Source organism: Equus quagga, chromosome 1 (genome assembly GCF_021613505.1).
Source record: "Equus quagga isolate Etosha38 chromosome 1, UCLA_HA_Equagga_1.0, whole genome shotgun sequence".
NCBI classification, from domain to species: Eukaryota; Metazoa; Chordata; class Mammalia; order Perissodactyla; family Equidae; genus Equus; species Equus quagga.
In genome coordinates, this window is record NC_060267.1 from 27,349,381 (window position 1) to 27,637,738 (window position 288,358).

The 288,358-nt window shown below is 36.3% G+C and overlaps 1 protein-coding gene across 1 annotated transcript; it reads right to left on the reverse strand.

Annotated features, from left to right (window-relative positions):
* Positions 1 to 9,320: 9,320 nt before the first annotated feature.
* Positions 9,321 to 218,841, reverse strand: CPNE8 (copine 8). Its single transcript, XM_046685801.1, has 20 exons — positions 218,013 to 218,841; positions 192,298 to 192,338; positions 190,841 to 190,887; positions 170,620 to 170,723; positions 162,455 to 162,494; positions 147,916 to 147,992; positions 117,519 to 117,582; positions 112,046 to 112,149; positions 107,399 to 107,503; positions 105,972 to 106,013; positions 80,766 to 80,841; positions 76,395 to 76,448; positions 75,309 to 75,370; positions 58,671 to 58,717; positions 52,620 to 52,801; positions 45,778 to 45,905; positions 33,190 to 33,292; positions 31,486 to 31,543; positions 26,555 to 26,628; positions 9,321 to 11,039 (listed from the first exon to the last, which is right to left on the reverse strand). The coding sequence occupies exons 1-20, from the start codon at positions 218,147 to 218,149 to the stop codon at positions 10,851 to 10,853; spliced, it is 1,734 nt and encodes a 577-aa protein (XP_046541757.1). The 5' UTR covers positions 218,150 to 218,841; the 3' UTR covers positions 9,321 to 10,850.
* Positions 218,842 to 288,358: the final 69,517 nt, after the last annotated feature.

The following is a 288,358-nucleotide window of genomic DNA, read 5'->3' on the forward strand; positions in this document are numbered from 1 at the left end:
GGATGCATATTTGTATCAAAAATCACATACAATATTAGTCATAAAGCTTTCTTCATTACGTTCCAAAGCTTAAAATAATCCGATGTCCATCGAAAAAGAAAAAAAAACAAATGATGATATATGAATACAATGGAACAACACAGAATTTTAAAAACTCCTATGCACAGATACTTGGAGAAATCTTACAAACAAGATATTGGATGAAAGAAATAATACAAATGAGCACAAATTGTATAATTCCACTTATATACATTTTGGAAAAAAAAAAGATAAAAATAACCTACAGTGATAAAAGTCAAGATTGTGGGGACGTTGAGGAAGAGTCTGTGATTTTGATGGGGCAAAAAAAGGAGTGCTGGTAATGTTATATTTTTGACCTGCATGGTGGTTACATAGATATGTTCATCTTGTGAAGCTGCATCAAGCAATGTGCTTATGATTTTTGCACTTTTTAAGTATATTGTACTTCAATTAAAAGTTGTATAGTATAAATAAGTATCATGGTATTTAATGTGTGAATAGGGACAAGTACGTAGAGCTCCCTAAGCAGAGCGTTGGAAGATGAGCAGGAGTGAGAAGGTAGAAGGACTGGCATGGAATGGGGTATATCTGAAGAACGGCAAGCACTTTAACACAGGTTGTGTTTCGTGTGGGAAGGAGAAGTGGCAGGATGTGAGGCTGGAAGCACAGGCCATACCAGCTCAATTTGGGCTTTCAAGGACCTATGTTTCATATGCTTCTGATGACTCAGCTCATTCTCTTAGCCCCAGTCCGATTTCAGCCATGGCTGGCTTAATGCAGGCTTCAACTCACCCTCTGCGGACAACGTCTGACCTCCAGCATGCACTGCATGTCTTTAACTTTCCACCCTGGAAAGGCTCCAATGCCATGGGTGCTGGAGAAGCCCATTCCTCAAGCCCAGGTGAGCAGCCCAGAAGTGCAGGCCACTCTAAGCGATAGGAGACGGGAGCTTACACAGAAATAGTTCTCCTCATCCGTTTCCAGGTAGATGATCCTGAGAAGCATTCTGTATGATCCTCAGAAGTTTGGGGGCAGGAGGGAGCCGTGTTGCCTTCAATGACTTTGACAATATACCCTTATAATGAGTTTCCCTCTTCCCGTCCCTCTTCCCGTCCCTCACTCCCACTCCGGGAGATTATCTGCCTAATAAACTACATGCTCCCCAGTCTTTGTCTCAGGTTCCCCTTTAGGGGAGGACACAAACTAAGAATTGTGGATTCTCTCCTGCAAGATGGGAGAATCCCAGTCAGGGGTGGCTGTGCAGAGCCATGCAGGACAATGAATAACAGTGCAGGCAGGGGACTCGTTGGGAGACTGTTGGGGTTATTGAGAGGCTGGATAAGTCACTCCCATCTCTGAAGCAATGAGAAACAGGACAAGGGAGGAAAGCAGATGGGAGACAAAGCGTTAGCTTTATCTCTGGCAAAGGTTACACTGGAGAATGTGACTCACATCTTTGGGCAAATGGGCTTTCTGTTAATGAAGCCCAGACAGGCAGATCGGCCCCCCACAGTGTCACAGCAGTAAGAGCTCTCCACTGCAAGCATCGCCTGCCCCTAGAGAGGCAGAGCAGAATACCTACACACAGCCCTGAGAAAAAGAGGCACTGATTCCTAGTAATCTAGGAAATGCAGCAAAGCTTTGATGGAAAGCTGCATTTGAGCCGAAGTTTGGAGGGTGAGCAGCGTTTTGACAGGTGTAGACAGAGGTTACATGTGAGATAGCGCTTTCTAAGTGATTAAATGCTAAACCAAAGTCATCGCTATCGTTTAGGAAATAGTTATAGGAAGTAGATTATCTAATGGAGGATACAGGTAAGATTTGCAGTATTTATTCATTCCTTCTTAGAAAGTTAAATGGAATTCACTCTTACCAAATGGTGGGTGGAATTCTGAGCTAAAATACCACTAGGTAGTAACTACAGTCCTCCACATTTCTTCCCCACAGCCAAATTCATATTCATTAAATCCTTCTCCCTTGTTGCTAAGCAGAGGATGCAGGAACACATTCATAATCATAAATATCAGCACAGGAGGATTTGCAAGTCAACCTGTCCTATTATGAATGCAGTTGCAAAGTCCTAACCTTCTGTGTTCTTGTCCACATTCTGTACAGGCTGGGAATACATTCCCCAGGATAGATAATCAGCACCTGGAAAGGCAGTAAATGCTTGTAAGGCACTGCCATTTCTTCTGCACCAATGCCCTTCTTTGCACCCCCACATTTACTGTTGGGTACACATAGATGCAGGTACATGCATGAGTGAAGGCAGGGAGTCACCCCTCCCCACACACACGCATGCACAATCCACTTGGAAATACACAAAACATGGATAAAATGCAAAGGGAAGGACACAGTATGCTTTTCCAGTTCCTAAAATATGAATTCCTGCTGCTTTCATTTTTAAGGTAGAATGTAGGACAACATGCTTATGTTACAGGCCCTTAATTAAGACCAGCCCTGATGTTGGTTCCCCCACATTGATCCCAGCATATACGGGGTTAAAAAGCATTCATCCCTTTTCCCTGCTTCTTTAGTTACAGTCATATAAATATTTGCTTCTTTAACCTCTGACTCCCTGAGCTTTACAACCAAATTGGAGTTAGAAATTGTTAACACCCAGATGACCTCAAGCTGGGCTCCCACTAAAGCTGCAGCTAATCACAGGACCTTGAAGTCCTCTTACAGAGAAACTGATGTCCAGAGAATATCAAGAAACCGAAGCTTCCCAGAGGAATCCATCATCCGCCACAGAGATAAAGAGCCAAGGACACTCATCTGTAATTCTCTTCTCTCGCCCCGCAAATAGCCCCACGAGGCCAAATGCAGACTGCCGGCCAAAGCTGCATGCCCCACTCCTTTACCTAAAACCCGGAGTAAAAGCTCCTACCCGTTTCTTAATGGGGAGCTAGCCATTCTTGAGGCACTAGCCCTGGCTTTGCTCCCTCTGCCTGGCAAAGTGAAGCTGTCTTTCCTTTTCACTCAAGATTCTGTTCTCGTCATTTGGATTGGCATTGGGTTCAGAGACCGAACTTTGGGTAACACTTAAAACAGACTTTAAAAATTTTGTTTTGCTTTCTTTTATTTAGCATGCTTGGTCACAAGAAATTTGAAAGCAGAAATAATATAAGGTGCTGACATCTTGTGCATATTTTCTTTTCAGACCATCCTGAGTCCGGACCTGTGACTATCAGATTGACAGAGCTTCATTAATCTCTTCTCTGCTGCTGCCTGCCTGCCTTTTGACCATTTTCCTGCTAATTAGCCCCACGAGCAGGTGGAGAGAGGGAGGCTGTGATGGCTGTTTGTTCCCTTTCACAGTGCTGGCTTAGGGGAGGGATAAATAAATGTGGGAAAGGTGAGGTTTGGTGCTGTTTTAAGGTTTACCGATCTCTCTCAGTCTGGATACCTGGAAATTCAGGCTTATCTTAAAATATTAAGTCATTAATGTAACATTCTTTTGATCCATCTTCTGATTCAATTCACTTGCAATAATTCAATTGATGACCTACTAAGAGCTAGGTCCTGTATTATGTGTTACAGTTGGAAGAGAGAACGAGAGTTGCCTGCTTTCTGTTATCATGGAGTTCATGAACAAACCTGAAATACAGACAACAAATGAGTGATTAAAAATGTGGTAAAAGATGGGAGGATAAAAGCAGGGACACAGGCGTGAGGTCACGTACAAATAAATTCAAAGAACTTCATCGAGCAACAGGACTGGGCTTTTCTCTTATCTTTGCCACATCCTCCAGGTTCTCAGGCAAAGAGAAGAACAGCGAGAATATGCGACTGACTTAGAGTCATGGCCAAGCTAATAACCTACCTTTTTAAATGAGAAGCTGAGATTTTTCACTTGCTGACCAATCTCTCAGGAGGCTCTTTGATAGCTCACTTCATCAAGCTCATTCAAGAACCTCCTCCCATCAGGCTCATACAGGGCCAAGCTTCAGGGTGTGCTCCAATTAAAATGACTTCTATCATCGAGAGAACCACAGAAGAATAGTGCTTTAAGGACTTTTATAAATATCACCTCATGATATGGATGATAAAAATTAGATTTGGAGAGCTGGCCCAGTGGCATAGTGGTAACTTCTTGTGCTGTGCTTTGGTGGCCCAGGTTCCGTGGGTTCAGATTGTGGGCACAGACCTACACACCACTCATCAAGCCATGCTATGGTGGTGTCCCACATATAAAGTAGAGGAAGACTGGCACAGATGTTAGCTCAGGGCCAATCTTTCTCACCAAAAAAAAAAAAAAAAAAAAAAATTAGATTTGGATATTTTTCAAAAATCAGACAGCTAAGATGGAAATTCAGGTCTTTTGACTCTAACATACAGCACGGTAATGAGTTACACTCCTTCTGGTGAATCTTCTAGCAATTTTATAACCAGCCTATAGAAGAGGCGAAGCACACATAAATCACTTCAGTTTATTTTTTTATTATTATTATTTTTTTTTGTTGAGGAAGATTAGCCCTGAGCTAACTGCTGCAGATCCTCCTCTTTTTGCTGAAGAAGGCTGGCCCTGAGCTAACATCTGTGCCCATCTTCCTCTACTTTGTATGTGGGACACCTACCACTGTGTGGCTTGCCAAGCGGTGCCATGTCTGCACCTGGGACCTGAACCATCGAAACCCGGGCCACCGAAGTGGAACATGTGCACTTAACCGCTGTGCCACTGGGCCGGCCCCAAAATCCTTTCAGTTTAGATTTCAACTCATTGATTTAAAACTACCATATATCCTCAGAAAATAAATGAATAACTAAAAGTACTTGTAATTCTTTATCTTGCCAGATTGCCATTTGATGACCTAACTCAGAATTTGCTAACTTATATCATAGATGTTTTTGTTAGGTCTGTTTGTATAGGGACTTGAAACTTTGTTCTTGATGAAACCTAAGGAGTTTTTAGTGATTGTCACTTTGTTTTCTCAGGGATCCCCCACTTTCTTTTAAAACTTCTGGTGCAGAATTATCTAAAGCATGGGCCAAATTTGCCTTTCTCTATACTATAGAATACGCCTTTTGCTATTGTTGAAAATGATGAAATAGTGAAATCATTTTATTGATTTTAAGGAGATTCAGAATAAAATATTTTTTAAAAGATTTGATAGATGCTTTATTGTTTCTTGTCAGAATTTTCTTGTGGAAATTGTAAGAGTTATCAAACTGGTTGTTCTCTGTCAAAATTACTGACCCAGTCTTATCACTTGTATTAATTAACTTATTTTGTAAGGCAAGGAAGATCTCTGAAAGGGGGCTATTTTTAAGGCAACCCTTAGCATATTCCTTCCTTCATCCTTCCTCCTAATTTGTAAGGTCAACGATATCCACCTATTTGACTAATAGCAAATCCTATCTGTAGGAAATCAGCTTGTCTAAATACATTAGGAATGCCCAGCAGGCCTGTTTCATGGAAATTAAATTAGTGAATAACTTTGTGATGGGAAAATCATGAGGTCATGGCCACTGTTGCTTTAAAACTAAATGAGCAAATCTTTAGATCAGTTGGCTTTCGCTCTTTCCACAGGAAGAGCTCGGTGGTCATCCTTCTCTTAGATTTCAACATCCAGAGCATCTCCAAGGCCCAGGAAGTAAGAGCAACGGCAGACGGGGTTGGGGGTGGCTTGATAGAGCATGAAGAAAGCAACAACCCTGCCTTCTGATGTTTGAAGGCGCTTCCTCTCAAACTGTTCAGAAGTCTGTGATATGAATTAGAACTCGCATGTCTTTAGGTAATAATTTTACTACAAACAATATGCTTGGAGACTCCTGCGTATTATGTTAGTAAATTTTGCTTAATTACAAATAAATATTTCCATACAGTAAAATGATTGTTGCTGGTCACATCAATTTAAAGAAAAATAATTTTTTTATGGGGAATTTACCCTACTCTCTATTGACAAATACTTCTATTTGGTGGCTCCTTACTTTAGTTGTGAAATTTGAACTCTGAGATGTGAATGTTGCTAGGATGATCATCTATGAAAAGAGTGATAAGCATAGCTCCAGCTTGTAGTTGTTGGTTCTCTTGTTCCCCTTTCATATCTTCAAAGGAAGTCCTTCCCAGCATTTGTCTGGTCACGATGTACCAAGTCTTCCCTCATCAAAATCATATCTTAAGAAAAGATCTGATGAGGAAAAGCCTTTTACAAAAAACGTCTTGGGGCTGGCCCAGTGGCGAAGTGGTTAAGTTCGAACACTCAGGGCTTCACGGGTTCAGATCCTGGGCATGGACCTAGTACCGCTCATCAAGCCATGCTGAGGTGGCATCCCAAATAGCAGAACCAGAAGGACCAACAAGTAGAATATACAACTATGTACCGGGGGGGCTTTGGGGAGAAGAAGAAAAAAAAAGAAGAAGAAGACTGGCAACAGATGTTAGCTCAGGTGCCAATCTTTGGGGAAAAAAAGTCTTGGTGCAAATAAGTACATCAGTATGTTTCTAAAATTGTGCTTATTAATTCTTAAAAGTTCCATGTCTTTCATCTCAGCACCTCCCTATATTTTTGTGGAATGAAAGGGTTTGCCTGTCGTTAGATGATTTTCAGGGATCAGCAGAGCAAATGGAGGAATATTTGGTGGGGAGATGGGGAGGGGCACAGCAAAGCTGAGGAGGAGGGGAAGTCATCTAGAATTGTGTTTCTTCTGAGGGAAATAACCATCAACTTTGAATCCCTTTGATTTTTATGCTTCCATGTCCTGTGGGTCATCTGGTGATACAGATTAAGGAATCCATTCTTTTGGTGAGTGGCAGAATGCTTGTAAATACAATGATAGAAAAGGCAAGAAAGTTTTCTTAGAAATTCTATAGCGCAATGTAAAAAGATGTGCATGATGGACGTAAACTTGAGATTCTCATGAGGACACTCACAGCTTATTCCTCCGGGCCTTGCTTTCCACAGTAGATTTGTCATGGAGTGGTATATGGAACATTATTCCAGCTTAACTGTAGTATAAATATACTAGGGTATCTAAGTAAAAAAAAATTAAAGGTTGAACCTATCATAAGCAAAGATTATTTGAGAAATAATCTCTGTAAGGCAGGGCTTTCCTGACTTTCTCAGTCAAGATATACATTTAAAAAAGGAATATTTGTAAAACATCCTAGAGTTAGCATAAGACGATGCTGGAGGCTGGGAACCCCCAATACCCCAAAGGGTACACCTGTAAGCCAACTGCAAGATGACTCTAAACTATCTGTGACATACTGATGGGAAATCTCCGTACACATGTACATGTTACAAATAGATTTCCACCCTTCCAGTCTTTACTAAATGATACCACAGGCACTCAAAGGAAACTGATTTGATCCTCAGCTCTGTTTCTTTATTAGGAAGTGTACCTAATTTGTGCTAATGACAGAAATTAGTCTTTGAGGTTTTATTAAGTGTACTACCATTTTGTGTCAGTTACAGATATAAGTAACACAAAGGTGGGGCTGGCCTGGTGGCGCAGCGGTTAAGTGCACATGTTCTGCTTCTCGGAGGCCTGGGGTTCGCCGGTTTGGATCCTGGGTGCGGACATGGCACCGCTTGGCAAAAAGCCATGCTGTGGTAGGCATCCCATATATAATACAGTAGAGGAAGATGGGCACAGATGTTAGCTCAGGGCCAGGCTTCCTCAGCAAAAAGAGGAGGGTTGGCAGCAGTTAGCTCAGGGCTGATCTTCCTCAAAAAAAAAAAAAAAAGTAACACAAAGGCATAACAGTTAAAATGCACACATGTTGAAAGGAAAAGGCACACTCTTCAGAAAAATCTTTGGCAGTTGGTGGTCCTTTGAGAAATAACCACATCAACCTCATCCTTTTGAGAGAAATCTCTTTACATCCTAAGCTGATGATAAGACACAGTATTAAAAAAAGTACACGAGTCCACCTAATTATCTTCATTAAGTCTGAAGAATAAAATAATGTTTACTCCAGCCCTACTCCCACACATAAAACACCATTCACAATTATATCCACCTCTTCTTTTCTCCCCCTATTACATGCTGGGAGAGGGAATTTTAAAAGCAGTGATTGAGTCATCCCATGCTCTTTAATGGCAGCAGGTAGAGACCCTGCTCACACATCACAGTAAACTGGGAAGCTTTTAAAATTTACCTATATCCAGTTGCCATTAAATCATACTCCCTGGTGTTGGGGAGACAAGATGACCTAGACAAAAAAAAATAGTTTATAAGTAATATGAGGTAACAAATCTGCTAAAATGCAATGCAAAGATGACTTCATAGAAAGTACTGATTATTGGTAGCTGACGTCTTAAAAGAACATGATCAAGAGGAGTTGGGGCTGGAGCTAGAAGATGCAAAGGGTATTCTAGGTGGAGGCCTAAGGAGAGAGCCTGATGGAAGGAAAGAGTATGAACTATGCCCGAGTTTCCAAAGGAACTCAGATTGGTTGGAGAAAAGTGATGAGACAAGTCTGGATAATTTTAATATGCATTTGGGAAGCGATGGAAATTGATGTTATATAACTGGGTGAGACCAGGTGATGGAGATACTTGAAGAGAAGGCTGAGGGTTCATCCTGGAGTTAAAATCATTTTCATCAGAGAGGGAGAAAATTGGATTACAGAGACGAGACAGCATAAGACAGATAAGACATCCTCCAGGGTTCTTGAGGGTGCCCAGTCATAGTCCGCTTTCTGCTGCAGCTTTGATGACTTGGAGCTATCACTCTTCTCTCAATACATACCTTTCTTGTTTCTCATTACTTTCATGTCTAAATACTCCAGATACCTAGTTTGTACGTGCAACTATTGACATGCATTTGCGTTTATGGAATATGTCTCTGAGACTTTGCATTGCATAGCCCCTAATGGCAACTCACAAAATCTAAGTATTTTTGCAATGGTAATGAGCTATATAGTCTTGGATAAATCATTCAACCCCTTCAGTCTTGGTTTCTTCATTTATGCAACGAAGAGAAAAGACTAGGTATGTTCTAATCTTACATAGAGAATTAACATCACATATGTTTCTGATGATTATTCTCAGCCATACAAAGGATAAGATTTGTAACTTAGCCATCTACCCCCACTGGGTTTGGACACACACTTATTAGATAAGAAAGTACACATCTCTCATTTTCTCTGATCAGTTCAAGGAAAAATAACTGATGTTTGAGAAGCAGGAAAGAATATTGATCTTATTTATTTTTGTTTTTTGGACTGATGAATGAAGGTAAATAAAAAATCTGTAGGTTAATAAACTATACTGACATAAATATTTAAGATCAATAAAGAAATCATCAGACTCCATGTCATTCATACATAAAATTTACAGAGCAAATAGTTATCCTTTTTAAAGATTTTAATACATACTTAAAAATGGACAATTTAATATTACATAATTATATAACATTGATACTGTTAGATATGTGGATGTATATATTTTTCTTTTCAGTAAAATAGTTTCATGCTTATAAAAGTCACCCTAAGTCAACTTGGGACAAAGAGAACAACATACAGTAGAAATAAATCAAGTAGTAAATAGGGTATAAGTAAGGAAAAATATTATAAAGCAGTTACATTGTTGACACAAAAGAAAAAAATAAATACACTTTTCTATTATTTGAAGGCAATTCACAATCATTTCCAGGAATTCTGTGAGAATTTAAGGCCATTTGTTCTAAAGAAATGCTTAAGTTTAGACACAATGTCACAAAACTGTAATTCTTGTAAAAACTGTACATGCAAAAACTCTTTACAATTAATTGTGGACAGGCAGATCAGGATAGAGGAGTAGATCATTTCACAAATGTGTTGTGCACTAAGTCACATGGTTGTGTATTTAACTGGGAATTTCACAAAAACTTCCAGCCTGTGCACCCTGCGTGGCAATGTGGAAAGGCGATTACAAGGAATCCAAATCAAGAGAGCCAGTATCCCTTTGAATTAAAATATCTAGACAAGGCAGAATGGAATAAAAAGTTGAAAACTTCTGCTACATAGTTCACAGTTAAATATTCTGGGTTTTAGTCTTTCTAAATAGCATTATAATATAAAGACGCTACTTTTTACACAAAGTATTTTCTGTGCATTTACAGTTCACGATGTTTGACTTTTTATTATTTCTACTTAGCATTACAAAACATAAACTGACTGCAGTCTAAATTTAGAACCCAAACACCATGAAAGATGCATGTTCTTACAGGATCCACATCTGCTCAGCTTAAACTCCCATACTTGGCAAACAGTGCAGAGAAACTGATTCCTAAGCAGATGGAGCTTTGTAAGACAATTCACTTACTGAGAAATATGAAAGCATCTTTCCTTTCCCTTGTTTGCAATGGTATTTGTCCAGACAGTCATTCAAAGAGATATTGCTCTTGTGATGATAGCTATTGCAATTTAGAAGACATAGGATTCAATATTCAAAACTCTTATTCTTAAGAACATTTATAAAAGTATTGAAATTTAAAAAGTAGTAACATGTAAACATTGATAAACAGACTGCCTTCCTATATACACAGCAGTCGAGGACAATATTTGAGTTAAAAACATAGTTTGTGCTTTTTCCCAACAATACATTGGAAATTAGCTGTTTCTGTCCAAAAAAAAAAAAGTTAAAGATTCAGAGAAGACATCCATATTTTGCTTCAAGCATTTAAACAACTTTTCTGTTGCCCATGCAACAACCATATTTACAGTTTTGGTTTAGGAGGAGAATTAATTTTGGATCCAAGAAAGCATATTAACCAGTACTGCTGAAACCCAACCGAGAAAAGTTTCTCATTCCCTGGTTCATGACAGAGCACCAGGAGCAAAGAAGACTCAGCAGTTATAAGAGATGTGTAGTTAACATTAGCATTTCGGAGCACAGTCATATTTGAGTCTGTAACACATGTGTAGGCGGGGTGTACGGCGGAGGTGCGGGTGATGGCTTGATTCCTCGGGCCCTCATGTAGGAGAGAAACTGCTCAGGGATCTCAGCGAGGACATCTTTAGCCAATCTAGCCATGCTCAGGATGTGGTTTCCGCTTCTGTCAATATAATCCCTGAACGGCACGAACTAAAACAGAGGTGAAAGAAAGTTATTTCACAGACTTTAGCATGCTATTTAATAGACATAAATATCAGCAGAGGTAAAGGTTTAATTGTAGCAGAATCAGAGGAGCCCAGGATAATGGTGAGATGGATAACAATTACGATGTATTTTAAAAATATTTGATTCATTACAAATAGGGATAACAGTGACCAAACCTTTCCAATATGCACTTTATCTAAAAGGTATGTAATCGTTTTCTGTGTTGTTTTCCTCCAAAAACTCCTATCTCCTGGTCCTGATAAGCCCATTGGGTTGCTACGTGTGTTCTGCAGTTTTGAGTTCTGTACCTAGCCTGACTCCCAATAGGATGGAGCACTGAACCTCTTCAGGGCTCAGTTTCTTGTCAAATGGAGTTAATAAATGACTAATTCAGCTTTCAACGTGGAAATATTACCCAATGCAGGGTAAAAAGAAAAAAATAGTGTGTGTTGTTAAAGAGCCCTAAACACATAAGTATTTTTAATTGTTACTAGAACATCAAGGACCAGCCCTGGTGGTCTAGTGGTTAAGATTTGCTGCTCTCACTGCTGAGGCCTGGGTTTGTTTCCAGTTAGCGAACCATCGTCATACTGTGGCTGCTGCATGTTGCTGTGATGCTGAAAGCTATGCCACCGGCATTTCAAATACTGGCCAAGGTCACCCATGGTGGACAGGTTTTGGTGAAGCTTCCAGACTAAGACAGACTAGAAAGAAGGACTTGGCCACCCACTTCCAAAAAAATTGGCCATGAAAACCCTATGACTAGCAGCAGACCATTGATTGATATAGTGCCAGAAGGTGAGAGGATGAAGCTAAAAGACTGGGCGGTGTACAGCTGTGCTGCACACAGGGTCACCAGGAGTCAGAATCGACTCAATGGCACTAACAGAACATCAGCTCACATGGACAATGAATAGAAAACCCACACAGTTCATATTACTAGGAACCTGAAATATTCATTGAGTACATTGAGTCTTGCCCCAAATGTTGGTTTTCCTTATGTTATGTGGAAAGGCAAAAGAAAGAAAGCACTCAGCGTGAGATTTTGGTATATTTTTTATTGAGGTATCATCATTCTTATTTTTATATCATATAAAAATGATTGCTATATCTCTATATAAGCAATTATGCGAGAGCCCTTATCAGCTCAACACCAAATACTCTGGCAATAGATTGCCTGATTTCATTCTCATTTATAATGGTTACTTAAGTTAATAACCATTGTGCTATTGGAGGGCATTAGTTCAATTTCCCCTTAGAGGCATGATGATTCTTGAAGCAACTTGGAAATGATGGGAACTGTTAATGTTGTGATAGTTTGGGAACACAGTAATTTTAGGTCTTAGAGAAAAGACACAGTGAAGACATTCTAAGATGTCGAACAATTTCTAAAGTATAATATTTAAACGTTTGAACTAAATCACTTTCTTTCCTCTGGAGAGTGAGCACATTTCCATCTCATACTGTAACACAACTGTAAACACAATTTATTTCGAAAAACTTACTTTTGATTTAAGCATTTATCAAGATGTGCTTTCAGAAAACAACTGTTATTAAGAAGTAGGCTTTAAAATGGCCAGGTTGGTAAGTTAACATTTTAAGAAATCAAATAGCAGGTGTAATGCCTTTCATGCAGTAAGAGCAGGCTCTTGTAAGGAAGAGCTGAAAATCACTCCTTTCTTTTTAAAATGAGACTCACTGTAGGCAGAAGCATACCTCTACGACTCTCATTTCACCCTATCTGTCTTGCTGACAGGAGGAAACTCAGCACAGCTTTTAGAAAAGTGTGATAGGAAGGTGACAAATCTTTCCCTTAGCCCTGGAGGTAGCTAAGTAAGGGTAAGAAAAAGCTAACAGAGCGAATATAATCTTCAGCTGAGGAGAGAACTAGGCGGACGTGAACTTTTGTGAAGTCATATTATCTAACTTTGCACACGTCTTGACATTTTTGACAAAAAACCAAAGAGGTGCCAAAAAAGTTAAGGTTTATTTTTCACTCTGAAACTCTAATTAGAAAAATGAGAAAATAGGAATCAACATAGTTAGGGATTAATGAGAAAAAGATATCTAATTGTAGCTGTAGTTTATTTCATGTGTATTTTAAAAGGCATAGTATTTTAAAAATAAACATTGAGTAATGTTGGTACAGTTAGTAAACGTGTAATTATCTTTTAAACTATTTTTTTAACAGAGTTCAGTTTTTCAAAAATCTGTGGCTAATACCTACATTTCAGGGAAATGACAGCACCTCTGGCAAACAGTTGACACTTCTCTAGGGAAAGGGGAGCTCCCACCTGCTTGTGTCTTTCCTTTGCTTAGCTTTGCTCTAATATGTTCATTTGATTCTTTATCTTTCTCCTACACCATGGACATTAAACTCATTTATCTTTTTTACCCCTATTTGTACAAACTCTGCAATTAGATTTCCCAGGTTCAGAGGCTGGTTCTGCTGCTTATTACCTGCACAATCTTGGACAAGTTACTTTCCACTCTTTGCCTCAGTTTCCTCTTCCATAAAATGAGTATAATGATAATAATACCTACTTCGTTAGGTTGTTGAATTAAATGTTAACGTATAAAGTGCTTAAAACAGTGTCCAACTCATAATATGTACTATATGTCATAGCTGTCATTCATCATTATTATGACTATTCATCCATTTATGCCTTTATACATTTATATATTCAATATAAATATGATCTATTTTTAATAGTTTTTTATTTACATTAATATTAAAAATTAAATATTCTTATCAATTTTATCTCTTTCAAATTTAGGTACAATACCAATGTCGTAATCTAACACAGTAATTCCTGGCCTTTCTGTTATTTTACAACACCCGTTGTTTCACCTTTCCAGCAAATGCTATAAGATGTCCTAATTTATTTTATTGAAGCAAATTAAAATTCATTTTAAAGAATGTTGTGATACTCTGGAATGTCAAAACTAAGATTCACAATCACTGTTCTCAACATACATGTAGTTCTACTCATCTTTAAAATATGTTTATAAATAATGGGTAAAAGAAATCTTAGTTTTCAGCCAAGCAGGCAAATATATATCACATTTAACTTAAGGTTGTTAAGTAGGGGCACAGATCCTGCTATGCCCCTTGAGTGTTAAGGGACCTTGCTCCCCCCCAGCCCTGGATTAAGAATCACTGTCATAGCAAGTTACTGCTATCAAGATGAGTACACCCCATCCCACATGTGTTTTGGGAGTAGACAAAAACATGTTGAGAACTTTCTACTCATTAACCTAAATTATCTAAACTTTTTCCAAAGGAACACTCATCTCTTCGGTTATGTCAACAGCTACTCTCCTCAGTGAGAGATGAAAACGGGAAGTGACTTCATCTCCTTTGCTGCTTATTAATGTAGAATCTTACAGTTTTCATGACAAAATATGCCCCGTTTCTTCTTGGACAACTGTTCAATATCCTTCTACAACCAGTTTTCCACTCAACTCCTCAGACCACTGTGTTTATTGTCTCTTTTAATTGCCCATTTCTGATCTTTGGTCTCTGATCTCTGAGGACCTCCTGTTCAGAGTAAGGCCCAGGCATTTGTGAGCACTTGTTGATCACTGACTCCTGCCACAATTTAACCTGGCCCCTTAAAATGTTCAGTTTAGAGGAATAAATCAATTTTCACTTTGCACTAATTTATCTCATTCCTATGAAGAATACCAATAAATGCACTCTGTTCATAGAAATGTGCTATATCTTTGATACTCTACATCTTTTTTTTTTTTTTTAGCATCTATTCAGTACAAGGAAAATGTTCCACATGGCTGCTCTGGCGGCTGGCCTTGCCTATTTGTGAAAACAAGTTTGAATCAGTTTGGGCAAATAGGCTTTTAGTTGCTGTTCTGCTCAATTTTACTTGATTGTTCCTACTGTGCGGAGCTCCATTAGCCATTTTCAAGTCTAAGCCTTCAAGGTTATTATTCTCCTTTTAATGGAAAATATGATTTAAATATAATTTTTAAGGAAATGATAGGTTGGCCAGCAGCTGCATGCAGCCAGGAGAAATGACATTGCACTATACACAATGGCCAATCCACAACACAAACAAACGTGGAGAAAACCTTCCGCATATATTGATTTATGAAAATAACTCATTTAACATTTAGAATAACAACCACAGGATCTCATCCTGCTTACTGCTTATACTATAGTCATATGAGATTGAATCTTGAGGCAACGAATATAATCACATATAAAGCTGACTACAGTGTCTCATGTCAAGGTACAGCTACTATGAAATAGTGACATAAAAATGCCTTCCCACCAGACTATGCCAATGTAGTAACTAATAATAATAACTGATACTGACATTAATCCATTTATTGAGCAACTGGTGGGTGGGAGGCCTTCTGCTAAAAGACAGTATAATATCTCATTTAATTTTTGTAAGCACTTTATCCATATTTTGAATTTATAGAAGAGGAAACCGAAACTTAGAGAGTTTAATTAACTTACCCAAGATTAGGCAGTTATAAATATCAGAGTCATTATTTAAACCCAAATTGATCTGACTCTGTCATATTAACCACTACAGTATTATGAAAAGGAAAACAGATCCTAATAATCTTCATTAGAATTTTACCGTTTGGGAGAATAGGTGTATTATAACAGAGACACCATGAGTTTTAGAATCAGAACTCTGTTAGAAATTTGGATCTACCAATTTATGACTTAAAGAATTTTTCCCAAGTTTTTTAACATCCCATCTTGGGACTCAGTTTCCTTATTTATAAGTTACTATCAGGCAAAAAGTGTCCAGTATTTTCAGGAAGTTAGAAAGTGATATGTGAATAAAGTGAAAGAAAGGAGAAATTAGTTTAGGTGTGTGGAGAGACGGCTTTGTGAAAGGCTGTAGAGTGGGAAATTTCAAAATGTAGGATCTTAATTGGCACAGATGAAGAGAAAGAGTATTCCAGGTAAAACAGGAGAAAATAAGAGCCAAAACAATACAAATGTGTGATATAAAGACCGTTAGTAGTCTTATTTGTCTAGACAGTGTGTGCGCATGCATGTGTGCGAATGTTTAGTTAAAGAGGAAAATTGGGGTCAGGTCATGAAGATTCTTAAATGTTATGCTTGGGTTTTAGATCAAAGTTATACAGAACATTTCTTAAGAATTTTAGAATCAGATATTTTAAGATTAAATCCTGACTCCACTTCTTACTAGCTATGTGACTATTGACAATAGGAATTAAACTTCTATCCTCTTTTGTAAAATGTGGTAATCAAAGTACCTGTCTTAACACTCAATTAAGGATAGAGGGAAGTAACGCTATAGCTCTTAGCCTGCCTAGTATATTAAGGACCTAATACATGATTAAACATCATTATTATATGAAGAAGTTGGATGCCACTTAAGATTTGACATAATAATGAAAACCCCATTTACTACCCTCAACTTTCTGCTGAAACTCAGCTACCTTAGGCTTTGTTATTATTTTGCAGGCTTAGGCTTTTGTTTGTCCATTTAAGAAACTAAGGTTTCACTTGCAGTGCATTAATGCGGTTAGCTTCAAGATGTAAGACATCAAAAGTAGCAAAAAAGTAAGAGAACCTAAAAAGACCCAATTTTCTGATAATAGCTTAGTCAGCAGTGTTTACAGCATTGATTACAATGGCTTTGATATTTTCTGACGATGGGGAGATTGACAATGTTATCTTTGGTGTGCCCTTGCAACCCCAATATTCTAAGTATTCAAGATTATTTCCACTCTTGAAAATAACTCATTTTGAGAACATTTTAGTGGATGGTAGAACCTGGAAAATGTGATGGTGGAATGTTTTTAAAACCTGACTTAAGGTAAGAGAGAGGATGCTAATTCTTCTTCAACACAATGTGATATACAATTATCTTGCTTACTGTTTTTAAAAGACCAACCACCATTTAGGAACTTTTCCATGAAATTTGAAAAGGGTGCGTCAAATCTCCTTAACTAAAAGGAGGCGTGTAACTCAAGATGTCATTTTCATTCAGGAGGCTACTAATTCTCTGGGGAAATTTTAATTTCCTATTTGGTATCTGTAATATCCAATCACTCTTTCAGTTCAACTTTATGTGTTAGAATCTCTTGAGTGTTCAGCTATAGCCCCAGGTACCTTCAAAATCATTGAGGATCCCACTGTCGCTTTATGGTGATAGACTGATCTCAAGGACTCTGACCTTCAAGGTGAAGAAACATACAATTATACTAATATATCTCTTATACTGCTAAATATTAAAGTATTTTCATGTGCTACTTCCTCTGAGACTCAAAACAGCATAGAAAGAGCAGAGATGAAAGAATTTAAAGTCTAGAGATAATGAAATAAAGGCTCAGAGAAATTTATTGACTTGTTCAAGATCAGAGGGACAACAATATAATTTCATAGATCTGGGTCCTATCTCAATAATCTGTCCAATGTAGTATATCCACTGAGAGGCTAAATACTTTCATGATCAAGGGCATTTTTATTTTATAAATGCTAATAGGTATGACTGTTGGTTGTCACTAACATATCAGTCCTTTTAAAGGAAACCTTAATGACGTGAGCAATCTTAACTATCTCTTAAAGGAGAAAGTAATACCAAGTTTCCCATAAGCATCATTTAGATGACTCTATGAGATATGGGGTGTCTCTGTTAATTTTGTAAAAATGCATTATAACAGCAACATAACACATTCTAAAGGACTTCACATTCATACTTCTCTCCAGTAATTTGATTTTTTGGAAACTGTGAGGCAGACATTATGGAGAGCTTTTAGATGAAGTGTAATTACTTGGACCTATAATTATGCTAATGAGGTTAAGTTGAATAATCATGTGTCTAATTATGAAAACAAAACACAGTGGGATTCTTAAACAGATGACCACATCAACATGTTCCCTTTCTCAGCTGCTTTTTTCTTTTTTTGCTTGAGGAAGATTGTCCCTGGGCTAGTATCTGTGCCAATCTTCTCCCACTTTATATGTGGGACACCACCACAGCATGGCTTGATGAGTGGTGTGTAGGTTCTGGGATCTGAACCCATGAACGTGGGGCCACTGAAGTGGTGTGTGTGAACTTAACCACTATGCCACCAGGCCAGCACCTCTCAGCTACTTTTAACCTAATCATTCATGTGTGTGTGCTTTTTACTTTACCAAAAACGTTAGGCTAAAAAACTTAAATAATATTTAATTTTTTTAAAAAAAACTGTCAGACAGATATTTCTATTTTAAAATTTAATTTTGGGATTGACATCAGCAACATGGTGGAGTGAGTTGTTCCCTTTGTTTCTCCCTCTTTTGAATTACAACTAAGTGTACATTTACTGACTAATGGAGGAAGCCCAACAGGATGCCTGAGAGACATACACAGCTATACACCTGAGGATGGATGAACTGACACCCTGGGAAGTGGCAGAGAGTGGTGAGCATGACCTGCTCTCCCCTTGTAGCCCTGTGAACACACATGAATGCTTTCCAGCCTGGCATGCAAGCACTCCGAAAGTGGGAACACACACTGGGCCAACTGTAGGAGGAGGTGGCAGCAACCTTTGCCTGCGCTCATGATTGCTTTCATTCTCCTGGTGAGGAGGGGGAGCCAATCATGCCCCTGTGCCACCAAGGAGCGGCCCTAGCCCAGGTCTCAGTGAGGAATCTCTGCCCACCAAGTTCAGCAGCCCCGTGGACCATAAACAGAGATTGCAGCAGATCTACACACTGGGGCAAGCACACTCCAGGCCCAAGTGAGCGCTCATAATGCTGCTGAGCCCTCAAAGTGGGAATGTGTCCTGGGCTGCTGTGGGAAGAGGCACAGCAGCCTTGAGCCCGCTTGGGTTCACCTTCCTGGTGGGGAGAGGGAGTTCATTGTGCCCCTGCAGTGTCAAGGAGTGGCCCTAGCCCAGGTCCCAGTGAGGAAGCCCAACCCCCCAAGCACAGTGGCCCCATGGACCTCAAGTAAAGGCTGCAGCAGACGTACATGCTGGGGGGAACACAGCCCAGGCCCCACACACTTGAGTGTTCAAGTGCTGCTGAGCCCTGAAAGAGGGAATGTGTACCAGTGGCTGTGGGAAGAGGCAGTGGCAGCTTTTAGCTTACTGGTGATCACCTTCCTGGTGGGGAGGGGGAGTTCATAATGCCCCTGAGGCGCCAGAGAGTGTTACTAACTCTGTCCAGAAAGGAATCCCCACCTGCCAAGCACAGTCCACACAAGCGCCTGAACACATCCCAGTCCGGGACAAGCACCCATAATACCCCTACAGCCTCCAGCAGACAGGGTGGCACCAGAAACTCTGCTCCTGTTTCCCCCTAGCGGTAACAGGTAGAATCTGCATCCTAAGAATGCCACAAATGCCCCAACAAAAGATTAGTTCATCAAGCACCATGAGAAACTGCAGCAACAATTCAGACCAGAAGGAAAAGGATAATTCTCCAGAAACCAACCCTGAAGACACAGAAATTTACAAGCGAATTGACAGAGAATTCAAAATAGCTTTCATAAGGAAACTCAACGACTTATAAGAAAACACAGAAAGACAATTCAAGGAGCTCAGCAATAAAATGAATCTGTCCACCAAAGACATTGAAACTATAAAAAAAAACATCAAGCAGAAGTTCTGGATATGAAAAACACAATTAATAAAATAAAAAAATAATCTAGAATCATTCAGAAATAGAACGGATCTTATGGAGGAAAGAAGTAGTCTTCTAGAGGATAAAAATGTAGAAATTCTACAGGAGGAGGAGGAGACAGAGATAAGATTTTTAAAAAATGAAGGAATTCTTCAAGAAACATCCAACTCAATTAGGAAAAGCAACATAAGGATGATAGGTACTTGAGAGGGAGAAGAGAGGGAAAAAGGAGAAGAGAGTTTGTTCAAAGAAATAATTGCTGAGAACATTCCCAACCTGGAGATGGTTCAGGATTTACAAATAAATGAAGCTATTAGAATGCCCAACTTCATCAATCCTAGAAGACCTTCTCCAAGGCATATAATAGTAAAAATAGCAGACGTTACTGATAAAGAAAAAATATTAGGAGCAGAAAGGCAGAAGAAAATAACCTACAAAGGGAACCATACCAGGCTTTCAGCAGATTTCTTGGCAGAAACCCTACAGGGTGGGAGAGAATGGAATGACATATTCAAAATACTGAAAGACAAAAACTTTCAGCCAAGAATACTCTATCCAGCGAAACTTTCCTTCAGATATGATGGAAAAATAAAAGCTTTCCCAGATAAACAAAAGCTGAGTGAGTTCATCACCACTAGACCTCCCCTACAAGGAATAATTAAAGATGCCCTCACACCAGCAACAAAAAGGCAAAAGTCTACAAAGCTCTGATTCAGAAGATAAATAGACAAACATGATCAGAAACCTGCAGCTCTCTACCAGAGTAGGGAGGCAAAGACCCAATTATAACTTAAAAAAGAAAGGGAAAGAAAGCATCAAAAGTAATGATAAACACTTCAACTTAGCCACAAACTCACAAAATTAAAAACAGAACAATTTGTAACAGCAATTACTCAGAAGGGGAGAGGAAAGGGAAGAAACGTGCTTAGGTTAACGGAGATAAGAGGCTATGAGAAAATGGACTATCTAATCTCCAATATCTTCCATACAATCCTCATGGTAACCACTAAACAAAAAATTAGAGCATGGGGCTTGCCTGGTGGTGCAGCAGTTAAGTGCACATGTTCCACTTCTCGGTGGCCTGGGGTTCGCCAGTTCAGATCCTGAGTGCGGACATGGCACCGCTTGGCAAAAGCCATGTTGTGGTAGGTGTTCCACACACAAGGTGGAGGAAGATGGGCATAGATGTTAGCTCAGGGCCAGTCTTCCTCAGCAAAAAGAGGAGGATTGGCAGTAGTTAGCTCAGGGCTAATCTTCCTCAAAAAGAAAAAATTAGACCAGAGCTACAATTCACAAAAAGAGGGAAAACTGAGAAATCCCCCTCAGAAAACCACCAAAATGAAATGGCAGTCAGAAATACAAAGGAAGAGAAACAATGGAAACATAGAACAACCAGAAAACAAGAGATAAAATGGCAGTATTAAGCCCTCATATATCAATAATCACTATAAATGTAAATGGATTGAATTTTCCAATCAAAAGACACAGAATAGCTGGATGGATTAAAAAATAAGACCCAACAATATGCTGCCTCCTGGAAACGCATCTCAGCTCCAAGGACAAACATAGGCTTAGACTGAAGGGATGGAAGACAATACTCCAAGCTAATGGCCAACAAAATAAAGCAGGTGTTGCCATACTTTTATCAGACAGAGCAGATTTCAAGTTAAAAAAGACAATGAGAGACAAAGAGGGGCAGTATATAATCATAAAAATGACATTTCACCAAGAGGACACAATATTTATTAATATATATGCACCTAACACAGGGGCACCAAAGTACATAAAGCAATTATTAACAGACCTAATGGGAAAAATTAACAGCAACACAAAAGGGGACCTCAACACCCCACTCACATCAATGGACACATCATCCAGACATAAAGTCAACAAGAAAATAGTTGATTTAAATGAAAGACTTGGCCAGATGGACTAAATAGATATATACAGAACATTCCATCTGAAAGCAGTAGAATATACATTCTTCTCAAGTACACATGGATCATTCTCAAAGAGATAGACCATCTGGTGGTAAACAAGGCAAGCCTCAATAAATTTAAGAAGATTGAAATCATCCCAACCATCTTTTATGACCACAATGCTATGAAGATAGAAATCAAGCACAAGAAAAAAATCCTGGAAAGTCAGAAATATGTGGAGACTAAACAACATGCTATTGAACAACAATTGGATCACTGAATAAATCAAAGGGTAAACTAAAAAATACCTGTAGACAAACAAAAATGAAAATACAACATACTAAATCTTACGGGATGCAGCAAAAGCAGTCATAAGAGGAAAATTCATAGCAATACAGGTCCACCTCAACAAGGAAGAAAAATCTGAAATAAGTAATCTTAAAATGCACTGAACACTGCTAGAAAAAGAAGAAGAAACAAAGCCCAAAGTCAGCAGAAGGAGGGAAATGATAAAAGTCAGAGCAGAAATAAATGAAATAAAGACGTAAAAGACAGTAAAAAGGATTAATGAAAATAAGAGCTGGTTCTTTGAAAGATAAACAAAATTGAAAAGCCCTTAGCCAGACTCACCAATAAAAAGAGAAGCCTCAAATAAAGTTATAAATGAAAGAGGAGAAATTACAACAGGTACTGCAGAAATACAAAGGATTATAAGAGAATACTACTTAAAACTGTATGCCCACAAATTCGATAACCTAGAAGAAATGGATTAATTCCTAGACTCATACAACCTTTCAAAACTGAATCAATAAGAAATAGAGAATCTGAACAGACCAATCACAAGTACAGAGATTGAAACAGTAATGAAAAACCTCCCATAAAACAAAAATCCAGGGCCAGATGGCTTCTCTGGAGAATTCTACCAAACATTCAAAGAAGATATAGTACCTATCCTTGTCAAACTATTACGAAAAATTGAAGAAGATGGAATGCTTCCTAACACATTCTATGAGGCCAACATTACCCTGACACTAAAACCAGACAAGGACAACACAAAGAAGGAAAACTATAGGCCAATATCACTGATGAACATAGATGGAAAAATCCTCAACAAAATATTGGCAAACTGAACACAGCAATACATTAAAAGGATCGTACACTACGATCAAGTGGGATTTATTCCAGGGATGCAGGGATGTTTCAACATCTGCAAATCAATGTGATATACTACATTAACAAAATGAGAAATCACACAATCATCTCAATAGATACAGAGAAAGCATTTGACAAGATCCAACATCCATTTATGATAAAAACTCTCATTAAAATAGGTATAGAAGGAAAATACCTCAACATAATTTGACAAACCCAAGCCAATATCATACTTAATGGTGAAAAACTGAAAGCCATCCCTCTGAGAACAGGAATGAGACAAGGGTGCCCACTCTTGCCACTCCTATTCAACATGGTACTGGATGTGTTGGCCAGAGCAATTAGGTGAGAAAAAGACAAAAAGAAATCCAAATTGGAAAGGAAGAAGTGAAACTTTTGCTATTTGCAGATGACATGATTCTATATACAGAAAACTCAAAGAATCCACCAGAAAACTATTAGAAATAATCAACAACTACAGTGAAGTTTCAGGGTACAAAATCAATCCAAAAAAATCAGTTGCATTCCTAGGCACTAACAATGAACTAGCAGAAAGAGAAATCAAGAATATAATCCCATTTACAATTGCAAGAAAAAGAATAAAATACCTGGGAATACACTTAACCAAAGAGGTGAAAGACATGTACACTGAAAACTATAAGACATTATTAAAAGAAATTGAAGAAGACATAAAGAAATGGGAAGATATTCCATGTTCATGGGTTGGAAGAACAAACACAGTTAAAATGTCCATACTACCCAAAGCAATCTACAGATTCAATGCAATCCCAATCAGAATCCCAAGGACAATATTCACAGAAATAGAACAAAGAATACAAAAATTTATATGGAACAACAAAAGACCTTGAATAGACAAAGCAACCCTGAAAAATAAAGAACAAAGCTGGAGGCATCACAATCCTTGACTTCAAAACATACTACAAAGCTATAGTAATCAGAACAGCATGGTACTAGCACCAAAACAGACAAACAGATCAATGGATGAGAACTGAAAGCCCTGAAAGAAAACCACACATCTATGGACAGTTAATCTTTGACAAAATAGCCAAGAATATACAATGGAGAAAGAAAGTCTCTTGAATAAATGGTGTTGGGAAAACCGAACAGCCACATGCAAAAGAATGAAAGTAGACTATTATTTTTGCACCATACAAAAAAATTAACTCAAAATAGATTAAAGATTTGAACATAAGAGCTGAAACCATAAAACTCCTAGAAGAAAATATAAGCAGTACACTCCTTGACATTGGTCTTAACCACATCTTTTCGAATACCATGTCTACTCAGACAAGGGAGACAAAAGATAAAGTTAACAAACGGGACTACATCAGACTAGAAAACTTTTGCAAAGCAAAGGAAACCATGAACAAAATGGAAAGACAACCCACCAACTAGAAGAAAATACTTGCAAATCATTCATCAGACAAGGGGTTGATCTCCAAAATATATAAAGAACTCATACAATTCAAGAAAAGAAAACCAAACAGCCAGATGAAAAAATGGGCAGAGGACATGAACAGACATTTTCCCAAGGAAGATATACAGATAGCTAACAGGCACATGAAATGATGCTCAACATCACTAATTATTAAGGAAATGCAAATCAAAACTACATGAGATATCACCTTACACCAGTCAGAACAGCTATAACTACCATGACATAAAAACAACAAATGTTAGAGAGGATGTGAAGAAAAGGGAAGGCTCATACACTGCTGGCAGGAATGCAAACTGGTGCAGCCACTATGGAAATCAGTATGGAGACTTCTCACAAAATTAAAACTAGAAATACCATACAATCCAGCTATCTCACTACTGGGTATTTATCCAAAGAACTTGAAATTAACAAAACAAAGAGACTTATGCACCCCTAAGTTCACTGCAGCGTTATTCACAATAGTGAAGATGTGGAAGCAACCCTAGTGCCCTACTACAAATGAATGGATAAAGAAGATGTGGTGTATATATACAATGGAATACTACTCAGCCATAAAAAAGACAAAATTGTCCCATTTGCAACAACATGGATGGACCTTGAGTGTATGATGTTAAGAGAAATAAGCCAGACAGAGAAAGACAAATACTGCATGATTTCACTCATATGTGGAAGATAACAAATACAGATTAGTGGTTAACAGAGGGGAAGGGGTTCGGGGGTGGGTGGAAAGGGACAAAGGGGCACATATTTATGGTGATGGATAAAAATTAGACTACTAGGGGTGAGCATGATGAAGTATATTCAGGAATTGATAAACAATAAGGTACACCCAAAATGACACAATGCTATAAACCATTATAATCCCAATAAAATTACTTTAAAAAAATTTAATTTTGCAGACTGATGAAGAACAATGCTTTTTTAAATCTTTATCAACATTAATCTTTGGTTTATCATATTTACAGATTATTTTATATTATTTTCTTCTTCAAATTATTTTAATCTTTTTTTATTGTATTTTACTGAGTTCTATTTCAGGAATGTATTTTATATACATTATCTCATTTAATCTTTACAACAATGCCAGAACACGGAAATTTAGAAGGTTGTCCAAATTATCACAATGGACAATCTAGGATTTGAGCCAAATTCTGTTGGATTCCAAATTAAATTCTCTTAATAACTGTATTACGTGTGAATGTATAGGTTATTATTTAGGAGATAATATTGAAGTTAATTATTTGCACCTCCAAAACTTTTATACCATATGCTTAAATGGTACTGAGAACTTGTTCCCTTTCCTATTTCAAAAGGTGTACTTCAAAGTCTTTCTTCGCTTTTGACATCCTAAAGGATAAGGTGACTGTGAAGTATGCAGAAATTTAGTTGAATTAATTCCTTGCTTTCAATTATTAATTTTAATTATATTGGTTATTGATTCTTTTCTTTCTATTTGCTCCTGGAATAGTAGGTTGTATTTAAGTATTTTTCTTCATTCTAATAAAATTGTGAATCATATATACAATAAATATTATTATACTTTATTATACATATTATATATGTTTTGTATACTGCTATATTGTTATGCATTATTTATATATGATTATATATAGCTTACATATTTTATATATAATTTATATATTTATATATAATTTTAAGATCTATTTCTCCACTTTTCTAACCATAATCTATAGGGGAAATAAGAAAATATCTACATTTTTGCCTTTTTTTCCTACTAAGTTTACTTACTCGATATGCATCAGCTGTCTTAGAATATATTTAGTTTTTGTTGAGGACTAAATAATGAACAGATAAGCATCATTAAAAAGTCCTTTATGGGGCTGGTCCCAAGTTTGGCCCGCTCCGCTTTGGCAGCTGGATTCAGTTCCCGCATGTGGACCTAAGCCACTAGGTAGCCATGCTGTGGCAGCGACCCACATACAAAACAGAGGGAGACTGTCAGCTTGGGGCAAATCTTCCTCAAGCAGGAAGAGGAAGATTGGCAACAGATGTTAACTCAGGGTGAGTTTTCCTCAACAACAACAACAACAAAAATTATGTTTTTAGCCTTTAATTTTACTAAAGATCTCAGTAATATTTTCTGGTAATAATAAAGTAAGAAAAGACACATCAACATTTCTGTTTTGTATGTAGTGAACTCAAAGTACAGGGGAAGTAATTGGGTCCTTATTCTAGGCCCTGTTACTTAACATGCATCTCATAGAGAATCAACCAAGTAAATCAAACAGAACCTGTGACTCTTGATTTCAATTTGTGTATTTACAAATCTGAGCTAACCAGGCTCTTCACAATGAACAAAATAAATAATTTCCATTAAATTTCTTACCTGCACAATGTCCCTTTCAGCATATTTTCCTCTGGAGGAAACTCTTACATCATCTCCATCCAATTCGATCATTGCTTGAAAATAAAATAGGATTGTTTATCCAGTGCACTTTAGCAATATAGACTAAATATAGACTAAATATAGACAATATAGCAATATAGACAATATAGACTAAAGCAATGTAGGCAATAAGGAAATCAAGATGTATGAAGTAGCAATATGTCCTCTGCAAAGGCAGAAAGCTTAGTGATCCCATCATCTCTTCAGTCATTTCTCCCACAAAACTTGACTGAGTGCAAATTTTATAAGTGAAGAAAGCAAACCAACACTTCATGTGACCCTCGGAAAGATGAGAGCCAACGCAGTAGAGAAGTCTTTAGGGACATCTCTCCATCCTTGGGGTTCTCAATTCTGGATTACATGCTTAACATGACCGATTGGGCAAATGATGCTAATACATTTGATTTTAATTTTTTCTTTCTAATTTAGGAAACTTGGCACTAATCATCACAGAATTTCCAGTAATAACTTGAACCTTATTCTCATCAAAACTACAAAGCTATATATCCATATTGCCCAATTTCCATTTTATAAATAGATTTAAAAACAAACAGGCATTGGCTCTGCCCTTATATTGATTGAATGAAGTATGATTTTTTTCTGAAGTAAAGTATGATTTCTTTGTTGGTTAAGAAATAATTTCAACCTTAGAGAGATCAGCTGGTATTTGAGAGTGCTGTGATATAATGGGACAGCTGGTGATACAGTAATGTTATGATGCAATTAAGAACATTTTCTAGAGTTTATTAAATTTACAGTGAGAATTCTCTAAATAATTAATTACATGAGGAATGCTAATCTGTGCTTAAAGTATAATTCTATTACTGATAATTCATTTTTTATACACATGACATTCACCAGACTCCAGAGAGCCACTTGCGATTATAATGTTTTCCTCTTCACCTGCCAAAAAATATTGCTCAATTGGAATACAATCCTCACCTTTCTGTTATTTTCTTCAGTGCTTGGATAATGTATGTGGGTTAAAAACATTGTTTTCAATTTTACTTTTCTACACATCTTCGTGAGTCAATGTCTCAGCTGAAGCATTGCTAGTACACATAATTGATAGCCACCACTCAATAATTTGCTTAGATATACATTATATGTCATAATTTAGCAAAATGTGCATATGACCAATAATTAAGTAATTAACTTAGTCAAAACAGAAGACCTACTTTTTATCCCCTACTTATTAGGAATGAAAATAAGAGAATTCATTATGCTCAAATATTTCCAAGAGTTAATTCCTCTTTTCAGTCTAGGTTTGTTTTCAAAATTTCCATATTACTTTGAGACATAAATATACATTGATAACGACATGCCAGAAATTTCAGAAACTTCTCCTTTATTATCGAATTTGCTAATAACTCATAATGATTACCTTACACTCACTCTAAAATGAAAAACAAGAATTAGATGATAATCTGGGTCTCATCTCCCACAATTCCCTATATTCTCTCTTGGTCTTTGTGAGTGTTTCATTCCAATTAAAGAAAACTGCCAGTCGATTAGACAATAATGTATCAGAATGAGATCCCATAAAATAACTGCCACTGTTGAGCATGTCTTTTGTGTTAAAAGGCTGCACATAGCAAGAACTGGAGGCTACCCTTTAGAGAGCAAGAAGAAGAGAAATGGTGCATAAGCGGTGGAAGGGTGACATTCACCCTTCAAGTTTTCAGATCATCTGGTCCACCAAGGAACCTGCGATTGTAAGCCACAGTTCCCCACTAGTACCTCTCCTTGGAACAAGGTGTATGAGAGACAGACCTGCACTTCTTCGTAGCCATGGGAGACACAATGAAGTTAGGACTCCTATTTTCCCCCTTCTCCTGACTCAGTTCAAAGCAGATAGCTAGATGCTACTTTAATTTGACTTTTGCCTTTTCAGGGTAAAGAAATCCTGCCTTGAAAAATCTTTCTCTTGATGAAGTTGCTTCATAGAGAAGTGAAAATATCATTAGGGGAAAATTGTACAGAAAGTTTTAAATTGTTCTTATTAAAATACAGAAATAAGAAATTTGAATACTCCTTAATCTCATAGTTTATTCCTATTTCCTCTACCTTCAAAGAATGAATAGCAAAATATTGCCTTTCCTCTCCATGCAAATAATGTCTTTCTGGTTAAAAACGTGTAGATGTTGGATTTAGGTGGTTAACTGATAAAATCTGCAAGTTTTCGGGCCACCTGGTGGCATAGTGGTTACGTTCGCGCACTCTGCTTTGGCGGCCCAGGGTTTATGGGTTTGGATCCCAGGCATGGACCTACACCTTGCTCATCAAGTCATGCTGTGGCAGCATCCCACATACAAAATAGAGTAAGACTGGCACAGATGTTAGCTCAGCAACAGTCTTCCTCAAGCAAAAAAGAGGAGGATTGGCAGCAGATAGCTCAGGACCAATCTTCCTCAACAACAAAAAATAAAATAAAAAATCAAGTTTTCTTTCAGTTTTTTCCTATGTCAGTTTACATGTGTGATATATAAACTTACTCTATGGTAGATTTGGAGGTGCAAGAGAAAGGCTCTTCTGATAGGATAGCAGCAATTTGAATGTAAATCAGAGATTTTCTATATTAACTATGAGTATTCTGTCCTTTTCTTCATAGCCACGGAGAGAAGAGATGTGTTTTGAGAAGAAAGAAAGAAAAAAACTTTAGAGAAGCATCTATTGTCTCCTAGTGGAATAGTCTACTTTCTAGTACGGAGCCTGGAAGATTTTCTCTCCTAACAAACTTCCATCACGGTGAAAGACACCAGGTGGTGCAGGAGCCTAATTCCTTGTTGACGTGTTTGCTGGAGGAAAGTTTCACTCTAATTCCCAGGAGGAAATTCTCCTGGGAAGGCAACTTCCCTCTTTGTCTATAATGTTTACTTATCTTTCTGCATGGAAAGAGGATGATTCATGGGATTATTAAAATCAGGAGAAAGCACTGACCTTGATTCTCTTTCTTTTGGAGCAGCCTATCCTCAGGTTGAAGGCAGTTCTTCCTACGGCATGCTTACTAGGCAAGGCTCTGCCCCTGAATGGAGGAGGCCTGGAGATGAGGGTGAGGTCATTTAGTCTCGGGGGGAAAAAGTGTGATAAGTCTGATTCTGTGAATAGGTTAACCAAAATTCTCCAATTCTGCATTGCTAGTAATAAAGTTTATACTCTGGTCTCTGTCTGAGTGATTCCTGCATTTTTTTTCCCAGCTAGTTCAGGAAGTCAGAGAAGGAAATGATGAATGATCATACCTCAAAACCCTAATAAATAATTCATTGGGAACAAAAAGACATGAAGAAAATAAATAGCCATGGCAGTTGAGTGAGGGTAATACCCAAATAGCTGGGCCTGCTGCTCTGAATAGAAATATATGACCAGAAATATACACCAGGAAGGGTCCACAGCTCTGTCTTCATGTGGTACGCGTAGCGGCTCATGAAGAACAAGCGACCGAGATTTCCCATCTCTGAGGTCATCACCTAACGGTGAACTTCCATAGGAGTTTGGGAGACCTGAGATGTACTCAGTGAGGGCTGCATCCTTGCAAGGCAAAAGCAAATTAGTAGCCAAAGAAGAAAGCCTGAGTTATGTTAACCTAGCAACTGGTGAAGTTTCTGAATTGCAGTCTATCACTGATTAATGCAGATGATCAAGAGCACGAAACGTTAATAAGAAAGATGTGTCAGCTTTCCTGACTCCAGAGAGGTGGCTCAAGTTCATGCCTGAAGTACAGTCCAAACAGAGGCCAATATTCAGAGACAGAGAAAATATTAGCAGAGGCAGCAGCAGTCAGAGCTAAAGGACTTTTGCTTTAGAAACTGGAAGATGATAATGATGCACAGGGTGACCAGCCAAGCACAGAATCAAAGGAAGGAATTTCCAAGGTCAGCAATATGACTGCCTATGGTGCTTCACCCGAGACGGACTGATCTACACCGTGCTCATGGAGGAGGCACTGGTGGTTAAATGAGAACCATCCCAGCGATGATCACACTATCATTAGCCACCTATGTGCCGAAACCAACCTGTAATGTACCAAAGGTTGTTCCACATATTCTAAAATAATTCTCATTTCCAAAGTCCCAAGCTAAATAAACTATCTTTGTCAGTGCAAAAACACCTGAACCAGGTGAATGTTATGTGGTCATGCAGTTGCTGTCTAGCATAGAGCTCTCTTAAAGGAATTCACCAGATGACTAGAAACATGTCCTTAAAGAAGTTTATCCAGATCTCTAGTTACACAAACACCTGTCACTTAATTGGCATTTGAACAAGGCCTGGCCCAAACAGAAAACTGAGTAGAAAGTCAATTTAGCATAATTATATAAAGTCTCATTAAATCTCAGATGGTCAGTTCCATTTTCATTTTACTTTGCTCTTTCACTTAACAGAACTTACACAGTTATAAAACTAACGTCTAGCAACTAGCCAGGGTCTGGAAATTCACTAAAGTAGTGTATTATGCTTGTGTTAACATTTCTATTCACAACCTAATGGTTTATTAATTTAGCACTCATCCTTAAAGGTTTCTAGTGAACCCAGTGTGTGTTTTGCCTTGGGAACAAAAACTCAATTTATCACTCTGTCTTAAGAAATACGATTTTGAGGTACAAACCATCTCTAATGAAACAGAAAGCTCCATGTTGAATTAATCTACACCAGAGAGATAATGTCCTACTTAGAGGGCAATCTTTTAATTTGCTCACCCTTAAAAGACCTCATTGTGAGATCTATATTTATGTCAGTGTGTACATGGGCATTCCATACAAATCCACATGCACACTCACATTCTTACATGCAAAAAAGAGTGATAGAAACCTAACAGTATGATGGATCAGATTTAATAAGCTGCCAAGGAATACTATTGAAATTTTGTTACTCACCATCAAATTCTGCTGGGCCAACACCTACTATAATTATTGACATTGGAAGTTTTGAAGCCTTCAAGGAAAACACACAATTAGTTCACAATTAAGAAACTGAGTTCTTAAGAAAAGAATTAAGAATTAAGAAGAAAATAATATCCTGAGTTTTATTTGATATTTTTTCACAGATGTTCATTAAAATAGTTTTGAACATATTTAAAATTAACACAGTAATATACTTGATTCCACTTTTATCCTTTCTGAACTCAGTACACAGACAAAGTCAGTAGGACATTCTTTGGGAATGAGCAGCCTCGGGTAAGATAAAACAGTAAAAAGTGTGGAGCATCTGCTCTCACTTGCTATTCTCAGCCAAAATCTTCCTAAGCTGACTTTGGGTATCTTTGGTCTCTTTTTTCATGTTCTCTCTCCTCTCAAAAATCTTTCAGTTTCTCAAGGGGAAAAAAGGTACAATATTTGTGAAACAGGAGCACCTTACTCTATCTCATTTATACCCAGGGTTAGGAAAAGCAATTTCCATTGTAAATGAGTGAATACCAATGATAATTACAGAAAGTTATTATTAATATGATTAGTTATGTATTAAATATCCATGAGATTGTGAGGAATACTGAATATTTGATGTTATAGCATATTTTTCCATCATATGTAACACTAAAATGATATCATCACTTTAAATAATTTAATGGTAAGAATGTGAGATCCAGCAACGTATAGATGGAACACTATAGCAACCACATCTTCAGCTATGAAGGTCATTGAATTATGAATAATTGTTCCTTAGTGCATCATGTCCTATTAGCTTAAACCTAAATTATTGAGTCCACATTTTAAAGTACACACTAATGTCACTGACCAGAATATAAAGAAAATCAAGATAAATTCAACCCAAGTGTGTCTAGTTAAAAAATAATAAATAAATAATTGTGTAAGTCTTTACCTCTCCTACTTTTTATGTTTGTTTTTTCTAAGTATATGTCTATAAAGCATTTGATGTTTTCCCCACATGTAATTATTTTTTCTCACAGCAAGCAGCTAATTATATTTCCTTTATGCTATTAATAATTATGAATTATGATAAACAATTCATTCATGCTACCCATTTTTATTAAGTGTCTACTTTGTGCCAAACCTGGACATAGAAAGGTAAGTAAAAACAGATAATTTTATAATTACCATCTAGTAAATATAGATTTTATAGATTATAGTCTAATAAAGAAGATAATCAATAATCATAAGAAATAAACACATAACTAGGAATTATAATGAGGAGAATGGTTTTTGAATCAAGCCCAGTTCCTATCCAGTTCTACAGAAATAGGAATGAGGCAGCACAGTTCTCTGGTAACTGAAATGTAAATATTAAGAAATATTCTGTACAAATCCTAAGATTGGGTACAGGTACGTCAAACTAACAGAGATAAATACACTCATGCACAAGAAGATAATGCTATTATCTTACTTTATTTATTTTTTTCTGGAAATAATTTTGTTACAACTCAATTATCCACATCCTTTAGCTTGGCCCTTATGGGTCAATGGTATAACGTGAGTTGTATGGATAAGGTTAAGAATGCAATCGGCTGCAAAGGAGTGGACAATTTGTTTCTCTGTTAAGTCAACTAAAGTAGACTGTGGTCTCAACCTCAGTAGCAACATGCTGTCACTTAGCCAGCCCAAGACTGAATGACCGCCACTCACGTTAACTATGGACTCCTTGGTTTGAGCCATATCCGAGATAACACCATCCGTCACAATCAGGAGCACAAAATACTGGGAGCCATCCTTTACGGAAGAGGCATATCTGAAAGGCAACAAAAAGGTAAGGAATACCACAGAAAATAAAACAGTTTCTGTCTATTTGATGGTTGCTAAATATAATTTGGAATAGTCAACAAACCTCTTAATCTCAAGAAAATATTTAAACACGTTAGGAGCTTATATTATGCAAACTTTCAAATATACGTTTTTCTGAAATAGTAACTAGAATAACAGAAACATTACTACATACCAGCACCCAGAAATGCCTGGCTGCTTAGAATTTCATTCACTAATAAAAGATGAGCTGGATGACAGTATGTTTAGCACAAAGAAATGGATATAGCTTTTCGAAATAGACACCTTGGCTAAGCAACAAATTATACGCATGATCTTCAGTACATTAATTAAACAAAGCTTTATTTTCTTACCTTTAAAATTGAGATAATAATATGCCTTTGTATTACTGAACGAATAAAGAAATTTCATGTATGATACTCAGTATAAAATACAATTCTACCAGTAGGAGCAATAATCAAAAATGCTTTTTGTTTTGGTACTAGATAGAGGTGAGGGTTGCACAACACTCAATGTGCTAAATGTCACTGAATTGTACACTTTAAAAAAGTTGACTTTTAGGTTATGTGGATTTCACCTGAATTTAGAAAAATGCAATGGAAGAGATGCTTTTTGCCACATCCATAATTCAAGTTCTTAATACATGTTAAATTGATGGAAGATGGGAAGAGTTAGAACAAAGACAAAAATTAGGTATGTAATACGAAGAATTCCAGCACCTGAAGTAGTTGATCAGAATTCTTACCAAATGATACTCAGTAATTTAGAAGGGAATTTAACAAATATGTCATATGTTATTATATCTCTTTTACCCATCACATTCTACACTCTGGGTATCTAGATTATATTCTCAAAGAGGATAACTTTTATGATTTTTAGTACATAATAATATGCAATTCATATCCAGTAATGAGGGAGCATTATGGTGCCCTCAGGAGATAGAGAGTTCAACAGGAAGACTTTGGTCTATCTACTTTGTAAAAATCTTCAAGCAAATCATAGAACATTTGGGTTCAAGAAAACTTCCATTGACTGGCCAATAAGATTCCTTCACAACCTGAAAGACCCTAAGGGATCAAGTTCGAACAGGTCGGGAACACACCAACAGCACATGTCAGGGCAAAACATATTTTTTGGAGAGCAGAGTTAACAACCATATGAACAAGAACCATAGACTACAGAAACTAACCACTGCTTGTGCTGCTAATAAAATGACTGGTAATTTCATAGATTGGTGAAGAGAATACAGTAAGTGGCATGTTCACACATTTAAAGATAACATTGAACTGATTCCACAACATATGGTCAAAAATATTTCCACCACAATATTGAACAATTAATCTTGGACATTAAGGAATTTTTATTAATTTGATGGCAGCACAATCAAGGAAAAGAATCCAATCCTATCCAAGAATATATAAGCATATTCTCTTTTACGCTTAATTTTTTTCTTAAGAAGTCTGATTATCTCCCTCATGAATTAATTTTTTAATTTTTAAACACTCATTTTTTTAAAAAGCATTTCTTACTCACTATACTTCAGAAATATAGGGTTTTATATTTCATGTGATTAACAGAAGGCTAAAAATAGTAGTGAGAAAGAGCTTCTATAAGTACAATAGTATAGCTTTTATGCTTTTCTTACCCAATGATTCTCTTAAAATGGTAAATTTCTACCAGATACAAAAACAATATAAAAAGCTGAGTATTATGCAATCTTGTAAACACCACCTCAAGTGGCTTAACTGTCTGATTTTCTTTCTTTCATTCTTTGTTTTGTATTTACTTTTATTTCTCTTTCAATACTTCTGGTTACCCATGGAGAAAGTCTCAGTTGTTGTTAGTATGTCTTTTTTTCTCCAGCTTTATTAAGGTACAATTGGTATACAAAAAACCGTACATAATTAACGTATACAATTTGGTGACTTCGGACATGTGTGTACATTTGTGTTACCATCAAAACAATCAAGGTAATAAACATATCCATCACCTCCAAAAGTTTGTGTCCTTTTGTGTGTGTGTGTGTGGTAAGAACACATAACATGAAATCTACCCTCTTAACAAATTTTTAAGTGCCCAACACCTTACTATAGGCACTATGTTGTAGGGCAGAGCTCATGAATTTACTATCTTTTATATCTGGATTTTTGTGTGTGTGAGGAAGAGTGGCCCTGAGCTAACATCTGTTGTCAGTCTTCCTCTTTCTGCTTAAGGAAGATTGTCACTGAGCTAACATCCATGCCAATCTTCCTCTATTTTGCATGTGGGAGGCTGTTACAGTATGGCTTGATGAGCGGTGTGTAGGTCTGCACCTGGGATCTGAACCCACGAACCCTGGGCTGCCAAAGCAGAGCACACAAACTCAACCACTATACCACCAGGCCAGCCCTAATACTTGCTATCTTTTGATTTTTTGATAACAGCCATCCTAACAGGTGTGAAGTGATAGCTCATTGTCACTTTGGTTTGCATTTCCCTGATCATTAACAATATCAAGAATCTTTACATATCCCTGTTGACTATTTGAATGTCTTCTTTGGAGAAATGTCTATCCAAGTCCTTTGCCCATTTTTAAATCAGGTATTTGCTTTTTGCTATTGAGTTGTAGGAGTTCTTTGCACATTTTTGGAATTAACAGTTTATCAGCTATACAGTTCACAAATATTTTCTCACATTCCTTAGGTTTCCTTTACATTTTGTTGATGGTTTCCTTTACTGTGCAGAAGCTTTGCAGTTTGATGTAATCCCACTTATCTATTTTTGCTTTTACTGCTTGTGGTTTTTGCATCATGCACAAGAAATCACTGTCAAGACTAATGTGAAGAAGTTTTTTCCCTATGTTTTCTTCTAGGAGTTTCACGGTTTCAGGTCTTTAATCTAATTTGAGTTAATTTTTATGAGTGGTGTAAGATAAGAGTCCAATTTCATTCTTTTGCATATGAATATCCAGTTTTCTTAAAACCATTTATTCAAGATATTAGCTTTTCCCCTTTGTGTATTCTTGGCACACTTGTCAAAGATCAGTTGATGGTATATGTCCAGGTTTATTTCTGGGCTCTCTCTTCTGTTCCATTGGTCTATATGCCTGTTTTTATGTTAGTACCTTGCAGTTTTGATTATTGTAACTTTGTAGTATAGTTTTAAATCAGGCAGTGTGATGCCTCCAGCTTTGTTATTTTCGCTCCAGATTGCTTTGGCTATTTGGGGTCTCTTGTGGTTCCATACAAATTTTCTATTTCTGCAAAAAATGCCATTGGGACTTTGATAGGGATTGCATTGAATTTGTAGAACAGTTAGGTAGTATGGACACTTTAACAACATTAATTCTCCCAATCCACGAGCACGGGATGTCTTTATTTGTGTCTGCTTCAATTTCTTTCATCAACATTTTATAGTTTTCGATGTAAAAGTCTTTCAATTCCTTGCTTAAGTTTATTCCCAAGTGTTTTATTCTTTTTGGTGCTACTGTACATGCGACTGTCTTCTTAAGTTCCTTTTTAGATAGTTTGTTGTTAGTGTATAGAAACAACTGATTTTTTGTATGTAAATTATGTATTTTGAAACTTTACTGAACTCATTTACTAGTTCTAACAGGTGTTTTGTATTTTTTGTCTTTAGAGTTTTCTACGTTTAAGATCAATGCCATCTACAAACAGAGACAATTTTACTTCTTCCTTTCCAATTTGTATGGCTTTTTCTTCTTGTATTTGCCTAATTGCTCTGGCTACATCTTCCAGTACTATGTTCAATAGAAGTGAAAGAGTGGGCATCCTTGCCTTGTTCTAGGTCTTAGAGGAAAAGCTTCCAGTGTCATACTATTGAGTATGATGTTAGCTGTGAGTTTTCCATAAATAGCCTTTGTTATGTTGAGGTAAGTTTATTCTGTACCTAATTTATTGAGAATTTTTTTTTTTATCATGAAAGGGTGTTGAATTTTGTCAAATGCTTTTTCTGTATCTCTTGAGACGATCATGTGGTTTTTATCCTTCATTCTCTTAATGTGGTATATCACATTTATTGATTTGCATATGTTGAACCATCCTTGCATCTCAGGGATAAAACCTTGTTCACAGTGCATGATTCTTTAACGTGCTATTGTATTCAGTTTGCTAATACTTAGTGAAGGATTTTTGCATCCATATTCATCAGGGATGTTGGTCTGCATTGCTCTTTTCTTGTGGTGTCTTTGTCTGGATTTGGTATCAAGGTGATGCTGGCCTCATAAAATGAGTCTGGAAGTGTTCCCTCTCTATTTTTTTTGAAAGACTTTAAGAAGGATTGGTATTAATTCTTCTTTAAATGTTTGTTTGAATTCACTTGTGTAGCCATCTTGTCCTGGACTCTTTTTTTGTTGGGAGTCTTTCAATTACTGATTTAATCTCCTTATTTGTTATTGGTCTGTGCAGGCTTTCTGTTTCTTCTTGATTCATTCTTGGGAGGTTGTATGTTTCTAGGAATTTATCCATTTCTTCTAAGTTGCCCAATTTGGTGGAGCGCAATTGTTTATAATAGTCCCTTATGATATTTTTTATTTCTGTGACATCAGTTGTAATATCTCCTCTTTCATTTCTGATTTTGAGTCTTTTCTCTTTTTTTCTTAATTTAGCTAATGATTTGTTGATTTTGTTTATCTTTTCAAAAACCCAACTCTTAGTTTCATCAAATTTTTTCTATTGTTTTTCTATTCTCTATTTAATTTATTTCTGCTCTATATTATTTCCTTCCTTCTGGTAACTTGTGCGTAGTTTGTTCTTCTTTTTCAAGTTCCTTGAGGTGTAAAGTTGGGTTATTTGAGATTTTTCTTCTTTTTAAAAATGTGGTGTTTATCACTATAAACTTCTCTGTTAGTACTGCTTTTGCTGTATCCCATAAGTTTTGGCGTGTCGTGTTTTCATTTTCATTTGTCTCAAGACATTTTCTAATTTCCCTTTTGATTTCTTTTTTGACCCAATGTTAATTTTCATTTGTCAGTTTTCCTGATTTCCTTTGGTTATTGATTTCTAGTTTTTTTCCATTGTGGCCAGAAAAGATACTTGGAATGACTTCAATCTTCTTAAATTTGTTAAGACATGTTTTATAACCTAGCATGAGATCTATCCTAGAGAATGTTCCAAGTGCACTTGAAAAGAATGCATATTGCACTGCTGTTCAGTGGAATGTTCTGTATACATCTGTTAGGTCCAGTTGGTCTATAGTGTGGCTCAAGTTTGGTATTTCCCTATTGATTTTCTATCTGGATGATCTATCCATTATTGAAAGTGGGGTATTGATGTCTTCTAATATTATTGTATTGCTGTCTATTTCTCCCTTCAGAAACATCAACTTTTGCTTTACGTATTTAAGTGCTTTGATGTTGGGTGCATTCATATTTATAATTATTGTATCTTCCTGTTGAACTGACCCTTTAAAAAGTTTTATTCTTGGGGGCTGGCCCCGTGGCCGAGTGGTTAAGTTCGCGCGCTCCGCTGCAGGCGGCCCAGTGTTTCATTGGTTCAAATCCTGGGCGCGGACATGGCACTGCTCATCAAACCACGCTGAGGCAGCGTCCCACATACCACAACTAGAGGAACCCACAACGAAGAATATACAACTACGTACCGGGGGCTTTGGGGAGAAAAAGGAAAAAATAAAATCTTTAAAAAAAAAAAAGTTTTATTCTTTTTAATAAAAGTTGTATATATTTAGGGGCCAGTCTAGTGGCGTAGTAGTTAAGTCTGTGCATTCTGCTTCGGTGGCCCAGGGTTCACAGGTTTGGATCCCAGGCATGGACCTAACATGACTTATCAAGCCATGTTGTGGCACCATCCCACATAAAATAAAGGAAGATTGGCAACAGATGTTAGCTCAGGGCCAATCTTCCTCACCAAAAAAAAAAAAAAATTGTATACAATTAAGGAGTACAACATGAAGATTTGACATACATAATGAAATGATTACTACAGTCAAACTAATCAATATTCATCTCCTCACATAGCATATATTTTTTTGTGTGATGAGAGCACCTGAAATTTACTGTTAGTAAATTTCCAGTATTCAATACAGTATTAACTATAGTCATCATTCAATAAATCTCTAGATTATTCACCCTACATAATGCAACTTTATACCCTTTGACCAACCTTTCCCCATTTCCCCTACCTCACTGCTCCTTATAACCATCATTCTACTCTCTGCTTCAATGTATTTAACTTTTAAAAATTCCACATATAATTGAGATTATGCAGGGTTTTTTCTTTCTGTGTCTAGCTCATTTCACCTAACGTAACATACTCCAGGTTCATCCATGTTGTTGCAAATAGTAGGATCTTCTTTTATAAGGCTGAATAATATAAATATCACATAAATTGACCCTTTTTATCATTATGTAATGACCTTCTTTGTCCCCTGTGACAGTTTTTGACTTAAAGTCTATTTTGTCTAAGTATAGCCACTTCTGCCTGCTCTCTTTTGGTTATCATTTGCATGAATAACTTTGTTTCACTTCTTCATCTTCAGCTTATGTATGTCCTTAAATCTAAGTTAAGCCTCTTCTAGACAACACATAGTTAGGTCTTGTTTTTTAATCCATTCAGCCACTCTATGTCTTGAGTGGTGAGTTTAATCCATTTACATTTTGGTTTTCTTTTGATTCATCAGGAAGTATACCTAAGAGAAGAGGAGAATATATTCATACTACCAAGAGAAGTAGGGATGGAACCTGAAGCAGATATAGTAAACTTGGAATTTCTCTAAAGTTTGTTGTTTGATCTTAAAAATTCATAGACATTTTTCATTTTACTTTATAATAAATATGTGCTTGTATTAAGGCTTTATATTTCTTAACTCTGAGGAAAATTAATGCTGTAGAAAGATACATGAGTTTATTGTATGGCTCTCACTATCGTTAGACACACTAATTTGAAAATAAATTACATTTGACATAAGAACTATTCAATCCATTTTAGTCTTGATCACCATCAGCACCATAAATTAATCTTTTTAAATTATTCATTGCTCCTATGGCATTTGCTCTACACATTGGCATATCATTGCACTTTGCACATAAATCAAAATTTCAAACAAAAGAATATTTGGTACAACTATTTCTTCTAATTTAGCGTATTTTAAAAGTGTGATATATTTATGATAAAATAATTAAAATGCTACAGAAATGTATGAAGGAGAAAGCAGAGGCTGATCACATTTCAACCCTTCTTCAAGGAGGTAACACTGATATATAACTTGCAGATTCAAATTATGTTTTAAAGGTACTGAAGAAGCTTACTTCTTAAAGGAACCTAATGATAAATGTTTTTGTAAATTGCATAATTAAAACACATTATTAAAAGCCCACCAACTGTCTTTTTTCCAATATGGGCAATCTATAATTTATATTTTAATATCACTATGACAAATCTGAGGGAGAAGTTAACTTTGTCAGAATTTTAGAATTCAAGCACATTTCTTTGGAGTCTTTGTCAAATAAGTTTCTGGGATTGTTTCTATAAAAGTTCATAAAAGGTTGGCTCAGATTTATGGAATATTCTTTCAGCTCATTATTAGTTCACAAGAATAGAGAGGGCGACAAGACGAGATAAGAAACTGACTAAGGAATGTTTTACTTAAGTAGTTTAATTTTGATATACACAATGAATGAAATCTTCTTAATAATAAATGAAGGGATCCATTTAAATATTTCAATACAAAGTAATTTTTATGTTACTAAATTGCTACTCAAACTACCTTTGTCAGTGTAATGAAGTGATCAACTGTATACACGATAGGTAGTTTTCTTGCACTTTCTTTTGTGTGTCTTTACCTCTGGAGCTGAGATAAAAAGTCTTAAGTATTCAAGGCATCATAACAAAGTGATTTGGAATCAGATTATTCTGTTTGGAATTTTAGCTCCACCACAAATGGCCACTCTACATATTTATTTCATCATCAGTAAAGTAGGAATAATAACACTACTGTTACCTCTAAGAGTTGTTGATGATTAAAAATAATCCATGTCATAGCACTGAGCATATTGCCTAAGATAAATCATAGGCTAAATAATGATTATGGTTTTGATTTTATTATTATTAATCATACAGATAGAAGAGACAAAATATAACACATCATTTAGATTAATTTTAAAAGTTAGTTATAGAAATTCTAAAATAAAGAAATGTTATCTCCTGAAAAATGAAAATTAATTTTAGCTCATTATCTGGATCCTGGAACTTTCTTAAGATCAGAAAAAAAAAACCGAAAAAAATACAAAAGTCTAGCCAATAGTTAGAAATTGACAGATCCCTCTTAAAAACTGAAATGTGACAGCCTCAAAACAAGTAACTGGTTAGGCACAGCAAAGAAATGATTAATAGTTAAGAAACAAGGAATATCGCTTAAGTGAAAAAAATAGTGAAATTTTCAAGATAGCCTGAAAAGATAATTGACATTTTCATTGGTGTACTACTTTTATTTTTGAAGTAATAAGCAGATAAAATATACCAACAAAATGTATTTCAAATAACTTGAAATTACTGAGGTAGAATTTTAGATGAAAAAAAATCTTTGAAAAAGTGATCTCAACAGGAATATAAAAATTATAATTGCCATATTCAAGAGTAAACCTAGATCAGTCAGGGGATGAGTAAACCTCTCTTTTAGTCAAACCACTTAATCATAAACACATGACTCACTTAACATTTTTTTCCAACTGTAATTAATCAATGAGATTTAAACAGAGTGTTGTAGAAATTACGTATATTATTAGTTTATATACGGAAGGATCTGAAAGTATTTCTCTGATTTTAAATTTGTTTTCTACTTACAGCATAATGGTAATACCCTTCTCTTTTGGTGCCTGTTGTAGTGGTTACTCTTATGTGCCAAGGTGGCTAGGCTATGATATCCAGTTATTTAGTCAAATGCTGATCAAGGTGGTGTTGTGACCACATTTTGTAGATATAGTTAACGTCTACAATTGGATAACTAAGTAAATGAGATTATCTTTGATAACGTGGGTGAGCTTCATCCAGTCAGTTGAGGGCCTTAACAAGAACTAGTTTCTCAGAGAAAAAAGAATTCTGACTCAAGACTAACAATATCAAATCCTGCCTGAGTTTCCAACCTGCCAGCTTGCCTTACAAATTTCTGACTTACCAGCCCCTACCATCACATGAGCCAATTCTTTAAAATAAATCTATCTATATATCTATATTTATATATCCTATTGGTTCTGTTTCTCTGGAAAACCCTGACTGACATAGTAGGTATCAATCACAATCACACTTTCCACAGGTCGTTAGGGTTGACTAGGCATTAGCATTAATATTATAACCTCGCTTATTAAAATGTATGGGGTACAGAAAATTCGATTGAAAAAACAGGTGTGGATTTCTTGGGACATGCAAAGTATTGTGCATTATATTCTTAGATATATATGCTTAAGTCAAAATTCCTGTCTTTAATGTAGAAAAGATCTAGATGTAACAATGGAGTAACAGCAAATTAGTAAGTGCTGTGATAGAAGTAGACATGGAATGACATCATAGACCAGAAGAAGTAGCAAGTCTCTACGACTGAAGTGCAGTACATTTGGGAGAATGTGGAGGGAAATGAGGTTGGATGAGTGGGTGGTAGTTGGATATTGGAAGTTCTTGAATACCAAACTAAAGTGTTTGGGCTTAAATTTGTGACAAGGCATCAACGGATGTTGAGCAGGATTTTCTACATCACTTGAAAGGCTGTTCCCCTACAGCTCTGTGAATCAAGGACTGGGAAAGCAGGAAATTAGAGGAAAGGGGTTGGAAAGGCTCAGAATAGCACATAAAACCTTCAAGTTTCATAAAGTTGACGCCTTGGGTCTTGGCTATTTCACAATATTGTTCTCTCATTAATATTTTCTCAAAAGTCAATAGTCTTACCACATAGATTTCAGTTCTAAAAATGAGCATGTGCTTAAAATTATTATTCTTAAAAAGAAAAACAATAAGTATTCTTCAAAATGTTTGTAGAAAACTATTATAAATAACTAAGCTTTTACCAATATAGAAAACACACTTTTTAAGGGGAAAAAATTCAAGCAAATAAAAAAATATGAATATGTATTTGCTTTTGACTTTGCAAAAAGTAAGTTTTAATGACAAATATCTTAACATTGACAGAATCCATTTATTAGATACCTGTTGAGTACTTACCTCCTATACATGGGCATGGTGAAGTACCGTTGAAATGCATTTAAGAGTCACAAAATGCACAAGGAGTTTATATAAATAGAGGTCATACGCACTGTAACTAAGGCACTTCTTTTAATTTAGAAACAAATAATAGCTTGTCTTTTAGTTGATAAATTTCTTGGATGATAATTTTGGGTCAGATACAAATTCCCTATCTTAATAAAAGCTTGGAAATAAAATTAAACATAACTCAAAGATAAAAGAAAGGAGAAAGGCATTTCTTATATAGACTCACAATAAGAGATATTCAAATTGTATTGGAAGGACAAGATGATCACCAAAAAAGCCATATCTTACTGTGTTTCTTATTTTTTCTCATTAAAAAAATAATAGTACAGAATTATTAGATCATGAATTATTTTCAAGTAGTCTGAAGGTGTTAGTTGGCAACTACCTCTATATTTGAGAATTTTAAAAAGCTGGACAAAACATAAAAAATGGTAATAGAAGAGTGTGGAGCATGTAGTTTTAAATGGTGTCTAGAAATGCACCTAGAAATTTTATCTAAAAACATAACTTTTACAGTAGAGATGTACCAAGACAAAAAATAGCAAATTAATTGGTATACATTGATAAGAACATTTATAATAATTAGCATGAGTTCACACAAAATAAGCCCTATCATTTTTCTCTTTTTATAAAAAACAGTGATCTGTATGTTAGTATGTGAGAGAGAGTGAGAGCCAACTATAATTTATCTTACACTAATATTATTTGACAGCCATCAAAAAACTAGGAAAATAGAATACAGGTAACACTACTAATATAGGCTAATGCAAAAGGCTAGGATGTGTTTTTCAAACTACAAGTAATGACCCATTACTGGATTCAGAAGTCAATTTGTGGGTCAAGACCTGCATTAGAAAAAGGAATTGAAAATAACAGAACACCTTAGAAATAAAGAGAAAATATGAGATAAGGATAAATATAATTTCATAAATAATCTTTTCCTAGTTATGTGTGCACAGAGTTGAGACGTAAAATTCATAGCTTAGTACAGATTGTGGATGAAATTATTTGAAAAACCTGAGCTAAAGGGTCACACTCAGAGAATGATCATCAATGTATCACTGTCAACCCGAGGTGGATTTCCACAGGAGACTTCCACTGGGGTCAGCTCCGGGTGCAGGGGTATTTTAGCATCTTGTCCATGTCCCAGATAATGAAAAGTAGAACACATTTAAGTTGTTGATGATGTCCAATAGGGAGACAGTAAAGTACCAGAACCTTCAAACAGAGAACTGAGGTTTCATACTGCCTGTGTACATTGATAAACTGATCCAAATGCCGTATTTCTTCACGTTCTGGCTACATATTCAGAAGAAGATGAGATACAAGAGCGATGGTTTTTTGATTATCTAAAATAAGGCAGGGTTTCATAGCATTTGCAACTAGGTCAAGCCAAGCTTTCAGAGATTTTTAAAGTGATGTCTAATTTATTTATGCTCCAATGAAAAAAATAAGTAAGCATATACAGATTTTTACACCTTAAAGTTTTTTCAGAACACGTATTTGGAGTCATAAGCAATTATATTCTGATCTCAATACTATGTACTATATACAGGTAGAGCTCTGGGAATTTATAAAATTAGCTATTACATTAATTTCAGAGAGGTTAAAATAATGTGCCCTATATATCACTGAAAGTCTTCAGTCATCTTCCTGGAATTCAGTCTTTTAATATCTCTGTGCTACTATGGAATGTAATATTAGACGTAAATGATTTACACAGCTGAGATCATGATCAATCTTGTTATTGCTCTCATAGGTGCCTTTTCAGAAAAAAATTCACATTTTCCATGGTTGAATAAATACAGGTCTTAACATAATCCAGTGTATGTTTCTTCACTTGAGAGGTTTTTTGGTGAGGAAGAATGGCCCTGAGCTAACATCTGTGCCAATCTTCCTCTGTTTTGTATGTGGATCGCCACCACAGCCTGGCTTGACCAGTGGAGTAGGTCACTGCCCGGGATTTGAACCTGTGAACACAGGCAACCAAAGCGGAACAAACTGAACTTAACCACTATGCCATTGGGCCGGCCCCTTTGCTTGAGATTTTGATGTAAAAGTTCTTAGCAAAGTATCATGATAGTTCAATGGAGAGTCTTTCTACTGTATATCTTTTTCCTCACTTTCTTGGAGGTGAATTAGAAGAAAACTTTCATCTGTGGAGTCACGCTAGCAATAATGTTATGATTTCACTGTGGCCTGGTACACTAGAATAAATATCTTGTTTACTTCCACTTACCTTGCTACATGATTAATTACAGGAGCAAAGTTGGTTGGCCCATACAGTTGCACGGATTTCAGACTCCTATAATAAGCCTCCATGACCCCCTCAATGCCATCACAGTAGGGGTTTTGAGGGTTCCCATTCTGTAGAAAGTTACAGGCAAAAAACAGCAAAAAATTTAATAGTGTCTAAAGATCAACTGAAAAAGAGAATAATACACATTGATATCCATACGGTTTTTGGAAGAACACTCATTTATATATTTATAATAGCAAAAAGTTAAATAAATAAATAAAGTGGTCAACAATAGATTGCAATATATTACATAGATTGTGACATGTTGATATAATGTGCAATCATTAAAAAAGGATACTCTTCCCAAAAAGGACAGGAGAAAATTCTAAATAATCTTGAGAAGCTGAATACCACAACACTTTATAATTAACACTGTTTTAATTTTACACAGGTCTGTGTACACATAGATATGAACATATGAAAATCCTGAAAAGAAGTAAACAAAATATTAACAGTGGTTACCTCTCGGTGGTTATATAATTGGTGACTTTTATTTCATTCTTCAAACTATTCTATATTTTCCATGTTTTCTGCAGTGATATGTATTAAAATCAGGAAAAAAAATAAATGCTATCAATTCAAACAATTTTACCTTATAGAAGCAAAAATGTAAAATATCTGCCACATGCACATTTTCACACCCCAGTTGATAACCCCAACTAGAGAAGTGGCAGAGGGAATGTAATTTGGTGTGAGAAATACCAAGGCAAGCTAAAAGGAAAAAAAATCAAAGGAACATGTCCACGTTGTTAAAGGGAAACGGAGCTTGCTACCAAGGGGATTCCTATCCTGGAGATGGCATCCTTAAGGGTAACTTTAAAGCTGAAGACCTAGGCTAGATTTTTGTACCTTGAATCCTTTGTTATTATTGGGTTTAATCCTTCTAGTTCAGATTCCACAAATAACACAAACGGGCAGTGTATTAGTTATCTATTGCTACGTAGCAAATTATCCCCAAAGTTAGCCGCTTAAAACATTTATTATCTCACCCATTTTTGGGGTGTCAGGAATCCAGGAGCAGCTTAGCCTGGTGGTTCTTGCTCAGGATCTCTCTAGAGCTTGTAGTCAAGATGCTAACCTAGGCTGCAGTCATCTGAAAGCTTGACCAAAGTTGGAGGATCTGCTTCCAAGTCTCACTTAAATGGCTGCTGCCAGGGGACCAACATGAACTCTGCATAGAGCAGCTTGAGTGTTCTCACAACATGGCAGCTAACTTGCACTGAAGGAGCAATCCAAGAGAGAGAGCAAGGAGGAGGCCCCAATGCCTTTTATGAACCAGTCTCATAAGTCGCATACCATTACTTCTACTTTAATCTATTTGCTAGAAATCAGTCACTAAGTACAGTCCACACTTCAGGGAAAGGGAATCAGGCTGCCCCTCTGGAAGAGGGGGGATATACAAAAATGTGTAGATATATTTTAAAACACTAAGGATTGTTAACATAATTAACAATCATTTTAGCATGTATGTTTTCACCTGAACAATCACAAGTGACTGGCAATTTATAATTAAGTTTGTCAAATTCTATACACAAAGCATTATATTAAAATATTTATTCACATTATGTAATTTTTAGAACAATCCTAAAAAAGTAGATAAAGTACTATCATTATCTCCACTTTACAGATGAAGAAACTGAGGCACTGAGAGCTTAGATATTGTGCCCAAAGTCACACACCACCAGTGAGAAAGCTACAATTCGAACCCACGGAGTCTAATTCCAAAGCCCCATGTCTTCACCACCCCCAGGCCACCACGTTATGAAATCCTAAGCATTTTGAAAGACCGGAATTTTAGAAAACTAAGCCAGAAGTTATCAACTACTTCAATGTTTTCATTTGTGAGAGAGGGATTTATACCCGCTTTTTCCTTTTAATTTTGTCTTTTCTTCAAACTTTTTATTAATTAACCCTCACATAAATTTTTTAAAACATAAAAATAATAAAAGAACTCTTTGTATTGCAAAATTGGTTACATAAATTGACTGAAATTAAAATGTAAAAGTTTAACATTTAACATAAAGCAGTTTATGGTTGGTTTTGATGTTAATCTGAACTGACCTATTTACCTTCTTTTAAATAAAATTTTACAATGTTCTTTTCCCTTGATAAAGTATGAAGCTAATTAAAATTAAAACTCATTATTGATTTTGGGCAAATAAAAATGTATTATATATCTGCCTTAAGGGAACAATTACAAACCAGGGTAGTTCTGAGCTAGTTTTTGATCATTTTAACATTTGGACTGGGAGTTTCCATCTCTATAAGACTGTATATCTCCTCTATTCCTCTAGAATTGAGATTACAACAAGGTCACCATTTTTCTCACCACGTCATTTATCTTAGTGGAAAGATATTCATTAGATATTCTATTCATCATTGTGGAATATTTAAAGCACTGATTTCTGCCTTAGTCCTAATTCCGTAATAAATTGTTCTAGGATTTCCTCATATGCCTTGGATGATAAGAATGCTTTATCACATAAAATTATACATTCTTTCAAATACATGTTTTGTATTACATCAGGATTCTTTTCAATCATTTACAACTATTAAAATGAGATTTTCCTCTTAATGACAAAGTTGTAACGAGTTATAAATAGATTTTTAAGTCTTTCTAAAAACTAATTTCTTAAAATAATTATGCAGGAAATTACTTTTTGCTTGTTAAAACAAATTAAAATAGGCTTATGTGTGGATCTAGTACACAAGTAAAACACAAGATGTTTTTGAAAATAAGTGCCTTCCATTTTCTTGTTTATTAATGAAGAGGGCAATGGATGCCCTATATTTTCCTCTTAATCAACAACCTTTCCCCTTTATCAAATACTGATTGTTAATTTCTAGAACACATAGAAGGTCTAAAGAACAGAATTTAAAATGAATGAGCAATGACCCCACCGCGCAGATGTAAGTGGGAAACGTCCAGCTCTCCTCATTTTTCTCTCCATCTGGCTCCCTGGGGGATTGTACCAGGGATTTAGATTCAGTTTTGGGAGAGAAGCCTATCGTCCCTGTCACTGCCTACAGCCTGTAACACTTTTCAGCAGAGCTAACACGCCGACAAAATGCTGAAGAGAAGCTGTGAGGAGCTGTTGCCTTAATCTTTGAAATGCATCTGTTACTGCCCAGAGATTGCTTACTGTGGGGAAAAGCTGAGAGACGTCTCCCTTTTATTCAATAAATAAACATCTATTGAGCTTCTGTTTTATGCATACAGTGCTAAAGACCCTTGGTTACCAAATTGCTAGCATCTAGTTGGAAGAAAAGGCATGCACGTGCATATTAAATTGTACAGATTTCTATAAATGCCAAAATAAGTGAAAAGTATGCAAGTGCTTTTAGATATTTAGTGGGAGAAACCACTTGGACAGATGCAGCATTTCTCTACTGATGGATGCAGAAGACCTTCTTTTAAGGGTCACTGGCCACATGCCCACTAGAAATACCTCCTCTAAAGCCCTCCACTATGTATGGTGTTTTCAGTGATAACACCACCAAAAGGAGCATCAAGAATCACAATGAGAGGAGAGCAGTGACTTACTCTTTTCACAACCAGAAGTGCTAAAGTGGTGATTCCAGGACCTTTTCCCTTTCCTTTTCCATTTTCTTTTCTGTTCCTACTCTATCTGTCCTTATACATCCTTCACATGAAAAGCTGGGGTTTTCCTGATACCGTTTTGATTGAGCAAAGCTCAATTTCAACATTTGCTCTAGCCCAAAACTCAACAACCAGGATTTAATTTTTTAAAAGGCCTCCCTTGCTATCTAAAAGATTGTTTGAACTTGGTGTGAAAAATAAATTAATAGTTGTGAATATATATCACAAATTCTCACCATAGAAATATGAGGGTTTGTTAACATTAGGTAGTACATTAATTGCCAGATTGACATGGGACTGAAGTTTGCATATTTGCCATTTTCGGCACCTATAGAAATGTGTATTACACTTATTTAGGAGGAGGTTAACACAGAACACTTGAGCAGAAATCAAATCAAATACTGTCTCATTGAAGACCTAGTTAACCCTTATCTGTCTTACTTAACCAAGAAAACAAAAGTGCTTTGAAAAAAATTAAAATAATATAATCTTTAGGTAATATTAAATTTGAGGCATTATCATCACTATCATCATCGTTTTCATCATCAACTTGGGAGACTACTTTTCATAAATTTAAAAGGGTAAGATCTCTATCCTAAAACTACTTGAGTTGAGTTCAAAGAATTGTTTAAGATGCAAATAATTAAAAAAAATTCTTCCTTACCAGTAGATATTTGCATAGGTTTGGTTAAAAGGAATGAATGTGGAAGTAAGGAAAGCAGAGAAGGCTAGGATTAGAGGGAGACAAAAAGGAAAAAAAAATCATACATGAGGGTAAGAAGAAACTTATGGAAGGAAAATTAATAAACCTCCTTTAGTTTAACATAATCATTCCTTTTCTTAGGCTTTAAAATAGCTCATGACCTTTTTCCTGAGGTATTTAAGACTGAGGATCACATGAGTGATTTTCATGGTCTTGTAAGTTTCTGAGAGATTTTAATTCTCTAAGACACAACAAAATCCCAACAGATATTTATTTTTATATGACATTGGGAGTGTGGCATGTGGGTTCTCTTATGGAAGAAAGAATTAAACCCTTCAGCAACCTTTCCTGAAACTGTATGGGTGATGAAATAGAAAAGCAAGTATAGGGGCCGGCCCCATGGCCGAGTGGTTAAGTTCTAGCGCTCCGCTGTGGTGGCCCAGGGTTTCACTGGTTCGGATCCTGGGCGTGGACATGGCACCGCTCGTCAGGCCACGTAGAGGCAGCATCGCACATGCCACAACTAGAAGGACCTGCAACTAAGATATACAACTATGTACCAGGGGATTGGGGGGAGATAAAGCAGGAAAAAAAAAACAAAGAAAGAAAAGCAAGTATAGAAATAAAAATGCAAAAATACTGCTCTTAAAATACATTTAAGGAAGATGAAATCTAATCACTTAAAAGCTTCTGGAAGTGCGTGTGTGTGTGTATATATATATATGTATACGCATATACATCATGGTGTTAATAAAGCACATTTTGGAGAGGGAGCATTGCAGGTACTTTTATAAAATGTGGTTTGGTGGTGGTTAGGAGAATGGATTTTAAAATAAGATTGATCTGGGTTCAAGTCCCATGGAACCCTGGCTGACCTCTGGGCCTCTGAGCTGAGGCATATAACTCCTGAGTGCACACTTCTTTCTGTAGTCACATGAGTGGCACTTGCCAGACTGGTGAATGTGATAGCCATGATATGTCTACCACGCAGGGATTTTATGAAGATTACAGAAGGAAACAAGTGTAAAGTACTGAGCTCGATACTCAGTAATTACTCAATAAACAGTTGATATTTTTGTCTATCTTGCTTGCAGAACTTAAAAAACAAATCCCTATAATGACCACACATTGCTTTCGTAATAATAAAAACAACAAACAAAGACCTAAAAAGTATTGGTGATAGGACAGTTTACCTTTTACAACATAGAGGGTAGGCTAGGGAGGCATTTCTATTAGGAAAAGCTAAATTTTTTCCAAAATGATAGCTAATCATTCCTATATGGATTTTCCCCTTATTTTTATCAGAAGGTATAAGCAAGACTAAGGCTGCCTGGGGCTACAAGCATTATCCGTGTGGAGTTTATTTTGAAGGTAGACTGCAGCACACTGCTTATCAGTAACCATACATTATGGAAGTAGACCTATGTAAATTAAACATTAACTAGAGAAATATTTATTTCATTCACATCCATTCCATTATATTGAATCATAATTAATTATAGCCATAAGTGTTGCTTCACATTTGAAAAAATTCATTCCAGCTGTAACTAGTCCTTTAAATTTGAAATATCGTTTTAGAAGATGGTAGGTTATGGACAGCCACACATTCTTTGATACGCCTCCCATTGAGAGGTGAAGGTTACTTCCCCTACCTTGAAACTGGACTGGCCTTAGTGACTCACTTGACGAAGAGAATGTGGCAGAAGCAGCATTCTGGGATTTGCCAGGCTATGGTATAAAGAACTCGGTAGCCTCTGTCCCCGCCTTTTAGAATACTCACTCTGGGGAAGCTGGCTGCCATGCCAGCAATCTGACTACCAGGAGACCACCATATTGTGAGGAAGCCCATGAAAACCACGTGGACAGGTTGTATGTAGAATGAGGGGGAGATGTCCAGGCAACCCAGCTATTTCAGCTATCTCAGCTCGGGCATCAGACCTGAGCAAAGAAGCCATATTAGAGGACATGCTAGTGTCCCAGAAGACAGGACATCGAGAAGAACTGAGGTATTCAACTGACAGCCAGAATGAAGCCCAGATAAATAATCCAGTCAAACAATTCCAGCCACCTGTAGCCAATCAAGCCATCCCAGGTGAGGCCCCAGACATTCGGAAGAAACGCAGCATCCCCCATTGTATTCTGCTCAAATTTCTAACCCACAAATCACGAACATAATTGAATGGTGTTGGTTTACGCCTGGAGGTTTTAGGGAGGTTTGTTAGGCAGTAATAGATAATGATAAGAGATCTCCTTTTTATAAATCAGAGGTACTTTAAGTAGATTTATTGCTAATCTATTTAGCTGTCTTTTTTTCCCATTAATATCACACTCCTAAATCAATCATTTACCAGTATTGAGCTGAGTCTACAGTCAAAAAACCTTGCTACATGACTGACTAAAGCATAAGCAGCCAACCAATATTCAAAGATCCGACATGTTATTTTTTCAAAATATCAAACCCTTGTGATATATTCTTACCAAAGCAAACTCATGAGATATCCTTCCATCTGGAGGCAGTTTTGCACCAAAACCTAAAGCTGGGAACATTTTATCACTGTCATAATCTTGAACGATTTCTCCCACCGCTTTCAGCGCCATACCATAGGCATTCAGTTGGTAAGGATTCATGTAGTGGAGAGAAGTGGGCTGGGCAGGATTGCCTGATGACAGAAAAAACATTCCACACATGAGAGATCATGCTAAGGATGTACTCTTTTTGACAACATTTTTCTTAATATCTACTTCAGAATGAAATATTTAAAATTATGCTTTTCTGCCTACATTCACAGTGTATCAAACAGTTTCTTTCTGGATGGATATTAACAGAGAAATATTTGTTACATTCTATCAGACTCACAGAAAGTTTCCCAAAGATAAACCAAAGCATATGCAGATATTTAAAGAAATTATTCCTCACTGTCAATGCCACAGGCTATTCTTGAGTTTCGGTTCCAGAAGAAGTACAAAAGACTTCGTTAATCTTATTTTATTGTCATCTTTATTTTTTCAAAAAATGTGACTTTAGCTTGAATCTATATGCCTATAATCAGAGGACCCAAACGATTTAATGGACTTCAATAAGTATGAGGCCTTCCTCAAACTGTATCACAAACATAAATTGGATATTTGAGAAATATCACAACTTACTGAAAAAAGAAGAGCACAGTGATTTTCAAATTCAAGCTGTTTAAATGTCTAGATCTGAAAAATTATTTAGTTTCTCACTAGACATTAAGCTAGGAAGCAGAGGTCTCAAAGTTGAGTCTTGCCATTTGCAGGACAACATCTATAAACTGCCTGCAATAAATCCTACCACAGTGTTTACTGGGAGCACCAATGAGATTATACGTGCGGAAATGACTAAAAATAATAAAGTACCATAGAAATGTAAGGTTTAACTGCTACAGTTATTATTGTCTGGGTCATCCACAAGGTTCTGAATTTTCAATATGCTTATACTATGTAGGATGCTGCATTAGAATAGAGATGAATTTGAGAGAAAGTAATATACGTGCTATCACTCAGACACATTGAGATTCACATTGAGTTGCCCTAATCACCAGCACAAAGGCAGCCTGAAAGTCCATTTATTTCTTAAGTGAAAATGGAAAGTTAATTGGGACAGCACATAATGCTCAATTCTACATTAAAACACTGCCTGGAGAAGGAAAGCCTCAGGGCATAGTTCTTTTCTGATTAGGAAAAACAATAATAATAAGCGCTTGAGATTGAAAGAGAAACAAAATAAAGGAGAGATCTCCCCTTGGTTTATAATACATATAATTAAACCCAGCACATTTTTGGTCTAAAAATAATTTATTGTGTAAATGCATTTATATTTCCAAAGGGTTACCAGCATCCAAGGGCTGGTTCCACATGACACAATTTCTAAAAAAGTGTCTTCTGACCAAGAAGGTCTTAACGTGCCCCTCAGCTTGACTAAACTGTAGAAAGTTTTCTCCTGACTATAGGCCCCTGACATCCCTTTTCTTCGAGCATTTACTTTAGAAAACTTGCAATTGTAAATCCTTTTGAGATGTATCTCAAATCTTCTACAACCCAGGAATGTCTAGGACCTGGGAGCCCTCCCTTTGAAATGTCATCATCAAGAATAATAGCACTCCTATCTCCCAGGCTCTGTGGGAGGGTAGGAACTGAACCTCATTAAATGCTAATTAGCGAACACAGATGGCGTGAACACACAGAACAATCTCCCCTCTACTGTCCCCCAGGACTTTTTCACTAATTGACCACAGCACTTCAAAACCCTCTCTCCTTTTGTTTTGGAGGAGTTGAGTGCAATATCTCTCTTGAATTGCTATAGCTTCGATCTCTATTGCAATGGTACTGAATACTGTCTTCCTCGCCTATTTAATTTCTCTGGTGCAATTTTTCTTTGACATTTCCTTCTAAAGCAGGGATTTTGCCACTTGGTCAAAAGTCCATTGGAGCCACAGATAAGCAAAACCATCACTTGACTAAGTGGTTATTTAACACAACTCTCAAATATAAGAAGAGTTGTTACCTAATGGATTACAATATGGCAACTAACTCTATTTCACTAAGAAAACCATAACTTAATGTTAAAGTAAAAATGCCACTAATACCCCAGCATGTCTAAACATCTTAGCCTATCATGCATAGCAGGGCCTCATCTTACCCATTCGAAGATGTCACCTAGCACTTTCCAGCATCTTCATCCAGACCAGTCTCTTCACTGTACCACTAATGGCATCTTCCTTCCCAACTCTACCTGTCAAGTTGCCACCCTGTCCCGAAATTCACTTTCTTCTCCTCCAGTTTATGTCTCACACACACTAGACAACCCTCCTTGTTTGTGCCAGCCCTTAGTGTCCTTCCTCTCCTACTATCAAGGCTCTTGAGTTCTGCATCACAAAATCTGGCAACTAAAAAACTGCCAAATTCATAGTCAATTCCTTGAATCTGGGACCATGTGTGTACCACCTCTGTCTCTGCAACAACACATATGAAGAATGACCTTGTAGTAGGTTGATAATGTTGCGGCCCAGTGAATAATAATTATTATTATAATAGTAGGAAATCTAGCACGTATTGAACACCTTACTTCATATCTCACTTAATCTGTTTTCAACAAGCTTATGACATGGGTACTTTTATTATACCCATTTTTCAGATTAAATAAGTTGCTCAAATCACACAGCAATAATTGGTAAACTAGAATATGATCCAGGCAGCCAGATTCTATAGTCCTTACTCATAACTATAATTCTTTACTTAAGGATTTTGTAATATTTTAAATCCTGAATATTATCAAACTATATCTGATTTTGTTTTAGAGGTACACTATGCCTTTGTAAAAAATCACATGAATAGATTCTTTTTTAAAAAGATTTATTGAGATATAATTCACATAACTTACAATTCACCCATTTAAAATGTACAGTTCAATGACTTTTGGTATATTCACAGATACGTATAACAATCACTACAGCCAACTTTAGAACATTTTCATCACCCCAAAAAGAAACCCCATACTTATTAACTATCACTCCCTTATCACTCCATCTGCCCCAGCCCTAAATGATGACTAATCTACTTTCCGTCTCTATTAATTTGCCTATTCTGGACATTTCACATGAATAGAATCACATAATATGTGGTCTTTAGTGACTAGCTTCTTTCACTTAGCATAACGATTTCAAGGTTCATCTATGTTATAGCATGTGTCAGCACTTCATAGTTTATTCTTGTTTATTGCTGAATAGCATTCCACCACTGTATGAATATACCATATTTTGTTCATCCATTTATCAGTTGATGGACGTTTGGGTTGCTTCTACAATTTAGCTATTGTGCTGCAATAAACATTTTGTGTATACGTTTTGGTATGGACTATGTTTTCGCCTCTCTTGCGTGTCTATCTAGGAGTGGACTTGCTGTTCATATGGTAACTCTATGTTTAACAACTTGAGGAGTTGCCAAAGTGTTTTCTAAAGTGGCTACACCATTTTACATTCTCACCAGCAGTGTATGAAGGTTATAATTTCTCCACATCGTCACGCACACTTGCTGTTATCGGACTTTTGGATTATAGCCATCCTAGTGGGTGTGAAATAGTATCTCATGATGATCTTGATCTGCATTTCCTGATGCCTAAGTATGCCAAGTACCTTTTCATGTGCTTATTGGTTATTTGTATTTCTTCTTTGAAAAAGCGTCTATTCCGTTTTTTACCTGGTTATTTGTTTTCTTATTGAGTTAACAGAGTTCTTTATACATTCTAGATATAAGTCCCCTATGAGATATATGATTTGCTAATATTTTTTCCCATTCTGAGGTTTGTCCTCTCACTTTGTTAATAGTGCCCTGTGAAGCATAAAAGGTTTAATTTTGATGGAGTTCAATTTATCTATTTCCTTCTTTTGTTGCTCATGTTTTTGGTGTCATATCTAAGAATTAATTGCCAAACCCAAGGTTATGAAGACGTATCCTTGTTTTCTTCAAACAGTTGTATTATTTTAGCCCTTACTTTTAGGTCTTTGATCTATTTCACGTTAACTTTGTATATGATGTGAGGTAAGGGTCCAACTTTATTCTTTTGCATATGGCTCTCTAGTTGTCCCAGCACCATTTGTTGAAAAGACTATTCTGTCCCCATTGAATTGTCTTGCCACCCTTCTCAAAATTAGTTAAGCCTAGACACATAGGTTTATTTCTGGAATCTCAATCCTACTTTATTGATCCAAATATCTGTCTTTAGGCCAGCATCACACGTCTTCTTTACTGCTGCTTTGTAATAAGTTTCAAAAATGGGAGGTGTGACTCTTCTTACTTTGTTCTTTTTTTTCAAGTCTGCTTTGGCTCTTCTGGGTCCTTTGAAATTCCATATGAATTTTTGGGTTAGTTATTCTTTTCTTAAAAAAAGGCCTTTCAGATTTTGATAGAGATTGCATTGAATTTGTCTATCACTTTGGGAAATACTGCCATCTTAACAATGTTGAATTTTCAATCCATGAACATGGCACATATTTCCACTTATTTAGATCTTCAGTTTCTTTCAATTTTTTCAAAATATAGTTTTTAGACTATGTCTTGCACTAGTTGGTTAACTTTATTCCTAAGTATTGCATTCCTTTTGATACTATTGTAAATGGAACTGTTTTCTTAGTTTCATTTTCAGATTGTTCATTGGAAGGGTATAGAAAAATAACTGATTTTTATATCTTGATCTTCTATCCTTCAGTCTTGCTAAACTCATTTACTAGTTCACCTAGATTTTTAGTGGATTCCTTATATTTTCCCATATATAAGATTATGTCATCTGCAAATGAAATAGTTTTACTCCTTCCTTTTCAATCTGGATATCTTTTCTTTTCTTTAATTGCTCTGGCCACGACTTCCTGTACAATGTTGAAGAGAAGTGGCAAGAGCAGACATTCTGGTCCTATTCGTCATCTTTGGGGGAAAACATCCAACTTTTCACCCTTAAGTATGATATTAGCATGGGTGTTTCATATTTTCCCTTCACAAGGTTAGTAAGTCAACTTCTATTCCTAGTTTATTAAGTGTTTTTATAATGAAAGTGTTTTGGACTTTGTTGAAGGCTTTTTCTGCATCAATTGAGATGATCATGTGGTTTTCACATTTTCTTCTATTGATATGGTGCATAATGTTACTTTATTTTTGAATACTCAGCCAACCATGCATTCCTGGCATAAATTCTACATGGTCAGGGCATATAATTCTCTTCATATGTTGCTGGATTCAGTTTGTTAATATTTTGTTGAGAGTTTTTATATGCAGTACATAAGAGATATTGACCTTTAATTTTTCTTTTCTTATGCTGTCTTTGTCTGGTTTAGGTATCAAGGTAATACTGACCTCATAGAATGAACTTGGAAGTGTTCTGTCCTCTTCTATATTTTAGATTGCTCCATTTGAAACAATGTTACTTCAAAATAAAATTAAAAGCCCAGTCTTTTCTTCCTTAAAACTTTTGATACACAAATTATGAATATCCACACATAGGGTACTGTATGACAGTCCCCCTGAATTAATTTAAATATAAATGTGTTAACATGAGTAATTCTTAAAAATAAATAATCAAGTAAAAATGAAGCAAGTTACATAAGATACATGTACTTGAATTTCACTTACATAGTTTAATATACACAAAAGTACTATAAAAATGAGGATTATAATTAGACACATTTCAGAATTACTGCTACGCATGGAGAAGGGGGGTAAAAGAAATGGAGTAGGGGTACACAATGAGCTTAACTAGATCTAAAATTTTCAAAGATATGTGAAGCAAAAATGAGAATATTTTAATACTTAATAAATTTGAAGGGGACTATTATGCACTTATGCTGTATTTCTTGTAGTCTTTCTTATACCTAAACTATTTCATAGTATTAAAGAGAAAACAAAAATTATCTGAATTTTACATGAAATTGTAGGAATAAAAGATCTAACCTCACGAAAATATATACTTATTTTTCACTTAATTGCTGATAATTTTTATTAGGGGATAGTCATAATACTCACCATTCGATGCTGTAAAATCAATAGCCACCGTGAAATTGATTTGCGTTCTAGAATATAAGTAAATAAGAATCATTAATAATTAAATAACCTCATAGAAAGGAGTTTGCTTTCCATGTGTTATATTTTTTTTTTTTTTTAATAGTGTTTTTTTTTTTTTTTTTTTTTTTTGAAAGATTTTATTTTTTCCTTTTTCTCCCCAAAGCCCCCCGGTACATAGTTGTGCATTCTTCGTTGTGGGTTCCTCTAGTTGTGGCATGTGGGACGCTGCCTCAGCGTGGTCTGACGAGCAGTGCCATGTCCGCGCCCAGGATTCGAACCGACGAAACACTGGGCCGCCTGCAGCGCAGCGCGCGAACTTAACCACTCGGCCACGGGGCCAGCCCCCCATGTGTTATATTTTTTAATATCACTAATTTTCTTAAATGTTATTAATAGCAACTATGGTACAGTTCACACTTGGTAGCATCAGATAGGCAGTTTTACAGGGTAAGAACTTGGCAAAATACCTTTACAATCACACGACTGTAAAATGAAAAATAAAGTGTCGGGAATAAAAATGCTTCCTATACGGGAGCACAATAACTAAGTGAGGGGCTCATAATGAAGAAGTCAAATTGCAAATAATTATTTGCCAGTCTCTAATGTCAGCATTTATTATTGATTTCAAAACTATTCTGTAGTCAATGTGAAATTATTATGCCCTTAAAAGTGTGACATAGCTAAAATCATCTCTAATAATATCATTCCTTAAACTATGTAATTCTTTCCAACACTCCTGAAAACACAGGATTTTCTTCTGTTTTCTTCAGAAAGGCATAATATTTTAGATACCCATCTATCCCTCAGTGCTCACAGCCTTCCTGTGTGTATGTGTGTGTTTATAGAGATAGATAAATATTTATATAGATGAAATTGGTTATATACATACACTTGAAATTTTCAGCATATGGTAGTTACTAAAAGTTGTTTTGTTGGGTTATTATTTTTTTCTGATAGAAACCAAAGAGGTGGTATTCAAATAAAAATTCACTCCTTTGCATAGACCTGTGCCTCTTTCTATATGTAATTCCACCTCTTTTTCACCAAAGAGGTCATAAAAACACAAATAAGTGACAATGATCTGATTACTGGGATAAACTGCAATCACATCTAGTTTAAAAGATAATTTTTAATTTAAATGGTAAATCATTTGAAAAAATGAGTACTTAGACTATCTTTAGTAACGAATTACTTTTGGCATACTGCACAATTGATTTCATAGTTCAGAGTCTGGAATTGTTGTTAAAATGGTGATGATGATGATGAAGATGATGATGATGGGCACTACAGCATAGAGTCCCTTGGAGTTCTCTTAGTATAAAGTATAGTACTATTTCCTTCTTTGTCTAAAAATTCAGCTTAAAAGACCCTTAGAACTATTTGGGTATTGAAACAAATTCATACATTTTTTTTTCCTAAGAAATGAACAACCTTTTGTGCTTTACATTTAACAAAAACTAATATAGATTCTCTTTATAGCTATACAGTAATTTTATTCCTCAGAGTAGAAATTAGGTTTATAGGTTAAGAATATAGGCTAATTTGGAGTATAACACCAACCAGTATGAGCCAAAATGAGTTAAAAACTTTTAGAAGAAGAATATAGTGAGACATTTGGGAGAACATTTTGAGATAATAGATTCCTTTGAGGAACTGAAAAGAACAGACACCATCAGCATATTGCTTTGTCATTCTGCTGCTAAGGAGAGAACAGTAATACAGGGTAGTGTGGCTGGTGTATTAGAAAGGGAATAGCTTTTGTGTCTGAAAGAACTAGGTTTAAATCCCAGCAACCCAGTTGCTGACATTAGCCAAGTTTCAAAACTCTCAGGGGGTAGGTGCCTGGAACACAATAATAAAGCAAGGGCTGATAGAAAAACTACATGAAATATTATATACATATAACACATTATATACATACACGTTACATTACATATAATGTGTTTTTACATAGCTTACATCAATTAACCACATAATTTTTAAAAGACGATACTCTTATTCTCCTTTTGCAGACAAAGAAATCTATGCTCACAAAATTGAATAAATTTCCACATGAGCAATAAATACCAGTATTAGAATTTGAATTCACATCTAACCTCAAGTCATATTCATAATCTCTATACTGCTCTATTTCTACAAGTAACTATTTGTAAACTGCCTGGCTGTATAAAGGATAGCGATTACTATGTTACAAACCTAAAAATGATACTACACAGAGATCCTTAATGATAAAGATGCCAGCACAAATTCTCATGCTTGAGCAAATTTGTCCTTCTATCAAGTATGTTATTAAATACATAATGACAAAGTTATGGGTATAAATGCCTTTCTACGTTATTTTATTCAAATGAAACCTCCCTAGGAATGAATAAATAACTTTGAGCTTCAGGAACATACGTTTTAGCACATCATAAAGGTCAGTTTGGGAGTTGAGTCTTTAGATGAATCTCCCTTAGGTTGTAGGGATAGACACCATGCCTTGATCAACTCTCTCTTATAACAATGTCTGCACAATACTTTCCACATATTGGAACATCACTGTATTTATTGAGCGAGTGAATGCATTCATTTATAATTGTTTCTAATACGCTCTCCAGGCTAGCCCAGGATATATAGCATAACCAACAACTTCTTAGAAGCATTAATTGGATAATTAGAATTAGTTCAATAATTAGAGACACAGAGGTCATTTCAAAGCTAAAATTGTGCCTAGCAAAGCTACAAAGCAAAGGTATGGTTACTAACCAAAGAACTATACTGCATACAAGAATGAAAAAAGAGAAAGAAGATATTTGTTATTAAACTACCTTACTGAAATCTCTAGTTAGCTAAACAAACTAAACTACAAAACCAAGTAGATTAGCTACAAAAAAGTGACGTGTAAAGAAAAGAAGAGAAAAGAAAGAGGGAAGGAAGTGAGGAAAAAGGAAAGGAGGGAAGGAAGGAGGGAAGGAAAGAAGGAAGGAAGGATGGAAGGAAGGAAAGAAGAAAAGGAAGGAGGGAAGGGGAGAGAGGGAGTGGTGGGAGGGGGGAAGGAAGGCAGCACCAAGAGTATCTTTGAAGCTTTGAAGCCTAGGACCCTCCAAGACTAAGTATGAAAGATTGGTGCAATTAGCACTAAATGATAACTAAGACCAATTGGTAATCATGGTGCAACAGAGAATCTCAAGTAAAACAGAATCCTTGATGCATATCTAGTGGTTGATTGATTTTGAGGTTTGATGAATTCTTTGCCTTATTCTGCGTGTCAGAAAGAATCTCACTCCTTTACTGTTTTGAATCAGCAGTATTCAAACCAGAAGGGAAATATGGTGGCTCATTATGGAAAACATTTCATGCTTGTGATGGTCCTTTAGCCTATTATCACACCATTTGGATTTTTCCATTTAAAAAACTGCAATTCAACAATCATTTATTGAGCATCTTCTGATTGCCAAGCACTATGTTAAGTGACAAACAGAAAATGGGAGCAGACTAAACACTATCCTTGAACTCTTAGAACTTACAATTCCAGCTTTCTACTATTAAAAACAACGACAAAACAGCACAGCAGTTTATCATTGAATTCATAATAGCACAGCCTATAACTCAATTGTGCATTTACTGTGGATACCAGCTGTTCATTCCCATGATTCCTAAGAGTTCTATTCATATTATAATGTATACTTACCCTACAGTGTCACATTCTATGAATTTTGAAAATATTAACTAGTAAAAGTTTTAAAGAAAGTTGTTAGCAATACTATAACCTTAGGCTATAAGACAGATTTATTGAAGACTTTGATAAGTGATTTATGTCCTAAAAGGAAATCAAATAAAACATCTTCATCAGTAACCCTGTTCCTGTTTTGTGTTTTTTATTTATTTACTTTGTGTTTAATATTGCTTGAAGTCTAATGTTACAGAAAAAAAAATCAATCGTGTCAAAGCAAAACATCTGAATTGACACAAGATGTCTTCTGACAGAATATTCATAAAACTATCACATATAAATCCTCAAAACATTTTGCTTAGCAAGCATTACTTTGGCTGTCATTTTATGTTTTAGAAGCAGACAAGAAAGAGCAGGATTTCAAGAAACTCAGAAAGGAGTTCTATATTCTAGAATAGAAAAAAAGGCATGCCTGCCAAATTTCATGAGTTAGTAGTGACATCACGTGAGACTTCCCAATGCATACATCCTAGTCCTGCTAAAATATATACTTGGAAAATGTCCCTGTTTTATTCTGCCACCTTTTTAAAATTTTTTCTTTTTTAAAGATTTTATTTTTTTCCTTTTTCTCCCCAAAGCCCCCCAGTACATAGTTGTATATTCTTCGTTGTGGGTCCTTCTAGTTGTGGCATGTGGGACGCTGCCTCAGCGTGGTTTGATGAGCAGTGCCATGTCCACACCCAGGATTGGAACCAACGAAACACTGGGCCGCCTGCAGCGGAGCGCGCGAACTTAACCACTCGGCCACGGGGCCAGCCCCAATTCTGCCACCTTTTTAAAAGATGTGAATGTCAGATAAATCAGATGCCAAGATGGAAGATTTAACTAGCACAGCAAAGATCCACAGAAAACAAGTATATATGTGCACGTCAAAGAGAACTACACACACACATACATACGCACACAGACACACACACAAAGAGTAATACCATCTTAGATAACTTTTCTATAGCTATCATTATGAATTAATTATTGAGAACTAATAACTGTGATGGGAGTTTGCAGAAGGATTGTTTTACTTTCTTTCCAATTTCAAATTCTGTTCAGTTGTACAAATTGAATATTAGCAACATGAAAGATGAACTTTTCTCCACCCTTCCTTTAAATTAATCTTGACAAATGCAGATTCAGATCCACTAGCTGTTGGAATGTAGAACCCAAAAATGTAGTTAAGATGCCCATCCAACTCTACTATCCCTCTCATTCTTGCCTTGCTGGCACCAAGGCTACGCTTCTGCCTTGATTTACTGACATGTACTCTAGGCCACACATGGGTTCTGGAACCTTCCCTGAACCTGTGGTTCACTTGCCTCAAGCACTATTATCAACCTAATCCTTCTTGACCTGAGCTCACCACTGGCTAAATCTTCAATCTTTTTCCACCTTATCTTTTCCTCCTTTCTTAAAAGTAGTTCAACTACCTGAATGACAACACAGATGGCTGTCTGATTCAAAATTTTGCTGCATCTTCAAAATTCCTGCTTTCCACATCCATAAACTACTCACAGGATGAACTGCCCTCAACAAGTGAGATCTGCTAGAATGAAGGCAGGCTTTGAGATGCACAAATACAAATTCAAATATAAGTACTTTCACCTACTTGCAATGTGATCTTGGAAAAGCTATTTAACCTCTCTATACCTCATTTGTAATAAGTTAAAGATGATAAGCTTTCCTTGGATTGTTGCTGTGAGGACTAGAAAAGCATCTGTCCTTAGTAGGCACTCAATAAATAATTGTCATGATTATTATCACCATTATTGATGCTAGTTTTTGGAGACCCAAGTTTAGCATACTTTTTTGAAAACTAGAGGAGTGCAGTGCTTATCAAATTTCTGGATCTCCCAGAGTTTCAGGTTATTTCTCAGAATCTGACCCTCCCATGTCATATTTCCTTTCCTTAACACCAGCTACTAAGGTCCCAACCTGCCCTACCCAAAACTGTACCATGAATAGAATATCTAACCTTGTTAGAAGGTGTTTTCTGGATACTTCCTCAAAAAAAGAAAAATCCCTCTAATGAAGTAATTGTAAGCTTTGGCCCCTGCCTTATTTTCCTCTCTATCCTTGCCAACATTCTAGATTTCTAGGGGATCCATGAAATGTCAAAAGTAAGAAGAATAAGAAACTGAAGGTAAGTGATGTGATTCTTCAGCTGTTGATGAGAACATTCTTGGTCCTCATTAAATCCAGTATCCATCAATTAACAGATCTTTGCGCCTTCTCCAGACTCTGAAGACTGATGTCACTATTTTTTTTAATACAAGGTTGTTCCAAAGCACAGCTTCACAAGGAGGCAGGCTGATCTTGCTGCAGTTCAATAACTCCTTATTATGAAAGGTATGAAAGATGGCCAACCTTTTTGGAAACGATTAGTTTAGAAAATATCTCATAAGTGCCATAATCAAAATAAATAAAATAAAAAATAACCCCCAAAACAAAAATAGAAGCACTATCCAATAGAATCTCACTTAAAATGAGGTAGGTGCTGAAGAGGCAATGATGTCTCGTAGAAAGATTATGAACTTTTTTCTCTTTTTTAATTTTGATTTTTGTTTTTTGAGGGAGATTAGCCCTGAGCTAACATCTGCCACCAATCCTCCTCTTTTTGCTGAGGAAGCCTGGCCCTGAGCTAACATCCGTGCCCATCTTCCTCTATTTTATATGTAGGACGCCTGCCGCAGCATGGCTTGCCAAGTGGTGCCATGTCCACACCTGGGATCCGAACTGGGGAACCCCGGGCCGCCAAAGCGGAACACGTGAACTTAACCACTGTGCCACCGAACCAGTCCCAGAAAGATTGGAGTTTGCATCCCAGAATCACAACTAGCTAGTTAGTTGACTCCTTTGCAAAACTACCAAGTCTTTGAGTCTCAATTGTCTCCTGTGATAAAGAGACGATAGCTACTTTGAAGTCCTCTAGTTACTAGAAATAAAACCCTGAAGCACCCGCACATAACAAATATTCTGCATGCTGGAGGACAAATCTCTTGAGCAACCCACGTCATCTTCTCGTTCTTATTAATCTTTTCCTCTGTTAGGTCAGAAAGGCCAGTTTTCTCTTTACATTAATATGTGTTTTTTTTTTCATTAATTCTTCCCATAGTGTTTGTTAGTGGTGTGTCAAGGATAAGACAATGAATCTCCAATCGGTGTAGGTAGTAGGAGGCCCACTGTCTGTAGATAACTTCAAAACAATAACGTAATCTACTAATATACAGTCTAGGTTTTAATATCACCACACACCAGCAATTCTAAGCAATGTCGGTGATAAACCCGCCCATCCTACCACAACTTGCCTTTGGTAAGCCATCCTTGTTTGTTTCACGCTGTTTCTCCTTCCCCCAGCCCCCAACCTTTCAATTGCCCACCAGAGAGAAACTATTTTAGTGACAATATAGTTAAAAGCACACACTCTGATCATGAAACATAACTAACAAAATGCTTGATGCAAAATAGATTGTCAATATTTTGGCGAAATGAACATCAGTTCCGATGATGAAGGATACATGCGGTTTCCTTTGACTTTGAAATGAATAGCTCCAAAAAAATCATTTGACAAATAACAAAAGGTGGCAATTAAATCACAATCTGTTTTTTATATATCTTAGTTGCAGGTCCTTCTACTTGTGGCATGTGGGATGCCGCCTCAGCATGGCTTGACGAGCAATGCCACGTCCGTGCCCAGGATCCGAACCAGTGAAACCCTGGGCCGCTGCAGCAGAGTGTGTGAACTTAACGACTTGGCCACAGGGCCAGCCCCTCAAATCACAATCTTAAAGCATATAACTGGCTATCTTTAGACTTTTCAAGTATGCATTTTATATGTACAAAAACTAGAATCAAGCATAACCAAAACAATGTTTATGAGTCTTAATATTTGCAAAAGTTTGTTTTCTAAATCTTAGTTTAGATGAGTTTAGTTAAGATACAATAATACTCTATGTGAATATATTTATAGAAGGCAGAATGGCTTTATTTTTATTAGATTTATCCTCATTCAGCACTGCAGAGTTTTGCTCTCCACTGATTTGGTGGATGCAAAACAGTTGTGTGCCACAAGAAGCATTATAAAAAATCTTAGACACGTATATTCAGTTTTCAAATAAGAAATTGGATTAGGCAAAAAAAGAACCTTATAGTGTTGCATGTTCTGGCAGGATGTGCTCCCTGAGGCAACATTTCCAATAAAATGTCACCGATTTCATAAAACGAAGGCAAACATTTTACAGCATCACTGCACTTGCTTTAAGTATTTTAAGGGAAGAAATCCTTATGGGGCTTGTTGATAACTGGACTTACTGATATTCCACTCACCTTTAGAAGAGCAGTATCGAGAAGTTCATTTTAGCCTTTAAAATGAGCTTCAATAGGTAGGTAGCTCTTTATTTTATTCTAAGACTTTTTATTTCTTTTGAGTGGGATATAAGCCTTTGATCTATAATTTCAGACAAGTTTTAGATTCAGGGTCAAGAGTTGGGTGAAGATTGACTGGAATGGAAGGAATGTCCTGGCATTATCCTCCAAAGAGAATTGTACTACAAAAAAATGACTTTTATTGACTTTTTAAGTTTGAAGATATCTTTTTCTCTCTCTGTCTCTGATAACGAGGACAATTATCACCAACAATATTATGATGATCAAATGAAATAAGACATATTGGAACTTTAAACAAATTCAGATTATTCAGAAAAATGATAGCTAGCATTTACTGAAGGCTAACTACATGCCATGTCACCCACATAGCCATTCTGTGAGAATTTTTTTTTTTAAGATTGGCACCTGAGCTAACAACTGTTGTGAATCTTTTTTTTTTCCCTGCTTTTTCTCCCCAAATCCCCCAGTACATAGTTGCATATTTTAGTTGTGGGTGGCTCTAGTTGTGGTATGTGGGACGCCACCTCAGCATAGCCTAATGAGCGGTGACATGTCTACATCTAGGATCTGAACCAGCGAAACCCTGGGCCGCCAAAGCGGAGTGCGTGAACTTAACCACTCGGCCACGGGGCCGGCCCGAGATTGTCATTTTTATTTTTATTATTATTTCATAAAAATGGAAACGGGTTATGCTAGCAAGAGGCAGATCTAGGATTCGAACCAGGCAGTTAATGCCAGAACCCAAATTCTTGGCCACTACTATGTACTGCCTCAATTATCAGCAACCACTTCTTTGCAACTGACTTGATGTTCTGCCAAACATTTACCTCTTATTTTTTGATTCTTTCCCAGAACTTGCCCACTTAGCATCTCCCCGACTACTTTCTCTCATGCTCCCTTTTTATTAAGATGTGAGGAAAACAAGCAGTTCATGCTTCTAATCTTGATCTTGCCTTTCCTCCAAGTCACTGAAACCCAGATATACAGTTAAGTTGAGATAATTTCTGGCAGAGGGAACACAAAAGCATTTGTTCTTATCCCAAAAAGCCTGGTCCACCTGTGTTGTTTGGTGAATGTGGTATGAGATGTGGAAAGAGGAAGGTCACAAGATGATAAAATCTGAGAGAGAGAGACATGGGGGTTTGTAATCCAGTTCACTGAATTGTCACGTTCTTGTTTAAAAGTCCTATGGGTTTATAATGTTTCATTATGCTAAGAGATTTGGGGAAAAGTGTGGAAAGCTGGGCTTAAAATGGCTTTCTAATTAATCTATATTTATTCAGCAGCTACTTTGTGTTCAGCTCTACAAAAATATTTTAAAATTGCCTGTCCCTTTGAGAAGATGTCATACAAATAGACAATTAAAAGGACACCCAGGGAAACTAGCAATCACTGAATATAAGTGGTAGGGACTTGTGTAGCTCATTGGGATCAGCGGGATGAGAGTTTGGGCTTTCTTCAGAGGAGGAAAATGACAGTCTGTAGGCCTGCAAGTTTGTAATACACTCAATTTTCTGATAAAAGCATAGAGCAGGGTTTTGGGTTGACACGATACTCTGGTAGCTTAGAGGCACTCCGTGTGACCAGAATTTGTGATCTGTTTCCCCGGTTCATCTGCCAGTCAAAGAGATGTGGAAAGCTTTATAGATATTTGTTCCCTGGTCACATTAGTGGTGGAATGAAGAGTTTCACGCAGACTTGAAGTCACAGAGGACTGAAGGCTGGGCAAAACCCAACTGAAATTTATGATTTTGCCTTCAGATACTTTCAGTATGAGCTGTTTGGAATATGGAAGTATATATTCTCCAAATCTGTAGAGGTCAATAAACTTATTTCACAAATAATAATAGTCATAAAAATGATGCTGTTGCTCTAAAGGAGTATCTTAGATTTCAGAGCAGTTTCTGATTTTAAATGAATCTGACATGGTCCTTATCAATGATAAATGGGATATTCAATGCCACAGATTAAGGATTACTGAATAAACACCTTTAGGTACCAATTATATCACACTTTTAATATTGAAATTATTTCTTAAGGAGTACAAAGAAACAAAATAACCACAGGGATAAATGTACAGAGTATGACTAAAAATAATAACCCCAAAGTCAATAATCGAGAAGAGGCAATCAGTTTTTATTACTATATAGTAAGATCTCCTTTGTAGAATATTGTTCTTCTATCTAGAAAATAAAACTCTACCACCTCAAGTCATAAAATGCATCTTGTGCTCCAGGAAAAGCACAGTGCTGCATCACCAAAAAAGCCCTAAAAATTAGATTTTTATTTCACAGCATATTTGCATAAAAATTGGATCTTGGCTGATTTAGAATGCTGTGTCTCATCTGCTCACCGTGTACCTGAATCCATAAACCTGTCTACGGCAGCTAAACGCAGTGCTTTAGGCATTGAGACAATGAATGAAAAGTAACAAGCTAACAATACGGTTTCACAAACAATCAAGGTTATATTTTCATGTAAATATCTACATCAATAACGACTAAAGTAATGGAAGCCTAGACTACCCAATACTAAGAATTAAGTCCATAAAGACGTTCCTTTGAAGGGGAAGATATTAAATGACAATGAAAACAATTTTAATATTTAAATGTGTTCATTCTTAACTCTGCATAATGTCTACTCAGATTCATAAGAAAAAAATAACATTTTTACAACTTTCTATTCAATTCTTTTTTTGTGAGATGAAAGAAGGGAGATGAAATTTTAAAGTGCATTTCAAGAATTTCTTTCTAAGCGTTTAATCACAGTGTGTGAGCCCACCATGTTCCACATTAGTCACTTGTCCTGCCTCCTTTCTCTAGTCTCATGCTCCCATACACCCGGCAAAAGGGAAATGGTTTATAAAATTAATGCAGAAAACACAATGAACACAGAAAAATCTCAACCAATTGTACTTCGGGTAGCTTATAGCTAGTCAGAGTACCAATTTAATTTTCGTTACTGATATTTCATCTGATGATTTTTCACCCTTTTTGAAGACTTCCAGCTTTATTTGTCAATCAAGATTCAGCATAAGCATAACTCAACAATAATTTCTCCTAGACTAGAAGGGGCATGGTGAGTTAGTACCTGAACTGATATCACTCAAGTTAGCAACAATGATGCTCACCCAAGTTAGCAACAAACCAATCCACAAATACTGGGGATAAATGCTGATGTTTTGGTATTTTAAGTTAAAAGTGAGTAGTTACTAGCATTTATTATAAAAACCAAACTGAATTCAATACTTTGTTCCAATTGATTCTGAAATATCATAGTTTTTAAGAAATAGGGTGGAGCATCTCTTCAAAAAAGCTAACCTTGATAATTTCACAAATCTTCAGATGTACTAATATCACCTCAAAATACTACTTGAGATTGTTTGGCTGATTGCAACCCAAAGTATTAGTTTATTTTATTGTTCTTCTTCAGTGTAATCACAGGGCAAAACACAAGGACACATGGCTAAATTAAGAAGAGTCTCTTTAGATGTGTAGTGAAGAGGAGTATCAAAGACTAAGATCTGAATATTGGAGAAGTTTAGTTGAAAAGTCGACCACACTAAAGGATGTAGCTCCCAGCTACCTGTCATCTGTCCTCAGGTGAAAATACTCAATCCTTTTGGTGAGATGGGGGAAGGAGGAGCAGAGGAAAAGCAAAAATAAGGGTTCTGAAATCTGTGTCCCCAAAGACACAGCTGGTTAAATAGGGGCTTTTACAAAGGACATCACAGTGGCTAATAAACAGGTTTCACAGATTAAAAACCGACAACGATTTATAATATTTACCTATTAAATTAGCAAAATTGAAAAAGGAGTGATGCTATTCAATAAGGGTAAGGATACGGCAAACTTTCAGACACAAGTGTTAGAAGTGGAAATTATTATTATTATCCTTTCAGCAACACAATTTAGAAATATCTAACAAATTGTAAAATATAAATACTATTTAAACCTACAACACTATTTCTAGGAAGTGACCCTGTGGACATGCTTAATGAAGTGCACAAAAAGGTATGCACCAGAGACTGACACTGCAGTCTTGTTTATAATAGGAAAATAAAACGGGCACGACTACAGTGTGTATCAACAAGAGATTTTTAAACTAAATTATGTACATCCATACAATGGAAAACTGCTAAAATAAGGTAGATATATAAGTTCTGACATGGAAATATATATGCAACATAGTTAATGATGAAATACACATTATAGAATATTGTGCATGGTTTGATCACACATAAAAAATAATGACGTGAGTCTGGGAATAAACAAATTTCTAACAGTAATTATCTCTAGGGAATGTGTTTACAGGGGATTCTAGCTTCAAAATAAATTATTTTACCTAACTTTTTACCATCTCATATTTTATGTTTATAATGTGAAATACAAATACACACATTTACATTAAATATTGGCAGATATAATACTTCTTTCCTCAAATCCTGAAAATAAAACACTAATAAAATAAAACAAAAGTATTCTGTGGTTTTGGAAAAAAATTACTATGAACTTTACAGTTTTCAGAACTGTGTTTAACAGTTTTCAGAATTTCGTTAGTGCAAGAGACTAGAAATTCTGACTGATGTTTTTCACAAGAGATTTAATAGCCATTATCGAAACTATACATAATTAATTGTCAATTATTATAATTAATTCTAATTGAAATGAGTGTAGCTCATTATATTCTATTCTGCGATTCAGAAATGTAGTGTAATTAGTGTCTGCTTTTAATATGATGCTCCATCACTGCAGTTCATTTATCTACTTGGAGGTTGAGATTTCTTAACAGCAAGGGCAGGAAGCCCAAAAGACTTACAATGTCTAACACAGGTGAAAGACATCGATAGGAAATTGATCAAGAAAAATAAAAATAATTTATTAAAATATTAGGAATAGATGTTTGTAGCTACATTTCCACATTGGTTTTCATATTGGTGCTCTCCATTTCAAATTGCTATGATTTGTTATTTTCATACCAGTAGAGATTTTTAAGAAAGATAGGAACATGAAACTCTACTCTTCATTCTTATAATTGAGAGTTTATGAAGTATTCACTGATAATCCCCATAACACACAGTTAAATAAAGTTTAAATCTTCATAAATATCTAATAATAAAATTCTTAGGTATTCTGCATGCCAAAGCATCAGTTTCCCTCAGGCTATGTAAATGAAACTCTATTTTTTTTCTTTTGAGGAAGATTAGCCCTGAGCTAACTGCTGCCAATCCTCCTCTATTTTCTCTGCTGAGGAAGCCTGGCCCTGAGCTAACATCCGTGCCCATCTTCCTCTACTTTATACGTGGGATGCCTACCACAGCATGGCTTGCCCAGTGGTGCCACGTCCGCACCTGGGATCCGAACCGGTGAACCCAGGACAGCCAAAGCAGAATGTGCACACTTAACTGCTGTGCCATCAGGCCGGCCTGGCCCCGAAACTGTATTTTTGACTGGCAGCAATTAGATGGTAAATATTATACAAAGACTGAAAGTTAACTGTACAACAAGAAAATGAACTTCATTTTAATTGCTTTCAGAAAAACAGAAAATTATCGATGTGAACGAGGCAGAAGGAGAAAGGGAGTGAGCAGAAGGGAAAAGGGGTCCATGGAGAGATAAGTAGAGTTAATTCCCTTGAGGCACTTAGTTCAGGGCCTGACACATGAGAAGTGGTCGGCAGATGTTAACTATTATGTGCAAATTACACTGTGTAGGAAGTCGACAGGTGAGAGTAAGTCTTTTGTAGGAATATAAACAATAACTTCAGAGGGAAGAAAAATAAGATATCATGAAGGCCATGAAAGAGTTGGAAGATCTGGTTGAATGACATCATTTTACAGGTAAATGTAAACAGGTAAAATGTAAAAAAAAAATCATTTTACAGTTTCTGTAGAATTACATAGACTCGTGTGAACTACAGGAAATTGAAGTGTGGATATAAGAAATGATTTTGCCTGTCATTATATAGCATGAGGAGTGCCATGATAGAGCCGGATCACCTCACCATATCATTAACAAAAGTCAGAATTGAAATTTTGTGTCCAAGTGCTTATAACAAGTCCTTAAGAGCAAAGACACAGAAATACACATAACATAATAATAATTTTGCTTGTCCATTTGGATTTCATTATCAGAAAGGACAATATATTAATAACTTGGTATTATAAATATTACAAATAGTGATAAATAAGAGGTAAATGTGTAATTGGAATATACTTAGACAAATACATTTATTACATACATATTCATATTAAAATAATGTATTACATGTAGATGATATTTTTCATATCCTTTTCAGATAATACGGTCACACAGAAATTAATACTTTACATTAATTACGTAATGAAGTTCAAACTCTGTTTCCCCAGGCCCCATTTGTAAATAAAAAATGGGTTCTTATAAACATCTTGGGAAGCCAGGATTGGAACAAAGTGTAACTAATGGGTTGGGGTTCCATTTATACACCGCCTTCTGGCAGAGAAAGGTCGCTAGCATTTCTGCCAGCCCAGGCAATGCTCTAAGAAGGAAGTGTGTACGCAAAAACAAAAAAAAGATTCTTGGAGGTTGCAAGCAGCAGAAAAATATGACAAAGTGATATAGTCCAGACTGTCACTGTTCTAGGTACTATACAGCCCAGTTTGTTCTAACTAGCCCTAAGAATTCTCACAAAGAAAATGTGAACAACCAATAAAGGTGATTTATTGGTAACAAATTCTGAAAATGTCTTTTACTGATAGACTCACATCAATATATTACCAGATTTGCACTGCTGACAAAATATATTGGGTATTTCTCTCATACACACACACACGCTTCACATGCACACAAAGCAAAACAAAAAAAATGCAAAACAAAACTGAAAGGAATTTATAATATTTTAAAACTTCAAATCATTACCTCAACATGCAAACTATAACCAGGCGTATCAGGCTCTTTCTTTTTAAGTTCATAAAGAGTACACTGGGGCAGCCTGGTTGTGTAGTGGTTAAAGTTCGCACGCTCTGCTTTGGCAACCCAGGGTTCGCTGGTGCAGATACTGGGCACAGACCTACATACCACTCATCAAGCCATGCTGTGGTGGCATCTCACATACAAAGTAGAGGAAGATTGGAACAGATGCTAGCTCAGTGACAATCTTCCTCAAGCAAAAAGGGGAGGATTGGTAGCAGATGTTAGCTCAGAGTCAACCTTTTTCAAGAAAAACAAAAAAGAGTATGCTAAGGGATGTCCACTGTCTTACCATCTCTCTTTATCAACTAGTGTCTACAGCTACTAAGGAGCTTGATTATTTATACAGGAATCTATTTTTTATGACAAATTCAACTGTGTATTTTCCTATCTTCTAAAGATAAAAAATATGCATAGATATTAACATACTTAAAGGAGTTGGCAAACATTTTTCTACTTAGGACATTTTCCTTTAACTTTACTGAAACAACCACCATAGCTTTTGAATCTGTGTAGCCAGATGGCAGGTTGCAAGATGCCCATATATAGCAGAGATTCCCCCCTTAGGCAAGCATACTTCTTGCTTGTTTTGTTTCCTTAACTAACAGCAAAAACAGGCAAGCTTTCTGTTTCTGGGGAAACTATCTCTGTTCTTTTGGCTCCTTCATTTCCTCATCCCTTTCTCTGGCTTGACGACATTCTATCAGTGAATCAGTATTGAAAAAAAAAATTTGCTGAATCATAATTAGGAAGAGATACATGAGTGATATCTCTGCTGTTATCTGTCATGAAGTTACTAAACGCATTCAAATTTGCCTGTCACCATTTCCGTATATTGTAAACACAAGACGATAACAAATAAATTAGAATATGTGGACATTTTCGACTGCATGGTAATGAATGATTGTTTTAATCTCCATAGATGCTTGGTTAGGTAAAAAACATGAGCAACTAGGTTAAAAATAGGAACAAAATTGAGAAAACCTCCCTATTTACAAGAGTATAATAATCCACAGTACATTACCAAAACAGGCTGTCTGGACTGTGGAAAATTTCAAAAATGGTTACAACAATCACTTTTCTCTGAACTGCACTCCTGCCTGGAAGCCTAGGGAGTAACTAAATGACTATTCACCCCCAGTTTCTGCGTTATGATTTTATGACAAGATACATTCTTTACTATTCTGGAGCCGGAATATACATTTACAACAAGCCCTCAAGCTTTTCTTCTACTTTAAAAATAACAAAAAGTGCACCTAAAAAGTCCCATGTGTTAGGCAAATGAAAATGTGCTATGGAAGTGCATATAATAGCTTTATCTACAACTATTACTAACACCATAAAGTTTTTTCTCTTGCTCAAAGAAAAGTTACAATTTTCCCCAAAAGTAATAGCTCTTGGTATATAAGTTTACCTCTATAGGTCTGAAACGAAAGTGCAATAGGTCTGCCATCGAAATATAATAAAGGTCATCATTTCGGTTGCCTATTACCTAGTGGTAACATTTGCTACACATATTGAAAGAAACGCTAAGCAATGAAACAATTTCAGAGAATAACTTACCCTCCCTTAATATAGTCAAGGAATGAAACTTCTGTTTCTACCAAAAAAGAGAGTAAGGTTACCTGGAAAAAAAGAAAAGAAAAACAAGGCAGAATTACCTGCTAATACTAATTGCAACCCCAAAAGAACTTTTTTCTAACTATTAGAGAGAAAATCATATTTCCTAGCATTTTGAAAATCAATAAAGATATTACTGTTTATTAAAATCTGCTAGGACTGGTTGTCCTTAACATCTAAAATTATCAGAAGGAAAGGGGTGAAAAAAAATTAACCAACTCCTTTCTACGGTCAGTTTATTTCCTTTGAAGAACAGCATGAAAATTATCTACAAGGACACTGTGATACTTCCCAATTTAGATGAAAGGAAAGATAAAAGGGAGCTGGAAAATGGTTAAAATCAAAAAAATCAAAATCAATGAGCTAAGCTATATAAGAAGAAATGTGTGTTTTTGTCACAGTCCTGTAATGAGGCCATCTAATATTTTAAGAGTCTTGCTTTATAGAAATCTTTAAGAAATTAGAGAGAACTTAGATTTTGCTTCTCCCAAGGAGAGTTAATCTTTGGATAAAATCTTCAGCATATTTTGTGTCAAAATAGGATGATTTTGAATTTTCACAATTTTAAGAAACCTTTACACACTCTTGCACTGATTTAGTCCACATTGCCACAGAGTTGTAAATTTTAATGCACTATAAATGAGCACTTTCATATCTCATAAAATGAGTCTTAATAGTTAAGTGTAGCCTATAAAAATGTAGTATTTCTTATTACCACTTCAACTTTTTCCTGTCTACCTGGTTCTCTCTAGTGTCATTTCACTGAATGAAGAATTTATAAGAAAACTTCAGCTTTCCTCAGAGGCCAAATAACCCTTCAGAGGACCTGCAGGAAGCTGGGTCACTACCGCCTATAAGGTATTCTCCATTTCAACCATCCCCATAGCAAGTTAATTTTTCTATTCTATACCTTCATATTAAAATCCCAAGTGAACTAGCTCAGTATAGTTGCTTCTATTCAGATTAAAAATGTAAATTTTTAAAAATATTTATTTGAATCCTGAATGAATAACATAAAATTTGACTTACTGTTCCCGAATTAATATATTTTTTCTTTTTTCCTTTCTTTTTGGGATTCACCACCTTAAAAAGCAGAGAAAACAAGTAGAATGGTTAAGTCTCATACTGAAATATAACATAGTGCCTTCACTTCTTATGCATTTATTCACTTATAAACGCCTTTCATAGGACTCGTGGACTGTCATTCAGCCAAAACTTCTCTGCAAAAGTTACTAGTGATCATTTTCTTTAAAAAAAATCTTTTTTTCAGTAATATTCTTCTCAATCATTTTATGCATTGATTACGCTACCCATATGCATCTTCCTCATGTGAGAGAGACCTTTAATATTCAAGGTCCTAAACAATACTGATTGCTTTGTGGAAAACCTATAGTTGCTATAGAAAAATATATCCAAGAGATATAACATTTTTTATTAGATTATATACACTAAAATAGCAAATTACTCAAATATGTAAATATTTAAAGGCTCTATCGACCTAACTATTGCTTTATAATGGTAGTAATTTTCACTAGACCCCCCTGCTACCAAATAATTGGTAAAGGTCTGGTTTGCGGACATAAGATGGAGTTTTTGACTCTTTATCCCATGAGGAAACATTATTGCATTCTCACATTGCACAAGATACTGGAGGACAGAAGGAATACAAAGATGAGTAAAACCTGTCAATCTAATAGGATAAATAGAACACCTAAGTGCCTTCAGAGAGGATCCTTCAGCACATCTCAACCCAAAATAGAAAGGAAGCATTTTGACAAGGAAAGATGACAGAATTTATGAATAAATATTATTTGAACTGCAATGTATTAATTTAAACTAGAACTCCAATAAAAAGGAATAGACAAATACAATATTCTAGAAAGAGGAAAAAGTAATTGGGCCGGGTTGGCTGGAGCAGAGAGCAAACACACAGAGATTGCAGATGAGTCTGAAGGCCTGCGGGCACATGAATCCGGCAGGAGACACGCCTGTCCACATTCCTGGAGATCCTGAAAGAGCCCTGTATGCAGCTCCAGCCCCCTCACAGCCACAGTCCACCAACAGTCCTGTAGGTCAGGGTCCCAGTGGGGAAACACTCCTGTCTGTAATGCCAGAGATCCTGAAAGGGCCTTACACTCAACCCCAGCCCCTCCCAGCCACAGTCCATGAGCAGTAATGTTGGCCCAAGGACCCAGCGGGAGACATTCTTGTCTGTACCCCTGGAGATCTTGAAAGGGCCCTATACACAGTTCCAGCCCCTCCCAGCCACAGTCTGTGAGCAGTCCTGCCAGCATGGGGACCCGCCAGGACACACCCATGTCTGCACCTCAGAAGATCCTGAAATAGCCCATATTTATTTGGCTCCAGCCCCTCCAACCTCAGTCAGGAAGCAGTCCAGCCCACCCAGAGACTAGCGGGAGCTACGCCCATCTGTGCCTCCAGAGCCAGGTCTAAAAGCCACCTGGGGCTTAATTTCAGCCCCTCTCAGCTGCGGTCCAGGAACAGTCTTGCCTACTCAGGGACCCATCCAGTGATCAGGCAGGAGTCCTCCTAGGGCTCTGGTAGGAGCCACACCCATCCATGCACTTAGTAATAAGCTGGCTAACTGAGGACTCATTGTGCACCCCGAAGACCCTGGCCTACTGCCACCCTACTAAACAAGGTACTGTAGCCCGTCTCATCCACCCAGGGACCAGACATAATCCACACCCACTTGAGTTCCCGCTAATAAGAATGTCAACCATGGACCACACTGCAGACCTAGCAACAGCCTCAAAACCAGCTCCAACCCAGCACTACTGAAATTCTGGAGGCAATCCCAGCAGCCCCAGAGAACAACAGAAGAAGGTGTTTATCTGCCAAAACCAGTGTGTAAAGCTGTAGGGGGCTTTTAAAAGCTCAAGCGTATGGCTGGGGATCTAGAAGCCCAAGTGCTTGTGCAGGACTGTGAGCATGGCCAGGAGAGCCCTTGAGGAAGCCCTAATCCTTCATCTCTGGTTGACCTTGAGTCTACTTACACAGCAAGTGAAAACCAAGGCAGAGTTTCACAGTGTTGGACCATACAAGGGATGCACCAACATCAACTCATGTGCTGACCACTAGCTAACCAGGCAAAGACTTCAGTGGCCCACATAACAAAGAAAACACACTTTACAGAATTAGTCCAGGAAAGTCACTAAACAAAGAGCAACAACAATAAACCTTGGGGAAGGCAGAGGATCCGATCTCCAGTGTTACTACATTGTATTTTTAAAAATTTCCAGCAGTCAACAACAACAAAAAAATACAAGACATAACCCATACATTGGAAAAAAGCAAAACTATCTCTGAGAACTTGCAGATGTGGGATTTATTTGACAAAATCTTTAAATTAGCTATTGTAAACATGTTTAAAGAACTAAAGAAAACTATGTAAAAAGAATTAAAGAATGAAACAATGTCTCACCAAATAGAAAAATCAATAAGTAGATCAAAATTATAAGAAAGAACCAAATAGAAATTCTCAACTTGAAAAGCACAATAACTGAAATGAAAAATTCACTGAAGCGGTTTAACAGAACATTTGAGCTGGAAGAAGAAATAATCAGTGATCTTGAAGCTTGGTCAATTGAGATTTTCTAGTTTAAGGAACAAAAAGAAAAATAAAGAAAAAAATAGGAACAGAGCCTAAGAGACCTGTGGGACACAATCAAGCCTAACAACATATTCAGAATGAGAGTATCAAAAGGAGAAGGGACAGAGAAAGGAGCAGAAAGAATATCTGAAAGAATAATGGCTGAAATTTCCATGGTTGCCTCGACCAAACTGAATCCCCTGAATGTGTGCAGAAAATGAAATTTCCAAGGTATTGGATTATGAGCTGTCCATTGAAATCCTAAAAATTACTTGTACATAATACATAATGGTCTCCCAGATTTTCCTCAGACTTATCTCTTCTATTGATAATATATATAATAAGAAAACATTCATATTTATTTGAAGTTATGGCACAAATATCCATGCAGGGTATTTTATAAAGAATAATTTTTACTAAGCTTCTTTGTCATCCCGTCAGATGTGGCACCAGGCTTCTCATTGAGCAAGCTTTGCTGGGTAGGAGAGAGCCAAAAAGCGGCATTATGAAAGCAAAGGAAATTCAAAGTGGTTGATCTCTGGAGGGTGATGGCGTGACTGGCAGTAAAGGCAGTAAATGAGTCCTAAGTGCAAGGAGGACTGGTAAGCAAGTGTTGTTCCTTCTCAGCCTCAAAAGTAGGCAGAGAAAACAGGCATCTAGAGAATTATAACCTATCTTATAGGACTTTCATTGCCTGTTTAGAGAGCCTTATTAATATTTCTTCCTTGAAAGATCCAGATAGAAAAATTGATTCATTCCTCCATCTTTGCTCTGCCTGGGAAGCTTTCGTGGGCTGAGGCTGATGCCTTCTCTGCAGTATCTCATAGTCCACTAAGCATCTAACCATATATAGCACATGTCAAGATACACTAAACATATTTCGTGTGTCTGTCTCTCCCATTAGACACCGAAATTTTTATTCATCTCTGTATCCCCGGGGCCTATTAGAGTGTGAATGTAATAAATATTTTATTTATAAGTTAATAAATGAGTAAATTCATGGACTAAAATTGCTTCAGCCCAGTAAGAAGGTGGCAGAAGAATGAGATTCTTCTACTCTTAACTTAAAAGAGGTTAATTTTAGTGTCAATCTGGCAGGAAAGATTAAATCCTGAGATAAGCTCCTTTACTAGCAATGCATATTAAATAAAAAAAATTACATAGAATGTACAGATGACATAACTCAAGGATTAACAGTACTGAAACATACCAGGTATGCTCAACACATATCCGGTAGTTAACTGGCAAGGTAGGTTTAAGGCAGACTAGTTTCTACAACTAGTGTGTTTGCTTTAGTAACTTAGATTTCTCTAATGACTGACTCATCCCTTTGCATTCTCTTCAGTCTTTAACTAAACACAGTGAAGGTCTTCAAACACACCAAGCAAACCACAGCTCATTTTAAAACACTATGTTGACACGACTAAAACGTAAGTTGTTCTCTTTTTATTAAAAAAGCGTTGAGGGAAGAGGTTGGTAGGAAGGCAAAACATAAAGGCTGAAGCTTAAGGAAAAATCAATTGCATCCATATTGATTTTTTTGAAATAAGGAAAAGTTTCATAGGCAAGAATTTTCAAATTTCTCAAAGTAGATTTAAAAGACTGTGTGAGTTGAAGAGAAGTAATATCATTTAATCTCATAAATGTCTGCTCAAAAAGTTTAAAGATTCTCACATATATTAGTACTTAGTTAAACTTTGGCAATTAACCTTTGCAGAATCTATACTTTTCTAGCATAAATTTACTTATTCCAGAGGGAAATAATAATAAAATAAAATTCCTCTTACCTCATATACATTGAATTGTGATTGCCCTCTAGAAAGTTCCCTGTAGCTTGTTGTAAATTCTCCAATGAAATCATGACTAAAATTAAGGGGAAAAAATATATACAGTATTAACTTTCACACATTTGTCAATTATATTTTAAGGCTTTTTAGAAATGTATAGTTTAATCATGAAAAAACGCTTGATGTTATGAACATAACAATAACATGATAATTTAAAAGAGATATGCATAATTCTTCATTGTTCTTTAGCTCAAAATTACGTATATTTGAAAATTACATTTTATTAGTATTCAAACAATATTTAATTTATCCCACCAATATTAATATTTAAAATAGGTATATTAGTTTTAATAACTCATATCTCAAAAATATTTCATCATCTATGTTATCCAAATGATTAACTATTTATTAGGATGAAAGTTTAATCGCTTCTCAGCCTTTTGGCTAAGATCAAGTGTAAGATGAAAGTTTAAGACACTCAAAAATTTGTTATTATCCATGTCAATAATCACAAATATATAATACACAAAATCTTCAAACATTCCTCTGATCAGGATGTAGCAGGACACCATTTTTAAAAGGGTACCCCATGTTAACATGGATCATAGTCACCAAACCTTGTTTTCAATAATAATAATAATTTAAAGGTACATTGCTAATACCAATATGGCTACTCTGAATTTCTTTACCTTAGAGCAATCATCATGCCTTATCAGAAAGCAGAACTTCTACAGGTGTCTTTTCAGTTTAGGTGGAGAGGGGTAAGGATTGAGTGAGGATGTGTTAGTTCTCACTATAAAGTCCTTATCAATGTGATCATGAGGTTGACCTATGCAACTGTAAAAAACATTTTATGCATTCTGCACTTTAGAGAGGACTTGTATTCTACTACTCTACACTAATTTAATGGCCAACACTAGGTTGAACACACACCGCTGAGAAATAAGTGCAAAATTCTGGTATTCAGTGCAATGGTGAAATGTAACACATCAGAAGAAGATAAAGATCGTAAAAGCTAACTTAGTATAACAAATATAAGGGATGTCACTGCTATTTGTATCACCGAATTTAAGCTTGGCCCGTTCGCTTTGGAAATGCAAGGTGTTCATTACCGTAAAAAATGGATATTTACCCAAAACCCCATGCAGGTTTATGCTTAACTGTGAATCACTAAAATCTACAGAACCTTCCATAGACATGATGATCAGTAACAAGCAACAAATAAGTTGTGTCTAGCCAACCAAAAGATTGGTTTCTAAAAATGGGATTTCAAAGAAAAAACTAGCTGCTGTTAATTTTAGTAGAGTTTTTGCAATAAGAAATGTTTTTTTAAAAATTGATATAGCTTGTTTAGGTATCCAGCTTCCCAGTTCTCCCTTATTGCAAAGATCTTGCAGATATATCACAGTAGTCTATCTGGGGCGTTCTTTACACCAGTATCACCTTGACCTCTTGTAGAGTTAACTTTCAGAAGCAGATCTACACACAAGAAAATGGTAAAAGGAAAGAGGATTGAAGACTGTGATAAATACATTTGTATTTATGAACCCAAACCCCTAGCATTCATCTTTCAAGTTACATGGGAAAAATTACAGAACAATACTTTAATGCTATACATTTCTCATAAATGAAATAACTCCCTTTGATCTTACAAGTGCAAGCTCATAACTGTGATATCTTTCACTGCAATCTTACGAACTGTGAGTTATGGAAATTCTGTTTAGAATCTATCCTCCTCCACTGCTATGCGTGTTTCAGATATCATAAGTAATAATCACTGAGATAAAAAGTTCTATTAGAGAACTTTAAACATAACACTTTGATACTGATGTGTGGGCAAGCCTTATATAATCAGAGCTTACCACACTAGTGGTGGAAACCTAATATAGAGGCGTTAGAAAATACCTAGATCATTTAAGCCCTTGTGGTAGTTTTCCTACTGTGCAAATCCTACCCTCCTTTGGTTAATTGTTTAAATTCAATGTTCAGCTCTTAGTGTTAAGATTAAATTCTTGCTATGCAACACTAGTCAAAAACTTGGTAGAGAGAAGCAATATTTACTGGTCTCAAGTAAATGCAATTACTCAATTACGTAATACATCCATGTGGATAAGGCCATCCCAACACACTGGCAAATCTGGACCCAACTGCAATGGTGAGGTTTGCTCAACTGCACATTGACATGCCCATGTTGAAGTCATTGTGGAACTTTCTAAGAAGCAGTTCTTCGATATTTGGTTCTGCTTTGTTCCTGTTAAATTTGTTACTCTACAGAATTGAGTGATGAACAATGGGGTACAATTCTCTTTGTTCTTCATGCTAAGAGTCTGTGCTAATCATTTGTGTTTCCTACTCTGAAAAGACCTTGTTTGTCATAAAATGGAGATTTTCTGTTCTGAGTTATTTGTCAGAGAGCTTAAGCCAAATTTGTGGCCCATCTCTAGTAGGATATGTCTTCACGATGTGCTGTCCTCTGCAGACTTTTCGGGATATCTTACTTCTATTCCCTCTTTGCTTTAATTTCCTCAGAGTTTAGTTCACCATGTGTTATTACATGCATTCCTATGAGCTTCCTTGGATCCTTTTCAGAATAAGACAGGACACAAATAAATAAAAGAATGGATAAGTTGCTCCCCATTCTGAATCACATTCGAGATGATTATTTTGAACAAAACGCTGCATTTGCACGTCTTATAAATGCAATGCTATCTTTGTGTTGCAGAGGGCAAAACGTATTAAGTGAGTCACAAATTACATTTCAGCATCCAAGACAACATTTCTGTGAGATAAAGAAAATACATCTTTGTATCTGTTCAGATCCAGAGAAATGGATGATCAAGAAGTGAGAATTTGTCAAAAGGTCATAAACACAAGGCATTGTGTAGAGACAGCAATAAAATAGCCATGACTAGATATAAGGTGCTAAGTCTCAAGAAGAAATCTGAAGAATTTAGGTGGATAAGTGGATAGGTTCACAGGTCAATTTTGTTACGGATCTCCTGGAATACATGGAGGTTTTTATAGTTTCTTTTGTAACCTGTCGTACTTCAAATACTTATATTAAGTCATAGATAAGTATTTTAAAAAAGTAGTAAAGATGGTTTTCACTGATTTATTCTTATAATTCTTTCTCCCTATGACCTATTCCTAGATTCTATTAGATCAAAAGAAAGAAAATTTAATTTTCTGTCATATTTCTATCTGTTTATGATTGTCAATACCATAATATTGATACAATTCTCACTATACAGAGGAACATGATGGAAAGTACTTTGATAATAAATCACAACCAACAACTTCCTTGTGATTCAATAATGCTGCTTTGCTATTTCCTGTTAATTTAATTGTAAGTAAAATAATTACTCTTTAAGTCTCAAGCTCTCTGACCACATTTACAAAATAAAGTTTACTCCAGGGCTCTTTATCTCATTTGTGTCTGTTTGCATCTCTAATTTTTTCCATGATTTTTTATAATTTATATATGTTCTTTCAAATCTGAGGAAATAAATAGATACTTGGAGCAAATTGATTAATATTATAGCTAGTAGTTTGGCTCCAAAATGTCTCATTTGAGTAAAGCGATTAAATCGTTGAATAAAATCTGCATGTTAGAATCATTTCTAAGCTCTATTAATAGTGGAAAACGGGTATTATGTATATTCTCATTTACATCGGAAAACTGTAAGACAGCCACTAGTCCCTATTTAACAAACCTGTCCATCCTCCCCTACTTTTGGCACCTGCTTCCCCTGCATCACTTACCTTTCACTCTACAGATTAGCTATTTCCTACAAGAAGCCTTTCCTGTTTCATGCCCTCCCTCTTTGCTCTCAAGAAGTCCTCAGTCTCTATCACCACATTTCCTGTATTGTATTATACCTGTTGTTTACATAATCTCCCCTCTAGCTTTTCCCATACTTGAAGGTAAGAAAGGTGATAAATTCATCTCAGTAGTCGCAGCATGGACCTCAGTGCCTGGTACCCAATAAGCACTGTTCAATGTTACAAATTTACTCAAGTTAATGTCACAGTCATGCTGTGATCTTACCTTGCCAGTAATTTAACAATTTTGCCTCACATCGATTATATTTAGTCCGAAAGAATGGCATAAGTGCCAAACATATTAATACTGCTACTCTCTCTCTCCTTAAAACAACTCTGAGAGTAATGCAGACAACTGTTATTTTTCCCACAGAAATGAATCCACATAATTACACAAAAGGCATAGGAAAAAACCGTAGAGAATATTGCTTTTTGTTGGCATTTCTGATGATTTTCCTAAAGGCCACCCTGCCTTGGGCACAACAGATGATGCTTATTTTCCTTGTAGTCATTAAACTAATTTTGCACATAACGTGTATAAATGGCAAATACATACTGAATTCATCTCATCCCTTTCTCTATTACTACGTGGTCTTGAGTAAGTCAGTCAACTTTGACATCCTTATGTCTTCACTTAAAGATTGGAGGCAACGCCTATTTACTGTTTTGAAAATAAACCCAGAGAATTCATTTGATTCACTCTGAGAGGCGTTTAACTCCTTAAAAAAGACATTACTAAAATATATTTTTCTGATTATTAAGAATATGACTCCAGACACCTATAAACGTAGTTTTAAACAAGCTTTAATCAAAATAACTTGGGAAGATATAATAGGCTTATGAATTGATATTTTGGAGCTACACACACCTGTGCCTTGTACGGCTCTGGTGAAGAATGCTTAATTCATTAGGCATGGCTCTTTGGAGTACAACACCGTTTGATGGGTTTCAGGTGTATATTGAAGGATATCTCAAATGAGGATTTGTAAACAAATTATATATTAAAGACAAATTCTCTAATTGAGATGTTCATAAGATTTCAGCACAAAACTCTGGCATGATCTTTCCTATGGGAACAATAGCCCCAGATATTATCTGCTCCATTTGTATTTCAACATAATCATTTCCCACGTTCCTCTATCTTGACTAATGTGTTCCAATCTCAGTAAGCACCGCAAGATTTATGAAAATAGCAAGAGAATGAGTGGTTATAAAAATGACAGATGCTTTTAATTGAAGTGTAGTTATGGTGACCCTAATTCAAAGGATAGGTTGCAGACATTTTTACTTTTCAAAACTGTATTTGTAGGAAGAAAGCAGCAATGCTTTTCCAGCGGTGACTGAAAGCAAGCCACTAACTCCATAATTCCAAGTAGAATGTACATGGGACTTGTGATTTCCCACAATGGCCACAAAAAGTTTTCATTAAGTCCAGAAAACAATATATCAGCTGTGTAGGATTTTCCTAATTTTCTTTGCTTTTCTTCCAGTCAAAGCCTTTGACTTTGCCACAACTTTTCAGCACCTAAGAATTTTTTTTTTTCTTTGAGGAAGATTAGCCCTGAGCTAACATCTGCCGCCAATCCTCCTTTTGCTGAGGAAGACTGGCCCTGAGCTAACATGTGTGCCCATCTTCCTCTACCTTATATGTGGGACGCCTGCCACAGCATGGCTTGACAAGCAGTGCATAGGTCCGCAGCCGGGATCTGAACCAGCAAACCCCAGTCCGCTGAAGTGGAACATGTGAACTTAACCACTGCACCACCAGGCTGGCTCCAAGAATGTTTTTTTTTTAAATGAGATAATATCAGCTTTCATTGATTCTTAAAGGAGGTAGTTCTAGGGGTTGGCCCTGTGGCTGAGTGGTTAAGTTCGAGCTCTCCGCTTTGGGTGGTCCAGGGTTTCACTGGTTCAGATCCTGGACGCGGACCTAGCACCACTCATCAGGCCATGCTGAGGCAGCGTCCCACATAGCAAAACTAGAAGGACTTACAACTAGAATATACAATTATGCACTGGGGGGCTTTGGGGAGAAGGAGAAAGTTGTTCTATTTAAAAATTTCAACAAAATAAAGTCTTGTTTTTCCTTGTAATGTCCTCAAGTCCTGATGGAGAATTTAGTTTCCTTTAAGAAGTCCAGAAATATGACCTTTAAATATTCCTAGATTATGAGCTGGTTTATATCTAAATCTACAGAACTATCATGATTCTTAATTAATGGCCCCAGTAAACACAGATTATAAGAACATTCCAAGAAAAGTAATTTTTTTCTTCATAAAGTTCTGGTTTATGTTTTTACTGGTAGAAATGATCATACATAACATCTATAAGAATGTATTCAATGCAGAAGTGATCATCTATCTCCAGCTTTGTGGAAGTTTTAAATAATTTCATGAGGTTTACAACTTCCTTGCTCCCTCTGTAGATTACAATAATACTTCTGGGCCTCCAAGAGGGAAATAGATATAACCATTCTCAAATAGTAACAATTCAGCAGCAGAAACAGGCCAATTTTATCAGTCTTATCCATACCTGCTCCTTCATCCATTTCTAACACAGGTAGAAATTTCAAAAGATATAAATACCATATATATATATATAAAATAAGTTCTATTGTCCTTTTGAGTACAATATATATAAAATTCTATATAATAATATATAATATTACATCTGCATAATCATACATTTTAATGTTTGTTTTTCACCTATTATTACTGAATATTTTGTCTATTATTTTCCCTTATTTATTTATCTCCCTAAAGATTCAGACAAATCACATTTTCTAAAATAAAGACAATGTTGTTAATGTGGTTTACATTGATATAGCAAATGATATCTGCCATAATAAAGGAAATGTTCTATATGATGATTTATGACATTTAAGCCAAAATTGTATGCCTACATAGACATATTTTTAAAGTATATTTATAATGTTAGGTTATTTAAATTACATGTGTATCTCTTGGACATAATGTAAATTTAACTCTACATAAAGTCTAACTTTTCTTATATAATTACCTTTAATTCTTTTCTATTGCCTCTACTAATCTTAATGCATCAAAATATTTTCGAGTAAAAACTGCTCTTCAAATTAAAATCTGCCTGATCAAATAAAAAGCATACCTTATTTAAAGCCAAAAATTCTTAATATAAAATAGCTTTTACCCAGCAATAGTTTCACAATGCAATTTAATCTACTGAAAGGTAGGATGGAGTTTCCTTAGCCAGCCAGGATCTTTGGATATTTTTCTAGGTTATATGAACTAGAAAGTTAACTGAGGTACTGTCTGAAGTTAAAAATCTTCTCCAATATCATGGATTTTTAAATATTTATGTCATCTATGTCACATATTTTTTCCTCTATAATTTCAAAGTGATTGAATACTAGCTTTTAGCTTGAACATTAATCTCTAGAGATTACAGGCTAAGTGATTCAGTATCCTGTTTCCAAAATTTAAACTATCAGCCAACAAGTGTTATTTATTTCAGACTAATGAGAATTAATAATAATAATTAATATTATTAAAATAAGCAAAACAACAACAAAAAAGACACAGATGCAAGATTAGCATAAAATAATGATAAATTTAATGTTGGCCAAAGGACAAAAGTTAAAAAAAATTGGACACTAAATCTCTATTCTTCTCTGTCATTGGTCTATAGTCAAATAAACGCAATTCAAACTAATTACTTCTTTTCCAACATATTAATAGCAGATACCTTTATTTAGAAATTTTTTAAAAAACTGTCATAAGAAGAAAAATTAGTTCATAGTGTTAAAAAATGTTATTTTAGCTATGCATCATATGACTTTATAAATTGTTTATTTACATGGTACATTTCTAGGCTAGTGCTGAATATAGATTGGTATATTAGTATATTTATAAGTATAAATACTTTTTTCACTCAAAGTTGCTGAGTTCACAGATAAATCTCTCTACTCATCTATCTAGATTTGATATTATATTGCTAGCTTTCTTTATTCTCTTTAAACTTTCACTACCATTGTGCCATTCAAGAAATAATATCTTAATTTGTCTCGCTTTTTCACAATGATTAAGGCTGGACCAGAGGAATTCTACCACTTCTCGAACCAAGGTTCATATTTTGATAAGAAAGCACGAGGGAAAAAATTCTGACAGGAGTAACTCACAACCTCTCTCACACACACACACACACGAACATCTATACGACACAAAACTCCCAGCCTGAAGTAGCAAAAGTTGGCAAATTGCACACTATAGTCCACTGCTACCCAAGGTTAGGGTCTTTTTAATGGTGAACAATCCCTTATGGGTCTCTGGTGTATCCTCTCCACTCTGAGTAGGAATCCCACCTCCCACAGTCGTGCCAGAGTTGCGAAAAGACACTGTAAGTGTTCTAGCTCCCTTGCCATCCTTGCCTGTGGAGCCGGGTACCAGTTTCCATGCTCTGTCTAGCAACTGGTCTCCATACTGTCCATTATCTTCCTGACAGACTGAGGGACTCCAAAAAGGGCAACAGGGATCAACTGCAAAGGCTAAGTCATAAAGAGGACGACATTAAAGTAAATTTGTTATTGAAATTCTTTCAACTATATGGGGAAAAACACATTTTGAAGAGCTTTCTTTGATCATTGTCAAGGTTTTAGACTTACAAGCCAAAGAAAAGGTGTGTCTACCCAGTTCAAAGTTATGTGAGTTATTGCTGTTGTAGTTTTTAATATGTATAGACAATTGAGATAATTCAAGTCCAAAAACCAGTCATCCCAGCTCCCACCAAATTGCCTAGAATATTTATCTCAAAAAAAACCCAAGTAATTCAAAAAACTTACTTTTATTTTGTGCTGTGTAGAGACAAGGCATTCTTAGTGAAAAATATGCACGTTACAAATTTTAAAAATAATCATCTCACTTTGGTGAAATTTCACATTTAGAGTTGACAGAGTTTACTGTCATCCTTTACAGAGATCTCACTTGGCAGCTCAGAACTTTCAGACCTGCAAGAATTTTAGCCTCTGGGAGTTGTGTGCTTACTTTTACATTAACATAAAAAGTAATAACTGCTCGTCAACATTCAAGATTTGTAAGGTTTTCTTTGAATTCCTATATGATTACTCTTTTCACTTCTCAAAAGAAAATTATTTTCTTACACTACTTAAAGAGAAGCAGACTTTTTAGGTATTTTGAGAGGCTTTAATAAGTTTTTATGTGTTTTTGAGGGGTGTTACTTTCATGATAATGGCTTTAACAATGAAAATGTCTTCAAAGTATTAAAATATGGAAATAGGGAATTTCACGGAAGTTTTTTGTTGTTACAAGCTTTGATAAATTAGTACGTTTTTAACCAAATGAGGTTCCAGGAGACTATGAAGCAACATTTCAGAATTACTGAGTTCCCAAGAGACACAAATCTAAGACATTAATCAAAGAATTAAAAGTACCGAATGTGTTAATGTTCAGGCTGCTTAGATGGGATAACACCTATTTGAAGAGGCACTTCCTTTTTAATAACAAGCATAGTAGGAAGCTTGTCCTTAAAACACATTATAAAAATCTGTGAATTTTCTAGTGTAAATGAAAAAAATATCCATGCAACCCAACAAAAATAATCTCTGCCTATTTGTTCTACTTTTGGGTTCTACTGACTTTGGGTAAGTCATTAGGCTTTGTAGCAAAATTTTTTCATCCCTCCTATCCGTAAAATACGTTTTCCACTTCACTTCAAAAAACGTTGAGTTGATTAATTTGAGTCGTTCTGAACAAGCCACCAGAAATATGTTTTAAGATTTTGGAAGAAAGGTACTATCTTAGAAAATGGCCATAAATGTAGCCCTAATCTCAATATATATTAAAATTAATTTTAGAGATTAAAATACAAATTTATAATACATATGTTCAATTGGCTTACTCATTTAGACTATGCTCTACTACATGCAAGTATATTAGCATATGATCTAAAGTACATATGGTAGATTCTTTTTTTTTTTCCTGAGGAAGATTCACCTGAACTAACATTTGTGCCAATTTTCCTCTATGTTTTAGTATGTGGACCACCAGCACAGCACAGCATGGCCACTAACACAGTGGTGTAGGTCCGTGCCTGGGAATCGAACTCAGGCCGCCAAAGCAGAGCATGCTGCACTTAACAACTAGGCCACTGGGGCTGCCTCCTGGTAGATTCTTTTCTACATATTAAATATCTTATTCCATACTTTTAGGAAAAAGAACACGAAAGAACTGTTTAGATGGTAATGAGTTCAAATAAGCATTGTGAATATGTGAAGATTGAAATAAAAGGATATTTTTCTATAGATCTAAATAAACACTTCAATTGTGAATTCACTTTAAACATAAACATAGGGAAAATGGCACATTGGAAATTTCTTTCCTTGCTTGTATGTTTACTTTGTTCTATCTATACACAAAATTACAAATTGAGGCTAAAAAATATAAGTTTACATCTCTATCCTAGACTTATAATCACAGAATAATACTAGTAAACCAAGCAACTTAAGTAGAACAATCTGTAAATATTCATATACTTTTATATGTTTGCAACGTTTTATTTCAAGAGCATATGAATCAGGAGATTTAGAAGATTTGGTTTCTGGAAAAGGTTGCCAGTAATTCTGCAACACCTCTTAGCATAGTATATACAATTGTAATTAAACATGCCATTTGTGTTATAACTATATATATATAATTAACCTGAAAATCTAAAACTCCAGATTATTTTGATAACCTTAGAAACATTATATAATAAGTATTAATCATAGGAGACTTTGTGGTACCAAAAAAATATCTAGGGGCCAGCCCAGTGGCATAGTATTGGGGTTCCCACACTCCACTTTGGCAGCCCAGGGTTCACAGGTTCGGATCCCAGGCGTGGACCTAGCGCTGCTGATCAAGCCATGCTATGGCAGCATCCCACATCAAATAGAGGAAGACTGGCAACAAATGTTAGGTCAGGGCCAATCTTTCTCACATGCACACAAAAAATACCTAGTTCTTTTTAAGGATATTACTTAGTAGTCAGAAAACAGTTACTGAGTATTTCCTCTAAATCAACCTTAATGCCAAACGATTACATTTCATCTGTTTAATATATACAGAGAACAGATAAATGCTTAGAAAGGAAAATTTTATAGTTGCTGATCTGGAGGAAAACTGAGACACATAGAATATTGTCACTACCAATGGAGCTTTGGTAAATATTCAAATATATTTGAGTGCTAGTGCTATTTTTTTAAATCTTTTTGACCAGATGACTGTTCCGTGCCTCTCTACTGTGAGTAAAAGCTGAGCTCCCTGAATGATATTTTGTGTCCTAAATTTGTGAAATTGTGAATTGTGAAATTTGTGAAAATTTGTGTCCTAAGAAAAATGCAAAAGAATGGCTTAGTCTCAGATGTTCTTTGATGGTGTCAAATTTTGTGCAATGCCAAAGATGTAAATTTTATGTGGTGTTAGACTAATACTAAAATGCTGCTTATTTTTAGCAGCATAAATCTTAATGTAGATGTTATTATCTGATTTAAACTATAATACAGAAATGATTCAAAATGTTATGAAATGTACACACAAAAGAAAGTTGTGCCTTCCATTTCTAATGAAGCAGATAATTAAGGCAATTTACTTAGATAATTCAAATATACAATTATCTGTATATTTCAAACAAAACTATTTTGAAGGCTTTGTTTTCCCTCTTCAGCTTGCATGTATAGACAGAAGTTAGAAATTATAAGTATCAAAATTGTGCACCCAAGCAGGCTGGAACTCAGAATGCCATAGTTGAACACTAGAGCTTAGGTATACAAAATAGAGTAGAAATGGTTGATGGAAGAGAGCAGCAAATCGAAATTTAGGACACAAAATATCATTCAGGGAGCTCAGCTTTTACTCACAGTAGAGAGGCACGGAACAGTCATCTGGTCAAAAAGATTTAAAAAAATAGCACTAGCACTCAAATATATTTGAATATTTACCAAAGCTTCATTGGTAGTGACAATATTCTATGTGTCTCAGTTTTCCTCCAGATCAGCAACTATAAAATTTTCCTTTCTAAGCATGATTTAACTGTAACATGAATAAACGTCTAAAATATATTTTTGTCTTGTTTTAATTCTGTCAGGTTATGTCTACTATAGTCATTATCTAACACTAAAGAACTTGTGTTTCAAAAAAAGGTTTAGGACTTCTGAATATCATGTTCCATTTTTCCTAAACGAAGTTGCAAAGGATGATGGGAGATAAAAGCAGTGCTTAGAAAGACAGTTATGACAGAGAATAATTCGGTTTGAAAGCCAATGACTACTTAATAGTCACGTAAAATAGATGAGTCGTTTCCAAATTCTGAGCCTTAATTTTCATATCTAAAAGGGAAAAAGGAAGACTAATAATATTCCTTATTGGGATTTTTTTTTGAAAATTGAGAGGAAATGTGTAAAATTGCTTTTTTACACATTCCAATTATCAAATTAAATTTAAAACTCTCATAATGAGTGATCACGAAATTGGATTACCAAGCTATTCTATAAAAGCAATTTATATAACAAAAAGACCACACCACAATAGTCTCTCTTTCCCATTCACATTCTTTCTCTCTGACTAGCCATTTTAAATGGAATATTAAAATTATTACAAAGCAAAGGTATTTGGTAAATTCAAGTCTGTAGTGAACTTCTCGCTTGCTAAATTTTAACAAACTGTTTTTTCCAGGACTTCGTTGTTGCTAAGCTTAGTTTTATGGGTATTTGGAACACTAATAGGGGATTGACAAATATTGTACAGCTACACAACACATGTTGATAACACAAAACCTCAAATCGTCTTGGTGTTTAGAATCACAGAGAAAATAGTGGGTGACCATTACACACCAAAAATCACCCTACTGTGTAAAGGACAAGCCTCAATACTAGCGGAAAGTCTTCATCACATCCAGAAGTTTCATTTAAATCGGAAGAACTTTATGGCCAGTTCTGCTAAAGTTTCTCCCAAAATTCTCCTTAAGCCACCACATTCTAGTCTATTGTTTCAAATAGAACTTCTAAGTAGAAGATTCCCCAATTTATACCCTTAACATTTACTCCAGCTTCTTTCCAATTCCCTAGTGTAATATTTCTAATAGTCTGATACACATCTCCACTGGGACATATAATTTTAAAAAGAGGAACTAGGGGTAGGAAAAAGTAAAGGAAATACAGTGAACGGCAAAGTCTTTAGTGATGCATCTTGGAAGAGATAAAGAGAAGCAGGGTAAAACCTAGCCAGGTTTGGGAACCATGTGTATCTGCTAGGAAGAGAGAGCTGAGTCTTGTGTGAGAAGGCACAACAGAAATAGGTTGATGTGATCTGAAATGTTTTCATTCCTCCGGCATGAGGTCATCATGAATTCTGGCATTGCCTGATTGAAACCATCCACTAGGTTTGCATTTGGGAGTCTCCTCATCAAAACTAAGTAAACGCTGATATTAGGATTCTAAATTTGCCAAGTCCAAAACTAAGTCCATCATATCCATCTCTATCCCCCAAAACTGACAAGTTAGCAACTCCCTAATCCCCTATTTCCATCACTGATGCACATTTTTCGTTGTCAACTATTCACGGGATCTGAGAATTCTAACAACAGCTCTCAACCCAAATCTACAGCAGGATGACCTGGGGAGTTTTTTCAAAAAATTCACATTTAAACTGCATCTCAAGCCTACTGAAGCGGTGTCTGGAGAGATGATATTCTGAGAAAAGCTCTCCAGTTGTTTCTCATGCATGCCTCCAGTTGAGACCACTGCAGTAAATGGTCCACAATGTTTCTGGCAATAAGTGAGAAAATTTCAATACATTTTACTATCGATTACAGAAAAAGGTCAAGATTTTCTATTTCATAGAATGGAAATGTCACTTAAGATCATTACAGAGATGTGCAAAATATTCTTCAATATAAGCAAAGGGAAAACTTTTGAACACGGATCAAAAATCTTCGGGGATACACGTGGTAAAATTACCTGAAGTCACAAATATGTTAATCAATGCAATATTTTATCCAGTAACTTGGTGGTTAAAAACGATTACCATGAATGGGGAAAAGAGTAAGGCTTTGTATTTTTTTCTTTGGAAATCTCAACACATTTCTCATGCATGTTATAATATACATAAGCTGTAGAGTTTTTTTCAGACTAATTTTTTACAAAATTACAAACTTGTAAGATAGTCCAAAGGATGCCATATGCCATGAGATAACAAAAATCACAAAACCAAACAATGCTGGGTTGCTTCAGAGTTGAATGACTGAATATCTTTTCTACACAAGTGTCAGTCTCTCAAAATGATATTGAAAACTCTGCTTTCTTTCATCAGGAGACTGTTCCTTGGCTAAAAGCATCTTTAAAAGAAATTACTCTTGAATGTTTTAAATATAACAGAAACAGAAAGGTTTTCATTTTAAGGACAAAAACTAAGGACCCATGGAGATGCTAATAGGAACTTGAATGAAAATCATCACCAGTAAAGCAGGTGTTACCTTAATTAGTATGGAGAATAAAGTGCAATTAATAGTTTCCTCTTTGTTACTGCTCAACTTTAAAACCGGATCTAGAATCTCATATACACAAAATACAGATTATGTTTGCATATGACTTAGATGTTTTTGTCTCTTGAACTAATAAGACCAAAGTATAATATATATTAAATGAATTAGGAAAAATAGTTTCTATAAAGATGAATTGGAAACTTGGTACAAATGCGTGATCTGTGAGTCAGTTTATCTTTTCCCCCCTCATTCACACTTAACTCTAAGCCTCTATTCTTGGAATACAGAATCCCACTCATCTGATCTTTCCATGCTTCTCACAAGCAACAAGATTTTCTGCATTTACTTTAAAGGAAATAATAGATTCTGACTCAGTAATAAGATACCATGTTCTCTACTATCAGCTAATCAAGCTACTATTACCAATATTTTTAGCTACTGCCAAAGATTTTCCAGATAGAACCTTTGCAGTGTTGTTACTTATCCCCTATTGTGTCTCTCTCTCCCAAGGCAGCCTCTGCTTGTTTTCTTAATCATCTCCCAATCCCACAGGTCAAGAGTTACAAACTGGATTACGAGTTGAGCTCTCTAGTCACACTGTGGAACTGGAGAGTTATGACGTCAAACTGACTTATTTATAATGTCGTGTTTCTAGATATTTGGTTGCCATCTTTTTCTCTTAATCTACTTTAAGAGCTCATGGTAAAACTTTTGAGAATACAGAAATGCATAAAAAAATAATTTAAAAGGGTACCTAACCTCAGAGAAAACCTTTCTGATGGTTAATGTATCTTTTCCATTTACATATTTTAAAAGATGTCCTAGATACTGTGTAGAAAGCTGCACTGCACAATAAGGGAGATATCAGCCACAGGTAGTTCCCGAGTACCTGAAAATGTGGCTAGCATGAATTGAGGTTAGCTGTAAGTATGTAAAATACATACTGTATTTCAAAGACTCAGTACATTAAAAAACAAAATATCTTGTTAATAATCATTATATCAATCATGTTAAAATAGTAATATTTCAGCTATATTGATTTAAGTAAAATATATTACTAAAATTAATTTCACCTGATTCTTTACTTTTTTTAATGTGGCTTCCACAAGTATGTGACTCATATAAAATTTCTATTGGGTAGTACTGACATAAAGCACTCTGAATTTTTCACTTGTCATTTTATTAAAAGCATATCCCCAAATAATTAAGCATTCCCAGAGAACGATGTTATTATAGACATATAATATTCTTTGTGATAGATGTTTCACATTTTAATTTGGAAATTAATTTATGTTGCTCTATCATAAATTTTTAGTATAAATCTTCTTTTTCAGTTTTCTGATAATTACCTTAGAATAGATTATTTTTTTAACTTTATTTTATTATTTTTTTTGAGAAAGATTAGCCCTGAGCTAATATCTGCCACCAATCCTCCTCTTTTTGCTGAGGAAGACTGACCCTGAGCTAACATCCACACCCATTGTCCTCTACTTTATATATGGGATGCCTGTCACAGATGGCTTGACAAGCAGTGTGTAGGTCTGCACCCGGGATCCGAACTGGTGAACCCCAGGCCTCGGAAGCAAAATGTGCAAACTTAACCTCTGCACCACTGGGCTGGCGCCTAGAACAGGTTCTTGGGAGTGAAATTAGTAGATAAAAATCATAGAGGTATTTTAAAGGATATTAATACATACAACCAAATTGGTTTCCCCAAATTTGTATTCATTTATAATCCCTTAAAAATATGAAAATAACTACCTCAATTCACTCTGAACAGCACTGATTTATATATTTTAAAATACTTGCCATTTAGTTTAAAAAGTCATATGTTATTTGTTATATATAAAGCTGTATGTTTTAATTTTTACCTGTTTTTTTGTTGATTACTAACAAACTTGAATTTTTTCACATTTTTTCACCATTTGGGTTTCTTCGGTAAATTGCCAAAGTCTTCGCACCTTTGTAATTGGATGTGGACATTCTTATTATTATAGTAGAGCTCTTTATATACCACAGAAATCTTATGTTTAGTATCTATATAGCCATTTACTTTCCAATATTCTTTTACCTTTTAAATATATGATATTTTTATCTACAAAGCTTTAATCTATGTAAAATCTATATATCTAAAGTATTTAAATCTATGGACTTCAGCAAATGGCCAATAAACTTATGAAAAGAGGTTCAACCTGATTGGTCATGAGGGATATGCAAAATGAGATAGATATACACAATGAGCTACCCACAAGAATGGTTAAAATTTAAAAATTGGATCCAAATGTTGGCAAGAATATAGAGTAACTAGAACTCTCATACAGTCCTGGTAGTACGGTAAATTGGCAAAATCACGTTGGGAAAGTGTTTGTCAGTATCTACTAAAACTAAACCTATGCACATCCATGACCTGCTTCTAGGTATATATCCAATTAGAATGAATTTTACCATATATAACCAGAAGACATACACAGATACTTCCATGTAGCATTAATCATAATAATAATAGGGGAAAAAAAACAAATATCCATCAATAGTAGAAGGAATAGATAGATCATAGCTTATTCATCAGCAGAACACACTAAAGAAATTGATATGAACAAATCACATGTAACAACAGGAACAGATCTCACAAACAATGTTAAGGAAAGCCAGACACCAAAAAGTACCTACTATGCGATTCCGTTTACATAAAATTCAAAAACAGGCAACACTGAACTCTGATGATAAAAGTCAGGAAAGTGGTTCCTTCGCAGGAGGGGAAATAACGAACGAGAGAGGAAAGAGAATGGCTCCTGCAGTGCTCATAAAGCTGCGTGTGTGCTGAATGTACGTGGTATATTCAATTTGCTAAAATTCACTGAGCTGCATATTTATGATTTGTGCACTTTTCTATTTTACATTATAATTGACTTACAAAATTTATTTTAAAAATAGATCCTTTAGCTCCATCTCTTATTATGTTTAGAAATCCCTTCCAAATTCAGAGATTATTTCATAGTCTTCTATTTTCTTTTCTTTGAGTTTTATTTTCTCCATTTACATGGAAATTATTTTGGTCAATGGTGTGAGTTTTGATTAATTCTTAGGTTAGTTTGAATCTTTTACATAAATTATTTCAAATCATACAAAACGCTCAAGTGGTTATTTCCCAATTTATCATTCTTCCTATTCTTATTCTAAAGTAGAAGCTTCATTGCTCTTGAACAAACAGCCTACTTCCCTGCTCGGTCTCAACCTGAGTTACTGTAGAATGTTGGGTTCTGAGAGCGACAGATTTTAATACTAAATTACGTCTGCAGACCAAATTGAAAAGTAACATATTCAGATAACTCGAGTTCTTTTTCTATGCCAAGGAGTGAACTCTAATTCAGCAATGGTGACACTGGAGATATAATCTGATTTATTTTGGAAGGGTGGACTTATAACCCACATCTTTTCTGACACATTTATAAAACCTCAGCTCCACCCATTTGCCCTCATTGCAGAGCTCGCTAGAAGATTTTGTCCTATTCTCGACAGTGCTTTCTCTAAGTTCCCTTGCTTCTATTTCCATGACTATGTAAACTCTGTAAATTCTGTTTCTTCCCTTACTATGATTCAGGCTTTCTTTAGCTCTATCTTCTTTTCTCTTTCCCTAAGCCACATTGTAAAAACTATTTTCAGTACAGTGACCAAAAATCAAAATTTACGATGCAAATGTATTTGTTGATTTGAATTTGATAATTCTGCTGTTGAGTTAGAATCATCAGTATTTGAACACAGAATAAAGCAGAAAAAATAATTAATCTGTATGACAAGAAGATCATAGCTACATGAATATAAAATCTAAGATGTCTGCAAGTGGTAAAAAAATAAAGACAGAAAATGACAGCTGAATTAATTACTGCCTGAAGGCTCACTAGAGAAATCAAAGCTCTAATACTATTCAAGGTAATTCCACAATTTCAAGTAAAGGGTGGAAATGAGGAGACAAATAACAAGCAATGATGGAGGATTGAGTGTTCACTAGAAAGACGACAGAGTCATTTCAAATAATCTCTCCTGTAATATTGAAATAACACAGCAAGAAGCTACTACCGTAAAGTCCCTGTAATCTACACTGTGAGGAATAAGACAAAACACAGTCCTTAACCCTCAGGGAGTTTACAATTTAATATTAAAGATAAAGCAGAGGGGCTGGCCTGGTGGTGCAGCGGTTAAGCTCAGGGCTAATCTTCCTCAATAAAATTAAAAAAAAAAAGATAAAGCAGAAACAAACAATTTCAATATAAGTCATATAGGTTAGATATGCTAATAAACATTCCTAAAGGGTAAACACAACACACAGGAGAGAGGGATTAAATGAATTTAGATGTATAAGGAAAGCTTTCAGATAACTGATAGCATTTAAATTGGGCCAGAACAGAAAAACAAGAGGCAAAAATGAACACAGAAGGGCTTTCAAAGTTTTGAGGCTATCTAAGCAAATCCATGGTGATGGAAGAGTAGGGGGCAATCTCTGGAATGCCAGTTGGTCAAAATTGGCTAGAATGCTACTTCCCAAAAGTCGATCCTGCAAATATCTTTTAGTAAAGGGCCAGTATGAAAGGTTTACATAATTTTCCTTAAAATTTTATTGAAGATGCGAGAAAGCTTTTTTCCTTGAAATATAGATCTGAAAGAATGCAAAATCATTCAAGGTAAGCAGAAGGATATAAAAAAAATTAAGGAAAATTAAAATATTGTTGTTACAATGATTGGAGTTTTTTGGTAAGACACATCACCTGCAAACTGTTTGGCACATAATAAATTCTCAATGATAATTTCCTCCAAAACTAATTAACAAAATTTCTATTGGAATTCCACAAATAAAGACATGCAGAAGTAAAAAAATTGATTACCACTTTAGGTATCGAATATATACATAATTAAATCAGTCTCTCATGAGGGCAAGAATTATAGATTGAAGGGAAAAAGGGCCAAAAAAACCCTACAAGCTACATGTGAAAAAAATTAATACCTAAATTTATAGTAGGTGGAAGAAAAAATAGTATGTCAGTAAATAATAAGTAGATTATGAAATTCTGTTTATCAACCTTTTCTAAAAGTCTCAAAGAAGTGACAGGTAGTGGAACAAGCAAAGGCTAAATCTTTTCTACTGTGTCTACATTTAGGACATTCAGGGTTAACCGCAAGCAAACAGACAGCGATTGTTAGAGAAAGATTAATTAGAATAAGTGAGGAAATTTAAAATAAATGAGTAAAATATAAAAGGTTTACACATGCTCCTCCTAAATGAGTTATAATGTCTTTGACAACTTACAAGAAAGTTCTCAAGTAAAGCACTGGACCAAGAATCACTTATTTCACACCATGATGACACATAATCAGAGAAGGAAGACATCAAATGCATTATCAAATATTGTCTTCAAAGGTAACATACTAGAAAATAATAGCATTTGTATAGCATTCCACAGTTAAAGGATGTTTGCACTTACTTATAATAAGTATCCTTATTTAAAATGACTACATTTGAAAAAACGCAGACTGGTAATAACGAACTTTTACTCTCCCTGTTCAGCAGACTTCAAACGGTGAATTTTATGATTGGCAGTTCACTAGCTCAGTCTTTTCATCAAATCATCATTTTCTGGGAGACAGCGATCTACTTGGTGGCCCATTTACAATCAGTCCCACATGAGAGTCACATGGTTTTAATGCAGAACTGTTCCGCTAATGCTCCCTGAATTTTAACTTAAGCTACAAAGTCAGCTGAAGCGACTGAAAGCAATTGAAGCTTTTCCAAGATACCACTACTGATTGCTTTGTAACCCAGACAAGTCAGTTTCTCAGCACTTCAGCTTTTCAATTGTTAGAATGAGGTTTTAATATTCTTCCTTCATGTCCCTTGAAGAAATGGTGGAAATTAGGGGGATGATTTTGATAAAGTGATTTAACTAGTTGAAAATTAAGTACCTTTAAACTGACTATTCATATCAAGGTCAAGCAAGTCCCTGCACTCTCAGACCATCCATTGACAATGTGTTTAGATCAAAAAGGACAAATGACTATATTTCTTCTATCTTGGATTAGCTCAGGATACCCATTTTAATGTCAACTGCTTACTTGCCCAACAGTATTACCACATTTTTATATGCCTCCTAGACGCACGAGATGTTCATTACAGAGTTAATTTCAAGTTGATGAATTGAGTCAAATATACTGTCAGATTTCTGACCCAAGATCACACTACTTCCTGAAGTTCCTAATCTGAGTATCATTATCATCTCATTTGTAAACAAGTAATCCTGTCAAGCATTTTTCACTGGAATTTTTGACTGAAATATTCTCTCTAGATTGACAGATCAGATTACTTTATTGATTTCCTATGGTTAAATTTACACACAAAATAATACAGATGTCTGACCAGTTTTTCCCCACTTTATAACGGGGCAATTCCAAACTTCTATTAAATGCAGACAAATAAAACTGATTTAAAAATAAAACAAATAACTGATACCAAGTTACTTATGGTGATATTATATGAACTTCATTAACCTCTACATGGTGCTGCCCAATATGGTAACCACCAACCAGGCTTTGCTACAGGGCACTTGAAATGTAGCCAGTCTCACTTGAGATGTATTGTAAGCATAAAATACATACCAGATTTCAAAGACTTGGTCTTTACATTTTTTTCTTACATTTATATAAAAATGCAAAGTTTCTCATTAATAATTTTTATGTTGATTCCATATTAACATGACATTTTATGTATATAAGATTAAGTAAAAAATATTATTAATCAATTTCACTGGCTTATTCTTGCTTTTTAATGTTATCACTAGAAAATTTTAAATTACATATGGGACTCACATTGTATTTCTATTGGACAATGCCGGTCTAGTTGTCAAAAAAAGGGGAGGGAATCCACTGAGAAAATCATCTTTTCTAAAAAGAGGAATCAAAAGTTCTCAATCTAGATATGGAATTCAAAAAATGATACATGTACAGGATTTACGACAAACATTAAAGATGACAGGAGGACAAACAAGAAATAGAAAACAGTTTCTGCTGATGATTACATTGTATCATGAAATATAAGGAGTGTCATATCATGTTCACTCTGATTTAAGGGAAAAACAACTACCTTAGGAAATTATGTCAGATAAAGAAAAATATATGTAAAAATATAAGAACCATATGTTATTAAACCACGCATAACCACAAGCTGGAATATCAACTTGTATAACAACCCACCAAGTGACTATTATTATTGCATTATAAAACTAATATCTGGATTTTATAGCTTTTATGCATCGTTTTTATTGGAGACTAATACACCTTTCAAATTTCATAAATAATATTATTTAGTTGAAAGAGTTATCAAGAATTATTTAATTATGATTTTAACATGATAATTTTGCAAACATTGAAAAAGGCTGCTTTAGTGCACATGGATTATATAGAATTACACACTGAAATTTTTTATATTAAAATATAGATCTATATTTTGGATTAAAGAAAGAACATTTTACCCCAACATTAAAAAGTTATTAGACCACTTATAAAATTACAATACATTCACCCAACTATTGTAGTAATCATCTAATTCATTTCTAGGGAATATTTAAAGTTCCCCCTAACAATTTTTCCCCTCCCAGCTTCATCCCTTTTATTGTGAAACAGTCTTCAACTACTCAAGCTTCTTTTGAACATGCTGTTAATGATGGTATATTAAAGTGAAATTTAAAAACACATCATCATTGGATCCACCAACAACAACCTTCCCTCCCAAACAGTTGATGATCCAGGACAACATGAGCTGACAAAATCTCAATATCTAAATATTTTCTTTCCTTTGAAATTGGTATCTCAAAGGAAATCATCATTTTTTATTGAAAAAAATCTCCCCAATCTAGCGACTCGAATCCTTCACTTCTTTTAACTACATTTCCTAAAGAACCTTTCCTTGACTCTCTCTCTCTCTTTTTCTATCTCTACTCTCTTTCACTTTCTCTTGCTCTCATGCTAGCTCTCATTCTCATAATCTAAGACAGCTCTTTTATACATTTCATTGTCCCTTTTGATGTCCATTAGGATTTTTTTTTAATCTATAATACTCATTTCTCTCTACCTAACTTTGTGTTACATAAGTCTTGCTACTTAGGGATGCTTCATCCACTTTTGCAGATAATATAAAATCTCAGGTAATAACATACTTCTGCTAAAAGGTTTCTTAAGTAGCCCTTGCATTCTTCTTAATTACCACATTATCAATTACCAAAGAATCATAGAGTAAGAGACTAATGTCCAGGTTGAAGGCTTTTATTTAAATGCCAGAATTTACAATTATACTGCTATAGCAATGTAGTGATTAGTTATGAGCCAGCCCTGGTCGTCTAGTGGTTTAGATTTGGCGCTCTCACTGCTGCAGCCCAAGTTCATTTCCTGGTCAGGGAACCACACCACCCATCTGTTGGCTGTCATGCTGCTGCATATTGCTGTGATGCTGAAAGCTATGCCACCAGTATTTCAAATAGCAGCAGGGTTGCCCATGGTGGACAGGTTTCAGCAGAGCTTGCAGAGTAAGACTAGGAAGAAAGACCTGGTCACTTACTTCAGAAAAAATGGGCCATGAAAACCTATGAATAGCAGCAGAGCATTGTCTGATGTAGCGCCGGAAGGTGAGAGGATGGCACAAAAGGACTGGGCAGGGTTCACTGTGCTGTACACAGGGTGCCTAGGGGTGAGGATCGACCCGACAGCACTAACAACAATAAAACAATGAAGTTACGAGCACACTGTTGGAAGCACACTACCAGGGTTCAAGTCCTGGCTCCACCATTTATTAGCTGTGTGACCTTAGGCATGTTACTTCTTTGCCTTGGTTTCTTTATCTGTAAAATGATATTAATACAGTACCTATCTCTTATTGTGAAAGTTAAATGAGAAATAACATGAAAAATGCTTAGAGAATACCTGGCACACTGGAAACACTGAATAAACTATATCCGGATAGGAATGCACAAAACTCCAACATCAAAGAAAAGGATAATTAAATGCCAAAGTAATTCTGATCCCCAAAGCTATTCAAAGTTTTTGTGGCTCAGAAGTAGACTGGAGCCAACAGTAAAACTCACCTTCCGAACAAGACAATAAAATATCTACAATTTCCAAAAATTTGGGATAAAATGGTCATGGATATAAATGAAACCTAAATTTACACCCCTCATTTCTAAGTGGCCAAATTAAAAGCCTTTCCCCAATTTCCTGAAATTACTAGGAAAAGGTCACCACTTCTGCCCATTCTCAATTAAAATTTAAAACAGGGTAAATGATACAGGGCACAAAGTCCTGCTTTACTCAGATTGGCATTATTTTTTTTTCTATTTATTCTGAGAAGCAAAACTCATTTCCTCAGTGAATAAAGTTTAACGAAGCAATGGAGCGTAAGTCCCTGTGGGAAAACATAAGGTTTTCTACTGAGATTTCTCCAGAGTGCATGCAGAATTCTTGGAAAGGAAATCTAAATAAAAAATTAATTAAATGAATAACCTGGCAGAAATGTAAAGCTCAGTGATAATACAGATTGTCTTTAAGAATAAACTTCCAACAGTGTTAGGATGCTTTAGCACCAGCATGTTTGCGATATAACCTGAAAATTGAAATCAGTTATTTGGTGATAGCTGACATGTGGAGTAAAAAATATCTCTACCTCTTTTTCCATCCCCCTTATCACTCCTTGAAAAGGAGAAAACACTAATTGGGTCAAATTTCAGGATACCTACTGGACCATGTGTGCAAATGAGCGTATGGGCAAAAGTCATATACGTGGTTGTGTGTGGCTTTCCAATTAGGCATCAGCCTACCCACGTAGCAGAAGGGATGAGGGGCGCTGCCCCCTTGGGACAGGCCAGGCTTCTTGATCAAACTTGTTTCTGCATTAACAGGAGTGCTCAGGTATCCAGACACTCTCGTCCCTTCGAGCTTGGCTGCTGGCTTACACAAAACACAGAGAGCACGGCCAGGCTTGCCAAGATCTTGAGCTTTAACCTCCTGCTTCAGCTCCATTTACCAGTGAGCTCTGAGCTCATTGGAGTACAGGGCATTAGGCAAGTAAAACTGGGTGCCCTTTGCTTTCCCACTAGTCATTGTCCTTTGGCCTCTGTAATCAGTGTCTTCAGGAACCACCCGGAGAGGCAGTTATCTAGGGCAAGGCGAGATTTGAACATTTGTGGGTCCCTTAGCTTGACATCATTTAAAAACACCTCAATATCAATCCTACTTAAAACAGTAGGAACAGTGGAAAAATACTTAAAGAAGAAAAATGAAAAGCAGCATGCTCCCTCTCTTTCAGTCTTTAACATCTGCCGTGAGATGCAGAGGGAGACCATGATTTTGGAGCTCAGAACGACTATTTGTATTGGAAATCACCAGACATAATTCTAGAGTTTTGTTTCCTTATTTGTTTGTGAAGTGTGTCTTTTTTTTTTTTTTTTTTGGTGGTGGGGTACTCAGTAGTATTCCCATGAATCATATTGGATAGCCAGGTTATAGGAATCTTTGAAAGGATGTGATATAGAAATTTGAGAATCACTACTCTACAGCTATGAAACAAGACACCTTAACCTGTACATAATGAGAAATCATCAGGTCCAGCCTGAAAATGTTGACTATGTTACTGGAAATGAGGAAGACCTCTATTTAATTCTCCAAGTTGAGAAAATTACATTCATTCTTAAAATGTCACGGAAACTCCTCAGTAACATTTGAAAAAACAAGACAAAATTTGCACCCTGAACATTAAAATTAAAAAATGTGGTCATTTCAGTATACTTGCTTCTTAAAACAGAGTAAGTTTCAAGAGCAAGAATAAAAGAAAAGGCAACGTCTTACCTCCCATCTCGATCCCAGTCGTACACCTCCACTTTGATTGTTCTGTCCACGGGGAAAACACACACAGAGTAAAGTCACTCAGTAAGGTCAAAATAACATATGATTGAGAATTAAAAAATAAGTTGCAGATTTTCTTAGATAAAATAGTGTATGCTCATAGGTTTTACAAAATAGTTTGAAGTTAATTTTGCTAATTTTATTACCATATTTCAATTTATCTTAAAATACGTTTCCAAAATCTGGATTGATTCTTTAAAGGGAGTAGGGAAAGTATATGGGAGAAGACTGTGTGGTTTGACGGAGCTCCTCAATAGGGAGCTATGCAACTACTTCTCTTGAAAACCATTCTGTTAGAGCAGGATTTCCCAGACTCAGCATCAGAATTACATGGAGGGCTTGTCAAAACACAGGCTGTTGGACTTCATGCCCAGAGTTCCTGGTTAGGTCGGCCTGCTTGGGGCCTAAGAATCTGAATTTCAACAAGGTTAACCAGGTGATGTTGATGCTGCTAATCAGGAACCACATTATAAGAACGACTTTCTTAGAAAAAGAATGAGTCTAGTTAAGTAAAGTTATGGTCTTTTGAAATGAATAAAATGACAGTCAAGTGGCAAGATAAATTTTAAAGTAAATTTAATGACATATTGGCAATCAATAGTTCCTTCTATGATATCAGTACACAGAATAAATTCACACTTTTCTAACATACAAGTAACAAAATAAATAAAATAACAAAGAGATTGTGTTTTTACTTTCTACATATTTGTTTTTCTTTTGGGGTGTGTAGGGGTTTTTAATTATAACCTTATGATCAACTTTCATAAGAAAAAGGAAAAAACTTTGATATTAATAAATTTTCAGGTATTTTGTGGGAATATCTTCAGGGCCAACTCACCTACCTACTTGTAAAACACTAGAATCTCCCTGTTTCACATCTCTAGAACTTTCATGATTCAGTAACCATGAGAGCAATGATGCCAACAGCATTTTCAAGAGTATGTCAGGGTTGATGACATTAATGGTCATGGTCTTCTATCTGTTATATATTTACTTATTCCCCTCTAGAAAGCTAACACCAAAGGAAAACCTTGAAGCAACAAAAATCCTGGAATGATTTTTGACTAATATGTTAAGATAAACTAATATCCAACATACTTTTAGCACCTTGCACATTTTTGTTCTTGTAAAATCAGTCAGTTTAACCAAATTTTAATTAGCTGAATTATCCCTCTTCCCCAAATCATCAGGGATTAAAAATAAAGTTATTTTTTAAATTCTGAATAAATCATCCATGTTTTTGTAAATACATATTTACACAGGTAAAGAAGCTACTTTAATAAAAAAAGTTCCACTTAGATTATCGGATACAATGAATATGGGATACAGTGAATATTCAAAACTCTCAGAAAAGGTCCCATTTATTTTACCTGTCATAATCACCATTACACAATGCTCTGACTGAGATCTTGAATGCTTGCCATACAGGATTTAGAGTGTTTTTGACAACTTCTGTTTTATGACAAATTGTAAAACTGAAAAAAAAAAAAGGTTTCCAGTTATGCTCATGATTCAGTTATGAAATATTGCTTCAGAAGTCATTCTTCTCTTTTTTTTGTACAGAATAAATGTCGTCAGTCCCTCTATTGCTGCTATATCATTTAATAAGATGAAGTTTCTGGTTTTAAAACTTTAAAGATTAGCTCGCTGCAATATAAAGCAATGAGATTTTGCAATAAGTTTACCAAAAACGATCTTCTGCAAATTCAATAAATCCTAAAGATGCTTCGTAAATAATCTCTATAAAAATTGTGATGACATATTGATAAAGTGAAAAATATCCATGAGTCACAAAGAATATGAAGGTCATCAGTAACCCTGAGAAGAGCAGTTTTGTTGGAGTGTTGGGGACAAAAACCTCACTGAAATGGGTTTAAGAAAGAGAAGAGAAACTGAGGGAGAGTGTATAAACAACATTTTTGAGAAGTTTAGCTGTAAAGATAAGGAGAGAAATTGGGAGTAGCTTAAGGAGAAAGATTAGTCAAGCAAAAAGATTAGTCAAGTGAAAAAAGTTTTGTTACTTTTTCATTTTTTTCCAAGATGGAAGAAATGACAGTAAGGTTGCATGCCAAAGGAAAAGATCCAACAGAGAGGAAACAATTTGTGATGTGTGAGAGTAAGGGGAGAAAGCCTGGAGCAATGTCCTTAGAAGATGAAAGTGAATGGGATCCAGGGCATCAACGGAGAAGTTGGCCCTGGGAGCAAAGATAGTCATTTGGCAGGAAAATTCGTGAAGGCTGAGTACATGGGTAAATGTTATGATGAGCCATGAGAAAGTTCTCCAATTGTTTCCATTTTCTTGTGAATTACAAAGCATGATCATCAGCAAAGAAGGAAACGGAGAGAAGTACTCAAGTGTCTGGGAGGGAGGAAAAGTTGATGGATTGAGGAAAAGGAGTAGGATTCCTGGGGATCCCCAAGAGCCCATTTAAGATTAACATCATGAATTTATAAGTGAGATCACTCAGTGTATGGTTCTTTGTTTATCTAAACTGTTGGCTACATATATATATATATATATATATATATATATAAAGAATTCCTGGAGGGAAGGAAGATAGCAATTCAAGAATACGCATTAAGGGGTAGAATCCACAGAGCTTTAGACTTAGCTTTCTGATTCAAATTCCAGTGTTGTTTCCAACAAAACATTCAATCTCTAGACACCAATCAGGTCCTGGAAATGTTCCTGCCTAACGTAAATTTATGCAGCAGTTCGTGAGCTATAAAACATTCATAATGCTCTTGGTTAGAACAATAACTAAACCCAGCCCTCATCAAGACCTTAGTCATGAAGTGTTCCAGATGCAGGATCTCTCTAACAATCCTGAACGTGAGAATATTACATAATTACCATAGTGACATGCTGCACCTAATCACTACGAGAAAATATTCTCATTTTGAAAAGCTTTCGAGTCCATTTTCCTCCTCTCAGGCAAGAAGAGTTTGTTTCTATTAAGAGATCAAATAGAAATGTCATATATAGGGATCAAGTATTCATTACAAGACTAATGGCATTAGTGCCATTCCCTTCCTGGAGTATCATCACCCATCTAAAGAAACTCCTGTTACTAAGTTGACAGAGCTCAAGAAAATGTAACTGTGGTCAAATGTGCTCAGAATTGACTCGCCTGAAGCAATTTAGGAACCACTGGGGGCAAAAGGCATGAAAAGAAAACACAGAAAGAGAAGACTGGAAAAGGACAGCAAGATATCTAAAGTAGAGGCAAGAAAAGCCAAGAGGATAAGGGAGAAGTCGGCAGGGAAAAAACAGCAAATCAAATGAGAAAAGGCAAATGTACACAAAAATGGTTAAGAAAAATTCATAGGGACAAAATTACATATTTTGTTTTAAAAACAGGCATCTGACTCTTTCATAATATAATACTTTACATTCTTAAAGATTTACAAATGGGCTTGCTTTTCTTCTCTGGTATCATATTCTAATATATAGAAAGTCTTTGGTATGGTGATAGATACAGATAGATAGCTAGATAGATGATCTCTAGCTAGAAAGACAGAGAGAGAGAGACACACACACACACACAAACCAACCGACCATCTTCAAACCAACATGCTCAACAATCTCTTTGTTTATGATTAAGTCAAAACTTCTGTTATACCCCTAGTATCAGCAGCCACAGTAATTCAATACTTTGACACTTGTCTTAAGAAAATGACTCATCTTCTTAGTGAGCTATTTATGAGCCAGGTAGTCATCTGTCTTCCATTAATCATTCTCACTTGTAACGCATTAGATGTGACATAGACCGCAAAATCCCACTAGTAATTCCAGCACTAGTGGAACTAGTGAAAATTCTGCCAGCAGTCTGATGTAGCTCTCCAACATTCAGAAGTATTGCTATACAAATATAAGTGCATATGTATGTACGTAGTACAGGAAAATATTTTACTAAATAACCTGTATTAAAATACTTTAAATGAAGCCATTTACCCAAAAAAACAGCTATTCTAAAGGGAAATTATTACCTTATTATGCATCTGGTCGTGTTACTAACTAAATGTGAAAGCAAGAAAATATGAATTTATAATCATATATTATTAAGGTTTTCTATTAATGCTTCTGGTAGAAATTAAGTTTTACTCTTTCTTATAAAATGAGCCTCAAACACGCAAGGCAACAAGCAATTTTTGAAATAGCTCCACAAGCAAATAAATGATAAAAATAAAACTAAAATCTTTGCAGGTACAAATGGAGACTTACAGATAAAAAGTGAGGAGTAAAAGCATTTTCATTCATTCAAACTCATCAAAACAAAACACACACATACATATATAAACACACTAATACATGTGCCTTAATATATATTTGGATCTAGCTGGTGAATTAGTTTTCTGTGTGTAAATATAAGTGGAAAGTTTTCTGAAATGAGACTCACCAAATTCTAGCAATAGCTGTTTTAAAATGATTTGAGATTTTTGGATTAGTTGTACTTTTCTCTTACTATTTAGATTTCATTTAATGCATAAGTTAGTATCATATTTACAAGCATAATAAATTTTTGTAACATAACTCTCACCAGTAGCAGTGAATGTGTAATAGAGTGATATTCTACAATCATACAACTAATCTTAATAAATAAAAAAATTAATAAGAATAAAAATAGAAAAGTCAGGAAACAAGTAGTTCAGACACGAAGAAAATAAGAACATTGTGATTCAACAAATTTTGAATTATTCTTCAGTTTTCCTCTACCTTTGAAATAAGTAGCAAATATTATTTTCCTCACTGTCCAATATTTTTCATACGGATAAAATCAGTGTTCAGATACCAAAGCTACTGACATTTTTACCACCAAAATAGAAGGGAAATATGTAAAATCCAATAATATGACACTACAACAAAAATAGCCAAGAGTTGCCCAGTAGCTGCATCAACAAAAATTGCACATTAAGTAAAGCATCATTTTACACTGCCAAGTATATTCACTTTAAATAGCAAACTTTCTATTTTTATGTAACATTTTATACACATATTACATAACATTAACATGTATAGTTTCATTTATAAGGGTAGCAGAGTAACCATTTTTTTCATTCTATTACCCTCATTTTTAATCTCCAAATGATATTTCCTCTTTAGCTAATATTTTATTATGCATAGTTAAGGAAAACAAAAAAGAAACATTATACTATAAGATAATAATAATAATAGCTAATCCTCTTATGTGTTAGGCAAGCTTCTAAATAATTTTTGTGCAGTAACTCATTTAGTACTCTCAAACACCCTGTGAGGTAGCTATGACTATTAGACCATTTTACAGATGAGGAAACTGAGTTTCACACAGGTTAGAAAAACTTGCCTATGGTCCCATAGCTGTTATGTAGCAGTATTATGATGGAAACATAGGCAACAGGACCTTAGCCCATAAGTTTAACCACTAAACTTTCCCATGAATACTGACAGCACAATAAGAATCACAGAAAACAATAATAAAACATATTTAATGGTAGAGTCATATGTACTAAATTATGCTCTATAACCTATGGATAAATTTTCAAACCATTCAGAAACCAATGTAACCATGACTGATAAAAATATCCAAATTACTAAAATGCAATGAAAAATTTTATTTAATGTTAGACTTAGATATTACTGAAAAAAAAACCTGTAGTATAAAAAGCAACCCACAAAATCCATATCTTTATCCAAGAAAATGGTTTGAGTTCAATTCTACAACAAAATACATTAGTTTTGCATTTTAGCTTTCTGCAAAAATACAATTTCTTCATACTATTAAAGCAATATTATAATTTTAGGAAAAGTAAAGAGGAACTGTTTCTATGAAGCTGAAAATCATTCATTTTAAATATCAAACAAAACATAAAATGCTTATAAAGTTATACATTATTATTGAGATGTAAAATCAAATAAAATTTTAAAATACCAAACTATTCTACTCTGTTTATCAATTTAATGGGCTTCTCTGAGAAAAAAATAATAATTCAAGTATCTTCCTTACCAAAGAGTTAAAATGCATAAAAGATATATCTACCTGCCATCTTCATTACTTCGATAAAATACAAGAAAAGGATCTGATTTTCCAAAGAAATCTTTCTTGTCCAATTTGTTTGCACAAAATTGCATCAGAACAGCATCCTACAAACAAAATTAATAAAATAGCTCAAAACCTGGGTTATAAATAACTAGAAACTGCAAATCACAAGCAAGACTTGACAAGAAAACAAATTTGCCATTTTAATGCAAACAGCCAAGTATGAGAGAATTCCAGACAACATAAAATGCTGGATGACTTCAGGTATCCAACATTACAGTACAACATCTTCATTCACATCTCCAATTATTCAAGCAGACATTTTGGAACTTAAGTGTTTTCTTAATTCCTCAGGAACTATTTACTAAGCATCTACTATATACCTACCATATATTACATTTTGAGATATATTAGATGATTAGATGAGACACAAGACAGACCCAGACTGACCACACAGTTTGCAATCTAGAGGGGAAAAAAGGTTCCTTCTTAAGTATACACAAGTGTACCACAATGTCGCAATACCTACATTTAAAAATAATTTCGATAACTGGGCATCAAGAAAACTAAGGCACTTTCATTTTCGTCTGTAATTTAAATTGCATATTGGTATGGTAATTATTATGCAAAACCAATGATTCTCATCAATTTATATACTGAAGCACTCATTATCTACATGGTTTAGCTTAAAGGTAAACAAGCTGGGGTATCATAAATCAAGGAAGTAAAACACTATTCAATTACACGGGATAAGATTTTTGAAAGGTAGAAAATATACAGTAATTTAAAAATTAAAATCAGTATCTTGCGTTTGTTTGATTTTTTGACTAAAAGGAGAGGCTGAGAATTTTGGAATAGGTGGAAGGTCAAAGTAATTCAGACTAAATCCAGAGGTCACAGTTTTAAATACTATTTGGTGACAATGTCAACAATGCCTAAAAAGACACACCCTTATTCACCGCTTCTTTATTTTGCAGAGTCCAGCAATACTTACTAAGAATCTGTCTAAAATTCTTATTATTTCCTGAGTAATTCCAGTACACTAGACAACAGAAGATGCTATCTCTCTTTTTCATTCATTCATTTATCTACTTACTTAGCAGAAATTTCTCAAGCAATATGCAGCTAGAATCTGGGAGGAGAGAGATGAGCAAGATATAGCTCTACTCTCAAAGTTCTCACTCTAGATTTCTGGTTTTCAAAAGCATTGGTAGAGTGTCATTTTACTTTGTTCTTTAGCACTAGATGTGATAACTTCTGCCAGAGGAACACTCATTACAGAGCAGGAAATGTGCTTCTAGGCAGGCACAGTGACAACATACATTTTAAAGAAAATTAAAAGAACCAAGACAAGGACAATATGGACATCATTATCACCTCCAACCTCTCAACCATCATCACTACTCAAATTTGTGGTTTAAAGATCAAAAATTTCTATACTATCTTTAAGAAAGCAGTGAGAGAGTCACTCTGACAATCCAATATAAAATCAGGGAAAAATGGAGAAGGACTGGTTTTGTTTTTTTGTTTTGTTTTGAATACCCTTTCACCTTCACATATATTAAAATACTCTCAGGAGAGAATCGTTTTCTAAGCACCTGAGACAAGGATACTGTTCTTGCCAAGAGAAAAATCATTCCTTTAAGACATTCTCCCAAAGCACCTGGACCAAAACACAAACTACAAAAAAGCATTCTGATATACTTAAAATGCATAATAGATTACTACAATGTGTATATTTCAAATTGACTGTGAACAAAACTTCAAAGAGATTAAATATTATTAAAACATGCATTTTTTATAAGATCACAGCTAAACGTAATACCAAATTGTAATTTTTCTAATTATACTGCTGAAGGCTGGCAAAATGAATAACTGATTAAAATAAAGATTTCTCTCAATGCACCAAATTATATAAACTTGGGGAAAATCTTTTTTGCAATTGCCCAAGTTAATTACTTAGCAGAGATTCCATCTGCATTGAGCACAAAAGAAATCTAATTTCTGGGGAAAAACCAAGCATTTACTTACTTTTAGAACTATACAAGCATCATTGCAGTTTTTTAAAAATCTCTTATGCTTAATGCCACCTGAGATAAATTTTAATATCTTTCTTCAATACTCCACACAAGCACAACAAACTTCCTAGTGCAGAAAAACACGTGAATGTTTCACAGATACTTCTAACAAGTTCAAGTCTAACTTGCTTCTCTTGCCATTTTCCCAGCTTGCGTAGTGGTTTGTCATCCACCCGAAGTACTCAAGGAAGCTGTCCTTGACTCCTCCCTTTTCCTGACCCTTTATCCAATCCTCATCAAGTTGCATCATTCTACCTCTAAAACATTTCTCAAATCTTCACTCCAGCTACTCCGGCACCACCTTAGTCCAAGCCAACCTCTTCTCTCATCTGGACACACACAGGGGCATTTATTCCTTTCTCCCTCGTTCACTCTTGGACCTGTCCTATCCATTCTCCATCCAGCAGACAGAGTAAAGTTCTTAAAACAGGAAAGAAAGAATGTTGTTCATAATGCTTCAAGGCTTTCCCTTGCATTTAGCATAAACACAGAATCATTACCATGGTCTACAAAACCCAACACCAAACATGCTCTGAGCAGCCTTTTCCACCTTCACTTGGCAAAGTTTTGCCCCAATCATACCCTTTTCCAAGCCCCTTGCTATCACACACCAGACACACTCCTTTCCCTCCTTATCACCTTATACAAGCTGCATGCTCTGCTGGAACTCTTACCCTTTGGCTGGCAAACCATTCCTTAGGGCTAAGCTTAAATGTCATTTTCTCAAAGAGATCTGCAGTGACCCCCTCCCCAATATAAATTAGATTCTCCATGGTACTCTCTCATAGTTGATCACTTAGTCCATACCGTGGCATGTTTACCTGCATCTGATTAATGTCTGTCTTCCCCACAAACTACGTGCTCATTAAAGACAAGGATCAGGGTTGTTTGTTATTGTTTTTTCTCACCACTGTATTCTAAGCATTCATTACAGGGACTAGCACATTATACATTTTGCGAACATTGTTGAATCAATCCATCAATTGATAAGAATGAAAAATATGATTTCTGGATAATTTCAAGCTACTTTTGAAATACTGAGTGCAGAAACATTCCTAATATGACCTCAAAATTACATTAATTCTTACTCTGGCATTTGACTAGATATGTTACAAAAGTTGCATTTGAAATAAAATATGTAATACTAGGTTGAGATAATCAGGATTATCACACTAAAAAGAAACATTTGTATAAATTCACAATTTACACAACTTTCAAATGTTGCTCCTTTTTTATTCTGCAAAGTAACCATTTGAGGAGGTGTTAAGACATTTGGCACTTAACAAATGCAGAAAGTAAAGCTCCAAGAACATACATATCCTCACTCAGCTGAATCATGAAAGAGACAGAACGGAAATTTAGGTGTCCTGATTCCAAAGCTTATGCTCAAGTTAATAACTGACAATAAGTTTTAAAGAAGACAAAATGTCAATTTGTATGATTTTGAATGTAAAATAAAATTATTTCGATCAAAACTCCAAAAGACAATGCCTGATATTTTTAAAGTACCTTAAAATGTACATTTAAAAGGCATTGTCTCTTCTGAAATAACTATGAACGTTGCTTTGACTATACCTGTTTCTTCTACTATACTAGCATCATAATATTATTTCAAGGTTTATACACCTTAATGATGCTGATTATCAATGAGGTTATAGGTAAGAATCAGAACATAGGATACATAAGCGAAGTTCAATCAAGATTCTAAACAAGTTTTAAAACAGAGTTATAATTTCTAAGTATGAGACATATGTGTTTACTTATTAAAAGACAATTCCAGATGTTCTGAAAGCTTTAGTAGTAGAAAGAGTAAAACTGCCTCTAGATCGCTAAAGAAGCTTTGGAAGAATTTTCCCATTCTTCCAAGCAAAACAGTAGAATTGAAAGTGGAAGATACTTAAGATGCAGCCTGGCCATACTCAATCTATGCCCTTGGCATCTTGGTTCTATTTTGAAATAGAACTAATAATAATGTGTTCATTGGCATATTTACACAAAATCATGATAATGTCAAGATTTGACAAAGTAGAATAAAGAACATGTATCTTATTGACCTTGAACTTCATTTTCTCTCTCCTCCCTCATTATACAAAATATATATTATCATACACATACAAATTCAGAGATAAGAAGTAAAAAAGATGATTAGATGACATAATTAGAAGAAATCATTGTGCCATTTTAACTAAAAAATAGGACGGTAAGTATTATTTCTGCAATTAAATAATTGTACTGTTTTTTGTAAGGCATTTTTAGTACACATAAAGTGCTTTCATATACATTATATTTTCAAATTTAATGTTATCATAATCTATTATCAGCTGGGAGAATTTTTTAAAATACTCTAGTGACTGGTTCACATTTTTGGCTTTTGGTTTCCCCTGCACACATGGAAAGTGAAACAGAGCAGTTCAGAAATACATTATGTATATAAAGTCATAGTAATTATCTGTAAAAAAAAAAAAAAAAACCTTTAGAGATTAAAGTTACAAACTCAGATAATAAATAATAGCTCTCCATATGAAAACTGTGGCCAATATCAGAGTATTAAGTTTTTGGTATTCTTTGGAAGCTTTTGCTCCTAAAACCACGAACCAAAAGGTGAAAATAAAGAGTCCTAGAGATACAATCCAGGGCAAACTTTTTTTCCCCCAGAAATAACAATTCCCAGGGATCCGCTGGGCCATGTTAAATAGATAATGTTGACTTCAGATTCAGAAAGCCATCACTACTTCCAGTGTGGAGTGTCACAGGCATCACCTCATTTCTGGATGACAGTGAAATCACTGACCGTGAGTCAATGGCTGTATCAGCAAATCACAAATAAAAACAGCAGTTTTCTAAAAATACTGACTATGCACTCTACGCCGTCATTAACCTAGCTGGAGTGGTAGCTGGTCTTTTCTTCAAAGGTGGGCTTCCCAAGCTAATAAAAGATGGGACCCTATATAAATTCTGAATTAATTCAATTAGAAATACGGAAAAACAAGTCTGTTACGCACAAAGGCTCAAGTCAAGTGAACAGAAATGTTCCTTCAGTATTACACATACATCTTTGAAATTTTTACAAGACTGAACTGATTTGTACAATTGATGATTCATTATATTAATGCCCCCCAAATTATACTGACCTTAGGTTTTATTTTAAGAACTTTTATTCTTTAAAAAGACTGCTGAAATAACTGATTATCCTTTTTGGACTATAGAATGTAGTCTCTCTGGATAAGGTACTAAGCATCTAAAATGATATTTTATAGAATATAGAATTATATAACACAGTTTTAATTATTTTTAGCTAAAATTACTCCAGAACTAATCATTGAAGAATAGTTTCAGAAAAATCAATTCAAAAAACTGTTGGAAATACTTTTTAAACCAAGGAAATATTTACTCACCCTGCAACAGTTTAATTCCTCTGCTGTAAGTATGATTGTACCACATTTCTTCCCTGGAATTCCTCTAAAACAACAAAAATATATTTATATACATTATATTTTATATTAACATTATATCTAATATTATATATTTATAATATAATATTATATATATTATAATAAACTATTATATATTTTATTTTTATATAACCAAATAAAGAGCATATTACTAATAAGTGGGCTCTTTCCTAATAAAATACATTCCCAGTTTTAACTTTGAGATAATCCTATAGGTCCACATTTCTTAATGAAGCTAAACTTTGATCACTTTCAATATGTCAGTCTTCTGTCCAAGAGTCTTCAATAACATCATATTGTCTGCCACATGCAATGTAATATAATATAACAATCTGAAATATAATAAAACTTTCTCCCGTGGTTTCTAAGCTTTCTATTATATGACTAAAACCTATTCCTAACTTGGTTTTCAATGTCTTTCCCCTTTCATCAACATGGTTGATTATTTGTGCTTCTTTCTTCTTTGTGCCCACTCCCACACCCTGACATACCTTAACACCAACAGTGTTAACTGTTCCCTATTCCACCTCAAACTTTCCATACCCCGAGATGAAGTTCCAATTGTTCCAAGAAACCTTACCCCAGTCAACCCCACACAAAGCTCAGTCTTCTTTGCATTCCTACTGCACTTAACGTCAGTGCCACACGTTTAACATTTAATTATTCCCACGTTGTTACAATCACATATTTTCACCCTTTCTTTTCTCAAGTTGATTATAAGCTCTATAAGAGCAGAATTCATGACATAAACCTCTTGTAAACCAACAGAGTTAAATATAAAAGTCCACTAGGAAAATCAAGCTGCGTACATGGTTCCCTGCTTTACACGAGGGACTGTAGAGAGAAGTCCATGAGAATCTTCCAAAGAGGAAACCTAATGCTTCTTTTGTCCTATTACAAATCATAGTTCAGACTCTTCTGTTTGGCGTCAGAACTACAGGTTGTGGAATTAGAGCCCAGTAAGTGTTTTTGTCCTCAAGAATATAATTCACCTCCGATAACCTATGCCAGTATGCATGCAACAAATATTTAATCCCTTGTTCTCCATGTATAAAGGATTGGAGTCTTAGTATCTTGACTGGGAATAAAGTAAAAGAATGGAAGTTCAAAATATTCTGAGTTGTAAATATACCAATGTAAATTATACTTGCTCTAAAAATGCTCTATCCTTTCTTTCTTCCTGTCCTAAAATTTCTTTTGGAGAGCACCACTCGGTCTTCAGCTAAAAATGTCATCTCAAAGCTTGCGCAGGAAACTGCCTATCACAAAACATTGTTTCCTCTATCTCTTTACTCCCCATTAGGGTAATTGTACAGATCAGGATCTTCCATTTTCTCCAGGTCTTAATGACTAAGAGATCAACTAATTTATCCTTGCACATTTTTTCTTAGAATATTACATACATCATTTTTAGCATCCTTCCAACATCCTTAATCTGTTAATTTTTCTAATCCAGCTGTACCTTTGGTCTTCTTTCTAACTGCAAATCACAAGATTTCCATTTTTAGCATTATGTCAAACTAAACACCCTGAATGAACGTCTACCTGACAATATTTTAAAATGCTGAATAAAATTTGCAAAGAAGTCTTTATAGATGCTCTGATAACCCAGCAAGAAAGTGAGGACCAATCAGAAGCTGAAGACGGAGTGCCAGAAAGACAAGCAGAGGTGAGCTCTGAAGTTTGAGACTGGGCTGGTTTTTATGGATCCTTAAGGCATAAAGACGAGAAACAAAAAACGGGGATACTCACAAGATAGGGAATTCAATAAATGACCAACTTGAAGCATAAAGCGTGGATCACAATGTCTACATTGCCTGACTGTAACATGAATTAGAAATAAACATTCACTTTGGAGGAGGCTACAAAATAAATCCTTGCCTTTGAACTTGGTGATGAATAAAAGAGAAAAAAATGTTTCCTAAAAATTGAGACCTCAACCAGACTTGCTGCCTTAATTTCCACTACATGGGTAGCTACAAAAATCAAGAATTCAGTTGAATTCAAGTGATCATAGGTATGTGGTAAATGCGAAACCTCTCTGGAAGAGCCTGCTTTCAAACTACATAAAATAAAAGTTAAAAAATTTAAACTTTAAATATATATACGAACTCATTTTAAACAAAACACCGAAGGAAAAATGTACCATGTGCTAGAGTCTCCAGAAACAACAGGCTGCAGAATCAAACACAGACTTAGAATATTGGAAATATTATGCACAGTATACAAAATGTAAGTGTGTATAATGTACCTAAAATTTAAGTAGAAGAATGGAAATATGAGAAACTTACAAAGGACTATAAAAATAATCAAGAATATTTGGAGAAAAAAACAAATATAGAACTTCCAGAAATAATAATAGAAAGAGAGACCTCAGTGGATGGATTTAATCTCAGATTAGACATAGGAGAAGAATTAGTGAATTGAAAGACAGATGTAAAGAAATTATTCATAAGGCAGCACAGAGAGTAGGCATGGAAACTATCATAAAGAGGTTTGGAGACACGAAGAACCAAGGCAAAAGTTTTAATATACATCTAATCAGAGGTCCAGGAAGAAGAGAAAGAATGGAGGAGATGCAATATTTGAAGAAAGAATGGCTGGGAAACCTCTAAAACTGATTTAAAAAAATCAATTTCCAGGGGCCAGCCCAGTGGCATAGTGGTTAAGTCTGTACACTCTGCTTCAGTGGCCCGGGTTCACAGGTTTGGATGCCAGGCACAGACCTAGCACTGCTTATCAAGCCACACTGTTGCAGGCATCCCACATATAAAATAGAGGAGGATAGGCACAGATGTTAGCTTAGCAACAAGCTTCCTCAAGCAAAAAGAGGAAGACTGGCAACAGATGTTAGCTCAGGTCCAATCTTCCTCACACACACAAACACAAAATCAATTTCTAGATTCAAAAAGTTCAATAAATCCCAAGCAGCATAAATAAAAATAAATTTACACCAATACAAATGATAAGGACATGGCGAATCACCAGTGATGAAAGGCATGTCTTCAAAGGAGCAGAGAGAAAAGACAGATGGCCTACAAAGATGGGAATACTAAGCTAAGAGGTGACTCCTCAGAAAAACACTGGAAGATGAAAGACAACTGAAAAAATATCTTCGATGGTTTGAAAGAAAATAACTGTCACCCTAGGAATTTATATTGTATATATTTCTTTCAAGAACAAGCATGAACTACAGATATCTTCAAACAAACAACAATTGAGTGAATTTCTATCCAAGCACCCTTGCTTGAGAAATTTCTAAAGGATGGACTTCAAACTGAAGGAGAGTGATCACGGATGGAAAGTCTAAGATGAAAGAAGAAACGATAAAAGAAGTGGTAAATATAGATAAATCTTAATAAATATGACCATAAATCAATAATAGTAATGTTAAAAACTGAAATAACAAATACAAACGATAATGATAGCATTAATCAGGAGGGTGAGAACTTAGTCTTCTGATGTTCTTTGTTCAGGAAGAAAGTAAAAGATGTTTTAAAGTAAATAGAATTTGATAAATTAAGTAAATATGTTAAAAAATTTCTAGGAAAATACAATTTTTTTAAGGACTTTATAATCTAGAGGTTAGTAAAGGAAAATTGTGGAATGATGCTTTAAAAATACAACCAATTCAAAAGAAACTAAAGAAAAAAGGGCAGAGCAGATGAGAAGCACTAAGTAGGTGACAGAAATAAAATCCAAAGGAATAGTTACGGAGGTACACACTGATGAACTAAATCCTCCAGATTAAAAACAAAGATTGTCATTCTGTATAAAATAAAATTCATCCATAAGCTATTTATAATAGACATCAAAATTTAAGGATTTAGAAAATTCAGGAGAAAAGAATGGAAAGATATACTAAGGGAAAAAAACTAAACCAAATGAAACCAGTGTACCACACTAACAGCAAACATACAGATTTTAAATTTAAAACGATTGCTAGAAATAGTTACTGTGTAATGACAAAAGGTTCAATTAATTAGGAAGATATAATCTCAATACTGTATGCATCTAACATTATAGTTCCAAAATATAGAAAGCAAGAACTGACCGTACTACAAAAGGACAAATATACCATTACATTGAGCAACTTTAACCTGTCAAACACTTGGCCAGTGATCAAGGTTAACATCAGCGGTGATAAGCCATGTTGATATAATGTACCCCTGATATAGTGTAATAAGAATGGCACTTCACCTTTGTGGACTTCCCCTCCAAACCCATAAGTCCAATATAACCATGAGAAAAACAACAGACAATCCTAAATTGAGGAACATTCTACAAAATATCTGATTAGCACTCCTCAAAGATTTTAAGGTCATACAAAACATGGAAAGACTATGAAATTGTCCCAGAACAGATGATACCAGCAGACAGGATGACTAAACGAAATGTGGTATCCTGAATTGAATTTTGAAACAGAAAAAAAGACATTAGTGGAAAAACCAGTGAAATTCAAATAAAGTCTGGAGTTTAGTTAATTTTAGTGTATCAATGTTGGTTTCCTAGCTGTGACAAATGTACCATGCTAACGTAAGACATTACCATTAGGGGAAACTGGATGAGGGATATACAGGAACTTTCTGTACTATCTTTGCAACTATTCTGTAAATCTAAACCTATTCTAAAATACAAATTTTATTAAAAGCAATGCAAAGCAGGAAAAGAAAAATACAACCTGAGGAAGTATTCCAGGTTAAAAGAGACTAAAATCAGGACTTGATAATGCAGGTATGATTCAATGTATGATTCTTTTTTTTTTTCCTTGCAGGGAAAGATTTGCCCTGAGCTAACATTTGTTGCCAATCTTCCTCTTTTTTTTTCTCCTCCAAAAACCCTCAGTGCACAGTTGTATATCCTAGTTGTAAGTCCATATAGTCCTTCTATGTGAGTCACCGCCATAGAGTGGCAACTGACAGATGGGTGGTGTGGTTCCACGACTGGGAAACGAACCTGGGCCATCAAAGCTGTGAGAGCACCAAACTTTAACCACTAGACCATCAGGGCTGTCTCTTAATGTATGATTCTTGATTAAATTTTAGACTGGGGAAAAATAGCTATAAAGGACATTATTAGGACAATTGTTGAAATTTCAATATGGAGTGTGGGTTAGAGAACATCATTGTATGATTATGAAGTTTCCTGATTTTGATCGTCATATTGTGGTTGTGTCAGAGAACACCCTTATTAAGAAATACACATTCAAGTATTTAGAGTCTCCAACTTACTCTCAGATGGTTCAAGAAAAAGAACTAGAATATGAGAGAGGGGGATGAGAGGAAGGGTTGTGGGGTAGAACATGATAAAGCACAAAGGACAAAGTTAACATTTGTTGACAGTAAACATTCTGGGTAAAGGGCAATACAGGAGTTTCTGGTACTACTCTAGTAAATTTTCCATGTAATTGAAATTATATCAAAATAGAAAGTTACCCCCAAAAATCAATTTTGAAAATAGTTTCCCATACTTGTATTCCTCCATTCTATTTTGTAACACATAGAAAGAATAATAGAACTCATCCCCAAAGCAGCTGAAGATATATCTCAAGAGAATTATTAGAGATTAGTAATCCTTTCCAAAATTGAGCACATGAAGAACAAATGGTCTTTTAAGAGACTGGGTGGTTTGTTTTTGTTTGATTTGGTTTGTTTTGCTTTTTGTTTATTGTTGCAGTTGGATTTTTTCCTAACTGCAACAATTTTCTGTATCTCTTACTACCTCTTCCTTACCTCTACCACTGCCTTAGTTCATACCTTTATACCTTTGCTTGGGTTACTGCAGTTTTCTTGTTCCTAACTGGTCTCAGGCTGGTACTCCTTTAATTTATCCTCTCCATTGGTGCCAGATTGATCTGATCATGAATTCTAATCATGAAGCCTTCCATCTTCCAGTGGCTCTATATAGATCCTATAATAATTTCAAATTTATTAATTAGGACATAACATCCTTCATAATGCAGTCACTGTTAAGTCTCTAGTTTCATCCTTCCTGCCACTTTTCAATAGAGCCATGCTTCTAGTTCCCTGAATTCACAACAGATGTTTCATTTCTCCCTGACTTCACCAGGAATACTCACCCTACCAACCACTTAAGGAACTTTTTTCATCTCAGTGATTTCTACTCATTCCTCAAAATTTGCTTTAACTTATGGAATATTTACTAAAATTGACCAGATATTATGTCATAGAATGTTTACTAAAATGTCTTACTTTTACTAGCCAAAAAGAATTGTTAGAGATTAACGACAAAAGGCAATTTTTAAGTCTAAAAGCTCATTATTAAAAGAAGAAATCATGGAAAAGAGAGAATACTTAAAATTTCACAGTAATAAAAATAACACCTATGGGATTCTGCTAGTTTAGTATTGCATATGCAAAAAAATATAAACAAAGTGGTATTAAACAAAAATCCAGCAGTGTGTTAATAAAACATAATATAAGAGCAACACAATAACAGTAGAAAATTTCAATATTCCACTTTCAATAATGGATAGAACAACTGAACAGAAGATCAATAAGGGAAGAGAGGATCTGAACAACACTACAGACAACTGGACCTAAAAAATATATACAGCACACTCTAACAACAGCAGAATATCCTTTCTTCTGAAGTGCACATGGAACATTCTCCAGGAGAGATCACATGTTAGGCCACAAAACGAGTCTTAACAAATTTAAGATGCTTGAAACTATAAAAAATATATTCTCCAATGACAATGGAGTGAAATTAGAAATCAATAATAGAAGGAAAATTGGAAAAAATACACAAATATATAGAAATTAACACACAATTAAACAACTAAGGGATCAAAGAAAAAATCACAAGGAAAATTAGAAAATACCTTGAAACAAACGAAAATGAAAACACAACATAATAAAATATGAGATACTGTGAAACCAGTGCCAACAAGAAAATTTATAGATTAGACCAGAGATAACTGACAGCATAGAAAAAGAATACAAAAAAAATCAGTGAAACTAAGAGTCAGTTTTTTGAAAAGATCAACAAAATTGATCTTAGCTCCACTAGGGAAAAAAAGAGCACTCAAACAAATAAAACTAGAAATGAAAGAGGGGACATTACAACCAATGTCACAGACATAAAAAGGATTATAAGAGAATACTATGAACAATTGTAGGGCAACAAATTGGATAACCTAGAAGAAATAGATAAATTCTTAGAAACAAACAATCTATCAAGCATGAATCATGAAAAAATAGAAAATCTGAGCAGACCAATAACTAATGAGGAGACTGAATCAGTAATCAAACACCTTCCAAGAAAGAAAAGCTCAGGATTATATAGCTTCACTGGCAAATTCTCCCAAACATTTAAACAATTAATGTCAGCTTTCCTAAAACTCTTTGAATAAATTGAAGAGGAAAGAACACTTCCAACTTCATTCTGTGAGGCCAGCATTACCCTGGTACCAAAGCCAGACAAAGACACTACAAGTAAACTACAGACCAACATCCCTGATGAATATTAATGCAAAGATCCTAAATAAAATACTAGCAAACTGAATTCAACAGCACATTAAAAGGATTATATGCCACAACCAAGTGGGACTTATTCCTGGAATGCAAGGATGGCTCAACACTTTAAAATCAATCAATTTAATACACCACATTAACAGAATAAAGGACAAAAATCATCTCAATGCAGAAAAAGCATTTGACACAATTCAACACCCTTACATGATAAAAAAAAAAAAAACACTTAATAAACAAACTAGGAATAGAAGGAAACTACCTCAATATAATAATAGCCATATATGAAAAGCCTACAGATAACCTTATACTCAACAGTGAAACATTGAAAGATTTTCCTCTAAGATCATGAACTCTAAGCTGCCAGCCCTCACCAGTGGTATTCAACACCACACTGAAAATTCTAGCCGGGAGAATTAGGTAAGAAAAAGAAATAAAATGCATCTAAATTGGAAAGGAAGAAGTGAAAATATTTCTGTTTGCAGATGACATAATCTTATATGTAGAAAATCTTAAAGATTCCAGATTTAAAAAAAAACTTTTAAAGCTAATAAACAAATTCAGCAAAGCTGCAAGATACGAAATCAACATAAAAAAATCAGTTGTGTTTCTATACACTAACAATGAACAACTCAAAAAGGAAATAAAACACTTCCAGTTACAATAGCGTCAAAAATAATAAAACACTTAGGAATAAACCTAACCAAGGAGGTAAGAAACTTTTTACACTAAAAAGTATAAAACATTGCTGAAAGACATTAAAGAAGACACAAAGAAATGGAAAGACATCCTGTGTTCATGGATTGCAAGGCTTAATATTATTAAGATGTCCGTACTACCCAAAACAATTTACAGATTCAACACAATCTCTATCAAAATTCCAGTGGCAATTTTTTCAGAAATAAATAGTAAAATTCATCCTAAAATTCATATGGAATCTCAAAGGACCTCAAATAGCCAAAACAATTTTGAAAAATCAGAACAAAGTTGGAGAACTCACACTTTCTGACTTTAAAACATATTACAAAGCTACAGTAATCAAAACAGTGTAGCACTGGCATAAAGACAGACAAATAGACTTTTGAAATACAATAGAGAGCCCAGAAATAAACCCTCTTATATATGGTCATATGATCTTCAACTAGGTTGCCAAGACCACTCAAGGAGGAAAAGCAGTCTCTTCAACAAATGGTATGGAGAAAACTGTATATCCACATGGAAAAGAATGAATTTGGCTCCTTATCTTACATCATACATAAAAATAAACTCAAAATGGATTAAAGTCTGAGAGATAAGACCTGAAAATATAAAACTTCCAGAAGAAAATATAGGGGGGAAACTTCATGACATTGATCTTGACAATGATTTCTTGGATATGACCCCAAAAGCACAGCAAAAATGGACAAATGGGACTATACCAACCCTAAAAACTTGTTTGCATCATAGAACACAATCAACAGGGTGAAAAGGCAATCTAAGGAATGGGAGGATATATTTGCAAATCGTATATCTGATAAGGGGTTAACATCTAGAATATCTGATAAGGGGTTTACATATATATATAAAGAATTCCTACAACTCAACGAAAAAAAAAATCACATAGCCCAACAAAAAAAATGAGAAAAGGACTTGAATAGACATTTCTCCAAAGATGATATACAAACGGTCAAGTAGATGAAAAGATGCTCAATATCACCAATTATAAGAGAAATGCAAATCAAAACCACAATGAGACATCACCTCAAATCTATTAGGATGGCTACTATCAAAAAAACAGAAAATAACAAGAGTTGGTGAGGATGTGCAGAAATTGGAACCTTTGTGCACTGTTGGTGGAATTGTAAAATGGTGCAACTGCCTTTGAAAGTAGTATGGAGGTTCCTCAAAATACCAAAAGTAGAACTACTATACGATCCAGCAATCCCACTTACAGTTATATATGCAAAAGAATTGAAAGCAAGGTGTCAAAGAGCTATTTGTACACCCATGTTCATAGCAGCACTATTCTCAATAGTCAAGAGGTGGAAGCAATCCAAATGTCCATCAATGGATGAATGGATAAACAAAATGTGAAGTATACATACAACAGAATAATATTCATTCTTAAAAAGGAAGGAAATCCTGTCATAGGCTACAACATGAATGATCCTTGAGGACATTACGTTAAGTGAAATAAGCCAATCACAAAAATAAAAAGATGAAAAAGTTCTGGAGATGTGTTTGACAACAGCATGAATATTCTTAACACTACTAAACTGTACACTTAAAATGTTGAAGATGGTAAATAAAAAATTAATCAAACAACCAATAACATAACAATTACTAATAGCGATTATTCTGACAATACAAGATTGTGTAATATTTTTAAATCTAGAACTTAAAAACAGGAAGCAAACATATATAATTTTTAAAAAGAAATGTGACTTCAAGATAATGAGGAATTTCTTTAACTAATGATAAAAAATGCAAATGAGCAAGGAAACAATGGAAAATTTGATATTAAAATTGAGAATGCCCATTCATCAAAATACACCAGACTAAAAAGAGAAGAAAAAAGTCATAAACTAGGAGAAGATGTTTTCAAATAGTCAAACAACAAAAGATTAGTATCAAGAATATGTAAGAACTCTTAAAAATCAGCAAGAAAATGGGAAATAGTCTAAAAGGAAAAAATGAGCCAAAATCACAACAGGTATTTTACAGAAGATAAAAAACAAACAGGTAATAAATATGTGGAAAGATATTCAACCACATTGGTAACTAGAGAAATGCTAATTGAAATATATACCACACTGACAAAAACAACAAATTCTAAAAATGTCAAGTTTTGACAAGAAGTAGAAGCAAGTGGAATGTTTTTATACTGTCATGAAAAGCAAATTGGGTAGGACCATTTGGAAGACAATTTGGTCATTTCTAATAACTCTGAAGCTACTTCTATTATTTTCCTGTAACTGCCGTAACAAATTATCACACATTTAGCAGCTTAAAACAACACCCATTCACTATTTCACAGTTATGAAGGTCAGAAGTCCAGCAGGCTCAGCTAGGAACTCTGCTTAGTGTCTGGCCAAAATCAAGGAATCAGCTGTCTGGGAAAAAATCTGCTTCCAGGATCATTCAAGTTGTCAGGAAGTAGAATTGAACTCCTTCTCATTGGCCGCCCAAATCTTTAAGCCAGCAACCAAAGAGCTGAGTCCTTCTTACTCTACAAGTCTCTGTGACTTGCTGTTCTGCTGCATCTTTCCGACATTCGCATTTGCCTTTATGGGCTCACATGATTACAATGGGTTTACCTACATAATCTAGGATAACCTTTCTATCTTAAAGTCATCTGATTAATAATTTTAATTACATCAGCCAAGGTCCTTTTGCCATGCAACATAACATAACACAGGCATGACATCAGAATATGAGGGTCATAGAAGCCAAACCTTGCCTACCCCAGTCCACCGGTTGGCCCTCCATGATCCATGGCCCTCCCATAGCAAAACACATTCACCTCCTCCACAGGTCCCCGAAGGTTTCATCCCATTACAACACTGACTCAGTTCAAAAATCTCATCTAAATCTTATCAGCTCAAATGTTTCAAATCTCATCATCTAAACAAGTGCGGTTAAGGCTCTGGGTATAATTTATCATGGAGCACAATTCCTCCCAACAGGACACCTGTGTCTCTAAAGAAACAAATTATCTACCCCAACATACAATTAAGGGTCAGGCATAGGATAATACTTAAAGCATTCCTGTTCCAAAAGGGGAAAAATATAAGGTAAGATGAATCATCAGTCCAAAGTGATTTTGAAATCCAGCTGAGCAAACTCTACTAGTTTTCTATGGTTTACACTACAACCTCTGGGTTATTCTTCTTTTTTGATAAAAGGTAGCAAGAGATTGCCAGTATAATTTGGGGGGTCCAACAGCCTTCTTTCATTTATACTTTCTCTGTCTTTCAGTCCAAGCTCACAGGGTTTCTGCTGGGATAAAATTCTCAAGAGCTTTGTGGGTCTCTTGTGTATGTCATAGGGACTCCATTAGATAAAAAGCTCCTCCACGGAGCAGTCTTCTATCTATCTTCCATACTTTAAAGTATTTATTATAGTAGCACACCACTTCTGTCTACCAAAATATGCATTAGTTTCCTATTGCTGCCATAACAAATTACCATAAACTCAGTGGCTTAAAACAACACACCCACTCATTATCAGACAGTTCTGTAAGTCAGAATTTCAGCAGGCTCAGCTGGGTGCTCTGCTTAGGGCTGCACAAGGCTCACATCAAATTGTCAACCAGCCTGGGTTCTTATCTAGAGGATCTGGGAGAGCATTAACTTCCAAGCTCATTTAGTTTGATGGCAGAATTCATTTCCTTCTCATGATTTCCATGTGGTCTCCTACATGTTCAAGACAGCAAAGGCAGGTAAGATACTGCTCATGTGTTCAATCTCCTTGACTTCCATCTGCTGCATCTCTCTGACTTCTTGTTCTCCCTTTCTCTTCTGTCTTTAAGGGCTCATGTGATTACACTGAGACTATCTAGATAATTCATGATAATCTACTTATCTTAAGGTCAGCTGATTAGTTCATTGCAATTATATCTGCAAAGTTCCTCTTGCCATGTACAGTAACATAACCATGGGTGTGATAACACACAGCAAAGGTTCTAGGGGCCAAAATTTTCCCTTCTTTACTGCACATATCCTATGACCCCAGAATTTCATTTCTAGGCATATAATAAAAAGATATATAATTATTTTTATTGCAGCGTTACTTATATAGGAAAAAAACACAAGAAACTAAAAAAATGTCCATCAACTTAATATAAGGTAAATCTATCTGTAATTCATGAAATGGATAACTACACAGCAATGAAAAGAATGAACTACAGCTTCACACATCACCCATTACATGGATGGTTCTCACAAACAATTTTGAGCAAAAAACTCAAGTCATAGAAAAATATATAGTATAATTTCAGTTATATAAGTCAAAAAAACAGGAAAAACGAAACCATACTTAAGCTGCTATCAGGCTTAATATTTTTCAGAAAATTAATCTGTATATGCTGAGCTAAAAGCAGTAAGTCATATCACCAAAGGGGTATGTGTTCAGTAACATAAAGTTTCCTGCCTTAAAACATCTCCTTTATCAGCCTTTCTCAAGGTTTAAAACTTTCAGGGTCTCAGATTCATCCTTAGACTTAGACTGTTTACTTGGTAAACTCTTTTTCATTTTTCAAAGCCCAACTCAGATGCTGCTTCTCTGACTCCCGTAACTATGGTGAATTCCTCCTCTCCCTCTCTACCTTGTAGATACTCCTATGGGGCTACAATGAGACCTAGTGCATAGAGATTGTGTTGGGGAGTTTAAATCGCAAGTACATCAATTAATGACTCTGACCTTGAATGAGTTGTTTAACTTTCTTGAAACTCAGTTTCTTCCTCTGAGAAGTCAAGATAATAATGCAGTTTTAAATATCACATGTGTATAAACATAGCACAGAACAAGTACTCAATAAATTACACTTGTTATTATGTGTTTACATGGATCATTCATAAGAGCAGTGAGTTCCAGGATGGAGGAATTATGCATTGCCATCTCTGCATGATTATACCTAAAGACATCTGGCACTTATTAGATGTTCTCTAAGCATTTGTTGAATTGAATTGCATTTGATTTATGAGAGTGATTTCAGAAGCCCCCAACTAAATAATATAACTCAATATGGATCAACAAGAAGAGTAACAAATTAAACCAGTAGCATACTTTCAATACAACCTTAGCACTGATTTGTTTATTATAGTACTAGCTCTCTGATGAACGGGCCAAAGATAACAGGATGCAGTGCATTCATTGATTGAGGGCAGGGAGAGAGGGGAAGGTGACAAAGAAATGAAAGTGTAGTCCATGATACAGAAGGTCAGGCAGCTAAAGGGGCAGAATGAGAATTCTAAGTGTTTTACCTGTAAAGGTAATAGAATTAAGGGATAATCTTCAATAAAAAATTTACCAACTTGACATATGGTTTGGACCAGTCTTGACTGCTATTTGGGTAAGAAATAGTGGTACTTGGGTAACAAATACCCAAATTATAAGGGGGAGTGGAGCGGACATAGGCTCTAGTAAGAGCTAATTCCTAACTGGGTAGAAGGTAAATAAACACCTTTTCCACCATAAACCAGTCTATTTCAACTGGGGTAAGAACAACTCAAAGTAAACTGTTTGGATTAACTCTTTTTTAAAAATTAAATTTAAAAAAAGTTAATGTAGGAGCTGCCCTGGTGGCACAGTGGTTAAGTTCACACATTCTGCTTCGGTGGCCCAGGGTTCACGGGTTCAGAACCCGGGTGCAGACATACACATCGCTCATCAAGCCGAGCTGTGGCCATGTCCCACATAAAAAATAGAGGAAGACTGGCACAGATGTTAACTCAGGGACAATCTTCCTTAAGCAAAAAGAGGAAGATGGGCAGTGGATGTTAGCTTAGGGACAATCTTCCTCACCAAAACCAAAAAAACAACAAAAAAAGTTATCCAGTGGCACAATGAAGTATTTATGTAATATTGCACTAAAATTTGGTAACACCTAAATAATTAATAGATGAGAGCTCTGTTTATACTTGCCTTGTGAGAGGAAAAGACTTAGATCTTAGTAGGGAAACAGATTATACAAATAATTGACTGAAACTTGCCCTGTAGTGAAATGCAAACTATATGATACAGAAATAAACATGTAAAAATTAATTTGTTATTCATCAACATTAATGATTTTAACATAAGAGGTAAGCCTAACATGAAACTATGATTTTTCTTTGTTAATGTATGAATCCTTCTTTAATCCCAAAATGAATTATTCATATGATCCTATTTCATGAACTTATGATACTAATATATGAAAATGATAGTCAAACTGACTTTTTGACTGTGAAATACTAGTGAAAATAGAAGTTTGTATTTCATATTAATTATAGGTCCAAACAGCAAAACAAATTAGATACATAGATCACTTAGTTTTACAGAATTGCAATACAAACAGAATAAAATACATTTGCTTATTTAAGCAGCAAATATTTGTTGAGTTATCACCTTACGTGCAAGGCATGGCAACTAGTACTCTCTAGGGTTCTGTAATACAATCATTTTAAAAAGATGTATTGAGTGCTTACCCTTTTATAGGCATTTTGCTAGGTAGTAAAGAAACAAATAAAGTTGAAGAAGATTTAGTCCCTAGCCTAAAGGAGCTCAGTGGGAAGAAAAACAAATAAACACACAGTAAAGATGCTGTAACTGGTGCAGATACTGATGCAGTAACAATAAAATGTGATGAATATTATAACTGAAATAAGACGCGTGTGCTAGAACACCAAAAATGGGACATCAATCTTACTCTGGCAGAAATAAAGGAGATTGTACACAGGTGACAGGAACTGAGTCTAACAAGGTGAGTACACACTGGCAAGTGGGACAATGTGCAGAAATGCCTTCCAGACACAGAGATCAATGTGAGAATATGACCCGCTGAAGGAAATGCAAGTCATTCAGAGAATAACGTATGTTCGGGAATATTAGAGTACACAACTGGGTCTCAAGTGTTATTGCAAAGAGTTGAGTTTTCTCCCCTAAAGGTTATGAGAAAGAATTGGAGGATTTCAAACAAGGGAAGGGGCTGGACTTTATATCTGACTCAAGAAAGACCAGTAGGAGCTGGTGCATGCAGACAGGATTGACGCAGATTGAAACTACAGACATCAAGCCCGGTTGGGAGAATTGTATAAATATCTAAGCAAGAAGGGTTGCTGCTCAAGGGTAGTGGAGGTGGAGATGGACAAGGGATTCCGGAAAACTTGGTTACTTATTGGGAAAGGAAGGAGAGAGGGAGAAAGAGCGTAATACGGCTCTCAGCTATCTTGCTTAGAAAACTGTCCAGTGATGTTATCACAGAGAAAGGACAGAACAGGAGGAGTTTTGACAAAATAAATGATAAATTCACTTCTGGGGCATATTCAGTTTGCAATTTCTTTGAGACATCTGTGTTCAGTGGGCTGTTCTACGTATGCATCTAGAGCCAAGGAGAGAAATACATATAAGATGTGAGCATCAATGGCATATAGGTGACAGTTAAAATTAGGGCCATGTAAGAGATCATCCAGAGTAACATACCATGTAGGCTGTAGGTCTTAATCTTTGTTGAGTCACAGATACATTTAGGACTCAATAAAAGCTAGGAGAAAAATGTCACCCAGCATTCTGCACACAATTTCAGGTCATTCTTCAGCCAGTGAAGGAGAGTAGGAAGACTTCCAGAAATCCAGGAGGAAAACTAGGAGAGATGGTGTCATGAAAACAAAGGGAGAAGAATTTCAAGGAAGAGGTGGTCAATAGCACACAAACCACAGAGAGGCCAAATCAGTTGAGAATTGAAAGCACCTGCTAGATATGGCACAGAGGAGGTATCTGGCCCCAAGTAAGCCATTTGAGTGGAATCATGAAGATAGGTTGGAGAGGGAGTGGTAGTTGACAAGCTGTACAAGAAGAGTCTTTGAAGATTATCTGCCATGATGGGAAGAATGGAGAGAGAGCCCTAGCATAAGGTAGAAGCATAGTTGCACGTCTTGGGGACGGCAGGGAGAAAGTTGAAGATATATACAAGACCCCCCGGGATGTCTGTGTAGCACGCAATTTGGGGCTCAGATGGAGGAAACTGTTTACTTGAAGAAGAGAAACATATGCACAACTAAGCCAGGAGAGAAAAAGGTAAAATGAATCTCACCTGTAGTGGACAAAATCTGAACAAAGATTAAGGAGCCGAACCTGATTTTTAACAAGCCATTCTGCTGACTTCTTCTCTTGATTTTGGGCAAGGTACTTAACTTATTTAAGCCTCACATTTGCAAAATCTAACTAATAATCTCTATTTCGCTAGATTGAGGAATGATTAAATGCTATAATATATGTAAAGTTCTTGGTGCAGTCCGATAGAGTGTTAAATAACAAATATAGCAACTAATATTATTTGGCATTATGTTCTCTGAGAATCAAAGGTAAAGTTGTAAAAATAAAAGGCTGGGAGTGATGAGAGGAGATAGATAGAGAGCTTGAAGAAGGTTATTTATAACCTTTTGGAAAAGCTGCTGAGGAGACAGGGAAAATGTGCCCAAGAGGGTCACAGAGCATTGAAGGTAGAACTGGGGACAGAGCCCAGGAGTCAGTGATGTCACCAGACCATTTGGTTCTGTGCTACGACCCTATGGTGCATCCATGGGTGTGGATACAGAAAAGGCAAATAGCTGGGGTTGCTGACATAAGATATCAAATGTTTCTTGTTAAACAAAGAAAAATCAAAGACACATAAACAGCCCAATAATTGAAAACTCTAACATTCAAGTGGAGAGAAACTTATTTTTAGTACATTAGTTTTCTTTTGAGATCTAATTACATGAGGAAATTATGTCATTTCCAAAGGCAAAGATAAAAGATCCATGCAAGTACAGTTTTTTCAAAACTAATGATTCATTTAATTCAAAGCTGATGCATTTATCTTTCTATGCAATGTTTTATCTCTAAAATATTAACAAAATGCCATTTCTAAGATTTTATTAAACCAATGATCACAAAAGGAAACACACTATGTTCACTGGTAAAATAAGTCATATACCAGAAAACTGAAACTATAACCTTTGTTTAAAATTTGAAACACTGTGCTCATCAAGAACTCCATCTGTTACTCTGCAATTTTTAACACTACAATTAAATAAAATGTGATCTTGTTTTATAGTTAGAATGTAAATGTTGACATTAAAAGGAAAACAAGATGGTTATTATCATGGTACAGAATCACTATGAGTACAATCAATGATTTGATACACAGTTTTTCAGTAATAAAAACAAAGGAAACTGCTCATAATCTCTGGAGATTGAGATTTTCTTTGAAAGCAATTATTGACAAGAATGGTGTGATCCTAGCTCTTAAATACCACATGTCAAAATTTTTAAGAAATTACTTTTTTTGCTTATGATAAACTAGTTCTACCCATTTATCCAATATTAGGTTGCTCATATCACTAAAAGTATACTTTGCATTTGTACTGTAGTAAAATGCGTATGGAGCAATGATATTATAATCTAAGAATTCTGTTCCAAATTCTGGGAAACTGAAGCACAAAGTTATAATGTGCAGGAGAGACACTTAGAGTACTTAACAAAAAGGAAGAAGCATAACAGTGTGACTATTATTCGGAAAATTCAGTTCAATAAACATTTATTTAATTCTTACTATTTACAAGGCAGGTCTCTACAATACAGAGGATATAATGGTTTCTTTTTAAGCCTCTAACAATTGTTACATGAAGAAAGGGATGGAGTGGGATTCAGCCTCTTGATTGAATTTTAGAAGGCTGTTCAGGTGCTTTGCTCCAGCATGCTGTGGAGCCCACATATGTTCACAGGTGAATTAATATAATAAGAAAGAGAAGGAGCATCTACTGTGTATTCCTTTGATTATGTTTTTCAGTAGACCTGCTTAAGAAAGGACAATAGAGAATTTAATACAAACAAAAACAGTATGAAGGAAGGAGGAAAGAATCCTCATAATGCTGGGAGACGCTAACAATTCAGTTAGCTCAAAATGGTATTTATAGTAAAAAAACAATACATTCATGCAAATAACTAAAAATATATGTTGGAATATAGATATATTTGGAAATGTCAGTTTACTGAACTGCCCTCCATGTTTAGAGTCTTTCCTCAGAGTTCACTCAAATGCAGAAATAGTTGAGATTCAATTGATCTACCTCCATGATTATGGGGAGGAGCCAAACAAGACTGGTATCAAAGTAGACAGTGAGTTGCAAAGGTTACTGAGATTTTTCATTTACTAGAATTTATTCTCAGGGCAACCTGCTGAAAATCTACCTGTACCTAAAATGGCACCATAGCCCAATCAAGGCTAATTATTCACAAAGGCTTATAAAAATAAATAAATAAAAACACTAACAGTATGTTTTATCTCTCTCTCTCCTGAATTTTCTAAGGGAAGAAGGCAGCAGAGAGCTCTGTGTTTTGGGAAATGGAGGCAGGTCATCCTGCATTACCAAATGGAAGAAACGACCAGGAAGGATGAGAACATGGTGCAGTTTACTTGTCAACACACAGTGAATTCAAAACGATGATTTTCCAGAAGACCAGAAAAAAAAACCCTGATATACTTATTTACTTTTTTCCAAAAAGTTATATATGGATTTATTTTTAAAATTTCTTCTAGTAGTCTTTCTATTTAGATTATTTGGCTCTGAGAAAATTTAATGCTACCCCTGGAGAAGAGTACATTCATCTTAGTTGACCACAGAAAGAGTGGCTGCAATCCCGCTGGACATACCTGGCTGGCACTGGAAAGTTATACCTCTCTTTACTTCCAGGGTTATTGCTGTCTTCTCAGTAATCACAGGGAAGAGAAAAATCTCAGCACACATCCTACGGAAGCCTGGAGTAGCCCATAGAAGCTGGGTGTTCATGACCCAAGATGGATGCAAGAAGCAGAAACTTTTGTAGGGATGAGCACTATTTATCTCAGGAAAAAGTGAGATACTGGACTGTGCTTGAAGAAGAGCTGTGTGGGTAAAAGATAATGAGAAGGAATCTCATCCTTGAAATGACCTTAGTCAGAATGGATGTCCCTTGAAAGCTCTTCTCACTATCCAGAGATGTTCTTGACTTTTAAGTAAATAGTTCTGTATTACTAAAATGAAATATAATAAAAATTTAAATTTTCTTTTAGAGCTGTACATAAATATATATTTATTGAAGGCAATATAGTGCTGTGTTTAAGCATATAGGCTCACAAAACAAGCAACCCTATTTGAAGCTAGTTACTCCTGAGTCCTTGTCTCAGTTTCTTCCTGATGAACGGGGATGACAACAATCTCTACCTACCTCATAATGGTGCTCTGAGGGTTAAAGAAGTTACTATGTGTAAAGCAGGTAGAATAGCGACTGACATATTATAAGAACTCAATCAAGTTAGCTGCTAGTATTATTTTAAAAAACATTTACTGCTCCCTTTCCACTTGCTTTGAGGACAAAGAACCAGTTGAGTGTAAGTACAAGAACAGAGACAATCCCCAAATGTTTGTTCCAAACATTCATCTCAACAGTGAGTTAGAGCTCAGACCAATGTGTCTATTCCAAAGTTGGCCCATAAAGGTCTTTTCTCACCTACTAGTTTGCTTAACTATAGAACTAATATTCCCAGCCTGCATTTTGAATCCAAGAATCCAGCAAATTATGCCATATACGAACAAGAGGAGAGAAGGAACAAAGGAGAAATGAATTTCACCCCAGAAGAAGCTATAGTTTCTCTGAAAGATTTTATCCCAAACATTGTCCATAAAAAGTGTAACCCTTTAGAAACTCATCTGATATTTAAACTAAGTGAAACTAGGAATGTTTATTCCATAAAGGCAGGTACTATTTAATTTAGAACCCATCCTCCAAAATAACATGGATCATGTCTCAGCATTTCTTTCCTTCGGTTAGGATTTTCCACCAGTTTTCAATCTAACCCAATGACTTTAGGCAAATGCAAATAAAAAAAATTGTTGCAAAGGTTTCTACTCTGGGTAAACACCAGCATCTACAATATAAGGATAGAATGACTCATCTACTCCTAAAGCTGATGATCACTTCTGGCAAATCCAGAAATGGAGGATCTTCATCTTAGAATACAGTACATCCATCTACTCAGTTACTTGTGCAAGAAATCTGAGGGTCATTCTTGAAATCTTCTTCAACCAAGACTACCAGCCTACCACCAATCTTTGTGAAATCAACCTTCAAAACGTATTTTTAATCAGCCCACTTCTCCTCTGAACTGGATTATTTCAACAGTAGTTAATGTACTCATCTCTCTGTTAACTACCCACAACCATTCTCCACACAGAAGTGAATGAACCTCTTTGAACAAAAAATCATGAACTTTCCCAATGCACTTATGACAAACATTCAAATACTAAATATGGCCTATATATTCTGGTCTAAGTCAGTAATCTAATTTTCATAGGGTTTATGTCAATATGTAATTACATTTATTTGTGTGACTATTCATTTAAAGAATAAATGGTAAACTCAAGGAGGACAGCAACAACTCTGTGTTTTCATAATTGTCTACTTAGTCCCTAACAGTTTCTGGTCCATAACGTATTCTCAGTAAAGATTTGTTGAATAAGTGAATTAAAAGAAAGAAATAAAAATCTCTAAGACCTCTACTGTACTCAGCTTCTGTCTGACAGAAAAGTAAACAAATCTAGTCAGTAATATAGTCTATATAGTAAACACTGACATAAAATGATTTTGCCTTTTGTTTTTCTTTCTTAAACTGGGGTTCCTAAAGGAGTTACTCGTACACAAGCCTCATAGAACAGAAAAATATAATATTCAAATCAGAACAACAGATCTACCATTCTAGGGTTTGTCTCTGATGATGACATACAGGGCTATTTTGAGAAAAATTTATTTATCTTACCTATATCTCTCTCACGACTGGCCATATCCTTTACAAGCCTTTCTATTCAGAAGAGTTCTTCACCTATATGCCTATAGCTATAACCACTGGAATTCCTGAGTAAAGCAGAGAAGGGTGGGGGCTTGTAGCTGTATACAGTCTGCTTTTTTGGGTTAAAACAGTTCAATCTCTGCAAATCCTTCCAGAGCATGAGGTCAGATCCACAAATGAATTTAACAAAGTGGTCCAGCTTAACATTTATTAAATTTCCGTTATATAGAAGACTCACAATCTTGCACAAGATACATAAGGAAATGTACTACAATTCCCTCTACCCTTGGCCTTTGGAGAATGCACAATTTTTCATTTGGGGCTCTCCTGGAGACTTACTCTAAGTCCATGAAGCATCTAACATCTCTCTAAGATGCAATCAATGGCTCAATTTTTAATGTGTGGGATAATATGAAAATTACTAATATGTATACACATCTATGTGATCTTTGCAAATGAGAGAGAAATAATTTTTAATTGATATTGAACCCTAGATTACATTTTGTTACATTTTGCAACTACATATGAACACAGCTCCAATGCTTTAGAAATTCAGGACATTTCCAACAAAATAATAACACTATCTTATACAGGCAGACCTCAGAGATATTGTGGGTTCAGTTCTGCACCACCATAATAAAGTGAATATCACAAAAAAGTAAGTCACATGAATTTTTTTGTTTCCTAGTACATATAAAAGTTATGTTTACATTAAACTATAGTCTATTAAGTGTGCAACAGCATTACGTCTGAAAAGACGTATCTTAAATAAAAAATCCTTTATTGCTAAAAAGTTCTAACCATTATCTGAGCCTTTAGCAAGTCATAATCTTTTTGCTGGTGGAGGGTCTTGCCTCAGTGTTGATGGCTGCTGACTGATTAGGGCAGTGGTTGCTGAAGGTTGAGGTGGCTGCACAATTTTTTCTTTTCCATTTTAATTTATTGAATGGCCCTTTCTTTTTCTTTTTTTGGTGAGGAAGATTCACCCTAAGCTAACACCCATTGCTAATCCTCCTCTTTTTTTTGGTTGAGGAAGATTAGCCCTGAGCTAACATCTTTGCCAATCTTCCTCTCCTTTGTATGTGGGATGCCTCCACAGCATGGCTGATGAGTGGAAGAGGTCTGCACCCAGCATGCAAACCTGAGAACCTGGGCTCCAAAAGTGGATTATGTGGAACATTAACCACTCAGCCACAGGACCGGCCCCCTGCAACTTCTTAAAATAAGACAACAATGAAGTTTGCTGCATTGATTGAGTCTGCCTTTCACAAAGGACTTCTCTGTAGCATGTGATGCTGTTTGACACCATTTTCCCCACAGTAGAACTCTTTCTAAACTGCAGTCAGTTCTCTCAAAGCCTGCCACTGCTTTATCAACTAGGTTTATGGAATACTCTAAATTTGTTATTGTCATTTCAACAATCTTCACAGTATCTTCACCAGGAATAGATTCCATCTCAAGAAACCACTTTCTTTGCTCATCCATAAGGAGCAACTCCTCATCTGTTCAAGTTTCATCATGAGATTGCAGCAATTCAGTCACATTGTCAGTCTTCACTTCTAATTCTGGTTCTCTTGCTATTTCTACATCCTGCAGTAACTTCCTCCACTGAAGTCTTGAACCCCTCGAAGTCATCCATGACAGCTGAAATCAACTTCTTACCAACTCCTGTTAATGTTGATATTTTGACCTCTTCCCCTCAATCACAAATGTTCTTAATAGCATATAGAATGGTGAATCCTTTCCAGAAGGTTTTCAATTTACTTTGCCCAGATCCATCAGAGGCATCACTATGTATGGCAGCTATAGTCTTTCAAAATGTATTTCTTAAATAATAAGACTTGAGAGTCAAAATTACTCCTTGATCCATGAGCTTCAGAATGAATGTTGTGTTAGCAGGCATAAAAACAACATTAATCTCATTGCACATCTCCATCAAAGCTCTTAGGTGACCCAGGTGCATTGTCAATAAGCAGTAATATTTTGAAAGGAATCTTTTTTTCTGAGCAGTGGGTCTCAACAGTATGCTTAACATATTCAGTAAACCATGTCGTAAACACATGTGCTGTTGTCGAGGTTTTGTTGTTCCGTTTATAGAACACAGTCAGACTAGATTTAGCATAATTCTTAAGGGCCCTGGATTTTCAGAAGGGTAAATGAGCATTAAAGTTATCAGCTGTATTAGCCCCTAACATGAGAGTCAGCCTGTCCTTTGAAGCTTTAAAGCCAGGCATTGACTTCTCCTCTGTGGCTGTGAAAGTCCTAGATGGCATCTTCTTCCAATATAAGGCTGTTTTGTCTACACTGAAAATCTGTTGTTTGGTGTGGCCCCCTTCATGATCATCTCAGCTAGATCTGGGTAACTTGCTGCAGCTCCTACATCAGCACCTGCTGCTTCATCTTGCACTTTTTTGTTATGGAGATGGCTTCTCTCCTTAAACCTCATGAACCAACCTCTGCTAGCTTCAAACTTTTCTTCCGCAGCTTCCTCACCTCTCTCAGCCTTCATAGAATTGAATAGAGTTAATAGGGCCTTGCTCTGGAATAAGCTTTGGCTTAAAGGAATGTTGTGGCTGGTTTGACCTTCTATCCAGACCACTAAAACTTTCTCCACATCAGCAATAAGGCTGTTTCGCTTTCTTATCATTCATGTGTTCACTGGAACAGCACTTTTAATTTCCTTCAAGAACGTTTCCTTGCATTCACAACTTGGCTAACTGCTTGGCACAAGAGTCCTAGCTTTCAGCCTATCTCGGCTTTCGCCATGCCTTCCTCACTAAGCTTAATCATTTCTAGCTTTTGATTTACACTGAGAGACGTGCAACTCTCCCTTTCATTTGAACACTTCAAGGCCATTGTAGGGTTATTAAATTGGCCTAATTTCAATACTGTTGTGTCAGAGAATAGGGAGGCCCAAGGAGAAGGAGAGAGACGGGGAATAGCCAGTCAGTGGAGCAGTCAGAACACACACAACACTTATCAATTAAGTTTGCTGTCTTGTACGTGTGTGGTTCATGGTGCCCCAAAATAATTACAACAGTAACATCAAAGATCACTGATCACAGTCCACCATAACAAATATAATAATAATGAAATGTTTGAAATATTGCAAGAATTACCAAAATGTGACACAGAGACACAAAGTGAGCAAATGCTGTTGGAAAAATGGTGCCAACAGACTTGCTGAACACAGGATTGCCACAATCCTTCAATTTGTAAAAATGCAACACCTGCGAAGCACAACAAAAGGAGGTATGCTTGTAAAACCCAAACTAATGAAAAGCAGAAATGTAACTCACTCCCCCAATTTGACTGTTCAGCTCTATACTGAAAAGAGACAAAATAGTTTTTAATATTTATCTTTGGTTTATAATTAATTTATATAAATGTAATCAAGTTTAGTTCAAAATCACCCATTATGTAAGCTTGCTGAATTCCTAGCTAAACACTTCTCTAAGAAAAATAAAGACAAAAATACAGACAGAAAGACAGGAATGAAGGATGGGAGTGAGGGAGGAAAGGGGAGATGGAGAAGATTATTAGGTGATTTAAGAAGTCTTTCCTAAAAGATATTGGCTATATTTAATAACAACACAATATCAATAATCACCATTTGAGTGTTTATTAAGTTCCAGTATTCTCCATGACAATTATATAAAGTATTGCTATTTCTTACAACGACTCTTTTAAAAGTGCATTATTCATAAGTTTCAGGTGAGGAAACTGGAGCTAAAGAATTTAAAGCAATTTGCTCAAATTGTACACCTAATAAATTAAGAAACCCAGGGCTGACTGCCCCCAAAGTCCATGTACAACCAACTCCATTATGTGGCTATTTATTTATCTCTAGACTAAATTCTTCATAATACAAATGTGACCTACAGAGATAAAAATATAATATAGATGTACAAATTTTGTAATAATATATAACAAGCTAGTAGCAGAGATGAGACTGAAAACATCCTCTTCTGATTCCCAACTCAATATTCTTTCTAATAAAATAAACCAAAGCATGACAACATCAATCTAATTTTCAGGGAAGTTACTAAAGTCAGGATGACTTTGAATGTCAAAATTTCCCCCAAAGTTGACTATATTTCCACATGCAAAAAACTGCACAACAAAGACATGCACTGCTTTATTGTGAGTTTATGTGGTTCTCACCTTCAACACTAACCATTTTCCCACCCCTCTTCTTCCTCCTCTTCCTTCTCACACTGACTCGTGACCTCCACATGCACTCACAGACACACAGAGCTTTCAGGATAAGGCAACATTTGAGTCGGATCTTTAAGCCAACCTTTAAGGCTCAGCCTCAAGTCCCCCTCCAGCCATATTCTATTTCAGTCTTCTGCCTTATTCCCAAGCTTCCTTTCTATTTTTGTCTTCTCCCCCCATTTCCATTGTTGAACTTCAGCACCCAATGGGCTTGGTCCTTGAACCCTATGTCAGAGTTGGGATTCCCATGTTTATGAGACAGCTGCAAGCCGGTCTTCCAGTTACCACCTGCCTCTCTGAGTCCCTGTCCCTGTGCTCTTCACACCTGTCAGGACACTCACTAATACCTCTTGCATCCTTCCCTTTATCCTCTCACACTACTGATTGCCTGGATCACAAACTGCTGCTATAGCCAGCCTACAAAGAACATAATCTTTTCCCTTAGCCAAAACAGCTGCTGGTTCAGTTACCCTTGGAGTTCCCACTCCTTCCCAGAGTTAGAATCTTCTTTTTAATCACCACCAGTCCCTGCCTCTTTGCCCCATCCTTTCATACAGAATCAGGCACACCTGGATGAGAGTACCGGGAACAAACAGGCCTATTACTTGATGAATATAATAAATACTTTCCTCCCAGAGGAGAGAATAGCAATCTTTTTTAAACTGGTGCTGATTCTAGCATTTTGGAAGGCTTTGCTGAATCCATCACTGAGATCCCTAAAGATAGAAGAAGCAAGATTCTCTGACAGCATCACACAGAAAATTGGATACAATCTCACAGCATGAGAAAACACACTGCTGAGTGAGTATAATGCTAAATAATAATGGGACGATTTAGAGAGGAGCCGATGAGTCATAGAAAGACACAGTAAATGCTGCAGACAAATTAAGCAGCACAAGACTCATTTTAGGAGGGTTAGGGAAAAGACCAAAGTGTAGGATGGAATTAAGATATGAGAAATGTATTTGCTCAAAACTTGAATCCAACAGAACAGACTGTTGGAAATTGTGAAAATTTTGAGCTGCCATTAAAAAGTAGACTAAAAATTCTTGAATATCAATTTCAAAAAATTTTACCTAAGTTCCTACAAAATATTTTTAAAATAATAATTTCTATTCTCATAATAAAATGAGAAAATCTATTTTTAAAAGTGACAACAATAACTGAAGCGCAGAAAATAAAGACAAGTTTAAATTTAAATTCTGATTATTTAATAGGGCATGAGTTATATACAGGAAGCCACACTTCCTTTGCAATAAACGTAATTTAGTTTTCAAAGCCTTGATTAATAATAAATAATTTAAAGCTCTAGTATGTCTGCTTTAAATCTCTAAATTTTACAGTTGCCATCATTTTTAACAGACCACTTCTGAGGCAATTAAGAACAAATTATTCTGAAACCTTAACAGAAAATGATCTAAACCAGGCCATTTAAAGGGAAGAAAACAAAAGAATATTTTTGAATAATTTAGAATATAAATGGGAAACTAATGGGAAAATAAATCTCCATTCTAAAACAAATTGATAAATAAGCACTAAATCACTTGGATAATGCTATTTAAGATAAATAACATTTGGGACACAGAAAGACTTCTTAAATTCAAGATGAGCCCATTCTATTAATTATGGGTGGATTATCTGCCTTAGGAGATGTCCTGTGCTGGAATTCTGAGGCCTATAGCCATTCACATAGGGAAAGTCTCCTAACTCCTTAACCAGATTGCCAAAAGTAATGCCTGTTAGCAGGAGAGTACACAAATTCTATTTCTATCTCCAGCCATGAGAAACAGACCATGAAAAATAGTCGGATGTTGAGGGACCATCCTACAATGTTATCTTTAACTGGACAGCTAAGCCCTGCCCAGGGCAGGTTCCCTAGGGAGGAGAGGGACAGGCAGAGGTAAAAGGAACTACGAGATAGAGATATAAGGGCTACAGTGTTACCTACATATTATTTCCCCAATATGAACTTCTTCATCATTTCTGCCATGCTTTCATATATTCCACTGTTTTTATATGTTGTGTGATAAAACATGAAATCTTTAGAAGATGTATTTGTCATCAAGCTTATTGTCAAAGAAGAAAACACTTCCCTGACCTGACATCATCTACAATGTTCTCCCTGGCTCCATCCTTTCTTCTAAAGCCATTCCCTCCTCCACTGAAATATCCCCTGTTTTCCAGCCTTCCCATCTCTCTCCACCATCTGTCCATTAAATTGGTTCAAAACCTCAACTACATAGAAAAGGATGTCACTGAGCGGGGATGACTGTGGAATTTGAAAGCATCCATGGAGCAACCAGCTGCTATAAAGGGCTACTTCAATATTACGGGCAAAGAAAGCTTCTACACAAACAGTATTTCACACCCTCAACCCAATTATGCTTTTTCAAAGAAAAAATATGAACGGTTTTGATTGCTTTTCATTTGAGGTTGAGGTAAGGGGGTAAAATGCCATTTGAAAAGAAGTTGCATCTTCTCTCAAAGCACTTGAACTTGCAGGAGCCCAAGACAGCATGCTTAGCCCAGTGGACCAGGCTCTTAAATACACCTATTTCCTTTGCTCTAGACACACACCTGTCTCATAGCTAGAGTTTTTAATAAAAGCCAATATTTTCTCAAGCAAGAAGGTGGGTGACTACAAAATGCTTTTTTTTTTTTTCCAATCCAGTGTTCACCTGGGTTTGAGTAACTGCTCAGGTGAGAGCACATGAGTATATTACTGAATGCTTTGATTAATAAATCCAAAATATCCTTCCACTAGCAAAATAACTGCATTCAATTTCACTGCCCTTTTTTTTATTAATCTCCTATTTGAGTTCCCTCTTTCATCTCTTTCCTTTGTTCTCTTTATCTCAAGTATTCACTTTAATTCCTCCATGTAATAAGCCATCATTCTGCCATTTTTATAGTTTTCTTCTTTCTTTCTTTCTTTTGTACCAACCTCTTTGTTACAGCCAAGCTCTACGTTTCATTACCCATTTAGTATTAACACTTGCTTAGCTAAATTTACTTAGAAAAATATAAAAATCTCCCACTGCTCAAACAATAAGCCCACTTTTAAACACTTTTCTTAATGTTTATTTGCCTGAAAAGATTGCCCAATAAGATCAAAGGCTGAATAAAAGATTAAATATACTTCAAAAAATTTAATGAATTGTACCTTTTTCAGTAAGAAAGAAATAATATCAAGACTTTTAGTAAGCTTGCCTAAATTAAAAAATATCCTATAGGTGTAGCAAAACATGTAGTTACAATAGCTCCATGTTGTCCGAACATTTACGCTACCCCATCCTCAGCAGGAGCTAAGAAAAATCTCAAGGGCAATGCATCCTTTCTGATTATGTAAAATGATCATGACTCGACTGCCAGCAGATACTACAACATTTGCATATTCTGCCAACCGTTTCTCTAGCTATCTTCACCCCTTAGCATGAATTTGTTTTTGCTGGTCTTGTCTAGTGGGAATTGTTGAGTCAGCTGAACAAGGACCACATCTCACAGTATATTCTATTTACCACATACCCCAACCAATATAATATTAACTTTTTAACATGTATCAAGGCTAATATAATGATGATTTTCCACTGGGAAAAATTCTATGTAATTTAAGAGTTTATTGAAAGAAGAGTTATGACTTCCTTTTATGCAGAAAATAACACCAGAGAAAAATTTCCAATAAAACTATCAATTTAAAAATATGAGCACAGGTTCCATAAAAATCTCTATTCTGTTGCTCTGAAATAAAAATACCTTATTTTAACTGCTTTTGTTTTCTCTCGAAGAATATTAAAGGCATCCTTAAGGTGGCATTGTGTATATTACTGATTCTTTTCTTTAACAAAAAAAGGGTAGATTTAGTGATCTTCCAAGAATCCTCATGAGCCTAAGTCACTAGCCTAGAAAACGCAATAAGAATTATACACACTTAATAAAATATTTATATTTGCTTTACAAATTACTTCTTACTTATTAAAGTGGGTATAAATATATTTGAATCATAAGCTTCCAAATTCTATCATGTGAAAACAAATTACACATGAAAAGAAAGTTTAAAAAGTAGTTGATATGCAAAAGTTTTCAAACTGACATTCAGTAATAATTTTCTGAGAAAATCAAGTTAAATAAACGAAGTTAGAATGCATAGACTTCTTAGTAGCCTACAAAGTTCTTGCACAGCACTGAAGACACTAAGTATGAAGTTCCGTTTTATATACGGAAAGTGAGAACGATCCCTTAGCCAATTCAAGTGTTTGATGTCAAAGGTGAACAAATTTGTGGAGCTTCGACCGACATTTATTTTGTGAGTTGGAGATTCTTAAAAGATTGGTGAAGATATAGACTTCAAAATTCCCCAAACCTTTAAACATTGTGGTTAGCTCTGCAAATGCCTTAGTATTCTCCCTAGATCTTTTGATTTTTATAAACAGTTAAGTGAATCCAAATATAATCAAGGTTAGCAAGGGAGGAAGAAGGACGATGAGGAGGAGAAAGAACTAGGGAAAATATCTAGAGTTTGTTTTCTGTCGTATTTGGAATTGGAGAAAACTGGATCATCCCATGCAATTGATCTGAAAATGAAACATGATCCCAGTAATTGAAGGTGAAGATGGAAGATGCAATTCTTAGTGACCGCCTTCTCATAACATTTACACACTTGCTGTCGTCTTTACAGACCGATTTTGTAGAAAAAATTATTATTAAAATCTCAATCACCAAAAATGCATTTATTAAACATATGGTATAAAAGGCAGTGCTACATATAGTCCTTGGCCCAAAAGAGTAAAATCTTCCGCAAAAAGTACTAAGTCTAAGACTTACTAGCACAACCAAAAGGAAAACAACACATTTTCTTATTTAAATCTGCTCACTGCATTTTGTGAACATTTTGTAGCATGGCATACAACAGCGGAAATAGAAATTATCCTTTACAAACATGTCAAAATTATTTGTTGGGAGAAAAAAACTCAAATAAGATTATAACACCCACTTTTGGTCTACAACCATGTATTCATCAATTCCAAACTGCCAAGATAGAAGCTGAAGGGTTAACATTTCATTGTCTGAATTAAAAGATACTTACACTATCGGCTTTTCCAGGCGACTTCCCTGTGAACCAACAATCTCCCCCAATGTACAAAACACTTGTCCCAGAAAGTCCTGCAATAGATAAAAGGATTAAAGCTCATAAGTTCCCACACTGTCTTTACACTATCTATTTTGTACATCACACTTGCATTGTTTTCATTGCTGAAATACTGAATTCTCTAACTTTCAATAATAAAATGAGCTCAATATGCATTAATTTTACCACGTGATTCTCCCCTAAGTTTGCACAGCCTTTTATCTTTTTAATAACAGAGCAGCCTTGTTGAGTGTTTAGACATTGCATTTCTTTTCTTATTCTTTTTTAACTTAAAATGAAAATGGGAAAAAGTTCCAGGATTTGAAGTCACAATTTAATTTGACTTTGGATGTCTCTGAAACTACTAAGCTTTGGGCTGAAGAGGCAAACCGTGACAGCACAGAGCAGAGGCGGCTAAAAATATCAGTGCTACTTACAGAGAGGTCGTGTGATGTCACGGCTACAACTAGGGTCCAGAGCCACACTGCTAGGTGTCTATTGTAGTACCACCCCTGACAGCCTGTGACTCTGGGCAATTAATTAAGCTCTCCAGTTTCCTCATCTCTAACATGTATTAGTCCCCCTCACAGAGTTGTTTTGAGGATTCAATGAGTTATTGCATGAGTTAATATTAGCATATATGAAGTGCCTAAAAATGGGTTAAGTATAACACATTATAAAGTTCATTAGCGTACAAGTAGAGGAATCTTATTTTCAAGACTCAGAATAACCTTGGAAAATGTGAAGTCTGTTATCAATATGTCATTTCACAGATAAAGAAACCAATCATCTAAGAGGTTGATTTTTCCATGTTTTAGGCAGTCAATAACTAGCAGAGTCAGGAGTAACCCAGATGTTCTGATTCTAGATTGATATGCTGCCTAAGAATTTAAATATCATAAATACAAGGCAACTTCACACGCCAATAAAATAAGGGCTCCAACACCATCTGGAAAAGTGGGTCAAGAAAATACAGAGGTGTTTCAGGGAGAGACACACTCTCTAGTTTAGCCGTATGTGATTCCAATCTGTCCTCAAGGGGAAGGTGGCAGATCTCCCTAAATTGTACAGTGACCTGGCCCAGGAGAAACTCTAAGAAGGATGGACAGAGGAATGACAGTAAACAAAATGTTGCTTTAGATTTTACTAAATGATATTTTAAAATGCGTAAAATCACAAAACTAAAAGCTATGTTGTTCAATGAAAAAAAAGGGAAGGAGAGAGTGCTCTAAGTCTCATGAGGGGAAAAAATACCACTGTAGACTAGGATAATCAGCAAAATATGTCCCCCCAAAGAAATAAGCCTTGGGAACTAGGTAGGAATCAGATCATGGAGAGCAGAGAGACATTCTAGTCAAAAGGGAGCAGAACTTGCCATCCCAAAATACGCCTCTTTGGCATAAGGATTATTTTAGGCTGATTTTTTTTTAAGAAACAGCAGACACAGAAAAGGCTCTGAAAACTGAGTTAGAAGTTGCCCTTCTGTAAGAGATATTTACATTTATAAGGGAAATTTCTGTCTGTAAGAGTGTTCTCCCTCCTGCATTAAGAGGAAGATGACTAAATCTCTAGAAACTCTTATCACCAGAGAAGGCAGAGACTTAAATTTGCACAACCACCATACCCTCCTTCACTATGCTCTGCTTGAAAACTTCCCATAACTGGCTCCCTATCCCCCAAGAACCTCTTTTGTTTTTAGCTGGAGATGGTATTTCAGGTGATGGCTTGGGCCGTTTGGGGGAGTTACTCAGTTTTCCTTGGTATCTCCCATGTATATAAGAAGACACATGTTATTAAGCTTCTGTTTGTTTTTCTCCCGTTAATCTGTCCTTTTTATTACAGAGGGGTCTCAGCCAAGAACCCAAAAGGGTAGAGGGAAAGTTATTTTTCCTCCCCTACATAGTCCTAGAGAACAGATCAGAGTTTTAGGCAAGAATGCAATGAAAAAAGAGAAGGCCTCAAGTAAAGGGCAGAAATGAAGATGAAGAGCCAAGATTGTGGAAGGCCCTCTTGGCCAGGCAAAAAAAAGTTGCCTCAGGATAATCAGAAGCAACTGGAAGCCTTCCACAATGCAGGGATGCCATTAGAACAGTGCATTCAGAAGATTGCTCAGGTACCAATTTGCAGAATGGACTGAGGAGTGAGGAAAAATCCAGAAGCCAGATCAATCAGAAGGTGATACTAGTGTAACCACAGGCCCTCTAGCACTAGTCCAACTGACTCCATCTTAACAGAGTAATTAAGAGTGGTTTTTCCAAAACTGAAAAACGACTCCATGTCCAGTTCAGGCTGATTGAGACCACCAACCCATCAACTGGGCCTGTGCAAATGCCTGATAAGTGACTCTTCTGATATCAAAGGGCTGAAAACTGCACCCTCAGATCATGCTAACACTACCATTTTGTGAACATGAGTCCTATGAAGAGCCATGAAGCTTGACCTCATGAAGCTTGCACAGATGAATTACCTCACTTCTCCTTACCTCCAATCATCTATCTCCACACTTTAGACCACCCAGTTCTTCTTCCCATAAATTTTGCCCCAAGCCCTGGATCAGGGAGACAGATCTGAGAGCATCTGCCTCCTGTCTCCTTGCAGATCGATCTTGTAAATAAAGCTATTTTTCTTTTCCCAAAGGCTGATGTTGTAATAACAGGCTGTTTATGCACCTTGGATGGCGAGCCCTTGCTTGGTAATTGTAGCTAATAAGAAGCCAAGTGTTAAGGTCCAAACTAAAGTTGTAGCAAATGGTAGGGAACAGTGCAGAGAAATGTGACAAGATTTGGTGTAACCTGTACTTGTTCATGGTGGGGGGTGGGGCAGTGGGGAGAGGAAGAGAGAGAGAGACAGAAAATAACTCTGAATCTGGAACCTGGTGGCTGACAGAATGACAATACCTTCATAAAACTGCAAATCGTTTTAAACTTTGCTTCAAAGTAGGTAAAAAGTACTTAAAGTAAAGCTCTGACATATTTAAATTAAATATCCTTAATAATAACATGTCTTTCCCAATTTCAAAAGAGACTTTACAAATAGGTTTACAGGCTAAAAAATAATCTAAATTTCTCTAAGTCTCACAGAAGAAAGTTAGAACTGAATACTGAAGTTTTGGAATATATCATTGCTCTTCTGAGTCAGCAGCAAAATCACATATGGGGGATTCTAGAAAGCTTTTCTAGAAAAAATAAAGATACTGATATTGATGGGCAGGTGCACATACTACATATTAAATGGATTTGGCCAATGGAGTAATAAGTCTCAGTAAAAGCTGTTCTGTGCTATAATTACTCAAGAAAACAAACAGAAGCATTGAGCATATCCATATTAGGGTAGACACATATTAACAGAGAACACGCAAATATCATCATTCTGGACCAAAAAGGAAATTAAAATAATAAAATCAACAAAATGTGCAATAAAAAGATGTGGTGTGCATCTACACACATTGTCTCTATAGTTATTGCACACTTTGCCTCTAAATATTAATGGCATTTATGTAGTTGTTACACGTCTGCTATGTTTGTGTATTCCCAATCAAGCAACACATTTACTACTCACAATGCAAAAATCAAACATAATATTTGTCCACTACTCCTTGTTTTGGAAAGCTCTACTGAATCCATTTGTTTGTCATCCCAACGATTCACATTTCCTATGCATTTTACACAAAATTAGTGATATAATTAGTGTCCTTTAAAGGATATTTTTAGATACTTTGGTCTATAGTTAGATAAAGATAGAAATAAAAATTAGCTATAACATGAACTGCTTTATTGTTTCTTACTATGATGTTGCATTCCAGTTGATGAGTCATAATTAGGTCATAACAGAATTTCCAGTAATAAATCCAGGTACCTTTCCACAACTCTAACACACGCATAGACCAAACAGACCAAATCTAGCTTTGACTGGCTGGCAGTTGAGAAATACCTCAATTTATTCAATCACATTAACTATTGGGCTTTCCCAAAGCTGATCATGAGATCAATAAATATTTGTTAAATGAGTTAATTATAACTTTATAATCTAAATAAGACACAGACAAAACTTAGTTTTGATAATGTGTTTAAATGTACACAAACCATATTCTTAGTATCTAGGATGCATTCGACCACTCTTTAAAAGTATCCAAATATTAACCTGAATCCAATATGCTGGTATTAAAGCTGAAAGACCCAGCAGTGAGAAGTGGAAAAGAAGAAAAAAGCAGAGAGCATAGCAATACAAAGCATTATAATAATGATATGTTTCACATTGCATAAGTAGTTTAAAAAAACAGCAAATCAGAGGAAGCGTTTGGATTATTCCCACAACAATCTAAATCTAGTTTTATTACTAGCATAACACAGCTCGAAATCCAGGGAAGCATTGCCATACCACCATATTCCAGCTGACTATTATATAAACACATTCATGTTTCTGTTCTCTTCCTTGTTAATACTCAGGAGAATGTCTACTTAAACTATACACATGAATATAATATTCTAATTTCTTCAAAATTATTACTTTATTATTTCTTTAATATCAGTTTTTACTGATTTCATCCATCTACATTTTATATTATATTGTAGCTGGCTACTTATCTATATTCATGAAAATTACATTATGCTATGTGCTTTAAAAATTCCACATATATAAAAAGGTAATTTATTTTGCAGTAAATGAACTGGTTTTGTTTGTTGGTTTGCTTGCTTGCTTGCAAGAAATGATTCCTATGCATCCTTTTTAAAAGATCTTTTACACACACACATACATACATACATTTATTTATTCAGCAAAGCAATATAACCCACGCTTTAGGAGTGAGAATTATGAGGGTTTATACTGCCTGTGCTTATATTCTGGCTGAACCATTTACTAATGTCTCTTTGTCTCAGTATCCTAATCTATAAAATGGACATAATAAATAATACCTACATATTAAATTGTTGGGAGAACTAAACAAAGTATTTATTTATTTATTTATTTATTTTGAGGAAGATTAGCCCTGAGCTAACTACTGTCAATCCTCCTCTTTTTGCTCAGGAAGACTGGCCCTGAGCTAACATCCATGCCCATCTTCCTCTACTTTATATGTGGAATGCCTACCTCAGCATGGCTTTTGCCAAGCGGTGCCATGTCCACACCCGGGATCTGAACCAGCGAACCCCGGGCCACCGAGAAGCGGAACGTGCGAACTTAACCGCTGCGCCACCAGCCGGTCCCAGCAAAGTGTTTAATAAGATAATGTATGCAAAGCACTTAGAACAGATGCTTGGAACATGGTAAACGTTTAATAAATATATGCCTCCCTTCTCCTCCCTACTTCCCTGGGGTTAAAAGAATATTACTCTATACTCAAACCTTGCCACTTGTCACTAGATTCCAATACAGGAGATACTATAATTATGTGAATAAATTATATATTTCCTTTGCCAAACCACTTTATACTCATGGTCAATACAAATGCTCATTTTGAGTGCCATTATAAAATCCAAATGTTTCTTATACACTAACTTATCTTACATGTTAACTACAGTCATGTGCCACATAACGACATTTCAGTCATTTCAATGTCGTTTTAGTCAATGACAGACTGCATATACAAGAGTGATCCCATAAGATTATATTGGAGCTGAAAAAGTCCTATTGCCTAGTGACATCATAGCTGTCCTAGGCACTACTCACGTGCTTGTGGTGATGCTAGTGTAAACAAATCTACTGTGATGCCAGTCATATAAAAGTATAGCACATACAATTATGTACAGTACATAATAATAATGACAATAAACGACTATGTTACTGGTTTATATATTTCCTATACTAGACTTTTTATTGGTATTTTAGACAGTACTCTTTCTACTTATTAAAAAAGTTTACTGCAAAACAGTATGCCTTGTTACTCCAGCAGCAGCCTCACACATTTTGTGTTTACCACATCTCTTCATTGCATCGTTTTCTCTTGTGCTTGATTTAAGCACACTCTATGATGTTTGTACAATGACGAAATCACCTAAGGACACATTTCTTGAAACATATCCTCGTCATTAAGCAATGCATGACTATAGTACACATATAAGCATACATATATAAAAGAAAGACATTTTTAAAACAATGGTATAATGAACCAAGAGGCATTTAAGGTGAGTGAAATTTCTGATTTCTATACTGTTATAAAGCTAATCAATGCATGTAGTTTATTATTAGCATCATCATAAACAATCTCATAAGCATTCAATAGTGTGGCATCTTTCTCCTAAAAGGTCTACAAGAAAATCTTTAAACGGCTTTTTCGTCTTATACAGTGATCGAGTATCTGAAATATAACATCTCTAATTAATAGATAATTTAAATCAAAAGACATTAAATAGGCTTATTGATAGCTAAGTTTTAATAAAGCACAGTGATTGGGTGCAGTCAACTGTTTAGGAGTTAATCATTCAATTTCTTGATAAGATAGAGTCATGATTTGCTTCCATTTATTGCTTCTACTCATCTTGTGAACATTTAACTGATTATAAGCACATTCATGCTAAGCCAGTAAGAGCAAGAAAAAAATAAGTGATACAAAATTTCTTGCTTTTATATTTTGACAATGTGGAAAAAAACTGATGAGGAAAGTTTGTATTACCTGTGAAATTTTATTGTTGGCATTATCTACTCATATTTTATTGCCAGTACTCCCAGCTAATATTGCTGACTTCCTTTGTATTTAATTCATACTAATCACATCAACTCTAAAGACTAAAGTGTGACTTAGTTATATTATGCACTAGATACTAAAATGGCAATCATTTATAATAACGGAACATGGTTGTCCTTTGCTCCAGCAATGACTCCTACTTTATTAATGGTTGTTAGCACATCTATATGCTATTTTGGGTACAAGGTAAACTCAACATGAAACAACTGGATTCAATATTGTAGTAGAACTAATTTGTCACATTTTTAACACAATAACACTTTTTTTTTCAAGCAAAGATATGGCTTTTTAATGGATGGATAGATCTACAAACCTAAAATGCCAATCCTACTTCCAAGAGATTAATAAAAAGTTCTAAACTTAGACATCAGTAGTTAAAATACAAATACAATTTCAAAATTATACTCTGAAGCTGAATTTCTTTCTTTTCCCTCAGCACAATTTTTTATTTTCAAAATATTTTTTGCTTGCTAAGAGTCCAAATGAAGACAGTTAAACAAGACATTAAGCGAAAATTAAGTTTTCAGCAATGAGTGGGTGGGTGGTCATTGATTGAAATTAGCCAATTTTGAAAAATTATCCACAACATACATATTTAATACTTGTAAACCATACAATAAATAAATTTTAAAACAAAGCTATACTATTTACAATATAACATCTATGGAAAATATTTACTTTCCAGAGGCACATCATTTTTTGTAGAATACTAGCTCTCATTAGTAAAGAAGTGAGAAATGTAGGATGCTAACAGAAAATAAGTAAATATTCCATATGCTAGTAAACATGGTGAGAGAGCCGACAGGCCAAATAACTAGAAAACTCACTAAATATTATTATTAAATAATATGAAATATACTATAGCATTATTAAGTAATAATATTAAATATAATACTATCACACAACATCATTATTAAATACTAAATCTTGAGTAAGAGCCAGTTTAACATGCAACAATCCCACATAATGTAACTTAATGAGTGCTGAAGATACCGTCATCAAACCCACCTCAGACATTGTCCCTATCTCCGTCTCAAAGTCTAAGACAGATTCTATAAGACTCTATTGAAAATGCAAATAGAAACATAATCCATTTATAGAGCATCAGTCGTAAATACTTCAGCTTGAATACGCTTAGAAGGCTAGCTCTCATCATCTAATTAGGACCAGAAAACATGCTACATAGAAAAAGAAAGTTATTATTGAAAAGGCATCAGAGGAAACACGGAAAGCTCCTTTACCCAGGGCAGTCAGGCAAGGCCTCTCAATAGATGACAATTTCGTAGAAATCTGAACAATATGAGGGACAAACGCATGTGAATATTTCGGACAAAAGTATTCCAGGTAGGAGACAAAGCAAAAACAAAGTCCCTGAGATAAGAATATACTTGGGGTGTTCAAGGAAAAGCAAGAGGGTCAGTGGGGCTAGAGCAGAATGAGCAAAGAAGGGAATGGAAGGAGAGGAGGGAGCCAAGGGCCCCTGACGGACTGTGAATTCTGTGCTAAGTGTGGAGGGAAGCCATTGGAGGGTTTAAACTGGAAAGCGACATGTCCTGACCATCCCTTTAAAAGGATAATTCTGGCTAATCTTCTTCCACTACATTTCTAAATGCTGAAGTTCCCCCAAGGTTCTCTCCTATTCTCTTCTCTTTTTTTTATACTTTGTTTTAGATAACTTTACTGAGTTCCAGCTCTATATAAGCTGATGGTTCCCAAATCTATGTCTCTATAGTCTCCAAACATGGCCTAGTCAGTATCTCCAGATGGGGCTTACTGGGGTCTCAAATAACATAAACCTGCTCTAACCACGGATTTCTATGATTTCTATCCTCACCCCCACCACCTCAATCTCTTCCTACCCAATGTAACTCAATGCAATAAACTGTATCATCATTTATCCAGCTGTTTTCGCCAATAACCTAGGAGTCATTGTAATTTCTCTTATCTTCACATCTGATATCCAATTCATCAACAATCATATCACCAAAATATATTCCAAATCTGACCACTTCTTACTACTTCAAGGGTTATACCCACCAAATATTGTTCACCTAGCCAAATTACAGCAGCCTTATAACTGGTTTCTGTTGGTTCACAACTGAGGGAATTCCCAAGGGGAAATCTGAAACTGGCCCCCACACACAGAGGGCAAGCAGAGATGGAAGAAAGAGGCAGACCACTCCAGATGGGTAGGTGGCAGGTTTAAGAAGCAAAGGAACTTACATATGAATTCCTTTTCTTGGGTGACCACAAAATGAGTAGATCTCCACCCCAGCCACCAGAATCTTAAAAGTTTATACAGAGGCCTTAATGGGGTTCAGTCACATATATAGTCCAGATGGTCTCAACAACACATGACTCTCTCAAGGCCGTGTATTTGAAATGGCTCTGACTATGGGAACAGCGGGCAGAAATGACATTCCAAAGACAGAGGAGGGAGTGAGGAGCCTCTGATTGCCAGAGTCCAGCTCACGGGTCAACTGGTGGTCACGTCCTCTCAATGACCTCTCATCAATCTCCTTAATTCCAGTCTTGTTTCCCAACTCCATTCTCCACTTCAGCTGCCAGTGGTTGTTTAAATGTATAAATCAGAACATATCATCCTCCAATGAAATCCATAAAAAAACCCAACTTTTTTTTTAACCATGGTCTACAAATTTCCACGCCATCTGAATTTTGTGTACTTTTCCCAACTCTTCCATTCTGCTCTCCTCATCATTCACAATACTCCATATGTGGTAGTCACACCAACGTTCCAAATTCTTTCCTGACCCAAGGTCTTTGCACTGCTGTTCCTTTTGCCTGGAATACTATTCCCCTAGATTTTCAATATTCCCTTCTTCTCTTTAATAAAGTATACCCAGGCTTCAGTTCCCAGGTGCGGAACCACACCACTCATCTGTCAGTAGCCATGCTGTGGTGGCAGCTCACATAGAACTAGAAGGACCTACAACTAGAACATACAACTTTGTCCTGGGGTTTGGGGGAGGAGAAAAAAAAGAGAGAGAGAAAGATTGGCAACAGGTGTTAGCTCAGGGTGAATCTCCCCAGCAAAAAAAAAAAAAAAAGGAAATTACACTGAAGGACAAACTTTAAAAAAAAAGTATACTCAGGGTGAAACCTGGTGTAGAATCAAGCTGCCTGGTTAAGGGAAACCTAAGATTCTAGCTAACATGCTTTATCAGTCACTCTGTCAGTATCAATATCTTATTAATATGAGTGTTATAATGAAGTCAGTTATCTTAATCATTTATTTGCGTTTGTTTTTATTGAATAAATCTGCCCACTCCACCTTCCAGCTCCAAAATGTAACCTGTTTTAGGACTAGGACCTTGTTTCTTTCTTTCATTGCTATCTTCCTCAGCAATGGAACAGTGCCTGGAATATATTTATTGCTTGCCTGACTGTATGAATACACATTAGAATTCAGTTCAGTTATATATAGCTTAAATTGGCTTTTATTCTAATGAAAGAATCTTGCCCCACATAAATCTATTCCTATGAGAAAATGCATTTCACGGTCCAAACAATTAACTTGCAAATGAAATTTTCAAATGCAACTAGTCTACCTGTAGAAGTTTATATATATGATATTCAGAAAATATAATAAAGAACATATACAACTTCATGGAAGGCTGATGTTTTGTGGTCAAAATAATCCAATGAGCCAATAACAAGTCTAAAACAAAAATTTTAGTGGGTACTTTTTGAGAGCAATCAAATGCATAAATGCACTTTGGATGGGTGGATATGAAAATTTAGTACACAAAGTACAGTTTCAATGTCATCTAGTCCAGAACACCATGTAGAATCCTAAATACACCAATTATGAGCCTGTTACTAATCTTTTCATTAATGATTTGGCTGATGCAATTAAATTATGCAAATGAAAATATGCTGTGTAGTTCTCCTAACGGCATTAAGATGAGTGGGCTCAACAGTAACTTAGAGAACAAAATGCCAGATTTTGTTCACAGGATCTAATACTTTGAGGGGATAATATTTTAGTAAAGTAGCTTCCTTAAAGAACCCTAAAATGGATAAATCCTCTAAAGGAATATGTCCCTGGATTCCACAAGTCACCCTGGGGTATGATGCTATTCCACTAAAAACTTTTCCAACACCAATAGAATCAAAGTTATACTGATCCACTGATCCTTTATCCACTTCCCTCATATTCATTTGCAAAGTTAGAAACCTAAGGTACAGTTCTATATTATATCTCCATTTTCCATAATGCTCCAAAAAATTTAAGAATTTGCCCCAAGATCCTTAAGTACTAGAAACCAAATACAGTCATCCTTTGAAAGAAAGGGGTTTCTTTCAAAAACTATCAGTAATTAGAATGGAAAAAAAAAAAAGATTTATTATTGTTCACTCAAGGAATCTCTCTTGCTACCAAATCCCTTTTGTAAAAGATAAGTGCCTGCATTCCACATGCATACCCAGGCACTTAGCAGTCTTGCTTAAAAGGTTCCAGTTTTTATTTCACTTTGCAAAATTGGCAGGTAGACAACAATATTTTTAAAGAATCGTATCCTCAGGGAATAGAACTGCTTGTTTATTGGTACTTCTGATGTTCCAAACGCTTCCTGAATTCATTTTGGGTTGAATGAGTTATATGCTGTTTTACCTAAAATCTGTACTTGGCTGCTTTCAAGTAACGAAGGGCTTTTGTTGTTGTTGTTAATTTCTACCAGAAATTCAAGGCAGTCATCTCTAACAACTCTTGTAACAATTTAGAAACACATTTCCTCCCTCTTTTGACATGCTTTATCTACTTATAAGCTAAGGCAGTTATTAACTAATTTGCATTGCTTACTAAAACTATTTAAGAAATATAACACAGAGAGAAATGTAAAGAATACATTAAAATGTGAGCTAATATAAACCTCAGGAACTATAGGAGGCTATGCAATCCTCTAGGAGAAAGTTGATGAGAATCTGAACTAAAGCAGTAACAGCAAGAAAGGAAAGAAGAGAAAAAATTCTTTGTTAGAGTGAGCAGAATTTGGTGGCTCACTAGAGGTGGTGTGTGAGAAAGAAGGAGGTTAACAATAGTTTTTAAGTATCCAGTGTTGACGATAATTCTCAAGATAGATAATACTGGCAGAGGAGCAAAATTGGGATGGAAAAGGCAATACATTTTAGATATTTGAGTTTCAGGCTTTTGCAGAATATCTACCAGTCAATCTCTAACAAGCAGTTGGAGACGTGGGTTTGCCAAGGTGTGTAGAGGGATAAACACTTTGGAGTCATCAGCATAAGGTGTGGAAATGGTTGAGTTCTCCCAAGGAGAGCTTATAGAGTGAGATGAGATGAAAATTGAAAATATAGCCATGAGAAACACTAATATTAAGGGACAGGAGGAGGAAGAGAAACTGAAAAATGATAGATAATGAGTAAACAGAAAGGCAGGAAAAGAAGCAAGAGAGAAGTTTCCGCGGAAGTCAGAGGAGGTGAGTATTTCAAGAACAGAGTAGTCAATTGTGTCTGAAATAATGGGGAGGTCAAGTAAGGTAAAGAGGACATTAAATTTTGATCTAACCCGTGTCAGAATACTTAAAGCAGAAATGAAAACCAGAAAACAGTAAAATAAGTTGAAGAGAGAATGAAAAGGAAGTTATAATAGAAACCCAGGATGTTCTGTAAAGAAGTACGGTGATGAGAAGATAGTAAAGGAGATATCCTGAGGGTAGAGTCAAGATAAGAATTTTTACCATGAGGAAGACACAGAAGTTTTCCCATGGAAAAAGAAAAAAGCCATTCTACAAAAGAAAAATATTTGACAAGATATGTATATTCATGACTTCTACAAGACATATGTCGTATAATAGTTATTACTGATTATTAAGGAAGATATAGTTAATCATGTTTGAGGTACCTTCCTATCCCAAATATTACTCTCTGCCCTGAACTCAAGGCAACTACGTTGGTAAGAACCACAAGTTACCACCTTCACACTCACCTTCAAAATATCCAACCCCTTAATGTCCTTAATTGTCCGGTTATTATGCCCTCTGAAGGACAGTTTGAACTGAGAAACACAGAAATTATATTCAGGGAGAGGGGGCGCTTGAAAGACTATGTCTAGTCAGGGTTATGGCGGTTATTTTTCCTATGTGCATAATGATGAATAAACAGAGAAATTTGGTCTGCAGAAGCTCAGAGAAAAGTCATAGTGCAAAGAATACATGGCCACAGAGAGAAAGAAAAAAATGGAGAAAATAATTGTCTCAGTCCCAACCCAAAGTGCCTGTTTCTAGCTGCAGTTACCAGAAGGGCAAGCCACATGTCAGGTTTATGAGATGCTCCTACATCCCCATAACAAAGCACCTACATGTGAGATAAGGGAACGCATTTTCTTTCCTTGCATCTAAATAATTTTGACTAGAAAATGTGGTTTCTCCTCTGATTCTCCCAATGAAATGTGGAAAACTTCCAATATAAAGCTATGCAAATAAGTGTTAATGTCCAGCCACAATGCTGTAATTCTTATCATGAGGAGAAGGAAGGGGACATGGCAACCACAATGAACTTTATTTCTGGGAAGGAATGAGCCTATTATAGAATTTTTTTCAATTTGTAGAAAAATCAATCAGACAGATTTTCTTTGAATTTTTCTTCCAGTGATTCTTCTCTATGCTTCATAACAAAAATAAATACCATACGTCCTTTAATGAAGGACAGAAGCAGTAAATTATGATTTTTAACTGCCATTAGCAGGCTTCCAGTTTTCCCAAATCAGTTTCTTAGCTTGAGATCATGCCTTATATTCCCTCTTTTCTCTGAATAATGACATTCTCCCTCTCCAAACTACACTGGAAATCAAATATATATGATAAATATATATCCATCCATTCTAGTTAATAGGCTACAACATTGGAGAAGTGAAAAATCTCACCTTCCTGAGTCTCTGGGCATAAACATTAGTCCTATCGGCCTCAACCCTGGCACAGCTGCCAATTCTACATCCATATCCTCAGAGATCACTTGGAACCTAGTTAAACCCCTTTCAGAATGTTCTTTTCACCCCCATTCAGCCCTTCCTACTAGGTCTGGCCTAATTCCAATCCCACAGGTCAATAAAGACACTGATGGAACCCTCAGTGCTTAGACAGGGGATCTCAAGCTCTTCCTTCTCTTCCCACCTCCGCCTCTTTATCTGCCTAGCGCTGCCGCCCCTGCTGCTCCTGAATCTGGAAACTTCCCCAGGTAAGGGTTGATGCCTGGTGAGTAGCGCTCTTAAGAAAAGAGGAATGGGAAGATCAGGACCCAAAAATAAAAGAGACTAGGTGACTTGAGGACAGACTCTACGTCTGTCTTGCTCATACTGTACCCTCAGAAACTGGCTCAGTGACTGGCATGAGAAGGTACTTAGAAAATATTGTTCAGCCCATGAACTACAGGGACAGCTCAATAGAAAACCACTCTGTCTTTACCCAAGCACTTCCTGTTCTCTCAGAAATGAAACTTTCCTAAAAGCGACAGGCTCACTATTTCATCTTGCTTAGCCTTGACCCAACTTCGGACATTCCAGGGCACGGACATTATTTCTTTAAAAACACAAAAATAAAAAATAAGTAAAATTAATGCATTTCACATCCTGAAGGTATCTTTCTTTTAATAAGCTTCTCCAAATGTTATTCGAGAGTCCTTTAAAAATGTTATTTATTTTCTATAACAATTATTACATGTAAAGGTAGGGACATATAACTTTAATATTAATAAATCAACATAAATTTCAATTATAAATCATAATATCATAATTTATATTATGCCATCATCATAAAGAACATAAAAATATGAACTTACATGTTTGGACAAGTTGGGACTCTTTGAATCAACATCATACCTAAAAGATTAAAATATAAAATTCAAATTATTTCCATAAAATACAGCCAGAGAAAAACAGCAGTATTTTCCAAAAAACATAAATAATATAAAAGTGAATCAAAACTAAACCAATGGGGAGAAAAACTTAGCAAATTTAGAAGTTTCTCATAAACTGTGGCCCACATGCCAATACTAGAATTCACAATCCTTGGGTCCTTTTATTTCTACAACCTAAACAGAAGTCCTAATATCTTCACAGTCATCGATTCTGCTGCCTAACAGATCAAGTTTAAAACTTCTGTTTTCTATGCTCAATAATATCCTAATACTCTTCAAAATTCCCTAAAAACTGAAATTCCTCTTCTCTGGATGCCATTAAAAAACAAACAAGTCCTGGTAACAGTCTGTCACTGCTGTACATTTTAATTCTTACTTAGTATCTTAAATGCTATTGTTAACTTCAAAATTTGGCAAAAGTAATGCGATTATTTTTCCCCAATCACAAGATTTGGGGAAACTATAGATTTTACAGAAAGAGAAATGTATTTACATAGGACTACCATATGTCCTATTTTTGACCTGTTGGTACTGGGAATAAATGATTTCTTGGAGAGATCCTGGGAAAACATCACTCGCTATCACTTTAGCCTCTCATTTTAAAGAACTTGTAGAAATGGAAAAATTGCTAACAGTCAAAATAAACCTCAATTTGCTGGATTCTTGAACAGGAAAATATTTGTACTGGCTCCAGTCTTTCTCCCAAATCATATTCCTTTCACATTCCTTGTGCATAGCTTCCTACTAGAAATTAACTGCCTTTTCCTTTAAGGCTAATTAAAGTCACCCCTCTCACATGACAAGAATGTTTTCACAAAGAAACAAAGCATCTCAATCAACAATAGACAGAAACAGCTGGAGTGTACTGATGCTGGACAGAGGTGCACTTACTCCCCAGCAAAGAACGTTCACCACAAACTGGCTTTAAAATTGGTGACGTGGGGCGAGCCTGGTGGCGCAGTGGTTAAGTGCACACATTCCACTTCGGTGGCCCGGGGTTCACTGGTTCAGATCCCCGGTGTGGACATAGCACCGCTTAGCAAGCCATGCTGTGGTAGACATCCCACATATAAAGTAGAGGAAGATGGGCACGGATGTTAGCTCAGGGCCAGTCTTCCTCAGCAAAAAAAAAAAAGAGAGAGAGAGAGAGAGGAGGATTGGCAGTGGATGTTAGCTCAGGGCTAATGTTCCTCAAAAAAAAAAAAAAAAAAATTGGTGACGCAAATACCTGCCTGAGAAAAAATACAAAGTACTCTCCACATCAGGGAATTCTGATCACTCACAACAGCAGTAACCCAGAATTTTACATCAGCAAATTGCCAACATCTACTGAAGGCCTACAGATGTTAGTACAAAAAAATACTTCTTATTCAAGACAAGTTTTTTTAAGTGTAAAATGAAAATACGTAACTGTAGCAATATCAAAGGTGAAACCTAACTAGGCTGGCTCCTTTCCAGGAATCAGTCCTGGAAACTGTTTTCTATAAAGGGTTTAGTGTGGACTGAGGATAAATAACACTGGTATGTTCATTTCAGTTCAAAGAAGCAAAAGAAAAGAGCTTATGTTTTCATCACAAAGAGCTTAAGTATTTTCAAATGCAATCCTCTTTCATTGTCTTTAACAAAGGTTTTTTTAATGCTACTATCTCAAAAATAGGTAATTTACAGCATACCTCTGAAGGCTGTAGATAATATGTTGGATTATAATGCATTTGAAATTACCATGACTTTTCTTTTAATGGAACTTTCTTCTAACTTTTCTCAACATATCAAGACTACTCTGGTCCTCACCCTCACAGGTCAGAACATAAACACTACATCTTAAACAGTTAAAATGTGCGTGTGTGTGTGTCTATGTTTATGAGCGTCATATCCTCCTTAAGGAAACAAAGCAGGAAGCTCTCTAGCTTACCCCAAGGAGGGTGCATCCCACCACACCTTAATTTATTATGGGCAACTTTGTAAGCAACTTCATCCTGCTGTAGAACTTACTAACGTTGAATTGGCAGTAACCGATGTGAGTGGTTCCCAAGGATTATGTTTACTATTGGAGGGTAATGGATGTTGCCTGAAATTTTTCCTGTATTTCTGGAATTCCAACTAAGGCCCAAAGGTGAAAACAAAAGATTCTAAGTATTCCCTCATGCTCAGCTCAGAGCTGCCGATGAGTCAAACTCATCAGAGTCAGACCCTTCCCCACAAAGCTTACTCATAAAGTGACAGGCTACTCCCTATCTCTTGGGGGACAGGAGGAGGTTCTTTCCACTCCTCCAAGCCATGTGATGGGGCGTTCCAAAGTCTGGGGTGCTCATGAGAAGTGGAGGACAGCATCTAGTTCCCCAGTCAGCTACAGAACCTACCCGCAGGTCCACCCTGGGGCTGCCAGTGGAAGAGAACTGTCAGGAGGCCATCCTAGGAAGAGCCTTCTGAGAGCTGAGGAACAAGGCACAATGTCCTTTTTAGTCCCTCCTCCACGGTGAGGAAGACAAGCAGGGTGTTTAACAAGTGTCCCCTGAGGCTGGTACCCTCTAAGGTCTAGATTATTCAGAAGGTAGGAGACCCACATCTCTCCTCGCCTGTCTTTCTGTTCTTCCACCTCCCTTCTCTCCTGCAAGGAGCTGAGACAACAGCTGCAACTGAGGGGAGAGGAAGTAAGAGTTTTGGATTAAGTTTGAGATTAGTGAAGAGTACATAACAACTAACAAAATGGGATAGTTCTAATAAACAAAAGTAACTGAAAAGCCATGAAATTAAATCTTGAGATTGTTAAGGGAACCCTTAACTGATGGAGAAAACTGGACTTGACAGTGTTGAGACAGTTACTGGAAGAAATAAAACAACTTACTTTCCACCAAAGTGTTGAGAGCCTTGAAAGTTAGATTGTAATAAAATGACACATTTCATGATTATCACCATTTGATTTATCAAGAAGGAAAACAATTTGCTAGGTTAAGTCAAATCTAGAATTGTAACTCCCTTGCTGGTGTTCTGGTCTAAACGGAAAAACAAGACCCATGGCCGAGTGGTTAAGTTTGCATGCTCCGCTTCAGTGGCCCATGGTTCACTGGTTCGGATCCCAGCTGCGGACCTCCACACTGCTCATCAAGCCAGGTTATGGTGGCATCCCACATAGAGGAGCTGGAAGGACTTACAACTAGGGTATACAACTACGTACTGGGGCTTTGGGGAGAAAAAGAAAAAGAGGATGATTGGCAACAGATGTTAGCTCAGGGCCAATCTTCCTCACCAAAAAGAACACCTTAAAAAAAAACCAAGAGTGAAAACAGCTATATCTCATTTTTCTTATTCTTCAGCACATACTGTGTAATGATATGACTACCCACACTTCTTACTCAAAGACATTTTTGTACAGCTGTTCTGCCAATAATAAAGTTTTCAACTGTAATAACAAAATGATTTATGAAGTATCCATACTATTACTAGGGTGATAATTATAATAAAGTAAATAAATGCCAAAGTTTATGACTTTATCTGTGATATATACATAGCATGATGAACGAACAGTACACATCAGATCAAAAAGGCCAGAGAATTTTAAGACTAACAACTGATAAACTAATCTTAAAAATATATCTCAGGCATATCACAGTTATAATAATAATTACTGTGAATTAATCAGAACTCACAGGAATTTGGACCAGTGGTGCCAGGAATACATATTTACTCGTTCTCTCACTCTTTCTATCTTTCTATCTCTCTTTCACTCTTTCTCTGTCATTATAATTTTCCATCTACTTTGAAAGTTGAATAAAAAAGCTCCTGAAAGCCATTTCTTGAACCTTCCATGATACGCAATTGTTTAGATCAGACGCTTTCAAAGTTTCTTTTTTACTGCTTTTTAGACTTTTGTAAAATCAATGGACAGATTAGCTGAATACAAAACAATTCTGAAAACCATTTACATCTTTCTGTTGGCCAATTTAGACTACTGTCTTCTTCAGCACTGCTGTTCCCTCAAGCGGACATGTTCCTGTAAACATGCTGGAGAGTTTACAGTAGTTCTCTGGATGATGCAGGTTGGGATTACAGGTGATTTTATTCCTACTTTATCCATTTTTTTATTTTCCAAATTTTCTATAATGAACATTTTTTCCTAGGAATAACACATTGCTAAGAAAAACTTCAAAAACTAATCAGAGGTATAATAGATACACATAACTAGTGAACAATGACACTGTTTTCCACACTTATTTCGGTAGATACGCTGGGAAAAAAAATCACAATGTAAAAAAATAAAAACGAAAGAGAGCCTGCTCTCTGCTTTCACAGGTTAAAAGTATTATGTGTGATATTCTAATAAATGGGAAATCAAAAGGAATTAATTCAAAATGTATCAAAAATACTACACTAAGAGAACATACTTGCTGCTTTTCTTGATAATCTTCTCTAGATGTTCCTTTCTCGGGCCCTAATTGTTGGAATTTTTCAGAGATCATATAAAATTGAAACAATGTTATATGAATCAAATTTCTGAAATTAACCAAATACATTTACAAAGTCAAATGATATATATTTAATTCAATTTTGCAATGTGCTTTCACATTTTGAACATTACACAATTTCTGTGAGAATTACCATAATTCTTAGAAAAAAAGAGAAAGCTGAAGGAGTTAAAATATGTCAATTTCCCTACACTAAGTTGTGTTCCTTTATTTTTCTTGCCACGCTGAGAAAAAATAATACAACATGCTCCCATTCCAATTGAACAGTAATTTCCTAGATTTGCTTACTTAGATTGAATATATTTCATTACATTATTACATTCATTGTGCAGTAGAATACCTCAAACATATACTTTCATCAGTATTAGATAATCAAGGCAAAAACAAAAATACCCTAGTTGAGATATTATTTTTAATCTTCATAATATTTTAGAAATTCAGGTTTTGTACTATTTAATTATAAACTATTTCAGGCAAAATTTAATTCTATTGGAAAGCACAGATCCCTGGAACACGTTAGTTAAACTTTTTGGGCCTTGGTTTTCTCATTTATAAAAATGGGATGGCTCCACCTCAGAAATTTGGTTTCTGAGGTTAAATATGGGTACACACCCTGAATGATTCTATTACACTCTGTGAATAACAGTAATAATATTACTATCACAAATCACCTCTTTTTGTCTGTGCTTTACAAAACTTACATACTCATCCTCAAACTTCATGAGCTTCTCTAATTATTTCATTTACTTTATAAATAATGAAGACATTATTAACAAACATATTAAACCATCTAATCATTCCTTCCTTCCATATTTCCATCAACAGTGTACTGAAGTCTTGTTTTCTTTTTTTAATTCCCTGAAACACCAACAGTGAAGTTAGACAATATTACTGATTTATCATCAAACACTTGAGAAGTGCGTTAAGCTCTACCAACGCCCTAATTTCCTTCCTACGTTTGAGTCTTCCCTCGTTGGTCCTAAGCCTACCTAGGAAGCTTGACAAACATGGTAAGCAGCAGGCGCCTCCCTAGCCTAACATATTCTCATCTGGACTCATTAGTTCATCAAAGTGATTCTTAAATGCTATTTGGTAAACAAGACATAATATTTAAATGACTAACCAGCAGTGAGTTTAGTGGAGTTACATTTCTTGAACTGGTCTCTCCTTAAAATCCATTAGCTTCCATAGCCTCGTCTTCAGTAGAGATGAGCACATGCTCACTAGCCCCTCTGTACAAGTAAATAATTCTTTACCTTCCTCTGCTCTCCAGAATGACTAGCTCAGCTCTTAATTTTTGCTCACTGGTCTACTGACTAACATTTGATTGCTATCATCCTTTTGTGAGGGCACCATTTCTTTTCTTTTCATTCTACCTGCGCAATTCTATAATAGCCATAGTTATGAATATCAAGTGAAGAAAGATGAACAGACGTGGACTTAAGAAACCAGTCCAAGGAGGGCCAAAATGAGACAACAGTGTGGGAAAGTGGGTGAGTACAGTCAAGAGGCAGCAGCTGCTCATGACGGTGACAGGGGCCTGCTGGCAGACAGTGACCAAAACAAAACAGAGAAGTGGTTCTAAAAATAAGAGCTAAAACATAGATAAGGAGTTCAGAGAACTAACAAGGCCTAGAGGATCTCTAAATTGGTCTCAAAGATTAGAACCAAGGAGTGAGTAGTCTCGTCCATATCCTTACATCCCAAAATCTGACTCTGAATAATTTATACTCTGAAAATGCAAAACAGCAAATTACAATAAATTTACATACAAGGATACTGCCTGAAGGATTACATGTAACAGTAAAAAGAGAATCAGGCAAATTGTCCATCAGTAAATGCTTGGCTAAATAAATTTAGTTTTTTTCAACAAAGGAGAACTATGCAACCATTAAAATGAATGAGATATATATATATATATATATATATGTATATATATATAATCTCTCTCTATATATATATATTCAGTGGCATAGAAAGATATCTGAAAAATACAAGTAACAGGAAAATATTTGTGATTTTCAAAATATTGAGATTCCCGTATACATGAGCACCTTTAAAAAAAAATATGACAGTATGTACACGGAGTCATTTACAGTTTTGGTTGTGGTTTTTTGGGTTTTTTCATACTGGGATAACAGGGAACTTTCAATTTTAAGTGCCTATATTATTTAACGGTTAAATTAAATATTTGTTACTTTTAAATGAGAGAAAACAATACAGATGAATGAGAAAGGAAGGGAGAGAGAAAGGGAAATAGAGAGAGAGAACAAAGACTCATGAAATGGTGACTGGTTTTAGGATAAAATTAAATCTGAAACTAGAGGGAAAAAATTAAGGGGGTACCATGCCGGGGTGAGGGAGAAGGAAGATTCTTAAAAACAGTTGCTATGAAGGCCCTGAACAATGGTCTCGAGAATGAAACCACATTCTACATGATTTATAAGTCTGTTTTTAAATAACACCACTATGTGCAATTTCCATGGCAAACATGCTCAGGAAATCATTACACTGCACTTTAAGTTTTTTTCTCATGAACCTCATTTTTATTATTTAGAAAAGGCTTTCAAGGAAATAAAAGCTAAATGGGGCATAATCAATTTTGTTTATAAATATAATGAATACTTAGGACTCCTACGACTCTTGAAGTAAAGGGCCTAGTATAAGATTTTCCTTTTTAAAACAGAAATACTGCAGATTATTTTACTGCACACATTTTAGAGGAAAATGAGAAAGACTCTTAACAGTAGAGAATTTTCTTTTTACATTAGGAGGCAAAGTATGATTTTTTCAAATATGATATTGATAGCTTTTGTTATCAAAAAATATTTATACGTTGTGACAGTATGGTACACTTTATTGTTTTCAGCTATTGATAATAAGTCATTGATCTTTTTAAATATTTGTGATGTTCATAAACTCTGTTTAATTATTTTGATATATTAAGCACATACTATATGTGATCCTTTCCCTCTCAATAGATTTCCTTTTACCAATATCCAGATACTTCAACAATCACCACAGTTTTCCTCTGTGAAACAGAAACTCAATAGTTAATATCTTATAAGCAGGATTCTCTGTGGACAGGGAATTGAACTTAGTAATATTTTAATATGCCTGATTCAGCATCAAAATAACAAGAATATTAAAAATATTTAAAAATTCTGGTTCTAGCATCCTGGATCTTGGAAATACGAGGCTGTGAAGGGATATCAGGAAGTCATAGTTAGGCAGAGATCCCCGTACTATACAAAGAAACAGCTGAAGAGAAACTTAAAGATCTGAAAGACATCAACCAGGAGAGTAAATGAGATCACCTTCGAGTATATGCAGAACTTCTAAGAAACCCATTGAGGCATAAGACGGTTTGAAAGAATGTCCATATATACCACCCAGCATTTCTACTTGGTTAAATAATTCACTTATTTTTCAGTAAGCATATAGCCAAAAACCTAAAAGGCAAAGCAGTGAGGGACAGTGCTCAGGCCACACTCTAAACAGAATTAATCTGGTTTCCTGCCAACATAATCTAGTATTCAGTGCAATCATAGGACCCAGCCTTATGTTATGAAAATTGTCTTTAAAAATCAGTTTTTTAAAAATGCAACTTTTAACAGAACTTACAAGTCAAAACGAAGATTCTCTCTTTCTTCAAAAAAGTAGTCCAGAATAAATTTTCTTACAAAGTCAGGATTTAAAGTATTATCAATTACTTCAGTCCTTCCAAACTGTTGAGAAAGAGAGAGAGAGAGGTTAAAATCAGGCCTTGCACTGGTTACTTATTACCATACTTATTACAATAGGGTACTTAGCCTTAACACACTTCCTGGAAAACGTAAGCAATAAATATCCAAATGACCTGATAAAATAAAGATCTTCAGAAAAATTTTTAGAGATCAAATCATCCCTCTTATTCACTCAGGAATTCAGAAAATGAGGGCTGAGTTCATTCAAATGTACTATAAAAGTAGCATCTGGAAATTCATATAACAAGCCATAACACTTCCGGCCCTCTTCTCCCTACTTGAAAGCCAAAATTCTTTCTAATCAAAAGAAGCTATTTCTACATTAAATTTAAATTTATCACAAATATATTTCCTAACCTAGTGTATAACTAGATCAACACATATTCTTACAATTGGAGGGGTCAAGGTATTCACAACCAAGCAGTCCTCTACGTGAAACAGTTTATTAGCCATGCACTGGGGAGGATTTTCTTACAATCTATTACACAATTCAATCATTTGGTTTTGTTTTAATTCTTACAGTATCTAGATAGCCAAAATGGGACCTACGATTTTTGCACGTTTTTAAGCTAGTGTATTGCACTTTGGCTTAGAAAAAATAAGTTTCTCCATCTTCGGGGAAGTGAAAACCAAGAAACAAAAGTCCACAGCTAGTCCTTCTTCCTTTCAATGAGAAGGAAGGCCATCAGGCACTGCTTCCAAAGACACAGCAGAAATACACACTTTCCATCTCTTTTTTTGTATTTGGCTTACATTCTTCTCCTCCACTGTCCTGGAATTCTAATGAGGGGATTATAACCTTTACTTCTGACCAGCATTATGCATGCTGTCTTATCAGAGAACCAACTTTTTATTAAAAGTTCAAGGAAAAACTACCTTTTTAATAGGAATAAAAGAACTGTGCTAATCCACTAAAAGGTGAAGGTCATGAGTTTACATAAATTCTGATAACAAAACTATGGTACAAAATACTGTAGACAAAGGATCTACTCAGGCTACGGCCAACTAATTATTCAAAAAAGAACTAGTTTGCAGAGGTTTATGCAGTGGACACTGTCTTATATCAGGGACCACCATCATATAGACAAACCATAACCCAGGTAACTAAGTGAACATTTCAAAAATATTGAGTATTTACTTCAAACAATAATAATAACTACAGCCACCACTTATGGAGTACTTTCTTTTGTTCCAAGCACTTTCCACACATTACTTTAAATCTTTACCATGACTCTGCAAAGTGGGTATTATTAGTCCCACTGTATAGATGAGAAAATTGAGGGAGAGGGTTCCAACCTAGGTCCTTTTGGCTATAAAATCTACATTGTTTCTAGGACTCTCCTCTGTTTCAGCATAGAACCTGTTAGACCCTGGCAAGATTCAAGAGTGAGCCTATTTATGGTTTTTAATTTTAAGGGAATGAGAATAAGAGTACGTACCAAATAACTACAGGCTGGCAGTGCCCGCACATGCTAAAAGAGTAGTGCAGAGGTCAAGAGTACAAGTCTGAACCAGAGAGAACCTGGACCCACCCAGCCTTTCTACTGCCTGGAAGCAAAATGGTTTCCAGACCAGAGCAAAGAGCACCAAACTAGCAAAGACACAACACTCTCAAAGAGAAACTCAGCCAGTTCCCATATTCCCCAGCACCCAAACCCCTCTTGCGGATTTTACCCAAACTCACACTAAGAGGGAAGAAGACAGAATGAAATTCCCCAGGGAAAGGTCCATTGAGCCGCAAGCCAGCAATTCATCAGCGCCTATGATTAAAATATCTACAAGCCTGTTTCTTTGGGAACACTGGCTTTTCAGCATTATGGGTGGCTGAGTAGACTCCGCTATCTCAAGTGAAGATTAATATGTAGCTATTAAAATTTTAGCTAATCATTTATAAATCATGACCATGTATTACAATAGGCCTTCCGACACGTAGCCCTGATATTGCTTTTGGCGATATCACCAGTGATTCACATTGCTAAATCCAATCGTCACTATTTGGCCCTTATCACATCAGACTGCTCAGCAGCATTTGACACAGCTGTCCACTCCTTCCTTCTGAACCAATCTTCTCTGGCTTTTTGATGCCACACTCCCCTGTTTTTCTCTTCTTCTGAGATTCTCAGACAGGCAATCTCTCATCGTCAGAGCACAGTTCGAGGCCGTCTTCATCTGTCTATCTTCACTATTCTATTAGGTTATCTGTTCCTTTGGCTTTAAATCCCACCTACATGATGATAACTTCCAAATGTATGTCAGCAGCCCAGATCTGCCTGAGTACAGACTCATGCATACAACTGTCTTCTTGACTTACACATGTGGTTGTCTTACAGGCCCCTCAGAATTATCGTCTAAACTTTAACTATTTATTTTACACCACAACCACCACCCCAATCCCCAACTCTTTCCCTTGTCAATAAATGATACCACCATCCACTTGATTCCTTAGGACAAAAATGGGAGTCATCTTTTTCAACTCCTTCTTTTTAACCCACCAATCCTATCCCTTGCTATCTCATAAACTGTCAATTCCAACTCCAACACACATCACAGCTGTCATCTTCTCTCCATATCTCCTGTCATCAGCTTTATGCCAGGTTTTCATATTTCTCATGGACTACCTCAAGAGCCTCCTAACTCACATCTCTACCTACTCTTGTTCCCCCTCTAAATTCATCCTGCATATAACATCCAGAGTGATCTTTTGAAAAATGTAAACATGGTCATGCAATTTCACCACCTGAAAGTCTTTAATGGCTTCCCATAGTACTTTGAATAAAAGATCTTTTCTTTGGTCAACAGGAATTGGCCCCTGTCTACCTCCTGAATCTCATCATGGGTCAGTAACCCCTCTTTCTCTTTGCCCCAGGCAGCTGGTCCTCTTTTAGAACGCTTTACACACCAAACCCTTCCCATCTTATGACTTTTGCACCTGCTATTTCTTCTTCCTGGAATACTCTTGACCGCATTCTTGCATGCTGAAGCCTTATGCTTACACGTTAGCATTCTGGGTCTAAACACCCAATCTAAAGTTGGTCCCCCACCCCTAAAATTATTCTCCTTCACAGCAACTGGTTTTCTTCTTTCATAAAACTTATATTCTGGAATTATACTTCGATTTGTTTGTTTCATATTTTTCTCACTAGACAATAAGCTCCATGAAGGTACAGGCATACAGATCTGTTTGATTTACACCTGTACAAAATTGAAGAAATGGTTAACTAAAGGAGATCTGCAATATATTGTTCAGAAAAAAAAATCAAGGATAACGTACAATATAATAACAATTTTGATTAAAATATAAGTTTATAGATATACAGATAAAAATAGAAGAAATTATACCAGAACGTAGCAATTATCTTCTAACTGTTTTTTTCATTGTGTATTTCTAAGTTTTCCTAATTTCCAGCAGTAAGTATGTTTTACTTTTAAAATCAGAAACAAAACTTTTCAGCAGTTTTTCTGTTTTTTAATTCATTCTATTATCAAAAGTGAAACTGGCAATTATAAGAAATCCACAGACACATTACAACTAGTTCATCTCATGGGAAATATGTTCATTCTTTCCCAGAGGCTGGAATATATTAGCTATCAACCAAGTGATTAATCTTTTTGACATGAAACGAAATTTAAGTCTTAGCTAATGCCTTATAGTACTAAATAAAAAATTTCTAATTCCTTGGAAAATGCACAGTTGCATAATTCTAGCAGATCAGAGAAGATTAAAATTTTGAGGAAAAAAATTATTAATAATATTTTTTGATGGTATACACTCAAAAACAGTTACACTTGAAAAAATTGTAACTTGTATCCTAAAAATTCTTTTTCTGAATATCAACAATACTGGATTGTCAGGAGCACCTATAAACCTGATTACAATAATCCCTGGCACAATGAACATATCCAAATATGTGGACAGTCAAGCACTTCCACATATTTATACGGTATTAAGTTTCATCATCTCATAATTAGAAAAATATAGAAAAATGTTATTTTATTCACCAAATGTGAAAGTTCTCAGTCATTTGAAAAAAGCATGTAAACTGTTAATTTCGTTAGAACATAAAAAAATTGTTTCTTGTAAAACTTTAAGCAAAAAATAAAAAACAATTCACAATCAAGTCTTTGAAAGTTTTCCCTTGTCTTATGCTTGAGCTAATCGGATACATACCTACTTTTCCAATTTAGGAACAAATCTTGCAGAAAATGATAGAATTGAAATACTCCTGATTTCTAAATCAACTAATTGTTAAACTGCTTCAGAAGAGTAGTACTGGAAAGAACATTCATCTATTTATGGCACCAAGCAGATGAACTCTGTTTTGAGAAAAATGTTCAGAAAGGTTTAATGTATTGTGAAGGCTCAGAACAACCACTCAGTCTCATATTCATTTGTCAACTGAAGTGAAAGCGATGGAGAGAAAAGGTCATCTGGACTAGTGCACATCTTTATTTCAGTTATTATATTAGAAATAAATCTTAGTAGCAGTGATATACAACGGACAGTCTCCAGAGATTGGACACAAAGACTACATGAACTGAGTAGTACAGACAGAATATTAAGATAAATTCAATTTAAAAAATCTCAGTTTAGGACTATACATATCCAACCTACTTAAAGGATACCAAGCATAACGGCGCATACATGCACACACACAACACCAAAAGTGAAGATTTACATTCTTATACACTCCCTTTTAGGAGTTAAACATTGAGATTAACAGAGAATCCTTGGATCTTTTCCTTTGAGGAAAAGAGATACAGTGCCAGCATGTAACTTAATATCCAAGACATTTTTTTTTACAGATCAATGATCTGAAATTCACTTACCTATAAGAAGACAAATTAAAAAGTCTGAAGGCTTTATCTAGGTCTTACATTATTATAGATTAATGAGATGTAGCTTTAGATATAGATATACATGTTCATATACACACAGAAAGAGAAGTAAAATGACTTCCTTCTAATATTCTTGGTTAAGACAGAATATTCCACATAAGGGACTTTCATTCGCTATAGGATCTTCTATTTTTAAGAATGAACCTAAATCATTAGCCATCCAAAAGAGGACACCTTGAGCACATCTCTATAATTGTCACACATAAAATATAGAAAGGACTAAACTCCATCAATTTTTAAAATTAGATTATAGTATTTTACAACCTTAGTTAAAATATTTTACAGTAAATCATACTTTAAAAAGTAACAATATTTTAAGGAACTGCTTTTACTATATCATTGCTTGCTATTAATTCTGTGATTAGGGACATGTTTTACCAGTTGAAGAGAAAAAAACTAGACTCAATTTATCCAGGAGGTCTTCACTGGGGAATATTTGTTAATTTTATCACGTATCAGCTCGATTTTCATTTATGCGAGACAAAATATTTTTTAAATGAATTGGACACATTATTATTTTAATCAACTCAATTATTTTAAATTAGATTATTTTATTTAGATGATTATCTAAATTGAATTGAAAATAAACTTGAAAAATATTCACACCAACTCTAGTTTTTGAATATTTAAAAGTAGTTCTACACACAAATGCACAATAAATCTTATTGACTTACATTTATTAAAAAGTAGGCAATAATGAATTTCATATACTCAAAACTAGCTTTTGATCAATTATCTTTAAAATCTTCCAAATCAATAATTCCTAGATTTTTGTTTTAGAATTACTAAATTCTATTACTGTCTTTCTTAAGATTTTACAACTCTTTCTCTCCTTCCTGGAATTATTGTATAAGATAGACCTTTAGGCACAAATTCTTAAATTCCCACTGCTTAATTTGTGAGTTTTATTCACTTTAATTTTTTATTGAGAATTTTGCAGAAAAATAGAAACAGTGCAAAGCCGTCTGAGAATTATTTTAATTCAAAGTGGTCAGAACAAACTTTTAGTTCTGCCAATGGCAAATTAGGTTGTTCCAGACCAACCCTTCCTCTGAGAATAACTAGAAAAGTCAAACAAAATATTAAAATAATCTTTTTGGAGGCACCAGAGCGCTAACAAAAAGTTATAAGTTGTGGAACCAAAACCCTAGAGAAAAGAGGAGCCCTATAGGGTCCTGTATTTGATAAAGGGAAACCAAGCTGAGCAAAGACTTCCACAGTCTCATCAAGCTAAGGTAGACGATAAAGTTTTTAAAAATCCACAAAAGGTTATACGCATGTTCATTCTATATTTCTTTCCACTTGTCGATAAGTTTAAATTTCTTTTTTAAAAAAGAGGGATTAAAAAATAAGGGTACAAAAGTTTGGAGTTGGAACCCCAGAGGGCTACACCAAGGAGTAAAGATGAATCAGAAAATCAATCCTCAGGAGGAATGGAGCTCAGCTTAAATTCAGTCAAATCTTTGACTGAATTAAGGTGAATTTTTCCTAGCCTTCCTGTCTCCCTATAAGCAAAACTGAACCCACTCTGGAGAAATATAAAGTCATCTAAAACCTCAAGTTATTGCTAATTTTTCCTGTAAAATATTTAGCAATTATTATCAGGCATGAAGACTTCTGTCTCCAGCTCGAATGGAGTCACTTGTGACAACCAACACTCCTGCTGAGAACCAAACAAGTAGATAAAATGCAAAAATTTATTGTTTGATAGTACTGTAGAGATGTAAGGGCAGCCAAGAGGTGAAGGGCCCAATGCTGGGGAGAAGGAAAGTTAATTAATGTGAACATAGTTTTTGCTTGGAACAAACACTAACAAAGAAAAGAGAAAGTCTAGATAAAAATGGAGAGAGAGGCAACGCTAGGAAGTCTCGGCAACAATTAGCCATAATTTTGAAGACTGTAACTGAACAGAAGTAAGAGCTTCGTGAAGCTGGAAAAGCTATCTGAACCCAGATTCTTTTTAAATTTCAGGAAAACTAATGGCATCAAGGTACAATTACATACAAAGTTACTATTAAAACAAAGAACATTTCTGGGGCTGGCCGCATGGCTGAGTGGTTGAGTTCACGCACTCTGCTTCAGTGGCAGAGGTTCGCAGGTTCAGGTCCTGGGTGCAGACCTGCACGCTACTCATCAGGCCATGCTGTGGCAGCATCCCACATGTAGGAACTAGGATGACTTACAACTAGGGTTTACAACTATGTTCTGGGCCTCTTGGGAGGAAAAAATTAAAAAAGGAAGATTGGCAACTGATGTAAGCTCAGGGCCAATCTTCCTCACCAAAAAAGAAAAAGAAAAAAGAAGAACATTTCCTACAGGAAATGGAAGCATGCCAAAAGATAAACTCAAAAACCAAATCAGAAGTGTAATGCAGCATTTCATATAGGACCAAACACATAAAATTGTAGAAGACATGAAAGAACAGCATAAATCAGAATTAGAAACACTGAGAAAGGAGGTGATAGAAATCAAGGAAGAAATAGAGGTAAAATAAAACAACATTTTAGAAATGAAAGAAACTAGTAAAGACATAAGAGTAAATGAGCGCAATAAATAACATCTTATTAGTAATTGGAAAGAAAGATTTTTGTTTTTAAGAATCAAAGAGGATGAAAAGAGCTAAGAGAAGGTAGCAAATATTGAATACAGGCAAAGAGGATATAACACACGATAACAGAAGTCCATGAAGAAAATCAAAGCAAAGAATAAACAAATATTAAAAATAACAACTCTTTAGCAAATGACCTAAAGAAAAATAAAATTAGATTTTCATCAGACTTTTTGATAGAAATGCTTTATGACAGAAGAAAATGAAATAACATATTTAATATACTCAAAGAAAGAAAATGTGATCAAAAGATTTTATATTCTTCATATTTAAAACACATAGATTGTTAACAATCAACAATGGAACAGTGGTGAGAACTACTTATAGAACTAAGACTAAATTAAGGTTAAAAGAGAGAAAATAAACCATGCAATGGCAATATGATCTCATAATGTTGATATAGGATAATATTATTCCAACTAATAAGTGAAAATTCCCAATAATCTAGGCGCTAAGCATCAATGATTACTAACACCAAAAAAGAGTGAAAACAGGCCATCATTTGCCTCCTAATGAAAGTTCACACCACGATCAATAGATTTACTGAAGGAGTTGAACCTGTGTCTAATCAACCTTCTGATTCAATCTGTCAAATTGAAGAAATACAAACAACAGAAAAAAACAGTGAACTGCATCATAAGCATATAGTCAATAAGCCCCCAACTGTGAAACTATAAGTCAGATGGTCCAGACTCTCTAAGAGATAAGTTGTAAGAAAAACAAAAGGATGAAGGGAAAGCTGTAGATTAAAACAGACACAAAATACATGCAAGTCTTTTTTTCAATGTGCAAGACTAAACTATAATGTCAAGAGATGCACACGTGGATGATTAAACCATAAATACACACACACACACATCATTACTCTTTGAAAACAGGAAGCGCTCTGATTCGGAGGGCACATGGAAGGAATTCTTAGGGTGGCTGTCAAGGTTCTATTTCTTGACCTTGCTAATGGTTACAAGGACGTTTGCCTTATAATAATTCACTTTGTTTTTCATTTTTTATATTGTTTTCTCTATTTTTTACAATAAACAAAACAGAAATATAAATGCAAAATAAAACACTTTGCCCTCTAAAAACAACTGAGAAAATTCATTGACAGTCTAAGTGCAAAACTGCGTGAACAGAAATTTTAAAGGGATTTCTTCATAAAGAATAAAAATGATCCTTGAAGGAAACATACAAATGCATGAAAAAACAAACAGCACCTGATAGGAAATATAAAAAATATAAAAAATATAAAATATAAAAAATATAAAAATATAAAAAAAAATATAAAAAAAATATAAAAGACTACTGATGATATAAAATAATAAAATGTCTTGTGTGATTACATTATATGCAAAATTAACATTCATAAAAATGGCACCAAAGACGGGAGTGGAGATAATGAGTTAAAATGTTTTAAGGATCAGTATTTTCCGTGAAGTTGTAACAAAACTAATTTACATCAGATTCTAAAATATCAAGGCTATATGCTGAAATCTTTACAGTAACTAACAAAAGAATAATAAAAGAAAGTAAAATTAACAAGCTGATATTGGGGAAAATAAATATATTCAGTCAAATCCAAAGAAGGAAAAAAAGGAGACATAAAGAATTTAAAATATGTGAGTAAAATAAAATCAAACAGTAAAACAGTAAATTTAAACCTAAACGTATTGGTAGTGACATTGATTGTAAATGATCTAAATATTTCAAATGAAAGACAGAGATTATAAACGCAGATTTATTTTTAAGCCAAATTATCTACTACTTAAAGAGACACACTTTACATATAAAAACACAGAAAAGTTGAAAGTAAATTCATGAGAAAGATAAACTATACAAATATTAAACAAAAGAAAGCTAGTTTATTCAAATATCATGCAACAGAATTTAGGGCAAAAAACATTACTAGAGAAAGAATAAAGCCCTAAAGTGAGGAACTGTTAAAAGAATGATAGGGAACTTTTAAAGGACACAGAAACCAGTTTGAAGGTGTTCCCATTGGGCAAATATGGGGCAATTTGAGCTCCAAAATAAATGCTAGTAACATATGAAAATCCATCGAATTAAAAGAGGAAACCATGAGTCTACATTTATAAAATAAATGAATACATTAAAAGTTTAATGAGGAAGGAGATATTTATATATTGTCAAAGTATCTCTCCAAATACTCATTAACCAATGGCACCAGAAGATGAGAGGATGGCGCAAAAACACCAAGCAGGGTTCCGCACTGCTGTACACAGGGTCAGTAGGAGTTGGACTCAACTGGACAGCACTAACAACAAAGCTGGCATTCCATCATCAAAAGTGTCAAGGTCATCAAGTTAAGAAAAGACTGAGAAACTATTCAAGATAAAAAGAGACCAAAAAAACACCAAAAAAACAAAAAGACGGCTAAATGCAATAGGTAACTGAATGGGATCCATTTGCTAAAGGATACTATTGGATCAACTGCTGAAACTTGAATGGGGTCTTAGGATTAGACGGTAGGAATATGTCAGTGTTAATTCCCTGATTCTGATTATTATATTATGGTTATGTAGAATGTCCTTTATGTAAGTGCTATGAAGCATCATGTTGGCAACTTATTCTCAAATAGTTCAAAAGAAAAAAATTATACTATATTTGCAACTTTTCTGTAAGGGCGAGATACTTTCAAAATTATAAAAAAAACACTTTTAATCTGAAAGCTAATGAAAGTATAACATATCAAAACTTGCTGGTTATAGTCAAAGCTTCTTTAAAGGGAAATTTATAGGCTAAAATGCATAATTAGAAAAGAAAAATAACACAATAAATGTTATCTATCTCAAGAACTTAGAAACAGAACAGCAAATTAAATTTTTTAAAAAGTAGGCAAAAATATAGATAATTGCAGTAACAATTACATTTTTAAAAACTAAATAGAGATAACCAAAAGAGGCAAAAGTTGATTCTTTGAAAAGACTAGTAAACCTGACAAATTTCTATCAAGATGGATCATGGGGGGAAAAAAAGAAAAAATACAAGTAATCAATATCAGAAAGTAAAAAGCGGGGCATCATTACAGATCCTACTTTAATTAAATTTCATATAACTTGAGTATATTATAAGCAACTTTACACCAATAAATTTGAGAATTTGGGTGAAATTCCTTGAAAAATAGAGGATACAAAATTGACAGAAGAGGAAATTGAAATCCAGAGTAGACATATATGTAAGAAAGAAACTGAATCTGAAATTAAAACATCCTACAAAGAAACAGCCAGGCTCAGAATGCTTTAGCAGCAAAATCTCCCAAACACTTAACTAAGACATAAGATCAATTTTTCACCTATTCTTTCAGAGAACAGAAAAAGAGGAAATACTTTCAAACACATTTAATGGGGTCTGCCCTATCCCTACAACAAAATCTGACAAGTTTATGCCAAGGAAGAAAATTTATAGGTCAATATCACTCACAACATAATGCAAAATTCTAATAAATATCAGCAAAGCATAGCAAGCAATATATTTAAAAGATAATATATCAAGAATCAGTTGGATTACTCCAGAAATATATTTGTTTTAATACTGAAAATCAAGCATGTAATTCACTACATTAACAAAATAAAGAAAAATCATATAATATCTCATAGATGCAAATACATGAAAATTTTACCCCTAGGATCAGGAACAAGACAAGGATGCCTCCTATCAACACTTTTATTCAACACTCTATAAGATGTACTTGTCTTCACAATAAATATCATGATTAGAAAGATAAAATTAAAACTTATGTGCGAATCACTATAGTTTATGAAGAAAAATTTTTAAATCCACAAACTATTATTAGTAAATAAATTGAGCAAGGTCACTTCAGAGTTATTATCCAAAAAATAAACAGATATTTTATATACCATAATAATAAATAGAAATGAGAAATGAGTTACATTAGCATCAAAAAATATGAAATCACTAGGGGTAAATACAGTAAAAGTTGTATAAGATCCTTTCAATAAAATTATAAAATATTATTCAGAGAAACTAAAGAAAACATAAATAAATAAATAAGTATCCATATCATGGATTATAAGGCATGCTATTTTACATTTCCATTCTCTCAAATTGATCTACGACTTCAATGTAATCTCAAACCTCATAATGTGTGTGTGTAAATAGACAAATTCTAAAATTTCTATGGAGATGTAAAAAGCTAAGAATATCTTAGAACAGGGTTCAGAAAACTACGGCCCATGAGCCAAATCTGGCCTGCCTCCTGTTTTATTAATTAAGGTTCAGTGGGGCATAGCCATAATCAACCATTCGTGTATTGTCTATGGCCGCCTTCACACTACAATAGAGACCATAGGGACTGCCAAGCCTAAAATACTTACCCCTAACCCCTATTTACATCTGGTCCTTTAGGGGAAAAAAATGCTGACTCCCTAGTCAAGCCTAGAAAATCTTGAAGAAAAAGAAAAAGCTACAAAATGCTCACAACAAGTTATTAAGACAGAGTAATAGGACACAATAGAAGCCTGAAGGCAGCGCTCACATCTACAGTCATTCTATGGCCAAGGTGATAGGATTGCACAGAAGAGAAAGAAAATCTCTTCAATAAATGCTCCTGGGTCAATTAGATACCATATGGAATCAAAGCAAACTTCCCCTTAAGCCATATTAAAAAAATCAATCCCAGGGGAATTACGGGTCTAAATAAGAAAGTTAAAACAATAAAACTTCTAGAACATAATTTTGGGAACATCATCATGGCCTTCAGATGACAAAGATTCCTTAAACAGAACAAAAGCACAGATCATAAAGGAATAAATTGCTATGTTGACCTAAATTAAAATTAAGAACTTCTGTTCACCAAAATATATGGTTCAGAGAATAAAAAACCATGCTACATGGGGCCGGCCCCATGGCTGAATGGTTAAGTTAGCATGCTATGCTTCGACAGCCGAGGGTTTCGCTGGTTTGGATCCTGGGCGCGGAGATGGCACCACTCATCAAGCCATGCTGAGGCGGCATACCACATGCCAAAACTAGAAGGACCCACAATTAAAAATATACAACTATGTACCAGGGAGCTTTGGGGAGAAAAAAAGAGGAAAAATAAAATATTTTTAAAAAGCCATGCTACAAAAGGGAAGAAGATATTTGCAAGACATGTAAACAACAAAACTCCTGTCCTGAAGATATAAATAACTCCTGAAAGTCTATAAAAAAAAAATAGGTGGGACATCTGAACATAACACTTCATAAGAGGATAGCCCAATGGCCATGAGACCTACCAAAGGCTGCTCAGCTACACTACTCACCAGGAAGTTAAAATGCAAACAAGAAATCTTTACACTAACTAGAATGGAAATATTAAAAAGACTGACAACACAAAGAACTGGCAAGAATGGACTGCGAGGAGAATGGCAGATGGAAAATTCTGGAAAATAATTTGGCAGTATCTACTAAAGATTAAAATATGCATACCCTGTGGCTCAGAAATTTTACTGCCACATGTACAGACAACAATAATATATAATTATAAGATCTAAAAGACATGTACAAGAATGTTCTAATCAGTTAATCATAACATTCAACAAGTGGAAACAACCCAAAAGTCCATCCAGAGTAGAATGGATAAATAAATTGGGGTATATTCATAAAATAGAAAACCAGATAGCAACAAATATGAACTGTTGCCATATGCATGGATGGATCCCACAAGCATAATTTTGAGTGTAAGAAACTAGACACAAATATATACACATGATTCTATTTATATAAGGCTTAAAAATAGGCAAAGTTACTCTATTGCGCTAGAAGTCAGGATGGCAGTTTAATTTGGGAGGAAAGGGCACAATCAGAATTCCCAGATGCTAGTAATGTTCTATTTCTTGATCTGGATGGTGGTTACACGGATGTGTTCACATCTAACAAATTCATTGTGCTGTATGATTTGTATCCTTTGTTTGGGTGTGTTTCATTTGAATTAAAAGGTATATATGAAAAACATAGAAATACAGCCATAAAAAAGAAGAAAATTAGGCCATTTACAACATGAATGAATCTTGAGGGCATTATGCTAGCGAAATAAGTCAGTCAGAGAAAGACAAATACTCTATGATCTGACATATGTGGAATCTAAGAAAACTACTCATAGAAACAGAACAGATTGGTGGTTGCCTGGGGTGGGAAGTGGGAGAAATGGGTGATCAAAGGATAAAAACTTCCAGTTCTAAGATAAAGGCAAGTTCTAGGAATGTAATGTACAGCATAGTGACTATAGTTAAAAATACTATATTGTATATTTGAACATATTTTAAAAGTTCTCATCACAAAAAAGTTATATATGAATATAATATATATGTATATACAAATAAAGCTATGTGAGGTGATGGGTGTGTTCAACAGCCTTATTATAGTAATCATTTTGCAATATATACATATATCAAATCACTATGTTGTCCGCAAGCTCATATAATGTTATATGTCAATTATATGTCAACAAAGCTGAAAAAAATAAAAAATAAATAAAACAGAACAGGAAAAAATAATTCGAGAGACCAAAATTATTCTGGATTTGTTTCTCAACTAAGAATGAGCAAAGTTCTGTTGAAAGTGTGATTTTTGTTCAATCAGTCACAAAATATTGATAGAGCTAATGGACTTCAACTTAGCTTTATAAACTAGGAGCAACTTACATTAAGCCACCACTTCTAATTATCTATGACCAGGAATATTTGTAAAACTATTTTATGCCCTTTTCTAAACAGAAAAACTTCGAGGCCAACCTGCAGTTCTCTTTCCAAAACTGGGATGGTTCACATTGGGAATCAAATGAATGTAGACAGTATTTTCTTTAGAGATACACAACATTATTTGTGCTAAAACAGTAATGCCTTAGGACTGACTATACCCTCCATAGACTACATTAGTTTTACGAAGGTCTTTCAACCACATGCCACACGTCTGTTCATCAAACGTCTTCTGTTACAATCCCCTCAGTCAGTCGCAGTGGGGAAGTCACAATACATACAGGGAGAATCCTTCGAATGTCTACTAGAGGCATACAATCTCTACTGAGTGAATGCTCAGCAGTTTACTGCAATTAAAATCTTTTTTAAAAAAGAGAAAAGAAAACCAAACAAACAAAAATGTTCAGGTGCTCTGCAGCAGGAAGCCAATAGTGAAGACGGTCAATAGCCATGCAGCACCCTCAAGGTTTGGCAACAGTGATCGCCTACAGACTGTGGGAGCTCCCTCTTTCCTGCATCAATAACTTAGGATGCTCCACTCTAATATTTCTATAGAACAAAAAGGAGAGATTGAAATGAGTATCTTCTAAGCTTTAAGAGATAAACAGCATGTTTTCAATGGATGCTGTAATTCAATCTCCAAAATACGTAAACTTACAATAAAGAGCAGCCAAATAAGCAGTGAGCTCTTATAACTAGGTAGCAGCCCACACAAATGTTCTCGTATGAAAAATGCAATCTTTGTACCAAGTGATCTAAAGGGATTCTTCCAACTCATAACTTCTGAAACCATGATAGTTAAATGTGTGCACGTATTCGAGGGTATCCTCAAATTCATCCTTTCAACAAATAATAATTGAGCACCTTCTAAGAACAAAGCCCTATCCTAAATGCTGTGGTGCAGGAGCTTGACTTTTAAGGAGCACTGAGTTAGGAAGTGAAGCTAAGACATAAGAAAATAAATTCACAAAAATGTCCTCAATGGGGGCCAGCCCTGCGGCCTAGTGATTAAGTTCAGCGTGCTCTGCTTTGGCAGCCCAGGTTCGGTTCCTGGGCACAGACCTACACCACTCATTGGCAGCCATGCTGTGGCAGTGACCCACATACAAAATAGAGGAACAATGGCACAGATGTTAGCTCAGGGCAAATCTTCCACAAGCAAAAAAAGGAAGATTGGCAACAGATGTTAGCTCAGGGTTAATCTTCCTCAGCAAAAAAAAAAGTCAATGTTTGTTGAATGACACAAAGTAGAAGGTGACAGGACCATAAGAAAGATATAGAAGTTATGAGCTCTTAAAGATGCATGGAGCAAATTCTAGTTGCAAAAGTTAGACAAGACAAGCAGGTAAATTAATATTTAAGCTGAGCCGTGAAAAATTTTCTCACTCTGAATATGTGTGTATATGTTTATATATTATACATATATTATTCAGTATGGAGATGAATAAATGTTAAAATACCTCAATGTCAATGGAATGGTGCAGAAGCAGAAACAATGTCAAACTATAGGAATCAGCATTTGGCAATAGATTTGCCTCCAAACTATGATCACTGCAGATTATAAACAACTTCAGCTTGCTTGCTTTCATCATACACTGACGTAGGGAATCTAGAATCAACTCTATAATCTTAAGTGTTTAAAAGTAATTCACAAAATAGATCACCCATGGATAACTAAAATTTAACTCAAAGAAGTCAACTGCAACATTTTCAGAACCTCTCAACGTCAAGTGTGCATCCTGAGGGATCTTACTTTGCTATTTCCACTTGCCACTAAGAGGTTTTCATATTTTCATAATTTGTAGCACTTGAGTATCATTTCTAGCTCCAAAATCATTATGCACTGAAATATCATTTTAGTTTTAAAAGATCAATTACTTCAAGAGTTTTTGATAATTTGGAATCATTAGATGGAATTTATTGAAGCTAAGCAGGTAATTCTAATAGTGTGAGATATAATTTTAAAATTGTAGATTTCAACTACAGATTAATTTTAAATAATGTTTCTATCCCTTTATTTGGAGCATTTGTTCCAACATATTTGAAGCTCTTTTTTTATTCTTTCTCACTCTGCAAAACTATTTCATCCTAGAACATAAAATTATATGGCTAGTTACTACATACTGTGACAGAATGCATCTAAATTCAAATACAAACACAACCACTATATTATTGACATAGTGTTCATAGCTAAATTAGTAAATTGATTGTATAGACACACTGAAGTTGCTGGTAAAATTCTCCAACTACATGTATGTTCCTTGAGGTAGAAATAGTGTCTATTTTAAAATTGTATCCACCTCTGTATCTACATAATAGTCACTCAATAAATATAAGTCCAATTAATAAATGGGTATATATATTTAAAATTATTAATAAAGTATCTATAATATTGTTTCACTTGTCTGATTCCAAATATCCTGAGAGTAACTGTCAGAGTGGTTTTTGCTATTATCTTATAAAAAAGTGTTCAATACGTAGACAACTGGAAGAATTGATAAAATTACTAGAAAACTCTTGTGAACTCTATAGCATCATAAAATAACACACCTGAAGGAAATTAGAGCCAATCAAGTCCAAATTCTTTCCTGATGAATCAGTCCAGCTCGCGTTTATAAATTCCAGTGGCAGGGCATCCACTATAGTTCCAACACACAATTCTAAGAAACCCATTCTGCTGTGAGATACACTAAGTGTCAGAAAGGATTCCTCATAATGGATTATATAATGCCTCTTTGTCTCTCCATCCTTTAGGCCAAACTTTGTTTCCTCCTTCTTTGTCTCAACTTCAAGTAAGTGTACCCCCATTTCTAAGTGAAAATACTTTAAAAGTTTGAAGACAATTATTATGACTATTCAAAATCTTTGCATTTTTCAAATTAAACATTCCTTTACTCATATGGCATCGCTTCTATCCCTTTCTTCAAGATGGTAGCCCTCCTTAAATACACACTTGGCATTTTGATGGTCTCAAATTGAAAAGCAACCCTCCAGATTTGCTCCCACCAGACTAACATACAACAATATTTGATTGAATCACATGAAATTGCCAACATTTAGCCATTTTTGACCTGCAAAAATGACAATTACATATAGCTCAACATAATAGCATTATCTTCCTTGATGTGAGCACTGCACATCCATCAAGGCATGCTCAAATTGCATTATCTTTTTAGCAGCTGTGTAACACCACAGCTTCATATTAGGTTTGGGGCCAAGTAAATCCCATAGGTCATTTTCCCATCAACTGCTGGGCTTAGGCAATGAATTTTACAGAATTTTATAATGCAGGAATTTACTTACCTGCTACTTACTAGTTTTGTTATCCTTAGAAGAGTTTTTTAATCTCCTAGACTCCCAATGAATCCTTAGTCATACATGCTTACTATGTGCCAGACACTGTTATCAATGGTTCACATTTAATCCTCACAACCACCATATGAGCTAGAATCATTACCATCATTCCCCACATTACAGATAAGGAAAGAGAGACACTGAGAAGTCAAGTGTTCTCCCTTAGCCACTACATCTTACTGGCTCTCAAAATAAGGAAACTGTCTTTCTCAAATGGTTGTGTGGGGATTTAAATATATATATATAGTGTGTTTCATATTTTTACCCCTTTCCTTTATCCAGGAAGTTTAATTACCTGCTAAACATAATGGATTTTAGCTCCAAAATGCTTGTCTCTGGCATCTGGCACTTCCTTTCTATTCTTCCAGATCATTCTCTAACTCTCAACACTTTTAATTCTTTTGAAACACCATCTATGGAAATTGCCTCTTAACTGGTATCTCTCTTTCTTCATCTATTTGCTTCTACCCACTCAACATAATTCTGGATCCTATTTCTCATCACTTTCTCAATTTCTACTTTGTTTTTATTCCCTCTTACTAATACTGTCTACTCCTTCAAAGAGGAAAAATAAACAAGTAAAATATTGTTTTCTGTTTTATTTTAATATCATGTCATTTTCCCTAAATAGTAGGTCTCCTCTTCCTGTTTGTCCTTCATTCAGACAAGCTTAGGAAAGTAAGAACAAAGCCCCAAGGATCAATTTATAGAACTTATTTCCATTAATAAAACCAGGCTGTGAAGCTTGAGATAAGCATTCTGCAGAGCAAGGTGGTGTAATAGCATGGGCTCTGAAGCCAGATGGCCTACGTTGAAATCCCCACTCTGTTATTTACGACTGTGTAACTTACGTCAAGTCACTTAAGCTCTCTGTGCTTCAGTTTCCTCAAGTGTCCAATGAGGATCATAATAGCAGCTACCTCTTAAGTTTGTTGTGCAACCTAAATCAGTCAATATAACTAAAGGGCTCAGAACAGTCAGTCATCGTTATTATGAAGACCTTGTAACTTAAGTAAGAAATTGATATCTTGCTGCTTAGGCAACAGGAAAGCCTCATCATGAGCGATTTGCAATGGCCCAGATGCCTAGTCCTGTACCTTATGGATACTTATCTCAGTTCCTTTATTGGTGGCTCAAGTAATGTTATTTTCTGAGCACTCCTGGTAAATGCTCAGCCCCATCTAGCCTGACACCTAAAGTCAGTCAGCAGTTCCACTGGATCGTCCTAAGACTTTGAGAAAGGGAACTCTAGAGTGAATGACAAGAGACAGCGTGTCTTTTAGGAAAATAACCAAAGGAATAATTAGAGAGGAAAAAGAGAGCGGAAGGGCAAGGATTTGGAGGGGAGAACGTTGTAATAGGGAAGACAAAAGATAACATGGGTCTGAATAAAGGAGATGGCTCACCTGAAATTTTTTCATTTTAATGAAAGAGAATTCATAACACCGGATAACTGATTAAATGAGGAAGGTGTGGGAGAGAAAATCAAGGATGGAAGCAGAAATTGCAGTTTGATATTTTGGCTGGTGATGTTATTAGCCATATTTGTAGCAAAGAAGCAGCAGACATGGGGTAAGGATAATGAGTTTACATTTGGATAGGCAGAGTTTGAGATAAATATCAGATAACAACATGGAAATGTGCAGAAGCAGTTAGATTGGAGAAAGTGGGGCTTGGTATCCCACCGACACACTATCAGTAGGGACAATTTTTGAATTGGTTTATTCTCCCAGTTTTGAGAATAAAGTATAATGATCTCTTCTTACCCTCTGTCTCACAACAGAGACACACAGGTAAAATGGCTGACTATAAAGCAATCTGTGGCAACAAATAGCACGAATCTCACTAGGGAAATCTCACCAGAAACGGTAACCTCATTAAAATGATGCACTAGCTTCCTGAGATAACCAGCAACTACAAGTAGAGGGAAATGTCTATTATTTGAATATGCTCCCTTCTTTTCCAGCAACCATCCTTCCATTTGAATGGGGACACAAACTACAAATTAAATTAATGAAAATAACAATTCTGCCTCCTTGCTTTTGCCTCACTAAACAAAGTATATTTGTATTAGAAAACTGAGTTTCTACTTTATTTTCAAATAAATTACTAAGTGGCAAAAAGCAGATGATAGGTGATATCAAGCACCACATTTCAAATCCCTTAAAGGCAGTATTTTATGAAAATCAGCCATTGACCTCTCAAAGTGAGATTAAGTCCAGAGACTTCAATTTCCTAAGGATTGCAACACATTTTACTTACATAATAGATTGCAACACATTAAGTTTACTTTTGACTGAGGAAAGTACAAGTTTCAAGCTGGAATATTCCACAAGAAGGTCATAAATCAGCCAAACATTCAGGATTATTAAAAACAAACACAAAGGTTACTTTCATAAAATGAAAAAAAGAATTCAATCTTCGGGTTGAAAAAGACAACTAAAAACAGCAAAGTATCATCTTCATCAAATACTAACTTATACCATATCTTCCAGCACAGTCATTTTTTAAAAAATTTTAATTCTTACCTCTCTCCACTCTTTATTTCCAACTCCTTGTACATATAAGACACAAACTACAAAAGAAGAAAAAAATAAATACACGTAAATGTCTTTTATAAACATTGGATACAAATGTGTATACAATTTACTTTTCAGCTGTCCAAAAACATCAAAATTAATTCCTAACTTCTAGCCTTACTCTTGCAAGAAAATTGCTAGCAAATCATCAACTGATTAAAATTTTTTGTAAAGAAACAAAAAACAAACTATATCAGATCTTCAGAACTTAATATGCATAGAGCTTGGCACATAAAAAATATAATAATTCTTTGCTAACGTCTTCATCTCCATTACACTACAGATGTAGATAAATTTTAAAACTATAGTTTAACACTTTAAAATATTTCAGTATGTTACTCTACATTTCATATTTTCAATTCCCACCCTTAAAATTTGCAACAGGTAAGAAATCCTGTCAACCACAAAAGGAAGTCAAAAAAGGGGAGATTAAGGGTTTGAGGGAAAGATTAAGGGATTAAAAAACGTCCTGACCATTTGTCAAACAAGCCCCAGGAATTTTTAATACCCACCAATTGTAACGCCTTTTCCCCAATGACTACCTCAAGAATTCGTCTAACATCTAACAAAACCTTTCCCCTGTAATTAAACCACATTGGTTCACACACTTTTAGAGATGGAGGACTGCCAGGTGTCAATTTCTAAATAGCACAAGATTTGTAAACACTAGCTGATTTATACATTAATTCTGCTGTTTTCTATTTCAAACTGTTTTTTTCCTTTTACAAGTTACCTCTGATTTTCATTAGCTGTAATTAGGAATCAAAAAATTCAGCTCAGGGGCCAGCTCCGTGGCATAGTGGTTAAGTTCGCACAAGAGTTTCAGCGGCCTAGGTTTTGCGGGTTTGGATTCTGAGCACGGACCTAAATACTGCTCGTCAAGCAATGCTGTGGTAGCATCCTGCATACAAAGCAGAGTAAGACTGGCACAGATGTTAGCTCAAGGCCAATCTTCCTCACTAAAAAAAAAAAAAAATTCAGCTCATACAAGAAGATATTATATATTTCATTCAGTTGTGAATGCCTTTATATACTGCTTTTATTTACCAAAAAAAAGGAAAAGTATTACTCTGTGACTCAATCACTTAAAATTATGGTGCATATGGTTGTCTTTCCAATACAGTTTCTACCACATGGCCATACCACGAGGCTGTCATTTCAAAGTGAACTGTCCTACTTTGGAGTCATCTGGATTTTCACCTTATTCTCAAAGTGCTAACCAAATCCCTCGTTACACCAAGTACTGCCCAGGTAAATAAGAAGGCAGGGCTTGAGACCATCCCCCTTCTTGCTTTCTAGGTTTTAATACAAATATTTAAACAAGAACTATGAGTTTCATACATTTTTGCTAAATCAAGTAAGTAAGATAAGTAGACTGTTTGAAAAAGCAAGTAAAAGATACTTACTTGGATCAGATTTCGAAAATGTGTCTCTGTCGAGAAGATTTCTGTTGAATAGAACACAAAACGTTAGAGGAATATAAGGCCAAAAGATGTATATAAATATATATATATAAATGTGTATATATATTATATATGTACTATATATTATATGCATACATATGACTAAACAAAAGTTTGCTAAAGATCTGCTTGTACTTAGTCAAACTGAGTATCACTGGAGTTCGAGAAGCCAGGGGGGCTCATCTGTTGAGCCCAGCACGGTAGTTAGCCGATAACAAGACTCTCCACATTCTAAAGTTAAAATCCCTCTGAGAGAATTAACTGTTTTAGGTTTCCTTTTATCCCTTGACTAATGAGTATATAGATAATCAGAATGTTTCCGGAATTGTGAGTTACTAATGCAAAATTCTTTGGGATTCAGAGCCCACAGTCACATTAGTCCATACAATGACCATCTATTGACATTTGTGTGACATCAACCCTGATGAGTTTTATGTTGCTATTGTAGTTTGGGAATTTAAGATGAAAGTACAGATCTTGTTATACCATTCTTTTCCATAGAAGAAAAGATTAAAAAGGTTTACGAAACCATTATCAGCACCTATTTATTCTTTTTTAGAGCTATTTCCACATCTACAACAGAATAAAAATGGAAAATCAGAAAGTGTGAAAGTCTGGATTCCTCTGATATTGGGGTATCCTGTTACCTTCAGTGACAGTATTACAATCTTATACTTTATGCTCATAACAACAACCCTGAGTAATCAAAAAAAAGTTAATTCTGTATGCTCTGATTAATAAGGCAATTATTGAAAAATTTTCATCTAAAACTAATTTTTTTCCTAACAAGTGACCATTTAAAGCTATATCCTTGTCTGAAAAATTCGGCTATCTAGAATGATGCCTTGAAGGTTCCAAAAGTTAAATCTATACTTCATATTCATCCTCTATTAATTGGTAATAATTTATAATAGCTAAATTACACTTCCATGTTTAATACTTGTTATAAAACTCTCATGTTTAAGCTGTCTTAGTCCTCCGCCAGGACTACTTACTCATGTGTATTTATTTGTACTGCCTTTGGTGTCTGAATGGCCTTCTTTTTCCTTATCAATCTGATATCCTTTCTTATTTCAGGTCCTCAAAAGTTACTGCTTCACTGTACAGTGAGAAATGGAATCACTGTACAGTGAGAAAACAAAAATATAGTCAACAAAACAATGCAACACAGACAAAAAACATGAGATTGTGTCTTGGAATATTCCTAGAAAGAAGAGAAAATTTCAAACATATTTAGATTTGGTATTAAGTCAGATTCAAAGACCACTAGTCAGAAATCAAATTAAAATAATCCTTCTGTCCCCTTAAGCAGACACTATGACTCCAGCAAAGGTTGAAAAACAGTAAATCAAAGCATTTCCACTTGAGAAATTACTTTGATAGATATTTACGAAGGTAGTTCTCCACTTCAGTAGAAATTTCAGCCCTCCCTGTGTCTCCCACTTTTGCTCATAAAGTGTCCTAAAAAAATGTAATTCAATTCTTTCTTTCAGAGGTCATAAAAATCAAAAAGAGATAGTGCAAACCCTTACAGTGTGGTTGGGATTCAAAAACTGTCATATACACATTTAAAAGAAAACAGTGAGATTTCAATGCCTTATTTATCTAAAAAAGACCTACAATCTTTAACCACAAATATAAAATAATGGATTGCTATCAACAATAAAGACAAATATTCTTAATCATAGACTTCACTGGTCACAATGTTTCTTCCAGCAATTATGATCCATAACACATAACGGTAAGGTCAAAAACAAAGAAACAAAAATCTTAGATCCTTTACATGATGAAAAATAAAACTCTTCATAACTTAGTCCTGAAATTTGCAATTTAACTTTCCCATTGCTGTTTGACAATAAATTTCAGTTATATTTTGGTCATATGAATATAATAGAATAGGTTATCTCTGACTCGAATTAATTCCCAAAAGACTACTTTACTCAAACATATATGATTTTAAAAGTTTGGAAAAGGCAAATATTCTTAAATGCTGCATACACTGCAAAAGACAAGCGATTATCACAATGCATCATAAAGTTTAGATTTATGATAGGAATGCAAGATTTTTACCTTCCCAATATCCTATTAGAAACAAAGCACTTTCACATTAAGTAAAATGAGATAGGTATTATTGCAAAGGCCATTTTATTAAAAAAGAAACTAAGCTGAGGCTCAGAGAGATTGAGACAATGAATAAAAGCACACAGCCCAGGACAGAATAATCCAATGGAGTCAACTCTTCTGAATCTGATTTCTCTGTTCTTTACAAAATGCCACACTGTCTGGAGAAGTCCAGAAGGAACAACTTATTTTCCTAAGTGTTGGAAATGTGAAAGGCCTCCCATTTTACCTATTGGTTGAGCCACTAGAGTATAAAAGAAAATGGGTTCCTGTCCATAGACCAATATGAAGAGAGATATTGCATACAGAATAGGACAGGAGGGCAAATCTAACTGCACTTATGCACAGAAAACTATCTTTCTTTTCTGTATGAGGCACTTTAAAAAATACACACACACTCACACATACACACACACACACACACACACACACCTCATCAGCTTTTACACGGGAAAGCTACTCTTGCCTCCATGGGGTTGTCATTTGCTTCAGCCTATTACTCCTAACTGTTATGCCTCTAACTTTATGCCTATAATTTTATAACATGATGCTGGACTTCAAAATCCTGAATGTGTCTTTCTATTCTGTAAATCTAGATGTAGCCAAAACAAGGAAGAGCAAATTCTTGAAAAGAAATTATGGCAAAAATACAGAGTAGGAGTTAGAAAATTTAACTGAAGAAATAACCTAATCTGTGAATTGCCTGAGTTGTTCTAGTAACTACTCATCCTCAAATTCCAATTAATATGCCTGGACTATGGACTTAAAAGAGTACGACTGAAATAGCATCACTAAAGCTGAGATCCACCCAATTAAACTGTAGCCTGCATGAAGAAATATTGGGTTAACGGAAGAGGTATTTCGCATGAAGCCTGAAATAGGAGAGCAGAGAAGCAAGAATTCAATAACGCCTTTCTTGGACCATCCAGGAGAAGGGGTTCCATGAATCTCCCCCTTTACTATTGAACCCTCACAGATATTACTCCCTTACAATAGAGACTGATGCACCAAGCTACCCTCCCTTGATGACAATGGTCACTTAGCTCCTCTGATAACCCTGCCTGCTCTGATTTTGTGGCCAAGAAGTTACCTTCCAATCTGAAGATAGCTTCCCACAGAGTTATCAGCACTGAAGCACAGAGAGCGGCCAACAAAAATATTACAGTTTTCTTGACCATTATAGTTTTTATTCTCAATTGACATCCCAAGACCCGTACAGAACAGCCAGTTAACCTCTTAAAAGGATGGCTCAGGCTCATCTTTCTCTAACTAGAAAATAGCAATTCTCTTTAAACTTCAGTGCAATTCTGCAAGTATTTTTCAAGCAAATACTCTATTCCCAAGACCTAAGTTGCACACCGAAGATACAATAAATATTGAAGACATGTTCCCTTATTTCAAGAAGCCTGAAATTCACAAGGAAGACAAACTCACAGAAATAAGTAGTAATATTGGATGGTATATAAAATAACTGTTTATTATGGAGAGAAGAAACAATAACCTAAAAACAGAGTCAAATTGATTCAGCTACAACCAAAAAAAAAAAAATCAGGTACAATGGTTAGCTCTTACCCCAAATATTTTTTAAAATATACTAGGAAAAAACAATTTATAGGTGTGTGTATATAATTACAAGAATCTAAACGAATGTATATCTTGAAACAAGTACCTTATTTTTAAAACATTCAGGTATCCTTTTCTATTATATATAATGAGGCTTTATCAGTGGAAAATAAGAACTTCTAATAACATGATTAGGTAATGATTTAAGGTAAAAGTGATTTGTAAGTGAGTTGCAGGTCAGCTGCTCTTTCCTGCTTGGTAAATGAAACCACCTGACGAACACTATTCTTCGCTAGCACAGCAAACACTGAATTTTTTTAATCCTTTAAAAGTGAAGTAAATATTACTATCCTACCACAGATGCAATTTGGAAAAGAAAATCTACTTGGTATGCACTGTGAATTTTAAAGTTAACGGTTTCAGAGGAAAGACAATTTTACTATTTGTGACCTTGCAAAGTGCTAATTTAGTAAAACATGCAATATACTTGTAGGGAATAAGTCTTCAGATTGAAGGTATGAAGGGAGTTCCAAAAAGCACTGCTAACTGTGGCTGGCAGAGCTTAGACAACACGGAAGGGGCTCTCCTGCTATATTGGAGTGGAATTGTTCTATTTAATTTTCCATAGGAACAAAAATATACTCTATAAATACAGGCAAACAACGCCTTATCATTTTACAAACATTGTCCAGCATAATCCACATGTAAACAGAGAACCACACTTCTGCACTAAAAGATCTCCCCTGAAAATTGTTCCATGTCTATGAGCAAAATGATTCTGGGTTTAACTAAAATTTAGGAAATTATGAGGGGCCATTCTTTTACCTCTTATTCAGCGTAGTCTCAGGACCACTGACCACCCACAAGGTCTTTGCCAAATATTGCTTAGGCAGCCACAGAACCTAGCACAGGCTTGCACAGAAGCAAGGGCTCAACAAGAATCTGGCGAATAAATGAACAGTTTCAGCATCTAATCAAAAGCGTCTGTTTTCTACACCTTAGGTATGATACAATGTTTTATCATGCAAAGAAGAGTAGAAGAGGAAGGTGGTATTTAGGGCCTTTGCCCTAATAAGTAATCCATTAACTAAAGAAACTGGGCAATGACTGCTTTACTGGAATTGTAAATAAGCTCCATGTCAGTGGGATTTATAAAATATATAAGAAATACACATATGTATTTTTAAATATATATGTATTTAAATGCACAGACACACAAAATAAATATATATATCTAAAAACACACATACACAAAACAGTTTTCAGAGTTTTTTTTAAAAAGACAAGAAAATCAAAACTTTTTTTTTAAGTAACCGAAAGGAAATTGACCCCATCTTTGGAAGTGATTTGAATGCAATATTTAATTCTCTCTGACTCATATATTCATTCTTTATTTTATTCATCAAACAAACATTATCCTCGGAAACTTAGCATACAAATTGAAGAAAAGAATATTTTTCCTGAAACTACAATTCCTATGGCAAGGAAAAACAGATGGAACACAGGCAAAAAGTAAAAGCTGTAGAAATGAAAAGATGAAATATTTTGAAACTGAAGCTTACTGAAAAGTCAAAGTCAGCTAGAATCTAAGATACCACGTAATTCTGAAGGAGAGGGTCACTGGAAAGTACTTAAGATTATGTGGCTTTCAAGAAAATAAGAAAAGACTCTCAGATTTGAAGTTGTGCAAATAAACTAAAAAGTCAGCTCAACAGCTTCCTCTCATAGCCTGACATACAAGTAGAACTTTATCATACATGATACATATTACTCCAAAAAAAGCGAGAATAAAATAAACTTTGCTATTTTTCAGTTTTTGCTGAAATTGGTTTTTTCAAGTATTTATTTAGTAGTACTGTTGAGCTGAAAAGGTCAGTGGTAAAAATACAGTTTCAACCTTTGCATGGATTGAACTTAATTTAGATACTAAAAGAAATTTGAGGGGAAGACAAATAACAATGAAAACTTTTATGTTTCTCCTGAGGAATTCACCAATGATTGATAGTCTTGGAAATTACCTAAAAGGAAAGCTTTTTCAGACATATCCGACATGCCAGATTTGGAAGAACCCATTGGTTTCATGTAATGTAGGGTTAACTCAGGGTGATGCAGGCTTTCAGAAAAAGGTACAGAACTCAACCCTTGATTTCAGCTGGAGAAGCGAAACATTTTTTTTAAAGATTGGCACCTGAGCTAACAACTGTTGCCAATCCTTTGTTTTCGGTTTTTTTCCTGCTTTATCTTCCCAAATCCCTGCCCCGGTACATAGTTGTATATCCTAGTCGCAGGTCCCTCTAGTTGTGGTATGTGGGACGCCGCCTCAACATGGGCTGACAAGCGGTTCCAAGTCCGCGCCCAGGACTCGAACCGGCGAAACCACTCTGCCCTGGAGCTGGCCCAAGAAACATAACATTTATGTTAACAAAAATAGGCAGGATAAACAGAGACGGAGAACAGGACACAAGTCTTAAAAAATTAAAACCCATATACAAAACGAATCTCATTATCTTTTCTCCAGTGTTGTAGCTCCTCTATTTCCTATCTCAGTAAACAGCAACCATGGAAGGCCGAATAATGGTCCCCTAAACATATCAGGTCCTAATTCCTGGAATCTATAAATGTGACCTTACTAGGAAAAAGAGGTCTTTGCAGATATGATTAAATTATGGATCCTGAAATGAGATTTTCCTGGATTATCTAAGTGAACCCTCACTGCAATCACATACATCCTTATAAGAAGAAGGCAGAGGGAGCTTTGACATAAACAGAGGAAACAATATGTGAACAGAGCCCCAAGAGATCTGTAGACTCTGGCCATGAAGACTAAAGTGATGCAGCCACAAGCCAAAGTATGCCCACAGCCACCAGCTGCTGGAAAAGGCAAGGAATAGATGAATTCTCCACTAGAGTTTCCACGGGGAGAGCGGCACTACCAACACCTTGGTTTCAGCCCAGCAACACAGATTCCAGACCTTTTGGCCTCCAGCACTGTGAAAGAATAAATTTCCGGTGTTTCAAGCCACTAAGTTTGTAGCAGTTTGTAACAACAGCCACAGGAAACTAACACAGCAACACTGTCCAAATCACCTTTCTTCCAAGCAAGACCCCGGACCCCAGAGCCATCTTCCCTTTTCCCTCTCCCTAATGCCTTCCCCACTTTGGCTTCTGCTTCCTAGTCTCAACTATCTCCCAGACCTTAGAGCTCTTAACTGGGCTTCCTGCCTCCTGTCTCTCAGTACATTCGTCAAGAGGCCTCCAAGAGAAAAGTTCTCCATAGCAAAACCTGGCCAAACAGCTCCCTTGCGTACAACCCATTGTCCACAGAAACTCCAGACTCCTTAACAGCCTAAAAACCTGCCACATTCTGACCCCAGCTTTCTCTCCAGCTGCACCTCTATCCATATTCCACGTCACAGACAGCTCCAGACATTTCAGATTTTTTCAGTCTCATAAGCTAATATTGCCTCATATTTCCATACTCACATTTTATCCCTAGCATCCCCTTTTCCTTAAATTTCCTCACCAAACTCATTCCTGCTTGGAAATACAAATTCCTCTTTCAGCCTCCCATTCCTGTGCCCTGGGCAAGTAGAACTGATTATTCCCTCCAGCATGTGCCATAATTTAACTAAGGTGAACCTATGTCACAAATTCTGCACTTACTGTCTATTTACTGAGCTGAGTATCAGCTACTGTGCTGAGACTTTAAGTAAATCATTTCATTTAACCCTTGCCATAATCCTAACAAGCAGCAATTATTATCAGAAACCATTTTCCAGATGACACAATAAAATTCAGAGAGGATAAATAAAGTGGCCAAAGTCACAAGAATAGTAAGTGCTTAAGGTGCATTTCTGTAAATTTTTAATTGATTTTTGATGTTTGTATTGGTCATATTGACTATTTGTCTACATTATTGAAAACAAAATGAAATGAACTGTTATCATTCAGCATCACTTTGGAAGTTCTAGGCAATAAGATATAAAACAAAAATGAGACAGTATTGGAAAGAAAAATTAAATTATCATTACTTGCAGAAGATTTAATCTTGTACATACAAAAAGACAAGAGAATTAACTAATAAAAGCCTTCAAAATTAAAAAAACAATTAAGTAAAGTGATTGAAGGCATGATGAGAACACACAGGTCAATAATTTTATCAACTGTTAATAACTGTCCTATCCAATTTGGACTTTCTGGTAGTCATCTGCTGCCTTGCATTGCTGAAGTGTGTGAGGGCTATGTAGCCCTCTTTCACTATAACCTTGCTGCCAAATGCTAGGTTACCAGGAAAGCAACTCTCAGACCAAATTCTGCCAAAGAAACAAACATTCATTAGTAAGCAGGACCCAAAATAGTCACACAATGTGCTCTATAAGCTTAAAGAAGTTCCAGTTCTCTGTGCTTTCAGGCATTCCGAACAGCACCTTAAGGCAGATATGACAATATTCTGTGGCGAGATTCATCTAGCCTTCTGGTCAAATCAGTCTAGAGAATCCTCTAAACATTCCGTGCCCCGCCTACCCCCAACTCAAGGAGTCCTTAGGCCAAGAGCCCGCCCTAAACGGCATAATCACAGAACTCACTAGGTATGTATGCCCTGTTCACTTGTGCAATATTTCCAGCCAATCTGCATACCTTGTTTTATAACAGCTTTACTCAGATATAATTCCCATACCATAAAATTCACCCTTTTCAAGTGTACACTTGAGTGCTTTATAGTTTATTGACAGAGTTGTGCAATTATCACCACTATCTAATTTTAGAACATTTTCATCACAGGTGCCCCCCAAAACTCCCTGTTCCCCATTAGCTGTCACTCTCTATTCCACCTCTGCCAGGTCTTGTTAGCCACTAACCTACTTTCTGTCTTCATGTACTCACCTACTCTGGACATTTCAAATCATGGAGCCATACAATATACAGTCTTTTGTAACTAGTTTCTTTCACCTAGCATGACGTTTTTAAGGTTCTTCCATGTTGTAACAAGTATCAGTACTTCATTCCTTTTCATTGCCAGATAATATTCCCTTGCATGGATATACCACATTTTGTTCATTGGATATATATTCGGGCTGTTTCCACTGTTTGGCTGTTATCAATAATGCTACCATGAGCATTTGCATACAGGTTTTTATGTGGACACGTGATTTCATCCCCCTTGGGTGTACACCTAGGAATGGAATTTCTGAGCCACATGGTAACTCTATCTCTAACATTTGGAGGAACTGCCAAACTGTTTCTGAAAGCAGCTGCACCATTTTACATTCCCACCAGCAACGCAGGCGAGTCCCAATTTCCCCATATCCTCTCCAGTATTTATTATCGTCTGTCTTATTATAACCATCTAGTGGTGTGATGTGGTCAATCTACATATCTGATCACCATACATTTCACCAGTAAATTAAAAAGTCATTTCTGACATCCAGAGTAATTACAAAACCCTCTGGAGCTGATCAAGGATAAAGATAGTATAACAGTCCAGAGTAGCCACTTCTGGAGTGTGAACTCCCGATTAGACTTCAAATACCACTGCATCACATCCAAGGTGATGTCCTTGATTACCTTGTCCTGATTAGGATACTTCAGGTTTAACTTTACAGTCTAACAAACAGATCTATACAACACTGTCTCTGCTGAAATATTTTAAAGTAAATTACAGAAAATATAACATCAACCAGAACCAATTAGAAACAAATGGAAGAAAATGTAAGATACTATTTTGAAAATCTTGGCATGAAGAATACTTTCTAAGCTTTATAGAAGGCCCAGAGAAAATATGAACTTATTTGATAATGAATGCATTGGAAACATCAATACAGAAATGATACAGTAATTAAAGTTAAAATATAATTGTTACATAGATGATAGATAATAGATAAAATGTCAGAGTCAGGAACATAGCTGACTCTGGGAAACTAAAACAAGAAGAGAACCACAAAACCCTGGTAAGTCAACAGAGATGACCACCACGAGGCAGTGAGCAGGGCTCCAGGGGGCAGCAGGTAGCAAGACCACATGCCAGGCCCTGTAGCAAAAGGGCATCACTGCAACTTTCCAGCGGCACGTCAACAGTGACAATTTAACAACAGCAGCAAGGGCTCTGTGGAAGCAGAGAAAGGAAGAGGGATTTACCAGCATGGCAGCTGAGATCTTTCGCTTAGAGAGGTGCATTTGAGTTCCTGCTCTCCAGGCAGGTGGCACCAGGCTTGCAGAGAGGAAGCCAGGTTCAGGTATTAATATCTGAAGTGGGCAATCCAAGGAAAAATTGTGTCCACCTTATCTAAGTCATCATAACATGGATATTAGTGGATACACGCCTTGCATACATATCTAAATAAATGCACAGAGAGATATCTAGTTGGTGTGATCTAACACTGGGTGGAATTGGGGTGACTTGTACATTCTCCTTTGTCCTTTCCAATGCTGTTTGGCTTGTTTTTTGTGTGTTTTTACAACAAGCATGTAGCATTTTTTTTAAATTATAGATTTTTTTAGAGAGCCTCCACTGTCTTCATGATGTGATCCACCGTTGTCCAACTATTTCTGTTGAATGTCATTTTAAAAATAAGATTTCCTTGCTAAGTGACAGGAACTTGCTAAATACTTTGATTTTATATCATACAATCCTCATAGCAACTACAGTATGTGAGAAGGAATTTCCATCCCCATTTATAAACCAGAGCACAGAGAGATTAATTAATTTACCTGAACTCTCATAGTTGGTACTATATGGAGCTGCAGTTTAAATCCAGATCTTTCAATCTCTAAATTTGTGCTCTGCTCCTTAACACATTACACATTTCCCTGAGCATGTTACAACATTCGAGATTGCGTGTCATCATTTTCCTCAATCCCTTCTCCTGTCTACTCTAAAAGCAATAACCAGTTTCAGCTCACTTGCTAACAACAGGGTGGGCAATGAGCTTCCACATATTTTAAACAAGCAGCTAGATTAGCAGCCTTTCAGGGTTTATTACTTCTCCCAGAGTCGACGCAGGAAGCATCTGTAGGTGACAATCACTTGGCCAAAAACCAAGAGCTGATGAGTGTGATAGGTCCACCAATCACCACAAAGCAGAAAGCTGAAGGCTAACACAACTCTGCCCAACATCAGCTCAGATGTTGCTGCCTTCCAAGCACCACTCCCAAAATATATTACTGGTCACACGACTAGGCTTTCTAATTGTTTCTTTGTCTCTTAGCTACTGAGCAACATATTGCTTCTATGTGGGGAAGAGGTAATGCATCTTTGGGCCCAAGATTTCAAAAGAAAATCTTCATCTATATGCAGGGTTGTCTTGAGTCAGCTCTCTTTAAGATTTATCAATCAATACATAGGCTATGCCAATGAGAAAAATAACACGCCTATAAAGGTGAGGCCAAGTTGATAGCTATTTTGCTTTGTCCTCCAGATTTTAAATAATATCTTCTGTAATTTCTTTGGATCACTGATGATTGAACAATTCAAATGTCCCTAAAAGCAATCTGAGCCTTGCAGAATCAACAACACAATTTAAACAGATGAAGGATTAATCTGGGAAGGAAATTTGTTTGTAAGCACAAATGACCAGCTGAGATAGGGAGACTGAGAATAATTTTCTAATATGCATCTGTTATCCTTGTCACAGATGATTAGACCAGGAATTTGCCCCCTCTCAAAAACACTCAAGGTCCAAAAAAACACCAGCTCAGTCGCAACTGTGAACCCATGCTACATATAGTTATACGAATCCTAAAAAATAATGAAGTGAAACAGGCATATGCAATCGTTCAGCCACATCTCCTTCATCCGGTCTTTATACAAGTGATATTTTTTTATTTTTTTCATGCCAACCATGACTGGAAGGCATAAACACAGGAACAGACATGACGCTCTTCCCTGCATTTCTGCCTTCCAGTCATGGTTCGCATTCACCTGGGATGCTCTACTTTCCTTTCTTCAACTATACATTGAATGAATAATTATTAGGCACTTTCTGTATGCAAAACATTGGACTAGATACTAAGCAGATACAAAGGTGAATATGACACAGTTCCTGTCCTATGGGAACTTATAATTTAATAATTGTCTGATACACTTTCAAATGTTTATTCAACAAGCGCGAAGTTACTAAGTGACAGAAAAAGGATTTGATGTTGGGACTGTGATATGAACACATGGGCTCCTGGCTCTAGAATATTTATTTTCCAATAAGGGGACAGATATTTGTAAACAAATATGTGCAGCAAAATGTGGAACGCATATAATAAATTCATTACAGATACAGAAAAGAAGGGATAGTCAATTCTAGCTGAAGGATCAGGGAAAGTCTTCATAGTGAGGGTTATGCTCTAACTATCATTACAGTCTATCAAGTGAGATGACTGAGGCAGAACTACTCCCACGAGGACGGAGTCATGAGCATCATGGTTCTCTCAGGAAATGCAAGTGGTCTGAAATGGCTTAGAGTTTAGAGAGGACAGTGGGGAGGGAGAGCGTCATGGGACGGAGAGAGAAAGAGATGAGGCTGAAAAGCTAGGACAGGATTTGGAAGATCTCCATGGACTTATTTCATAGGAAATTAACGGGTCTTAAACAAGAGTAAGAGTATGGTATTTGCCATTTCTGAACAGCATTCTGGCAGCCCAACGTGCAGGAACTGCGGCAGCAAGGAGGAGGTTGGCCAAAGCAAGATGGGAGGTTCAAGAGTAAAGGAACTAATGCCATGGTCTCTGCAAGAGTCAGACAGCTCTGGATCTGGTCAGAAGCAGAGTGGTCCGTCATGTTAAAGAGACGATGTAGAAGAGGCAGAAGCTCAGGGTTTGAGGTTCAACTGGCAGAAATTCCACTCGATAATGACAGCATAGAGAAAATGCTGGGGAGGACTTATTCGTTGTAGGGACGCAAACTGGAATTTCAGGAGTACTAATATGTAGTTTGAAAAAACCTGAAGTAATTATGATGATGATAACCCTTGTTTAGAATAGTTGGTTTAGACCATGCCCCCAAGATGAAAGTGATTCAACCACTCAATAGTTTCATTTTTTAAATCACAGCATTTTATACGTCCACTGGAAATATTCGTCAATCATCATCATCACCACCACCATAGATTAAACTAATTCATCTATTTATTGCCCTCACTGAAACAAAGTGGCTTTATAATTTTGGTTTTTTCTAACATAGTTAGAACCACTCTTGAGGTCAGGGTCTCTGGAAAGATTGGATGTAACCAGGCAGAACATAATAGTTCAGGTTAAACGTAGTCAAATGAGCACTTAGATACTTCAGCTGTGTTATGAGCACCTAGGAAATTATTTAGGCAGTCCAACAAAACTTTGCAACAAGACAAATGTAAGAAATGATATGATTTATGGATAGTGACTGGATTTAAATAAACACAATCATTTTTCACTTGTGCACATAAAAATAAATTCTATTTTTTTCCTTTTCCTACAGAAAGTATTGTTTCCTTTTCCATTTTCCCATTCTCGACACTTTTTGTTTAGTGGAATATAGGCTTTTCTAAAATTTTGTTTTACCATGTTGTGGCAGAAAATTAAAACTGGTGGAGCAAATACACAGGGAAAGCATGTTAGCAGATGAAAAACCTATTGCTTCTTGAAGTGGCCAAGCCACCAATAGCTCTTCTTACCCCAGATTATACCCAAGTGAAACCACCATGTCTTGCTGGACTTTATCAGTTCAGTTCATAAAAGTAATTTATAGAAACATCTTTCCCCAACACAAAATCTTCCTTAGGTCAAAGACATGTTCACTTATTTTCCTATTTAGAATGTTATGTAGGAGGGCCAGCCTGGTGGCGTAGCCATTAAGTTCGCGCACTCCACTTCAGTGGCCCGGAGTTCACCGGTTCAGATCCTGGGCATGGATCTACACACTGTTCATGAACCCACGTTCTTGCAGCATCCCATATAAAAGAACTAGAAGGACTTACAACTAGGATATACAACTATGCACTGGGGCTTTGGGGAGAAAAAAAGAAAAAAGGGAAGACTGGCAACAGATGTTAGCTCAGGGCAAACAAAAAAGAAAAGAAAAGAGGAGCTGGCCTGGTGGTTAAGTTTGTGCACTCTGCTTTGGCAGCCCAGGGTTCACAGGTTCAGATCCCGGGCACAGACCTACACATCATTCATCAAGGCATGCTCTACCGGCATCCCATATTCAAAGTAGACGAAGATTGGCAACAGATGTTCGCTCACGGCCAATCTTCCTCACAAAACAAACAAACAAACAAAAAGAATGTTATCTAGGATATCATACATACAAATTCTATTACTTCTCTCTCCTTGTTTTTTACATAGTATTCATCCCAGATTAAATAAGTAAACCGTCTGTCAGTATTTAGGAAGTACTAAGTGCCTATTTCTAAAACCAGCTTTGCTCTACTTAGAGACAAAGTAAGTTAACTTGAAATTATTTGTTTCTCATTTCTTCACAAATAAAACTTTATTGAATGTTTATATAAACTAAGATTGAATAATTACATTTTTATTACATTGTATGGTAAAGTGAGTAATTTTAATGCTCTTACTGTGCATATCAACCAATATTTTTAAGGGTGTAGACATACACAAACTCATGGGTGTCCAGATTCCTCCTTCCAATCTGTCCATCAGGCAGCAAACATTTATTGAAAACCTTTTATGTGCAAAGCACACAGCTAGGTTTTGTGAAAATCAATGATAAAACAAATGCACACTCATAAAGTTGGTAGGAGAGCAAGACAAGCAAAAACCTAAATAATTATAAGCACAATAAAATAAAAGTATAAGAAATGCGGTGTGGGAACTCAAAGGACGAGACAATTAATTACAGTTGCAAGAGTCTAGGAAAACCTCACGGGTTGCTGTAAGTGAGGTATATCTTGACAACCAAGGCTAGGCTCAGAAATGTGAGGGGGGTGGGCAGAAGGCTTTTCAGCCTGTCCAAAAGCATCAATAATGGTGAGAAGTGAGAGTATACACCAGAGATTTGGAGATGAGCAAGTGCTCCACTTTGGCTATGGTCCACGTCTGAGCGGAGACTGGAGGGTGCTGTCTGGGCAGGATGAGGAAAGACGCTGAACCCCATGTTAAGGTGCTTGGATTCTATTCTGTAAACAAGGAGGAAACGCTGAAACTTTCTGCAAAAAGAAAATCACACAATTCAGCCTTTGTTTAGGAAGCTAACTACACAATATGTGAAAAATAGACCAAGGAAGTGAATTCTGGAGTCATAGAGAATATTTTAATAGTCTAGGGGATAGTAACTTCCTGAACAAGAATGGCGGCAGCACGAATGGAAAGGAAGTGACAAACACTTTGGAGAGCTGTGTAGACAAGTTTCAGTGACTGCTCAGTCACGGTAAGTCAGTCAAAGGTTCTAACAATTAAAAAGTAACAGCATTCACGCCACATCGTATTGGTTTATTTTATTTCAAAAGTCAACTCTAGCCGTCTTTCCCACAAAGCCCAGGTGCTCCGTGAGAATCCCTCCAGCTACTACTTCAGGCAGCCAGCACTTAAGATCTAACCCACTTGCATCTCCACTATAAGCTCTATATTTGCCACAGAGTGGTAGGAAAAAAGGTAACATAATACAAAAGTAAACTGCAAGAGAGGCACAGATACCTATTAACATCAAACACTGTTCCTTTTCAGGATGAAGAAAACTAGCTATAGATCCCTATTAAGAGGAAAAACTAGAACAGCAACAGCAGAACTTGACATCCCTTTGGGAAGAGACTATTAAGCGAAATGAGGACTTTGAAGTAGGAAGTGGTTGGCATTAGAAATAATCTACCCTAATATCACTTTTAAAACTCAGACACTAGAATTAGGGCCTAAGCTTTCAAATGGCCATTGACGATTGATCACAAGATTTCCTTAAATCAGAGCATCTTTATATTTTATTTCAAGGTCCTGCTTCTAGAAGCATAGCATTATCAAGCCCCTAGTCACATCCAGGTCATGCAGACCAGGGATTCAACCTTTCATAGGAACTAGTGCCCAGAGAAGTGGTGGGACTGTCAAAGGTCACAGAGCCAGTGTCAGAAAAAGAATAAAAGCTCAGGGGTTTCCACTATACTTTGAGGACACATTCCATAAGGCAGCAGGAAGTCACATAAATGACATTCAAATGGCAAAACTATTTAAGTGAAACAAAGACACTGAAACCATTTAATTTAAATTATGGGACAAATCTTGACTTGAAAATCAATCATCTTTCCCCTAGTATATTTCATACTTCTCTCCAAAGATATTTTAAATTCACTAATTTTAATTACCAATTAAGAGAAACAGTCACTAATAACTAAATATTGATTATGTCTCCTTTTCCCAATGCCTACAAAGAGGCTTTGGATAAAACCACTGGCATAAAAATCAATTGAGATCAACTTTCTAATGTTTCTGCTTCCACAATTAATTTAAAAGTTCAGATATCAAGATAAGTCAGATAATAAGCTGTGTCCAAAATAGTAGGTAATTTAGATGGGCTTAGCAAATAAAGTTATTGTTCTGGTATAGTTCTCAGGTATCACTTAGAGTCTCCCTCATTTGCTCTCTCTCTCTACTAGCTCTTTCTCTCCCATATTCTTGGCTTTATAGCTGGGAAACATGAGACCAGAGTTATACACATTGAGATGGCACAATAATAAGGACCTGTGGGCAGTAAGAAACAAATTTATCAAAATGATTCTAAAACCACTATTATGCTAAATAAGGCTGAGAAATGTGTTGGTTTCAACCAGTTATGGCAATTATAATCATATCTGGTTCATTACACCCTCTGACATTTGAGATCGTTCTTAATAAAATTAATGTGTCACTTGTTACTTATTATACATAGAGAGAGGGAGGGAGGGAGAGCAGCTAATTAGCAAAGTAGAAAATACTGACTTTTACAAATTCATGTCACAATTCAGCCAGTCAGAATACTGTAGTGGCATTTTCAACATCTAAGTAATTATTTTATTTACATGGAATTCTGCAGAACATATGTGCGGTGAAAGGAACCCTGGAATGTATTAATGAAAAGTTGGCAAGTTAAATGATGACTTCCTCAGTATTAAGAAAGCAGTGGATTGAAATAGGCTTGAGGTCAATTCTCAACTCCAATGGCAAATACAAATGTCATATAGTCGATTCAATTAATTTTCCTCTACTTTTAATTTGCCGAGTCCATCACCTTTCTCCAGCATTTAGCTTTCATCTCACTCTGCCTGCTGATTTCTAGTTAAATAGTCCTTTCATTACTTAATTTCCCACAGCTTCATTAGGTAACTCAGCAGTGGAAAAAAGATAAGAATCAATACTTGGAAATTAAACATCAAATTGTTAAAGTTTATGCCATTCATCTGAATTGTTCTACCCACAGCTTTCATCAATTGGAGACAGAAAAAACACAAAAGAATTCTATATCCCGCTTTGTGACAGTATTGATATCATCCATTATAATTGTGTCTCCCAGCTTTGTAGCTTCTTTTCAGTCGCTAACACATCAATACTGATAGGAAAGAGCCTGTCCTTAAAGCCTAAGATAAAGAACTTCTGGAAGAGTGACAGCATATGGCTAGTGGTCAGAAAAATACACCTAAGAATTAGACAAAAATGGGCTCAACCTTACCACCTCCTAGATGCGTGACTTAGGCCAAACTACTTCAATTCTCTCTGAACCTCAATCTCACCTGTCAAATGGGACATAACATCACCTGTTTTACAAAATTGTTGTAAGGACTGAGTGAATTAGCATGTGCTAAGTGCTTTACACATTGCCTCACATAGATTTAGATTTTGACATTCATTTAAATAAAATATATAACCAATGTGCAAAGCTGTCATGTTTCTTGCCTCATTAGTACAGCTTATATTCAAATAGCTTTACTGTCTAATAAATAGAAATATTTCCCAGGGACTATCAATGATATTTTATTTCTTCAGAGTTTCAGGAAGTTATCTGATAATTCCCTCTGAATGTTTGGAGTATTATTCTTTGTAGAATAAACTTGACAAAATGTCTCACAATTTGAAAAGGAATGCCTGGTAGCTAATGTCCCTGGCTGAGAGGCATTAATACTGATGGTAGTCATAAGTTTGAAAAAATTACAGTATTGGGTGTCAGGCAGTGAACATTGGCCACTGGGGCAAAACACCTTTTAAATACATCTCATTTTATTATTGGCAATAAATGCTTGTCCTCCTTCAGCCTGTGCGGTGTTCTACTTGGATTTCTGTTTTATCATGTGTCTGACATGAAAGAGCTGTCTAAACGTTGATTTTATTGGTCAGATGCAAGATGGTGCTAGCATGTGTTTCATTCTAACGTTTTGTTGTTAAAGATTACCTCCTTACCTGTCAAACCCCATTAGTCCAGTCTGATTGTGTGTGTTGGCGTGGGGAAGCCGTGGGGCGAAATCTGTAGAAACTGAGTATGCATTTCCAAATCCACACTCTTCTGACCTCTGTTTTATTCTGCTTCCCTCTACATTTAGGTCTGCAGCCTGGGCTATAATGGATGGTCTTTAACGTGCAGTTTTATAACTGTCACCTTGCATTGCGTATTTCTATGACTCGCCAAATGGATTGTAAATTTGTCCAAAGTACAGGTGTCCTCTCTTCTATGTTGCTTGCATGTCACACAGTAATATACTGATAAGAAACTGAGATAAGACTAACAACTATCATGTCCTTTTCTCATGACAGACATTACGTTAGGCACTTTACAGACAATTTCATTTACTACCCAATAATTCCATAAATTTGGTTTTTATACCATTTCCATGCTGCTGATTAGGAAATGAGATTCCAAAAGTTGAACCAAGTTATCCAAAAAGGGATAAAAATGGGATTTAAAGACATCTGTCTGACTCCTAATTCCATTTTCTTGCAGTTAGACTCCACTGCCCCAAATTCTCATTAATCTTTAAATGCAACTTTCTCATGGGAAAAAAAGTATTTAGAAAGGTGCAGCCAGTAGTGTAGACTTGACTCTGCTTATTTAAAGAGCAATGGGGGGGCAAAATAACCAAAACGAGCTATTAAAATCTCCTTGAGAAGATAGCTTACTAATAGCTTCAGCTCGAGAAGACTAGCCTCAGGAAAAAAAATCATAGACGTTACCAAGCGTTTGTAAATAATAATCTGATCTGTGGCGTTATTTTGAATAGTAACTTTTGAAATAAATTTCGGAAAATAATAGAAAAGTTAAACAAATAAAGCATACCCAGAGGCCAGCGTACTGTACAGACACAAAAGGTTATATTTCCAAAAACTAATGACAGCAATATCATCATGATATAATAGTAACAGAAAAGCACGGAAGATAAATTGTATAGAATATAGTATGATCCCATCATACAATGTGAGAACATAAAGACACACACACACAGAGGGAGAGAGAGGAAATGACTATAAATATGATCTTATAAATGAGAGAGAAATGAACTAAATGCTCATAGTTTGAGGAAATAGTGGGTGATTTTTATTTTGTGTTTATATTCATTTGTAATTACTGAGTACTTAATGTGACAAGCAGTGTTTTAACTTATGTCGATGTATTAATTTATTTAACTCTTGAAACAAATAAAAGAGGAGGGGGCTATTATTATTCCCAGTTTACAGATGAAGAAATTGAGGAACAGAGAGAATAGGTAACTTTCCAAGGTTTCACAGCTAGTAAATGGTAGACTGGCCTAGTTCCACACCCATGCTCTTCCAGCCTAGGCAAAACTGGCTCTAACAAGCAAGTGTTATATTCTAAAACAGGCTAGCAACTGAATAAAACCCCTTTGAGAGGAACTGTTTTTCTTCTCTGCCTTGAGTAAACTCAGTAAGGAACGCGAGCTTCTGCTTGTTATGCCACAAACGAGGTACCTGAAAGAACACAGCTGTTAACACCCTTTCCCGTGGGGCCCTGCTTTGTGAATTGCTTTTAGACTCACATTCTCCACATCCCAAGGCCCAAAATGCTAAAAAACACAGGGCAGACCAAAATATTGGTGGAACAACAACCTGAGTAAAACTTTTCTCTGCTAAAATATACCTGGGCGACTCCCACATTAAGAGTTCAAAATCGCCGTCCAGATACGCCCCTAGAACAAATTTCTCTGAAACTCTGGGGCTAGGACAAACCCAAATATGGCCCCAAAAAGCATAACACGGTGACTGCAGTTCTGAACCTCAGGACTTCAGGAACTGCCCAGCCAGAAGATTAGGGTTATGGCCATTCCACGACTGCTCTCAGTTTACCTATCATACGCCTTGTTAACAGGATAACAGGCTTTCTAATTTCCTTCACTTGTAGTAATTTCGTAATTTATCAGTTAGCAACATCATTTGAAAACCTATTTACAGACTACCTTTAAACTTTTTGTCTGACTACAGAAGGGTAAACTGTGTCTAAGAGATAAACCAAAGTGGACCCAGGTGGAGCTCCCAACTGCTGTGTTTGAACACTCTGATTCTCTTTCACCACAGATAATCGGAACAGCACAGGTATCTGCTTCAAAGTGGGCCAATTCCCGCTGGACCAATCAGATTCTCCCTCTTAGGATCTGAATTTGCTTTCCCAGATGGTCCGTTAATCACTAAGTATAGCTGGAAATATAACGTGTAAACTTGCAAAGTATATGCTACCAGTGGATGGAGAAACAGAGAAAAAAAGTCTTCAAAGCAAGAGAAGAACAAAGAAGATGTGGAGAGGACCACATGAAAGGGAGAAGAAAGTAAAAAACTTTCAAAATTTCAATCATCTTCCGGTTTTGTTCAAAATACACTTGCAGGCTGTCAAAATCTTTCATATTATAAGATCACACAACCCCACTTATTCCAGCAGAGAAGCAAGACCAGAGACAGTGCTGAACTTGACACTATCATTTCTAATAGTGACATCTAACAGCAATCATTTTCGTCTGCATAATGCTTTCTCTTTCACAAAAGGCCTATAAACAATGATTTGCAAGAATATGATTAACAATGAGTTCTCCCAAAAAAGTGGAATGCATATGTCTGTGGACATAATTTATTATGAATTTTACTGATATAAAGTATGCGTAGCTGAGCACACAATTTACATATAATTTTTATTGTAAATTTCATAGGGTCAATTGATTCCCACAGAATGTCTTAAGTGCAGACAACAAGAAAACAATAAGTCAAACCCTGATTTGCAGTGTTTGCCAGTTTCCGTGGTGTAACTATTCCCAGCATGGCCAGTTTCGAGCTACCAATGGGATGTCACTGACCATGGATTGAAATGAGATGAGTAGTGGCACACAACTGCATAATGTTTTCACCACACAGATTAAAAAGATAGAACATAGATGATAGTAAAGGGTATAGATAATGGTAAAATGTAGTAGAATAATTAGGAAGTAAGAACTTTGAGTGTCTTAACTTTATTTTTAATAGAATTTATTTAATTTTAGGTTTACATGACAATTTTTAGTAATCCCTTTAATAACTGGCACACAAATTCCTATCTCAATGCCATCTAAGCCAGCTGCCACACATCACTGAAAAGTGTCCTCCAAACTCCTTACTAAGGCAGATAGTGCTAATCCAAACCAAGTGACTACAGTCACAGAGTCATTTGCTCATCAAACTAGATTAAAATTTTTAGAGTGTAGGGTAATGCTAAAAAAAAGCCTGCTACAAAATTTCCAACAGACAGTTCATCATCCTTGTATAATATGGGGTCTGAGAAGCCAGCAGTGCCAGCAGAGCCTGACAACATCTTGTTGGCATGCTGGGGTGGGTGGTGCAAGACGAGAAAGGATCACCAATGGTGCTACCCAAAGCAAACAGGAACTTTTGACTCTACCACTCACATGACACTAGGTTCAGAACTGATTTATTCATAGATTTGTTCATTTCACCACCATATATATATATTTTTAAATTTAGTGGTATAACTAGCACATGGTAACTTGTTCAAAGTCCAGATTCCTGGGACTTACTCCCACAAATTTTGATGCAGTGGATCTTGTGGGGCACCTAGGAGTTTATGTTTTAACAGGCAACCTCCCCTCCCCTTGCCAGATGATTCATTCAGAGAATTATGGCATCCAGCATTTATTTACCTCACATTCTGTGCGAAGCTCAGAATACACGGACACGAAACAGACAAAACATGTCCTGAAGGAGAACACAGACACCAAGAATTATAATATAACTATGATACTGGTACATACCAGGGGCTTTGGGAATACAGCAAAATCCAGCTTGGGAGAGGAGTCATGAGAGAAAATGATGCTTGACCTGAGTCTTGAAGAAGGAGCACAGGCTAATCAGGAAGAGAAGGGGAAGGGAGGAAGGGATGCTCAGGCCAGGGAGAGCACATGCACACAGCCACACAGGCAGAGAGCTTGGTCCAGCAGGATAACAGCACATGCCCTGGGACAGTATCCACATTTATCTGTCACGATCTTTGGCATGTAGTAAGCACATATCTGTTAGACTACATTCAGTCACGAATTCGTGTGAGGAGTGGTGAGAGATTAGGCAAAAGAGTTATGGCCGTTCAGGAAGAACTTTTTAAGATGTTTAGCACAAAGAAGGCACTCAATAAATGTCCACTTCATATTCTTCCTTAGATACTAGTGTTTAAAATTAATTTTATTGCCATTATAGGATTATTGCTATGAAAGGATTGACCTATGGTAGCTAACCTACAAAGCCTAGAAATACAGAATCCTCTCACTGCTTTTAAATGGATAAGCTAATTTCCCAATCAGAGAAAAAGACATAAATCATCAAAATAGTGTGTTAGAAATAGCGCAACAAACCAAGTTCCCAAGGAAAACAGGTGATTACTGTACATTATTTTTCCCATTGGTTTTACCTCATTCCATATCAATCTGTTTTCAGAATAAAATGGGAATGTTAGAAATGTTACTTTATGTTTCTAAGGTGGTATCATTTCAGCTATAGACATTTTAATTGGGTAAGCCAAGTAACTTAAAAATCTATGAATTAACATAATAAAGAAAAATGAATGCAAGAAATGCTAAACAATGGGTTGAAGGGAAGTCAAAAAGTAGGAGCTTGTCTCTACATCAATAAAGCTAGCAAAGTGCATTTGTCACCCTAACAATCAAGTTTGTATTCACAACAAAACTTCCACGTCTACTGTCTCTTCTCTAAAGCAAACCACGCCCATCCATCCTGTCTCGTCTCTCCTCGAGCCCCATCTCCTCTCTGTAGTTTATTCCAAGCACTTTGTTCCACCATGATCCCTTCCCTCCGTATGAATGAACCTCATCTTTAGATTTAGTCCTACATTATCACGTGTCATGTAATATTTATCTCCCAACCAGATTTTACATTTTCAGAGAACTTCTCTTCCTTTTCTCACAGAGAATGGCATAACGCTAGACAAATAAAAGACACTCAAACACTTGATGAATGAATAGACTAAATGATTTCCATGAATTATATTTAGCTTCAAGCTTCGATTGCTGATTTGCTAACCTCACCCAAAATGACGATGAAAATGGCATAAAGTTATTAAAAAGTCTGAGACTGGGGGCAGCGAAAGGAGCTTATCAAAAGGGATTCTATTCCTGAGTTGCTTTTTAAGTGTTAGCAAATCATCAGAGGTCTCTGATATGAAAAGGCAGGGGAATTCCTTGCTCTGCTTGCTCATAGTAGGACTCAGGAGCCTACAATGGTGCCCTATTGCTATGCGAAATCCCCATGAACATGCTAGGAAATGTGCTCTTTATGCACATGAAAGAAGAAAGAGAAAGAGGGAACAGGGTATCCCAAGGCTGCCTCTATCCTTGTCTTCTTTAACTGCTTTACTGAAGCTCAAAAGAGCCAGACTATTTACAGAATTCCATAACTGAATCATATATAATACATTTATTCAATAAACATCCTTTCTAATATCATAATAATAGCTAACACTTTTGAACATGTTCTTTTGTGTCAACATTGTATATGACACTTTTCAGACATCATCTTATTAAAATCTGATAACACTCCATATAAGGTAAATACCATAATTATCCTCATTTTAGAGATGAAGAAGCTTAGATTCAGTAAGAATTTACTCCAAGGTAACAACACGAGTAAGTCACAAAGCTAGAATCTGTCACCAGGTCTCATGTCAAAGGCCAAAGGAGACCACCATCTCTGATCACAAGATTCAATTCTCAACAGTATAAGTACTTGGGTTCTCTTTCAGGAATTTTTTTCTATCTGAACAGTTAAAAATTAAAAATAAGACACCAAATCAATGATATGAAAAAGGGCTGGAACAAGCGACTCTCCAGGGTCCGAGGGAGCAAGCTAAAACAACCTGGCTTAAAGCCAACTGACTTCAGAATTCCCAGCACACCCACAGCAAACAAGCATCCAAAAAAGGGGAGTTAAATGTGGACCCTATTGGCAGAAAGACCAGCCAAGATATAATTTCCCCAGCATCCCTAAAGAGCTTATGGGAAATTCAGATTTAATTTACAGCATTTCTATATTCATTCCACGTACAGGCCACATGCCCTTTAGACTTTGGAGGATGTTGAGCAGAGGATAAGAATTCTAGAAAATGCCGCTATGGTAGGACTTCTGGCTATGCATTATCCATATATATTAATTAACCTTCCTCTAGCATCCAAAGTCAGCTTCAGAGTAAAGAAAAAGGCCTAGAAATTAATTTCTAAAAAGAGTTTTCCATACAGCTCCACCTGTTCAATTGACAGAAAGAAATCTCAGGCAGCACTTAAAGCAGTGACCACAATAAGGCAAGAGCTTGATGTCAGCTATCATTATCAGCATTATTGTTTTCAGAGTCTGAGGTCAGCCTTAAGAGGAAGCAAGCAATCATGGACTGTAGTTTCAGGATAGCTAAAGGATAGGCCCTATTCCCTAATTAAAACCTCTGCTAGGGTTGTGGGTGCTTGAATTTTTACACACACACACACAAAACTCATTTCTTTGGCTTTAGACTTCGTCTTGTGAAAATGCAAAATCAAGTACCACCGGGGTGACAGCATTTTCAAGCTTCAGGGCTTATTTACATGGAAGATTACCCATGTTTATTAGATTTTTTTTCAAGGCAAGTTTTGCTAAGGAAAGGAAGGGGAGGATTTGAGGGCATTAAAAACATCTTAGGGCGAAAGTGGACAAGTGAGAACAGAGTTTTCTACCGAGAGAGATCAAAGTGTGTGAAGAAGGGAGTAGGCGCTGGAGTCAATATTATAATTCGCAAATTCTCCCTTGCCTTCTATTGCCATTACCAATTTTGTGTTGTCTGCTCATCTCCTTCTCCAAATCTTCTGTGATATAGCAATTATGCTGCTTCATTTACAGGTAAACTGACCCAAAGAACGTCAGGTAAGGGAGTTGTGATAAGCACTCAAATGTGTCTACTTGCAGGCAGAAAGTCGTGACTTCCCAGATTTCAGGTAAGGCACGATTCGTCTGCAAAGAGGGCTGGAGCCGAAATCTCTATCAAGTTTAAGGCAAAAGGCCCGGTAGGGTGGGGGTAGAGCAAGCTGGATGGGTCCAGGAAGTGGGTGTGGAGGAAGCTGCGGAGGTTCGAGCCAACAGTGGCAATAGCAGATTTGCACGCGCCTAGCAGGGGGAGTCCCGGGCCTCCGCGCGCAGCGGTCACAAGCGCTTTTGGCACAGCTTTCCCCTTCGATTCCCGTCATCACCCAACGATACAGCTCAGAAAAAGGGCTTGTAAAGTGGGCGGTGGCCGGGGTTTCCGCCGCTGAGTCACACTCCAGGCAACTTTTACAGCATTTCCCAAAACGAAAAGAGGACATCTCAGTCCCGTAGCCCACTTCTCGCTTCTAGTTTGCCCTCTCCGCTCCGTGTCACTCGACCCGGGGGTGACTCCAGACCCACAACTGGGGTGTTCCCCACTCCTCGCACAACTTCTCACCCGCGCAAAGCCTCGGGGTACGCCGAGCGCTTACCAAGCGCTATCAACCCGGCAGATGGGAAGGCAGGAGGAAGGAGGGGAAGGGCTGCGTTCTCACCTGCAGGACACGGACACCTCCACCCGCGTGGCCGGGATGGCCGCGCTCAGCTGGTTCAAGTCCCCGATGCCCGCAGTGCTGGTGTAGCGGCTGTCCATCTTGGGAGGAGGTGCCGTGGACTTGTCTGGCGCCCACATCCACAGCTCGGGCAGACTGAGGGCTCAGAGCCCGGCTCCCGACAGACGGGGATGGGGTGGAGGGTGGAGGCAGAAGAAGGAGGCGGAGGCAGCTCGCGGGAAGGCGGAGGGAGGGGGAGGCGGACCTCCGCGCAGAGCGGCGAGGGAACCGCGAGCCAGTCCCAGCCGCGGCCGAAGCTGCCGGGGAAGTGGCGCACGGGGCTCCGGGCTGCCCTGCCCCCTCTTTGCAGGCGGCAGCCCCAGCGGGGGACGCTCCGTGATCCTCTCCTAGCTCTGGGCGTCCGGCTCTGCGGAGCCACGGCCAGCCTGGCTGGGTAGATGGCACCAGACCTAGACCCCAACCGTCTAGGAGAGCAAACCCTGACCCGCCTGGCGTGCGGTTTGGGTTCTGTCTCCGCCTCTACACGCCCACACCCGCCTCCTGGGCCGCGACATCCCCCTCCTGTCAATCAGGTGCGGACGGGAATGTAAGGCAATTTCTTCGCCTGGGCTGGAAGCTGGAGGTGTGGGCGCCTCTGCCTGTTCTGAACTCCCCCCATCATAAATCCACGCCTCCCCACCGCGCTGGTCCTCACCTCACCCGCGGAGCCCACGGATGTCCCTCCCACTATGCCCTGGGGCAGATGAGCAGAGTCCCCGCTTCTGGACTGACCTCCCTTGGCCACTCGAAGGTTGGGAAGGTGGAACGTGAGGACGATCTCCAACCTTCGGCACGCTATGGTAAAGTGACAGATAAATCTATGGGACAAGGCGGGAGCGGGGTGGACTTTAAGGTGAGGGGGGGAACTTTAGGATCTAAGGGAGCCATCGGGTTTCCCTCTTCCCTCAGTTCTCCTAATAGTGGAAATCTTCCTACAATTGGAGCTCTTCTGCGGCCCCTCCTTTCCAAAAGCTTGGGAGTTCTGCCCTGAAACCTGGAGGTCACAACCATAGAACGCAGCTCCCTCACCCAGAGTCCCACCGGCAAGACCTGAATGAAACAGGACGGACGGAAGCAGAGAGGAGCCAGAGTGAGCGCTGCGTTTGGGAAACTGGATTCCGGGGCAGCCAGACTGGTGCCAGGATGCAGAAGCAGCCAAAGCAGCGGGAGGTACCCGCCGCTCCCCTAGGTTGCGGAGCTCTTTGTGTCCGGCACCTGCCCTCCCGCCTCACCCCTGCGCCTGCGGGTCTCCGAGCGCTCGCCACCAGGGGGCGACCGAGAACAGGACGCGGCGCCCCGCGGAGGAGGAGAGCGGGGAGGGGGGCCAGTGTCCACCTTCATTTAACGCGCCAAGCACAGAGTTTCCAGCTGGCTGGACCAACTCAGGAAGGAGCCCGTTTTTGTGATTGAGGACCTGCCATACGCTGTAACATTTTAATCCACTTGGAGCCACCTGCCTGGAGAGTCTGTAAAGCGGTGGGCAAAAATGTGTGGGCGCAGCTTGAGGCTTCCCCCTGCCAAGTATACTTCCAATTTTTCATTCTTGGTTTCGTTTCCTGTTCTGCCCACCCACCACTTGTCACCCCTTAAGTCCAGAGGTTCTGTTTCTCTTCCTCTTTCCCTATCACAGATTAAACTGTAGTTTATTACTATTTGAAAATGCCCTAGAACTCTAGACATTTCTGTTATGCTGCCCAAAATTAACTTGAGGAAAGAGACCTACGTGAATTTTTTTTAAGGTAACCAGACCTTTATTTTATAGAAGCCTACTGTAGAAATAAAAGTTGAGGACTTTAAAATAGTACTCAACCCATATGACGTTTACTTAGTAATTTTTTCACTTTATTGAGCTATAATTGATATATAATAAACTGCACATATTTAAAGTGTACTATTTGATAAATTTTGGTGCATATATACTCGTGATGACGTCACCACAATCAAAACAATGACCCATTCCATCACTTCAAAAGATGTCTCTTGTAATCAGCCCCACTTTTCACCACTGAAAACAACTGTCCAGGCAACCACTGATCTTCTTCCTATCACTATAAATAAAGTTACATTTTCTATAATTGTATATATGGAATCATACAACATGTACTATTTTTTGTGCGGCTTCCTTCACTGAGCAAAATTCTTTTGAGATTCATCCACGTTGTTGAGTGCATCTGTAGTTCATTCCATTTTTATTGCTGAGTTGTAGTCCATTGTATAGATGTGCCACAAATCGTTTACTCGTTCGCACATCAGTGGACATTTTAGTTGTTTCCAGATTTGGGCTATTACAAATAAAACTGCTATGAACATTTTTGTACAAATCTTTATGTGCACATATGCTGTCATTATTTTGGGGTAAATATCTAGGAGTGGATTAGCTGTCATAGAATGTGAGTGTTTAACCTTTAAGAAAGTACAAAAACTGTTTTCCAGAATAGTTTGACTATTTTCTGTTCCCACAGCAATGTGAGTTCCAGTTGCTTCACATCTTTGCCAACACTTATTATTGTTAGTCTTTTAAATTTTAGCCAATCTAATCGGTGTATAGAAGTGGGTTAATGACTAATAATGTTGTCATTAGGAGTCTCATTGTGGGTTAATGGCTAATGACGTTGAGCATATTTTCATGTCCTTATTTACTATCTGTTAATCTTCTTTGATGAAGTGACTGTTCAAATCTTTTGCTCATTTTTATTGGGTTGTTAGTTTTATTATTCCTAAATTTTGAGAGCTCTTTATATATTCTGCATGCAAGTCTTTTATCACATACAGTTTACAGAATAATTTCTGCCAGTCTGTGGCTTGTATTTTCTTTTTCTTAACTATCTATCAAAGAGCAGAAGTTTCTAATTTTGATGAGTCCAATTATTCAGCTTTGTCTATTATCAATTGCAATGTTGATGTTGAGTCAAAGAAATCTTTGCCTAATCTGATGTCACAAAAATTATCTTCTATGTTTTCTTCTAGAAGTTTTATAGTTTCAGGTTTTACATTTATGTCTATGATTTATTTTGAGGTTTTTTAAAGTCTGAGTTCTCTTTGTTGCTCATCGATATCACATTTTTCTAGCATGGTTTGTTTAAAAGACCAGCTTAGGGGCCGGGCAATGGCCTAGCAGTTCAGTTCCCACTCTCTGCTCTGATCACTGGTTCAGATCCCAGGTGCGGACCTACGCACTGCTTATCAAGCCGTGCTGTGGCAGGTGCGTCCCACATATAAAGTAAAGGAAGGTGGGCATGGATGTTAGCTCAGGGCCAATCTTCCTCAGCAAAAAGAGGAAGATTGGTGATGGATATTAGCTCTGGGCTAACCTTCCTCAAAAAAAAAAGACCAGCCTTTTTCCACTGATTTGTCCTTACATTTTTGTTGAAAATCATTCACCATATATATATATATGGTGAACATATATATAAATCCATTTTGGGACTCTATCCTTTCCATTGATCTATTCATTTTTCTTTAAGCCAATACCAGAGAGTCTTGATTACTATAGCTTTATAATAACTCTTGAAATCAGGTAACGTAACGTCTTCAACTTTGATCATTTTAAAAATTCGTTTGTCATTTTCAATTCTTTACATTTCCCTATAAATTTTAGAATCAGTTTGACAGTGTCTACCAAAAGATCTTACTGAGATTGTTTGCGAGTGCATTGATACTATAGACCAGTTAGAGAAGAGCTGACGGCTTGTCAAAATTAGTCTTCTGATCCGTGAACATTATATATCTTTCCATTTACTCAGGTCTTCTTTAATGTCTTTCAGCAATGGACTTAAAGGAAAAAGAGATTTGTAGACACACAGCCACACAGGGAAGAAAGCCACATGAAGAAAGAGGCGGAGATTGGAATTATGCTGTCACAAACCAAGGATTGTGGGTAACGACCAGAAACTTGCTGGAGCCTTTAGGAAGAACATAGCCCTGCCAACACCTTGATTCCAAAACCATGAGAGAATAAATTTCTGTTGTTTTAAGCCACTCAGTTTGTGGTAATTTGTTACAGCAACCCTAGGAAAACTAATGAATGGTGAAACTAAATTATTTTCAGTTTGCTGATTTTTTTCAAGTTCAGTTTTTGTAAGTTCATCATATTGAAGTAAGCTTTAAATGACAAAACTTTTAAAGTATATTTAAACTCTTTGTTACTATAGTCAGCACAATACATAAAGAACTACAATTTTTAAAAATAATTTTTAATAAACTAGTAAATATGAATCATGACATGTCTATTTCTTCAAACCTTTATTTTGGAGAAGTTTTAATAAAAAGTTGACATTTATTACAGTGTATTTAAATAATATAAATGACTTTAGAATGTGCTGAAAATCAAAGATTAATTTTATTTACTAAAATTTGTAGGCAGCCCTTATTCACCAAGTCAATGATTCAGCAAACATTAGTTGAATGTTTACTGTGTGCTGGGAGCTGTGCTAGATGCTCCCTCTGGCAAGGAGATGCATGACTGGGTAGAGATACTAAATGAATCGAGTTCTTTTCATTTCTGAGATCTTATTATTCCACAAGATTAGAGAAGACCTCAGTTTGTAAATGAGATTGGCATTGTCCATTATTTTTCAGAAGCATTTATTTACAAAATAGCCTGGTCAAAAAGAATCGACTAGCCTGAAAGAGCATATCCTTGTAAATTCATTTGCCTCATCTGGCAAGTGGTGTATCGGCTCACGCAGAAATCCACAGTAATGGACTGAGCAGCTCTTCAGGCTGCAGCTACATCAGTGGAAAATTGGCTCTGTTGGACCCAACTACTATTCTACCCCAAGATAAGTCACAAATACCAGCATTGCCATACACTCACCTTCAAAATGTCCTTGGGAAATTGAAGAAAATAGATAGCTATGTTATTTTTTATCTTCTGTGGCTAGCTGTATAATCACTTTAGCCACTTGACCTGCTCCATGAAGGCATAGCTTATAAAATAAACTTACATAATGGCAAAGAATGGATCAGCTGTTTAATGATGAGAAAATGACAGCTGAGGGGAGACATTTTGATGAGTGGCAAAGCACTGACTTGCTAACCGTTGGAGATGATTTACTAACGTGGATCAAATCTGCAGAAAATTCGATCATTTCAGACATTAAAATAGTATTACTAATCCCTTTAGCTTAAAGTTACCTTTGTGAGTAAATAATCAATATCTCACCAATCTTATAAGTATCACCTTTCCAATAGGTAAGCCAGTCAAAAAAATATCACTTATAAAATATTATAAATAAGAGCAAAATTAAGATACGTCATGACGTATGTCCAGGAACATTAAATCCAATATTTTAATCAAGTAACACCTTTCTAAGGGATCTTGGATGGTTATTTAGGTAAACCTATTTTCAAGCAAATTTTTTTCCTGTGTTTGATAAATAAGTTTCACACTCAAGAGAGCACTTTCGAATACAGGATGCTTTCCCTTTCAGAATGTCATACTTAACATTTAAGCATACAGAAAAGCATATTTCAAATTCTGTTTTGAAGCTCTTGGGTTGGTTTGAATGATATTTGGTTTTCTGTTATGGCAGAGTCATTTAGTTCAACCACTGGCTATTCAGTAGAGATGCCATAAACTTGTGGGGGTTGGGGAACGGGTGGATCAGGAAAGTAATTAAACGGAGGTTAGTTACCTTACTATGACTGAATCTCATTTTTTTTTTCTTTTTCTCCACAAATCCCCCCAGTACATAGTTGTATATTTTAGTTGTGGGCCCTTCTAGTTGTAGTACGTGGGACACCACCTCAGCATGGCCTGATGATCGATGCCAATCCGCACCCGGGATCCAAACCAGCAAAACCCTTGGCAGCCGAAGCAGAGCACAGGAACTTAACCACTCGGCCATGGGCCCGGCCCCCCTCCTTGTTTTTTCTTTCTAAGGATAGGATTTCAGTTATCTATTGCTGTGTAACAAACCAGTCCAAAATGTAACCACTCAAAACAACAATGGTTTTACCCTTTTCCATGATTTTTTGGGTCAGTAATTAAGGTATGGCTTGGCCAGGCAGTTCTGCTCCATGTCGTATCAGTTGGGGTTATGCATATGGCTGCATTCAGCTGGAGGCTGGCTGACCTGGAAAAGTCAAGAAGCCTTCATTACCATGTCTGGCAACTCAGTGCCCTTCCTCTCTGTGGCTGCTCTGTGGTTTCTCCTCTTCCGGTAGTCTAGCCTGAACTTCACAGCCTGGCGACTGGCTTTCCTAGAGCCAAAGAGGAAGATACTGCACTTCTGAAAGGGTAGGCCTGGAACTGTCACGGTTTCCCTTCCACTGGTTTCTGTTTGTCAAAGCAAGTCAGAAGGCCAGCCCAAATTCAAATGGGGCAGGGGAGGGGGCTGAGTGACTTAAAGGGTGGAGCATCAAGCACATACTGGGAGGGAAGGAATTGATAGCAGTCATCTTTAGGGACTACTCACTAACAATAGTCAATTCAATTAAGGTGAAAATAATCATATATCCCTCACTTTTAAAAAACCACTGATCTAATTTTTCCTGTACTTTAAATTTGTTTTGTTTGAAAAGAAATAAATCTATATAAGGAAATGGAAACCTCGTAGTATACATTGTAATGAGGAGGATCACAATGGTAAGCAAGAATTTGTCTTCAAGAATGGCTTTGCTAATGACATGCTGAGCAGCGGAGGAAGAAATATAGAAAATGCAAAGAATGTGTCCCCTTCTTTCAAGCATGTTAGTTTATTGTGAGACCCGACATCAACTTATCATCCAATAAAAAATATGAAAGAGCAAGAAATAAGCAGTGACTTGTCTTGAAATCATGTGGACAGACAGACAAGACCATGCGACTGACAAGGAAAGATATATTAATGAGAAAAAATAACCATTAGAACTTTCCTGGAAATATGGGACTTGTTAGTTTCTAATAAATCAGAGAGGACAGAGCAAGATAGGTGAGGTTAGAAATATGAGCAAATATAGAAGAAAAAATATGCATTGCATATATCTGTACAGTACTGAGAAGACTAAATTCACCACGGAAGACGCATGCAAATTTGGACAGAGTGAGGTTATCTTAACAGACCTTGTAATTAGAGCAAGGATATGTAAAAGGAGAGTAAGCTAAAGTTACCCAATCCTGCCCTGTCCAATAGAGTAGCCACAAGTCACAAGTGGCTATTGAAATCTAAATTAATTAATCTTAAATAAAATTTAAAATACAGTTTCTCAGTTGCATTAGTGACATTTCAAAAGCTCAATGGTCACATTTGGCTAGTGGCTACCCTATTGGGTAATGCAATTATAGAACATTTCTTTTATGCTGAAGAGGTCGACTGGACCCTGCTGACGATCCATTCTACTTTCCAATATTTCTGAAATCTTGTCAACTTTCCCTTCCCCTCCACCAGCACCATCAGTTCAGTTTGCTACCAAGTTTCACTAGGGCTAATGCTACACTCTCCCAGCTTGTCTCCCCATTTCCAGTCATGCCCTTCTGCAATCTCTTCCCCATTCTGCAGCTAGAACACACTTTATAAAATATTAATCTGGTCTTGTCAAATTCCTGCCGAAATCACTTATGCCATCCTCTTTGCCTGGAATATTCCTCTGTGCCTCTTTCTCTAGCTAACATGTATTCTTCAGATCCCAAGTTAGATGTCACTTTCTCAACAAAGCCTTCTCAGATATCTCTGAATCTCAGTATTCTTTCTTTAAAATGATGCTATCATCTATGATACACAGTTGGTGAAAATTAGAGATAAGGGATATAATTCATTTAGCACTTAACACTTAAAATGAGCGTAGTGGATGTGCTCATGGTGACGATAATAAATTGGTGATGATGGTTTAAACTCTCTAGCTCTATTTTCTCACATTTCTACCCAAAGTAGCATTCCAAGAAGTGCTCCCTATATGCCAAGTAATAATTTAAAATTACTTACATGGCCTGTATGACTAAAGGGGATCCACATTCCCTGTAATTCAGCCACACTACCTTTGCAGAACCATTCTAACCTACCATGCTGCTCTCCTCCTTGAAACTTTTATCATATAGATCTTCCTAATTCCATCTTTGCTTGTTCAAGCTTCTTTTTATTTATTTATTTAATTGAGGTAACGTTAGTTTATAACATTACATAAATTTTGGGTGTACATCATTATATTTCAACTTCTGTATAGACCACATCGGTTCACCACCAAAAGTCTAGTTGCCATCCATCACCATACAAATGTCCCCCTTTCCCCCTTTCACCCTCCCCCTACCCTCCTTCTTATTCATCCCCCATGCCTATCTAAAATGTCACTTCCTTATGGAAGTGTCCAATAAATATCTTTGCATTGCTTTTAAATAATTAATCTGACAGGACAACGTATTTTATGCATGGAAAAGAGACAAAGATGAAATTCTGAGGTATTTTTATCTAACAAGGAAAAACAGCGGTTTACGTTTCTTCTAGAGTTATAAACATTCATTTAAATGTGGTTATTCAATGATAACCAGCAAATATTAAGAACTCTCATAGAATAAAACCTACACTCCTTGAAATCCAGATGACTTTGAAAATGTCCTGTCTTAATTTTACAAGGACATATTTACATGGTTACTAAACACAGAACAGGGCTTAATTTTTATAAATGTTTTCAGCCTCCAAATTTATCTAAAGTTTCTTCTGCGTAGTGTTTCACTAAATCTGCTAATTCAGGGAGTTTGATTTTTCAAGGTTGCCAGAAGAGATCCATTTGCAAAAAGGAATCAGGAAGGGCAGACCCAAAGAATTCTGAAATTTGTCAAAAGAGTATAGGAAAGAAAACATTTTTATAAAAGGATGTTGAAGTCCAAAATATTTCACTCCTACAAGAGCCTTCCTTAAATGCCCAAAATAGACTAGGTCACAGGATGTTTTCCTTTTAACTATCATAATTAGAATAATTATTGTGTGAAAATTTCCTTGATACCTATTTTCCCTGCTAGATTTTGAGCTGCAAAAGCATAGGGACCCATCTTGTTTGTTCACTGATTATCTCCGGCGCCCAGCACGCTGACTGACATGAGTCAGAGACTGCGTGGCCAGTGGCAGTTGAAAGTTTCTAAATTTCCTTTTATATACTGACTTCAAGCCAGAGCTGAGCACTCAGGTGGAATGTCCAACAGGCATTTGGGGCTTATGGTGAGGGGACAGAATTGTCAAGGTTGGAGTCAATAGCTTAGAGTTAGTAGTTGAAGTCAAGCATTTGGGTGAATACTCCAGGGAAAAAGGAAAGAAGAATAAAAATAAGGATCAAGTCTGATATGGCCTGCCACTGGGAAAAGAGGACAAAGAGGGCCTCACCAGGAAACAGATGGGAAAGAAGCACTTGGATAAATGCGGGGGGCGGGGGTGTGTGGATCCCAGAATATATGCTAAGGACAAGGAAGAAGAGGCTTTGAAAGAGAAAGAGGCCAATGGGTTCCATTACTGCCTTGTTTTTTGTTGTCACTGTGGGTTGCCTCACTCTCTTTCTTGGGCAGTTACCAGAATTACAGAGTCCTCTAAAGATTTTCAGTTATCGTTCTAGGTCTGTCTTTCAGAATCTTCTGCTGAAATGCTCCTGGAAGTTCAATCTAGCCCCACTTCATTACCTTTAGCATGAAGCCCACCCTACTCCAGAAGTCATCAGTGCAGAAATAGGTCCCAAGTAAGTCGTTGCATTGCTGAGACCTCACGCAGGAACAACCCACTCTGGCATTTTATGGCCATGATGTGTAAGGAATTAATGCCTAATTTTCAAACTTGATTTAGATCTCTCCTAGGGCAGGGAAGATAAGTGTAAATTAGTATGTGGTCAGAGTCTACTCTGGTTTCTTTCCTGCTTGGACAATTAGAATGTGCAGCCATGCAAAAGAATAAAAGTTTTGTTGGAAACTAGAAAATCACACAGAGAAAAGAATATAAATCTTGAGTATTTAATAACAGTGAAATTAACATTCTTCTGGGATAACCCAGCCTTGAAAACAGTTATTTTAGTGTGAAAATGCTAAAGTTTTGCAGGAACTTTCTCTAACTGTCCAAGAGATTTGTGCAGAACTTTGCAATTCACAAAAGTATTTTTCATAACCATGATAATTGCTGTTAAATTTACCATGATTTGTCACAGTAGATGGAGTATTTTCTATTCAAGTTGAAATAGTTAAATCATTATACTTCCCAAGTGAGTCTTTTCGAATGCTATAAGGTTTAAAGGGAAAAAATGGGCTTTTTGGCTTTTAGATGTTGAGGAAAACTTTTCACAGTCACCGAAAATTGTAACTTTGGTTTAGAGGGAAGGACTTGAGTTACTTATTCTAAGAGAATGTGCTGAGGTTTAGTTTCTGCTTTAATAAAAGGATAATTTATGGCATTCATTAAGCTCTTGTTTAGGTGAAATTCGTCTGCCAAGAGCTGTCTAAGGAACAATTATCTTTAAGTTTCAACATCATAAAATCTTACTATTCTTGCCTTGTGATGTGGAGGAACCAAACTACCACAGGTGATAGTTTTGCTAAATAGTGTTGATGCTGTTAAGGAAAGCCACAGTAGGAAGTCCTTCTGTTGAAGATCCACAAATATTTTCTTGACTGGAGCCAAGTTTTTGTTTTATGTAGTTTTGTTTTGCAAACATAGACAGTAAAAGAAAGTAAAACATTTAGTTATTTAAGTCAAAGCAACTTATTTACATGGCCTGACTGTGTCTCTGGACTTTTAAAATGCTGGTCTCGTCAGTCCGTGTCATTGAAAATTATCTTGGTGAATTAGGAGATTTGAATGTTAAAGTACCATGTTTAACTCAGCAGTAGTTTTCTAATCAAGTAGTTTGAGACTTCCTTTAAAAACAGAATGTCACTGTGTTAAAATTTTAAATAGTTTTTGCAAACTCAGGGTTCATGTGTTACACTCTGAAAGTTTTTTTTTTTGAAAAAAAGCAACGAAATTGAATTCAACATTTTAAATTAATTTCCTAAAAGAAAAAGAAAAATAACCAAGAACCCAATAGAAAACAGTGAGCAAAGGACAGAAATAGACAGTTCACAGAAAAGAAATACAAATAGCGCTAAAATATATGAAATGATGCTCAATCTCACTTATAATTTAAAAAAGCAATTTAATGATAGATGAAGATACTACTTTTTCCTGGTGGATGTGAAACTGCGAGAGACACCCTCATGCATTGCTGGTAAAAGTGTAAAATGGTGTAAGCTTTGTAGAGAACAACCTGGTAATATTTATCAAAGTTAAAAATGGATCCACTGGATATTTACTTGAAAAAAGAATGAATTTTAATTTATCTTACACCATATTCAAAAATTTACCCTAAATGTATCATAGAGCTCAATGTAAAACCTAAAATTATAAAACTTCAAGAAGATAATAAAAGAGACAATTTTTATGACCTTTGGTTAGTCAAGGTTTCATAGATATGACAACAAAAGCATGATCCATAAATAACAAATTGATACATTGGACTTCATCAAAATTAAAAATTTCTATTCTTTGAAAGATATTGTGAAGAAAAGAAAAATACAAAGCACCCAGTAAAGAAAATGTTTTGCAAAATGTGGATCTGATCAATAACTTTGTAGCGGAGGAAGACATTTCCTCTATCCAAAGTAGGTTCTTCTGGCCGAAGAACAAATTAAATTCACATGAGACAGAATAGCAAGAGAAAATTAAACAAAGCTTTATGAGGACCATGGCCCAGGGCCTTTCTTCCCGAAGGAAGAAAAGGCACTGAAGAAGTGGGGTGCACAGGGTGGTTATATACCCCCAAACAGGATATTTCACATATGATTGAAATTTCCCTTCCACAATAGTCACAAGATTGCCCTGTCGGCACAGCACTTGATGGACACAGCAGGTAGCGCTCTGCTATCTCGGTGGGCGTAGCAGGAGGCAAGTCTATGTCTGGAGCTGGGTGGTCACAGGTGAGCACAGCAATCAGTTCCTAGCCTAAGGAAAGATGCTTAATCCTTAAAGAAATGCCAACGTTGGGAGGGGGAGGGAAGTCAGTTACAGGAGGTTACCAGAAAAGCACAATAAAATGCAGATTTAAGTCCATGCCTTTGGCCTTGATTAAGAGTTTCTAGAGACAAGGTCATCTCTTTTCTTCTTCCTGGTACAGAGAGGGAAGCACCTTTACAGATAGAGAGTTCCTTTACAATGTAAACGTCTCCTAACAAAGGGCAAGCAAGTTCCACTCCTCAGAGCCTCCTTCCCTGTCCCAGTTTATCAAAAGCAATCAGCCTCAAACAATCCTCAGGCCAAAGAGACATATCTTGGGATGGCCATTATCAGGTCTCCACAACTTGCATCTTGAATGTATAGACAACACTCAAAACTCAATAAGAAAACTAACAACTTCACCAAAGAAGATATCCAAATCGCAAATAAATACATGAACAAATGCTCAACATCATTAATTATTAGAAAAGTACAACTTAAAACCACAATGACATACTACCACACACTTATTAGGATGGCTGAAATGAAAGAGATTGGCCATATCAAATTCTGACAAGGGTATGGAGCATCTGGAACTCTCACATACTGCTGGTGGGAATATAGAATGATACCGTCACTTTGGAAAACAGTTTGGTGGTTTCTTAAAAGTTAAACATGCACTGACCATGTGATTCAGCCATTCTGCTACTAGCTATTTGGCCAAGATAAATAAAACACATGTCCATACAAATATTTATATGTGAATATTCACAGCAGCTTCTTTGGTAATGGCCAAAAGTTGTAAACAAAAGATAAATGAATAAACAAATTATGGTATATCCATTCGACGGCATATTAATCAACAAAAAAGAAATGGACAAATCCACCTGGTCTTCCATTTCAAATCTCACTGACAAGTTTTTCTGTACTCTTCAGACTTATCTTCAGTCTGAGAAGAATGATTCTCAATGGTTCTGTTGAACATGCAACTTTCACACAGCTATTTCCATAATTATTCTGTGGCACTTATAATACAGTTTCTGGAGCAATAAGACTTTTATTGTATTGCTGCCTCTGTTTTAACGGAAATTTTATTGCAGAAATTATGATAGAGTCACTATTATGATTCTGAGGATTTCTTTTCAACTCGCTCATAGGATGGAAATTCTTTCCCCCAGGTAGTTTTTATTTTAATACTGCTTTGGATTTTTGAGTGGGGTGTCTTTTGGAACTGTGGTCTGTTTAGGATTTTGTTCAATGGCAGAATGTTTTCTTTTGCTCCCGTACATATTGTGGCTGAGAAGTTACCCCTGGCATGTGTAGGGGAGGAAGACGTTCCCTCTATCCAAAGTGGATTCGTCAGGCTGGAGAACGAATTAAATTCACATGAGACAGAATAGCAAGAGAAAATTAAACAAAGCTTTATGAGGACCATGGCCCAGGGCCTTTCTTCCTGAAGAAAGAAAGGGCACCGAAGAAGTGGGGTGTGCAGAGTGGTTATATACCCCCAAACAGGGTGTTTCACATATGATTGAAATTTCCTTCCCATAATAGTCACAAGATTGTCCTGCTGGCACAGTGCTTGATGGACACAGCAGGAGGCAAGTCTATTGTCTGGAGCTGGGTGGTCACAGGTGAGCACAGCAATCAGTTCCTAGCCTAAGGAAAGATGCTTAATCCTTAAAGAAATGCCAACATTGGGAGGGGAAAGGAAGTCAGTTAGAGGAGGTTAGCAGACAAGCACAATAAAATGCAGATTTAAGTCCTTGCCTTTGGCCTTGATTAAGAGTTTCTAGAGACAAGGTCATTCCCTTCCTTCTTCCTGGTACAGAGAGGGAGGCACCTTTACAGATAGAGATTTCCTTTACAATGTAAATATCTCTTACGAAGGGTAAATAAATTCTACTTTTCTGTTGCTTTCCTGTCTGCAAAGGACCCAGCCTCAAATAATCCTCATGCCAAAGAGACATATCTTGGGGTGGCCAATTTCATGTCCCCACACCTATATACGGGAACTATACACCTTACTGCCCCAAATGTGACACTTTTGAAAGCAAGAAGGGCAACTATTACTAGATACTTTAGGACGATTTACATAAACCAGGAACCCTCAGAAAACTGGGACATATGTTCAGATAACATAACGTCCTGTTGATCCAGTCACTCTCTAACTCTCCAGTCTCATCTCATGGACCACTCCCAACATTTTAAAATACTCCAGCTGAGATAGGAGGGGTAAACAGTTCCTCTGGGAGGATGCAGCTTCCTCTGGGCTGCCTCCTGAACCAACGAGAGGGGCCACACTCTCCTCCATTCCGGAAACACATGAGGCAGGTGGCTGAACAACACAGGATATGAGCCTGACCAAATGCCTGACCACTCCAGGTAGCCAACCAGTGGTCTGATCACAAGCCTGGTGCCAGTCCCCAGCTTCCAACCAGACTCCCCACTTTAGCTGCTATAAACCAGCAGCCCAGACCCCACTCGGGGCTGGTAGGTCGATTTCCACCCGGTCAGCCCAGCCTGCTCTCCTTCCTCACGTACATTAGTCTACTTTCTTTTTAATCAGCCTAGCTTTGTCTCTCAATAACCTTATAATCTCTCCTGAGCTGCTCTTGAATTCTTTCCTGCACGTGGTCAAGAACCCATACTAACGGCCAGGTCTGCCCCAGGAGCCCAGTCCTACCTGGTCCGGTATCACAGCTACAATCCAATACTTCCTCTTGGCTGATGTGGGGCTTTGGCCCAGTGTTTCATGCTCACTGGAACACACTTCTTCCATCCTCTCACTGTGTCATCTCAACTCATCCTTCATCTCTCAACTCAGACTTCTCTACTGTCTCCTCCCCTTTACAGCCAAAGTTTTGAAAAGAGATGCTTATTTTTCCTTATTTTCTCTTCACTCCACAATCTGTGCCAAATTGGCTTCTCTCTTGTCCAGGAAAACAATCTTTGATTCTCCATCTAGGTAAAGTCCCTCTATTACTTCATCTTGCAGCTCAATAATGCAATCTTTAGCTGTATTTATATTGCTATTAAGTCCATTTGTTGAATTTTTTATATTTTAACAATCATTTTTTATATCCACAAACTCTTTTTCCTAAAAATCCATTAATGTTTCATGGATGTAATAAAATAAAGCCTTTTAAGTTTCCTTTAGGACCTTATCTTTATTTTAATGTGTTTTAATGTAGTATTCTGCTCATTCTTTTCCCCCCATCAGAAGGTAGTTGTTTTGTTGACCAAATTTAGTAATTCTCTTTCACAGTGTTGATTTTCTCTAAATGTTTACAACTCTTTTTTTATATCTTCATATTTTTAAATAAGTGTGATGTCTAAGTAAGACCTGACATATAGATGAAAATTAGCTAGATAAGACAAGGAGAATACCAGGAAGAATGATTAAAGTGTGAAAAAACTCAGGGCTAGTATGAAAATACACTGAAATAAAATTGTTAGAAGGATGCACTTACGATAGAGGCCAGAGAGTTAAAAAAAAATGGAGTCAGGAAAGGCTTTATGTGCAATGCCAAGACACTTTGGACTGTATTCTACAATCAATGGGGAGTAATAATTGTGGCTTATAAAAACTACTTGGAGTAAGTGGTTTTCAAGGAAATACAAAGCATCCCTGGAAGAGAATGAGCTTTAGAGATACAGGCTTGGTTTGACAGCTGTCTCCACAACCTACAAGCTTCGTGTACTACAGCAAGTCACATTACCACACCTTCCTAAATTTCAGTGCTTTCAAAAAGTCCAGCTAATAAAACCCACCTCATGGGTTGCATAAGAATTAAGTTAGTCTTGCATTGCACATAACCACAATAACTTAGTAAATGCTCAAGGACTGATAGCCATCAAGATTCTTACCATGCTGATGAATCTTCCCTTGGACATCTTGTGTTGGAGTTGCCGCAGGATATTATGAAAAACCAAGCCATTGACATTTTAATTTGGGCAGAGATTCTTAGTGCACCAAAAACATCCTATATTTCGTGATCTCCCTCACAGTAAGTTCAGAGGCAGTATAATTAGTTCTAGCTACTGAAATCGGATAAGTGATATATGTCCATACTGTAAAGAATTTGTAGGTCATATGTTTCGTATGGCATGCCTGAAATATAGAGGTGGGATACTCAATTTGCACAGGCATGTGATCATGTGATACAAAGGAGAAATAAAACTTTGTTGTGTTAAGTCATTGACATGTGAGGGATTATTTGTTGTTACAGCCTATTTGATCTTACTAATATTCAAATATAGCCAAAATGATAGATGATAGACTGGGGAACCTATGGAAATTTTCTAAACCACTAGAATATAGCCAGAATGTTCTTAAGAAAGAGGTTGTGACTTGGCTATAGGCAGAGGGAAAATTTTTGGAAACCAAGAATAAAACTTTGAACATAGGGAACATATTAAGAGGCCAGATTCCAAGGCCTCACCACAGACCTTCTGACTCAGAATTTGTGGGAGTGACAACTTGAAGTTTTTACAAGTGACCCAAATGATTCTTAATCCATGCTGTAAATTTTGAGAATCGTTAATCTGGAAGAAGGCCCTAGGCATTATCCAAATACCTAAAACGGAAAATAGAAGACTTGATAATTATCATGTAAGATGTAAAAGTAAAGTGTTAGAAGAACTGAGAGTACACTTCCAAGATGTGTTTGTGTCTATGTCTGTGTCAGACCCTGGGGAAGGTATAGAGGAGGTTGGATCTCAGATAAAAAGATAAGATTTTGGCAGATGGCCATAGGCAATTCAAATGATGAAAATGGTGCAAGCCAAAGGGGAGTAGAGATAGATATTGATCTTGTACCAAAGGTAATCTGATAGTTAATATTTATAGAGTGCCCACAAGCTTTAGGCAGAGGATTCCTAAATATGAGTCTCCAGTTTTAATCTCTCTCTCAAGATCCTGTTATGAAGACAAATGTTAGAACTTTTGGTTTCATGTAGATACTCCCATACTTGAATTTACCTACAATACCTTAGAAATACTTTTTGAAAGTGGCGATTCATGGTTAGAGAAGTAATACTTTCCTGCTAATGTCATAGGCAGATGTTTGCCATAAATTCATAATGCTCTAATGGCAAGACTTAAATTTATTACTTGTTTAGATTTTTTTCCATAAATGGATGGATTACTAATGTTTCTTGCCATGACAATTGTTGGATTTTCCTAGCCCTACCACCAAATAATAGTTTTTAGGACTCTCCTTAGATTCTGAGTCATAAAAAATCTCTAAGATGTGTTAATTAATGACTTCCAACGGCAACAAAGAAGGAGGTTGTGGGGGAGTGATTGATATTTACATCCTGTGGTACTTCAGTTCAATTATACCATTGAAAGCTAGAACAATGCAATCTTTAAAGACCAACTTCTCGTATTCTTAAATGTTCTGTGTCTACTTATTTTGGAGAATTGTAGGTTGCTCACAGGCTCTGGGGGAAAAAGGCCTTTGCGTTTTCATGTAGGTGAGAACTCAGTATTTTGAATCTATTATTTGTCATGATACCCTGTCATCTACAGCTACCAGTATAGCGCTTACACAATGTTTCTCTAACTCCTGTTTAGTACGTTACTATAGAAACACAAGTTCATGTAAAAATATCTCTTTTGATTTAAAAATTAAGTTTAGCTCAATTTCCTCCTCATTTGTTAGGTTCCTTGAATCAATTACATGGGGTCCTCTAGAGCAAGTGTCATAACATGGAATGTAGTAGGAAATATATTTTTCTAAAGACATATTCTCCATGTAAATCCTCTGTGTTAACATTTCCTGCCTTTCAAAATAGAGAGAATATTTTGTGTTATTTCCTACAATTACTTGGTAGGAACTACACAAAAGGGAACAATGAATAAGCTTATTTTCAAGTCACCATCTTGCAATAAAAGCAAGTCTTAGAATAAGGCTTTTTCTTTCCATCTAATTTTAGACATAGTTACAGAGTGCTGCTTAATACCAAAAATCTAAGTAGGAAGTAAGAAATTGCATTTCGTCTTGTAAGGAAGATATGAAGTGGGTGGGTCCCTGGCTTCAGAATTTATGGGTCATTTGGCTACAGTTTCAGAACACTGGACTTGTGATATTAGCTTTTTCTGCCAAGTGGCCCATAAGGTTACATTTTCTGGTTTAAATTTCAGACTTGTTAACAATGAGTTACTTAGGAACCAGGCAGAAAGGGAGTCTACTGACTTTCAGTTTAATTTTTAAAGTGTTCTTAATTGTAGTCAACTTAATTTTCACTGAGTAAAGGTATGTGTGTAAGATAATGGGGTGGGTGGAACAGTTCATCACTGTTGATATTGCACAACCAACAGAATCATTCTGCTAATGTGTTTCCTCTCTACTTTATTCATTCATTCATTAAACACTTTTGAGTATTTATTCTGTGCTAAGAGTACTATCAAGGGTGCTGAGAGTAAAAAAAGTGAATAAGACATGGTCCCTGGTCTCCAGAAATTGATACAGTCTAGTGAAAGTTAAGTAGGACTCTTCCATATAGGGGGAGATTTTTAATCGCTGATGATTTAAATTTGGTGTTTGCAACTGACCAAATATACATAAGTGAACATGATTGTATGAAATTTTTTCAGTTAAGAAAACATCATATCCTAAACTGTTAACATAGAGAAGGGACAAATTTCTCATTCTATTGTAGGGGAGGAAGACGTTTCCTCTATCCATTGTGGGTTCTTCTGGCCAGAGAATGAATTATTCACACGAGACAGAATAACAGAAGAAAATTAAACACAGCTTTATAACATATATACATGAGAGAGGCTCAGGAAAGCTGAGCAACTCACCAAAATGGCTGAAGCCACCACCTTAAATATCATCTTCAGCTAATGGCAAAGGAGGATGTTGGGGGTAGGGGGGGAGTTGATCATGGGAGATTACCACACAAGTACAGTAAACAAATGCAGATTTAAGTCCTTCCTCTGGCATTGATTAAGAGTTTCTAGAGATAAGGTCATCCCCCCTTCTTCCTGGTACAGAGAGAGAGATACATTTACAGATGGAGATTTCCTTTACAATGTAAATGTCTCTTAACAAAGGGTAAGTAAATTCTACTTTTCAGAGTTGCTTTCCTGTCTGCAGTTTATTAAAAGTAACCAGCCCCAAATAATCCTCATGCCAAAGAGACATATCTTGGGGTGGCCAATTCCAGTCTCCCACACAATAAAACTCATGTCCCCCAAAACAATTCTATTTTTTATACAACTGAACTCACTCTCAGTCTCAAGTGTCTATTCTAGCCAATAGAGAAAACCTAATCTAGCAAATTTAGGGTAAACTCAATCAATGTAAGCTATTCTCTTCCCATCCTCTGTCCCTAGGTTAGTATTTAATTTTTGGGGGGCTTACATAACGTCATGGGTCTGAGCATAGGTCTGAGATCCAATGTTTGGTTCCTGTCCCTGTGTCTCTGGGCTCTACTTCACTATTTCTTTTGCTGTAAGATAAGTTCCTTGGACAGAAGCATGTTATACGGTGTTCCATGATAGTGATTAAGGTTTGGATGTATTAGCACTCAAAGCAGGAATGCTTTCAACTAGTCAACACAGTAATGGTTCTGTTGAATTAGAAGCTATGATTACCAGCTGGACAGATGCCTATCTGGCTTTTTGAGGCTATTCAGTTAGTCACTATTCAGAAGATACGTATTTGTGGTCCAATGAGCTGGTTTGCATGGGATTTCCTGGGTTTACCATATGCCCTAATATTTAGAAGCAATCTGTCTTATAAAAGAGCAGAAGAAGACTCAGTTACAGTGCCAGCTGGGAGATAAATTCTTGTGAGGTTGTGCTGCTTTCCCATAGGATGGCTTATATGCTTTGAATTCGTTGAATGGTGTGTTTTTTCTCATAGTCACAGCACTTGCTTCTTATATATACAACTCTATTTCCTTGTTTACAGGTTTGAGTATACCCAGTGAGGAATGTTTTCCCTGCAGATACTGTAACAGTTCCACTGAATGGGAAGCTGAGATTACTGCCTGACATTTTAGGTTGCTATTGCCACTTAATGAGAGGCAATAATACTCAACTGGCTTGGGTGATGTAGCCTGACTCTCAAAAGGAAACAGATTTACTACTATACAATGTGGACAGAAAGGAGTATAGATAGAATTGAGAAGGTCTCTGGTGTATCTATGTCCATTAAATGGTTTAAAAAGTAATACTACAGAGACAGGACTTTCAGGGCATGGTTTCTAAGAAATGAAGCCAGGCCAAAAACAGGCAAGGATCTCAGGCCAGAGTAGGTTTTGGCTGAAGGAAAAAGGAATGAGGAAATGGGATGATTCATGAGATATGGCGGTCATAAATGCCAACTATAGCCTCCCAACCAGTTGTAGATACAAAGAAGGCTGTATCTACATTTCTTTTCCTTGCAAGGTCATGTGTATACACAAACATACTACAAACTAATTTCCATTCTTTCTTTTCTCCCCCTCTCTCATATTATTTTATATTAGTCCATACTTTAAAGGTCAGTGAAACAAGACTATGTTGGAATAAGAAAAGGAAGGGGCATCCTCTAGAGATCTTGAAACGGGATGTGGTAACTAGTAAGTCTTTGTAGAGAGAACAAGTGTGTACTTGATGTGCAAGGAATAGTTATGATGTGTTGTATGTAATCATACACACAGGTGTATGCAACCAAGTACAGATTTAGAAGTTTGAATAGGAGAAGAACCTCAGTGGATGTTTTTTGGCTGCTCAGTGCCATTATTCCTTTGTACATTTGGATTCTTCCTACTTGGTGAGTTTTGGTGGGAGACATAGCCCATTTCTCAACATAAATGCCAATAAACCCTGGATACTCATTTTCCCAGCCTCCTTGGCATCTAGAGAATGGACCCTTTCTCTTGGCCTAGTGTTTCCAAGGAAAAAAAGGACTGGAATATTTTCTCTTCGCTAGTGGTGGCAGTGGTGTAAGTGGTGTAGGTGATGGTGGCAATGGTGAAGACATGGCAGTAGAGGTGGAAGAACAGCTGACAATAATAGCAAAAATGGCAGTTTGGGCTACAGTTCTGCATGCAGGTCAATTTTCAAGGGACGATAATCAAGCAGTACTAGGGGCAGTATTGAGTAGCCTATGCTAGTGTAGGGGAGGAAGACTTTTCGTCTACCTAAATGTGGGCTCGTCTGGCCAGAGAATGAATTAAATTCACATGAGACAGAATAGCAAGAGAAAATTAAACAAAGCTTTATGAGGACCATGGCCTGGGGCCTTTCTTCCTGAAGGAAGAAAGGGCACTGAAGAAGCGGGGTGCACAGAGTGGTTATGTACCCCCAAACAGGGTGTTTCACATATGATTGAAATGTCCCTCCCACAATAGTCACAAGATTGCCCTGTTGGCACAGCGCTTGATGGACACAGCAGATAATGGGTCCGCTATCTCAGTGGGCGTAGCAGGAGGCAAGTCTATTGTCTTGAGCTGGGTGGTGACAGGGGAGCGCAGCAATCAGTTCCTAGCCTGAGGAAAGACGCGTCATCCTGAAGGAAATGCCAGTGTTTGGAGGGGGAGGGAAGTCAGTTAGAGGAGGTTAGCAGACAAGCACAATAAAATGCAGATTTAAGTCCTTGCCTTTGGCCTTGATTAAGAGTTTCTAGAGACAAGGTCATTCCCTTCCTTCTTCCTGGTACAGAGAGGGAGGCACCTTTACAGATAGAGAGTTCCTTTACAATGTAAATACCTCCTAAAAAAGGGCAAGCAAGTTCCACTCCTCAAAGCCTCCTTCCCTGTCCCAGTTTATCAAAAGCAATCAGCCTCAAATAATCCTCATGCCAAAGAGACATATGTTGGGGTGGCCAATTCCAGACACCCACATTTCCCCAAACTCTATACTTTAGCTATTCCACATAATAGGATTATTTGGATCAAGTTAATTTTAAAATCTAAAGAACTGATTCAATCTATAATGTAAAAATCTAATTTGAAAAATTAATTGGCAGAAAAATTAATTGAATTTCTTTTTGTAAATTACTTAGAGAAGAAAAGAGATTTTTAATATGCTAGCCAAGGACCCTAGGAAAGAATTAATGAATGTGCTTCAAATGGCCCATGAAATCTATAAAATTATGTACCAGGGACAGTCCAGTGGCATACTGGTTGAGTTCTCTCCACTTCAGCAGTCTGAGATTCCCAGATTCAGATCACAGGCGTGGACCTACACACCACTCATCAAGCTGTGCTGTGGTGGCATCCCACATACAAAATAGAGGAAGATTGGCACAGATGTTAGCTCAGAGACAATCTTCTTCAAGCAAAAAGAGGAAGATTGGCAATAGATGTTAGCTCAAGGCGAATCTTCCTTACACACAAAACAAAAGAAAAATTTTTAAAAAATTATGTACAAAATATTGTTTGGAGGAGTGCTTTATCTAAGGAAATGACAACTTTTAATTACTAAATTCTCTAGGACAAGGAGAATATAAATAAAAAATTATATAGTAGTGGATGTATTTTCTTTAAATTACTGTAAATCCTTATATCAACATAAGTAACATGGACATGTTCTTTTCTCTTGAACATTTCTGGTGTCTCTTTAAATTCTTTTCTTTAGTCTGTCACTAAATGATTTTAATTTTGAGCCAAGGTAATTTCAAGAAGCATGAAGTATTTAGCATTTTCCAACCTTGGGAAGTTCTCACTGATGCCTCCTGTAACAAATATTCAGTAGTTTAAATTTTTTTAACTTGTGTGAAATTTAGCCATCTCTAGATTCTAAGCACAGACCATTTAATTAAAGGTCCTTTTTCAATTTTATTTAAGTAGTCTTCTTGCTTTCTACTCTTTCACACTTATCCAAAATCTTGATTAAAAATAAGATTTTATAAAGCATTTAGAACAAAAAAGCAAATTGAAAAGACCCCCAACAGGAACCCCAAAAATAGCATATAAGAAAATGTACATTTAAGTTAGAGAAAAGCCAATCTCATTTTAGGGAAGTAACTTAGACTATCACTAGATGATAATTTTTTTTAACGTCATAGGAGACAGGTTCTTTGTAGGTTTAATTCATATGTGGGAAGGAAATTCCAAGGCTTATATTCAAAGGAAGAATATAACCATGGAAGAATTAAGAAATTCTTGTTGTCAGAAGAAATAACAAAACATTTTCCTGACCCCACTGGCACTGGCAGATAATGTGGTTCCTGCTTATTTGTGCTTGCTGGCAGGTAGGGATATGCCACCTGCTGGTCAGACAGTTTAAGCTGTGTATATTCCCATTATACTATAAGCATGACTCAGAGTCTGAAGATTGGGGGATATATTTTTACTTAGTAAAACCTCATTGGAGACGCCTTTATTTATTTATTCTACTGTTCTAAAAGAAGGTATTATATTGCAGCATAACCATCAAGTCAGATTTGCAATGCCTGTGGTTTAATTTATGAAGCAATAACATTAGTTACATATTTGAACTGAAATACATTTTCTGCACAAACATAAGCTCTAGCTTTGATGTTATTGTTCCTATTTACTGAATCTCCTTTTCCACCAAAGCAGATATATTACAGGAGAATTTTGAACTGAGTTATAGAAATAATCCTTGGGAGAAGACTCATCTATCTATCCATAATGATCTCAGGTGGGATATAGACTAAGTGGCCTATCAAGGCCTCTTATGATGATGTGCAAAGATTTAGGGACAAATTCTTGAAATGACCACATAATATACAAAGCCATAAAAGAAGTCTTGACAAATTCTAAACTGTTATTACATAATCCATGTTATCTGATCACATTGCAATTAAATTATTAATTAATAATAAAGAGATAAAAAAACCTCTTTGGAGAAAAAATAAAGATAGACTCCTAAATAATCAATTGTTTATAGATGAATTCAAAATGAAATTTACAAATATTTGGGATTGAACAATAATCAAAGTACTATATACTAAAACTTGTGGGATGCAGCTAAAGCAGTGCTATAGGGAAATTTATAGCCTTAAATCATTTATTATAATACAAAAACAATAAATCATGAACTAAGCATCAAGTTAAGTCAAAAAATGTGAACAGAGTTAAGGCAAAAGACAAATAAGACAACATAATAAAAATAAGAATAGAGAGCCAGCCCTGCTGGTCTAGTGGTTAAAGTTTGGCATACTCTGCTTTGGCAGCCTGGATTTGGTTCCCAGGCATGGAACCACACCCCTCATCTGTCAGTAGCCATGCTGTGGCAGCAGCTCACACAGAAGTACTAGAAGGATCTACAACTAGAATATACAACTATGTATTGGGGCTTTAGGGAGGAAAAAAAAAAAGAGAGAGAGGAAGATTGGCAACAGATGTTAGCTCAGGGTGAATCTTTCCCAGCAAAAATAAAAAAAAAAAAGAAAGAAAAAAAAGAATAGAAATTAATAGAATAGGAAACAGATAACGATACAAAAAACATAGCATCAGCAGAGCTAAGTGACTATGAGCAATAATAAATGCCATGAGAGTTCGGAGGAGGAACAGATTAAGTATGAGGGAAGAGAAGATAATGTGCTACGGGGAGAAGAATCCAAATTTTGGAGTTATTTGATTGGAGCCATCTGCCACTTACTCTAGATACGTGACCTAGATAAGTTACTGAGCCTCCCTAAGTCTAAATTTTCTTACCTGAAAAAAAGTAAAACCAATTTAGCAATTCCTACTTCACAAGGTTTTGGTGAGGATTAAATGATGTTTTTAACATACTTCCACTTTGGCTTTCATGGCTTAAGGAGCATTCTGATAGAGTAAATTTCACTCAAGACTCTGAAAGGCTTAATGTGTATACTCTAAAATGCCATTCAGCAGCCTGTAATACATTTGTACAAAGGGAAACAAAACACCTTTATGATTAGAATTTAGATTTTAAAAACTCTCTGGATTGAAATATCATACTGCCTCCTAGTTAACTGCCAGTTTTTTTTTTTCTTACATTAAAAAAAAAAAGAGCTTCCATTTGTAATTCATTCAATACATGTTTGCCGTAAATAACCGTGTGCCAGCCCCTGGGCTCAGCAATCAGATGCCTTGGGTCACTCTCAGTTGACTGATACACAGCCACAATCTTTTGGGAGCTGGCTTCATTATTTTTTTTTGTCAGCTATTTTGTTTTGAGTGAAGACATGGTTTGTGTTTGCAATTGTTATTTTGCAATTGTTGGAGGGCAGGGTACAGATCGGTTTCACTTGACAGGAAGAGGGCTTATTTGAACTTTTAAATTTTTGATTTTTTCCCCCCACTGGTTTGGCTATGTATTTTGAATTTAACAGTTTTTTTTTTTTTTCCTTTTTCTCCCCAAAGACCCCCAGTACATAGTTGTATATTCTTCGTTGTGGGTCCTTCTAGTTGTGGCATGTGGGATGCTGCCTTAGCGTGGTTTGACAAGCAGTGCCACGTCCACACCTAGGATTTGAACCAATGAAACACTGGGCCGCCTGCAGCAGAGCGCGTGCACTTAACCACTCGGCCACGGGGCCAGCCCCTGACTATGTATTTTGAACGACATACAACTGTTTGCTTCCTTAAGCAATTCTATTTATGTGGACCTTTTACATAGTTGTTAAATAACTATCTGGAACTTCAGCATCTACTTGCAAATGCTAGAGTGGTGGAGCTACCACTTGAGTGAAAAAAAGCAGGTTTATGGGGCCAGCCTGGTGGCATAGTGGTTAAGTTCATGCATTCTGTTTTGTTGGCCCAGGGTTCACGGGTTTGGATCCTGGGTGTGGACCTAGCACTGCTCATCAAGCCACACTGTAGCAGCATCCCACATAAAATAGAGGAAGACTGGCACAGATGTTAACTCAGTGACAATCTTCCTCATAAAAAAAAAAAAAAAAGCAGCAGGTTTATGAAAAGGGAGTCACACTGAAGGAGCATCTAACATTCCACTGTTGTAATTGTGTAGTATCCTGCTATTTGGGGCTATGATAAAAAGAAAGCCATGATAAAAACAAAGTGGAAGGATGATGTCCCTTGAAAAGAACAGGAAAAAAGTGTCCTTTCAATCTGCAATTCTCTAAATGCTTGTACTTTTTTAAGAAGGGAAAGATACCATAATTTGTGTATGTGTGTGAGGAAGATTTGCCCTGAGCTAATATCCATTGCAAGTCCTCCTCTTCTTTTGCTTGAGGAAGATTAGCCCTGAGTTAACATCTGTGGCACTCTTCCCCACCTTTGCACATAGGATGCCTCTACAGCATGGCTGATGAGTAGAGTAGGTCTGCACCCGGGATCCAAACTCGTGATCCCCGGGCCTCTTGAAATGGAGTGTGCAGCACTTTACCCTCTCTGCCATGGGGCTGGCCCCATTTTTTTTTTTTCTTTTTAATTTTATAAACCCAATGTAGTTGTCAATCTTTGTAATCGGAACAATTAAATACCCTGCTAATACAATGAATTACACCAGAAATGCTTCTTAAAACAAGCGTACCAATGCTAATACCAGTACCACAATGGACAACAAAACCTAAGACATAAAGGAAAGTGTTTTTAATGGCTCCTTGTTAAAGGTAAGCGATTCTAAAATATACATGGAATCAACTACTATAAAAATTGAATGTTAATCTTTGTTTTCTGTCTGTTGACATTATTGGCATAAACATGAGTTTACTTGTACTAATTTTAAAAGTTCCTCATAGAGAGACATTAGGCTTTGAAATACTATAAATACCAGATAGAATGAATAGGAGTCATAAGGTCATTACTCTACCCTATAGAGAGTTTCTACTACCCCCAAAATACAGAGTATCCCAGAGGCTGCTAAAATTCCCGTGGCATAGTGTGACACTAATAATTTATGAAAAGGAAACAGAAGGAGGCAGAAAGAAAGAAATGGTTGGAAGAGAAGTTAGAGAAGACATACCTCCAAGCAACTTGCTTTTGTGGTCGTTGCAGGTGGAAAGGGTGCCAGCCAAGAATGAAAATGAGCAATAGTTGGTATGATTGACTTGCTCGAATATTTTCCCAAAGATATAAGAAACATTTATTAAATATTTAAAGAATTAAAAGTTTCAGCTAAATGCGTGTATCATAACAAAGATTTGTGGCTAAAAGCTGTCTTCCTTTAATTGAGTGATCAAGGTCATATAATAGTAATTATGTCTAAGCCTTAGAGGATGTAATTTTCTGGTGCCAAGAAGACTTCCTCCGTTTTATTGAGTTTTTAAGAAGCCTAAATCTTCCTGTTGTCTCTCTGATATCGATGATGTCGTTTGTCCTCTTGGATAATCTCTGCTACTACTGCATTTAGCTAGAGTCTACTTACATCCAAAGATTTGCTTAACTAGGTGGAAGTGTGCAGGAGAAGTATTATAGATAGCATTTAAGGCAATACTAATCAAAGGTATGCTAATCTTCTGTCCTTTGCCTTTTAGTAATGGTTTCCAATATGATAAGAAGTAAAATAATTTTAAAGGGAATAAAACGCAATGGCTAGATTAAGCATTATACAGAGGTGGCTCTGAAAAAGAAATGATCAAAATTGAAGAAAACCCAGTGGGTATGTAGTGAAAAGTATCCCTCATGCTTCTGTCTCCAAATCATCCACATTCTGGGCTAGAAACAAATGTCTAGTATCAATTTGATGTGGACCCTGTCATAGGTATTTTGAAAAATATAAGTTTAAATTTATGTATGTGTATATATACATGTAAATATGACAACATATATGTTTAATTTTTTTAATTCAAAAGTTAACATGACATACACACTGTTCTGCATCTGTTTTTGTGTTTTTTTTTTTTAAGATTTTATTTTTCCTTTTTCTTCCCAAACCTGGTACGTAATTGTATATTTTTAGCTGTGGGTCCTTCTAGTTGTGGCATGTGGGACGCTGCCTCAGCATGGCTTGATGAGTGGTGCCATGTCCGCACCCAGGATCCGAACCGGCGAAACCCTGGGCTGCCGAATTGGAGCATGCAAACTTAACCACTCGGCCATGGGGCTGGCCCCTGCATCTGCCTTTTCTTACTGAACATATTGGAGATTGCCTCCTAGCAGAAGAAAAGGAACATATTATTTATTAAGCCTGACTAATATTCCATTGTAAAACAAGATTTATTTATCAAGTTCCCTACTGATGAACATTTAATTTGTTCCTAGTCTTTTGGTATTATTAACTATGATGCAACAAATAACCTTGGACAAACAAAATTTCACACACTTGGCAATATTTCTGTAGAATAGATTCCTGAATTGAAGTTGCCAGGTGAAATGGTATATGCATTTTTAAAATAGCTTTATTGAGGTATTATTTATGTATAATAAACTACACATAATTAAGGGTGTTCAATTTGGTAAGTTTTGACATATGCATACAACTGTGAAACCATCACCACAATCGAGATTATGAACGTATCCATCACCTCCCCAAATTTCTTTGTGCCCCTTTGTAATCTGTCCTTCTTGTCTCTCCTTACTCACATCCCACCTCCTGGTTCCTAGGCAACTAATGGTCTGCTGTATTTCACTATGGGTTAGTTTACATTTTCTAAAATTTTATATACATGGCATCATACAGTATATAATCTTTTTGTCTGATTTCTTTCACCAAGCATAATTATTTTGAGATTCGTTCATCTTTTTGCTTGTATCAATAGTTCATTTCTTCTTTGACATTTTTTTTTATTGAGTGCACCACAAGCTAACAAACAAACACATGTGTGGGGACCTGAAATTGGCCACCCCAAGATATGTCTCTTTGGCATGAGGATTATTTGAGGCTGGTTCCTTTGCAGACAGGAAAGCAACAGAAAAGTAGAATTTACTTACCCTTTGTAAGAGACATTTACATTGTAAAGGAAATCTCTATCTCTAAATGTGCCTCCATCTCTGTACCAGGAAGAAGAAAGGAGATGACCTTCTCTCTAGAAACTCCTATTCAATGCCAAAGGCAAGGAATTAAATCTGCATAATAATCTTATTCCTGTTTCTGGTAACCTCCTGTAACTGACTTCCCTCCCCCTCCCAACGTTGGCATTTCTTTAAGGATTAAGCATCTTTCCTCAGGCTAGGAACTGATTGCTGTGCTCACCTGTGACCACCCAGCTCCAGACAATAGACTTGCCTCCTGCTGTGCCCACCGAGATAGCAGGCCCACTACCTGCTGTGTCCATCAAGCGCTGTGCTGACAGGACAATCTTGTAACTGTTGTGGGAGGGACATTTCAATCACATGTGAAATACCCCGTTTTGGGGGTATATAACCACTCTGTGCACCCCACTTCTTCGGTGCCCTTTCTTCCTTTGTGAAGAAAGGCCCCGGGCCATGGTCCTCATAAAACTTTGTTTAATTTTCTCTTGCTATTCTGTCTCATGTGAATTTAATTCGTTCTCTGGCCAGAGGAACCCACTTTGGATAGAGGAAACATCTTCCTCTCCTACATAGGCCATTCTACGAAATTTATCCCAAGAACAACTGATTGAAAAATTTTAAACCAAAGAGGGTAGCATGATCAGACGTGATTATAAAAAATACCACTCTGGTTTCATCTACGAGATTGTGTTGTAGGGGTGCAAGAATGTGGAGGACTAGTTAGAGGTTCTTAAAGAAGGTCAGGGAAGAGTTGAAAATGACTTTGACAAGAGTGATGACTTATAGCAAGAAGTGGATTAATTTGAGAGACATTTAGGATCCTAGACAGAGGGAACTTGGTGATATACTGGAAATGGGTATCAGAGATAAGGGAGAGGATGTATTACGGATGATAGCCAGGTTTTTCTGTGCTGTGTGTTGGGTGGTGGTACAAAGTTGTGGTACAAAAATAGAGAAAGCAGATAATAGGGTCATTTAGCTTTGAATTTTTGGCAGATTGGTGAGATGAGTAAGTATGTTACAGATATTAGCATGAGTGTTACTTAATAAGAAACCTTGCAATCTAAGCTGGATAAGGAGGACAGTAAAGAAGGGAGAAGCTTGATGGATCAGGAACGAGCTCAGGGGTTAATAGGCTGGAGGCCGTGGTGATGCCAAAGAAAGATCATAATTGGACACATTGATCAAGTAAGGTGGAATGCTGTGAAATTTTTGGTTGCAAGCAGAAGACTTGATTTAATGTTGACAAGGCAGTAGGTGTGACCTCAGGAGTGTGTGACCAAGATGACAAACTTCTCCACTTCCGCATTCTGATCTAAGGCTCCACCACTTCTCTCCTTGCCTAATGCAATGCTTAGCTGTTCTTCCTGCTACCACTGTATCATTCTTATTCCTCTTATCAGAGAATAGCCTATTTTTCACACTTCAACCAGAGCAATCTTTTTAAAATGCAAATCATCTTGTATCTCCTCTTGTTCAAAACCCTTCAAAGGCTTTTTAGAATTAAATTCAAATGCAAAGTTATTGCTTCCATCTAAAAGGCCATATGTATCTGGCTTCTGGCTACCTCTCCGAGATCATTTCCTGTCACTCTTTTCCTCTGCTCCAGAAGTGGGCTTGTTGCTCTTTCTCCAACAGAAGCAGGCTCTGCCTCAGGTACAATACCCTGCTGTTCTGATAATTTCTTTGTGAGATGTTGCCTGGATCACCCCTTAAGTCATTGAAATCTTTGCCTAATGTCACTCCTCAGAATCCTTTCCTGACCTATCTAAAGTAGTATTCTCTTTGTCTTTGCAATATTTCGTTTCATTTCATATTACGATATCCAACATTATAGTATATAGTTCTCTATTCTTTTTCAAGTCTCTCCCAGTGGAAAATAAACTCTTTAAGGGCAGAAAATTTCTAGTTCACTGCACATGAAGACTAGAAACTTTGTAAATATTCTATAGAATTTCAAGTAGGAAATAAGGAGATCAAGAACCAAGCAGTCAGGTTTTGAATGGGTAACCACAGGAATGTTGAGGTCCTGCAGGCTAGATAAAAGTTATCAGGTATGTGGACAATGACAGGGAACTGTGTAAGAGACAGCAATTAGGCAGGGAAGAAGATTTTTATGTCCGCGTATGTTATTGGTTCAGTAGTCCTGTAGTGAAGCTAAATTTTGTTGACTTTCATACACTTTGCATTTTCCTCATAAAATGACTCAGGCTTTTGTTCAGAATTAATAAGTACAAATATATGTTTATCTTCAGTATGATTTATTACACATCTTTAAATGGAGTTCTTCAAATGAAGTTCTTTAAATATTAATTATTAAGGAAATTTGCATACAAAAGGAAGTGTCTCTCAAAGGACTGCTTGTCTCAAAACAAAAGCTATAGGTATTTTATGAGTAGAATTAAAAGCTTTTAAACATTACTGTCACTGAAGTTGTCTATATTACATTCATATTTTGTGTGTTATGTCAACATATAAAATTCTTCCACTTCCTTTCTAAAAAGTGTATTCACACTATTCACTTTTGAATAGTTGGTTGAGTCAGGACTTTTTTTGACTGCAAGTAACAGAACACTCAATCAATTGATTGAAACGGAAAATGTATTGCATGAAAAAACTGAAAAATCTTAGTGTAATAATATTTTCCATTTTTTTAAGGGTATGCTTTTTGGGGGGAGAGGGTGAGGAAGATTGGCCCTGAGCCAACATCTATGGCCAATCATCCTCTTTTCTTCCTTTTTTTCCCTCCCCAAAGCCCTGGCACATAGTTGTATATCCTCGTTGTAAGTCATTCTAGTTCTTCTAGGTGGGATGCTGCCACAGCATGGCTTGATGAACAGTACGTGAGTCTGTGCCCAGGATCCGAACTGGCAAACTCTGGGCTGCTGAAGCTGAGTGCGCAAAGATACCCACTCAGCCATGGGGCCAGCCCCCATTTCAAATAATATTTTAAAAGCAAGTCTTGACCCAGAAGTTCACATGGTTCTCCCCTTCCCCTCCATTGGCTTCATTTATCATATGCAGCTATTCAGCTCTAGTCTCACGTCGTTATGAAGACCAACAGTCACACTGGAGAAGAAAACTTGTTTCTCTCAGTGATCCTGGTAAAAAGGCTATCTTGTTACATTTCATTAGGTAGGTCCAATTGAGACCTATGCAAAACCTTGATTCAATCACAGGGGCTGGGGAGATGTGATGCTCTGATTGGTTAGCCAGCCCCAACTCTCTAATCCCCCCTCCCCATTTCAGCTGAAAGAATAGTTCCACTAATTTTGTGAACCTAATTTAAGCCCAATATCTTAAGTCAATAACATCAACAAAATGCAGACATCCTCCACTCAATACCCTCCCAGTTAATGCTTTTTTAAGATACCTTTTTTATTTTGAAATAGTTTGACTCATAAGAAGTTGTGAAAAAATAACACAGAATTCTCATCTACTCTTCACATTGCTTCACCCACTGAAAACATCTCATGTAACCGTCATATGTTGTCAAAACCAGGAAATTGATGTTGGTACAATTCTACGAACTCAACTACAAACTTTATTCATATTTCATCAGTTTTTACATGTTTATTAGTTTTTAACACCCAAATGTGTAGAATACAAGTATCTATTAATTCTTGTTTCATTTAACAATGTTTATATGGAAAAGATATATTCATTTCCTCCCAACTCAATACAACGTATTAAAAAAAGGATGTGAAAAATAGTTAGATTCCACAGACAATTGGATAGATTGTCAGAACAGTGTGTTAGACATTGGAAAACCATACTACATGAATGTGCATTTAAAGTCTCCTTATTCACAACTTTTACATTTAAATCCCCACTTTACTTGGTAAATAAAGTGTATTACAGAAAGTTTCTTTGTATTTATTACTCTTTGTCTGCTTTGTTTATAACAAAGTTATTTACTACTGAGATTTTTTTCCTGTATGTTTATCATGGTATTTCATGAAAATTTTACGTTACTCCTTAAAAAGCAACTGTTGAATTTTTTTTAAAACAATCACTGTTGATCAGGAAGCCATGTTTAAAGCACTGTAGATCCTAACAATACAGTATGCTATTTATATATATATATTTGCTGGGTTTTGGTTTAATTCTGGAAATTTGGGATGGTATATAAAGCATTGCAATTTTCCTCTTTTTTTTTTGTGAGAAAGATTGGCCCTGAGCTGACATCTGTTACCAGCCTTCTTCTTTTTGCTTGAGGAAAATTGTCCCTGAGCTAACATTCATGTCAGTCTTCCTCTATTTTGCATGTGAGACGCCACTATAGCAAGGTTTGACAAGCAGTGTGTTGGTCTGTGCCTGGGATCCTAACCTGCGAACCCCGGGCTGCTGAAGCAGAGCATGCAAACTTAACCACTACACCACCAGGCTGCCCAATTTTCTATTTTAAAATAATGAATTATAGGTTCTTGGTTAGTGTTCTCACACAAAACTTCTGATTTGTCAGCCACAGATTACTGACATCAAGTAAGAGAGGCCAGTGTATGTATTTAGTCACATAGAGATTCCCGAAAGGAGATTAATCAATGGAATGGGATGGTTCAGCTATCCCACTGGATAAACTGGTCCATCTAAAAATTTGAAATATGACTAAAGTAATGCCAAAAATCAGTAGGGAAAGGAAGATTTACTCAATAAAATGATAATAAGGAAAAACTGGCAAAGTACCTGAAAACAAACATTTTAAACATTTGCCTTATAAATCTTTGTTTCTGCTCATTCCCTTCCCTTTCCTGAAAACTCCCTGTTTCCTGTTCTCTTTTAACAACCTGCTCTGCGTTTAAAGAATGCTTCCACCGGCCCTGCCTCCTGTCGTCCTCCCCCAAACCTTAACACTTTCCTGCATCTTTTCAACAGAGGGAGTCAGGCTTTCACTTGTTCTGCTAAAGCACAGTCTGCACCCCTCCTACAGCACACACTTCAGCTGCTTTGTGTTGTGAACGGGGCTGTAGGGGCCCCTCTTTCTGGCTCTAAGACCAAGTGTTGAGAGAGATTTTGTTCAAAGGATCCCAAGCAACCTTCTCTGTTTTGCTACTTAGCGGAAATGTATAGTGCCAGAAAGATGGCCTTGGCTCTGTTGAGAGGGGCTAAGACATGAAGCCACACCTGCTCCCCCTTTTTTTCATTGGGGTCACTGTCAAAGAATGCTGATAATGGACACTTCCTACGTGGTGAAACCTGGGTGCTCTGTCATCTCTCTTCTCCTGTCTCCATTTAGTTCCAGTAGTGCCATTATTGATCTCCTTTCCTTGTCTTCCTCCATTGGAAGGTCTCATGACTTCTCCCAGCACAGATATGTGCCTTTACTCAAGGCCTAGCATGAACGTTGTTCACTACAATAGGTAACCAGATTGCCTCCATTTCAGTGCAACCTTGCATCTGCCATTTGACAAGTCCTATTTCTGCCTTATTGCTAATCATGTCTGAGAAGATGTAAATAAATTATCTTAATTATTTCTGCAATTAGATACTGCTTATTCAGTTCATCCAAGCTGAAATGTGGGAGCAACACTTGTATTTGGTTTGATGTTAAGACAAGCATCAAGGCTCTGAGGAGAAAAAGTTCTCATTTATAGATTATTCTGATCTTCTGAGTTTCTTTGGCTGGTAACATTTAAATCAAAGAATTTAAATATGAATGTGGTCTTATATTGCTTTTTCAATAATATTTTTTCTTCAAGAAAAAAGTTATCCTCAGTTATAACACTCAGCTTAAAATTCATGCTTCAAAACTGCAATCAGAACTTTTACTCAGAACTCGGCAGCTAGAGTTTATGAATGTGCAGTAATCTCATTTGATTATCCATCTCTTCTATAGATGAGTTATTATCATCATATTAATAATTCCATCTGCTCTGTATCACCTTTGTACTTTTCACTTAGTATTGGTTATAAGAGCTATTTGAAAGCTTCCTATTTACTCACAGAATCTATGTGGGAGGAATCTGGCATCTTTGTATGTGTGCAGAATCTGATTGAAATAAATAACCTGTTATTCAAGAAACAATGGAGGCTTCAAATGTTGTTCCAGCTTCCAAATTTGTTTGTTCCCTTCAAATAAATTCAATATTTTTAGGCTTTGCCAGAAAATTATCAAAAGATTCCCTTCTAGCAATTTGTTTTTTCCGAATGAAGACTGTGGGAATACTTGGAGTTGAATTAATTAGTGGTTTGGCCACAGTGATCCATCTTAAACATTGTGAACTGCAAATTCAGCACTGGTCTTTCTGCCGAATACCTAGAATTGAGTTATTTTGGAATTAGGACATCTCATTGAAGAGATCATTTAATTCTGTGCAAAAAAAGGACGAGAAGTATCTTCGACCGTGTATCTTTCTATAAGAGGGCAAGATTTATTCACCTGCTTGTTTCCTGCTCTCTCTCTTTTCTCCTCCACCAACACTGCTTAGGAGAATCTTTCCCACTCAGGTTCCCTTCCTTTAAGGAGAGTTTCAGGCAATATGGCTTCTGGGCTTTTGTAACTGAGAACATGGGGAACGGGCAGGGAAAATCTAAAGGGGGAGGAGAGGAAGGGAGCAGCAGAGCAAAGGCCAGGACCGCTCTTGCCTCTGGCCAGGGTTTGGAGAGTTGAAGAGAAGAGTGAAGAATTCGACAAGTTATAACCCCTGTTGTGATGGAATTGGATTTGGGGAAGAACTATTGCGGATTAGAAATTATACTTTTTAATAGGATTTGAAGAAAAGGAAGCATTTTAGAATTCGATTAGTTTCGTTTAGTAGAGTAGATGTGTAGATTAGTAGGTTAGAATTCAATTTCTAAAACAATATTTGACTTTGTTGACTCTAACAATCCTAGGCTAGTTTATAGCTGTCTGGGCCTCCGTGGTGCTCCAGACTCCGTCTCCCGACTTGGAGTCAACTGAGCTGTGCTGAGTCCGCTCCATGAGCCATGGCCTGGAAATTCTCCTGGCAGGAAGCCTAGCATGACTAAAACTTACCTCCTCAGGGATCACTGTCCTGCACTGCCTGCGTGCACTGCCTGAAAACTGCTGTTTCATATGTGCTGTCTGTTTTTTTCACTTCTTTAAGGCTGGAGAGTAAATCTGGTAGTCCCTCAAGTCCAAAAGCATACGATCTTTTTTATTCACAACTGTAGTAGAGATGAATGCCTTCAGAGAATTTTAATCACATTTGAAACGACCTCCTCAGAGGGAACGTTTACCAGGATCAAACGACCGACTCACGGCCGCAATCACAGGCTTAGTCTACGCTGTGGTACATCTCCAGCAGGATGCTGCTTTGAGTGCAGCCAGAGGGCACCTTTGGTGACCTCCCTAAATTCCCTTTTCCATAATACTTTCCTTTGTGCTTTATTTATGTTCATACCTACATTACTTATTTTAAAGAGTCCGCAAGTTAAAAGTATACAATATTTATTTAAGCCCCCCAGACTTGTTACTGAACATCTGCATTTGTGTGTGGGAGGGAGACTGAATTGTGTGTGTGTGTATCTCTATACCCCCACATACACACAAAGACACACACGTAATTATACATCCCACAGCCATGAGCAACCACATGCAGTATATTGTGATGTTTATCCAGCCACAATAATTTTTTGCCATTTGTGGAGTTTGGGTTCCATCCACATCTCAGTTCTCTATGGTTCTTCATCATGCTCAGCTCTACAGTGAGTTTTGTAACCAAGAAATTGACCTCATCCACTCTTAATTCAGACATAATATTTTTCCCATTTTATTATAAATAGTGTACAACTCTCTTTTCATCTGCTTCAAAGCCATTTTCCAAGTCATCTTGGACTCTCTCTTTTTCCTCCCTATGTTAAGCCACTTTCCCTCTTTTTAGAAAGTTTTTCAACACTTTCTGCTTTGAAAGTGCTTGCTGCTTTCTACTTTGTGTCCCCTCAAAATTCCTTGGTTTAACAAGGTGACTTTCTTTCTTCACTTGAAAACTTATGAAATCTTTCTTACGTACAAAATCTTTTACCAACCAGAAGAGCCACTTTATCTTAACATGGGTTCCCACAAACGCCATCATGTTTACCCAAGAAACGTGGTCTATACTATACTTCTATGCAGTATGAACATTTCATTTCATATACATTCGTTCAGTGTTTGGGATCCTTTCTGCTTGCTTGGCTGTGAGTTGCCTACAAATCCATCGACAAAATGTCTAAGGATGTAGGATGTGCTACTGACATTGTGTCTGCCTAGTTCTGAACACTTTACTACCATGTATAAGAAAGCACTTAAGGAGTAAAACCCTTGATGATGACAATCCATTCACAGTTGGGTTTTCTCTTGTACATAATTAACTCCTCAAGAAATGATCTATTTTAACACATACAGAATTCTCTCTGGGAAAAAAAAAAAAGACAGATGGAACGAGGAACACAAATGGAAAAATGTGATGCTACAATGAACTCTCCAGAATGCATTTTAAATAATTTACACAAATCTGTTCCAATTTGTGAGCCAGAATAAAAATAGCACCATTTATCAAATAAAAGTTAAAAGTTTGTTGGAAATTATCAGCCTTGATTTATACATCATATTGTTAGATTTGCCATTATTAAGCATACCATAAGGGCAGGAATCTAAGTATAAATGTGCCCTCTTTCACAGCTGCACAATTGTCTTAATTGGCACTAATTTCCCTCCAATTGTGGTATCATTTGTTTTCCTTGGTGTGGGAAAGCAGAGTGAGTTTGCTTTCTGTACCAGTTCACTGAGGAAAATAAGCAGAGGGCCTTGTTTTGCTTGTAAATAAGGAAAATTGACTCACGATCAATATGTGAAATACATTTTGTGATATAGCCTCCATGTTGCTCACCCCATTACATGTTCTGGGGTTGGAAGTGGACCTAAGTAATATTATTTTGAACTATGATTTGTATGAATTCACATTTTCTGTAGGTTGAGAATAGGCAGTAACTGGTCTTTGGAATATATTTGAAAATAAATTAATTCCATGTTTCCTGTGTATGGTTAGGCTTGACAACTATAATATCTCCATTGATTTGTTTTTGTTGAATATTATTTATTTCTACTAAATTAAATATGCTAATCTTATATACTATGAGAACCAAACAGCCAAAGAAACCATAAAGGCTTTGATTGACAGATTTTGTGCCTTAGTTCTAAGTGATTTCAAGTTTTCAAAAGTTCAGGAAGATTGATTTAAGACAGTGTCAGAAGACAGTTTAAGGAACATGTTAAAGGTGATAGTCAACTGATTAGTTTCAATGTTTTAAAATGTTTTAAAATCAATCTCTTTATAAAATCACATTTGTTTTGGAAAGTTCAGTACGAGTGAGCTTCGATATTTTCAAAGAGCTAAGAATTCAATAGAGTCACCTGAAAGATCCTTATAGCAGAAGAGTCATTCAAGGAGACAGCCATGATGTGACATTTTGAGGGGATGCAACACGCTGCCAGGTGGTGTGGTCTGTCTCTCATGAAAAGAAGTATTTGTTTTAGGTAGTTCTTTGAAAGTTCCCTCTGGAAATTTCAAACATCTCTGGGGGTCAGTTTACAGCGTAAGATGTTCCTCAACAGTGAGAAATGTTTGATGCCTTTTCCCTTGGTCATCAAAGACAGAGTACAGTTTTCAAAAATCCCTCGCTGTCTCTCCCTTCCTGCAGGAGTCCCTGCAAGGGGTTTAGGGAAATTTTATTCTGTTCCAAGACCTTGTGGACCTGGGGATCTAGACTCAGTACCAGTGTCAGGGCCTTTAGAAAAGTTTAACCAGATACTTAGTCTTTGCCATAAGTCACCCTCTCTCTTCTATTTGGCCCTGACATGGCTTCTTAAAGAAAATGGAAACATACTAGGCTGGAGGCCTAAGATGATGTTTTTCGCTCCTTGTATCCCCAGTGGTTAGCACAATGCCTGTCACACAGGAGACCCAGGACAAATCTCTTAAATAAATGAATTTATTTATCCCATGCTGACAATATTAGGAGTTGAAAGCTGTGAATATCATTAAGTATATCCACACCATATTTATTACGTCTCTATAATTCTGGGTCAAACATAAATTTAATACTGGAGCCGTCTGGATTTCAATAAGCGTTTCATTAGAATAATGTAAACAGCTGGAAGCTCTTGAAATTAAAAAGATCATTATATTTCCATAATTGTTTTACACTGTGTACAAGCTTAAGATAGCTAGTTCCTTTGTTACAAGTGCCATATTGGTGTCACAGCAACTTTGGAGGAAGTCATAATGAATGGGAAGCTGAAATGGGGGTGACCTGAAGAGATAATTTAACAGTGACTACAGTGACTCCTGCTGGGAAGTTGATGTCAAATTTCAGGCAAATATGTGAACTCTTGTGAAGCTCCATATGTTTTCTTTTTCATAAACTTTTTTATTTTACAATAATTTTACAGAAAAATCTCAATAATAGGACAAAGAATTTCCATATACCCTGCACCCAGTTTCCTCTATTGATGGCATCTTATGTTACTATGATACATTTGTCATAATTAATATACCAATAGGGAAACACTCGTCATAATTAATTAACCAATATTGACACATCGTTGTTAACTAAACTCAATACTTTATCAGATTTCATTAGTTTTCCCTTAATGGTCTTTTTCTGTTCCAGGATCTTATCCAACATATCACATTACATTTGTCATCATTGTTTCCTTAGGTTCCTCTAGACTATTACAGTGTCTCAGACTTTTTTTTATTTCGATGATCCTGACAATTTTGAAGAGTACATATTGGGTATTTTGTAGAATATATCTCAGTTTGGGTTTGTCTGATGTTTTTCTCATAGTTAGACTGGAATTATAGGTTTGGGGGAGGAAGATCACAGGCGAAGTGTCATTTTCAATGCAACATATCCAGAGAACATACTATTAACATCACTTATCACCTATTGACGGCAGCCTTGGTTGCTTGCAGTTTTTGGCAGTTATGAACAAAACTGTTAAAAATGTTATAAACATTTTCATGTGGATTTTTACGTGGACAGAAGTTTTCCAATCAGTTGAGTAAATACCTGGGAGTATAATTGCTAGGTCACATGGTAAGTCTGTGTTCAACCTTATAAGAATTGCTAAACTGTCTTCCAAAGCGGTTTTCCCATTTTGCTTTCCTGAATAAGAGTACTCGTTGCACTGCGTCCTCAGCAGCAATTGGTATTACCAATTTCTAGAAGATTTTAGCCATTCTAATAGAAGTGTAGTGGATTTTGTTGTTTGGATTTGTTCTTGACTCTGTCTTAAGCTCAAAAAGAGAGTACATCTAAACAGAGATTTTAGACGTCACCAAATTATTACCTACAGTTTATTTTTAAATCAGACAAAAACCAAAACATCCACATAACACAGCACATTCATGACCAGCATTTCTCTAACAGACACTGCCCATATAAAGAATCCTACTCTCCCACTGCCAACTTCCCAACCTCTCTCTCTCCCGCAAATCTTCCAGCTCACTAGGACTTCTGATCCATTGACCCTATCCATTTTTTTTCTGTTCCTCACATCCTGCATGTTCTCACTTCTTTCCATAAGAAGCTTAGATTCCAGATCCATCATTATAATCATTCTCTTTTATCCTTCAGCCTCTTTGCCCCTCTCTTCCTTCTTTTTATTCCCCTGGTAAATTCCCACCTCAGTTAAATTCTGCTCTCCTACTGTCTCCCACCTGCCCCCAAGCAGCTGAATTAGGCTGGAGAAATCACAAACACTGCTGACTGGTCTCACTTTAAGGGGGATCCTAGTGCTTAGCAGCAGTCCCATTACATCTCCTTCATCAATCTACTCTTCTTCTCCCTCTAGCCTTCTTCTCTCTCCTCAGATTTCCAATACCTCTTTTCCTATCCTCATCCTCAGCTGATGGCATTGCCTTTTATCTCACTGAGAAAAGAGGAGCCATTAAAAAGAACTTCCACATGTTTTCACCACCAACTGTACAAATTGGCCTATATCTCCACCAACACCCATGCTGGCTTCCATCCTCTGGGATCAGTGAACTCTCTGAGCTCCTATCTAGTGCCAAATCCTCCACCTGTGCGTTAGATTCCATCCATCCACACTTATTTAAGCAGTTAGCTCCTGAAGTTTTACCCTCTCTTATCCCTGTTATCAATTTTTATCTTTAATATCATTTTCCTTATCAACAATGCTAGAAAAGCTTCCATCTTGGAAAAAAAAAACACAAACCTGTACCCACATTCCCTCCAACTACTGCCTGATCTCTGCTGCCACTTACAACAGAGCTCCTCCAAATGTTTGTCTACACTCACTCCTCTTTCACCTTCTCTGTTGGACCTACCCGAGTCCACCTCATGCCCTCTTGTCATGTTCACCAACCACATCCACCTTGACCAACCCAGTGGTCACTTCTCAGCGCCCGTTTACCTGACCCATCCACAGCCTTTACCCAGAGGTCTACGCCTTCCTTCATGAAAGTCGTGAAAGACCTTCTTCACTTGGCTCCTGGGACCTTATTCTCTCTTGGTTTCCTCCAACTTCGATACTCTAGTTACCATTGAATAATTAAATTGATGCAGTAAATGATTATTCCACTGCTTTGAAAAGTTAAATAAACTGTTTCTTGAAATACCTGACCTCCCACTAGTAAATTTGTACTCAGAGATTTCTTCAAGTCGCAAAAACCAAAAATTGTATTTTATTATTTTACTCCTAAGAAAAAATTCAGGTAATCTAAAATGCAAATCAATTATATGTTCCCAAGTTAAAAAACACAAACAGGGTCTGGCCCCGTGGCCGAGTGGTTAAGTTCGCGCGCTCCGCTGCAGGCGGCCCAGAGTTTTGCTGGTTCGAATCCTGGGCGCGGACATGGCACTGCTCATCAAACCACGCTGAGGCAGCGTCCCACATGCCACAACTAGAAGAACTCACAACGAAGAATATACAACTATGTACCGGGGGAGAAAAAGGAAAAAAAATAAAATAAAATCTTTTAAAAAAACCACCACAAACGAAAAACAACTTTTTCTGCAGAAAAGCCAGGGTTTACAAAAAGTTACCTTTTGCTAGAAACTCAGCTTCATTGGATTCACAAGCCTTCTATTCAACTAGAACTCCACAATGAATTTCTCAAAGACTTGCTTTGAGGACCAGAAAACATAATCTTACTTATGAGCTCATCATTTCAACATGTATCCTTCCTTACAAGGTGGGAGAAGTTTTAGCTAGCGTTTTGTCCAACTTTTGTTAGAGACATTGTCAGAGAATTTGAGTAATACACGCAGACAACACGCAAGATTGAAATATTTTAATTCTATCACTATTCAAGTTAAACCACAATTTTCATACTATTCAAATAATTTTTAATTGTTGTAAATAACTATTGTAGATATCTTTTCACTATTGTTGTTTGGGTTGTTATTTTTTTAATTTTTTCAATACTCAAATAAAATGGTCAGCTCCTGGAAAAGAGGTGGAGATAGTCATAAAATAATTTTCTGTAGCAGATAAGAGAGGACATACATTAGCAAAGGTAAATCAATGCAAAGAAATTTAATTACCACTGAAGTCATGAGAATTAATTTATGATGCTATAAAGATAATCAAATGTTAAGGGATAACTTTTACATATTTACTTGTGATAATTATATTATATATAATATGTATACATATATATAAATTGAAGTAAATTACAGTTATTAAGTGATTCACAGACTCTAATAATGTAAGTCTATGAAAGCTTTCAATTAAACAACTTATTTTATTCAAAAGTGGTCTTTGTATCCTACAGAACTTTATCAAGTTCTGCTGGGGGTTTTTCCTCTTACACGAGATCGGCCACACACATACTACACAAAACCAAAATTTGTGAAACAAACTTCTCTAAGGAGGTGTTCTTGTTTTATTGACTACAAAATCCCTTTTAATTTATCAAGGACTTATAAAAGAGAAAGAGCATAGAGGGAGAAGAATGGCAGCTCAGGTCCCCTGCCACTGCATTACTAACCGTAAGATCATCCGAAGACATTATTTCTCCCTTTCTAAAATCTGGATGATAATATTGGCCATACAGATCTATTCCCAGGAGTATAGTGAGAATCAAAGAGAATCATGTCGCTAAAAGTGCTTTATAAATTATAAGTCAAGAATTTCTGCAAGTAAAGTATTACTATTATGATTAAGATATCAAACAATTTACTCACCAAAATTCCTCATAGAGAAAAACCATTCAATTAGAGAAGGGTAAGTTTTGAATGGATTATTATTCAAATGACCTTGTATCAATTGTTTCTTAATTTAAAAAAAGAAAATGGAAATTCAGTCTCTTGAGCTCTGTGTCACTGCTCTGTATTGGTATTAGCGTTAGTTTTTAATACTACTTGTGCTGTATTGTGTGATAAGGTATTAGAAACGCAATGAAGAGTTCAGGGGCTCTGGAGTCTCTAGATCCCTTCTCCTATTACAGGACTTTGGTGTCTATTCTACCTGCTATCAAATTCTTTAGGGGTGGGGACCATGTCTTGTACCTATAAGCATGTATTTATTATAGCAAAAACATACTTTCAAGCTCAGCAGGAGCACAATAAATAAAAGTTCAATTTCCAGATAGAACAGAGTAGAGGGTAAGAGCTGTGAAATATCAGGCGTTTCAAGGTCAAGACTCAGCTCTGTCAGTTATTAAAGTACATGACCTTGATAAGTAACTTCACCTCTCTGATGCTCAGTTTTCTCATCTGTTAAATGAAGGAAACGGAATAGAGTCCCTCCAGAACCTGCAACCTCTAATTTTCTATAAACTTTTATTCTCATTTATTTTAGCTACCCACTTATCCTTTCTTTATGTTACGTCTGCTGAGGAGCACACCAGCCTTGCATGATATCATCTGTGACATTTAATCTAACAAACTTCCTAGTCCTGACTTGGGCACAGTTTTATCTAGAAATACAACTCTATGCTAATTGTTCCTCCCTGAGCTTCAGAAACATTCAAGCTGTTATTTTGGAAATGTGATCTGTGGTTTTTGCAAGGGAGAAACATTCAGGGAAAAAATCAACTATTAGCACTTGAGATTTAATAAGGGAAATTTTACTTTTAAGTCAATGGTGTTTAAACCTTACCCTATTGGAATTATAATGTATCTTGTCGCTTAGGATGGTATCTACATTCACAAAAACAACATTTGGCTTTGAAGTGAAACCAAGGATCTAAATAGTGCCATATGTCACAGTTGCAATTCCATGGCAGCCATTTTTAATCAGTTGCTTCCAGAACTCTCTCTTGTTATGGGGGAGAGAAAAGAATTTTAAATAAATGATGGCATTGCACAGACGTATACAGTGCAATGTGGTTTGTAGAATTGCCAATACATCAAAATACTTCTTATTTTTAAAATCCTTTGGAACATATTTTTCTTCATAAAAATGAACCATTAAGTCACAGCAAATACCGAATGTCTAAATTTCCATTACTGAATTTGTATTTGAAATAGAAGCACTCTTCTCTTTCAATAGAATCTGTAAAATAAGCATTAACATTAGAAAAATAAAGGTCAATTTTATCTTTTACTACTTTTTAAATTTAAATTCTGATCAACTAAGTTTCAAATCCATAAGGTCTTGGCCTAATCCTTTTGCTTAGAATCCTCTAAATTACCTAGCGATTACTGGGCAAAAAATAGTTAAATAATCAAACTTACATTTCTCATGACACTCTTTGGAAAATAAAAGTTAACCTGGTGAAGTAGACCTCATCATCTTACTATGCCTCCCGCGTTTCCCCCCATTTTCCATCCTTATTTTATATGGAAAAATAGATAGGAAGGAGCTTTTTTTAGACACGATTTCCACACTTTGATGTATTAAAGAGGAATACAGCATAACAACTTTGTAGACAACTTCCTCACACATCTCTTTCTACTGTCCATATACACAAACACACAATCACAGACAGACACATCCATTGTTCGTTCTCTCTGTTTCCCAATATTCTTTTGATTTCAATCCCCATTCTCTAAAATTAAAAAACAATCTCTTTCAAACGTAAGAGATTTAATTAGTGCCTCCTGAGATAATTCACCGAAAAAAAAAGAAAACTGAAAAAGGACACAAAGCAGTGCTGGTTATCATGGAAATACAGGCATTGGCAGCTCCTGTCCCTTCTCTTAATTTCCACCCCAGAAGAACCAGTCCTATCGTCCACATGTCAGATTAGGAGTGCATCTTCCTATTTAGCTTCACATTCTATTTTTCTACCTTTTCATCTTCCTTATAAAAATAATTCCCTTCTCAATCTTTCTTGCTTATGAGTGACAGGTAAGGAAAGAAAGATGGATGTGAAGTCAACCAATATGGGGACAGAAGAAATGTTCTTAGCCGTAACCTCACAAGCATTATTGTCTCTGGGATATAGCGCCCATTTCCTTGAAAACCCATTTTTGATTTTTAAAATGTGGCTCCTTTAAACACATTTATCAGTGTATATAGTAAGTATTTATCTTCTTAACATAGGATTCATTTCTATTATTCCAAGGAAAACCTTTTCTATAGTTTGCTGATCTATGCAATTAGACTGAAGGAGAAAGTGGTGATAATAAGAGATAAATAAATAAACAAAATCACTGATATTGTGCCTTCACCGGCTAACTCTTGTCCTGTTTTCTCAGTTTAAGCTATATCTCTTCCTCTCCATCATTCTTCACATGAGGGTCCACGTCTCCTCAGCGCAGAATCTCAACAGCTCTCCTTCCTCCAGCCTAACAGCTATGCCACCAGAGCCAAGTTCTTACAAATTTCCATTGGAAGTTTGATTCCTTAAGACTGCAATCTCCATTCCTTCCGAAGTGAGAATAAATTAATGAGAAAAGTTTTATTTTAGCATGCTAATAACATAAACGCTCTCTCCTGTCAGGTAACCATAGTGTATTTTGTCAGCATCTTCCTGGAGATAATGGTCTCACTTGCGTTGTTTGACCCAGAGGAGTGGCCAGATATAAGGAAAATTTCAGGTTCCTCGGCAGTAAAGGTGGGGAAAGCAGAATCTTCCCCGTGGTATTGTTTTGAGTCTCCAATCTTTCATTTTAAGTAAAGTCACATTGAAACCCAGAACATTTCAACTGTTGCACATGTTGGTCTACTTACCAATAGAGTCAGCGTCATCTCAGAAAAAGGAACCGGATGCTTCTCCCTGTTCATCCAGAGCATTTATGAGGCCAAAAGTTTTCAGACAGCTGTATAAAAAAGAGTAAAAATTGTATTTTCCAAGTTAGAAGGACCTAACTCCATCCATCTCATAGAAACAGTATCTAGAAAAATGTTGAGTTCTTTCTTAAACATCTTTATCAACTGTCCATTTAGTTTATCCTTGAATACATCCACTGACAGGAAACTTTAAACAACCTTAAGTAACCTATTTCTGCTGTGAATAGCTCAATCTGGGCGTGGAGGGGGGAGTGATAGCTATAGCGCAGACCTCTAACATGCCTTCCACTGGAATAAAAGTAAAGGTTTTTATAATTAGTAAGGTGATAAAATAATTATTATACCATGCTAATTGAAGGTGCACCCTGAGTCTCTTTGGCTTGTCTACAACAAGGAGAAAGTTATAACAGAATTACCAAAATCATTGGATCTGGGAATATGGCAGCTGATTTTAAAGTATGACCAATGGGACCCCAGGAAAATGCTTGAATAGTAATTTGGAGAGTCTGCTCTGCTGGGAGCTGTATTAACATCTCAGGAGCAAAGACGCTAGAATGCATGTGCGCTGTTTTTGCGATTCCACAATGGAGGGCAAGACTCAAGGTTTTGATCCTACGACTCAGCAAGAGAAAAGTGCATAATGACAAAAGAACTACACAATGCAAGTGATAAAACAATCTTAATTGTGGAGAAGTTGAGTTACAGTGAGAATTTCTTGAGGGGAATATTTTGGCTTCACATAAAATACACTTATTTCATTAAATTGTTTTATTGAAGTAAAAAGTTAGGATTGGGTCTCTCTCTTCTTACTTGTCAATAGACAATAAACTAAGTTAAAATTCAAATGGACCTATTATTCAAGTTAGTGCTTGGAGAGTATGGATCGAGTAGTATCTAGTTCAAGTGGTTCCAGGGGACTTTTTAATATTTCAAAAATGTCTAGCCAAAACTTCTCTGTAATAATATTGAATATTTTTAGCTGATTTTATATTCAATTAATGCTGATTAGAAGTTCTGATTTGCTCTTATGAATCTTTGATGTAAAACAGAAATATGAACTAATTATTACTGCTTAAAAATCTGCTTCTTTGCTAGAAAAAATCTTTGATTACTTGATAATCTATGGAGAAAAAGTGACTAATTAAATATAACCTAAATAGATAAAAGCTTGAGGACCATGACGTAGCCTTAGGATAAAACCTAGGAGTGAATTCATGAATCAGAAATCACTAGATGTCTTAAAAATAATAATAGGAAGATATTTAGGACAGGATAGCTTGGAACTGGATCAAAAATACTCAAACATAGTATCACCTATTAAACTCTCTTACTCCCTTTTTCTTCCCTTCCTTCTCTCTCTTCCCTTCCTCTCTCTCTCTCTCATATACACACACGCACACACCGACTCAGACATACACATGGATAAACGCACACATAGACTGGTAATTTCACTACAGATGGAGCCACTTTCCCAGCACTGGCCTCCTACTCACCAACAGCTCCCCTTAGACACTCCCCAAGCAGGAAGTTCCACCATAACAGATAAGTCAAACCCTAGCTCAGTCTCCTGTTACCTCAGCACTGTTGTTGTGGCTGGAAACTGTGTTGGCAGACTATATCCTCAATAAATGAAAAGAGGAATTACACCCAGAAGCGCAGGAGCTTCAACAAACGTCTTCCACCAGGAAGGTGGTACTCAACGTCCCCAGCACTGAACAGGCCAGAGCTAACCACTTCAACGACGTAACTGGTAACAAGTAACACATTTCGGGAGACACAGAAAGTTTAAATCCAAACTTCTGTTTAAATTCAACAAAACATCCATGGAATTCACTGACAGGAAGGGTGAGTTAAATGTCTGATTAAGTGTTAAAAAAAGAAAAAACTTCAACTCTAATATGTAAAACACATAAAAACAGCATTCATTAGTATATACTTATTTCATAAGTTCAACTTTATAACCACATTTATTTACTAAAAAGTCAAACAACAGGGGCCGGCCCAGTGGCGCACAGCGGTTAAGCGCGCATGTTCCACTTCAGCGGCCGGGGGTTCACCAGCCCGGATTCCGGGTGCAGTCGTGGCATTGCTTGTCAAGCCATGCTGTGGTGGGCATCCCACATATAAAATAGAGGAATATGGGCACGGATGTTAGCTCAGGGCCAGTCTTACTCAGCAAAAAGAGGAGGATTGGCAGCAGTTAGCTCAGGGCTAATCTTCCTCAAAAAAAAAAAAAAGTCAAAACAAAAATTCAAGTTAACATGATGTTAAGCTCCAATGTTAAAATTTGATATAATAACATTTTTGTGTGAGCATTTTTATTATACTCTTTTTAAAAGTTCAATTTTATTAAGAAAAAATGCAAATATTTATGGAAATTTATGATGCATCTCTACAGAATACTGTTTGAAAATCATTGATTTAATTATTTAAGATATTATAATAACCTGACCACAAGAATGGAGAATTTTTAATACCATTTCCCCCAGTCACAATAACTGATAATTTAAAAATAAATCACATAGCTTTCCTTCCAGTTTGGGATTAGTCCTACGTGTATAGTCAAAACATATACCCATAAAGATTTCTTGAAGACTGGGCAAGAGTAGTTAACGCTCATCAAAACATACTAAAAGAATGGGAGAAGTGAACTCAGCTAAAATAACTGCTCTATAGTAGAGGTGTCGCATTGCTTCCCCGCATTCTACACCACTGTCCCTCATGGTTGAGATCAAAGCTCCAGCTGCCTAAGAGATTAGGTGTAGCCAGGTGGAAAAGATGAGTTAGATCAATGATGTTATATTTCTTGGGAAATTGAACTATAAAACATGGAAAGAGCCTACCACTTATCATAGAAGCATGAAGAACGTATAAAAATCTAAGTCTCTTGCTTGGGCCAGAGTCCATTACAAGCCTTTTGGAAGCCAGTTGTTAATAAAACAAAAATGGTCCTATGGAATACTGAGCACTGGTAATGGCGCTACACTGGGTTGAAATTTCACAAACTTGTGCAAATGAATCCTGAATTTCTCCATGAAATCCGGTGCTATTACAGTCATTGTTCCTGGATTTCCTTGAGATTTCCTCTGTCAGTTCATATGAATCCTTGTAATGAATCCCATACTTGAGGTAGCTTGAATAGGTTTATGTTTCTTGCAAGAAAAAGCGCCTGATTCATGGAGTATCATCTCTATTACGCTCCTTTATAAAGAAATATCAAAGTGGAGAGTCATTTGCTTTTAAGAATTTAAATGTTTGCATAAAATAAATGTCTACTCTGCTTCTAAAAATAAAAATTCATCCCATCTCACATCTTAAATATTTGCCAATCTATATATGGCCCAATTCTACTATTTTGAGAAGAGCAAACAACTCTAAATAAAGGGTTTCACAAATAACCAAGCCAGAATTATCCAGTCCAAGAGTCTAGAGGTCATATAAAAACAGTGAAAAAAATATCATATAAATCTCTGAGTTCATGGATTTATATTATTTTTCTATAAAATATCTAAAAGACATACTGTATAAAAGTCAAACCAAGATGCTTCAGGAAAATATACACACAGATCTTGCTCCCTTTGGAAAAAAGAAAACATCTGACTTCTCGAAATATTTTGTTAAAATAAAATATTCCAGTAAAAATACATTCGGCTCTCTGGACATTGAATCCTACATTATTTAGCATTAAAACCAAGTGCTAGTCAATTCATACATGATTATATGGTAGAGCTAGAGAATCTCCATGAAACGCGCCTGATCTCTCAGAAAATATATTTCATGTCTGGGTTATAGAATTTTAGTGTACACTGTTCATAATGATTTCTAGTAAGCCTAATTGGGTTTGCTATACTTCAAAATATTAATATCTCACCACAATGTAGATGTATTCTATTACTAACTATGCAATTACTTTGTGGCATTTTAGCTCAATGGCAAGTGTCATATAGTTACGAAAAAATGTAAAATATGGAACACATCAACTTATTTAAAAATTTTTTTTGAGTTCTTACTAAGTACAGGACACGTGTGTGTGTGTGTGTATTATATGTATATATATATAAACCTGTGGTGACATCAAGAACAATCCAGAAATATAGAAAATAGTTGCTTTGAAGAATCCCATGAAGGCCCAATTTCAGTCCTTGTGTAGCTGTGATAAGTTCACCAAAGCTAGGAAAGTTCGACATAATAAACAGACAGCCTTGAAAGTATTTTCTCTACCTCTGGGAATCCTAATACTTGGTCCTGAAGGTTTGCACCGATTTGTTGACAAATCATCCTCATGCCCCCCATCCTGCCCCCTCTCTTGCATATGTGGCTTTCCCCTCTGGTCTCCCCAATTACAGTCGTGTTATCGCCTCCTCTTGTGGCTAAAGTATGGGTAAGACAGCTTTCTGGGGGAGAAGGAAAACTGGATTTGAATCAGAAATTCCATTTTTTTAAGAAAAAGCTAATGAAACAACTGATGTTCTCAGAATAGGCTTCCTTGTAGTTACATTGAAATCAGTGAAAAAGGAATTTTATTCCTTTGAATGTGGCATATATTTGGGGGGCTCAATATCTTACTTCTGCAAGATATCTTGAAACCAATTTCAGAATCTCTGAATGGCAGAAACATGTATTTTGTGTTTTGTTCAGATTTACTTAACATGAGGTATATTTTATAGAAGGCGAAATAAACATATAAATACATTGTTTTCAAACATAAGAACGAAAATGATGGAAGAAAAATAAGAGAATATGTGAAGCCTGGACTGGTTGTAAGTATTAAATGGCACCAATGCAAACTGCTGTAAATAACTGTATTGTACCCATATAAAATTCTAGTACTTACCCCTCTAAGACCGGAGCAATCGTGAAAGCTGGCCCCCAAGGAATGCTCCATCAATTTCATGAACCTGAGGACCTAATGTAAATCTAGACTTTTAGAGTGAAAAACCATTAATTTAACCAAATTAACCTCTTTGCATAAATAACTAGTCTTACTCAACCACCTTAGGTTCATGGTGATCAACACCAAGAAGACCCAAAAGATAAAAACAGGGAAAGATTTAGGGTACCAAGCAGTGTTTAGAGATAAAAATCTAACCATCAAATGAAGAAGCAACTGGGGTCAGTTGTCTCGCCTGACCGAAAGATAAAGGGGCATTAAAGCTAGGGTCAAAACAGTGCCAAGTAATCAGATTGTCTAAGGTTTTGTTGTTGTTCTTTTTACATCCTGAACAGCCTTCAAGGCTCCAGCATCAACCCCACCCCTTCACAAAGCTGCCCCTATTTCATTTCACAGTGATCTTGCCTTTCTTTGAATTTTTACAGCGCTTCATAGCCTATGCCACACAATCAGGACATAAATGTGTAACATTCTAGATTATACTCAATTTCCTTCAAATCTGTTAGTTGTGATCTTCGCAGTTCTCTGTGGGCAGGGTCGTGCTTCATCCTTTTTTTGTATTCCATACTATTCAGACAGCAAGACACAGCCTCTGCTTTTTGTTAATTGAAAGTATTTTCCTAACTAAATTCTTGAAATTTGTAAATTACTTCTAATCACAGTCAGAGGGGGAAAAAAAACTGATTTGCCCAATTTTTTTTTAATCCCCCAAATAATTCCCTTAGTAGGAGAACCTAGGCTTCCAGGATCTATGTGGTAGAAAATTAAGACTAGAACAATTATTAAATGTTATTTACTCATGCATCAATTCCACTGACAGGAGAATGGTAGAAGTGGGTGCATAAGTCAGGCAACAAGAAGTACCTCATCCTTAATGCAGAACAGGAAATCGCAGCAACTCTTCTCCAAACGCCCCAGGGTCTTTTTCCTATAAAAAGAAACATTTCAATAGACATTACCTAAAATGGGAATTTTTAAAGTATTATATATTTTTTTCTTTTTTGTGGAGTTAGAGAGAAGCAGACCATTTTTTAATATTCTTTCTCTCTACTTGAAAGCCTTTCTCAGTGGTAGGTCATTGCAAAGTTGTGTCTCAATTAAATTCATCCTATAAAGTTTACATATCACAGTGTGTAGTATATAGTTTGTATGCCTAGCTAACAGCAAAGTTTCAAATCATTTCTACATGAAAAATCATTCCTCTACCTTCCCCTCAAGAGACAGGGCAAGTTCACGGCCATTTGACTGCAGAATGATTTTGCCTTCAGACTGAAGAGAGAATCTTATATCAGATCATACTGTAATATATGCCTGCCCGTTAAAAAAACTTGAAATTTGGTAGATTACTGAGCTGCTAAGGAAGAATAACTGAAGATAACGTAGGTTTATCCGCAGCTACCTTGTGTTATGAAAGCAAAATTTGTTCACAGGTTATTTAAAATGATGTAATGTGCTCCCTCTTTTAGAAATTATAAACAATGCATTTTCAAGAACAATTTTAGAAAAGCTATTTCTCCAACATTTATTTCTTGTCATTCTCTCACAGTTCTTGACAAAATCAATAACATGCAAATTTTTAAAAACCCCAACCAAATATTTCCAGACCTAGGTTGAAAAACAGTTTGATTTTTGATTCACATTTTTATGAATATGTATATATATATATGTTTTCTAACCCCAGTTCCTAATTACAGGTTCATAGCGAATATAGCAGTTATCATTTCATATTAATTCTCACCTGCCTATTTCCAATTGCATTATGGTTTCCAAAAAAGGGATAAAATGCCCCAAGTTGCATCCAACTCAGGTAAAGTTCATAAGCTGTCTCTTCATTAAACCCACTTATATCAGCTCCAATCTGGGGAAAAATTTTTGTGACTTCAAAATATATCACTTACAAAGTTTCACATAAAACTAACACTGAAATATTTCAGGTTATGCTATTTTTAATAACAAACATGTTTAAGACGGCAAAAATATCATTTTCAGCCTATGGAATCTGAAAGTGTTAAAATGCTCTTTGAGAAGAGCATATGGAATAAAATAGTGAACAGTCCTTCTTGTCCAGCTTTCATGAAAAGAAAACTATGGGCTACATCATGGTATAAGCTAGGAGTCTTTTGGGTAATCCAATATACCTAAAAATGCTTTTTTTCCCACAAGTGCAGTGCTATAAATTTCCTGTCTCACTATAAGAATTTAAAGACACAGAACATTTAGCTAATATAAGAGCCTTGGCTAAGCCCTCAGGCTGGAACAAAAGGCCAAGTGTTATTTCCCTGACATGCTCTCCTTTTTATCATATAAAATTGAGGCTACTTTGCTTTCTGACATCTAATGAAGGTCTCTCTCAGTCTTCAAATTGCTTTATTCCAGAGCCCCTCTTGCTCTCTCAGAAATATAATCTTTAACCCCAAAACTTCAATTGATGTCAAAGTTTGTAAGCTAAAAGTCATGCAGAAATAAAGCATGGAGTCAGAAGACATATCACTTGTAATAAAAATGTTAGTTTCCCAAATCACGGAGGTCGTAATCTACACTCTCTTAAAACTATAAGATCTTCCGTGGAAAAAGACCAGGTCATACTCCCTTCCTTTCTGAGACTGAAGCTGCTTATAAGTTTTGCCTCTGTTAGTTTCTGGTCCAGACAAAACTTGAAGCTATATTTCATTTTCAATATTTATTTAGCAATTCTTTGAAGGTACCTAATCCATCACTTGAACGACAAATGCAATTCTCACCAAATTTGGAAGTTTAGGACAATTTCATTTGCAGCTTTCCAAAATAAGACAAATATTGCTCTGTATTTTTTCTTGTAAAAAAGTCATTGTGGTATGGGGAATCTGCTACAATAAAACTGTTGAATTTGTTAACACAGCAGCAAATTCTTTAATAGCTAAATTTTTTCTTTATCACTAGGGCTCAGATAAGAGGAAATATTTTACTTGTGTTTTGAGTATTTTGCTGGTTTAATTTCACTTCCTCCTTTCATAGAAGGTGGAGACACCTCCGAGTGAACTTTCTATCCCCTTTCAAATTGCCTATCCCTTCTTTTTTCCCCATTTATCTGTAAAGCTCATAAAAATAGGTTGTAGAAAAGTTGTGGATGGAGTAAGCACAGAGGTGAATGACAAAGGAAATAAACTTGTCCAGTTTTACGACGATTAAGTACGTAAAATAAAGGGAAAACAATAATAATTAAGAAATATGTGGTACTCTTGAGATATGCGTAGGGTGAGGGCAATTCTACAGTGGTTAAATGAAGTGTATTATTTATAACATCCTGAAAACTACTTGAGTGCATTTCACCTTCATAGAAGTAGGTTTTGCACCTCCAGATAATATTGTTTGAGATATAGGCTTTAATGTAATTGATTGTTTAATTTTAAAATTTATATATGGAATTCCAAAGAGATTAAATTCTAGCATTCCAGTGATTGACATATGCATATCTCTCCGATGTGAAAAGTTATCACCCAACCAATAGCTAGTATAGTTCTTGCTCGGAACAAATGTCAAACGACTCCAAAGAAATGCTTCCTTTCTTGTATCATTCTGGAAAGCACTGGAGAACATATAAGAAAAACTTTCTTCAGTATTATTCTAAAAAGGTCCTTTTTTTCCCCCAAGGAAACACATGATCTAAGTAAGTATGTGAACAATTATATAAGCAAGTATATGAAGAGTTCCCAGTCTCAGTTAATTCAAATATTTTATCACAGGCATAAATCTGTGTAAACATGAAATGGAGGGAATGAAGAGAATAAAAAGTCAAATGACCATATAAACTGTTTTACGCATTTCATGAAAAAGCTGTTAAAAGCCAATGCTAAACATCCAAACCAAATTTTCCACACTAAACTCTTCTTATGAATTATACTATAATGCAGGTAGGGTAGGGTTTTTCAATCATGGCTGTATATTAGAGACTTCTGAGAGCTTTAAGAAAAAAAAAAGCAATGCCAAGGCACCATCCTTGATCAATTAAATCAGACTCTCTAGGAATGGGACCTGGACATCAGCATTTTCAAAAATTCTGTGTGATTCTAATATGCAGCCATGGTGGCTTTTATACTAGTGTTGGAGATGCCAGTAATTTTCTTTTGATAATTGATTACATTTCCTTAGTAAAACCTTGCATGTATATGAAAAGGAATATTTGCATAGATTTTTAGCAGCACAATTATAAATTTTTCCTTTGGTTATTCTTCTGTTTGAATTTAACTTATATTTTTAACCAAACCTGTAAATCCAGAATTAACTGAAATAGGCATCAAAATCAAACAGATCTCAACTCCATCCAGCTCTTCCATGTAAAATATACATAACTCTGAGGATGTTACTTCATTATAAAATGAGACTAATAATGTTTAACTTCACAGGGTTGTTGTAATGTTTAAATGAAAACAATATTAAATATGTATATGAAAGCGTCTCTCACAACAGCTAGTACGGAAGTGCTTGGTGAAAGCTCATTTCCTTCCTGCCCTTTGTAAGCTGTGCCTGGCAGTGACAGCCCCAGATTTCCTTCGCCCTGGTTAGACAGCTTGAATCTCAGTTTTAGCCATTATTTACCTAGAACTCCAGGACTAATCATTTTGTCTCTCAGGGGTAAAATAGTGAGGAAAAAAAAAGTTGAATTGTTAGATTAAATTGAATGATAGAAGCTCTAATAATAAATTCAGTCAACACTCTTTATGCCTTGTCTATGTGAATCTTGCTAATGCTTCCACTTAAAACTATTTTTATGCCTTCTGGGAATTAATTTTCATGGTTCGAATTTCATTCTGTTCAGAATTTGGAAGTCATGCTCATTTTATCCCTGAGATAAGAAAAGTGTTCAGAAATATAATTTTCGAGCCTGAAGAGGAATCTATGTCTAAATTTCCTCCTCTTTCTCTTTCTCCTCCTCCTCCTTCTCTTCCTTCTTCTTCATCTTCTTCTTGCCTAAATTCCTTTTTCAGTTAAACACAATTAGCAGTTTCTTAGGTAACCTAGGTGTGAGCGGTACATTCTGAAATCTGAAGAAGTGATTCCTTGCCTTTTGAATCAAAATTTGAAATGACTTATTAAAATAGGATAAGTCAATTTCAAATAGTTGTAAGCCACTTAACTTCTCCTCGTTTTACATCAGTGACACATGATTCTATTTTTTTAGGTATTGTTATTTAAAGGTAACTTCTTTACTAGTAAAAGAGTAACATATTGGCAGATGTATTCGGTTAGCCACGTTTTAAAAATATGCATTCAGAACGCTGTCTATCTAGTTTACTATATGCTTATTCATTTCATTTTCAGTCAAATCAAGACCTAAAAGTTTTTCAATGGTAGGTAAGAGTCTGAATAAATGACCTTTATGTTCTTCAGTTCTACAATTATCTTTCATGTTCACCAAACAAATTTTACTAAGTTTCTAGAATTCATAGCTCTAGGAAAATGCCTGTATTCCAAAGCATAAAAATGGAATATATTTATATATGACCAAAATAATCAGTTCTATCTTGATCCTCATACCTTAAAACCGGTATTTCTGACAGTTCACTTTACAAATCAAACAGGCTGACTCTACGAGAGTCATACATATTTTGCCCATATTTATGACAAATTGTTAAAGTATTCTAATAAACTTGAATTGGAATGAAAACCTATTTTAGACGGACAAGCATGCAGTAAATGGAAACAGTGTGTTCTATACCTGAACCCGTAAACCTAGTTCTGCTAATGCAGGCTAGGAGAGTCTCCCAATAGACACACACAGGAAAAGACAGAAATGGTGTAACACAGCCCACCCTCATCTAGAGGAGCTGCGTGAATCAGGTGGTCCCTGAGAGCGTGCTTCAAGACCTGGGGTTGTTAACTCCAGGAGAGAAGACTGTCTGCCAAGCCTTGAGTGCATCGCACTTAGTGTATTGGCATGCACAGATCCCAACTTATGCCTCTAATGGTGGGGACCTGACCCATTCATATTTAACCAGGCTTAAAATGGCTCTATTCAGAGGTGATAAAGTAAGATAAAGGCAGTGTTTGTGAATATACTAACTAAAAACTGTAGAGTTTATTAACAACTACTTTCTACAAAATTGCCCCCAAATTGTTTTCTCTAACATTTGCATGAAATCAAGATTTTAGCTTTAGTTGTCTTAGACAAGGTTTTATGTCTCTACTAAGACCATTCTGCTCTGCTTTTGTGCTATTGCAATAGGTTTTAAAAAAATGTTTGTAAAATCATTGAGAACACTTAGTAAAAATAAATCAGCAAGATAAAACCTTAGAAGAGTAAGATTATTTATTATTCCTTGAGAAAATTAAGAAATAATATAATAGCATGTAACATCTATTTTAAACAGATTTTTTCCTATTTCTTAAAGGATATTTTAATAATAATCTGTGGATATTAAAACAAAATATTTCAAGAATATTTACAAACTACTCACTAGAAAGTAGGTCTTGCTGTGATCAGCCAAACAGAGAACATGTATCATAATGACGTCTCAGATGATCTTGGAATTAGCACATGTTTCCTCAGCCAAAAGTCCATCTGTGATATCTAAAGATGAAATAAGACAAATATGCATTCTTAGTATAATTTAAATATCCTTATTATATTTTATTTGTCTTGTTTTCATATTAGTCACCCTCACTAGTCTATGAGCTTCTTGAAGACATTGAATGTCTTTTCAATTAGTGACAACAGTGTTACAATTACATGACAAAAAAATTGTAATTACATTTTGAATTTACGAGCCATAGTTGGCTATTAGTATCAAGACCAAGTTGGATTTGTCTCAGAAATATAAAGTTAATTTAACATTAGGAAATCAATCAATATAATTCACATATTAAAAAAGAAGTATATAATCATCTTAACAGATGTTTTTAAAAGTGTTTGATAAAATTCAACTTCATTCCTGACAAAAATCTCTCAGTGAAATATTGATAAAATGAAACTTCCTTAGCCTTGTTAAGATTATCTACAAAAATACCTATAGTCAAATTCATACATAATTATAAAATAATAAAAACATTTAATTGAGACAGGGAGCAAAAAGGGTGCCTGTTTTTACCAATTCTGTTCAATTCTGTACTGGAGTTCTTATCCAGTGCAATAAGGCAAGAAAAAATCAATCAAAGGTGAAAGGATTAGAATGGAAGAACCAACGCTATGCATCATTCATATATGATGTGAATGTCTACATTGAAAATTCTAAAGAATCAACAGATAAATTGTAAGAATCAATATGACAGTATAGCAAGTTTTCTGGATTAAAAAAATCAATATACAAAACTCGAGCAATTACATTCTATAAATCAGCAATAAACACAAGGTGAAATGATTAAAAAGAAGCACTTATAATGTAGAGAAAATAGAAGATTAACCAAATAAGTCAAAAATTTCCTAAAGATGCAAAATTTTATGAAAAGTAATTTTAAAAGACAAACAAAAGGAAGAAAAATACTCTACTTATCCCATTGGAAATTCTGTATTATAAAGATGTCAATTCTTTCCATGTTGACCTATGGATTTAATGCCCAACAACAGCCAAAGCATTCTTGAAAAGGCGAAGGTGGAAATATCTATTTCCCACACTATTTTAAGGCTCATTATAAATCAGTAGAAATTAAGATAGTGTCAAATTGGTGGAGAGAGAGAAACGTAAACTAATGAAACAGAAAAAGCAGATAGGAGCAACACAGTAGATTTGCATATCTATCATAAGAAAAAGTAAGCATTGCAGAGCAACAGGGGACAGAAGAGACTTTTCATTGGTTCTGGAACAATTTTTTCTCCACATACAAAAAAAATGAAGTTAGACTGTTACATCACACTGCTCAAAATCAACTCCAAGTAGATCAAAGAAGTAAAAGGGCAAAGCTACAAAATATTTTTGAAACAGTATATCTTTATGATCTCAGGTTCAAAAATATTTCTTAAGCTACAAATTGATAAAAAGGATTGATGAATTTGACAGTAGTTTAGTTAGGAACTTGTGTTCAACAAAAGATACCAAAAAGAGAGTGAAAAGATAAACCATAAATTTGTATAGGTCTGGCCCCGTGGCCGAGTGGTTAAGTTCGCGCGCTCTGCTGCAGGCGGCCCATTGTTCCATTGATTGGAATCCTGGGCGCGGACATGGCGCTGCTCATCAAGCCATGCTGAGGCAGCGTCCCACATGCCACAACTAGAAGGACCCACAACGAAGAATATACAACTATGTACTGGGGGGCTTGGGGGAGAAAAAGGAAAAAAATAAAATCTTAAAAAGAAAAGGAAAAAAGAAATTTGTAGATATATTTGTAACACATATAACTGAAAAATCAGTATAATAAAGCTATAGCCAAATAGAAAAATGGGAAAAACCATTGAACAGCTCAATAAAATGTGAAAAGTGAATAAAGAGGAAAAATGTTTAATCTTACTTATAACCAGATTTATGCGAATTAAATACATAATGAACTGACATTTCACACTCACCAGATTGGCAAAAATTAAGATGAGTGACAACTGGTTGTACTTTCTTGTGTAGCTGCAGCTAACTTAGTAAAATGCTACATTGTATTTGCTTTCCCTCCCCACTGCTGCCTCATTTGCCTTTTTCCTTTATCCTTCCTGCCTGGAGATTTCTTCTCCTCCCCCACCCCCCCCAAAAGCACCTTTTGCCTGGGCTCTGTTTTCTAGGGAATCTAAGATAGGACATCCTCTGCCACTTTTGAAGATAATGAAGTAAGACTGAATTCCCTTTCCTTTTTTGGTTGTTACTGACAAAATTTTGGATTTTATACTTTTTCCCCATTTTATTAATTATTGGGGATGGAAAATTCTGGGTGTAGCTTCATTTTGCCATCATCACCTGGAAGTCTCTGATTGTACTTGACTTTATGTTTGCGTGTTGGTCGCCCTCACTAGACTGTGAGCTTCTTAGGGACAGCTGTCTTTTAGGTTTGTATGCCCAGGCCCTTGGACAGACAGAGCTGACGGTGGGTGTCTAGTATCTTATATTGTGCATAGCAGAGAGCAAAAGAGCCTTCATCAAGAATATAAAAGATTCTCATACAGGGCACAAGTAGGAAATTATTTCCCATTTCTAGGAAAAAATTGAACAAGAGGAAATAGGTTTTAAAGTATAGAAAGTTTAGGTTAAATACAAGGAAAAATTGCCAGACTAAATAATGACTTTCTTCTTGAGGGTTTCTCAATGCTGAAAAGACTTATATAAGAAAGTTTGAACATTGCCAGAGCTAAGTAGTGGGAATACTAGGTGTGACTAACATTCTCTACCTGCTGTAAGCGTCTGTGCCTCTGCACACCCACAGAAGGGAGTAAGGATCACCTACTGATGGCAGAAACTCTGGCTTTCTGGAAAGGAGAGATCAGGACAGGAAGGGCCTCTTCCCTCTGAGTTAACTTGGTGTTGAAACGAAGAAGACAGAGTCAAAGTTGAGTTTTTGTAGAGAAGGAACTGGAGATTAACCCTTGTTTTCTAAAAGCTATTCACAGGAAGCATTAGTCCATCCTCTTCTGTTTTTCCATTTCTGTTTTTTTAACAGCTTTATTGAGGTATAACTGAGATACACAAAACTGCATGTATTTCATGTACGCAATTTCATGACTTCGGATACATGCATACACCCATGAAATCATCACCACAATCAAACATATCCATCACCTGCAGATGTTTCCTCATGTCCTTTTTTTTCCCCTTTGGTGGTAAGAGGACATGAGATGTACCCCCTCAAAGGAATGTTTAAGTGCACAGTACAGTATTGTTAATTATAGGCACTACGTTGTACAGCACGTCTCCAGAACTTATTCACCTTGTACAACTGAAACTTCAGCCATTTCTTTCAGGGGTGAAGGAGATGTAAATAAGCAAGAACAGTACCTTGCACGCTGTAGGCACCCCTCAAAATATATATTTTTGGTCACACTATACCAACTGACCAAACAATACTCCTCTCTGAAGTATATTTGAATTACATAGCTGAAGCAAGATCAATAGAGAAAAATTTGCTGAATAAAGTCTAAAATTTAGAAAGGAGAATAACTCAGAATGGTTCTTAAAAGATATACTCTCTAAGGATAGACACTTCAAAGCACTTGAAAAAAGAAGGGTTTTTTTAATGTAGCAACTTTTATCATTTTATTTAAGTTTGAAGAAAATTTTGCCTTGAATTGAAAAATTATTTTTCCCCATGTCTTGGGCTATACGGCATGCTAACTCAACAACAGTTACTGTAATGCAAAGGGAAGTATGAAAAGGACTTGCTTTTTTGTCCTGCTTTATAATCTTATGCATTATTTGAGTAAAGTGGTGCTGAATTTAAGAGGTTTTCAAACTGACAAGAGATTATAAAAATGAGCAATTCTGAAAGGTTGTGTGTACCTGTCTGCCTGCTTGCATTGAATTCTGTCAAACTCCAATCAGAGATGAAAGCTTGGTTTCTACGGCCAGCTTCAAACCTAGACTCTGCCTATTATGAGACAGTCCTGCCTAGCTTGGACCTCTAGAGAGAAATTTCCTAATGTGTGCATTTTCACTATAAGCAGCAAAGCATGGTGATAAAAGAGCCCAGAGCTGGAATCAGATAGACCCAGCCTCCAATCCTGGCACTGCCATTTACAACCCTGTGACTTTGAGTAAGGTACTTCACTATTCTGAGCCTCAGTTTCTTTATCTGGAAGATGGGAATAGTAAATTTTTTTATAAGCTTTCTGAGAGCAAAACCTTTTCCTTATCCCATTGTTCTAAGATTGTTACCAAACCTTAGAACACTGTGTGACACAATAGAGGTGTTTAACAGACTTTTAAATTAACAGTAATTCTTACTTCATTGGTACGTTGTGAGAATTAAATAAATTAATAAGTATAAATAATAGTCTGTCACATTATTCTTACTTAATATTTTAATTATTGTATGATGAATAGTAAACATTCTTACTAATATTGGTATTAAATATTACTACTAATGGTTATTAGTTCATATAAAATAAAAAATTCCCTATTTTACATATTCTTCTTGTACAATTTAGACCCTTAAGTCTAGTCTCAATCTACTAGGACTCTATGTTTATTTGTTTAGCCTAAAATTATGGAGTCTAATCTCAAGGCATTTATTGCAATGTGGGGTGAAGCTGCTGTGCATATTTAGCTGAAGAACTAATAAACTCAGCCCTGGAATGACAGACATCTGTAACAGCAAGTAACAAATAGCATGGAGGAATCATTGATCAAGTTATTAACTTGTGTTTCATTCTAGCAACATTTTTCTCCCCAGCATTTCAAGATGTTGCTTTTATTTCAACAGATGTTTATGAAGTCTTTCTGAAAGGCAGTAGTTCTCAGCAGACAAATTTATCCCCAAGTCTCGCCTCCAGAAATGTATTTCCTTTCTTTTTAAGGAAACTACATGCAGGGGTAAGAGAAAGAGGTGTTTGCATATTAGGAGGTCCTAATTTTTAAAGTACTAGGAAAGGCACAGAGATTGCGTAGATTGGGTGCTCTCTTTTGTTCCGTGCTCTAATGGTACCCTAGAGACGAGAGAAAGGACATTTGAAGGGACCTGGGTATGTGGAGCACCTCAGAGAGCTACCTAGATCTGCAGAATCCAAGGTTCCCAAGCTCTGCCAAGATCGCCCACATGCGTGCAGAGAAACACAGAAGGACCAGACTTCAGGCCAACATTGGGCTCGGACCATTGGGCTTGCATCTCAGCAGAAACCAAAGACTAAAATGTCTTCCTCAAATAGTCTTTCTTTGTCTAAGACCATTAGGATCTTTCCATGACACTGACAGCAGAGAGAAGAGTGCCCTAGTAGCGACTGAGGAAGATTTTTCCACCTGCGAAGGTTGAGAGGGGAGCTGAGAAACATATCTGATTTATTTGAAAGGAAATAAAGTAATATAATACTTCTTGCATAGCCATGATTTACATTAGGATGGAGTCTTATGAAATCCAGAGTGTTTGATGAGTAAGAAAGTTATCAGGCTTAGCAGGAAAAGATCGAGGAGGAATTTTGCAAAAATGATCAAGTTCAAGAAACGTAATAATTTGGTTGAGAAAAGGTTTGTGCACAATTTGGTACCAAAGTCAGGAAAAAGTCACCTGAATTTGAATATTAGCAAAAGAAGCCTAGATACTAATAAAGATTAGGGTCATGAAGTGGTCTTGAAGTGGTAGGCAGAGTAATGGTCCCCCAAATTGTCCAAATCCTAATCCTGTGAATACATTACCTTACTTGTCAAAAGAGACTTTTCAGATGTGATTGAGGTTAAGGGGCTTGAGATAGGCAGAGTAGCTTGGATTATGCAGGTGGGTCCAATCTAATGACATGATCCTTAAAAGGGAAGAACCTTTCCTAGCTGTGTTCAGAAGGATGTGGAGATGGAAGAAGAGTCAGAGACAGATGCAGCATTGCTGACTTTGAAGATGAAGGAAGGGGGCTATGAGCCAAGGAACGTGGGTAAGCATCTGGAAGCTGGAAAGGAGAAGGGAATGCAGCTCTGCCAAGACCTTGAGTTTTAACCCAGTGAGCCCTGCATCAGATTTCTAACCTACAAAACTATAAGGTAATAAACTTGTGTGGTTTTTCAGCCACTAAATTTGTGGTAATTTGTTTTGGCAGTAATAGAAAACTAATCCACATAGCAAGAGTTCTAAGTGTTCCTAATAGGGTAGTACCAATTATAGGAGACTTGAGAGGTAACATATAGTTGCCATCTCTCTGAGCTGGGAAGCATTCATCTGAAGTGAAAAGAAATATCTTTGCATTCAGTACAACTTCTTTTAAAATAACTTGCTAAATGTGAAAAATGTACTATTCCCTCTGGTACTTAATCCTATTGCCTTACATTTTACTGTTTCTTGGTATATGTCTAGTCTCCCAGTACTGTACTTTTTGAAGCTGAGATTCAGCTACTCTTCATGATAATTCCCCACTCCCTGACTCTGTCACCATGTTAAACACCTGGAATAAGTGAATTAGATGTGGATGTGATCACACGTGACTACATCATATTCTTTGTGATCTTAATCACACTAATAGCATCCTACTAAAACACAAGGTCTTAAATTTGAAGATCTTTCTTATCATATATTCTTAATAGTTCTCCAACATATTATGAGTGTAAAAATCTGCAATGTGGGAAAGGGGAGACAGTTAAAAGACCAGGGTAAAAAGAGTGTGTCACATGCTGAAAGCCATGTAGCATTGGGCACTCACACAGCACTGAGGCAAGAGTTGCGACACCTGGTCAAACACTGCTCTTTCAACAGCCCCACTCTGAGCCTTGCAGTGGAAGTGTTAAAGGGGCTGTTTGTCTACAGGTGATAATGCCTCCAACAGTGGTGCTGCTGGGAAAGCGTGAGCCGTGAAGATGTTCCTAATTTTTGAACAAGAGCGCTGGCATTCCCACCTTCTCTCATCTCCATATCTCCTTCATGCATTGATTCAGAGACTCTCAAAGTCAAATCATCTCTCTCAAAACTTATCCAGTATGCATCACAAAGGCTTGACTTAAAACAAGTGTACGCAAAGGCAGCTCCTTCTACAGCAGCTTTAATGGGTTCCTTTGTAAGGAGCCCCTCTGTGAGCTGCCCTACCCTTACTTCTCTGTAGTTTCTTGGCTTTTCCCTTTGGAATCATTAATTTTAGCTTTTATGACTTTTAAAATGCATTTTGGGAGTTACAGAAAAATGGCGGGGTGAGCTGACCCGGGATTCTCTCCCCTCCAAAATACAACAAAAGATTGGAAGAACTGAATTTCAGAGAACAAAAATAATGCCAGCTCGTTAGAGACCTACAATACCAAGAAGGCAGAGATCATAAACTTTGCTTACACCTTTGGAGGCACTGGAACGGTAGGAGAGAACATTGCTCCCTCCCCTAGAGTCTGCGATCCCTGCGCGCAGGTCGGGAAGGAGCGGAGGAGGGGCCGCACGACCGGGGGATCATCCAGGACTCCTGCCGCTGATTCAGTGGAGACCCGCTGATGGGGGGAAAGCTTCCGTCCGCGGGGACCCTATAAATCAAGGGCCTTGGGAGACCAGAGAACAGAACTGATCTGAACCCAGACCGGCGCGTGTGAGTAACAGCCCCTCCCCCCCAGCAAAGCCAGTGGGCGCAGCCATCTTGCCCCAAGGCGGAGAGCTAACACGCCGCTCTCGACCCCCATCTAGTGGCGACAGGCTGTAACTGCAACTGAATTCTACCACCATGAGAAAAAACCGCTCCTCTACCATCCAGCAATTTATAAAAGCCCCAGACCAGAAGGAAAACAATAAAAACACAGAATTAAGTCCTGAGGACTTGGAATTAGGTAAACAAAGTGATAATGAGTTCAGAGCAGCTATAATCAAAAAACTCAATGAGGTAGAGAGAAAGATAGAGAAACAAGCCGAGTTCTGGAGTTACTTCACAAAAGAGATTGAAATCATAAAGAAGAATCAAACAGAATTACTTGAGATGAAAAACACAATGGACCAGACAAAACAGAATACGGATTCCCTGAATGCCCATGTAGACAACATAGAGGAGAAAATTAGCATAATCGAGGACAGACAGGCTGAATGGTGCCAGAAAGAGGAAGAAAGAGAACTAAGAATTTTAAAAAATGAGGAAAATCTCCTAGAGATAATGGATTCAATGAGGAGTAAGAACATAAGGATCATAGGAATTCCCGAGAATATGGAAAAGGAAAATGGAGCAGAAAGTGTGTTTAATGAAATTATTGAAGAGAACTTCCCAAATCTAGGGATCAACAGAGAAATGTGTGTAGAGGAGGGTTTTAGATCTCCTAGATTTGTCAATGTAAAAAGACCTACTGCAAGGCACATAGTAGTAAAGTTGGCAAATAGGAATGATAAGGAGAGAATACTCAGGGAAGTAAGGAAAAAAAAGAGAATAACCTATAAAGGAGCCCCTATCAGACTGTCAGCGGATTTCTCTACAGAAACCCTATAAGCTAGGAGAGAATGGAGTGATATATTCAAAGCTTTAAAGGATAAAAACCTTCAGCCAAGAATACTCTATACAGCAAGAATGTCCTTCAGATATGAGGGAGAAATTAAATCTTTTCCAGACAAACAAAAGTTAAGGGAATTTGTAACTAAAAGCCCTCCATTACAAGAAATCCTCAAGAAGGCTCTCATACTTGAAAAAAGAAAAAAGGGAGAAAGGGGACACAATCCACAGACTAGGGAGACCGATGGATAGAACCAGAACAGGATAGCAAATATTCAATTATAGCATTAGGGTAAAGGTAAGGAAACTACCAAAACAAGGATGATCTTAGCACTCTAACTACAAATTAATAAGACGAGTTGGAATAAAAAATGAAAATAATTATTTAGGAGGGGAAGAGCAAAGGGTCTAAATCAGTATTGGTCAAGTAGGTAAGAGACCACCAGAGAATAGACTATATTATACACGAGATTCTAAATACAAACTTCAAGGTAGACACTAAAATAAAGTACAGAACAGAGTCACAAATCATAGATAAGGAAAAATCTAAGAAATCCAGCCTAAGAAATTGCAGTATTAAGTGGATAGTCTAAAGCACACAGGAAAAGAAACACAGGAAAACAAGATAATGAGCGACAGATTGACAGCATTAAGTCCGCATGCATCAATAATCACTCTCAATGTGAACGGATTGAACTCTCCAATAAAAAGACACAGAGTGGCAAAATGGATTAAACAACAAGATTCAACAATTTGTTGCCTCCAGGAAACACACCTCAGCCCCAATGACAAAACCAGGCTCAGAGTGAAGGGGTGGAGGACAATACTTCAAGCAAATAGCAAGGAAAAAAATGCAGGTGTTGCAATTCTCATATCAGACCAAGTGGATTTCAAAATAAGACAGGTAAAGAGAGACACAGAGGGACAATATATAATGATCAAAGGGACACTTCATCAAGAAGAAATAACGCTTATAAATATCTATGCACCCAACACAGGAGCACCAAGATTCATAAAGCAACTATTAACAGACTTAAAGGAAGATGTTAAAAACAACACAATAATAGTAGGGGACCTCAACACCCCACTCACATCAATGGACAGATCATCCAGACAGAAAATCAACAAGGAAATAGTGGAGCTAAATGAAAAACTAAAACAATTGGACTTAATAGACATATATAAATCACTCCACTCTGAAGGAGCTGAAAACACATTCTTCTCAAGTGCACGTGGAACATTCTCAAGGATAGACCATATGTTGGGAAACAAGGCAAGCCTCTACAAATTTAAAAAAATTGAAATAATAACAAGCATCTTCTCAGATCATAGTGCTATAAGGCTAGAAATTAATTACAAGAAAAAAGCTGAGAAAGGCACAAACATGTGGAGACTAAACAACACACTACTGAACAAGCAATGGATCATTGAAGAAATTAAAGAAGAAATAAAAAAATACCTGGAAACAAATGAAAATGATAGCATGCCATACCAACTCATATGGGATACAGCACAAGCTGTATTAAGAGGAAAATTCATCGCAATACAGGCACATCTTAACAAACAAGAAAAATCCCAAATAAGCAACCTTAAAGCACACCTAACTGAACTAGAGAAAAAAGAACAAATGAAGCCCAAAGTCAGAAGAAGGAGAGAAATAATAAAAATCAGAGCAGAAATAAATACTATTGAAATGAAAAAGGCAGTAGAAAGGATCAATGAGACAAAGAGCTGGTTTTTTGAGAAGATAAATAAAATTGACAAACCGCTAGCCAGACTTACAAAGAAAAAAAGGGAGAAAGCTCAAATAAACAAAATCAGAAATGAGCGAGGAGAAATAACAACAGACTCTGCAGAAATACAACAGATTATAAGAGAATACTACAAAAAACTATATGCCAACAGAATGGATAACCTAGAGGAAATGGATAAATTCTTGGACTCCTACAATCTCCCAAAGCTCACTCAAGAAGAGGCAGACAATTTGCACAGACCAATCACAAGGAAAGAGATTGAAACAGCAATCAAAAACATCCAAAAGAATAAAACCCCAGGACCAGATGGCTTTCCTGGGGAATTCTACCAAACTTTCAGAGAGGATTTAATACCTATCCTTTTCAAGCTATTCCAAAAAATTAGGGAAGATGGAACACTTCCTAACACATTCTATGAGGCCAACCTCACGCTGATCCCAAAACCTGACAAGGACACCACGAAAAAAGAGAACTACAGGCCAATATCACTGATGAACATAGATGCAAAAATTCTAAACAAAATTTTGGCAACCAGAATTCAGCAATTCGTCAAAAGAATCATACATCAGGATCAGGTGGGATTCATACCAGGGACACAGGGATGGTTCAACATCTGCAAATCAATCAACGTGATACACCACATCAACAAACTGAGGAATAAAAACCACATGATCATCTCAATAGATGCAGAGAAGGCATTTGACAAGATCCAACAGCCATTTATGATAAAAACTCTGAACAAAATGGGCATAGAAGGAAACTACCTCAACATAATAAAGGCCATATACGACAAACCCATAGCCAACATCATACTCAATGGGCAAAAACTGAACCCCATCCCCCTGAAAACAGGAATGAGACAAGGATGCCCTCTGTCACCACTCTTATTTAACATAGTGCTGGAGGTCCTGGCCAGAGCAATCAGGCAAGAAAAAGGAATAAAAGGAATCCAAATAGGGAGGGAAGAAGTGAAACTCTCGCTGTTTGCAGATGACATGATCTTATATATAGAAAACCCCAAAGAATCCATTGGAAAACTGTTAGAAGTAATCAACAACTACAGCAAAGTTGCAGGGTATAAAATCAATTTGCATAAATCAGTAGCATTTCTATACTCTAGTAATGAACCAACAGAAAAAGAACTCAAGAATACAATACCATTCACAATCGCAACAAAAAGAATAAAATACCTTGGGGTAAATTTAACTAAGGAAGTGAAGGACCTATATAATGAAAATTCCAAGGCCTTTCTGAGAGAATTGGATGACGACATCAGGAGATGGAAAGACATTCCATGTACATGGATTGGAAGAATAAACATAGTTAAAATGTCCATTCTACCTAAAGCAATCTACAGATTCAACGCCATCCCAATCAGAATCCCAATGACATTCTTTACAGAATTAGAACAAAGAATCCTAAAATTCATATGGGGCAACAAAAGACCCCGAATTTCTAAAGCAATCCTGAGAAAAAAGAACAAAACAGGAGGCATCACAATCCCTGACTTCAAAACATACTACAAAGCTACAGTAATCAAAACAGCATGGTACTGGTACAAAAACAGGTGCACAGATCAATGGAACAGAATTGAAAGCCCAGAAATAAAACCACACATCTATGGACAGCTTATCTTTGACAAAGGAGCTGAGGGCATACAATGGAGAAAAGAAAGTCTTTTCAACAAATGGTGCTGGGAAAACTGGAAAGCCACATGTAAAAGAATGAAAATTGACCATTCTTTTTCACCATTCACCAAAATAAACTCAAAATGGATTAAAGACCTAAAGGTGAGACCTGAAACCATAAGGCTTCTGGAAGAAAACGTAGGCAGTACACTCTTTGACATCAGTATTAAAAGGATCTTTTCAGACACCATGCCTTCTCAGAGAAGGGAAACAATAGAAAGAATAAACAAATGGGACCTCATCAGATTAAAGAGCTTCTTCAAGGCAAATGAAAACAGGATTGAAACAAAAAAACAACCCACTAACTGGAAAAAAATATTTGCAAGTCATATATCTGACAAAGGATTAATATCCTTAATATATAAAGAACTCTCGCAACTCAACCACAAAACATCAAACAACCCAATCAAAAAATGGGCTGGAGACATGAACAGACATTTCTCCAAAGAAGATATACTGATGGCCAATAGGCATCATGAAATGATGAAAAGATGAGGAATAAAAACCTTTTTCATCATGAGATGAAAAGATGCTCATCATCGCTGATCATCAGGGAAATGCAAATCAAAACTACACTAAGATATCACCTTACACCCGTTAGAATGACAAAAATATCTAAAACTAATAGCAACGAATGTTGGAGAGGTTGCAGAGAAAAAGGAACCCTCATACACTGCTGGTGGGAATGCAAACTGGTGCAGCCACTATGGAAAACAGTGTGGAGATTCCTCAAAAAACTAAAAATAGAACTACCATACGATCCAGCCATCCCACTACTGGGTATTTATCCAAAGAGCCTGAAGTCAGCAATCCCAAAAGTCCTGTGCACCCCAATGTTTATTGCAGCACTGTTTACAATAGCCAATACGTGGAAGCAACCTAAGTGCCCATCAACAGACGAATGGAAAAAGAAGATGTGGTACATATAGACAATGGAATACTACTCAGCTGCAAAACAGAACAAAATCATTCCATTTGCAATAACATGGATGGACCTTGAGAGAATTACGTTAAGTGAAATAAGCCAGCGAGAGAAAGATAATCTGTGTATGACTCCACTCATATGAGGAATTTAAAACTATGGACCAAGAACAGTTTAGTAGATACCAGGG

Excerpts from the sequence above, each read along its gene's own strand:
- CPNE8 (XM_046685801.1), bottom strand. The coding sequence starts at position 218,149 with ATGTGGGCGCCAGACAAGTCCACGGCACCTCCTCCCAAGATGGACAGC. Across the intron at positions 190,888-192,297 it reads ATTTTCGAAATCTGATCCAA|TTTGTGTCTTATATGTACAA; the intron begins GTAAGTATCTTT and ends CTTCTTTTGTAG. Across the intron at positions 75,371-76,394 it reads AATATATTAATTCGGGAACA|GTAACCTTACTCTCTTTTTT; the intron begins GTAAGTCAAATT and ends CTTTTTTTCCAG.